We start from the raw sequence: 269,657 nt of genomic DNA, 5'->3' as shown, positions 1-269,657 counted from the left end.
ACCGATATTGTTGTGTTTTACTCCATATTTTCTTGCTGTGTTTTATTAGTAATTTGCTTGTTCGTCAGTTCATCCTCAGGAATCAATAATTTCATTCAATGACAGTAAGCAGAGGAAGATGTACAGGCTGGATCTTAATAATAATAAATAATCTTTATTTTTATATAGCGCTATCATATTCCGCAGCGCTTTACAGTTTGCACACATCATCATCACTGTCCCCGATGGGGCTCACAATCTAAATTCCCTATCAGTATGTCTTTGGAACTTATGTATAGCTAAGGCCAGACAGGAGATTGCTAAGTGTGATGGACGGATGAACTATTGTTATGAATAAGTCACTGAGGAGGAAAAAACAAAAAGCAAGCTAAGCCCAGAAAACTGGAGAGGTTGGTAACTAGCGGGTTGCAGACCCCTGATCCTATCCACAACAACTAGCAGTAGCCGTGGAGCATGCTACGGTGGTCCTAGACGCCTCGTCATGGCCGGAGAACTAAATAAGCCTAAAGAAAGAAAGGGAAAATCTAAATTACCCCAGAGAAGACCCCAAAGCAATAGACAGCCCCCAACATGTATTGTCGGTGAAACAAGATGAAAACACAGACACAGGTAGAAAGATAGGCTGAGCAAACGATGGGGCCCTTGCTAACTAGAAAGGACAGGAAAGAAAAGCTGCTGTCTGCAATCACGCAAAAAAACAAAAAGAATGTCCAACACGTCTGATAGAAAAAGGCCCTGAAGTCGCTAGACTTCAAATCACTTTATCAACACTCAGGTATATTCTGAAAACAGAGCAAAAGAGATCAACTGATCAGAGACAAAATGGGGATTCAGCCCAGTCCCAGCCAGGGCTGGCTGAACACAAAAACTAAGTAAACCAGACAAAACTTCATATGAACAATAGCACAGAAAACTTAGCTTTAGGAAGGCAGGAACCAAACTGGAAACCAGGAGCCAGAGTCAGGAAAAATCACCAGCAAGAAACTAGGGAGTCGGTTGCCTTAAATACAATCAGAAACTCCTGATGTCCAATCGCAGTCCTCTTCCTCAGGTGGCCGGTCTCTGCCATTTAGATCAGCTTCATTACCTCCCTTCACCAACAGAGGGAGTCCAGATAGAGAACTTACTACTCCTCTGTCAGCACAGCCAGCTCCATAACCCTCACCAGAAGCCAGAGCCAAACCCGAAAATGAGCTCACAACAGACTATGGAGCTTTGGATATTATTGGCAGGAGGGTTATCCATGAGCTACGGTCATGATATCCATCATCTGGAGGAACATAGGCTGTGACTGCACACTATACCGGCTGGAGATACCAAAAGCTGTGGGCCAACCAAGTTGGGAGACAGTGGGTATCGCCAGCTATGGGGCCAGTGGAACTACCAATCTCAGATTAGGCACTTGTGGACTAAGCACATTGTATTTTGGCCATCAACATGGATTTGTTGTACATCCATTGATGTATGGAATAAATATAGTGGTATTATTAACCTGCCTAGGTGATTTTCATAACCCACAACCTCAGATCTTCACAAGTGGTGGCAGCAGGTGGGATTACCTATCTCTGGACAGCATACCATGGAAAGTTCATGAGTGTTGACTTGGCAGAAGAGATGGCAGACTCCATCTACAAGAGGCTCAAAAAGAGCCCTTTGCTCTGAGGGAGAGCTAGGGTGGTTGCCGGAGGACATCCGGGCAACCCTAATTCAATGCTTGGACAACTGGGACCGTGAGCAACCACATGAGGAGGGACCACGGCCCAGGGCCGACATCCAGATGGTGGAGGATCGATCAACTGAGCTGAGGCGGATGCTGGACGTGCTAGGAGAGCGGGCCATGGAGATAGAGCGGGCGGCCGTGTTAAGCAAATATTTGGATGTGCATGTAACAGTACCCCCACCAGCCCCAGCGCAGAGGACAGTGAATTACAGGAGAGAAGGGCCCCCATTTTTAAGGTACCGGGATTTACCGCAGTTCAATGAGGACACCTCAAATATTGAGGAGCATCTCCGGTTATTTGAGACACTCTGCCTGCTACATGAGGTGTCAGTCAGTGAATGGCCCAGATTTTTGAGCATTGGCCTGACCGGAAAAGCAAGAGAAGCTTTTAATAACTTGTCTTCTGGGGATCAGAGATGTTACTCTACCATTCGCGGCGCATTACTAGAGAGGTATGCCGTCACACATGAAACCTACCAGAGGAAGTTTCGAGAGACTGCTAAACCTGGTGCACATACACATCGGGAATTTGCTAACACACTATGTACGGCATGCACTCGGTGGATAGAAGGACTCGGGGCTCAGGAAGCAGAACATGTCTTGGATATATTCATGCTGGAACAATTTATGTCCAAGCTCCCAGGTGACTTAAAAGAATGCGTGGCGGATAGAAAACCACTCAGCCTGGATGAGGCTCTAAGATTGGCGGATGATTGGTCTGCTAATCGACCTGGGTTACGTGGAAGTACAGCCCCAGCGAGTCGCGAACAGGAGCTTACATGGAGGCCAGCGAGACCCATGGACTGGCAAGAGGAGGAACTGAGGGGATTTCGGACTTCACAAAGAGAGGGAGGTTTCCCAAGCCCCCCCCCCAGTGCAGCCCATGTTGGGGCGAGGAAGGTTAAGCTGCTATAACTTTGGACGAATTAGACACTAAGGCAGGGAATGCTGGGAACATTCTAGCCCACATCATCCACGTCCCCAACCGGTGAACACTGTGCTACAATGGGGCTGGAATGCTGAAGGAGAGAGGATCCCACTACCCCGACCGGAAGAGGAAGAGGCATCTGTGGTACAAGGACAAGTGTCCCGGATTAGATGGGACACCTCAGCGACCATGAACCAGCATCTGCAGCCGGTCTGGGTAGAGAGCGTGGAGGCTGCGGGGCTCCGTAACTCCTGAGCCTCTGTTACATTGATCAAAGAACATCTAGTACCGGACCAGTGTATTGTTCCCAACAGACAGATGTTAGTCAACGTTGCCGAAGGAGAATCTCTGAACATTCAGAGGGCCCAACTACATTAAGACTGGGGTCACAGTCATGGAATGGTGGATGTTGGAGTAGTGCGGCACCTATCAGTTGATGTGCTGATGGGAAACAGTCTAGGAGCAGGGTTGGTGTGCCACTCGGCCAATGTCGTAACTCAAAGCCAAGGATCTGTTCCCACTGCATCAGCTGAGAGGGAACGGAGCAATCTCAACATGCCGACTATTCCCCTGCCAGGGGTGAGTAATGCACAAAATGTAATGACTGTTACCATGAAGGAGTATGACCTGGGGAGGTAGATGACATCAGGGAGGAGACAAACGGACTCCAGGACACAGGGTCTATCATCACCCTGGTCAGCCAAAATACTGTCCCCCCAGACCATCCCCCCCAGGTGGGGTTGGACGCAATGGATACAAGTTTGGCTCTCATTGGGTCTGTGTGGAAATTCCCAGGTCCAACCGTGGATCAGGGGGAGGATATGGAGGACCCCGCAGGAGACCTATTTCCCAGCTAACTAAATACAGCGTCCTTGTCTCAGGGCTTCCCCCATCGGGGAGTTGGCAAGATCTGAAAGATCATGAGACAAGCTGGAGATGTCTACTATGCCGATGTACACCAGAGTGGAATGGGAACTGTGGAGTTTATTCACAAGGACAACATGGAATACGCCACGAGGAAACTGGATGATACAAAGTTTCGTTCTCATGAAGGTGAAACCTCTTACATTCGTGTCCATGCTGAAAAAGTGGAGGAGGAATGCGAGGAACTGGCCGCTTACTAAAGAGTATAGGACCAATGGACGTAGAGCGGAGTCCAAGGCTCTACGAGATAGAGACTTTTTCCAGCACGGTGCACCGGCTTGGCTGTGCATTATTACATATTTTCTTGCTCGCCATTTCGTCCTCAGGAATCAATGTTTCCATTCAGTGACAGTAAGCAGAGGAGGACGAGCAGGCTTATACATTCATAAGGCCAGACTGGAGATTGCTAAAGGTAAATATAAAGCCCCCGTCACACATAGCGATCTCGCTAGCGATATCCATCGTCTGTAGGAACATAGGCTGTGACTGCAGTGCACACTATACCGGCTGGAGGTACCAAAAGCTGTGGGCCAACCAAAAGTTGGGCGACAGTGAGTATCTCCTGGGGGGCAGTGGGACTTCCGATCTCAGGTTGGGGTCTTGTGGACTGAGGACATTGTATGGTGGCCGTCTACCTGGATTTGTTGTACAACCATGGATGTATGGAATAAATATAGTTGCATTGTTAACCTGCATAGGTGATTATCACAGCCCACAACCTCAGATCTTCACAGGGCCAAAATGCACTGCACATCACCCCAAACACCATACCAGCAGTGAGGTGTGTGGTGGGAACATTATGGTGAAGGGCTGGTTTTCAGCATACGGCACTGGAAACTTCATGTCATTGAAGGAAGGATGAATGGACAAACGTACAGAGACGTTCTGGATAAAAATTTGCTGCCATCTATCACGGATGATGAAGTTGAAAATTTGGTGGATATGTCAGCAAGAAAAATATCCTAAAAGCACAGATATCTCTCAATTGGTTTCAGAGAAAAAAAAATCTGGTAGAATGGCTGAGCCGTTCACCGCACCCGAGTCGAATAGAAAATGTATGGAAGGAACTAAAGCTTAGAGATCATAGAAGAAGCCACGGGAGATTCAGGATGCGACGAGTGTTTGTGTGGAAGATAGGGACAAAATCCCACCTGAGCAGTGTCTGCGACTAGTTTCTCCATCCAGGAAGCGTCTGAAAGCTTCATCACCAACAAAGGATATTGTACCAAGTAAAGAAATTTCAGTAAGCGTTAAAGAAGTGTGTTAGTAAGAACCATTCTTACTTTATAGACACGGTAACAAAACCATTCTTACAGCAGACATGGAAATAGAACCAAGCTTACTCCATAGATATGGGAACAAAACCAACATTAGTACATCGATACAGGAACAGAACCTGATGCCAGTAATAAATGTTTGTGGCATGGAAATTACATTATCCTCATAGTTTCACATTCTTCATCATACAGCATATTGTGCAGACACAAAACTGGGACTGACCAAGGTAACAATTATTTCTCTTTATCCAGCCTTAGTGGAGAGCTGCTTCACCTGCAATCATGATATTGGTTTTCTATCAGACACTACAAGTCCCAGCTCAGGATTCGGAGGCGGTAAGTCGCTGTTTCCGTCATTACACCCTCTGGGTGGATGTCTCCTCTCACCTGAATGCTCACTTTAGCTAAACATTAAGCAGATATATCACTTAGCTCCAAACTAAAATGCATGAGCTGTAGGGTTCACAAACTTTCAGGCAGCACTGGACATTCCCCAATAGCAGTTATGGGGCTTTAGTAAATAACCCTGGGTCCTGCAGTTATCGTGTGACTCTTCTGTGTGCCAGTGGAGGGTGCTGCATTCTGATTGCTGCTCCGAAGCCTGCTCACTTTTATAGTTTCTGTTTATAACGTGCTGTTCCGTCTCTGTCCTCTTGGAGGCGCCAGTGGGTAACTCTAGAAAACTCTGCAGAAGAGGAAGTGTCCTAACAAGTCTCAACAAGTTCTCGAAGTTCATTCCTAACCTTCAAAATGCAGGAAGACCCCAATCCCAGGTCAATCTGTGGAAGACTCATCCTGCCCGGCTCCTTCCAGTGCGATTATTCAGCGTATTTTGCTTTCTGTACAGAACACAAGATTCCATCGCTTTATTCTTCTCCAGCAGCAGCTACTTGGGTTGTGTAAGTCCCCTGGGCCCGGACCACCAAGCGTCACCCAGACTGACGGAGGTGGGGACTGGCGTAACCTGGAGAGATGATGGGAAAGTGGGAGCGAGTCCCATGGGCGCCGGTGCATCCAGGATCCACCACCACGTTGGTCAGATGTAAGGGCCTCCAGAGCGTTGTAGATCCTAGAAAGTTAGAAGAAAATAAAAGGTTTTGGTTCCATGAAAAAAGATTAACTGATGTCAGTGGGAGAAACAAAATAATAATTTTGTAGTTATGAGTAGTGACGGGCAAACCCGTGGATGTTTGGGTCTGGGGGGGTTCGGTCGAACATCTAAAAAATGTTTGGGTTGGGTACCGGAACTCAGACCCCATTAAGATGAATGGGGGTCCGAACATCTGCTGTTTGCTGCACTGTCATCTGCATGACAGTACAGCAAACACAGGCTCTGATCAGCGGTCAGAGCCTCACCACCAGTTAGAGAGCTGCGGTTCCCACTCTGTCAGATGTCAGCGTGAACCGTGGCTGTGACAGGTGGTAAAAAGGTTACCACCGGTGTGATATGGTATGTGGGTGACAGGTGGTAAAAAGGTTACCACTGGTGTGATATGGTACGTGGGTGACAGGTGGTAAAAAGGTTACCACCGGTGTGGTACGGTATGTGGGTGACAGGTGGTAAAAAGGTTACCACCGGTGTGATATGGTATGTGGGTGTTAGGTGGTAAAAAGGTTACCACCGGTGTGGTATGGTATGTGGGTGACAGGTGGTAAAAAGGTTACCACCGGTGTGATATGGTACATGGGTGACAGGTAGTAAAAAGGTTACCACCGGTGTGATATGGTATGTGGGTGACAGGTGGTAAAAAGGTTATCACCGGTGTGATATGGTATGTGGGTGACAGGTGGTAAAAAGGTTACCACCGGTGTGGTATGGTATGTGGGTGACAGGTGGTAAAAAGGTTACCACCGGTGTGATATGGTATGTGGGTGACAGGTGGTAAAAAGGTTACCACTGGTGTGATATGGTACGTGGGTGACAGGTGGTAAAAAGGTTACCACCGGTGTGGTACGGTATGTGGGTGACAGGTGGTAAAAAGGTTACCACCGGTGTGATATGGTATGTGGGTGTTAGGTGGTAAAAAGGTTACCACCGGTGTGGTATGGTATGTGGGTGACAGGTGGTAAAAAGGTTACCACCGGTGTGATATGGTATGTGGGTGTTAGGTGGTAAAAAGGTTACCACCGGTGTGGTATGGTATGTGGGTGACAGGTGGTAAAAAGGTTACCACCGGTGTGATATGGTACATGGGTGACAGGTAGTAAAAAGGTTACCACCGATGTGATATGGTATGTGGGTGTCAGGTGGTAAAAAGGTTATCACCGGTGTGATATGGTATGTGGGTGACAGGTGGTAAAAAGGTTACCACCGGTGTGGTATGGTATGTGGGTGACAGGTGGTAAAAAGGTTACCACCGGTGTGATATGGTATGTGGGTGACAGGTGGTAAAAAGGTTACCACTGGTGTGATATGGTACGTGGGTGACAGGTGGTAAAAAGGTTACCACCGGTGTGGTACGGTATGTGGGTGACAGGTGGTAAAAAGGTTACCACCGGTGTGATATGGTATGTGGGTGTTAGGTGGTAAAAAGGTTACCACCGGTGTGGTATGGTATGTGGGTGACAGGTGGTAAAAAGGTTACCACCGGTGTGATATGGTACATGGGTGACAGGTAGTAAAAAGGTTACCACCGGTGTGATATGGTATGTGGGTGACAGGTGGTAAAAAGGTTACCACCGATGTGATATGGTATGTGGGTGTCAGGTGGTAAAAAGGTTATCACCGGTGTGATATGGTATGTGGGTGACAGGTGGTAAAAAGGTTACCACCGGTGTGGTATGGTATGTGGGTGACAGGTGGTAAAAAGGTTACCACCGGTGTGGTATGGTATGTGGGTGACAGGTGGTAAAAAGGTTACCACTGGTGTGGTATGGTATGTGGGTGACAGGTGGTAAAAAGGTTACCACCGATGTGATATGGTATGTGGGTGTCAGGTGGTAAAAAGACTTTTTTAAATAATTAAAAAAACAGCATGAGGACCCCTCTATTCCTGATAACCAACCTTGCTGAAGCTGACAGCTGAGAGTTGCAGCCCCCAGCCATGAGTTTTGCCTGGTTTATGAAAACAGGGGGAACCCACGTCGGGTTTTTCACTCAGTTATCGCAGGAGGCGGCTCAGGAATACCCCAATCATCCTCTCCTGATGTCACTGTTATTAGCGGCACCAGGTATCGGATGATGGGAGTAAGAGTCCCAAAAGCCCCCACCTGCTGTCATCATTGTGACTCTAATATAACTCTCATCATTCTCCTCTACTCGCACCGATCACCGGCAGAGCAGGGAAGAATGATGACAGCCGTCTTCAGCACCTGCCGCCTGGGAACAGAGCATATTGTAACGCTTCTTCCCGGCGGCCATCCGTGTTGTACTGATGCGGCACACGGTTGCCACACATGTGCCACAAATATCACATTCACGAGACACGGATATCAGGACGTGTGAAACCAGCCTTAAGCTGCCTTTCCCGTGACCCTTGCGGTCTCAAAATTTTGGGTGACACTCATTACTGGTTGGTGACACTTCTAGACCCATCCTATAAGGAGAACTTTCAATCTCTTATTCCAGAGGCAGACAGGTTTACTAAAATGGGGCAGTACCAGAGGGCCCTTGTTGTGGAATTATTAAAAAAGTTCCCATCTGAAAACGCTGGCGGCAGACGTCACAGATTGTTGGCCAACCAAGGAGTACAGGTGAGAGGGACACAACTCCAATCCAGCAGAGGCAGGGGAACACTAGCAAAGTTCTGGGATAGTTCTCAGACGCTCCCATTGCCCTGGCCCTGAGGCGCAGGGTACTCTCACAAGGAGTGCAATGTTTTGGAAGATGCTGAGGGAGTACCAATATAATCCGTGATTCCTCTGTGCCTTATAATTATTGGGTATCCTAGCTGGACACGTGGCATGAACTGGCTCTCTACGTCTTAGAGGTCCTGGCCTGCCCTGCCGCTAGCGTTTTGTCAGAGCGGGTATTTACTGCCGCTGGTGGAATTATCACTGATAAGCGCATTTGCCTGTCAACTGACAATGCTGACAGGCTGACTCTTATAAAAATGAGCAAGGGCTGGATTGGGCCAGACTTCTGTACACCACCAAATGATAGCAGAGTAACATAAAGTCTAATCCAGTGTATTTTTTGGGAGGTATATTCCCATGAACGTCTTCACACCCACACATGGGTATACGCTCCTTGATTTTGGTCATTTGCTGGTGTCCTCCTCCTCATCCTCTACCAGGGTGACCGTGGTCCATGATGCAACACCCACATAGTTTTTTTAAGGGTGTTTATGATGCCCATAACAAAAATTTTAATACAATCTGGCCACTCTACTCCCACTCCCACTCTTCATAACAAAGTCTGCAGGACACCTTTCACAAGGATCTGAATTGTTTCAGCATCATGCAACAGGAAACAGCAGGATTACCTAATGTGGTGGATGAGCCACTGACCAACCAGAGTTGATCCTCTACGTAGATGGCTCCAGATTTGCAGATGATGAAGGAAGATTCCACACGGGATGTGCAGTGACCAGCAAACAAGAAATCCTATGGTCCAGAAGTCTGTCGCCTAGCCTGTCAGCCCAGGAAGCAGAACTGATCACGATCTGGCAGGCCTTCGTCAGCGCTAAAGACAAAGCTGCAAACATCTATACCGATTCAAGGTACTTGCATGGCATAGCACACGACTTTGGACCCATATGCGCTGTGAGGGACTTCATCACAGCAAGCGGGACAACCGTGAAGCATCATGGAGCCATCACGGACCTGCTGGATGCACTCCAACTTCCAAAAGAGGTGGCAGTGTTAAAGGTCAAGGCACACAGAAAACTGAATACAGTAGAGGCACAGGCAATAACATGGCGGACATGGCAGCCAAAGGAAGACCATATGGAGAAGTGGGAGAGGTCGTAGAGCCGGACGGCTACTACGTGATGACTGAAGACAAGAAACCTGACAAGATTATGTCCTGGGATCTGTTCAAGAAGTTCCAGGACCAGGCCCCGAAGGAGGAGAAGGAAAGCTGGATGCGGAAGGGAGCAACACACGAAGAAGGAAGGGCATATGCAATGGGCTCCAAAACCTGTCTACCTCAAAGCATGTGCCCAATGGTGGTTCAAGGGGCACATGGGCCCACGCACAGATCGAAGACACAGATGAATGATCTGCTTGGTGCTTACTGGTTCGCTTCAGGGATTTCCACCCTAACAGCCAAATTTACCAGCAGCTGTTTGATCTGCGGCAAATGCAACCCTGGACGAGTGTAGAAGGTTCCCCCACATCATCTGGCCAGACCACTATACCCCTTCCAGAGGATCCAGATAGACCACATCCAGATGCCGCCAAGTGGAGGATTTGAGTATGCCCTAGTGGTCGTGGATGTGTTCTCAGGATGGCCAGAAGCTTTCCAAGTGACGAACAGTCGGCGAAGACTACTGCAAAGAAGCTACTCAGAGATAGTGTGCAGATACGGGGTTCCAGAAGTGATAGTGATCAGGGACCTGCATTCACAGCAAACTTCACACCAGAGATTTGGTCAGCAGTAGGGTCAGATTTTGGCCTACACACTCCCTACCACCCCCAAAGTAGCGGGGAAGTACAAAGACTAAACGGGACACTTAAGGACAGGATGTTGAACTGCCTAAAAGACAAACCATGGCATGAGACATTCCCATGAGACACTCCCAATCATACTGTTTAGTGTAAGGCACATTCACTCCCAGAGGCCCAGAAAAGCCGTCACCAATATGAAATTTTGTTTGGGTCTAGTCCCAGGTTAAGGGTATTCTACCCTCAGCAGTTGACTATGCAATATGATACCTTGTCCGTTTATGTAATTGAACTCACCAAGAAACTTGCTAATGTCCATTCTCAAGTTTTTTTCATCATTGCCAGATCCAGATTCGGTACCTGGTACTCACTCCCTGAAGCCAGGGGTGTTGGTGAAAAAGTTTGTAAGGAGAATGCTCGATCCCAGATTTGATGGCCCTTCTCCAAGTGCTGCTGATGACACCAACCTCTGTGAAACTGGATGGAAGACCCACTTGGAATCACGCATCTAATTGCAAGAAAGCTCTCATACCAGAAGATACACCCAAGCCAGAATGATGCTGTGGATGCCCTGCCTGACCGAATAGATGACCTACCTGATGAAGAATACACACCACTGACTACGCATACTGTTGACTAAGAGACTATGATTGCAACGAACCCCCATTAGGGACAGGTCTCCTGACCGCCCATTTGCGAAAGTCGGTATGGAGGGGGGTGTACGCACTAGGCATGCGTCAGCCCACTGGCAGCATAAAAGAGTTGCAGCGCTTTGGGACAGGAGGTTAGGATTAGGGCAAGTGATATCTAAGGGGGGATTGTGATGGAAATATATACATTTCATATAGATCTCACTTGATATACACTCCCTGACAGAAGTTCTGTCGCTTATTCATGTTATGTAAATAAAAGCTTATAACCTGACGTTAAATTCATCCATTGGTTGTCTAAATTATTCTTTTGAAAGCTGAAAACCTCCGAAATGTGGTTTAGGTTAAGAAAATAAATTGGCATCAATGCAGAAATATTGATCATTTAATGGACTCAGAATGGTCAGATTTTGGCAAGACTAAAGTTTTGTCGCCTGGTCATATAATGCGCCCAATCCTAGTTTACATCCGCACCTGTGCTCTGTAAATGATCGGTTAATTAGTGGGTGTGTATAAAAAGAAACCCGGCACCCCAGACCTTCACTTGAGCTGCAACTTGAGCTCTGACAACATGCCAAAAATCCACCCGGCGACCAAAGCATGGATTATCAAGAGGCTGAAGACCAGATCCACTGCAGAGGTGGCTGGCACCTTTAATGTGTCTCAGCGTCAAGTACAATTAAAAAAAGATTCAAAGAGACCGGAGGTGTGTTTGACAAGCCCAGGTCCGGCAGACCCCGCAAGACAACTGCTCAGTGTCAGGAACAACGCACTGCTCTTGCTCACTGAGCCAGTGCGCGTGTCCTGAGTACAAAAACTGTGCACAAAGATACCTGCGGAGCGGGACAGCAGTGGTGACGATGCGTGCTTCATAGTATCAGGACCTGAATCACGTGACTGCTGGGGGCGTGGCCTAAGCTCCACACAGCTAGGAGCTGCAGGGAAACTCCTAGAAAGGTAACTACTGGACAACGTTACCAAGGGGCATAGACAGAGACAGAAACCAGTTTACATCCGCACCTGTGCTCTGTAAATGATCGGTTAATCAGCACCACCCTACATCTCCTCCCTTGTTTCAGTATACCACCCTACCCGCGCCCTCCGTTCTGCTGATGACCTGAGGTTAGTATCCTCAATAGTCAGAACCTCCCACTCCCGTCTCCAAGACTTTACACGTGCCGCGCCAATTCTTTGGAATGCACTTCCCAGGTCAATACGATTAGTCCCCAATCCCCACAATTTTAAGCGTGTCCTGAAAACGCATTTATTCAGACTGGCCTATCGCCTCAACACATTAACCTAACCTATCCCTGTGTGGCACAGCCAAAAGTTTTACCATAACCAGGTTCCCAGCATCATGTTCCCACATGCTTTATGCATCCATTAGCCCTCTGTGTCTGTACTGTTACACACTTAACATTATGGCTGGTCCATACAATCAGGGCAACTGTTACCACCCACCTTTCGTGTCTACCTCTTTCCTCATAGACTGTAAGCTTGCGAGCAGGGCCCTCACTCCTCTTGGTATTTGTTATAATCTACTGTATGTGATTATTGTTATGCTGTAATGTCTATTGTCTGTACAAATCCCCTCTGAAATGTAAAGTGCTGCGGAATATGTCGGCGCTATAAAAATAAAATTTATTATTATTATTATTTATTATAAACCAGATCAAGCCAAGGTCAAAGCACGAGATCGCACGACAGTACCAAAGGGTTAGACAGAATGGATAGTCGGAACGTAGCAATAGATCAGAAAACCAGAACAGGCAATAGACGGTACAATAGGGACAAACTGTAACGGAGTAACGATAGCCAAGCCAGGAGGTCAGAACTGGAAAAGACAATAGTACCAAAACGAGAGACGGAGTAGAGTGAGGGACGGACCGGGTCATACATGGGAAGCAAACAAGCAATGCAAGATACACGCACACCAGGGGTCAGACACACCAGAACAACAGTATAGCTAACAGAGAACCCAGGTAAAGAGTGAGTATAAATACCCCTCCCAGATCCAGAAAGAGGCCACGTACACTTAACCCTGTGAGTGCAGGGCAAGAACCATGATCAAACCATGACAGTAGCCCACTATTAACGGGGGGCCACTGGACTGCCAGGCTTGTCTGGGTATCTGGCATGGAAATCCCGCACCAGACGGTCGGCATGCACCGAACTGGCCGGAACCCATGACCGATCCTCCAGAGAGTACCCCTTCCAGTGTATCAGATACTGGAGTCTCCGGCGCACCCACCGGGAGTCAACAATGCGCCCTACTTCATACTCCAGCTGCCTCTCTACCAGCACTGGCGGAGCATTTGATGAGGGATCCTCTCTCACCGTCCCCACAGGCTTTAACAGGGACCTGTGGAAGACATCAGAAATTTTAAAGGAGGTGGGCAGCTGCAGTCGGTAGGCTACTGGGTTAACAACCTCCACAACTTTGTATGGGCCAATAAACTTGGGGCCCAGCTTTATAGATGGTATCTTAAGCTTGATATTGCGGGTGGATAGCCACACCTTCTCCCCTACTGCAAATGCTGGACCTGGCCCCCTCCTCCTGTCAGCAAACCGCTTATAGTTTTCCTGGGCCTTGGAAATATTCCTCTGAACCTCCCTCCAAAGAATTCTAAGACGTTGTGTCGCACCCTCATCTCCAGGACAACCTGAATCCATGCGGGAAAACTCTCCAAAATGTGGGTTAAACCCATAGTTGATCTGGAATGGAGACTTCCCAGTAGATTGACTCACACGACCGTTGAATGCAATCTCTGCCATGGGCAATACCTGACACCAGTCCTCCTGCCTGGAAAAGGCCAAGCATCTCAGAATCTGCTCCGATTGGTTCATGCGCTCCGTCTGTCCATTAGAGTCTGGGTGGTAGGCAGAGGACAACGAAATCCCCAGCTCTTTGCAAAAAGCCCTCCAGAACCTGGCTACAAACTGTACCCCTCTGTCTGACACCACATTCATAGGCACTCCATGCACCCGAATCATATGCTGCATAAATAAGCGGGCCAGGGTTTCAGCAGATGGTAACGCGGGGAATCATAGAATCGTAGAGTTGGAAGGGATCTCCTGGGCCATCTGGTCCAACCCCCTGCTCAAAGCAGGATTCGCTAAATCATCCCAGTCAGATGTCTGTCCAGCCTCTGTTTGAAGACTTCCATTGAAGGAGAACTCACCACTTCTCGTGTCAGCCTGTTCCACTCATTGATCACTCTAACTGTCAAAAAGTTTTTTCTAATATCTAATCTGTGTCTCCTCCCATTCAGTTTCATCCCATTGCTTCTAGTCTTTCCTTGTGCAAATGAGAATAAAGTTGATCCTTCTACAATGTGACAGCCCTTTAGATATTTGTAGACAGCTATTAAGTCTCCTCTCAGTCTTCTCTTTTGGGGAGAGGTACAAAGTGGGCTTGTTTTGAAAACCTATCCACCACCACCCATATCACCGAGTTGCCCATGGAAGGAGGAAGATTTGTGATAAAAATCCATGGACAAATGTGTCCATGGTCTATCCGGAATTGGCAAATGCACCAACTCCCCGGCCGGACCCGAGAACTTTTAGAACGAGCGCACACCCCACATGCAGTCACAAACTTTTTAATATCTGTTACCACAGAGGGTCACCAGAAACCCCTCGCAATTGCCCTCCGGGTAGCTGCAATCCCAGGATGAGCACTCAACAAAGAATCGTGAAATTCCTGCATAAGTCCGAGACGGAAACGTCCCGGTACAAACAATTTACCCGGGGGTTTACCACCCGGAGCCCGAGCCTGGGCCTCCAAAATCCCTCTCTGTAACTCCGATGAGATTTTGGCCACCACTACTCCTGGCTGAAGAATGGAGGAGGGAGGTACCTCGCAAATCAGCTCGGGTTTGAATTTTTTGAAGCAAGCGCCAAGGAGAACATACAGGTGAAGCAGGACTTTGAGCGGCTTGTGGATATCATCTGTGGAAAGATGTCAGAGAGTCTGGACAATGAGCAATCAGCAGCCACCGATGCGAAAAACCTCCGCTTTACAGACTCTGATGTCCCCATGCAGCAAAAATGTTCATGTTAATCTGTTTCTCCTGGAGCAAGCGGTGCTGCCCGAACTGTACGCCATCTTACCGATTCCACTCACTGTTGGGTAAAACGTTACCAGTCTGTGCTGGGGATAAGATGTCATCAACAATCCATTATTGCCACCTCATGTTCCCGGATACAATGGCTGGAATCTGATTCTACAAATCTGAATATCAGCCTCGGACGTAACTGACCTATAAGTAGTAACGATGGGAGACCCTCTTAATATGTAATTGTATGGAAAAGTGACTGCAGTCCTGTGTGTGCTGTCATTTTGTGAACCAGACTTAGTTTTTTTAAACACTTGTGCTTTTATGACCGATGTGTAAAATTGAGTGCAGGGCAAGAGCCCTGATCAAACCATGACACTCAGGTGGAACGTTTGTTGGTTAGAAAATCCAAAGCAAGCCCCTCTTCCACTGCAGCAGAGCTCCAACAGGCCTGGTCACCTCAAGTCCCTGTGTCAACTAGAACAGTTTGTAGGATTCTGTCTCGAAATGGCCTCCATGGTCGAATCAGTGCCCAGAAGCCAGCACTAAACAAAAGGCAAATAAAAAACCGTGTGGCATTTGCAAAGTCCCACAGCCTGCTAATCAGATGGATGCTGGAAAAGTGACAGAAGGTGGATTTCTCTGATGAATCTTCAGTAGATTTACACCACAGCTGCCGCAAATACTGCAGGAGACCTACTGGAGCCCGTATGGATCCAAAATACACCCAGAAAACAGTTACATTTGGTGGTGGAAAGATCATGGTCTGGGGCTACATTCAGTATGGGGGTGTGCGAAACATTTGCAAGGTGGAAGGCAATATCAATAGCCTAAAATATCAAGAAGTATTAGCTACCTCTTACATTCCAAATCATAAAAGGGGTCAAATTCTGCAGCAGGATGGTGCTCCATCTCATCCATCCATCTCTACAACAATGTTCCTCCAGGTAAAAAAGATCAAGGTGCTCAAGGACTGTCCAGCCCAGTCACCAGACAGCAGCATCATTGAGCATGTTTGGGGTAGGATGAAAGAGGAAGCTTGGAAGAGAAAACCAAAGAATCTAGATGAACTCTGGGAGGCAGGTGCGACTGCATTCTCTGCTATTCCTGATGACTTCATGAATAAATTGTATGAGTCATTGTTGAACCGCATGGATGCCGTCCTTCAAGCTCATGGAAGTCACACAAAATATTAAATATGACTCTAATAGCACCACAACTTCATTCACCAATGTTATGCAACATAAATTTGTATTTTAAGTTAATTATTTGTTTGAATATCACATTACTTTCTGTGGCCGACAAAACTTTCGTCTTGCCAAAATCCGACCATTCTGTGTCTATTAAATGATGAATATTTCTCCACTGAGGACAATTTATTTCTTAACCTAAACCACATTTCGGAGGGTTTCAGCTTTCAGAAGAATAATTTATACAACCAAAGGATGAATTTAACGGCAGCTTTTATTTACAGAACACGGATAAGCGACAGAACTTCTGTCAGGGCGTGTATACTCAGATATACTCACAGCTAACATCTACCCTATAATCAGTTGCTTAGAACGACCTGAGACCTCCGCTGCAAACCAGACGGCTCCTTGTCATGTTCCAAACATCAAAACAGGAACCAACACCAGATGGCCAAACTGAGCTCTCGATTTCTGCTGAATAGCAGGAACAAGGCGACAGATCTATTGCTAAACCAGCCTTTTTGTTCTGCCTTATCTAGAATCCTCCATATACTCAAACAGCCGATAGAAGCTTGACCCTATGTTAACCCCTTCATGACCCAGCCTATTTTGACCTTAATGACCAGGCCATTTTTTGCAATTCTGACCAGTGTCCCTTTATGAGGTAATAACTCAGGAACGCTTCAACGCATCCCAGCGATTCTGAGAATGTTTTTTCGTGACCTATTAGGCTTCAGGTTAGTGGTAAATTTAGGTCAATAATTTTTGCGTTTATTTGTGAAAAAAAAACAACGAAAATTTGGCGAAGATTTTAAAAATGTCACTATTTTCAAATTTTGTATTTTTATTCTGTTAAACCAGAGAGTTATGTGACACAAAATAGTGACTAAATAACATTTACCACATGTCTACTTTACATCAGCACAATTTTGGAAACAATTTTTTTTTTGTTAGGAAGTTATAAGGATTAAAAGTTGACCAGCGATTTCTCATTTTTGCACCATTTTTTTTAGGGACCACCTCACATTTGAAGTCACTTTGAGGGGTCTATATGATAGAAAATACCCAAAAGTGACACCATTCTAAAAACTGCACCCCTCAAGCTACTCAAAACTGCATTCAAGAAGATTATTAACCCTTCAGGTGCTTCACAGGAACTAAAGCAATGTGGAAGGAGAAAATGGACATTTTAATTTTTCCAACAAAAATTTTCTTTTAGCCTCAGTTTTTTCATTTTCACATGGGCAACAGGATAAAATGGATCCTAAAATTCGTTGGGCAATTTCTCCTGAGTACACTGATACCTCATATGTGGTCATAAACCACTGTTTGGGCACACGGCATGGCTCAGAAGGGAAGGAGCACCATTTGACTTTTTGAATGGAAAATTAGCTCCAATCATTAGCGGACACCATGTCATGTTTGGAGAGCCCCTGTGTGCCTAAACAGTGAAAAAACCCCACAAGTGACCCCATTTTGGAAACTAGACCCCCCCAGGAACTTATCTAGATCTGTGGTGAGCACTTTGAACCCTCAAGTGCTTCACAGAAGTTTATAACGCAGAGCCATGAAAATAAAAAATCATTTTTTTTCCTCAAAAAATGATTTTTTTAGCCCACATTTTTTTATTTTCACAAGGGAAACAGGAGAAATTGGACCCCAAAAGTTGTTGTCCAGTGTGTCCTGAGTACGCTGGTACCCCATATGTGGGGGGGGACACCATTGTTTGGGCACACGTCAGGGCTCGAAAGGGAAGTAGTGACGTTTCGAAATGCTGGCTTGATGGGAATGGTCTGCTGGTGTCATGTTGCCTTTGGAGAGCCCCTGATGTGCCTAAACAGTGGAAACCCCCCATAAGTGACCCCATTTTGCAAACTAGACCCCCCAAGGAACTTATCTAGATGTCTGGTGAGCACTTTGAACCCCCCAAGTGCTTCACAGAAGTTTATAACGCAGAGCCGTGAAAATAAAAAATCATTTTTTTCCTCAAAAACTGATTTTTTATTTTCACAAGGGTAACAGGAGAAATTGGACCCCAAAAGTTGTTGTCCAGTTTGTTCTGAGTACGCTGGTACCCCGTATGTGGGGGGGGGACCACTGTTTGGGCACACGCCGGGGCTCGGAAGGGAGGGAGCACCGTTTGACTTTTTGAAAGCAAAATTGGCTGGAATCAATGGTGGCGCAATGTCGCGTTTGGAGACCCCCTGATGTGTCTAAATAGAGGAAACCCCTCAATTCTAACTCAACCCTATCCCGAACACACCCCTAACCCTAATTACAACCCTAATTCCAACCATAACACTAACCACAAGCCTAACCATAATCCCAACCCCAACACACCCCTAACCCTAATTTTAACCCTAATTCTAACCCTAGCCCTAATGGACAAAAAAAATCTTTATTTTATTATTTGTCCCTACCTATGGGAGTGATAAACGGGGGGTTAATTTACTTTTTTTTATTTTGATCACTATGAATGAATCTGCAGCCGGCAGATTCGACAGGCGCACTGCGCATGCGCCCATTTTGGAAGATGGCGGCGCCCATGCAGGAGGGACACCAGGAGCGACACGGGGACTCAGGAGGTACCGGGGGGAGGGACGGTGATTGGAAGGCAGGGGAGCGGAGGGCAGGGGAGCAGATGGTGACGTCAGCTACCCATCACCCCCGTCAGCCGGTGGGGGATCGAGGGGGGTCGGATCTCGGTCTCCAGCCATGCCTGATGCTATTGCATCGGCCATGGCTGGATTGTAATATTTCACCGAATTTTATTGGTGAAATATTACAATTGCTCTGATTGTCTGTTTCACTTTTAACAACCAATCAGAGTGATCGTAGCCGTGGGGGGCAAAGCCACCCTCCCTGGGGTGAATCACAAAGGGTCCTGTGCCCGCGGGTTGGGTGACCTTTCAGTGACCCCGGTCACCTGACCTGCAGGGGGGCTATCAATTCATGACACAGCATGTGGGTCAGGGGTCGGATTGGCACCGACTTTCAGGACTCATACACTGTGTCCCAGGTCGGGAAGGGGTTAATTCACTAACCCCCCCCTTTTCTATACGCAGTTATAAGACCATGTATGGGCAATAAACCATCAGTATTGATGGAATGTTATTCTGTCGCTTTGGGGTACAGTCTCGTTCTTGATTCTTTGAGTGCTCAAAAATACTCTGTCTAATTGGGAACAAAAAAAAAAGCCCCAATGGAGGAGTGCCCCGATACCACATCTACCAGAATGGCTGGTGAAGCCTGCCGACATGGTTTTGTTTTCCCCCCTTTTTCTGCCTATCCCATCATTGGTGTCTATTTGCTACCTGCAATTTCGCTGGGGATTTTTTATATGTTTGTGCCCGCACTTAAGATTTTGATATATTTTTATACCATTTTGGATTAGAATCATAGAATCGTAGAGTTGGAAGGGACCTCCTGGGCCATCTGGTCCAACCCCCTGCTCAAAGATTGGATTGCTCCTTTTTCTCCTCCTTTTCTGTTCGTGTTTATGGAGCGGAACCTGGTATTGTTATGGCGGTTTCTTTCCAGGGATTACCGCCCCTTGCTCTGTTGAAAGTATTGGGCTCTTTTGCATTTCTAACAGTATGTTCATGTATACCCCCCAGGGGGGAGTGGTTGTCAGCCCATACACTTAGTTTTTGGGCATTACAAGTATAGGAGACCCGCATCTTTATAATAAAAAACGTTCCAATGAGGCCCTCCTCCACGTCTCCTCAAAGGGGTATTGGGGTGCGTCCAATTTTTTTTCAGCCATTTTATTCACTGCATACGCAAACAGTACGGGAGACCCACTTCTAATAATGGGGAAAATTGTTTTATGAGGCCCTCCTCCATATCTTTTCCAAGGGGTATTGGGGTGCGCCAAAAATTGTGTCAGCTCTGGAATTCACTGCATAGGCGAACAGTATGGGCACCCCACCCCCTTTTGGGCCTCCGCCCCCTGTTGGGACCCCCGGTATGGAGTGGGCTGCTTTCCCACGGAACCTTCCATCCCCTGGTTTCTCTCGACCAGGCCGGCAAGTTCATCTGCATTCCGGGGATCACCCTGGGCAACCCCAGTCTGTGTGGGCCTCGGCAGGGAGTGCACAAACCGGTCCATCACCACCCGCTCTACCATCTGCGCATAGAGGACTCTGGCTGCAGCCACTTGTGGGCCGGGCGCAACAGGTTAAACATTTGGGAGCGCGGAGGTTTGTCCTGGGGATGCGCCCAATGGTGAACCCGCTGTGCTCTGAGAGTCATTGTTATCCCCAAGCGGGCAAGAATCTCCGTTTTTAGCTTGCCATACTATTCACAGTATGCTTTCTGTGGTTCCCCATCAAGTATGGTGCCAGTACCTCTGCCCACTGCTCTGGCAGGAGTGTCTCCCTCTCGACAACCCTTTCAAACACCGTCAGGAAAGCTTCAACATTGCAATTCTCCATTGTAGATTCTTAAGCCTCAAAAATGCAATTCACGGCATAGGCAAACAGCATGGGAGGACCAACTTCCTAGTAATGGGAATACTGCTTGCAGAAGGCCCTCCTGTACATCTCTTCAAAGGGGTAATGGGTGGCGTCCTTATTTTGGGCAGCCCTGCCAGTCACTGCATACACAATACCAGTATAGGAGACCCACTGTTGGGAACAACAAAGCATAGCGGGCTGATAGTTCTCTAAGAATAGTGAAGGCCGGCTGATAGTTCTCTAAGAATAGTGAAGGCCGGCTGATGGCTCTCTAAGAATAGTGAGGGCCGGCTGATGGCTCTCTAAGAATAGTGAGGGCCGGCTGATGGCTCTCTAAGAATAGTGAGGGCCGGCTGATGGCTCTCTAAGAATAGTGAGGGCCGGCTGATGGCTCTCTAAGAATAGTGAAGGCCGGCTGATGGCTCTCTAAGAATAGTGAGGGCCGGCTGATGGCTCTCTAAGAATAGTGAGGGCCGGCTGATGGCTCTCTAAGAATAGTGAGGGCCGGCTGATGGCTCTCTAAGAATAGTGAGGGCCGGCTGATGGCTCTCTAAGAATAGTGAGGGCCGGCTGATGGCTCTCTAAGAATAGTGAGGGCCGGCTGATGGCTCTCTAAGAATAGTGAGGGCCGGCTGATGGCTCTCTAAGAATAGTGAGGGCCGGCTGATGGCTCTCTAAGAATAGTGAGGGCCGGCTGATGGCTCTCTAAGAAAAGTGAGGGCCGGCTGATGGCTCTCTAAGAATAGTGAAGGCCGGCTGATGGCTCTCAAGAATAGTGAGGGCCGGCTGATGGCTCTCTAAGAATAGTGAGGGCCGGCTGATGGCTCTCTCAGAATAGTGAGGGCCGGCTGATGGCTCTCTCAGAATAGTGAGGGCCGGCTGATGGCTCTCTAAGAATAGTGAGGGCCGGCTGATGGCTCTCTCAGAATAGTCAGGGCCGGCTGATGGCTCTCTAAGAATAGTGAGGGCCGGCTGATGGCTCTCTCAGAATAGTGAGGGCCGGCTGATGGCTCTCTAAGAATAGTGAGGGCCGGCTGATGGCTCTCTAAGAATAGTGAGGGCCGGCTGATGGCTCTCTAAGAATAGTGAGGGCCGGCTGATGGCTCTCTAAGAATAGTGAGGGTCGGCTGATGGCTCTCTCAGAATAGTGAGGGTCGGCTGATGGCTCTCTCAGAATAGTGAGGGCCGGCTGATGGCTCTCTAAGAATAGTGAGGGCCGGCTGATGGCTCTCTCAGAATAGTGAGGGCCGGCTGATGGCTCTCTAAGAATAGTGAGGGTCGGCTGATGGCTCTCTAAGAATAGTGAGGGCCGGCTGATGGCTCTCTAAGAATAGTGAGGGCCGGCTGATGGCTCTCTAAGAATAGTGAGGGTCGGCTGATGGCTCTCTCAGAATAGTGAGGGCCGGCTGATGGCTCTCTAAGAATAGTGAGGGCCGGCTGATGGATCTCTCAGAATAGTGAGGGCCGGCTGATGGCTCTCTCAGAATAGTGAGGGCCGGATGATGGCTCTCTAAGAATAGTGAGGGCCGCCTTGATGACCCTAAAAAAATAGGCTTTGTGACTTTCAGAGTCGCTCCTTCATAAATGAAACAGGATGTGTCTGATGATGTGTCACACACCACATGGCCAGATACGGTTGTAAAATGTTACAATGACATTTCCCAGGGAATGCATTTGTCTTGATTGAAAGCAATGCTAAAGTTCAAAAACGCATCAAAAACGCTACGAATGAACATAGCCCAAGTGGTGGAGGAGCATGTTTATTTTGGGTTATTTATTTTGCCTTATATACAAGTCATTAATCTAGAAAGGATGTTTCTTAACATATTTCCCAGGAAAATCAATTTTGGTTTTGGTATGTTTTATTGTGAGTCTGTAAAAGTGGCGTAAGACTCTGACAACATTGTTCACAGCAGTGACTGTCACGCCGTTTCTGCATACTCACCCGGCCACCGCTCCCACGCCGCAGCCCCCCGCCGCCCGACATCCACGGAGGTCACCTCTGACAGGCTCGCGGCCGGCGGCGTCTCTGCATGCAATGCGCATGCGCCATAGGCCGCGCCTCCCTCCTGCCTCTTGTGCTCCAGCTATGCCCTGACCCGGAAGCACCCCCCGACCAATGGCAAACCAGACGGGCATATCAGGCCGCTTCCCCCTGAGGGAGGCGCCTGATCGTTGTGTTTCCTAGCACACTGGGTCTCGCTTCATCGTGTGCTCTCTGCAGTCCTGCAGTCTCGTTCTCGTCTGCTCCCTGCAGCAGCCTCTCAGTCCTGCCATCCGTGTTCACTGCTGTACTCCAGTCCTGTCTCTGGTGTTCCTGTTCCATCCTGCTCCAGTCCTACCATCCTACTCCAGTCCTGCCTCCGGTGTTCCTGTTCCATCCTGCTCCAGTTCTGCCTTCCTACTCCAGTCCTGCCTGCGGTGTTCCTGTTCCTTCCTGCTCCAGTCCTTCCGTCCTACTCCAGTCCTGCCTCCGGTGTTCCTGTTCCATCCTGCTCCAGTTCTGCCGTCCTACTCCAGTCCTGCCTGCGGTGTTCCTGTTCCTTACTGCTCCAGTCCTTCCGTCCTACTCCAGTCCTGCCTGCGGTGTTCCTGTTCCTTCCTGCTCCAGTCCTTCCGTCCTACTCCAGTCCTGTCTCCGGAGTTCCTGTTCCATCCTGCTCCAGTCCTTCTGTCCTACTCCAGTCCTGCCTCCGGTGTTCCTGTTCCATCCTGCTCCAGTTCTGCCGTCCTACTCCAGTCCTGCCTGCTCCAGTCCTTCCGTCCTACTGCAGTCCTGCCTCCGGTGTTCCTGTTCCATCCTGCTTCAGTCCTTCTGTCCTACTCCAGTCCTGCCTCCGGCGTTCCTGTTCCATCCTGCTCCAGTCCTTCCGTCCTACTCCAGTCCTGCCTCCGGTGTTCCTGTTCCATCCTGCTCCAGTCCTGCCTCCGGTGTTCCTGTTCCATCCTGCTCCAGTTCTGCCGTCCTACTCCAGTCCTGCCTGCGGTGTTCCTGTTCCTTCCTGCTCCAGTCCTTCCGTCCTACTCTAGTCCTGCCTGCGGTGTTCCTGTTCCTTCCTGCTCCAGTCCTTCCGTCCTACTCCAGTCCTGTCTCCGGTGTTCCTGTTCCAACCTGCTCCAGGCCTTCCGTCCTACTCTGTCCTGTCATCTACACTTCAGTCCTACACTCCTACTCCAGTCCATCCTGAGCCGCTCCTCTCGGTTCCGGCTACCGTGGTACTTGAACCCCTGGGCCTGCTCCTAACGGTCCCTCTATAGGGGTCGGTTCCACCTGGCAGCTCGCCCGGGGCCCCTCGGTGCCACGGCCCAGAGGGTCCACTCCTGGAGATTCCGGCTCTGACAAGCCACGCTAGCAGTGACCTGGGAGTGAGAAATGCTTCCAGGGGTCTTCCCCATGATGTTCCCATGTCATCTGAGCACTGTTCCTATCGATTTCTGCAATTTCTAGTCCCTCTGCAGACAACCGGGGGGCTGTCGGAAAAATGCTCACATTTCTCATAGACTTACATTGGGCTCGTTGCTCGGGTCGGGCACTACAATATGATCGATCTGAGCACTCTAGTGCTCGCCCGTCACTAATGTAGACGCTTCACTCTTTATACTTACGTGCTGACTTGTCTGCGGAGCCTATTCCCTTTGATGGGTGCGCACTTTACGATTGTTTTTACCTGTTTTTACTCTAGGTTGGCTTTTGGAATATATTAATAAATATTGGTAATTAATTATTACACGGTGGTCCCTGGATCGGTGCAGGTTTCTTTCCTCTGCCTTTCTCATCACTTTCTGACATGCCTCAGGTTGATCCCGTTAATAATGTACAGATTCAGTAAGGGGGTCAATAAATGGTTAATCCAGTAGACAGGGGAAGTGGTTAGGCAGCACAGAGCCGCGCTAGTGGTCAAGCAGCACTTGTCATTAAGGTGTAAGATACCTCATGTACCACAGATGGAATCTGTTTCCAGTAGTCCCCAATAAAGAGGTGTCCTCTGTATTAACCACAGTGGTGGCAGCTGGAGCAGTTGAATCTTCCGGAGCGCTGTCCCGGCCGGTGACAAAGGAATCCATGCATTCCGAAACGCACTGGAATTGGTCCATATCGCGCTCCATACATCGTCATGGGTACAGTCACGTAACTGCTGATGTCACGCAAGGTCCTGCGGGTCTACCACACACCGCAGGTCCTAATCGCGAGTACTGGTGACTCATGCCCCGCGAGGAAAATCTACTCAGGGGCGTCTGTCACCGGCCGGGACAGCGCTCAGCGCTCAGCGACAGTGGTGCGCTCTCGTCACCTCCACTCTCCGTGTGTGGATGTTGTGCTATACGGTGCATTAGAAGACTTGTACAAAAAGCGATTGACTCTGCCATAACAAAGAGCAGGGAACGGAGACGACAGAACCCGATGACTATGCCATAACAAAGAGCAGGGAACGGAGACGACAGAACCCGATGACTCTGCCATAACAAAGAGCAGGGAACGGAGACGACAGAACCCGATGACTCTGCCATAACAAAGAGCAGGGAACGGAGACGACAGAACCCGACGACTATGCCATAACAAAGAGCAGGGAACGGAGACGACAGAACCCGATGACTCTGCCATAACAAAGAGCAGGGAACCGAGACGACAGAACCCGATGACTCTGCCATAACAAAGAGCAGGGAACGGAGACGACAGAACCCGACGACTATGCCATAACAAAGAGCAGGGAACGGAGACGACAGAACCCGATGACTCTGCCATAACAAAGAGCAGGGAACCGAGACGACAGAACCCGATGACTCTGCCATAACAAAGAGCAGGGAACGGAGACGACAGAACCCGATGACTCTGCCATAACAAAGAGCAGGGAACCGAGACGACAGAACCCGATGACTCTGCCATAACAAAGAGCAGGGAACCGAGACGACAGAACCCGATGACTCTGCCATAACAAAGAGCAGGGAACCGAGACGACAGAACCCGATGACTCTGCCATAACAAAGAGCAGGGAACCGAGACGACAGAACCCGATGACTCTGCCATAACAAAGAGCAGGGAACCGAGACGACAGAACCCGATGACTCTGCCATAACAAAGAGCAAGGAACCGAGACGACAGAACCCGATGACTCTGCCATAACAAAGAGCAGGGAACCGAGACGACAGAACCTGATGACTCTGCAGATTACACCCGCCCCGGAAATAGCACAACTCAGAAGGGTGAAGGGTCCTGTGAAAACCAGGAGCGGTGAACAGAGAAACGATACTGACGTTTATAAAAGGAGGGAATACTATAAAAAGTCTGTAATAAGTGTCATCTATATTGAGACTAACACTGAAGGACCCGGTCAGGGGCGTTCTAGTCTTCCAATTAGAATGTGTCCAGACCTGAATATGGAAGATGATTTGTTCTTTATTGATCACAATATGACGGCCGCCCCAGATGTCAGCAGTCACCGTCTGACCCAATACAGATTCTTAAGAGTCTAAATAGTAAAAGGAATAAGGTGAGAACAATACAGCGTTTACAGAATGCTACACACGGTAATCGCACGATGGACCGTCACCATGTGAACGGAAAGCCAGCTAGCCCATCCACGAGATACACACAGATCGTCTTCACATCAGCCCAACGAGGTGTCTAAGTCCAGTAACAGAAATGATATCTACAGACTTGTATAAGAATCACCATCTCTCCGTGTCTGACGGCCATTCCTCCATTCCAGGGTCAGCTGAATTCCAGCCAGAGTCCACCTCATTCTACTTAATGGGCTTCTGATTAGTGATCACCTGAACCAAATCTTATCTAACGAAGGAAAGTATAAACCCTGCTGTGGTGTTCACAGTCCTCCTGCAACAGGACAAGCTGGACGGCAAAACAAGTGCTAGGAATATCCCAAATGTGATAGGAATGAAAAATAACTTAACCATGCCAAAGGAGCTGAAAAGAAAAAAGTCTTGAGTGAGGAAAAGGGCTCAATTCTGGCTCTACTAGCAGAGGGACACAGTGAGCGTCATGTTACCTCCATCCTTAAAATTTCTAAGAGGGCAGTCCTGTCATGATTCAGGTTGGATTATGACCGATAAATGCACAAGTAATCTTTTTTTTCTCCTTAAGCTGTGTGCTTAAAGATAGTTTTGCCCCCGGTGGCCATTAGGGTCATTGCACTGTGGTGGTTTCAGTTCTAGTTTTGCCCCCCGGTGGCCATTAGGGTCATTGCACTCTGGTTACGTTAATTTAGAGCACGTGATTATGAAGCAGGTGTGATTGCTGGCTCTTACCTATAAAAGAGTGTCAGGTGGTTGCAATCACTGTTGGTGATATTGCTCATTTCCAACCAAGTCTGGAGGAGGAAGGAACAACTGAGTGGAGTTCCTTGCAGCTCAGGCAGGGCTCTGGTGTAGTAGCTTCAGGTGGAAGCTGAATTCTGGTGGTGGACTCTGTTGCTTGGAGCAACAAAGCTAAGTGGTGTTATCCCTGTTTGTGACTTCCCTTATGTGTCTTTCCGTGCAGTGGTGGGATTAGTTTCTGCACTGTCCATTTCATTAGAAAGGGCTACGTGCAAGGCGAGCTAGGGTTCTTAGGTTCCAGCTCGGCGACAGGTGCGGAGCCTGTATAGGGACTGTTAAGAGTGTAGAGACTGGCTCAGGGGAGTGCAGGAGGTCTCCACGTCCCCGTTCCCTATCGCAGGGCTCTCCATTGTAATTGTTTCCCTGGTGTTTCCCTTATTATTTAACCCCTTTCTGCCATATGACGTACTATCCCGTCCATGTGCCCTGGGACTTAATTTCCAGGGACGGGATAGTACGTCTAATGCGATCAGCGGCGCCCACGTGGTGAGCGCCGCTGATCGCGGCCGGGTGTCAGCTGATTATCACAGCTGACACCCGGCACAATGTGTCAGGGGCGGTCACGGACCGCCCCGACACGTTAACCCCTTGTACACCGCGATCAAACACAATCGCGGTGTACCGGGGGTTAAAGGGAAGCATCGGCAGGGAGGGGGCTCCCTCCGTGCTTCCCTGAGCCCCCCACGGCAGCGCAATGTGCAGCGCTGCTGCGGAGGACTCCTTCCCTACAGGCCCCCGGATCCAAGATGGCGACGGGGGCCTGTAGGGAGCTGACTTCCTCACTGCCTGCAAAGTGCAGGCATGAGGAAAGCCTGTGCAGTGCCTGTGACAGATCCCTGATCTGTCACAGTGATCTGTGATGTGACAGATCAGCGATCTGTCACAGGACAGTGATGTCCCACCTGGGACTATGTAATAAAGTAAAAAAAAAAAAAAAAAGTGTAAAAATAATTTTAAAAAAATCGCTAAATAAATTAGTAAAAAAAAAAAATATTCTCCCAATAAATTCATTTTTTGAAAATAAAAAAAAAACAATAAAAGTACACATATTTGGAATCGCTGCGTCCGTAACGACCCGCCCTATAAAACTGTCCCATTAGTTAACCCCTTTAGCGAACCCCTTAAAAAATAAAAATAAAAAATGAAGCAAAAAATAATGATTTATTATCATACCGCCAAACAAAAAGTGCAATAACGCGCGATCAAAAAGACGCATATAAATATCCATGGCACCGCTGAAAACGTCATCTTGTCCCGCAAAAAAAACGAGCCGCCACACAGCGTCATCAGCGAAAAAATAAAAAAGTTATAGCTCGCAGAATAAAGCGATGCAAAAATAATTATTTTTTATATAAAATTGTTTTCATTGCATAAAACCGACAAAACATAAAAAACGACCTAAATGAGGTATCGCTGTAACCGTACTGACCCGAAGAATAAAACTGCCTTATAAATTTTACCGCAGGCGGAACGGTGTAAACCCTCCCCCCCTAAAGAAATTCATGAAACGCTGGTTTTTGTTCATTCTGCGTCCCAAAAATCGGAATAAAAAGCGATCAAAAAGTGTCACGTGCCCGAAAATGGCACCAATAAAAACGTCAACTCGTCCCGCAAAGAATAAGACCCCACATGACTCGGTGGGTCAAAATACGGAAAAATTATAGCTCTCAATATGTGGTGATGCAAAAACTATTTTTACAATAAAAAGCGTCTTTTAGCGTGTGACAGCCGCCAAACATAAAACCCGCCATAAATAGTAAATCAAACCCCCCGATATCACCCCCTTAGTTAGGGAAAAATAATAAAATAAAAAAATGTATTTATTTCCATTTTCCCATTAGGGTTAGGGCTGAGATTAGGGTTAGGGGTGTGTTGGGGTTAGGGTTGGAGTTATAATTGGGGGTTTCCACTGTTTGGGCACATCAGGTGCTCTCCAAATGCAACATGGCGTCTGATCTCAATTGCAGCCAATTCTGCGTTGAAAAAGTCAAATGCTGCTCCTTCCCTTCCAAGCTCTGCCATGCGCCCAGTGTTTTACCCCCACATGTAGGGTATCAGCCTACTCAGGACAAATTGCAAAACAATTTTTGGGGTCCAATTTCTCCTGTTACCGTTAGGAAAATAAAAAATTGGGGGCAAAAATATTTTTGTGGAAAAAAAAGATTTTTTTATTTTCACGTCCAGGCGTTATAAACTTCTGTGAAGCACTTGGGGGTTCAAAGTGCTCACCACACATATAGATAAGTTCCTTAGGGGGTCTAGTTTCCAAAATGGGGTCACTTGTGGGGAGTTTCAATAGTTTACGTACATCAGAGGCTCTGCAAACGCACACGACACCCGCAGACCATTCCATCAAAGTCTGCATTCCAAAACGTCACTACTTCCCTTCCGAGCCCCGACGTGTGTCCATACAGTAGTTTTCTCCCACATATGGGGCGTCAGCGTACTCAGGCCAAATTGGACAACAACTTTTGGGGTCCAATTTCTCCTGGTACCCTTGGGAAAATAAAAAAATTGGAGATTAATTGATCATGTTTGTGGAAAAAATACGATTTTTTTATTTTCATGCCTGGGCATTATAAACTTCTGTGAAGCCCTTGGGGGTTCAAAGTTCTCACCACACATCTAGATAAGTTCCTCAGGGGGTCTAGTTTCCAAAATGGGGTGATTTGTGGGGGTTTCCACTGTTTAGGTACATCAGAGGCTCTCCAAAAGCAACATGACACCCGCAGACCATTCTATCAAAGTCTGCATTCCAAAACGTCACTACTTCCCTTCCGAGCCCCGACGTGTGCCCATACAGTAGTTTTCTCCCACATATGGGGTGTCAGCGTACTCAGGACAAATTGGACAACAACTTTTGGGGTCCAATTTCTCCTGGTACCCTTGGGAAAATGAAAAAATTGGTGACTAAAAGATCATGTTTGTGGAAAAAATACGATTTTTTTATTTTCACGCCCGGGCGTTATAAACTTCTGTGAAGCACTGGGGGTTCAAAGTGCTCACCACACATCTAGATAAGTTCCTTGGGGGGTCTAGTTTCCAAAATGGTGTCATTTGTGGGGGGTTTCTACTGTTTTGGTACATCAGGGGCTTTCCAAACGCGACATGGTGTCCGATCTCAATTGCAGCCAAAAACTTCAAATGGCGCTGCTTCCCTTCCGAGCTCTGCCATGCGCCCAAATAGTCATTTACACCCACATATGGGGTATCAGCGTACTCAGGACAAATTGCACAATAACTTTTAGGGTCCTGTTACCCTTGGAAAAATAAAAATTGGGGGTGAAAAGATCATTTTTGTGGAAAAAATATGATTTTTTAATTGTACCGCTGTACGTTATAAACTTCTGTGAAGCCCTTGTGGGTTCAAAGTTCTCACCACATATCTAGATAAGTTCCTTGGGGGGTCTAGTTTCCAAAATGGGGTCACTTGTGGGGGGTTTCCACCGTTTAGGTACATCAGGGGCTCTCCAAACGCGACATGGCATCTGATCTGAATTCCAGCCAATTTTGCATTGAAAAAGTCAAACGGCGCTCCTTCCCTTCTGAGGTCTGCCATGCGCCGAAACAGTGGTTCCCCCCCACATATCAGGTATCAGCGTACTCAGGACAAATTGCACAATAACTTTTGCAGTCCAATTTCTCCTGTTACCCTTGGTAAAATAAAAAAAATTGAACCTGAAGTTTTTTTTTTTAGTGAAAAAAAGTTAAATGTTTATTTTTTTTAAAAAATATTCAAAAAATTCCTGTGAAGCACCTAAAGGGTTAATAAACTTCTTGAATGTGGTTTTGAGCACCTTAAGGGGTGCAGTTTTTAGAATGGTGTCACTTTTGGGTATTTTCTATCATATAGACCCCTCAAAGTGGCTTCAAATGTGATGTGGTCCGTAAAAATAAAATTGTGATGCAAAAATGAGAAATCGCTGGTCAATTTTTAACCCTTATAACTTCCTAACAAAAAAAAATTTTGGTTTCAAAATTGTGCTGATGTAAAGTAAACATGTGGGAAATGTTATTTATTAAGTTTTTTGTGTGCCATATCTCTGTGATTTAAGGGCATAAAAATTAAAAGTTGGAAAATTGCGAAATTTTCAAAATTTTCGCCAAATTTCCATTTTTTTCACAAATAAACACAAGTTATATGAATGAAATTTTACCACTAACATGAAGGACAATATGTCACGAGAAAACAATGTCAGAATCACCGGGATCCATGGAAGCTCCAGAGTTATGACCTCATAAAGGGACAGTGGTCAGAATTGTAAAAATTGTCCAGGTCATTAACGTGCAAACCACCCTTGGGGCTTAATTTCGCCCTGCTGGAGGCGGTGTATCCAGTTTCACGTGTAATTCTGAAATTTGCCTGCTGGAGGTGGTGTATCTGGCTGCACGTTTTATTATTTAAATTCGCCCTACTGGAGGCGGTGTATCCAGGGTCGCGAGTGTCATATAAATTCGCCATGCTGGAGGCAGTGTGTCCAGTCACACGTGACCATCACAAGTCCATTACAACAAGGTCAAGCAGCAGACATTAAGGACAACAAAGCTACAGACTGGCAGATGGCGAAAACGACTCTCCACTGACCGGGATGACCGTCATCTTATTCGAATGTCACTCGGCAACCACAGGATGACATCAAGTGACCTACAGAAGGAATGGCAAATGGCAGCTGGGGTGAAGTGCACGGCAAGAACAGTTCATAACAGGCTCCTAGAGGCAAAGCTCAGGTCATGTAAAGCTAGAAAAAATCCTTTCATCAATGAGAAGCAACGGAGAGCCAGGCTGAAGTTGGCCAAAGAGCCTAAGGATTTGGACCATAGAGGACTGGAGTAAGGTAATCTTCTCTGATGAGTCTAATTTTCAGCTTTGTCCAACACCTGGTCGTCTAATGGTTAGGCGGAGACCTGGAGAGGCGTACAAGCCGCAGTGTCTTGCACCCACTGTGAAATTTGCTGGAGGATCGGTGATCTGGGGATGCTTCAGCAAGGCTGGAATTGGGCAGGTTAATCTTTGTGAAGGACGTATGAATCTAGCCGCATACAAGGTTATCCTGGAAAAACAGCTGATTCCTTCTGCTCAGGCAATGTTCCCCAACTCTGAGGACAATGCGCTATGCCACACAGGTAGGTCATCAATGTGTGGATGAAGGACCACCACATCACATCCCTGCCATGGCCGCCCGATCTCCAGACCTGAACCCCACTGAGAACTTCTAGAATGTAATCAGGAGGAAGATGGAGAGTCACAAGCCATCAAAGAAGAACTGCTGACATGTGTGTACCGGGAGCGGCATAAGGTCACTGGTGGAAAGTGTCAGCGGAGTCTCAGTCTTCCAATTAGAAATCGCCCAGACCTGAATAAGATGATTTGTTCTTTATTGCTCATGTCGGCACGGAGAGAGAATGACGGCCGCACCGGGTGTGACCAGTCACCTGTCTGAAGGACGTTCACAATACAAAGTTTGCAAAATAGTACACACTAGCTGAAGAGCCCGGCTCTGCCCGGCCATAGTAACTAACTACGGCTATAGCAAATTATAATGATTATATCTATATATAGATTAGTAGCACAATAGCGCCCAATACTTTATACAACTTTAGTGGCGGTACCCTATGAAGAGTCCACGGTCTGGGGCACCGCTAGGTGCTATTTTTTTTGCCATAATGGCGTGACTCTGTTCCTTATGGGACCACTTTACTGCTGCTCCTCCTCACCATGATGAGTCAGCCCTGTGGGTTCGCTGTCGTCTTAGACCTATTATGGTTGTGATTACAGTGAGTACAGGCAGCGACGCGATCTGGGCTCTCTATAGAGCATGGTCTACCGTCTCGGTGCAGTGGGTTGTCATCCCCTTCTGCTCGCCCTCCTGGCTTTTGGTGTCAGTTATTTATGTGCAGTTTTGCTATGTATGTTTATTGTACACATTTGTTATAATAAAGTTTGATATATTTCTCTAAAATTTATTTTGGATTCAATCGCTCTGTGTTTCTCTGTCTATATATATCTATATATAGCTGTAGGTGAAACAGGAAAGCCAGGACCCCCGGAACAGCCCACCCAAACCCAACCTGACCAGACCACCAATCACAGCAACCTGACAAAAGCCAGAATCAGGAAGATGGTAGACGAAGGCCAGGAGAGGTACGTAAGTGACTGGAAGAACGACATCATCAGCTCACAGAAACTGACCATGTACCGGAGTCTACAGAGAGACTACAGACTGGCCCCATACCTGGAGAAACTCCCGGACCCCAGAGACCACAAGATCCTGAGCCGGTATAGACTCAGTGCCCACAGTCTGGCCATCGAATCCGGCCGACACAGGCAGAGCTACAAGCCCAGGGAGGAAAGACTGTGCCAACACTGTGACCAGGAGGCCCTGGAGGATGAGACCCACTTCCTGCTACACTGCTCCAAATACTCAGCAGTGAGGGACACTCACTTCAGGAGACTCTCACATCTCTTCCCGGATTTCACCACCATGAAGGAGGAAGAGAAAACATATATCCTGCTGGGGGAAGAAGAGAGAGCGGTGGAGATAGCAGCGCATTATGTGAACGAATGCCATAGACTGCGAGAAAGAGAACTATGATATGTCATGGACTTCTATGGCCCCCACCCTGGATCTGCCCCAATCCCCCATCCACCTTCCCTATGCCATCCCAGAGAGCGGAGGGCGCACTAGACTCCTCCCAGAGAGCGGAGGGCGCACTAGACTCCTCCCAGAGAGCGGAGGGCGCACTAGACTCCTCCCAGAGGGCGCACTAGACTCCCCCCAGAGAGCGGAGGGCGCACTAGACTCCTCCCAGAGAGCGGAGGGCGCAGTAGACTCCCCCCAGAGAGCGGAGGGCGCACTAGACTCCTCCCAGAGAGCGGAGGGCGCACTAGACTCCCCCCAGAGAGCGGAGGGCGCACTAGACTCCTCCCCAGAGAGCGGAGGGCGCACTAGACTCCCCCCAGAGAGCGGAGGGCGCACTAGACTCCTCCCAGAGAGCGGAGGGCGCACTAGACTCCTCCCAGAGAGCGGAGGGCGCACTAGACTCCTCCCAGAGAGCGGAGGGCGCACTAGACTCCCCCCAGAGCGGAGGGCGCACTAGACTCCTCCCCAGAGAGCGGAGGGCGCACTAGACTCCCCCCAGAGAGCGGAGGGCGCACTAGACTCCTCCCAGAGAGCGGAGGGCGCACTAGACTCCTCCCAGAGAGCGGAGGGCGCACTAGACTCCTCCCAGAGAGCGGAGGGCGCACTAGACTCCTCCCAGAGCGGAGGGCGCACTAGACTCCTCCCCAGAGAGCGGAGGGCGCACTAGACTCCTCCCAGAGAGCGGAGGGCGCACTAGACTCCTCCCAGAGAGCGGAGGGCGCACTAGACTCCTCCCAGAGAGCGGAGGGCGCACTAGACTCCTCCCAGAGAGCGGAGGGCGCACTAGACTCCTCCCAGAGGGCGCACTAGACTCCCCCCAGAGAGCGGAGGGCGCACTAGACTCCTCCCAGAGAGCGGAGGGCGCACTAGACTCCCCCCAGAGCGGAGGGCGCACTAGACTCCTCCCCAGAGAGCGGAGGGCGCACTAGACTCCCCCCAGAGAGCGGAGGGCGCACTAGACTCCTCCCAGAGAGCGGAGGGCGCACTAGACTCCTCCCAGAGAGCGGAGGGCGCACTAGACTCCTCCCAGAGAGCGGAGGGCGCACTAGACTCCCCCCAGAGAGCGGAGGGCGCACTAGACTCCTCCCAGAGAGCGGAGGGCGCACTAGACTCCTCCCAGAGAGCGGAGGGCGCACTAGACTCCTCCCAGAGAGCGGAGGGCGCACTAGACTCCTCCCAGAGCGGAGGGCGCACTAGACTCCTCCCCAGAGAGCGGAGGGCGCACTAGACTCCTCCCAGAGAGCGGAGGGCGCACTAGACTCCTCCCAGAGAGCGGAGGGCGCACTAGACTCCTCCCAGAGAGCGGAGGGCGCACTAGACTCCTCCCAGAGAGCGGAGGGCGCACTAGACTCCTCCCAGAGGGCGCACTAGACTCCCCCCAGAGAGCGGAGGGCGCACTAGACTCCTCCCAGAGAGCGGAGGGCGCACTAGACTCCCCCCAGAGCGGAGGGCGCACTAGACTCCTCCCCAGAGAGCGGAGGGCGCACTAGACTCCCCCCAGAGAGCGGAGGGCGCACTAGACTCCTCCCAGAGAGCGGAGGGCGCACTAGACTCCTCCCAGAGAGCGGAGGGCGCACTAGACTCCTCCCAGAGAGCGGAGGGCGCACTAGACTCCCCCCAGAGCGGAGGGCGCACTAGACTCCTCCCCAGAGAGCGGAGGGCGCACTAGACTCCTCCCAGAGAGCGGAGGGCGCACTAGACTCCTCCCAGAGAGCGGAGGGCGCACTAGACTCCTCAGCGTCGGTCACACGTTCAGTATTTGGTGCGTATTTTACCTCAGGAGACACGCGGACTCCTCTCCTCCCGCCCTCTCCTGTCCTGTCTTAACTTGTTTGCTAGATCATTGTTGTTTAAAAGGTATTTCTTTAATAATGATCTCCAGTGTCTTTTTCCCACAGAAGAGGAGCAGGAGGCAATAAGAACTTTGGAGACGCTAGCGGCTGAGCATGATGATGAGGGAGGTAAGGTTCCACCCTCTATCCGGTTGAGATCAGTGAAATTCCCCCCATTTACATCATGCCCGAGTATAGACCTTTTTGTACGTGTGGTGACTGAGGAATTTAAGAAGATTCCCAAGTATGGCAGAGCTGACAATTTAACCAAAGATGAAAGGGTGAGGCTCAAATACCTTCAAAATCTTTCAGATGTGCTGTTAAAACCGGCTGATAAAGGTGGCAATGTAGTGATCTGGCCTATAGCAATGTACGAGAGGGAGGCATTACGCCAATTAAACAACTCGGTATGTTATAAAAAACTCACATATAATCCCCTTTCGGCCTTTGTTGCTAAGTTGAATGTGATCATCAACAAGGCTGTGATCAATGGCACTGTCACCAAACAATTGGCCGCAGCACTCACTGTTAAAGAGCTTACCATAGCCACATTGTATCTCTTGCCTAAAATTCATAAAGACATCAAGTCACCACCGGGCAGACCTATTATATCTGGTCGAGGGAATTTCCTTGAGAACATCAATAAATGGATTGACCATCATCTTCAGCCGTTGGTATCCAGCCTTCCGTCTTTCCTCAAGGACACTGGAGATTTATTGCGGAAGGTCGATGGACTCTGTATGGAGAGTGATTCTCTTCTTGCTTCCACTGATGTTGAGTCCCTATATACCAATATCAAGCACGCCGATGGTTTACGTGCCGTTAAATTCTTTCTAACTACTTCCACACTCTCGGTGGGACTTAGGGACCTCATCTTGGAACTTTTAGAGTTCACTCTCACACACAACTTTTTTGTGTTCAAGGGGTCCTTCTACCTGCAGCTTCAGGGGACTGCAATGGGTGCGGCCTTTGCGCCATCCTATGCTAATCTCTTCCTGGGGCTGTGGGAGAGGGACCTCTTCCTGTCTGATAAACAGGGGTTGATCGAGCGTGTCCAATTATGGGCACGCTATATCGACGATATCTTCTTTATCTTTCAGGGCAGCTCCATCGACCTTCTACAATTTATATCTGATTTGAACAACAATGATCTTAACATTAGGCTTACTTTGACCTGGGATCCGTCTAGGATCAATTTTTTAGATGTTTCCATTAGAAAAGATACAGAAGGCACCATCCAGACGGACATCCACCGTAAGGAAACATCTAGTAATACCCTACTTCACGCCTCGTCTTGCCATCCGCGTCATCTTATTAAAGCTATTCCAGTGGGGCAGTTTTTACGTCTCCGTCGTATCTGTTCCACTGATATGGATTTTGAATATCGTGCTAATGAATTGAAAGCTCGTTTTCTATCTCGTGGATACAGTAGACGGAGTGTTAAGAGGGCCTATCAACGTGCCAAACATATGAGTCGTAATGATTTATTATATAGGTGGCGCAATAAGACGGAGGGGAGTGATGTTGTTCGATTCATCACTTCCTTTCACCCCCAGCATAAGATGATGCGTGACGCAATGAATAAGGCGTGGCCGATCCTTGCGGTTGATCCAATTTTGAATAAATTCCTCCCCGAATATCCATCTATTACTTTTAGAAGGGCAAGGAATTTACGTGATCAGCTGGTGTCGAGTCACTATGTTGATCGTCCATTGCGTACTTTTCTGGATGATATACCAATGAGAAATGGTTGTTTTCCCTGTGGCAGATGTATAGCTTGCCCCAATATTGAGAGGAGTACCCTTTTTACCAATCATGATGGTACCAGGACATTTTCTATCAAGCAACATATATCATGCACCAGTCGGTACGTGATTTATTACGCTACTTGCCCTTGTGGTCTAATCTATGTGGGGATGACCACACGGCAGTTAAAGGTATGCACGAGGGAACATGTCCTGGGTATAGTGGCTGCTGCCACGTGTGATGACGATCTAAGTCTAAAGACCTTACCCAGGCATTTTAAGCAATTCCATCAATGTAATGCTACACTCCTTAAAGTAAGGGGCATTGAAGCTCTTAATATTAACATAAGGGGTGGCAAATTATCTAATCGCTTGGCGAGGTCTGAAACGAGATGGATTTGGACTTTGGACACCATCCATCCACGTGGCCTTAATGAAAATATTTCTTATGCCCCATATTTGTAGTTACCTTTTGAGTTGGTATTTGTGGACACTATGGTTCTATTATTTGTTTTTAAATTCTGTTTTTATCATTATAGTATTCTGAATATGACTGGATGTTATCCGTAACGGTGGAAAGAGTTCGTAGATCGTCTGGCAACATCAAGCTGCTTAATGGATGCTATATATTTTTGTTGTCTTATTTAATTTGACACAATTCTGAGATTTTTGTATCATTTATTAGAGTATTTAAACACATAATTTTTACATGTAATATGTGTTTATGGGGCTATATATATGTTATACTGCAGTGATACTGTTTCTGTTACTGGCTATGCTATATAACAGCTCAGTGTGTTTTGTATTACTCTGTAATATTGTATATATTTTTTGTATTTTGTGGCATTCCGTGCTATGGGGTAATTTTCTATACAATTTACCTCTTGTGTGTGGGTGGCTTATTTTGATGATTTTATTACATCGTGCCATACAGTGAATTTTTGTATTCAAATCTTGCTAATTTTGATAATTACACTTTTACATGGAGACCAGGTCCTATATACTATAGCTTTAGTTTTGGATCCGGTCAATTATGAGCCAAACAATCTTTTTTCATTGAATTGGCCCATATATATGCACCTATTATGCGGCCATTTACTTGTGGCTTTGGCCATTTGCTGTTTCTATAGGTCAGTGTTATAGACTTAGTGCAAATCTTGGTTATTTGTTACTAATACTACGTGGCTACTGGTTTGTCATTTAACACTGTATTTCGCCACATTCCACAAAATATTCAGTTGTTATTATTATTTTTTGTTTGCCCCATCTTTTGCCCTGTTTAAATATGGCCGCTTTAGCCTGCTGTCATCTCTGCGCGTGCGCTTTGTCCGTCTGTTGGCCGGTGGGCGGTCTCTGCTCGGAGAGCTGGATCACGTGGGCCCGCGTGTTTCAGGCTCTGCCGTAGCACTGAACCAGCTGGCCAATGGCGGACAGCGCGCGCCTTGATGACTTCCGGCGGGCGTGCAATATAATGCCCGATGGGTATACTACTCTCCACGCCCCCTGAGGAAGGAGTTCTTTTAACTCCGAAACGCGCGTCGGGGATAGGACCGACCTTGCTGCTCTCCTCCCCGTATTTCAGGTATAGTAATGCAGTTTATTATGTTACCTCATGACGTGTACCATACATTAATTTTGCAGGTGCACATTTGCACCTTGTCAGGGTATACTCCCTATGAAGGATTGTAGCACTTGCTGTATGATTTGTTATATTACATTCTATATAACCTCCTGACTTGTATTAGCTATACCATCTAGCTCTGCATTCTATTATCCTGGCGGGGTGTTTGCAGCTTTGTTGGCCCTTCATGACCATCGTGTTCATTTATATGCTGTTCCTTTTCCCTGTCCAAACACTGTGTGTCCATATCCAATAATGTTTTAATATTATATTTAATAAATATCATAGTTTTATGGATCTTTTGACTGCTTTTTTGTTTGGTACTTCCTGTGTACAAAGTTCAAACTTTGCGCGTGTGAGGAGGAGGAGCTACGGCTGCTCTAAGCCCCGCCCCCGCCATCCTCGCGGCGTCCCAGCACGGAACAACATGTGGCGCCCAGCTCGGGTTCTTTTCAGAGGTCCCCGCCCTCTTACCGCCCATCGCGGCAGTCGCTATACTTCAGTACCTACCAAATAAACATGAGGATGTTGTGCTTGGCTTTCCCCGCCCTCTAGTTCCGCCCCTTTCCCCGTTGGCTCCGCCCTACTAGCGGCACGTGGACTTAGACTCTCCCTTATTTATCGCTGTGTGGGCGTGGTCACCAGAGACTACACCTAAATGGGCGGGTCACTGCAGTGGGCGGAAGAGCTGGGGGCGGGGCGCTGGAGATTCACCGCAATAACGGAAGTGAGAACGGACGGTGAGTGCGGAGCGTGTGCCGGGTATACCGCTCTCTGTGGGGCCTCTCGTCTGTAGCTCTGCGCTCTCCTCCTGGCTGTGGGGTCTCTCGTCTGTAGCTCTGCGCTCTCCTCCTGGCTGTGAGGCCTCTCGTCTGTAGCTCTGCGCTCTCCTCCCGGCTGTGAGGCCTCTCGTCTGTAGCTCTGCGCTCTCCTCCCGGCTGTGAGGCCTCTCGTCTGTAGCTCTGCGCTCTCCTCCTGGCTGTGGGGCCTCTCGTCTGTAGCTCTGCGCTCTCCTCCTGGCTGTGAGGTCTCTCGTCTGTAGCTCTGCGCTCTCCTCCTGGCTGTGAGGTCTCTCGTCTGTAGCTCTGCGCTCTCCTCCTGGCTGTGGGGCCTCTTGTCTGTAGCTCTGCGCTCTCCTCCCGGCTGTGAGGTCTCTCGTCTGTAGCTCTGCGCTCTCCTCCCGGCTGTGAGGCCTCTCGTCTGTAGCTCTGCGCTCTCCTCCCGGCTGTGAGGTCTCTCGTCTGTAGCTCTGCGCTCTCCTCCCGGCTGTGAGGCCTCTCGTCTGTAGCTCTGCGCTCTCCTCCTGGCTGTGGGGTCTCTCGTCTGTAGCTCTGCGCTCTCCTCCCGGCTGTGGGGCCTCTCGTCTGTAGCTCTGCGCTCTCCTCCCGGCTGTGGGGCCTCTTGTCTGTAGCTCTGCGCTCTCCTCCCGGCTGTGAGGTCTCTCGTCTGTAGCTCTGCGCTCTCCTCCCGGCTGTGGGGCCTCTTGTCTGTAGCTCTGCGCTCTCCTCCCGGCTGTGAGGTCTCTCGTCTGTAGCTCTGCGCTCTCCTCCTGGCTGTGGGGCCTCTCGTCTGTAGCTCTGCGCTCTCCTCCTGGCTGTGAGGCCTCTCGTCTGTAGCTCTGCGCTCTCCTCCCGGCTGTGAGGTCTCTCGTCTGTAGCTCTGCGCTCTCCTCCCGGCTGTGAGGTCTCTCGTCTGTAGCTCTGCGCTCTCCTCCCGGCTGTGAGGCCTCTCGTCTGTAGCTCTGCGCTCTCCTCCTGGCTGTGAGGCCTCTCGTCTGTAGCTCTGCGCTCTCCTCCCGGCTGTGGGGCCTCTCGTCTGTAGCTCTGCGCTCTCCTCCCGGCTGTGGGGCCTCTCGTCTGTAGCTCTGCGCTCTCCTCCTGGCTGTGAGGCCTCTCGTCTGTAGCTCTGCGCTCTCCTCCCGGCTGTGAGGCCTCTCGTCTGTAGCTCTGCGCTCTCCTCCTGGCTGTGAGGCCTCTCGTCTGTAGCTCTGCGCTCTCCTCCCGGCTGTGGGGCCTCTCGTCTGTAGCTCTGCGCTCTCCTCCCGGCTGTGGGGCCTCTCGTCTGTAGCTCTGCGCTCTCCTCCTGGCTGTGAGGCCTCTCGTCTGTAGCTCTGCGCTCTCCTCCTGGCTGTGGGGCCTCTCGTCTGTAGCTCTGCGCTCTCCTCCTGGCTGTGAGGCCTCTCGTCTGTAGCTCTGCGCTCTCCTCCTGGCTGTGAGGCCTCTCGTCTGTAGCTCTGCGCTCTCCTCCTGGCTGTGAGGCCTCTCGTCTGTAGCTCTGCGCTCTCCTCCCGGCTGTGGGGCCTCTCGTCTGTAGCTCTGCGCTCTCCTCCTTCTCTGCAGACCGTCTCACCTATATCTGTGTTCTGTGCTCTTCTGCAGGGTATTGCTCGGGATCTCCGGACAGGACGCAGCTGGCACTGAGGGGGTTACCTCCGCCCATCGTCTGTGACATTTGCTCCGGACATTTTTAGTTCCCTGACTGTGTGGGACGTGGAGCGCTGCACAGCATATCGCTCCTGGGACTCTCCGTAATCCTTCACTCGGGAATACCGGAGTACTGGGGCTGTCAGTGCTCCACTCCCTGCGAGAGCTGCAGGTAAGAATCATAGGTGCAGTGCATTGTGGGAGCTGGGGGGGCACAGGTGAGGGCTCTGAATATGGGGGTCCGGGAATGTTGTGTACAGAGCCCGGAATAATCCGAGAGGCGCAGACCTCCGACTGATCCCACAGCGTATCACCGTGTAATGCTCCTTATACCGGGCTCTGTGGGGGGGGGATGTACCGTGTAATGCTCCTTATACCGGGCTCTGTGGGGGGATGTACCGTGTAATGCTCCTTATACCGGGCTCTGTGGGGGGATGTACCGTGTAATGCTCCTTATACCGGGCTCTGTGGGGGGATGTACCGTGTAATGCTCCTTATACCGGGCTCTGTGGGGGGATGGACCGTGTAATGCTCCTTATACCGGGCTCTGTGGGGGGATGGACCGTGTAATGCTCCTTATACCGGGCTCTGTGGGGGGATGGACCGTGTAATGCTCCTCATACCGGGCTCTGTGGGGGGATGGACCGTGTAATGCTCCTTATACCGGGCTCTGTGGGGGGATGGACCGTGTAATGCTCCTTATACCGGGCTCTGTGGGGGGATGGACCGTGTAATGCTCCTTATACCGGGCTCTGTGGGGGGATGGACCGTGTAATGCTCCTTATACCGGGCTCTGTGGGGGGATGGACCGTGTAATGCTCCTTATACCGGGCTCTGTGGGGGGATGGACCGTGTAATGCTCCTTATACCGGGCTCTGTGGGGGGATGGACCGTGTAATGCTCCTCATACCGGGCTCTGTGGGGGGATGGACCGTGTAATGCTCCTCATACCGGGCTCTGTGGGGGGATGGACCGTGCAATGCTCCTCATACCGGGCTCTGTGGGGGGATGGACCGTGTAATGCTCCTTATACCGGGCTCTGTGGGGGGATGGACCGTGTAATGCTCCTTATACCGGGCTCTGTGGGGGGATGGACCGTGTAATGCTCCTTATACCGGGCTCTGTGGGGGGATGGACCGTGTAATGCTCCTTATACCGGGCTCTGTGGGGGGATGGACCGTGTAATGCTCCTTATACCGGGCTCTGTGGGGGGATGGACCGTGTAATGCTCCTTATACCGGGCTCTGTGGGGGGATGGACCGTGTAATGCTCCTTATACCGGGCTCTGTGGGGGGATGGACCGTGTAATGCTCCTTATACCGGGCTCTGTGGGGGGGGGATGGACCGTGTAATGCTCCTCATACCGGGCTCTGTGGGGGGGATGTACCCTGTGCTGCTGTCAGTGACTGCCCGGTCTCTTCTCTTTCAGGGTCTGGATGTCGGTGGGCAGTTATGGGGGGCTTCCGCTCGGTTCATGTCCGCCAGTTACTGCACAACAAGTTTGTCGTTGTCCTCGGAGACTCCAGTAAGTGACAAAATCCTACATGTACTGTGTGTATCTCTGTCTCCCTAATCTAAGGGCTGTCACATTGTAGAAGGATCAACTTTATTCTCATTTGCACAAGGAAAGACTAGAAGCAATGGGATGAAACTGAATGGGAGGAGACACAGATTAGATATTAGAAAAAACTTTTTGACAGAGTGATCAATGAGTGGAACAGGCTGCCACGAGAAGTGGTGAGTTCTCCTTCAATGGAAGTCTTCAGACAGAGGCTGGACAGACATCTGACTGGGATGATTTAGCGAATCCTGCTTTGAGCAGGGGGTTGGACCAGATGGCCCAGGAGGTCCCTTCCAACTCTACCATTCTGTGAATCTGCAGAGCAGTTTTCCCCAGTAGTCAGGTCATATCCGGCTGCTCGTGGTGATGATGGCTCGTGTCTGAGCAGTTCTCCCCATTAGTCAGGTCAGAGCCGGCTGCTCGTGGTGATGATGGCTCCGGGCTGTGTCTGAGCAGTTCTCCCCAGTAGTCAGGTCATAGCCAGCTGCTCGTGGTGATGATGGCTCCAGGCTCGTGTCTGAGCAGTTCTCCCCATTAGTCAGGTCACAGCCGGCTGCTCGTGGTGATGATGGCTCCAGGCTCGTGTCTGAGCAGTTCTCCCCAGTAGTCAGGTCAGAGTCGGCTGCTCGTGGTGATGATGGCTCCAGGCTCGTGTCTGAGCAGTTCTCCCCATTAGTCAGGTCATAGCCGGCTGCTCGTGGTGATGATGGCTCCAGGCTCGTGTCTGAGCAGTTCTCCCCAGTAGTCAGGTCATAGCCGGCTGCTCGTGGTGATGATGGCTCCAGGCTCGTGTCTGAGCAGTTCTCCCCAGTAGTCAGGTCATATCCAGCTGCTCGTGGTGATGATGGCTCCAGGCTCGTGTCTGAGCAGTTCTCCCCATTAGTCAGGTCATAGCCGGCTGCTCGTGGTGATGATGGCTCCAGGCTCGTGTCTGAGCAGTTCTCCCCAGTAGTCAGGTCAGAGTCGGCTGATCGTGGTGATGATGGCTCCAGGCTCGTGTCTGAGCAGTTCTCCCCAGTAGTCAGGTCAGAGTCGGCTGCTCGTGGTGATGATGGCTCCAGGCTCGTGTCTGAGCAGTTCTCCCCATTAGTCGGGTCATATCCGGCTGCTCGTGGTGATGACTGCTCCCGTTCACTGTGACTTTGTCTTTCAGTCCAGAGATCGGTGTATAAAGATCTTGTGAAGTTTCTGCAGAAAGACGAGTTTCTATCTGAAGAGCAGCTGAAAAGAAGACCGGTGAGCGTCTTACTTAATTTTGTGCTATAATCAGCAAATCGCAGGGAAGAGAAAGCAGCAAAGTTTCTGCTCATCGAATCTCTGCGGTAAAAATATCTGCACTGATATGAAAATTGGAAACAATCATGATGGATGGAGAGTCCTCAGGGGCCGAGGCCTTGTAATGGTGGAGAAGATGGCAGGTCCCAGCTCTGGAGGCTCCTCCGGCCTCGTCATCACAAAATCTGAGGAATCTTGGCAGTAATGAGACGAGCGATGGGAGGGGGAGACAGATGAGGTCTGGCGGGGGCATCGCAGCTCCTGGACCAGACCCCACGACCCCAACCTCACAGGGGCACCTCTGCCTGGACCAGTCCTCGCTTAGTGGGCAGGAGGCTTTTCACACTCTTTATCTATGAAATGCAGTGATATTTCTGGCCTCATCTGTCGCCCCCTTCCCACCTCTCCTTACATTACCGCTCTTTCCTATGAGGCTCCTCAGATTTTGTCTTGAACCTGACGCTTGATGAGGCTGCAGGATTCTCCAGAGCTGGGATCTGTTATCCTATCGGCCATTGATAAGCCCCCTGAGATCTCTACTATGTGATTACTTTTGTACTAAGATAATTAAGTGATAGATGGAGAAAGTGGGAACGGTGAGATGAGAAAAAGAAAGTGGATACGTTTTGCGCTACATTGTGAATCATTACCGGAAACACCATAAAAATAAATGCCAGATCGATACAGGAACGTCTGGAAGATGCCGATACAAAAAAAAGAGCCGACAACATGGATCCGGACCACAAATGAAGCGAACACGAAAACCAGATCAGATCTCCGTTCTCAGTGAGAACATTCAGGAAAACACAAATCAGCCCAAAGTGAAATGAAAAACTGAAATCACAGGCGGATCCGGATCACAATGATCTGTGTATGAGCTCGCGTGTCTGTATGTGTCCTGACATCCCATTATGTAGTCAGCAGTATTTCATACACTGGAGTTGAATGAATCTGTGAGGGCACAAGCTCCAGACTGACCTCCAAGTGGTCCTTAGTAAGGTGCTCCAGTGTCCTGTCTGTACCTGGTTCCTTATCTGTGATATCCTTAGTAAGATGCTCCACTGTCCTGTCTGTACCTGGTTCCTTATCTGTGATATCCTTAGTAAGGGGCTCCTGTGTCCTGTACCTGGTTCCTTATCTGTGATATCCTTAGTAAGGTGCTCCTGTGTCCTGTCTGTACCTGGTTCCTTATCTGTGATATCCTTAGTAAGGTGCTCCTGTGTCCTGTCTGTACCTGGTTCCTTATCTGTGATATCCTTAGTAAGGTGCTCCTGTGTCCTGTCTGTACCTGGTTCCTTATCTGTGATATCCTTAGTAAGGGGCTCCAGTGTCCTGTCTGTACCTGGTTCCTTATCTGTGATATCCTTAGTAAGGTGCTCCTGTGTCCTGTCTGTACCTGGTTCCTTATCTGTGATATCCTTAGTAAGGTGCTCCTGTGTCCTGTCTGTACCTGGTTCCTTATCTGTGATATCCTTAGTAAGGTGCTCCTGTGTCCTGTCTGTACCTGGTTCCTTATCTGTGATATCCTTAGTAAGGTGCTCCTGTGTCCTGTCTGTACCTGGTTCCTTATCTGTGATATCCTTAGTAAGGTGCTCCTGTGTCCTGTCTGTACCTGGTTCCTTATCTGTGATATCCTTAGTAAGGTGCTCCAGTGTCCTGTCTGTACCTGGTTCCTTATCTGTGATATCCTTAGTAAGGGGCTCCAGTGTCCTGTCTGTACCTGGTTCCTTATCTGTGATATCCTTAGTAAGGGGCTCCAGTGTCCTGTCTGTACCTGGTTCCTTATCTGTGATATCCTTAGTAAGGGGCTCCTGTGTCCTGTCTGTACCTGGTTCCTTATCTGTGATGTCCTTAGTAAGGTGCTCCTGTGTCCTGTCTGTACCTGGTTCCTTATCTGTGATGTCCTTAGTAAGATGCTCCACTGTCTTATCTGTGATGGCCTTAGTAAGGGGCTCCAATGTCCTGTCTGTGCCTGGTTCCTTATCTGTGATATCCTTAGTAAGATGCTCCACTGTCCTGTTTGTACCTGGTTCCTTATCTGTGATGTCCTTAGTAAGGTGCTCCAGTGTCCTGTCTGTACCTGGTTCCTTATCTGTGATATCCTTAGTAAGGTGCTGTCGTGTCCTGTCTGTACCTGGTGCCGTATCTGTGGTCAGCATTGTAGGTCAGCTCCACTATCACTGTGAGCCCTTTCCATCCTTCCTCCTTCTACCCCAGCAATTAACTCCTACCAGTAATACTATAAACGGGTGCTACGTTGTGACTAACCTCGGTACACCGCCATCCCTCTATATAAACCCTCCACACTCGGGCTTAACCATGAAATTACGTTCTACTCACACCTAACATGATACATCTTGTTTCTAATAGAAAACCAATTTGGTCATAACTGGGGGGCTCTCATCCCCTCTTTTTCCAAATTTAATATAATCCGGTTTCATGTGTTTGCAGCTGATACATTGTTAAAAGTCAATTGGTAACAAAGTTTAAACTGTTTCTACCGGCTGAGGAGACCCCGGTGTGACTGTAGCATTACAGACCGGACCCCCGGCCGGCATGATGCAATCACCGCAGTGTTAGGACTCTGTCTCTTTAATGTTCGCACACAAAATATTCCCTGGAGCTTCAGACAAAATCTAAAATCCCGCAGATTGCGGAGACTCGTGGGCGTTCTGTGTAATCGGACACATCGGGATCTTTCTGTTCCAATGTGTTACACAACATTCCGCCATCTGCAGCGATGTTACATAGTTCAAGGTCTTTTCTCCACTACTACAAACACAGCAGATTAGTGACATTCTCCACCGGGGGAAACGCCGACATTACAGGACGAAAGGTGGAAGAAAGCCGCCCCCCCCCCACAAAAAGATTGGCGTCCAACCCTGACCTTGTGCTCAGATTAAAGATTACAAATACATAAAATGCACAAACAAGCAAACAATACATAAATATGGAAACTGAAATCACCTTATCTGCCCATATAATAAATGATGATTATTGCTGCGCCTGTAACAGTCCGTGTGGAGCAGTCCCAGCACAGCACCCATGATGGTGCCCATTACAGCCAGGTTATAATGGCAGATGTGACTTCAGAGCATCTGGGGCCGACTACCCCACATGTGGCACGTAGGGAGATGACGGGCCATACAAGGGTCACAATCTGGCTTCATCTTCCAGGGTCGGTTACCCCACCTGTGCCAAGCGCACAGAGAGGAGGTAACGACAAGCACAGGAAAAGGACAGTCTATAGAGGTACAAGGCCAGGAGACCGGAGGATCATAACCTGGCTTATCCAGATGTATCCAGGGTTCAGTGATGGACAGGGGCCGAAAACCCCTAGGTTGTTTCCTGTAGAATGATAGATCCGTGATGGTGCCATGATGTAAAACGGTTGCTGCTTGCTCTCTCTCGCGCTCTAATAGAGATGGGATAAAGTAGCATTACGTGATTATTTACATAGGTTTTCCCTCTCTGCTTTCAAAGTCACCAAACTGGCTCCGTAGCACAATGCACATAACGAAGCACCTCCGCAAACATCACTAGTGATCTAGGATAAGCGCGCACACTGTTATATGGAATATCCGCTTACAGTCACCATTACAGGCTCTTACACAAACAGTCTGTTTTCTTGACCAACCAGAAATCAACACTTAGTTTTCGAATTTAACATGCAGAAAACCTTCTCTTCTTGGTTTGCTATAAACAGTGGTCTGGGTGATTATGACACAATGCTGCGTCTCCACAGTCCAGATGTAAAACTATATTCACCGCACATTAAACGCCAAAAAAAACAAACAATGTTAATGCCCAAGAATCGCTTTCTTCTCGGTCTCTGCTCTTTCCACAAAAAATGTTATAAAACGAGATCAAAATGTTGTATGGAGGCCAAAGGGCTATCGATAAGAACGGGAGCTCCTTGTGGGAAAAGCCCCACCGCGCACAGCCCAATGACCCAACCGAACAGAATTAGAGTAGACTTGAATGACCTGCATGATGTAAACGCATGTTCACACTGGCCATAATAGCAAAAACAATGTATGTGTGTGTGTGTATATACCCTAATGAAAATAAGTAAAAAAGCACGTGCATTAAATAACATAGGGTACTTGGTAAACACTTTTGATCAAAAAAGTATAAAGCTGCCCCACCACGGCAAGGTGTACCCATTTGAGACAGTTACTACACTAACGGTAAAACCTACCTAGTGTGAATAGTGGCAGAGTCTCTGGGTCCCAAACGGATACCCAGCTTCAGAGGGACTATAAGGCTGAGTTCACACGTGGCGTTTTTTCACGTTTCCTCAGCGGTTTTAACCGTGCGATTTTGCCGCGAAAAATAAGCATCCCATGCATGCGGTTTTTACCGTGGCGGAATTGCTTTTGCGGTAAAAAAACGCAGCATGCTCATTAATATCGCGGCAATCCCGCACCCATAGGAATGCATTGTTCTGCTTACTTTCTGCATGTGGCTGTGCACACCATACGAAAAGTAAGCAGAACATTTGCGGATGGTACCCGCGGTCCGGAGGAGAGGAGACTGTCCTCTGGGCTTTGGGTACCATATCCCTGTAAAAAAAAAAAAAAAAATAGACTTTAAAATAACAAATATTGTTGTTCTCACGTTCCGACGTCCCGCGCAGCCTTCCCGCCTCTCTCCACGCTCCCGGTCCGGCTCTAGACTGACTAGGAAGAGGGATGCCTTGAGGTCCATTCACACTGTGAGATTTCCAGTGCAGATTGGCTGCTGATCACCCACTCGTTGGGCGAAATGATCATCGTTCGCGGCAGCACATCCTGTTCAGCAATCTGCGTGGCCGAGATCAATGGCAGCCTATGTGCACTGCGTGATCTAGGACAGATGGTTCAGTGCAGGTCTGAAGCGCGATCAGGCTACGACACATGGCTTGTCTAGGCCCCCTCCTCTGCGGCCCGCACATGTTATAATGTCATGAGAGATGGAACAATAAATGGATTCAAACGCAGGACGCAAAATACAATAAGTTTACTGAACTGATAAATGCGGAAAGGTACATGATATCTAAGGGAAGTATCAACAGAGATCAGCCCCGGCCACATGCAGAGCCGATAAACGCGCGTCGCTGCCTAGGGTGGTGGGCCTTCTCTGCAGCAGAGACCCACTACTCTTTCATCTTCCCCCTGTCTGACCCTGACTATATATAATCTATCCCCCTCCTGGAGCTGCACGTGTCTGTAAGGACACACACCGCTCCTGACGAGCCTGGGGCAGGTCCTCGGTAACGTGGTCTTGTGTTCATCTGTGCCGGGTTCCTTATCTGTGTAACTGAAGAATTGAAATGGTAGATTAACCCTTCCCAATGACTTCCGCTCCTGGTTCTACCACTTCGATGAATTCTTATCTGTAGCAATATGAATGTATGCTACTGATAATCCTCAGTTCACACTGCACTATACCTTCCACATCTGGGGTTAACCAGTCGCGCACCGGTAACCCATGTTTCCCAGGACACGGTTTGCTGTTTCTGATAGGTTTGCCGCCTTGCTGTATGTAACTGGTGTCCCGTCCGTGGCCTCTTCTTCCCACGGACCACCTTCTCTTGGTGCTCCGCTCTTCCATGGGACCCCGGTGCAGAAGTTTTAGCTGCCATGTTAAGATCTAGTATCTCTGGACCATAGTGCGAGGAGACCGCATCATGGATGCATTGGTATCTGGACTTTCTCCTATCGATCTCTCCTTTATTACGATGTTTCCGGTGATGATTAACCATGTAGCGGAGGCAGTTTCTGATGGATTTTCCTTTGTCGTCCAGTTCTTCTGATTATTCTGCACTTGGGGCACTGACACGAGCTCCGATCCTCCTCTACATGGCTGAGCCATTGTTCTTCTCCGCAGGGGGAGTTCACATTTGAGAATGACTCGCTGATAGAGGGCGGCCAAATGAATGAATTGCACAATGGGATCACGTACCGAGAAGTGCGGCAGTACCGGAGCAGCCACCATCTCGTCCGCTTCTACTTCCTGACCCGTGTCTACTCTGCTTACCTGGAGAGCATACTGTCTGATTTTCTGAGCGGCCCCCAACCGGACGTGCTGATAGTAAACTCCTGCATCTGGGATGTCAATAGGTGACCGCCACCACCATGGTGTCCGCCGCTGCCGCCCCGTATTGGTGACATCCTCATTGTCCTCATCTCCTGCAGGTACAATGACAAACAGCTGGAAAGCTACAAGGCCAACCTGGACCACCTGTTCCTGCGCCTCAGGCAGGTTCTGAGACCCCAGTGCCTCATCATGTGGACCATGACCATGCCGGTCGGATACAGGGAGAACGAGATCCCGGAGGTAACTGCACCAATGTCTGACCTTGGAGACAGGGGCTACATGTCACATGAAGACCTCACCGCCGTCTCCATCGGGGATCACAATCTACATTACCTATCAGGTTTTCTTTGGACTGGGGGAACAGAGTACCCAGAGGAAGCCCATGGGTAGAACAGATGGTGGGATTTGTCCCCACCTCGACAGGGCCATAGTGCTGAGCCCCCGCGCTGCCATGTTGGCGGCAGAGCGCTGTACTTCATCCATGTTATGCAGGCTAGTGTTCACACCTGATTGACGTCGCATCACAAAAATTGCCTGTTTGCTTGAAAGTGCCCGATATATCCGGTCAGCAGAAGCCACCACCATATGGCCGTATACAGGCCTCACGGGGGGCACGTTGCCCACCAGCTCCCACTGTAGTAAAGACCTTTTTATGGTACAATTTTCTCCATGACCTTCATCTTTGTTTTGCTTTTCTGCGTCTCCAGTTCCATAAGATCCCACACAACCTGCAGACGGGCATCGTGGAGGGGAACTTCTTCAGCGCCACTGTGGCGGATTTCCACAAGCTGGACGTGCTGGATATGCACTACCACTTCCGCTTTGACCTGAACTTCCGATGGCGTGATGGCGTCCACTGGAACTATTGGGCCCATCGGAAGTACACCCAGATCCTGCTGAACAACATTGCACTGGCCTGGGGGGTGGAGGCCCCCAAGGACCAGATGCCGGAAGGTGCGTAAGACCACTTCTCTCCGCACGGTGTGTTATCTGTTCTCTGGACACGGCTCGCTGTGGTCTGAGGAGCTGACAGTCTGCGGCCCCTGCCGTATCCTTAGACTGTGTCCTGCAGTGAGTGGACCTTAGGTCTGCACATTGCTGGGTGCTGCCCCATCCTTGTTATAATCTGCTCTTTTCCCCATGTTCCAGACTCTGTTGTTCATCTCGCGGCTCCTCGGTCGTCTGCACCTTACCCCAAGTCACAGCCCCCAAGACAGGAGCAAGAGCTCTATAGCCAGGGTAAGATGTCCTCGCTGCCCCTTCTATGGGGTAATTGTAGTATGACTGTGCTCGGGAGGGAGGACAGAGGCGCAGTATTGGGCCGACACAACCACTTCTGTGTCTCTGTGCAGGTGCGGCCTACACGCCGGGCTACATATCCTTCGATGGGAGTGAAATCAGCGCCGTGTCTGGTGAGTATGGCTACCTGCTCCACTATGGCCTCACACAGGGCGCTGGGCAGGCGGAGAGCAGGGGAGCAAGGAATGTGACCGAACATGTCACCGAGGAGAAGCTCTGCAGCCCTGATGCCGAGAACCACGCACAAGTGTCACTCCTCCATCATGACATGCCAACTCTTGCGCTGCGTCGTCGGCTCCTCCTCCTCCTCCTCCCCCCCCCCGCGCTGCGTCGTCGGCTCCTCCCCCCCCCCCCCCGCGCTGCGTCGTCGGCTCCTCCCCCCCCCCCCCCCGCGCTGCGTCGTCGGCTCCTCCTCCCCCCCCCCCCCCCCCGCGCTGCGTCGTCGGCTCCTCCTTCTTCTCCCCCCCCCCCCCCCCCCCGTCGTCGGCTCCTCCTCCTCCCACCGCAGCCTGATCCCCATGTATGCTGTTCTCTGCACTGATACTTAATACTGATGACATTTTTTGTTTCAGACGTTTCGCCCTTTGTGACCGATAGCCCTCTACTGAGTGCCGACATCACCCCCGGCTACTTCATCCGACCGCCAGGTAATCACCCCACAGTCAGTGATCATGGGGGGGGGGGGGTGGATTTATAGAGGGGAGGTCGGAGCGACCAACACCAACATCTTTACTCCCACCAGCAGCACCACAGCCACCTGAAAGTCCTTTTCTCCAATCACCTCCAGAGCTGCACTCACTATTCTGCTGTTTACATCCTGTCTTATACTCCAGTCACCTCCATTGCTGCACTCATTAGTCTGTCATTACGTTGTCTTATCCTCCAGTTGACAGTTCTCTAAGTAGCCAGTAGAAGTGAACACAGCTCTGGAGGTGAGTGGAGTGATAGATGATCTGATCCTTATATGACGATGTCAGATGATGGGTGGAGTAGTCCTTGTATATCAGAGCCTTGTCATACGTCTTGTCCTTCTCTTCCAGGTCCTCCTCCGCCTCTTTCAGTTTTACCCTCGATGCTGCCGCCACAAATGAACTTCGGCTACTTTCACCCCTGGGACTTCCTCCCACCACAATCCTGGAAAATGAGACCGCCAAAGAGGCTGAAGCCGGTAGCTGGCTGGAGACCCCCATACCGCCGACCCTCAATACATTAACTGTTCAGGCCCTGTTGTCACCTGATGCTTTGGGGGCCCTGCGGGTCACCTGACGCTTTGGGGCCCCGCGCTGTGAAGGTGCGGTCCCCGTTCCTGGCATTATGCTGCTATTCTTGGATTTTGCACTGTTTTCCCTGAAGTGACGCTCTCGGGAGGATTTTCATGAGCTGCTGATAGTGTTCGTGCCTTGGAGGGAGATGGGGCGGGAGAGCCTCTGGGATCCGCCCATCATCTGTGTATTTCATGACCATGTTTTGGCAACAGTGTATTCAGTGAAGTCTCCAGAGCTATGATTGGAGCAGTGGAATCATGTGACTGCTCATAAATGACTGCAGCTCTGTGATTGGTCCAGATAAGATCAGCCCTAGACCATGTGACATAAGTATTTTTCTATATATTATAAAGAAGAGACAGAATGTATGAGGTGACAGGTCAGGATTCTGGATATTGCTCTATAGATGGAGGTGGCACCGGATCTGGGGTTGGACTTGTGCCTTATCTCCTACCGTATGTTCTCCATGTATCTTCCTGCGTCTGATCCCGTGTGCGCTGTTGTCTCTTGTCTGCTGTGATTTCTTATAGCCACTCAGTCTGATTTTACATTTTTATATACGTTCTGTTTTTATATATAATGAACATTTTTACCATGTGGTTTGGGTCCTTTTTGTTTTTACTTCACTACCACCTGCAGCTTTTGTATTGGAGGATCAGGGGGGGTCGCAGCCACCACCTGATTATTCGCGTTGCTGATGGTTGTGCCCGCGCTGATACAACTTGGTTAATATAAGTGTCGTACCTTTGGACTGTCTTCACACCGTGGTGGAACGTGTGAGTCCTCGCCATTCTTATCCAGTGCCTCCCACCTCCAGATATGGTCCTGTCTAATCATCATCAGTAACTGTGATAGCTGTTTCTGTAACCGCTGCACTACAGAACCTATAGTGGCCCCTGTGGGGAGCAGATATTGTGTAGTCCATGTAATTTCATACAGGAAGTTCTGGTGACTGACTTGGCAACCACCTGTAATTATCATGTGTGGTACAGTGCATGTGGTGACCTCATAGAGCTCTGGTGACTGAGTTGATGACCCTCTGTGAAGAGCCTGTGTAATGTGGCAATAGTGACGGATGAGGTGGCAATCATCCACACCTCACCGTGCTACAGTAAAATGGGGTCCTGGCTGGGAGTGTGTGCTGCTGTGACCTTGATGATTTGCCTCTGTAGACCGCATGCCGCCACTTCACTTGTCAGGACAAGATGGAATGGAGATGAACGAGGGAGTCCAGAGTCCAAAAATAAACATCTTCCCTTCCCCATGACAGCACCACAGACAACGATTATCAACGATTTAGATGAAGGAATTGAGGGTAAACTGATTAAATTTGCTGATGACACAAAGCTAGGAGGGATAGCTAATACTAGAGAAGAGAGAGGATTCAAATAAACTGGAGAAGTGGGCAGCAACTAACAGAATGGTTTTTAACAGGGAGAAATGCAAAGTACTACATCTGGGCAATAAAAATGAAAAAAGCATATATAGAATGGGAGGAATAGGGCTAAGCAACAGCACATGTGAAAATGACTTGGGTATACTAATAGATCACAGACTGAATATGAGTCAACAGTGTGATGCAGCAGCAAAAAAGGCAAATGCAATTCTAGGATGTATTAACAGAAGCATACAGTCTAGATCACGTGAAGTCATTATTTCCCTCTACTCCTCTTTGGTCAGACCTCATCTGGAATACTGTGTCCAGTTTTGGGAACCACATTTTAAAAAAGACATCGACAAACTGGAGCAAGTTCAGAAAAGAGCGACCAGAATGGTGACCGGTCTGCAAACCCTGTCTTATGAGGAAAGGTTGCAGGATTTGGGAATGTTTAGTTTGCAAAAGAGAAGACTGAGAGGCGACTTAATAGCTGTCTACAAATATCTAAAGGGCTGTCACATTGTAGAAGGATCAACTTTATTCTCATTTGCACAAGGAAAGACTAGAAGCAATGGGATGAAACTGAATGGGAGGAGACACAGATTAGATATTAGAAAAAACTTTTTGACAGAGTGATCAATGAGTGGAACAGGCTGCCACGAGAAGTGGTGAGTTCTCCTTCAATGGAAGTCTTCAAACAGAGGCTGGACAGACATCTGACTGGGATGATTTAGCGAATCCTGCTTTGAGCAGGGGGTTGGACCAGATGGCCCAGGAGGTCCCTTCCAACTCTACGATTCTATGAGATGGTTTCCGCCCCCGGGAAATAGGAAACCTGTAGCAGAGATATAAGAAGGGGGCGGCGCTTCCTCAGTTTTGGTTTCCTGTTTCCCGCAGGCGGATGTCTGGGGCAGAGTACATACCCAGAGGGATCCCCCTCTGATGATATCCGGCCAGGAGGCCGAGGTCCGCGGGGAGTGAGGGGCAGCGGGAACGCGATCACGCGCGCCTGTCAGCCCAGCTTGGTTGGCGCTGCAGCGAAGCTCCGCCTCGCAGGGCTCCCCGGCGTCAGCTCCTGGGGGAGGTGTGGCCACCATGGCGCTGGCGCCGACTGAGTGGGGACGACTTCCGGGGTCGCACTGGAAGTGACGTCACATGCCGGGGGAGCAGTGGACTGGGCACCTCCGGGAGGGAGCGGCCCCAGAGGCGCACACCACTCCTCCATGAAAAAAAAAGCAAGGCACAAGGTGCCACCGGTCCCTAAGAGGCTGCATAATAGGCTCCGGAGGCAACAGAGCCAGACCATCAGCCAGGCGGCAAAAGGGTTCAAATGGATCCCGAAGGTGAGATGCACGCACAGGAGGAAGAACCACATGGGCCGTCCTTGTTTTCTATCTGAGGACATTGGGAAGTTACTAAAACTTGTAAGGTCCACAATGGGGCCTGAGACACCTAAAGAGCCAAAGTCAATTCAAGATGCTATGTTTAGTAATCTTGAGGGGAAAAAAAACGAAAGGTTTTCCCCTTTCATGACAACCTGTTAAATCTAATTAAGAGGGAATGGAAAAAACCCAACAAAAAGATGTCCATACCGCAGGCGCTCAAACGTAAATACCCGTTTGATGAGGAGGTATGCGATAAGTGGGGAAAAAGCTCCCAGACTAGATGCCGCCATCGCTAGTACCTCTAGGGGGATAGCATTGCCATTTGAGGACATGGGCGCCTTAAAAGATCCCCTTGACAAGAAAGCTGATGCATTTCTAAAATCTGCTTGGGAGGCATCGGCTTGGTTGTTTAAACCGGGGGTAGCCGCCACTTGTACAGAACGTGCTATGGTCAAGTGGTTGGATGAATTAAGCGAGCAAATAAGAAATAAATGCCCAAGGGAAACACTGCTGGAAGCTATACCTTCCCTGCAGAAGGCAGCGGGATTCCTGGCTGGACGCCGCGGTAGATTCCGTCCGAGGGGCCGCCCGTGCATGCGTCCTTTCGAATTCAGGCCGCAGAGCACTTTGGCTAAAAAACTGGTCAGCAGACTTTCAGTCAAAAGTCAAACTCTGCGCCGTCCCCTGTGAGGGTCAATACCTGTTTGGTAAGGCGTTGAAAGAAATTTTAGAAAAAGCATCTGATAAGAAGAAACTGTTTCCACCTCCCTTCCCTAGGCGTCGGTGGACTGAAGCTCGCCCATCCTTTCGTGGAGCAGGGAATAGAGGGAGCCGATGGCGGCCAGACGATAGAGCCACGCGGGGCAGGCCCTGGAGGGAAAGGAAAGAGAAGGGATTCCTCTTTAGTAAAACCACCCCGAGACCCGATAATAGGCAATGACGCCAGGGCGTTTGGGGGAAGGCTTCGGTTCTTTGTCCATCAATGGGTAGCATTGCCCTCCTCAAAGTGGGTGACCGACCTATTAGCCGAGGGCCTACGACTAAGTTTTCTAAGCCTTCCACCTCAACGAGTAAAAGTGACCCGAGTAGCCAAAAAGAATCAGGCCACGCTAGAAAAGGAGATTCAACTCCTCATACAAAAAGAGGTACTAATAAAAGTACCGTGTCATCAAGTAGGGAAGGGGTTTTACAGCACCCTGTTCCTCAAGCCAAAACCAGATGGGTCACTCAGGACAATTTTCAATCTCAAAGCCCTGAACCAATACATCAGGGCAGAAAAGTTCAAAATGGAGACCTTGGGATCAGCAGTGAAGCTACTCGACCCGGGCTGCTACATGGCAGTAATAGATCTTACCGACGCCTATTACCATGTGCCAATATGGGGGGAACATCAGCAATATCTAAGATTGGTAGTGGAGATCGCTCAAGTCCACACTCACCTCCAGTATCAGTGCCTACCCTTCGGGGTATCTGGCCCCTCGTATATTTACGAAAATCATCGGGGAAGTAGCGTCCTTTTATAAGAAGGGAAAACATTCTGTTGGTGCCCTATTTAGATGATTTCCTCGTCATTGCAAACAGCAAGCAAAGTTGCGAGAGTGCAGTCACAGAGGTTCTGGAAATATTAACCAGACTAGGCTGGATGATCAATCTAAAAAAGTCCAGATTAACTCCAGTTCAGACACAAGAATTCCTGGGAAATCAGTTGGACTCATTAAAGCAACAATGCATCCTTCCAGAAAGGAAAGTTGGGGCTATCCAACAAAAAATGCAACGGATACAATCCGGTCGAGCCATATCAGTAAGAGAGGCAATGTTGCTCCTGGGCACCTTGACAGCGACAATCCCAGCGGTCTGGTGGGCACAAGCCCACACGAGAGAGCTACAGTGGCAGATCCTATCCGAGCAGGGGAAGGGTCCTTACAATTTAAATCGGGAAATCATTCTCTCACCTCAAGTCCAGGAGTCCTTAAAATGGTGGCTGAGCACCGAAAATTTAAACAGACCAGTGGCCTGGACTACTCAAGACACGGTGGTACTAACCACGGACGCAAGTCCGAGTGGCTGGGGGGCACACATAGAGAAACGAACCTTACCGGGCCAGTGGGAATCCGTAATGAGGGATGCATCCTCAAACCTAAAAGAACTGGCGGCTGTAAGGCGAGCCCTTCTCCTAGTAAAACAAGAAGTTCAAGGTAGACATGTCACCATATTATCCGACAACAACACGGTCATAGCATACATAAACCATCAAGAGGGTACAAGGTCGGTAACCCTTATGGCAGAGGCCAGGGAATTATTCGTGTGGGCAGAAAACAATCTGTCCTTATCGGGTACACATTTAAAGGGGGCAGACAATTATCTGGCCGATTATTTAAGCCGTCATGTACTACACCAAGGAGAATGGTCCCTAAATCAAAAAATATTTGGGGAAATTTGTGCTGCCTGGGGCACACCAGAGGTAGACCTGTTTGCCACAAGAGAAAATCAAAAAGTGAACAGGTTCTACTCCCTAAATCCAAGAGAACGGACAGAAGGGGTGGATTCGCTACTACACCGCTGGAAATTTCGGCTGGCCTATGCGCCCCCCGTTTCTATTGATTCCGGTAGTCTTAAAGAAGATCAGACAAGACAGAGCTCGAATAATCCTGGTAGCGCCCTTCAGGCCGAAAAGGGCATGGTTCACATGGCTCAGATGCATGTCTCTCTCGGATCCATGGATCCTCCCAGATACCCCGAGTCTGCTATACCAGGGCCCAGTAGAACATTCCTGGGTTCACAGGCTGCACCTCACTGCATGGAACTTGAGAGGGGACTCCTTCTAGCAAAGGGTTTCTCAGTTCCGTTAGTAACCACCCTGCTCGCTAGCAGGAAGGTGGTAACTTTGCGTAAATACGAAAAGATTTGGGAAAAATTCTTACAGTTCTCGGTCTGACAATGGGCTGAGACAGGCCAGAAAGTACCAATAAAAGAGATCCTAGAGTTCCTCCAGAAAGGACTAGAAAAAGGACTGTCCACAGGCAGGTATCTGCCCTGGGTGCGTTGTTTGATCAAAAATTGGCTGACCACCCATGGATCTATAGGTTCATATAGGTAGCTCCCTGGGATCTAAATTTAGTATTAAGGGCACTGACATCATCTCCATTTGAGCCTATTGCTTCCATCTCAGTAAAGGCACTAACTTTAAAAACAGTGCTCCTAGTGGCCCTGACTTCAGCTCGACGTATCTGCGAGCTGCATGCTATATCGGTAAATCCCCCATATACCACCTTTTTGGATGATAGTGATCATAAAAACTGATCCAGCCTGCCTACCAAAGGTTAGTTCCAAATTCCACAGGGAGCAGGAGATAAGTTTGCCCTCGTTTTGTGCAAACCCTAAATCCCAGGGAGAGAAAACCTTCCATTGCCTAGATGTCAGACGTTGCCTGCTTCAATATATAGAAGCCTCAAAGTCATGGCGACAGTCATCAGCCCTTTTTGTCTCCTTCCAGGGGACAAACGGGTAAAAAAAAGCTTCAAAGTCAACGATTGCACGATGGCTAAGTATGGGTATTGCACTGGCTTACTCCTCAGGTCAGACTCCCCCACTGGGTGTAACAGCTCACTCTACCAGAGCCATAGCCACGTCCTGGGCTGAAAGAGCAAATGCTTCTGTTGAACAGATTTGTAAAGCAGCAGTGTGGTCCTCACCAACCACTTTCTTCCAACACTATAGACTCGACCTAGTGCCCTCAAATCTGGCCTTTGGGAGAAAAGTGTTGTTGGCTGTTGTCCCACCCTAGGATTTTATGCTATCTTTCATGTCTGTGGTGCTGTCATGGGGAAGGGAAAAAATGATAATTACTTACCGGTAATTTGATTTTTCAGAGCCATGACAGCACCGCATCGTTCCCGCCCTATCTTGGTGATGGTTGTGTGGTGCACCAGAAAATTTGAAAGTTTTAATCTGGATATGTAAATTTATATGAAGATATATATATATATATATATATATATATATATAAGGGAAAAGAAGGTGGATATTAGTGACGTTGTTATATAACATATATGAAAACTAATAAGGCGGCTACCTTTGCATACTCTGAAACAAACTGAGGAGAGAGGAGCCGCCCCTTTCTTATATCTCTGCTACAGGTTTCCTGTTTCCCGGGGGAGGCTACCATCTCTCATGTCTGCGGTGCCGTCGTGGCTCTGGAAAATCAAATTACCAGTAAGTAATTATTATTATTATTTATTGTTATAGCGCCATTTATTCCATGGCGCTTTACATGTAGGGAGGGGTATACATAAAAACAAGTACAATAATGTTGAACAATACAAGTCATAACTGGTACAGGAGGAGAGAGGACCCTGCCCGCGAGGGCTCACAATCTACAAGGGATGGGTGAGGATACAGTAGGCGAGGGTAGAGCTGGTCGTGCAGCGGTTTGGTCGATCGGTGGTTACTGCAGGTTATAGGCTTGTCGGAAGAGGTGGGTCTTCAGACTCTTTTTGAAGGTTGCGATGGTAGGTGAGAGTCTGATATGTTGTGGTAGAGAGTTCCAGAGTAGGGGTGATGCACGAGAGAAATCTTGTATGCGATTGTGGGAAGAGGAGATAAGAGGGGAGTAGAGAAGGAGATCTTGTGAGGATCGGAGGTTGCGTGCAGGGAAGTACCGGGAGACAAGGTCACAGATGTATGGAGGAGACAGGTTGTGGATGGCTTTGTATGTCATGGTTAGGGTTTTGTACTGGAGTCTCTGGGCAATGGGGAGCCAGTGAAGGGATTGACAGAGGGGAGAAGCTGGGGAATAGCGGGGGGACAGGTGTATTAGTCGGGCAGCGGAGTTTAGAATAGATTGGAGGGGTGCGAGAGAGTTCGAGGGGAGGCCACTGAGCAGGAGGTTGCAGTAGTCAAGGCGAGAGATAATGAGGGCATGGACTAGGGTTTTTGCAGATTCTTGGTTGAGGAATGAACGGATTCGTGAAATATTTTTGAGTTGAAGTCGGCAGGAAGTGGAAAGGGCTTGGATATGTGGTTTGAAGGAGAGATTATTATCATTTTTCTCCACTCCACAAGTTGATGTCCTCATATATACATCAGATAGCAGGCACAACACTTCATGAATGTTTCTTCTGCACAATCCAGAGGCTGGAACTTCACGGTTACACGTGGCGGTACATCACATCTTGCATCAACCCATCACACCAGGATGGGAACCTCCATCTTCCCCTGTGAGGACCGCACGGGTTGAGATTTGTCACTGCAGCCCCTCAGCCGCTTTCAGCTCCCAGTTGACTCCTCACTAATGGTCACGGACCATTCGACGAGGGCCACAAGCTTCTTGCTGTGTCTACAGCTCTCCGTAGGAGAACTTGTGTCCCAGTCTGACCATCTTCTCTGACACTCTAGCTTATCTAGTATAGATAATTGCTTAAGTTCCTCTCGCCGGAGATGAGGAATAGAGATGAGTGAGGGTGCTCGTTAATCGAGTTTTCTGAGCAGTCGGGGGATATTGGTAGTGGGCTGCGGGTCCCAAGGGACGGAGGAGCTGAAACAGAAAACTGCATCAGTGTAAAGCACTAGTGCAGAGGACAAGGGCATAGAGGATATATACTATGGAGGTGCTCTCATCCACTGGCCTGAGACTGCATGGATCAGGGCTCATCCCACTGCACGCCTGCTCTCCTTTTACTGTGGGCATAATGCTACTCAGACATCACAGGGTGAGGGGTAAAACAGTGTGGCAATACATTATTGAAACCCAAAACAGACAAATGTAATGTACTGCTGCAGTGCAGTACAGCGCAACCTCCACCAGGGGGAGTTGGTGAGGGTAAAGAGGTTGCATACACATACACAGCGTAGTAACACTGAGCAGCAGCACAAGTGTCACAGGTAACGAAAGAGTGGTCAGACAAGCCGGAGTCAGCAACAAACAGGAAGACGAAGTTCCAGAAGTCACAGCAATGCAAGTAGTCAGAAGCTAGAATTCAGAGCCTACTGAGAACGAGGTATCCAAAACGTGAGAAGTCGTAGTCGGGGTACAAGCCTGAGTCAAAACCAGTCAGGGAGCGAGAACAAGAGGCAGAGTCCAGAGATCAAGCCGAGTCATACACAAGTACAGGAATTCAGAGACAGAAGGATCACTAGGGTGTACGGGTCAGCGGCTGTAGCTTGGAAGCTCGGACTATAGCTGACACTGGCCCGCAGGCTGCAGAGGACTGAAATAACCCAACCAGCTCCAAAACGAGGCAGCGGGGATTAACCCCCACATGACGAGGCCAGAGAGAAGACAGCTGAAAACAAACTCTGGACTGGATCATGACAGTACCCCCTGCCCAATGGGGGGGCCACTGGACCCCCAGGCTTCCCTGGATGACCAGGGTGAAAGGCCCGGACCAACCGCGCCGCCACCCACGACCGGTCCCCAGGACTGTAATCTTTCCAATGGACCAAGTACTGCAGTGAATGATGGAGCATACGAGAATCCACCACATGTTCCACCTCATACTCGGACTGGCCATCTATCACAACAGGTGGCGGGAGCGAGGAAGACTCACCAGAGGAAGGCGCCAACGGCTTCAGAAGCACCTTATGGCATACATTGGGGATCCGCAACGACGGAGGCAAGCGCGGCGAAAGGCCACAGGATTAACCACCTCTAAATTTTCATAAGGGCCAATAAACGGGACTCATCGTAGCAGAGGGAATCCTCAATCTAATATTCTTAGTGGATAACCACACCTTATCCCCCACCTGGTAAGCCGGACCCACAGAACGTCGTTTATCCACAAAAAATTTATACTTGTCCTGAGCCTCCACAATGTTTCTCTGAGCCTCCCTCCAGACCTCCCCCAACCGCTGAAAGTCAGAATCAGCCCCTGGACACCCCAAATCCAGCCGGGAAAACTCACCAAAGTGAGGGTGAAACCCATAGTTGCAGAAGAACTGGGAACTACCAGTGGACTGATTGACACGATTATTGAAAGCAAATTCCGCCATGGGTACCGCAGAGCACCAATCATCCTGTCTGGACGTAGCGAGACATTGCAATAGCTGCTCTAAAGATTGATTAGTCCTTTCAGTCTGACCATTGGTCTCGGGATGGTAGGCTGATGAAAAGGTCAGACTGATACCCAGCCATTTACAAAAGGCCCTCCAGAATTTTGCCACAAATTGCACCCCTCTATCAGATACCACACTGACAGGCACACCATGCAATCGCACCACATGCTCAATGAACAGTTTTGATAAAGTCTCAGCATTAGGAAGGCCCGCCAATGGTACAAAATGCGCCTGTTTACTGAACCTATCAACAATTACCCAGATCAAGGTTTTGCCATTGGGGGGGGGGGGGGAGATCGGTGATAAAATCCATGGACAGATGAGTCCACGGTCTATCTGGAATTGGCAGTGGCACCAATTCCCCGGCCGGACGGTTATGGGAGGGTTTAAGCACAAGTTTCACAGGAAGACACAAACCCAGTGATGTCAGAAGCAAAGGAAGGCCGCTAAAACAGCCTAGTGATGGCTTTACGAGTGGCCGAGATTCCTGGATGCCCACTCAAAGCCGAGTCATGGAACTCCCGAAGCACCCTTAACTGATACTGAACAAGCACAAAGAGCTTATTATCAGGTATGACCGAAGAAGAGATTGGGCCTCATGAATCTCTTGTTCCAATGCCAAGGACACCGCAGCTACCACCACTCTGCGCTGAGGAATGAAGGAAGGAGGTTCAGGAGGTGAAACTAGATCCAGACTACGAGATAAAGCATCAGCCTTCACATTCTTGGACCCCGGTCTGAAAGTAATAGAAAACTGAAAATCGGGGAAAAAAAAAGTGACCACCTTGCCTGTCTCGGAGTCAAACGTTTGGCAGACTCGATGTGAGCCAGGTTCTCGTAATGACATTGATACGATAGACAGCCCCCTCCAAAAAATGCCTCCATTCTTCAAACGCCAATTTAATGGCCAATAGCTCCCAGTTACCCACATCATAATTCCTCTCAGCAGAGGAAAATTTAATCGAAAGAAGGTACATGGTCTTAAGTTAGTCAACATGATGGGCCCCTGGGACAACACAGACCCCACTCCCACCTCCGAGGCATCCACCTCTACGGTAAATGGTTTAGACAAATCAGGTTGAACCAATACAGGGGCGGTCATGAAACAGTTATTCAAAGAAGAAAATGCCGCCAGAGCTGGAGCTGACCAGTATTTGAGATCAGCCCCCTTACGAGTTAAATCCGTGAGAGGTTTTACCACGTGAGAAAACCCCTTGATGAATGTTCTATAATAATTGGCGAAACCCAGAAATTGCTGAAGATCCTTGAGATCTCTGGGTCGCACTCAATCCAAAATAGCCTGAACCTTCCTAGGGTCCACACGAAACCCCTGAGCAGACAAAGTGACCCCTAGGAAGGACAATTGCTAAGCAAAAAAATGAACACTTCTCTGGTTTAGCAAATAGTGAGTTCTCCCTAAGCCTCAGAAGAACCGCTCGGAAGTGGCCCATGTGACTGTCAGAAGAATATATGAGAATGTCATCCAAATAAATTACCATAAAATGCCCAATAAAATCTGAAAATACATGATTCATAAAATTCTGAAAAACTGTTAGACCAAAGGGTATAACCAAATTCTCAAACAGACCCTCAGAAGTGAGAAATGAAGTTTTCCACTCATCCCCCTCCCGCATATGGATGAGATTGTATGCCCCCCTGAGGTCCAACTTAGAGAACCACCTGGCCCCTGACAACTGATTGTAAAAATTGGGTATAAGTGGAAGGGGATAAGTGTTTCGTATAGTGATTTTATTAAGTTCTCGAAAATCGAGGCATGGGTGTAAACCACCATCCTTTTTCTGCACGAAAAAGAACCCTGCCGCCACGGGAGAGACAGATGGCTGAATGTGCCCTTTACGGAGGCTATCAGAGCTATACTCCTTCATAGTGGCCCATTCAGGGGCAGAGAGATTGTATAGATGGGCTTTGGGCTATTTGGCACCGGGAACAAGATCAACAGCACAATTGAATGGACGGTGTGGTGGTAGAACCTCAGCCTCCTTTTCGGAAAACATATCCTCAAAGTCCTTCATGTACTCCGGAATACCCTCCAGACTGACGGAGGATACAGATACAGAAACAAGACATCTCTTAGAACAATTGGGACCTCATTTAACAATGTCCCGAGATTCACAGTCTATCACAGGATTATGTAATTGCAACCAGGGGAACCCCAACACCAGTCCCGCAGGCAGATTGTCCATAACAAAGCATGAAATACGTTCCAGATGCAAGGAACCCACTTTAAGGAGAAACTCCTCTGAGACAAATTTGATGACATTCTTAGCCAGTGGTGTTTTGTCAATGGCAATAACATGAATAGGAGTCTCCAGCCTGACTGTCCCTAACTTACACTTGGTGACCGAGTCAATAAAGTTCATGGATGACCCGCAGTCCACGAAAGCAGAAGTGGATGCGGAGCCACTCCCGCCACAAAGTTTCACTTCCAACCAAATATTTGAAAATGCAGAAAAAGGTACCTGAGAGTTTGGGTGACTTCCACGAAAATAACCCAGACTCTGCCGCTTGTTGGTCAGTGGACAAGAGGAGCAGTCCTTTTTCCAATGTCCGGGATCTCCGCAGTGAAAACACAACTTTCCTTCACGCCGCCATCTCCTCTCCTTTTCCTCGAGGTTGGTGGCCCCCACCCTCCATAGGTTCAGATGGAAGTAAAACAACTGGATTAGCCGGGAGTAACGGAACCTCTCGCTGTGCAACACCACTCGGCTGAGCGCTTTCCCTGGAGCAGACCCATTATAAACTGTGTTCCAAATTATTATGCAAAAAGAGTTTCGGAGTGATAAGGTTAGAATTTTTTTGTTTGTCATTTAAACTCATTGATGGTGATGTGTGTCATGGCTCTTTATATCACTGAAAGCAATTGCAGATACCTGTGCACATTAGTTTGGCAGGTGTGTCCAAATAAAGGCAAGACTACTGAAGAAGGCTGTTCCACATTATTAAGCAGCCGACATTTTTTGCCAAAATGGGAAAGAAAAAGGATGTGTCGGCTGCTGAGAAGCAACAAATTGTGGAGTATTTAGGTGAAGGCATGACTACAATCAACATTGCCAAGACACTTCATCGTGATCATCGCACAATCAAGAAGTATGTGGCTGATTCCCAGCACACATGTGTGCGCGCTGATAAGGAAAAATTGAGGACTCTTTCCAACAGGCAATTGCGTCAGGTTAAAAGAGCAGCTGCAAAAATGCCTGGTCATAGCAGCAGACAAGTTTTTGAAGATGCTGGTGCCTCCAACGTCCCCCGAACAACAAGATGCAGGGTCCTTCAGAGGTTTGCAGCTGTGCGTAAGCCGTCCTGTCGACCACCTCTATCCACTGCACACAAGCAGAAACGGCTCCAGTGGGCCAAACGAGACATGAAGACTGATGAGTGCCGTGCAACGCTCGATGGTCCAGATGGATGGAGTGGAGGATGGCTGGTTGATGGACACCCCATGAAAACACGGCTAAGGCGCCAATAAGGAGGAGGAGGAGTAATGTTTTGGGCTGGAATCATGGGGAGAGAGATTGTCGGCCCCTTTAGGATCCCTGAAGGGGTAAAGATGAACTCCATAATCTATGTGGAGTTTCTAAAACAGCACTTCCTGCCATGGTTCAAGAGGAAGAACCGTGCTTTCCGCAGCGAGATTCATGCCTGATAATGCACCGTCTCATGCTGCAAATAACACATCTGCATCTCTGGCTGCTATGGGAGGACAAACTTATGGTGTGGCCACCATCTTCCCCTGACCTCAACCCCATTGAGAACCTCTGGAGCATCATCACAAGGAACGTCTATGATGGCGGGAGGCAGCTCACATCTAAGCAACAGCTCTGGGAGGGGATTCTGTCCACATACAAAACAATTGAAGCACAAACCGTCCAAAACCTGACAAATCCAATGGACGAGAGAGTTCAGAAGCTTCTTTCAAACAAGGGTCCTATGTGCAAATGTAACATCACCCAGAAGAAAGGTTTGACTTGAAAACTGTTTGATTTCATTCTGTAACAAGCTGATAATGCTGATAACTTCACAACTCACCATTGTTTTGTTCAAAATAAAAATAAAAAGGTTGAAAACTCTGCTGTGCATAATAATTAGGAACCTGCATTGTGAGTGTTTCTTATTTTTAAAAATATCCTGTTTTCATAGGCAGATTGTTCAAAAACATTGCAATTATACTAGAATATTAGATGACTGGAAAATAACAATGACGGCAATTCATAGAGGGAATTTAGAGAAAACAGGAGGAAATAGTTGTTGCATAATAATTTGGAACACAGTGTAGTGTCCTCTGCCACCCTGACACGATCCGGATTGTCATAGATAGGTTCTTTGAGGCCCTAGGACTTATCTACCGACATCCGTTCAGGGGCAGTGGGGGGCAGCGAGAAAGCCCAAGATTGGGGACCCTCCCTGAGTAAGGAGATAATAGTCCCTACCCTCTGTGTCTCATCCCCAGATGATCGAGGTCTGAGAGCAAATAATAATTTACAACTCTCAATGAACATACAAAATTTATCTTTCTCACCAGAAAAGGTGTCAGGAAGGAAGCTTAACCGGGGGTTCGAGAGAGTGCAAAACAACATCAACTGAATCACCAGGTCGGCTAACAGCACGAGGGGTGGTTCCCTGCACGGTCTTAGCAGTCTATCAGTTTTTTCTGTAAGAGAGTATGAGACGTGGCAAGGGCCCGATGTTCCACAGAAAAAACCCACATCATCTCTGTCAACCTGGACACTTGATCCGCCAAGTTACAAAGCGGATCCATTACCAGAGAAAAAAAAAAGCAAAATCACCTTTAAATGTGTGGGTCAGATATAATGTAATGTACTGCTGCAGTGCAGTACAGCGCAACCTCCACCAGGGGGTGCTGGTGAGGGAAGAGAGGTTGCACACACAGCGTAGTAACACAGAGCAGCAGCACAGATGTCAGAGGTAATGAGTGTTCAGACAAGCTGGAGTCAGCAACAAACAGGAAGACGAAGTACCAGAGGTCACAGCAATGCACATAGTCAGAGAAGCTAGAAGTCAGCCTACCGAGAACGAGGTATCCAAAACCTGAGAAGTAAGACGTAGTCGGGGTACAAGCCAGAGTCAAAGCCAGGAGGGGAGCGTGGTATCAAGGATGGAAAATAAGAGGCGGAGTCCAGAGATCAAGCCGAGTCAAACACACATACAGGAAGTCAGAGACAGAAGTATCACTAGGGTATATCTCAGCCTTCTCTGCTCGCTTTCTCAAACTGAACATGGACAAAACAGAATTCATCATCTTTCCCCCATCTCACTCTACCCCTTCACTAGACCTATCCATCAATGTCAATGACTGCTTTCTTTCCCCAGTCCCGTATGCTCGGTGCCTTGGGGTGATCCTCGACTCTGCGCTCTTTCAAACCACATATCCAAGCCCTCGCCTCCTCCTGCCGCCTCAAACTCAAAAATATTTCCCGGATCCGCTCATTCCTCAACCACGAAACCACAAAAACACTAGTGCACGCCCTTATCATCTCCCGCCTCGACTACTGCAACCTCCTACTCTCTGGCCTCCCCTCTAGCACTCTGGCTCCGCTCCAGTCCATCCTACACTCTGCTGCCCGACTATTCAACCTGTCTCCTCGCTATTCCCCAGCCTCCCCCCTATGCCAGGCCCTTCACTGGCTTCCTATTGCCCAGAGGCTCCAATTCAAAACCCTAACCATGACATACAAAGCCATCCACAACCTGTCTCCTCCATACATCTGTGACATGGTCTCTAGGTACCTACCCGCACGCAACCTTCGATCATGTCAAGATCTCCTTCTCTACTCCCCCCTGATCTCTTCTTCCCACAACCACATACAAGACTTCTCCTGTGCTTCCCCCATACTCTGGAACTCTCTGCTGCAACACATCAGACTCTCACCATCAACGGAAACCTTCAAGAAGAACCTGAAGACCCACCTGTTGTGACAAGCCTACAGCCTGCAATGATCCTCGGTCTACTGAACCACCGCATGACCTGCTCTACCTTCTCCTAGTGTATCCTCACCCATCCCTGTAGACTGTGAGCCCTCGCGGGCAGGGTCCCCTCTCCCTATGAACTTGTGTCCCTTGTCTTACACATGTTTATTATACTTGTCTATATTTCCCCATTTCACATGTAAAGCGCCATGGAATAAATGGCGCTATATAAATGCATAATAATAATATGGGTCAGTAGCTCTAGCCTGGAAGCTTGGACTATAGCTGACGCTGGCCCGCAGGCTGCAGAGGACTGAAATAGCCCAGCCAGCTCCAAAACGAGGCAGAGGGGATTAACCCCCACTTGACCAGTCCAGAGAGTAGACAGCTGAAAACAAACTCTGGACTGGATCATGACAACACTAACACATAGAACAGTCCCAGCAAAATCCCCAAAGATGGTGCACATTACAGAGTCTCACCCTTCCACTGAGTCGCCGGGATAAGCGTAGCTGTGACTTTAAAGCTGAGGGCCGATTACCCCACCTGTGGCACACGCACAGAGAGGAGGTTACGACAAGCATAGGGAGACTACAATCCATTCAGGTACAAGGCCAGTTGACTGGAGGGTCACAACCTGGCTTCTCAGAACATCTGCATGGAGCCAGGCGACTGGTGGGTCTCAATCCTGGCTTCTCCAAACATCAGAGGGCAACACGGTGGCTCAGTGGTTAGTTAGCACTGCAGCCTTGCAGTTATGGGGTCCTGAGTTCAAATCCAGCCAAGGACAACATCTGCAAGGAGTTTGTATGATCTCCTCTTGATTATGTGGGTTTCCTCCCACACTCCAAAGACATATTGATAGGGAATTTAGATTGTGAGCCCCAATGGGGACAGCGATGATAATTGTAACATAGTTATTAAGGTTGAAGGATGACTTTAAGTCCATCCAGTTCAACCCATATCCTATCCTAACCTGTCCTAACATTTTGATCAAGAGGAAGACAAAAAAACCAGTAAGCTTCACATTGGGGAAAAAAATTCCTTCCCGATTCCACATACAGCAATCAGACTAATTCCCTGTAATATCTGTAAAGCGCTGAGTGTTGTGAGTTCATTTTCCCCTTCACCGTCGATGTCTGATGAACTCCCTCTTCTGGTGAAGGAAGGTAGTGAGGCTGATTACCAAACACCTGATCTGGTAGATGATGACTGGGTAACAGGAACTGCTGACTGGATATAAGGCAGCCGACGCCCTTCTGAGTCGCTAGTGATTTCTCTGCTGGATTCTTGGAGACCAGTCTGATTCCTGCTTCCCAAAGATAAGTTTTTGCTCTGCTATTGAACTTATTAGTTTTGTTTTGTTTACCTTGTTTTTTGGAGTTCAGACATCCCTGGTCGGGGGTGTGCCAAGTTCCATTTTTGTCTCTGATCAGTTTGTCTCTTTGCCCTGTCTTCAGAATTTACCTGAGTGCTGATAGTCATTTTGAAGTCCTAGCGACTTCAGGGCGTTTTTCCTATCAGACGGTTGGGATATTTTTTGGTAGGGTTTTTTACGGATTGCAGACAGCAGCTTTTCTATCCTGTCCTTTTTAGTTAACTTGGGCCCCATCGTTTGCTCAACCTATCTTTCTATCTGTGTTAGTGTTTTCATCTTGCTTCACCGTCATTATATGTTGGGGGCTGCCTATTGCTTTGGGGTCTGCTCTGGAGCAGTTTAGATTTCCCCTTTCTTTCTTTAGGCCTATTTAGTTCTCCGGCTGTGATCGAGGGGTCTAGGGCATCGTAGGAACCCCCCACGGCTACTGTTAGTTGTTGTGGATAAGATCAGGGGTCTGCAATCCGATAGCTACCAACCTCTCCGGTTTTCTGGACTTAGCTTGTATTTTTGTTTTTTCCTCCTTCGGTGACTCATTCATAACAGCTGAGCATTTAATAAGCGCTATGTGAGTAAAATAAAAATAAACATCTCCATGGGTTCAGTGATTGTCAATGGAAGACAGCTGTTGTTCTGTAGAGAGACTCTTTTTTATATCCACATATGTAGTTCAGGCCATAATCCACAGGTCAGGTGGAAGAAGGGATAAGATTAAACTCATTGTTTGATTAAATACTCAATCTCCATAGGTTCTCCTCTGTTTTGCAGGTCAACAAAGCTGCTTAGACTTATACAAGGGTTGTTCTGTCCTCAATAAATGAAGCAGAATTCATGTAGCTTATACGGGCAGCTAAACCGCTATACTGGGGTCCAATAAGGAGATTGTAGGTTGAATCTGTGGTTTATTGAACGTGATGGTATATTGGTGCAGTGAAACTACAATACAAACATATATGCATACAATCAATACTGGGTTCATCAGGGATTCATAGATACAGTACATAATAAAATGTAAATCAACATCTTCACTAATAGGTGACCAGGGGAGAACTAACTAAGCAAACTAGTATGAGACAAGAATTGGATGCAGGAAACATAAATACATACCAGCGATGCTGTCACAAGGGGAGAAGAGAAATGAGATGCTTCCTGAATGCAGGTAGAAGGAAAATGGTGGACTGGAGGGAAAATGGGGGCTGAACTAACCATAATCCTTTGCAAAAGCTTACCAGAATGCATCGCTACCTTACCAGAATGCATTGCAAATGGAGGGAATGGCAAAATGAAAGTCAAACACACAATAACACTGCGGTTATGACTCTGGTCACTAGATGGAGCCAGAGAACACTGTAAGCATTAACAAGCAGAATAAAGAATCAGATGTTGGAGACAGAACAAGGGTTAATCAACATATTAGCTAAAATCGATTGTTCAATGACCCCGGATACCTGTCCTCCAAAGATAGTAACATAACTGAAGGAGCTGAGTCAACTTTAAGAATCATATGACAACAGTCTACGGTTCTTGACCCACTAAAGAAAAACATAAATTCAACACTCAATATTCAGACATTAGCCTATGTCTCCTGGGCTGCTGAAAATATATGTATGGCATAATTAAGAATAAATGATGTGTCGCCACAGCCTCTCCTTCTGGGACTCAGAGATGGGCTTCTCTGTGAGGTCATTCAGCGCCTTCAAACAAGTCTGAGACTCCTGGCTGGAGATGGCCAGAATCGTCAATTAAGGCCTTAACCAGGAACACCCTGGGACCTGCTCTGGATCAATAACTGGTCCTGTTATGCTGCTGGACTATGAGGGTCCAGAAAGCTGAATGCTGGTGACAGAAGCTATGTACAGTAAGTTGTATCCCCGGGTGATGATAATGCTTTCCTCTCACCCTGACAGAATGTGGACACTACTTTCCCATCACCTTGACAGACAGGGTGGCAGAAATGTGGTATCCTCAGTCTGTCAGTGTGGTGGGAAAGTAGTATCCACAGCTTGTCCAGATGGTGGGAAAGTGTGTCTCACAGCCTGTCAGGGGAGTGGGAAAGTTGTGTCACAATCTGTCAGGGAAGTGGGCATATAGTATCCCCAGCCTGTCAGGTTGGGTCTGTCGCTGGGCAACACAGATTTTCAAACCCATTCAGAGGTTTTCTATGGGGTTGATATCTGGAGACTGGCTAGGGCACTCCAGGACCTTCATGTTTTTCACGAAGCCACTCCTTCGTTGCCCTGGCGGTGTGCTTGGGATCATTATCATGCTGAAAGACCCATCCACGTTTCATCTTCAATGCACTTGCTGACGGAAGGAGGTTTGCACTCAAAATCTCACGATACATGGCCCCATTCAATCTTTCATGTACACGGATCAGTTGTCCTGGTGCCTTTGCAGAGAAACAGCGCCAAAGCATGATGTTGCGACCCCCATGCTTCACAGTAGGTATGGTGTTCTTTCAATGCAACTCAGCACTCTGTCTCCTCCAAACACGACGAGTTTTGTTTCTACCAGTTCTACTTTGGTTTCATCAGATAATATGATTCTCCCAATACTCTTCTGGATAATTCAAATGCTCTCTAGCAAACTTCAGATGGGCCCGGACATGTACTGGCTTAAGCAGGGGGCTATGTCTGGCACTGTAGGATTTGAGTCCCTGGTGGCATGTGTTACTGATGGTAACCTTTGTTATGGTGGTCCCAGCTCTATGCAGGTCATTCACTAGGTTCCCCCATGTGGTTCTGAGATTTTTGCTCACCGTTCTTGTGATCATTTTGACCACACAGGGTGAGATCTTGCGTGGAGCCTCAGATCGAGGGAGATGATCAGTGGTCTTGTATGTCTTCCATTTTCTTATTATTGCTTCCACAGTTGATTTCATCACACCAAGCTGGTTGCCTATTGCAGATTCAGTCTTCCCAGCCTGGTGCAGGGCTGCAATTTTGTTTCTGGTGTCCTTCGACAGCTCTTTGGTCTTCACCATAGTGGAGTTTGGAGTGTGACTGTTTGAGGCTGTGGACAGGTGTCTTTTATACTGATAACAAGGTCAAACAAGTGCCATTACTACAGGTAATGAGTGGAGGAAAGAGGAGACTCTTACAGAAGAAGTTACAGGTCTGTGAGAGGCAGAAATCTTGCATGTTTTAGATAACCAAATACTTATTTTCCACCATAGTTTGCAAAATAAATCTTCCCAAATCAGACAAGTTGATTTTCTGGATGTTTTCTAATTTTGATTCTCATAGTTGTGGTCTACCTATGATGTCAATTACAGGCCTCGCTCATCTTTTTAAGCTGGAGAACTTGCACAACTGGTGGCTGACTAAATACTTTTTTCCCCACTGTATGTTGATTACACATTGTCTATGCCAGCTAGTTTGTTGACTTGCAGAACAGAGGAGGAAAAACTTTGCAAATAGATTACATAATCAAACAACACGAGTTGAGTTTGTCTCCTTTCTTCCCCTTCATATTTGAATATTAACTACCGTAGCTATAAAAAGAGGTCATATGCGTCAGTAACAGGAGACATACATACCTCGAGAGACAGCCCGGAGATCCAAAGAACCAGAGACTCTACAAGACAGCAGCCAAGAAATCATAGCTCCATCACGAGGGACACAGATTTGTTTTTATACAGGATGTCAGCTTATGGGACCACAGACCCGGCTCCATTGACCATCACTGAACCCATGGTCACGTTTGGGGTAGTTAGGATTTGGATCCACCGATGACCTGATCCCCATGTATACATTTGGAGAAAGCCAGGAATCGAACCCACCGGTCACCTGGCTTCATAGAGATGTCCAGAGAAGCCAGGTTGTGACCCTCTTGTCATCTGGCCTTGTACCTGAATGGACTGTCACCTTACTTGTCATTACCTCCTCTCTGTGTGCATGACACAGGTTGGGTAGTCGACTCTGGAAGCTCTGAAGTCACAATTGCTCTTATCCCGGTGAGTCAGCGGAAGGGAGAGACTCTGCAATTTGCACCAGCTTGGATATTGTGTGGGAACTGTTCTATGTTGTTGTGTATTTTGTGGTTCAATAAAGTATTGCCACAGTTTTAACCTCTCCGTTTTGTCTGACTAGTGCTATGTCCACATTGAAAGCAGAGCAGGCATACGGTGGGATGGGCCCTGGTCCATATGGTTTTGGCTAGCGGACTAGGGCACCCGCTGACCCCCATGTCTCCATAATCATGCATCACATTCATATTATGGAGAGTGGCATCACATAACATGTCAGATCTGCGAGGTTTGCCAGATGTATTGGGCAACCAATCGTCCCAGACCAGTTCCCAACACTATCTGCCACCACCAATCACTTTACAGGCCGATAGGACACCGGCTACAGATAGTGCATGGCTTTGGGGATGTGGTTTATAGAGTAAGAGGAACTAAGATATTACACTTTTTACATATTTAATCCAAAATTTGGCAGTGTTTATAAAAACATACAAAAGATTTTGCAAAAGTGACAAAACAATTCAACATATACAATTGCATAAAATGAATAACAAAAGTAAATTATTAAACCTGATAGAAATGGCTCAGATTTATGGAGGGAAGAACTCCAGTGAAACGTGGATCAATCCTATACAGCACGGAGTCTTCCTGGCATTGACCAAAGATCATAGTTGGTATTGACTTTTTATTGACACAAGGGACACACACACACCTCTCCTCTGCTGACTTATAACAGGGCTGGACTGCAGAGAACTATAGAATGTGTCTAAACCTTAACAAATTATGAGACTCTCAGCTTTTACGATATCTTCCCCCCTGAAGGTCCCCGGCAGGAGATATTACAGTCATCTTTCCTATCAGTTTTATCTGTTCATAGATACTAGACATGGCATAGATATTGCCATCTACAGTTGTGGCCAAAAGTATTGACACCCCTGCAATTCTGTCAGATAATACTCAGTTTCTTCCTGAAACTGATTGCAAACACAAATTCTTTGGTTTTATTATCTTCATTTAATTTGTCTTAAATGAAAAAACACAAAAGAGAATGAAGCAAAAAGCAAAACATTGATCATTTCACACAAAACTCCAAAAATGGGCCAGACAAAAGTATTGGCACCCTCAGCCTAGTACTTGGTTGCACAACCTTTAGCCAAAATAACTGCGACCAACCGCTTCCGGTAACCATCAATGAGTTTCTTACAATGCTCTGCTGGAATTTTAGACCATTCTTCTTTGGCAAACTGCTCCAGGTCCCTGATATTTGAAGGGTGCCTTCTCCAAACTGCCATTTTTAGATCTCTCCACATGTGTTCTATGGGATTCAGGTCTGGACTCATTGCTGACCACCTTAGAAGTCTCCAGTGCTTTCTCTCAAACCATTTTCTAGTGCTTTTTGAAGTGTGTTTTGGGTCATTGTCCTGCTGGAAGACCCATGACCTCTAAGGGAGACCCAGCTCTCACACTGGGCCCTACATTATGCTGCAAAATTTGTTGGTAGTCTTCAGACTTCATAATGCCATGCACACGGTCAAGCAGTCCAGTGCCAGAGGCAGCAAAGCGACCCCAAAACATCAGGGAACCTCTGCCATGTTTGACTGTAGGGACCATGTTTTTTTCTTTGAATGCCTCTTTTTTTCCCCTGTAAACTATGTTGATGCCTTTGCCCAAAAAGCTCTACTTTTGTCTCATCTGACCAGAGAACATTCTTCCAAAATGTTTTAGGCTTTTTCAGGTAAGTTTTGGCAAACTCCAGCCTGGCTTTTTTATGTCTCGGGGTAAGAAGTGGGGTCTTCCTGGGTCTCCTACCTTACAGTCCCTTTTCATTCAGACGCCGACGGATAGTACGGGTTGACACTGTTGTACCCTCGGACTGCAGGGCAGCTTGAACTTGTTTGGATGTTAGTCGAGGTTCTTTATCCAATATCTGCACAATCTTGCGTTGAAATCTCTTGTCAATTTTTCTTTTCCGTCCACATCTAGGGAGGTTAGCCACAGTGCCATGGGCTTTACACTTCTTGATGACACTGCGCACGGTAGACACAGGAACATTCAGGTCTTTGGAGATGGACTTGTAGCCCTGAGATTGCTCATGCTTCCTCACAATTTGGTTTCTCAAGTCCTCAGACAGTTCTTTGGTCTTCTTTCTTTTCTCCATGCTCAATGTGGTGCACACAAGGACACAGGACAGAGGTTGAGTCAACTTTAATCCATGTCAACTGGCTGCAAGTGTGATTTAGTTATTGCCAACACCTGTTAGGTGCCACAGGTAAGTTACAGGTGCTGTTAATTACACAAATTAGAGAAGCATCACATGATTTTTCGAACAGTGCCAATACTTTTGTCCACCCTCTTTTTTATGTTTGGTGTGGAATTATATCCAATTTGGCTTTAGGACAATTCTTTTTGTGTTTTTTCATTTAAGACAAATTAAATGAAGATAATAATACCAAAGAATTTGTGTTTGCAATCATTTTCAGGAAGAAACTGAGTATTATCTGACAGAATTGCAGGGGTGTCAATACTTTTGGCCACAACTGTATGTGGCTGATGTCCATTTGGCAGCAGGCCGGCCATCGACCAGTGACATGAAACCATGCTTTGCACTCCCCATTTCATCACGTTTCTGAAAATATGACTTTCTTATCTGTTATATCGACACAGTTCATAAAACCTCACTTCATAATTTCTTTAAGGTAGACAAAGGATTTTACGTTTTCTTTTTAGCTGGGGCTCTTACCTCTACCGGTCGTAAATCTGCCCTTCTACACATTCTTGTGCATTCAAGCAAAGCTTGGCCTCTCATCTGCTAGCTGTAAGGAGTTTCCTTAATTACCTGTTTCCAAAGGAGGCGGTCATCTGTATGGGAGTCATGTGAAGGTAACATGTTAGACTGCAAGAACTTTCTTCCTTTGAAGCAGTCTTATGGATTTTAATTTTTCTATGCCAAGATCTTCAACTGGACTGTAGGCAGCATCTTCACGCCTTTAAAGCACAGTGCCAAGTGGTCACATTATACAGAAAGTTTGTGACCGAGATGGTACCCCCCTGTAATTATCCTGTGTGGTGCAGTCCATGTAATAACATCATACAGTTCTGGTGACCGTCGTGAGAAGGGCGGTGCTGAGGAGGCATGCGAAATACCCCCTTGACAGTAGTGATGTACGGTAGAATGGGGCTGAGATGAAAAACGGGGCCAGCATACTTAAGTATGAGTGCACACTCACTAGGGATAGGGTTACGGCCAGGGTCAGGGATTAGGCTCGGTTTACGGTGAGGGATAAGGTTAGGGCTGGGGCTAGGAAAAAGGTGATGGGATAGAGATAGGGCTACAGTTACACATAGGAACAGGTTTAGTAATCAGTTAAGAATAATACAACTTTTACATTAAAAAATTTAATACAAATTAAAAAATGTTACAATTCAGCAAGAATCAGAAAAAAACTAGAGGGTAAAATGGCAGAAAGTCCTAGAAAGACATTACATTTGTGTGGGGATAATACTGGACTGGCGGCTGAGCCTCAGGGAGCACTGACCGTTGACGGGTGCAAAATACTCGCCTTACGCTGAGTGCGTGCAACCCACATGATGCCGCTGCCTCGGCATAAACCGCCAGTGCCTCGGCATAAACCGCCAGTGCCTCGGCATAAACCGCCAGTGCCTCGGCATAAACCGCCGCTGACCCCAAAGATTAATAACGGAACAAGGAGACTGAAATGTAAGAACAGAACTCTGGTAGCAGCAAGGGGGCTAATACTTTCTTCACAGTGCACATACTACGATGTCAGCAGGACACGGGTGACATCTTCCAGGGGCTTAATGCTATATTGTACCAAGGTGACCCATTACTGTAGTTTAGAAGGAGCTTAGAGGAGCTTCTGCCCCCAGCCCCCTGAATCTGAGGCGTGAAAACTCCATCAGTGGTTTCTAGACATCCTCCTCGGAGCTTCATTACAAGAAAAGAGGAAACCTTCACTTCAGGGAAAAAAAAGTGCAAAAATCCCAAAAAAGCAGCACAGCGCCAGAAACTGAGGCAGGGCTCTCACAGCGCGGGGTCAACACAGCACGGGCGGGGATCACACAGCACGGGGCGGGGATCACACAGCACAGGGTAGGGATCACACAAGCACGGGCGGAGATCAGACAGCACGGGCAGGGAACACACAGCACGGGCGGGGAACACACAGCACGGGCGGGGAACACACACCACGGGCGGGGAACACACAGCACGGGCGGGGAACACACAGCACGGGCGGGGAACACAGCACGGGCGGGGAACACACAGCACGGGCGGGGAACACACACCACGGGCGGGGAACACACAGCACGGGCGGGGAACACAGCACGGGCGGGGAACACACAGCACGGGCGGGGAACACAGCACGGGCGGGGAACACACAGCACGGGCGGGGAACACACAGCAAGGGCGGGGAACACACAGCACGGGCGGGGAACACACAGCACGGGCGGGGAACACAGCACGGGCGGGGAACACACAGCACGGGCGGGGAACACACAGCACGGGCAGGGGAACACACAGCACGGGCAGGGGAACACACAGCACGGGCAGGGGAACACACAGCACGGGCAGGGGAACACACCGTACGGGCAGGGAACACACAGCACGGGCAGGGAACACACAGCACGGGCAGGGAACACACAGCACGGGCAGGGAACACACAGCACGGGCAGGGAACACACAGCACGGGCAGGGAACACACAGCACGGGCAGGGAACACACAGCACGGGCAGGGAACACACAGCACGGGCAGGGAACACGCAGCACGGGCAGGGAACACGCAGCACGGGCGGGGAACACGCAGCACGGGCAGGGAACACGCAGCACGGGCAGGGAACACACAGCACGGGGCGGTGAAAGCACGGGGCGGGGAACACACAGCACGGGGCAGGGATCACACAGCACGGGCGAGAAATACACAGCACAGACAAGGAATACACAGCACGGGCGGGGATCACACAACACGGGCGGGGAACAATCACAGCATGGGGACGGGGGCGGGGAACACAGCACAGGGGCGGAGACAGGGAACACACAGCATGGGCAGGGGAACACACCGCACGGGCAGGGGAACACACCGCACGGGCAGGGGAACACACCGCACGGGCAGGGAACACACCGCACGGGCAGGGAACACACCGCACGGGCAGGGAACACACAGCACGGGCAGGGAACACACAGCACGGGCAGGGAACACACAGCACGGGCAGGGAACACACAGCACGGGGCGGTGAAAGCACGGGGCGGGGAACACACAGCACGGGGCAGGGATCACACAGCACGGGCGAGAAATACACAGCACAGACAAGGAACACACAGCACGGGCGGGGATCACACAACATGGGCGGGGAACAATCAGCATGGGGACGGGGGCGGGGAACACAGCACAGGGGCGGAGACAGGGAACACACAGCATGGGCAGGGGAACACACCGCACGGGCAGGGGAACACACCGCACGGGCAGGGAACACACAGCACGGGCAGGGAACACACAGCACGGGCAGGGAACACACAGCACGGGAGGGGAACACACAGCACGGGGCAGGGATCACACAGCACGGGCGAGAAATACACAGCACAGACAAGGAACACACAGCACGGGCGGGGATCACACAACACGGGCGGGGAACAATCACAGCATGGGGACGGGGCGGGGAACACAGCACAGGGGCGGAGACAGGGAACACAGCATGGGCAGGGAACACAGCACAGACGAGGATCGCACAGCACGGGCGGGGATCACACAACACGGGCGGGGAACAATCACAGCATGGGGACGGGGCGGGGAACACAGCACAGGGGCGGAGACAGGGAACACAGCATGGGCAGGGAACACAGCACAGACGAGGATCGCACAGCATGGGCGGGGAACACACAGCACGGGCAGGGAACACACAGAACGGGAAGGGATCACACAACACGGGCGGGGAACAATCACAGGCGGGGAACACATAGCACGGAACAGGGATCACACAGCACGGGTGGGGAACACACAGCACGGGCAGGGAACACACAGCACGGGCGGGGAACACACAGCACGGGCAGGGAACACACAGCACGGGCAGGGAACACACAGCACGGGCAGGGAACACACAGCACGGGCAGGGAACACACAACACGGGCGGGGAACAATCACAGGATGGGGGCGGGGAACACACAGCACAGGGGCGGGAAACAGCACGGGACAGGGATCACACAGCACAGGCGGGGAACACACAGCACGGGACAGGGATCACACAGCACAGGCGGGGAACACACAGCACGGGCGGGGAACACACAGCACGGGCAGGGAACACACAGCACGGGACAGGGATCACACAGCACGGGCGGGGAACACACAGCACGGGCAGGGAACACACAGCACGGGCGGGGATCACACAACACGGGCGGGGAACAATCACAGCATGGGGACGGGGGCGGGGAACACAGCACAGGGGCGGAGACAGGGAACACACAGCATGGGCAGGGAACACAGCACAGACGAGGATCGCACAGCACGGGCAGGGAACACACAGAACGGGAAGGGATCACACAACACGGGCGGGGAACAATCACAGGATGGGGCGGGGAACACAGCACAGGGGCGGGAAACAGCACGGAACAGGGATCACACAGCACGGGTGGGGAACACACATCACAGGCGGGGAACACATAGCACGGAACAGGGATCACACAGCACGGGCGGGGAACACACAGCACAGGCAGGGAACACAGCACGGGCAGGGAACACAGCACGGGCAGGGAACACACAGCACGGGCAGGGAACACACAGCACGGGCAGGGAACACACAGCACGGGCAGGGAACACACAGCACGGGCAGGGAACACACAGCACGGGCAGGGAACACACAGCATGGGCAGGGAACACACAGCACGGGCAGGGAACACACAACACGGGCGGGGAACAATCACAGGATGGGGGCGGGGAACACACAGCACAGGGGCGGGAAACAGCACGGGACAGGGATCACACAGCACAGGCGGGGAACACACAGCACGGGACAGGGATCACACAGCACAGGCGGGGAACACACAGCACGGGCAGGGAACACACAGCACGGGCAGGGAACACACAGCACGGGCAGGGAACACACAGCACGGGCAGGGAACACACAGCACGGGCAGGGAACACACAGCACGGGCGGGGAACACACAGCACGGGCAGGGAACACACAGCACAGGCGGGGAACACACAGCACGGGCAGGGAACACACAGCACGGGCAGGGAACACACAGCACGGGCAGGGAACACACAGCACGGGCAGGGAACACACAGCACAGGCGGGGAACACACAGCACGGGCAGGGATCACACAGCACGGGCGGGGAACACACAGCACGGGCAGGGAACACACAGCACGGGCAGGGAACACACAGCACGGGCAGGGAACACACAGCACGGGCAGGGAACACACAGCACGGGCAGGGAACACACAGCACGGGCAGGGAACACACAACACGGGCGGGGAACAATCACAGGATGGGGGCGGGGAACACACAGCACAGGGGCGGGAAACAGCACGGGACAGGGATCACACAGCACAGGCGGGGAACACACAGCACGGGCGGGGAACACACAGCACGGGACAGGGATCACACAGCACAGGCGGGGAACACACAGCACGGGCAGGGAACACACAGCACGGGACAGGGATCACACAGCACGGGCGGGGAACACACAGCACGGGCAGGGAACACAGCACGGGCAGGGAACACACAGCACGGGCGGGGAACACACAGCACGGGCAGGGAACACAGCACGGGCAGGGAACACAGCACGGACGGGCAGGGAACACACAGCACACGCGGGGATCACACAGCACACGCAAGAATCACACAACACACGCAAGAATCACAGCACACGCGGGAATCACGCTGCACAGGATCCAGATATGTGTCCTGTGCTCTCCCGGGGATTAGACACTGGTCTCCAGCACCCCCTGTAGTCAGGGAGAGCCTGGAGACTCCGGCTAGTAAAGATCATTAAATCCCAGGTGACTTGGATGGTCGGCAGGTGAGTGGTATGGGTGGCTCCTTATCCTCCTTGAATTCAGCAACTTTCTTGGCTGCATGTTCATTTCCCAGACCTCTCTTGGGTGCGGAGTACCAGCGGGAAAGTTTCTGAAATTCATGGGAGGTGGCATCATGGGGACAAACGGAGAACGAATGAAATCAGGACCTGGAAGAAAAGGACAAGACCCATTATCAAGGACAACTCCACCCATCATCTGACAGCACTTTATTCATCCCGAGTTAAATCATGTATCACTCCAGTCATCTCCAGAGCTGCACTCGCTTCCACTAGTTAGAAATAAACCGAGAAAATTATATGAAATAATCCTCCTGCCATAAGAGCTTCAGATGAGAAAGCTGAGGTCGTAGATGAAAGAGATGTCCCCAGCTCTATAGTCCCTAACTGTGGAGTCATTACCTGGAGGAAGGGGTAAGCAGTCGGGGGGTAACAGTAGTGGGCTGCGGGTCCCAAGGGACGGAGGAGCTGAAACATAGAAAACATCATCAGTGTAAAGCACTAGTGCAGAAGACAAGGGCATAGAGCATACATACAGTATATACTGTGGAGACACAGGGGGTCAGTGGGTGCTCTCATCCACTGGCCTGAGACCCCACGGATCAGGTCCCATCCCACTTAACCCAATCCAACCCATCCCAATACTTTAACCACCAAACAGGCAGCTAGCACATAGAACAGTCCCAGCTAAATTCCCCAAGATGGAGCACATTACTGGGATAATGGCAGCTGTTACTTCAGAGCTCCCAGGGCCGACTACCCCACCTGTGGCACCCACAGAGAGAAGGTAACGACAAGCGTAGGAAGATGACAGTGCATTGAGGTACAAGGGCCAGGTAACCGGATGGTCACAACCTGGCTTCTCTGAACATCTCCATGGAGCCAGGTGATCTGTGGGTCTCATTCTTGGCTTTTCCAAACGTGTCCATGGGGCTCAGGTTACCGGTGGGTCCAAATCCTGACTACCCCAAACGTATCCATGGCTCAGTGATGGTTCTCTGTGCTGACATCCTTCAAAATGTCAAATCTGCGTCCCTTCATAATGTCCTGGCTCCTGTCCTGTAGAGTGTTGCTGGCTGTGGTTTTGTAAAGAGTCTCTGGTTTTCTTTACAGAACAATAGAAATCCTTTTTTATACCAACAAATGTGGCTCAGGTCATCATCCACAAGTTAGGAGGGAGGTGGGATGAGTTTAACTTTCATTGTTTGAGTATTTAATCAATTTGCATAGCTTTTCCTCCGCTGTTTTGCAAGTCAACAAGCCAAAGGACCTTATACAATGCCCAATCAACATATTATTACACAACCATTGTTCAATTACCCTGCATCCTTGTCTTGCAAAGATGGTGGACAATAAGCTGTAGGAGCTGATATAAGGGACAAACAGCAGCCATTCAAAAATATCAAGAATCAACGTTTAAGACTCATATGACAACAGTCTATGGTTCTTATCCATAGACTGTTCTCCAGACGATAATTAAGATTAAATGCTGTGTCATTTATATTGCCCCCCTATCTTAATTAGCCAGAAAAGATAGAATTCCAGTCATCCTTCTCCTAGTGCTTGTCCTTTCCTGGGTAATTCCTCACATAATTCACGAGAACCGACTAGTATCCATTGCATCCACACATGGCGTCCTCCGCATCCCATGGTTCCTGGATTAAATCTGACCGAGTGTCGGTGGATACTTCTCAGACAACACAGTGTGAGGGTAACTCAGTGAGGCAATACTTTATTATACCACAAAACAGGCAAACATGTAGAACAGATCCAGCAAAATACCCCAAGATGGCGCATGTGAAGATCTAAGGTTGTGGGTTGTAATAATCACCTAGGCAGGTTAACAATGCAGCTCGCTTTATTTCTTCTGTCCACGGTTATACAACAAATTTAGGTAGATGACCAAAATACAATGTCCTCAGTCCACAAGTTCCCAACTTAGGATCGGTAGTTCCACTGGCCCCACAGCAGGAGATACTCACTGTCTCCCAACTTGTGGTTGGCCCACAGCTTTTGGTATCTCCAGCCGGTATAGTGTGCAGTCACAGCCTATGTTCCTCCAGACGATGGATATCATGATCGTATCTCATGGATACCCCTCCAGTCAACAACCAATCTCCGAACTCCATAGATCATCCATTCATGTCCTCCAGGACGCCAACCTCGATCCTCTCCCTTCAAAGTCACTCTCCCAACTGCATGAATAACCATGGGGCGTCTTTTCCTCCCTCCCCCTTACACATTTTCCTTAGCTCACAGAATGAAGAACATTCCATAAGCCCTCACCTGGGACTGTATGTGAGACCCCTGCGGTGATGGCTTCCCTGAGTCTACAGTCCCCATCTACATAATGGGCCTGGTTACCTGCCAGCTTTGGGGTATAAGTATTACCACACTGTGATACCTTCACCCTGTGTTGTCTGAGTAGTATCAAGTCCACGGTAGAAGAAGAGCGGTCGTTCGGTGGGATCATCCCTGGTCCATGCGGTCTCGAGTCAGTGGACTAGGGCAAGGTGGTACGATCTCTAGTCCATGCAGTCTCGAGTCAGTGGACTAGGGCACGGTGGGACGATCGCTGGTCCATGCAGTCTCGAGTCAGTGGACTAGGGCACGGTGGGACGATCGCTGGTCCATGCAGTCTCGAGTCAGTGGACTAGGGCACGGTGGGACGATCCCTGGTCCATGCAGTCTCGAGTCAGTGGACTAGGGCACGGTGGGACGATCGCTGGTCCATGCAGTCTCGAGTCAGTGGACTAGGGCACGGTGGGACGATCGCTGGTCCATGCAGTCTCGAGTCAGTGGACTAGGGCACGATGGGACGATCCCTGGTCCATGCAGTCTCGAGTCAGTGGACTAGGGCACGGTGGGACGATCGCTGGTCCATACAGTCTTGAGTCAGTGGACTAGGGCACCTGCTGACCCCCTGTGTCTCCACAAACGCCAATGGCGTATAGTGGATGTAGGGTGTGATACTAGACAGGAGACCGGCGCATCAGAATGGACGTCACTCCTGAAAATGAAATGGCGCAATGCACTGGCATCTTACCCGGGCCGCAGAACTCTCGCTCTTGGATTGGGGGGTGCAGCATGGGATGGGAGTCGTTTTCCAATGACAACCATTGAGAAGATGAGGGAAGATGAGGAGAACCTGAAACACAGGAGAGAGAGCAGGTGACACAGGATGGCAGATGTAGCAGAGCCCACCGCATCTCAGAGCTTTGTCTACACTGACACATTGTAATATGGTGTATTCACAACAGAGGACGTCACAAGATAGTCATCTTCATAATAAGTCATTTAATCCAGTGTATACAGTGTGTATATATATATATATATTTATATATATATATATATACACACACACACAAGTAACAGGGAGAACTGCGGTATATTCACCAACGTGAGCAAATCATCCAGACTGCGGTAAAGGCAGAAAAAAGCTTCCGACTGGTGTGGGTGATCCCTGTGCAGATTCCTGGTGTGGGTGATCCCTGTGCAGACAGATTCCTGGTGTGGGTGATCCCTGTGCAGACAGATCCCTGGTGCGGGTGATCCCTGTGCAGACAGATCCCTGGTGTGGGGTGATCCCTGTGCAGACAGATCCCTGGTGTGGGCGATCCTTGTGCAGACAGATCCCTGGTGTGGGTGATACCTGCACAGACAGATCCCGGGTGTGGGAGACCCCTGCGCAGACAGATCCCAGGTGTGGGTGATCCCTGTGCGCAGACAGATCCCAGGTGTGGGTGATCCCTGTGCAGACAGATTCCTGGTGTGGGTGATCCCAGTGCAGACAGATTCCTGGTGTGGATGATCCCTGTGCAGACAGATCCCTGGTGTGGGTGATCCCTGTGCAGACAGATCCCTGGTGCGGGTGATCCCTGTGCAGACAGATCCCTGGTGTGGGTGATCCCTGTGCAGACAGATCCCTGGTGTGGGCAATCCTTGTGCAGACAGATCCCTGGTGTGGGTGATACCTGCACAGACAGATCCCGGGTGTGGGAGACCCCTGCGCAGACAGATCCCAGGTGTGGGTGATCCCTGTGCAGACAGATCCCTGGTGTGGGTGATCCCTGTGCAGACAAATCCCTGGTGTGGGTGATCCCTGTGCAGACAGATCCCTCGTGTGGGTGATCCCTGTGCAGACAGATCCCAGGTGTGGGTGATTCCTGTGCAGACAGGTCCCTTGTGTGGGTGATCCCTGCATAGACAGATCCTGGGTGTGGGAGATCCTTGCGCAGACAGATCCCAGGTGTGGGTGATCCCTGTGCAGACAGATCCCAGGTGTGGATGATCCCTGTGCAGACAGATCCCTCGTGTGATCCCTGCATAGACAGATCCTGGGTGTGGGAGATCCCTGCGCAGACAGATCCCAGGTGTGGGTGATCCCTGTGCAGACAGATCCCAGGTGTGGGTGATCCCTGTGCAGACAGATCCCTGGTGTGGGCAATCCTTGTGCAGACAGATCCCTGGTGTGGGTGATACTTGCACAGACAGATCCCGGGTGTGGGAGACCCCTGTGCAGACAGATCCCAGGTGTGGGTGATCCCTGTGCAGACAGATCCCTGGTGTGGGTGATCCCTGTGCAGACAGATCCCTGGTGTGGGTGATCCCTGTGCAGACAGATCCCTCGTGTGGGTGATCCCTGTGCAGACAGATCCCTCGTGTGGGTTATCCCTGTGCAGACAGATCCCAGGTGTGGGTGATCCCTGTGCAGACAGATCCCAGGTGTGGGTGATCCCTGTGCAGACAGATCCCTCGTGTGGGTGATCCCTGCATAGACAGATCCTGGGTGTGGGAGATCCTTGCGCAGACAGATCCCAGGTGTGGGTGATCCCTGTGCAGACAGATCCCAGGTGTGGGTGATCCCTGTGCAGACAGATCCCAGGTGTGGATGATCCCTGTGCAGACAGATCCCTCGTGTGATCCCTGCATAGACAGATCCTGGGTGTGGGAGATCCCTGCACAGACAGATCCCAGGTGTGGGTGATCCCTGTGCAGACAGATCCCAGGTGTGGGTGATCCCTGTGCAGACAGATCCCTCGTGTGGGTGATCCCTGCATAGACAGATCCTGGGTGTGGGAGATCCCTGCGCAGACAGATCCCTGGTGTGGGTGATCCCTGTGCAGACAGATCCCTGGTGTGGGTGATCCCACAGCCCTGTCTGAAAGAATACAGATCTGTGCCATTCACTGAAATATGGATACATTTGGGGCAGTCAGGATTTGGACCCACCAGTAACCTGAGCCCCATGAATCCGTTTGGGGAAGCCAGGAATAGGACCCACCGGTCACATGGGTCCATGGAGATGATTGAAGATGCCAGGTTATGACCCTCTGGTCTCCTGTCTTTGACTGGACTGTCATCTTCCTACGCTTGTAGTTACCTTCTCTCTGTGGGTGCCACAGGTGGGGTAGTCGGCCCTGGAAGTTCTGATGTCACAGCTGCTCTTATCCCAGCAGGTCAGTGGAAGGATGAGGCTCTGTAATGTGCACCATCTTGGGTATTTTGCTGGGACTGTTCTATGTGTTATTATCAGCTATGTGCCGCACTGCGTTACCCTCACCCTGTGTTGACTGAGTAGTATTATGCCCATGGTAAAAGGAGAGCTGGTGTGCGGTGCGATGATCCGTGGTCCACGCGGTTTAAGTTAGCGGACTAGGGCACCTGCTCGCCCCCGTGTCTCCATGACTTCTATACTCACTATATATACTATATACACTGGATGAAATATTATTGGATAATTTATGAAGAAAAACAACTTGCGTCATTTTCTGTGTTGTACGGAGCACAGTGGGTTGGTGGAGCGTCCGCTATGTGACAAGTGCTGATATAACACAGAATCTCACAGGAACAATCACACGTCAGCGCCGCTACATCCACTAATGCCACAGAATACACCAAGCAACAGAATGGCCCACCAGAGGGCTGGGGATGCTCCGGAGGGCCCCAGATCTGGCACTGAGGCCCTAGTGCAGCTCCTCAGAGCCCATCAGTGAAGTTCTGAGCGGCTGCAGCCAATCATTGTTGGGGTTGTTTTTCCCTCCATCACTTCCTCAGCAGGGGAACAGGCTCCACGGTGTCCGGGGGGCATCAGCTCCTCTGCTGTTTCTACAGATGATTATCTGAGCTCACAGTAAGAGAGGCAGAGGAGAGATGGAGCGCAGTGCTCTGTCTGCAGTGCCGTGTCTGCAGTGCTGGGATCTAAGATGAAGAGCGTGCTGCGTCCGGTCAAGCTGTGCCTGTCCACATCGTGCCGCTCTCCTCTGTACTGTCTGATTACAGGCATTACAACCAGTGGGCGTCTGACAGCCGGAGTGCAGACACAGTGTGGGGGCCTACAGAGCAGTAAATGGCGGCCTACAGGGCAGTAGATGGCGGCCTACAGGGCAGTAGATGGCGGCCTACAAGGCAGTAGATGGCGGCCTACAGGGCAGTAGATGGCGGCCTACAGGGCAGTAGATGACGGCATACAGAGCAGTAGATGGCGGCCTACAGAGCAGTAGCTGTCGGCCTAAAGAGCAGTAAGTGGCGGCCTAAAGAGCAGTAGGTGGCGGCCTAAAGAGCAGTAGGTGGCGGCCTAAAGAGCAGTAGGTGGCGGCCTAAAGAGCAGTAGATGGTGGCAGCCTAAAGAGCAGTAGATGGTGGTGGCCTAAAGAGCAGGTGGCGGCCTAAAGATCAGTAGATGGTGGTGGTCTAAAGAGCAGTAGATGGTGGTGGCCTAAAGAGCAGGTGGCGGCCTAAAGAGCAGTAGGTGGTGGTGGCCTAAAGAACAGTAGGTGGTGGTGGCCTAAAGAGCAGTAGGTGGTGGCCTACAAAGGAGTAGATGGCAGTCTACAGAGCAGTAGGTGGCGGCCTACAGAGAAGTAGCTGGTGGTGGCCTAAAGAGCAGTAGGTAGCGGCCTAAAGAGCAGTTAGGTAGCGGCCTAAAGAGCAGTAGATGGTGGCCTACAGAGAAGTAGGTGGTGGCCTAAAGAGCAGTAGCTGGTGGCCCATAGAGTAGGTTGCGGCCCACAGAGCAGTAGGTGGTGGCCTACAAAGGAGTAGATGGCGGTCTACAGTGGGTGGCAGCCTACAGAGAAGTAGGTGGCGGCCTACAGAGGATTAGATGGAGGACTATGGAAGAGTAGAAGGCAGACTACAGAGGAGTGGATGACGGACTACAGAGGGGTAGGTGGCAGCAGACAGAGGAGTAGATGGCGGCCGACGGAGTAGACGACGGCCTACGGATTAGTAGATGGCGGTCTACAGAGCAATAGATGGCGGTTGTGGAGACAAGGGGGGCAGTGGGTCCTCTAGTCTGCTAGCCAAAACCGCAAACACCAGGGATCATCCCACCAGCTATCCTTTCGCTGTGGCAACAACATAGTTATTAAGGTTGAAGGCAGACTTTAAGTCCATCTAGTTCAACCCATATCCTATCCTAACATGTTGATCCAGAGGAAGGCAAAAAAAACCCCATGTGGCAATCAGTAAGCTTCACATTGGAGAAAAAAAATTCCTTCCTGACTCCACATACGGCAATCAGACTAGCTCCCTGGATCAACGCAATATCAAAGAAACTACCCTGTAATATTATACTTTTCAAGAAAGGCATCCAGTCCCTTCTTAAATTTTAGTAGGGAATCACTCATTACAACATCATATGGCAGAGAGTTCCATAGTCTCACTGCTCTTACAGTAAAGAATCCGCGTCTGTGAGTATGCTTAAACCTTCTTTCCTCCAGACGTAGAGGATGCCCCCTTGTCCCCGTCACAGGTCTAAGAGTAAATGATCATTAGAAAGGTCTTTGTACTGTCCCCGCATATATTTATACATTGTAATAAGATCACCCCTAACCCTTCGATTCTCCAAACTAAATAACCCCAAGTGTAAAAACCTGTCTTGGTATTGCAGACCCCCTAGTTCCCTAATAACCTTGGTCGCTCTTCCCTGCACCCGCTCCAGTTCAGCTATGTCTTTCTTATACACCGGAGACCAGAACTGTACACAGTATTCTAAGTGTGGTCGCACTAGTGACTTATATAGAGGTAAAATTATGTTCTCCTCATGAGCATCTATGCCTCTTTTAATGCATCCCATTATTTTATTGGCCTTTCCAGCAGCTGCCTGACACTGGCCACTAAATGTGAGTTTGTCGTCCACCCATACACCCAGGTCTTTTTCAGTGACAGTTTTGCCCAGTGTTTTACAATTAAGCACATAATTATACACCTTGTTCGTTCTACCCAAGTGCATGACCTTACATTTATCCCCATTAAAGCTCATTTGCCATTTATCAGCCCAAGCTTCTAGTTAACATAAATCCTCCTGTAATATAAAACTGTCCTCCTCTGTATTGATTACCCTGCAGAGTTTAGTGTCATCTGCAAATATGGAAATTCTACTCTCTATGCCCCCTACAAGATCATTAATAAATATGTTAAAAGAAGCGGGCCCAATACTGACCCCTGTGGTACCCAATACTGACCCCTGTGGTACCCAATACTGACCCCTGTGGTACCCCACTGCTAACCGTGACCCAGTCCGAGTGTGCTCCATTAATAACCACCCTTTGTTTCCTATCCCTGAGCCAGCTCTTAACCCACCTACACATATTTTCCCCTATCCCCATTGTTCTCATTTTATGTATCAACCTTTTGTGTGGCACCGTATCAAAAGCTTTTGAAAAGTCCATGTACACCACGTCCACTGCATTCCCTTGGTCCAGTCCTGAACTTACGTCTTCATAAAAGCTTATCAGATTAGTCTGACAGGAACGGTCCCTCGTAAACCCATGTTGATATTGGGTCATGAGGTTATTCTTCTCCAGATACTCCAGCATAGTATCTCTTAGAAAACTCTCCAGGATTTTACCCACAGTTGAGGTTAAACTTACTGGCCTATAATTTCCAAGTTCAGTTTTTGCCCCACATTTGCTATATGCCAGACCTGTGGTACAGACCGTTATTATGGAATCTTTAAAGAATAAAAATAATGGTCTATCTATGACTGTGCTTAATTACTGCAGTACTCGGGGGTGTATCCCATCCGGGCCCGTGGATTTGTCAATTTTAGTGATTTTTAGACGCCGCCGTACTTCCTGCTGGGTTAAGCAGGTGACATTTAATGGAGAATTTTTATCCCTGATCATGTTATCCGTCATGGGATTTTCTTGTGTAAATACTGTTGAAAAAAAATCATTTAGCATATTGGCTTTTTCCTCATCCTCATCCACCATTTCACCCAGACTATTTTTAAGGGGGCCAACACTATCATTTTTTAGTTTCTTACTATTTATGTAGTTAAAGAATATTTTGGGATTATTTTTCCTTTCTCTGGCAATGAGTCTCTCTGTCTCAATCTTTGCTGTCTTGATTTGCTTTTTACAGAATTTATTTAATCTTCTGTATTTAGTTAATGCCTCATCACTCCCTACTTGCTGTAATTCTCTAAATGCTTTATTTTTGTCCCTTATTGCGCCCCTTACAGCTCTATTTAGCCATAGTGGTTTCCTCCTATTTCTAGCATGTTTATTCCCATACGGTATATATTGTGCACAGATCCTATTCAGGAGGATAATAAACGTCTCCCATTTTCTTTGTGTATTTTTATGTCTCAGGATATCGTCCCAGTTAATTGCACCAAGATCATCTCTCATCCGTTGGAAATTTGCTTTCCTGAAGTTTAGTGTCCTTGTAACCCCTCTACTACACATCTTATTAAAGGATACATGAAAACTTATTAATTTGTGATCACTATTCCCCCAGTGACCCCCAACCCTTACATTTGATCTGCGGTCTGGCCTGTGGGGTAATATTAGGTCTAGCAGTGCCCGCCCTCTTGTTGGGTCCTGAACCAGTTGTGAAAGGTGATTGTCTCTCATAGTGGTCAGACACCTATCACCTTTGCTGAACTGCAGGTTTCGGTTCCCCAATGTATTTCGGGGTAGGTGAAGTCCCCCATAATAATGACTTCTCCTTGAGTCGCTGCTTCATCTATTTGCTTTGAGGATATTCTCTGTTGCTTCCATTATTTTTGGAGACTTATAACAAACCCCTATCAGTAATTTATTATTTTTCCCCCCTCCCCTTATCTCCCCCCACAGGGACTCTACATTCTCATTAGATTCATATATATTATCACGCAGGATGGGTTTTAAGGATGATTTTACATATAAACACACGCCTCCCCCTCGCTTATTCGTACGGTCATTTCTGAACAGACTATAGCCCTGTAAATTATCCCCCGGTCACGGCTCTCGTCCGGCCATGTCTCAGATATCCCCACCATGGCAGAATTATGCTCCAACAACATTAACTCCAATTCCTCCATGTTGTTGGTGAGGCTTCTGGCATTAGTATATATGCACTTTATGTATCTCTCTGTACCTCTATTCTTTCTTATTAACTGTTCTAACCCCACCCCCATGCCACCTCCACCCCCAGCTTCATTACTTGTGCCCAGGTCTCTATCTGCACTGTCTTCCCCTCCTATAAAAGGAATACCCTCCCCCCCCCCCCCCCATCCCTAGGATACACACTCCTCCAACCTTCTGGCCATTTTCTCCCCCAGCACAGCTGCTCCCTCCCCATTGAGGTGCAGCCCGTCCCTAGCGTAGAGCCTGTAGCCAACTGAGAAGTCGGCCCAGTTCTGCAGGAACCCAAACCCCTCCTTCCTACACCAATTCCTGAGCCACTTATTAACCTCCCTAATCTCCCGTTGCCTCTCTGGCGTGGCACGTGGTACAGGAAGTATTTCCGAAAATACCACCTAGGAGGTCCTTGCTTTAAGCTTGCAGCCTAATTCCCTGAAATCATCTTTAAGGACCTTCCACCTACCTCTAACTTTGTCATTTGTGCCAATGTGCACCATGACCGCTGGATCCTCACGAGCCCCTCCCAGTAATCTGTCAGCCCGATCAGCGATGTGTCGGACTTGAGCGCCAGGTAGGCAGCACACCGTCCGACGATCCCTGTCTTTGTGACAGATTGCCCTATCTGTTCCCCTAATAATTGAGTCTCCCACTACCAGCACCTGTCTGGCCTGCCCTGCTCTCCTATTTCCCCCCTTACTGGAGCAGACACTCCTCCGGCTTTCAGAGGACATGCCTTGCTGCAGCAGTGCTACCCCTGTACTGACACCCCCCTCATCTGACAACTTAGGAAACTTATTGGGGTGTGCCAGATCAGGACTAGCCTCCCTGGCGCTCTTCCCTCTACCCCGCCTTCTGTCACCCAGCTAGCTGCTTCATTGTCTTGCAGCTCCAACCTAGCATCCCCCCCCTCATCTATCCCATTGAGCGTCTGCTCAGTGAGCAGAAGACTCCTTTCCATATTGTCTATGGATCTCAGTGTTGACAGCTGCACATTTAGATCCAGTATCTGAGCTTCCAAATGCACAACGAGCTCACATCTCGCACAGCAGTATGCACCCTCCACCGGCTGTTCAAGGATTTCATACATGCGGCAAGACGTGCACTGGATGGCATTGGCAATAGTGGAGCACTTCCTACTGGGGATTGCACCAGACAGGAAAGATAAGCAAAAATAAATAAAAGTATTAATAAAATATAACAGCAATTCAGTAAGACCTCCCTTGGAAACTCCCTGAATCCAAAGTCACTGAATCTCAAGTCACACACCACAGTTTGCACTTACGCTCAGGTCACACTCAGCTCGTTCACACTCGCTCAGGCAGAAGATTTAAAATATTTTTTTTTTCCCCTTTTACCAGCACACCACCCTGCTGCTCAATGCACTTCCAAAAGGAGTTGAGCCCCAACCAGCTGCCCATTATAAACCATTAATTATGAACTCCCACCCTTAATTAACCCCTTGTGAATATAGTTACACCTCAAGATTTAAATGCAATATAGTTACCCCTTAAAAACACAGATAGTAAAATAAGAGATTAACCCTGTAGAAAGAAAAAATAGGTTAAACAAGCCCCCAAGCCCCCCAAAAATTGAACAGGTAGAAAGCACTCAGCAACCTACAATTCAGCAACTCACACAGGTATTTGTTATAGGTTTTCCAAATACCTCTTCACTGAATCACAAGTCACACACTTACCACAGTTCGCACTTACGCTCAGGTCACACTCAGCTCGTTCACACTCGCTCAGGCAGAAGATTTAAAAGATTCCCCCCCCCCCCTCTTACCAGTACACCACCCTGCTGCTCAATGCACTTCCAAAAGGTACTACTCAGACAACACAGAGTGAGGGTAACACAGTGTGGCAATACACAAAACAGACAAAAACACATAGAACAGTCCCAGCAAATACCCAAGATGGTGCAAAATTACAGAGCCTCACCCTTCCGCAGACTTGCTGGGATAAGAGCAGATGCGACTTCAGAGCTTCCAGGGCCAAGTACCCCACCTGTGGCATGCACAGAGAGGAGGAAACGACAAGTGTAGGAAGATGACAGTCCATTAAGGTATGAGGCCAGTTGACCAGAGTGTCACAATGTGTCTTTTCCGAACATCTCCATGAAGCCAGGTGACCGGTGGGTCACATTCCTGGCTTTCCCGAACGGACGGGGCCATGGTCCCCAGAGCTGACATCCTCTAAACTGTCAAATCTGTGTCCATCATGATGGAGCCATGATCTGGCAGCTGTCCTATAGAGTGTTCCTGGCTGTGGTTTTGTAAAGAGTCTCTGGTTCTTTGGATTTCTGGATCTTTAGATGACTTGTTACAGAGGCATATCCCCTTTATATAGTTCACAACTGTTCTTCAAACCATTATTCACAGGTCAAGGGGATGGGGTGATGAGATTAATCCGTATTGTTTGTTTATTTATAATTTATCCTTCAATGTTTTCAAGTCAACAAACTGCATGGCCTGGTATAATGTGTAATCAACATATCAGAAAACTTCATTGTTCAGTGACCCTGCATCCCTGCTTTACAAAGAAAGCAGCACAATAAACCATAGGAGCTGATATAGGAGGTAAATAACCATTCATCAATTTACAAATATCAATTCAACCTACAAGAAGAGTCAACAGAAAGATGACAGACTATGCCTCCTGCATTACTGAAAACAGACATCTGGATAATTAAGATAAAATGCTGTGTCGACAAAGCAGTATACAGAGCAGTAGATGGCGGCCTAAAGAGCAGTAGATGGCGGCCTACAGATCAGTAGATGGCGGCCTACAGAGCAGTAGATGGCGGCCTACAGAGCAGTAGATGGCGGCCTACAGATCAGTAGATGGCGGCCTACAGAGCAGTAGATGGCGGCCTACAGAGCAGTAGATGGCGGCCTACAGAGCAGTAGATGGCGGCCTACAGAGCAGTAGAAGGAGGCCTACAGATCAATAGATGGCGGCCTACAGATCAGTAGATGGCGGCCTACAGATCAGTAGATGGCGGCCTACAGATCAGTAGATGGCGGCCTACAGATCAGTAGATGGTGGCCTACAGATCAGTAGATGGTGGCCTACAGATCAGTAGATGGTGGCCTACAGAGCAGTAGATGGCCTACAGAGTAGTAGATGGCGGACTACAGAGTAGTAGACGGCAGTATACTGGGAAATTTTAACATTACATGCCTCCTTACATGCACCTTTCTCACCCCGTGGGTCAGAGAAGCGTCAATATGTGAGATCTCGTTAGGCGCCAGTCACATGTCATCAGCACCAATGATGACGTTTAATGGATGTAGAGTGATACCAGACTGGTGAGCGGCACCCCAGAATGGACGTCACTGCTGGAAGTGAAATGGCGCAATGCACTGACATCTTACCCGGGTCACAGCGCTCTCGCTCTTGGATTGGGGGGTACAGCATGGGATGGGGGTTGTTTTCAAATGAGAACCGGTGCGGAGGTGCAGAGAGAAGAGGAGAACCTGAAACACAGGAGGGAAAGCAGGTTACACAAGACGGTAGATGTAGCAGAGCCCACTGCGTCTCAGAGCACTGTCTACACTGACACATTGTAACTAGAAAACGTGTGGCCCTGGGCAATAGTAAGAATAGGGGCCCTAAATGCGGACATATTGGCCCATCACACAGGAACGTTGAGGATTTACACGAGCTGATGTCAGACCGATGTCAATGATGGACGATGTACAAGGGGGCGGTGCTCGTTTTTTTCCATGGGCTCCCCAAATTACACAAAGGGTGATTCATCTCCCCTAAGACCTATAACACCTGGCATTGGATCATTAAATGAGAACCTCAGGGAATAAGTTGACAACCACGATCAACCGCTTATTTCCAGGACCTGAGGTTATCATAAGGCGACATCCACAGTATTCAGGGGGTTGGATGAGTTTACAGTCTGACTTTCTGTTTGCCACATGTGATGCGGATAATCTGTACTCGTCGATTCCTCACTCTTTACCACAGCTGCGATTAAACATCATTCAGACAATTACAGCGGATATTCACCCGCCCCCAATTAATTTTATTATCACTCAGTTATTTGTTAAATCACAATTTTTTTATGTTTCAGTGAAACCTTTTTTCTTCTGGTCTTTGGTGCCGATGGGTTCAAAATTGTCACCATCACTCGCAAATCTTTTTGTGTCATGGTGGGAGGAGCGCTTGATTCTGTTTCTGTACATAACCCCGTTTCTTCACATCTACAGGAGCTTCTCACAAAATGAGAATATCACCAAAAAGTGAATTTATTTCAGTTCTTCAATACAAGCAGTGACTCTCCTCTATTCTATAGTCATTACACACAGAGTGATCTATGTCACGGGTTTATTTCTGGTGATGTTGACGATTATGGCTTACAGCCAATGAGAACCCAAAAGTCATTATCTCAGTGGATTAGAATACTTTATAACACCAGCCTGAAAAATGATTGTAAAATCCGGAATGTTGTCCTACTGAAATGTCTGATCAGTAACTGCTCTCAGTACTTGGTCGGGCTCCTTCTGCATCAATTCCTGCATCAATGCGGCGTGGCATGGAGGCGATCAGCCTGTGGCACTGCTGAGGGGTTATGGAAGCCCAGGTTGCTTTGATAGCAGCCTTCAGCTCGTCTGCATTGTGGGGTCTGGTGTCTCTCATCTTCCTCTTGACAATACTCCATAGATTCTCTATGGGGTTAAGGTCAGGTGAGTTTGCTGCCAATAAAGCACAGTGATACTGTTGTGTGTACACCAAGCATTGGTACTTTTGGCCGTGTGGACAGGGGCCAAGTCCTGCTGAAGAATGATATTTCCATCTCCATAAAGCTTGTCGGCAGAGGGAAGCATGAAGAGCTCTAAAATGTCCTGGTAGACGGCTGCGCTGACTTTGGTCTTGATAAACCGCAGTGGACCTACACGAGCAGATGACATGGCTACCCAAACCATCACCGATTGTGGAGACTTCACACTAGACCTCCAGCAGCTTGGATTGTGGCCTCTCCACTAGAGTTGAGCGACTTTGGTCGGATCGGGTTTCGTGAAACCCGACTGAAACAAAATTTGAGTCGGATGAAACTGGTCTGACGAGGGCAGTCGGGAGTTTCATCCGAAACCTGACCCCAATGCAAGTCAATGAGGAATAAAAGTCGGCATTGAGTGGATGAATGTCATGAAACCCGATCCGACCAAAGTCGCTCAACTCTACTCTCCACTCTTCCTCCAGACTCTGGGACCGCGATTTCCAAATAAAACGCAAAATTTACTTTCATCTGAACACAACACCTTAGACCACTGACAACAGTCCGGTTCTTCTTCTCCTTGGCCCCAGTAGGACACTTCTGGCGTTGTCTATTGGTCATGAGTGGCTGACACAAGGAATGTGACACTTGTAGCCCATGTCCTGGATACGTCTGTGTGTGGTGTGAAGCAATGACTCCAGCAGAAGTCCACTCCTTGTTTATTCATCCCCCCATTACTGAATGGCCTTTTCTTAATCCTTTCCAGGTTGCGGTTATCCCGGTTGCTTGTGCACCTTTTTCTACCACACTTTTTCCTTCCACTCCACTTTCCATTAATATTCTTGGATACAGCACTGTGTGAACAGCCGGCTTCTTTAGCAATGACCTTTTGTGGCTTCCCCTCCTTGCGGAGTGTGTCAGTGACTGCTTTCTGGACATCTATGTCAGGTCAGCAGTCTTCCCCATGATTGTGGAGCGTGCCAGTGACTGCTTTCTGGACATCTGTCAGGTCAGCAGTCTTCCCCATGATTGTGGAGCGTGCCAGTGACTGCCTTCTGGACATCTGTCAGGTCAGCAGTCTTCCCCTTGATTGTGGAGCTACTGACACAGACTAAGGGGCCTTTATAAATGCTTAGGAGACTTTACAGGAGTTTATTGTTAATTATGCTAATTTACTGAGATAATGACTTTTGGGTTCTCAATGGCTGTAAGCCATAATCCTCAACATTACCAGAAATAACCCCGTGACATAGATCACTCTGTGTGTAATGACTCTATAGAATAGAGGAGAGGCACTGTCTGTATTGAAAAACTGAAATAAATTTACTTTTTGATGATATTCTAATTTTGTGAGACGCACCTGTAGCTTGGTACGGCAGGTATGTAGACGATGTTCTGCTTGTTTGTAGGGGTGACAATATTCGGTTCACCTGCAGTCGTCTGTCTGAACAAACCTCCTTTTCCGATATATTGCTGGGTGGGAATATCACTCCCAACAAGGCTGAACCTTCTCTTTTTAGAAAGGACACTGCTGGTAATACGTTCCTATGGTCCTCCAGCTCACACAATATCACTAAAGGTGAATTTACCGGGGCCAGAAGAACTTGCTCAAGTGAAGAGGGTTTTGATACAGAGGAGCGTTAGTTAGTAGTAGATTGATGAAGGGGGGGATATAACAGATTACACGAGCCTTATCCCCCCACCAGTCTGCTGTACAATTACAATAGACAGGAGACATTCCTTTTTCTTCTCCAGACATCACCTTTTCCACTGCACACTGTGCGCAGGTCAATGCCATCAGGAATATCCTTCAGAGACACATCGCGGTGATTAACCAGGATAACCGCTCCGCACCACCATTGAAGGGGGGTGTAACTCTGTGGCCAGCAGAGGTCGGTCGCTCGGTGACGTCCTGCCCCCTAGTTTGGTCCACAGCACCAAACTATCCACCATCCACTGTAGACTTCTTCTACAATGTGCGCGGTTTCGCACTTTTCTTTCCTTATCAGTCGTCTTCTCAGTGTGAAATAAGTAAATAAACAGTTTATTGTCGGGTCGTGGAGGCGTCTTTCTGTGGTCCTGTTTGTGCCTCGCACATTAACTCTTCGCTGAGCCGCTGTCGTCCCTCTCGGACTAATTGTTCTCATTGTTACGTGAGATTTGTTATAAATCGTCTGTTTCTGTCTGCCTCATGTATCCTATGAATAAGTGTCGCTGGAGGCGCGAAGCGCGTGAGGAATCTGAGGATTCAGGTTTAATGTAATTTTAATGTTCCAGAAATAAAGCATTATGCACACCGGGCAATGTGCTGCCGAGAACAATGGCTGATAGATCACTCCATCCACATATATATCAGCAGCACGAGTCCTGTGTACACAGGGCGATGTGCTGCCGAGAACAATGGCTGATAGATCACTCTGTCCACATATATATCATCAGCAGCACGAGTCCTGTGTACACCGGGCAATGTACTGCCGAGACCAAAGGCTGATAGATCACTCCGTCCACATATATATCATCAGCACAGCAGCACGAGTCCTGTGCACACCGGGCAATGTGCTGCCGAGAACAAAGGCTGATAGATCACTCCGTCCACATATATATCATCAGCACAGCAGCACGAGTCCTGTGCACACCGGGCAATGTACTGCCGAGAACAATGGCTGATAGATCACTCCATGTACATATATATCACCAGCACGAGTCCTGTGAACACTGGGCAATATGCTGCTGAGAACAATGGCTGATAGATCACTCCATCCACATATATATCATCACCAGTAGAAGTCCTGGATACACAGGGAGATGTGCTGCCGAGAACAATGGCTGATAGATCACTCCATCCACATATATATCATCACCAGTAAAAGTCCTGGGTACACAGGGAGATGTGCTGCCGAGAACAATGGCTGATAGATCACTCCATCCACATATATATCGTCACCAGTAGAAGTCCTGGGTACACAGGGAGATAGGCTGCCGAGAACAATGGCTGATAGATCACTCCATCCACATATATATCATCACCAGTACAAGTCCTGTGAACACTGGGCAATGTGCTGCCGAGAACAAAGGCTGATAGATCACTCCGTCCACATATATATCATCAGCACAGCAGCACGAGTCCTGTGCACACCGGGCAATGTACTGCCGAGAACAATGGCTGATAGATCACTCCATGTACATATATATCACCAGCACGAGTCCTGTGAACACTGGGCAATATGCTGCTGAGAACAATGGCTGATAGATCACTCCATCCACATATATATCATCACCAGTAGAAGTCCTGGATACACAGGGAGATGTGCTGCCGAGAACAATGGCTGATAGATCACTCCATCCACATATATATCATCACCAGTAAAAGTCCTGGGTACACAGGGAGATGTGCTGCCGAGAACAATGGCTGATAGATCACTCCATCCACATATATATCGTCACCAGTAGAAGTCCTGGGTACACAGGGAGATAGGCTGCCGAGAACAATGGCTGATAGATCACTCCATCCACATATATATCATCACCAGTACAAGTCCTGTGAACACCGGGCAATGTACTGCCGAGAACAATGGCTGATAGATCACTCCATGTACATATATATCACCAGCACGAGTCCTGTGAACACTGGGCAATATGCTGCTGAGAACAATGGCTGATAGATCACTCCATCCACATATATATCATCACCAGTAGAAGTCCTGGATACACAGGGAGATGTGCTGCCGAGAACAATGGCTGATAGATCACTCCATCCACATATATATCATCACCAGTAGAAGTCCTGGGTACACAGGGAGATGTGCTGCCGAGAACAATGGCTGATAGATCACTCCATCCACATATATATCGTCACCAGTAGAAGTCCTGGGTACACAGGGAGATAGGCTGCCGAGAACAATGGCTGATAGATCACTCCATCCACACATATATCATCACCAGCACGAGTCCTGTGAACACTGGGCAATGTGCTGCCGAGAACAATGGCTGATAGCTCACTCCATCCACCTATATATCATCACCAGTACAAGTCCTGGGAACACAGGGCGATGTGCTGCCGAGAACAATGGCTGATAGATCACTCCATCCACATATATATCATCACCAGTACAAGTCCTGGGTACACAGGGAGATGTGCTGCCGAGAACAATGGCTGATAGATCACTCCATCCACATATATATCATCACCAGTACAAGTCCTGGGTACACAGGGAGATAGGCTGCCGAGAACAATGGCTGATAGATCACTCCATCCACATATATATCATCACCAGTACAAGTCCTGTGAACACTGGGCAATGTGCTGCCGAGAACAATGGCTGATAGATCACTCCATCCACATATATATCATCACCAGCACGAGTCCTGTGTACACCGGGAGATGTGCTGCCGAGAACAATGGCTGATAGATCACTCCATCCACATATATATCTGTCACGTCTCCATCAGATTTGGGGCCTGCTGTTCCGGTCGCAGCCACTAGGAGGCGCCGGACCGCCACTTCGCCGTCAGACTCGGGGACGGCTGTTCCTGCCTCGGCCACTGGGAGGCGCCGTGGTTCTATTACGTCACCGTCAGACTCGGGGCCTATGGTCCCAGCTTTAGCCACTAGGAGGCGCCGGTCTGTCATAACACCGTTGGATTCGAGGCCTGCTGTTCCGGTCACAGCCACTAGGAGGCGCCGGACCGCCACTTCACCGTCAGACTCGGGGATGGCTGTTCTTGCCTCGGCCACTGGGAGGCGCCGTGGACCACCCGTGAGTTATGGTGGTGACAGAGAAGTGGCTCCTGCTCAGGCATCTGGTGGGTGCAGGCTCCGCCCCTCTGTCAGTCATCAGGGGGTTACTGCATCACCGTCTGGCCTGGTCCTGGGGGCGGCCCTAATGACATCACTAGTCCAGGAACCTGTGAGGGATGACCTGATCCCTCAAATACCTTGGGACTGCTCTTGCAGGCCGCCGGATATATTCTTGGTTCCCCTGCTTGTTACTTAGTGATTGACTTCTGTTTGACTCTGACCTCAGCCTGGATTTCTGACCCCTCTTTTGCCTGACGATTCTGTACTTCTGCTACTCTCCTGGTTTGTGACCTTGGCCTGGATATTCTGACTCTGCTACTTCCTAACGATTCTGCACCTCTGCCGCCCTCCTGGTTTTTGACTCTGACCTTGGCCTGAATTTGACTCTGTTATTGCCTGCCGTTTTTGTACTTCACTCTGGCGACCGTCCTGCTCTGGCCGCTTCTCATATTCAGACAGCGCCTCCTGGGCTCTGTTGTAAATCCAGATCCCTGTATAGGGGTAAAGGGTATCAGTGTTTCTCGGGGTGTTGCCTGGCTGCAGCCCAGAACCGCAGACGGACGTTACAATATCATCACCAGCACGAGTCCTGTGTACACCGGGCAATGTGCTGCCGAGAACAATGGCTGATAGATCACTCCATCCACCTATATATCATCAGCAGCACGAGTCCTCTGTACACCGGGCGATGCGCTGCTAAGAACAATGGCTGATAGATCACTCCATCCACATATATATCACCAGCACGAGTCCTGGTACACCGGGCGATGTGCTGCAGAGAACAATGGCTGAGAGATCGCTCCATCCACCTATATATCATCACCAGCACGAGTCCTATGTACACCGGGCGATGTGCTGCCGAGAACAAAGGCTGATAGATCACTCCATCCACATATATATCATCACCAGCACGAGTCCTGTGTACACCGGGCGATGTGCTGCAGAGAACAATGGCTGATAGATCACTCCATCCACCTATATATCATCACCAGCACGAGTCCTGTGTACACCGGGCGATGTGCTGCCGAGAACAAAGGCTGATAGATCACTCCATCCACATATATATCATCACCAGCACGAGTCCTGTGTACACCGGGCAATGTGCTGCTGAGAACAATGGCTGAGAGATCGCTCCATCCACCTATATATCACCAGCACGAGTCCTGTGTACACCGGGCAATGTGCTGCCTAGAACAAAGGCTGATAGATCACTCCATCCACCTATATATTACCAGCACGAGTTCTGTGTACACCGGGCAATGTGCTGCTGAGAACAATGGCTGATAGATCACTCCATCCACCTATATATTACCAGCACGAGTCCTGTGTACACCGGGCAATGTGCTGCCGAGAACAATGGCTGATAGATCGCTCCATCCACCTATATATCACCAGCACGAGTCTTGTGTACACCGGGCAATGTGCTGCTGAGAACAATGGCTGATAGATCACTCCATCCACCTATATATCACCAGCACGAGTCCTGTGTACACCGGGCAATGTGCTGCCTAGAACAAAGGCTGATAGATCACTCAATCCACCTATATATCACCAGCACGAGTCCTATGTACACCGGGCAATGTGCTGCCGAGAACAATGGCTGATAGATCGCTCCATCCACCTATATATCACCAGCACGAGTCTTGTGTACACCGGGCAATGTGCTGCTGAGAACAATGGCTGATAGATCACTCCATCCACCTATATATCACCAGCACGAGTCCTGTGTACACCGGGCGATGTGCTGCCGAGAACAATGGCTGATAGATCACTCCATCCAACCATATATCAACAGTACGAGTCCTGGGTACACAGGGAGATGTGCTGCTGAGAACAAAGGCTGAAAGATCACTCCATCCACCTATATATCATCAGCAGCACGAGTCCTGTGTACACCGGGCAATATGCTGCTGAGAACAATGGCTGATAGATCACTCCATCCACATATATATCACCAGCACGAGTCCTGTATACACCGGGCGATGTGCTGCCGAGAACAATGGCTGATAGATCACTCCATCCACCTATATATCATCAGCAGCACAAGTGCTGTGTACACAGGGAGATGTGCTGCCAAGAACAATGGCTGATAGATCACTCCATCCACATTTATATCACCAGCACGAGTCCTGTATACACCGGGCGATGTTCTGCCGAGAACAATCGCTGATAGATCACTCCATCCACATATATATCACCAGCACGAGTCCTGTATACACCGGGCGATGTGCTGCCGAGAACAATGGCTGATAGATCACTCCATCCAACCATATATCACCAGTACGAGTCCTGGGTACACCGGGCAATGTGCTGCTGAGAACAAAGGCTGATAGATCACTCCATCCACCTATATATCATCAGCAGCACAAGTGCTGTGTACACAGGGAGATGTGCTGCCCAGAACAATGGCTGATAGATCACTCCATCCACATTTATATCACCAGCACGAGTCCTGTATACTCCGGGCGATGTTCTGCCGAGAACAATGGCTGATAGATCACTCCATCCACATATATATCACCAGCACGAGTCCTGTATACACCGGGCGATGTGCTGCCGAGAACAATGGCTGATAGATCACTCCATCCAACCATATATCACCAGTACGAGTCCTGGGTACAATGGGCAATGTGCTGCTGAGAACAATGGCTGATAGATCACTCCATCCACATATATATCACCAGCACGAGTCTTGTGCACACCGGGCGATGTGCTGCTGAGAACAATGGCTGATAGATCACTCCATCCACCTATATATCATCAGCAGCACAAGTGCTGTGTACACAGGGAGATGTGCTGCCGAGAACAATGGCTGATAGATCACTCCATCCACATTTATATCACCAGCACGAGTCCTGTATACACCGGGCGAAGTTCTGCCGAGAACAATGGCTGATAGATCACTCCATCCACATATATATCACCAGCACGAGTCCTGTATACACCGGGCGATGTGCTGCCGAGAACAATGGCTGATAGATCACTCCATCCAACCATATATCACCAGTACGAGTCCTGGGTACACCGGGCAATGTGCTGCTGAGAACAAAGGCTGATAGATCACTCCATCCACATATATATCACCAGCACGAGTCCTGTGTACACCGTGCGATGTGCTGCCGACAACAAAGGCTGATAGATCACTCCATCCACATATATATCACCAGCACGAGTCCTGTATACACCGTGCGATGTGCTGCCGAGAACAATGGCTGATAGATCACTCTATCCACATATATATCACCAGCACAAGTCCTTTGTACACCGGGCAATGTGCTGCTGAGAACAATGGCTGATAGATCACTCCATCCACATATATATCACCAGCACGAGTCCGGTATACAACGGGCGATGTGCTGCCGAGAACAATGGCTGATAGATCACTCCATCCACATAAATATCACCAGCACGAGTCGTGTGCACACCGGGCAATGTGCTGCTGAGAACAATGGCTAATAGATCACTCCATCCACATATATATCACCAGCACGAGTCCGGTATACAACGGGCGATGTGCTGCCGAGAACAATGGCTGATAGATCACTCCATCCACATATATATCACCAGCACGAGTCCTGTGTACACCGGGCGATGTGCTGCCAAGAACAATGGCTGATAGATCACTCTATCCACATATATATCACCAGCACGAGTCCTGTGTACACCGGGCGATGTGCTGCCAAGAACAATGGCTGATAGATCACTCCATCCACCTATATATCACCAGCACGAGTCCTGTGTACACCGGGAGATGTGCTGCTGAGAACAATGGCTGATAGATCACTCCATCCACATATACAGTATATCACCAGCACGAGTCCTGTGTACACCGGGAGATGTGCTGCTGAGAACAATGGCTGATAGATCACTCCATCCACCTATATATCACCAGCACGAGTCCTGTGTACACCGGGAGATGTGCTGCTGAGATCACCAGCATAGACAATCCAATCACCCAAGGAATCAGCGAATTGTTCACTTGTTGAGTGATTGCCAACATGTTTACACCCAGAAATGATGGTCTGTGCTGCCCGTGGTTACAGGGGTGAATGTCACACACTGTATGTTACACCCCTCATATAAACACACACTGTATGTCACACACTTTGTATGATTGTAGTTTGCCTTCTGATATTTTCAGCCCCACCACGATGTGATCTCCATGCTTTCTCTATCTAGCAGTGCACTGATGTTCACGCTGTGATCTCAGGTAGAATATTGGACTTTCCTCCGACATCTGACAGCTCCTTGGCCGGCTGCTCACTGTTTGCTCTTCTCCATGTTTGCTCGTTTTGTGCTCGGCCTTTTTATTATTCCGTTTTCTTTTTGGATATTCTTGTATCTGATAACCGTCATTCTGCTTCAGACCAAATCATTACATCAGCTTATACAGTGGACTGGGATAAATATAAACGTGATATTCTCTGTATCTGCTCCGGAGTGCCGAGTCCTTTGTTTTGACATTTGGGGTGGATTCCTAGTTGAGTGCCCGCTTACCAGGAGGCTGCATTGCCGCGCACCTTCATGCTCTGTGGAAGAGAAACGGCGCAATGCACTGGCCTCTTACCCGGGCCGCAGCGCTCTCGCTCTTGGTTTGGGGGGTACAGCATGGGATGGGGGTCGTTTTCCAGTGGGAACCGGTGAGGAGGTGTGGGCAGAAGAGGAGAACCTGAAACACAGGAGAGAGAGCAGATGACGTCAGATGTTGCAGAGCCCACCGCGTCTACACTAGTATACTGTCATCAGAACATACGTGTGGCCCTGGGTGTCATGGAGGGCTATGTATTAGGTGGATAAAACTCCCAGATCACTGGACACCTGGCAGCTTCTCCGCAGACAGACAGTCTACAGGGAGACCTAATCTCTGCTCCTCACTGGCCCAGAGGTGATAACATTTGCTGGGGGAGATTATCGCCCCAGGGGTAGACTGGACATCTCCAGGCCAAACCACGGACAGCACATGGCAATAGAACTGCAATATTTCCACGTCATACTTCTAATATCTGTATATCAATACCATCCACGGAGCTATGTAGCATGGGGGGACAGAATCTCTGCTGGGGGTTCATGCACCAGGACTGTCCACCTTGGTAAGTCACGCTTGGTGTCTGGGATGGTGATATGGCGGCATGTTATTCCACTAGGAGCAGCCTTATACCATCTCATCCAGAAGACCTCATTGTCACATTCCAAATGTACAGCGCCAATTGTAGATCCGTCCAAATGTCTGCGGTGATCCGGAAACAATCACTCCCATTCTAATGGACAGAGCCTTCTCTGCCTCTTTTTTGTGCTGTTGTCGCCTTTTTGTTATTTCATATTTTTGTGCATCTGTGATCAAAAACGGAGCCAAGAATCCCACCATCAGGCCTGTGTTACTTGTTTCCCAAAGAAAAAGGTGGCTCAGTGGGTACCACTGATATACATGTATATATACCCACACCCTATCATATATAAAGTGAGTACAGAAAGTATTCAGACCCCTTTACATTTTTCACTCTTTGTTTCGTTGCAGCCATTTGGTAAATTCAAAAAAACTCCATTTTTTCTCATTAATGTGCACTCTGCACCCCATCTAGACTGAAAAAAACAAATGTAGACATTTTTGTAAATTTATTAAAAAGGAAAAACTGAAATATCCCATGGTCATAAGTATTCAGCCCCTTTGCTCAGACACTCCTATGTAAGTCGCATGCTGTCCATTTCCTTGTGATCCTCCTTGAGATGGTTCTACTCCTTCATTGGGGTCCAGCTGTGTGTAATTACACTGATAGGACTTGATTTGTAAAGGCGCACACCTGTCTATATAAGACCTCACAGCTCACAGTGCATGTCACACCAAATGGGAATCATGAGGCCAAAGGAACTGGCTAAGGAGCTCAGAGACAGAATTGTAGCAAGGCACAGATCTGGCCAAGGTTACAGAAGAATTTCTGCAGTACTCAAGGTTCCTAAGAGCACAGTGGCCTCCATAATCCTTAAATGGAAGACGTTTGGGACAATCAGGAGTCTTCCTAGACCTGGCAGTCCAGCAACACTGAGAAATCGTGGGAGAAGAGCCTTGGTGAGAGAGGTAAAGAAGAACCCCAAGATCACTGTGGCTGAGCTCCACAGATGCAGTAGAGAGATGGGAGAAAGTTCCACAAAGTCACCTATCACTGCAGCCCTCCACCAGTCGGGCCTTTATGGCAGAGTGGCCCAACAGAAGCCTCTCCTCAGTGCCAGACATATGAAACCCGGCATAGAGTTTGCTAAAAAAAAACACATGAAGGACCCCCAGACTGTCAGAGACACCGCACTGCACTTCCTCATAGAGCCAGTGCGCGTGTCCTGAGTACAGAAGCTGTGCTAAAAGATACCTATGGAGAAGGGCAGCAGAGGTGACAATGCATGCTTCAGGCTAATGGTGTCAGGGTCCAGTCAGCGCTGGAAGGTAAAGAGGCATGGGACCTGCGGACACTGAAACTGAATAATCTGGCACGGGACCTATGGTCATGTGACTGCAAGGGGGCGGGGCTTAGCGTCCTGTTTACAGATATGACAGGACACCATACAACAACTCAGTGTCAGGCAGGGTGGATAAAAATCAATGTTTTTTTTTTAAAAAATCAAAAAAAAATCGGATTTTTTTGATTTAAATCGGATTTTTTTCAATAAACTGCTTTTTGAGGAAAATATTTTACCATCCAAAGGTTCTTCCATCATGAGATAAAGCTGAGTTGTTTAACTCAGTAGAATAAAGGCTGTATATGTGTAACATTCACAATGCCATGCTCTTCCAGAGGTTTCTGTAGGATTAGTGGGCAGTTTCTCTCCTATATTATCACAGACGCTCGCTTTACTTACGCAGTTCTCAAAACTGAATTTGACTCCGCAGAGCAGCCTCTTCTTCACGGCAAAAATGTTACAACATGAACAGAGTTGAGAAAAAGACCTTAATCCTATTGTTCTACAAACCTATGAATACAGAATCAACCCCTTCAGTGCCAAGTCCAAGAAGTTAGACAATATGTTTCTGATTGTTTGGAGTGGAATAGATCTGCACAACACAAGAAGAATGTGAATCTAAGTGTGAGGAGGAGGAAGGGCAAGCAGACAAGAAAATGAAAGTAAAACTTTGAGCACAATACTGCAGCATAGCCACAGACAGACAAGTCTGGATCTGTTTGTGTGTACGATCTGAGGTTTACTACGTTCTTTCCTTATAATGGCAGCAGGCCGTAAAAGAGACCCAGTTTGGGAATATTTTAATGAAGCTCCTTCGCCTATCGGTAAGGCAGGCATGCGTGCAAAATGCAAACGATGCAACAAAGAGATGCAAGGCCTGGTGGCGCGAATGAGGCAACATCATGAGAAATGCGGTGATGAAGATGACCAAAGAAACACTTCTGAACAGGCAGGATCTTCAGGTTGGTAAACATTTTTATTGAATCCTATTTCTAAAGACTGAACTGTCATGTGTGAGAAAAATTATATTTCTTATTATTACTGCATGTTACTGTCATTTGGTACAGTTATGAAGAAAAACAAATATTCCTTTTGGGGCAGGGGCAGTGATGTGTTGTGTACAATAAGCAGAAATTGTATAAACAATAAAATAACAGCATTGACTTTTTTTGTTTAGGGGAATTCATGGATTCTGGAAACTATCCACCTCCAAGATCACCATCATCCTGTTCTACAGTTTCAGAGTTATCCATCCAGGATAGTGCTTCATTAGCAGCAGCAGCATCATCAGACACCCACAGCCACATATCACCATCACCCAAAAGGAAGAAAAAACCTTTACCTCCTGGAACCACCATAGATAGGTTTGTGATAAGAACTAGCAGATTAGAAAAAGAGTTGATTGATGAAAAAATTGCCCAGTTTATTTATGCAACGAACTCTTCTTTCCGTCTGACTGAGAACCCACATTTCATTAATATGGTTCAGTCACTGAGACCAGGATACAGTCCACCCAGCAGAGCTGATGTTGCCGGGAAACTGCTGGATCAAGTGTATGACAGAGAAATGGAGCAATGTGCAACAGCTCTGGAGGGTAAAATTGTTAACCTAAGTATTGATGGGTGGAGTAATGTCCACAATGATCCTATTGTATGTGCTTGTATAACAACAGAAGAAGGTAAAGTCTTCCTTGCACAAACAACTGATACGTCAGGAAATGCACACACAGCAGAATACTTACAAGAAGTGGCAGTAAAAGCTATAACGACATGTGAACAAAAATTCAAATGTCTAGTACGCAGTTTGGTCACTGACAATGCTGCAAACGTATCCAAGATGAGAAAAGATTTAGAAGAGCAGGGAGGGAATACAAAGCTGCTAATAACATATGGTTGCAGTGCTCATTTGCTGCACCTCTTAGCCAAAGACTTAAGTGTTCCAGAAATAAAGGCTAATGTTGTTGAAATTGCTAAATACTTCCGTAATAATCATTTTGCTGCAGCAGCTCTGAAAAGGATGGGTGGAACCAAGCGAACGCTCCCACAAGATGTTAGATGGAACTCTGTGGTGGACTGTTTTGAGCAGTATATCAAAAACTGGCCTATTCTGATGACACTTTGTGAAGAAAATCGAGATAAAATAGATGGCACTGTCACGGCCAAAATCCTCAACATTGGGCTTAAGAGAAATGTTGAACATATGCTGAGCTTCCTGAAACCCATCTCTCAAGCTTTAAACAAAATACAGAAAAATAGCTGTTTTATTGCGGATGCTGTTGAAATTTGGAAGGAACTGAGTGAACACTTAAAAACAGAACTACACATGGACAGAATTAAATTACAAGCAGTAAACAAACGAATGGGACAAGCACTGACTCCAGCTCATTTTTTGGCAAATATTGTCAATATCCAATATCAGGGTCAAAACCTAAGTGCTGAGGAAGAGGAGTTAGCTATGACATGGGTATCCAGCAATCATCCATCTTTAATGCCAACTATAATAAACTTCAGAGCTAAGGGGGAACCATTCAAGAAATATATGTTTGCTGAAGATATTTTAAGGAAGGTCACACCAGTAAACTGAGTAAACTGGTGGAAGTCACTTAAGCGCTTGGATTTAGAGACTGTTCAAGTAATGATTTCACTTTTAACAGCAGTAGCTTCTTCTGCAGGCGTTGAAAGAATATTCTCTTCCTTTGGACTCATTCATTCTAAATTGAGAAATCGGTTGGGACCCAATAAAGCAGGAAAGCTTGTTTTTCTTTTCCAGATTATGAATAGGAACAAAGAAGATGATGATGAAGATGACGACAAGTGAGCTACAGAGGACAGCAGGGACAGTAGTATTTAAGTTTTTCATGTGTCGGCTGGGCTGACAGTCTAAGTTTCTTAAAATATATATATATTTTGTTTAGCCAAATTAGTTAACAAACATGGATGTTTGTTTAAGCAAATAACTTATGCTGTAATGTTGTTATTGTTTCAGTTGAATAAATCTATTTAAATTGTTATTAAGGTCAGGATTATTTTTCTCCTTCCTAAGTACAACAGAACAGTGGTGTCCAAATATGAATGATTAACCCATTAAACTGGGGAGAAAAAAGTAATATAAAAAGTGATTCTAAAAATCTTCATCTACTTGCATGTTAAAGTAGCAAGAACTAGTTTAGGTAGAAACTTTGATTTAAATCACTGATTTAAATCAAGCCTTACTGACTAGTGATTTAACGTGATTTAAATCGTGATTTAAATCAGTTAGATTTAAATCAAATCCACCCTGGTGTCAGGCAAAACAGAGGTCACAGCAGTACGGGCAAACGAGGCACAGGAGGGATATACAGATGGGAGGTCAGACAAAGCCAAAGGTCATACACCAGAGGGCGACGTGGTACCAAGGGGACGAGCAGAGAGAAGTCGGGTCACAAGCAGAGAGTCATACACGAGAGGTAGCGCAGTACAAGAGGGGCAGGCAGAACTCGTAACAGGAACAGAACCAGATCACAACCGAACAAGCAAGCAAGATATCAGGCACAAGGCACACGTACGCACAAGGTCAACTAACTCAGCCGAGGGCAGGAGTATAACTGACACCGGACCCAGGTCCAGTGAGCACTAAATAGCCTCCTCCTGCCAGAGAGAGGCAGCACAATTAACCCATAGTCTAACCAGGACGGGTCACAGCAAAATCCCGTCCTGGATCATGACAGTACTCTCCTCTCAATGGGGGGCCACCGGACCCCAAGGTCTCTCAGGGTACTTGGCGTGAAATGCTCGGATCAACCGATCCGCATGAACTGATCGAGCAGGAACCCACGAGCGTTCCTCAGGACCGTAGCCCTTCCAATGTATCAGATACTGAAGGGCGCGACGGACCAACCTGGAGTCGACAATTCGTTCCACCTCGTACTCAGCCTGCCCATCTACCAAAACCGGTGTCGGGGAAGATGATGATCCCTCCCCACTGGACCTCACAGGTTTCAAAAGGGCCTTATGGAAAACATTAGGGATCCTTAGAGATGGCGGAAGACTCAACCGAAAAGCCACCGGGTTAACTGCTTCGGTAATTACATAGGGACCTATAAACTTGGGTCCAAGCTTCGCAGAGGGGACCTTGAGCCTTATATTTTTGGTGGATAACCATACCTTATCTCCGACCTGAAACACTGGACCCACGGATCGTTTTTTGTCCGCAAAAAATTTAAATTTGTCCTGGGCCTTCGTAATGTTATTCTGGACCTCCCGCCATACCTCCCCCAACCGCTGGATCGTCTCATCCGCCCCAGGACACCCAGAATTCAAGCGGGAAAATTCTCCAAAATGAGGATGAAACCCATAATTGCAAAAAAATGGAGATGTACCCGTAGACTGGTTAGTGCGGTTGTTAAATGCAAACTCAGCCAATGGTAACACAGAACACCAATCATCCTGTCGGGCTGAGGTCAAACAACGCAGAATTTGCTCCAGAGACTGATTGGTCCGCTCAGTCTGCCCATTAGTCTCTGGATGGTAGGCGGATGAAAAGGACAGACCGATACCCAACCTCCTACAAAAAGCTCTCCAAAATCTGGACACAAATTGCACTCCCCTATCAGACACCACATTCAGGGGCACCCCCATGCAACCGCACCACATGCTCAACGAACAATCTGGACAATGTTTCCGCATTAGGTAGAGCTGCCAAAGGTACAAAATGTGCCTGCTTACTAAGCCTGTCCACTACGACCCAGACCACGGTATTACCCTTGGAAGGGGGAAGGTTGGTGATGAAATCCATGGACAGATGAGTCCATGGTCTCTCAGGAATTGGCAGTGGTACCAATTCCCCGGCCGGCCGGTTATGGGGAGTTTTCGCACGGGCACAAACCTCACACGCAGACACATACTCCCCAACATCAGAGGCTAAAGAAGACCACCAGAATATTCTAGCAATGGCCTTCCGGGTCGCTGAGATCCCAGGATGTCCACCCAGAACTGAGTCATGGAACTCCTGGAGGACCTTGAGACGAAACTGAGCTGGCACAAAAAGTTTATCCACCGGCTTAGCTGGAGGTGCAAGAGCCTGGGCTTCTCGAATCTCCCATTCCAACACATTAGAAACCTCTGCCACCACCACCCCAGGCTGAAGAATGGAGGATGGAGGTTCCAGGGGGAGACCGGATCTAGACTGCGTGACAACGCATCAGCTCTGATATTCTTGGATCCTGGTCGAAAAGTGATCGAGAAGTTGAATCGGGAAAAAAAAAGTGACCATCTAGCCTGTCTGGGAGTCAACCTTTAGCTGACTCAATGTAAGCTAGGTTTTTGTGGTCCGTGATTACCGTTATAGGATGAACAGCCCCCTCCAAAAAATGCCTCCATTCTTCAAAAGCCAATTTTACGGCCAGAAGTTCCCGATTCCCCACATCATAGTTTCTCTCCGCAGGGGAGAACTTCTTTGAGAAAAAGGCGTAAGGTCTTAAATTGGTCAAAGTGGCGGGTCCATGGGACAATACCGCCCCCACCCCCACCTCTGAGGCGTCTACCTCAACAATAAATGGTTCAGAGGGGTCCGGTTGAATAAGAACCGGGGCCGACATGAAACATTTTTTCAAAAACTGAAATGCCGCTACCGCTGCGGTTGACCAATTCTTGATATCGGCCCCCTTTTGAGTCATGTCTGTGAGGGGTTTGACCACCTGTGAGAACCCCCTTATAAATTTCCGATAATAATTAGCGAACCCTAGGAAACGTTGCAGACCCTTCAAATCACACGGTTGAACCCACTCGAGAATGGCCTGCACCTTATTAGGATCCATCACACACACAGGTGAATGGAAGCAGAGAAAAAAAAAATGGTATGGGTCAGTTATAATGTCAGAGACACCGCACTGCACTTGCTCATAGAGCTAGTGCGTGTGTCCTGAGTACAGAAGCAGTGCTAAAAGATACCTGTGGAGAAGGGCAGCAGAGGTGACCATGCGTGCTTCAGGCTAATAGTGTCAGGGTCCAGTCAGCACTGGAAGGTAAAGAGGCATGGGACCTGCGAACACTGAAACTGAATAATCTGGCACGGGACCTATGGTCATGTGACTGCAAGGGGGTGGGGCTTAGCGTCCTGCTTTCAGATATGACAGGACACCACACAACAACTCAGTGTCAGGCAAAACGGAGGTCACAGCAGTACGGGCAAACGAGGCACAGGAGGGACAAACAGACAGGTAGTCAGACAAAGCCAAAGGTCATACACAAGAGGGCGACGTGGTACCAAGGGGACAAGCAGAGAGAAGTCGGGTCACAAGCAGAGAGTCATACACGAGAGGTAGCGCAGTACAAGAGGGGCAGGCAGAACTCGTAACAGGGACAGAACCAGATCACAACCAAACAAGCAAGCAAGATATCAGGCACACGTATACAAGAGGTCACTTAACTCAGCCGAGGGCAGGAGTATAACTGACACCGGACCCAGGTCCAGTGAGCACTAAATAGCCGCCCTCTGCCAGAGAGAGGCAGCACAATTAACCCATAGTCTAACCAGGACTCTAACCGGGTCACAGCGAAATCCCGTCCTGGATCATGACACAGACTATGAGAAATGAGATTTTCTGGTCTGATGAGACGAAGATAGAACTTTTTGGTGATAATTCCAAGCGATTTGTGTTGAGAAAACCAGGCACTGCTCATCACCAGCCCAATACAATCCCAACAGTGAAACATGGTGGTGGCAGCATAATGCTATGGGGGTGTTTTTCAGCTGCAGGGACAGGACGACTAGTTGCCATTGAAGGAAACAGGAGTGCGGCCAAGCACAGAGATATCCTGGTGATAACCTCTTCCAGAGTGCTCTGGATCTCAGACTTGGCCAAAGGTTCACCTTCCAACAAGACAGTGACCCTAAGCACACAGCTAAAATAACAAAGGAGTGGCTGCAGAACAACTCTGTGACCATTCCTGACTGGCCCAGCCAGAGCCCTGACCTAAACCCAATGGATCATCTCCGAAGAGACCTGAAAATGACTGTCCACCAACGTTCACCATCCAACCTGACGGAACTGGAGAGGATCTCCAAGGAAGAATGGCAGAGGATCCCCAAATCCAGGGGTGAAAAACTTGTGGCATCTTTCCCAAGAAGACTCATGGCTGTACTACCTCAAAAGGTGAGTCTACTCAGTACTGAGCAAAGGGGCTGAATACTTATGACCATGGGAGATTTCCGTTTTTCTTTTTTAATAAATTTGCAAAAATTTCTACATTTCTGTTTTTTTTCAGTCAAGATGGGGTGCAGAGTGTACATTAATGAGGAAAAATGAACAACCAGGAGACCTGTCAGGATGATGGTAGAGCTGTGTGCATTCTGGGTGACTCACCCAATATAGCAAGCCGGGGTCCCCTTTACATATCAGCTCCGACAGCAGTCTGAACCCTCAGCTCCAACCCGCAGTCACACTGACCGTAACTCCGACAGCAGTCTGAACCCTCAGCTCCGACCCGCAGTCAGGCTGACCATCACTCCAACAGTAGTCTGAACCCTCAGCTCCGACCCGCAGTCAGACTGACCATCACTCCGACAGTAGTCTGAACCCTCAGCTCCAACCCGCAGTCACACTGACCGTAACGCCGACAGCAGTCTGAACCCTCAGCTCCGACCCGCAGTCACACTGACCGTAACTCCGACAGTTGTCTGAACCCTCAGCTCCAACCCGCAGTCACACTGACCGTAACGCCGACAGCAGTCTGAACCCTCAGCTCCGACCCGCAGTCACACTGACCGTAACTCCAACAGCAGTCTGAACCCTCAGCTCTGACCCGCAGTCAGACTGACCGTTACTCCAACAGCAGTCTGAACCCTCAGCTCCGACCTGCAGTCAGACTGACCATAACTCCAACAGCAGTCTGAACCCTCAGCTCCGACCCGCAGTCAGACCAACCATAACTCCAACAGCAGTCTGAACCTTCAGCTCCGATCCCTGGGGAGGGACAGGAGTCCAGTGAGACGGTCCTTCAACTTCACCCCCTGATTCATTGAAAGCCAGGAGTTCATGGCCGCTTCACTTACTGATTGTTAGCACCACACCGGATCCCTGTTCTGACAGGCAGGGCCTCCGGTGTGTCACTTCACTCACCTGCGCTGCAGTCGGTTCTCCCCTTTCTCGTGCTCTTCATGCTCCCAGCAGAGCTTCCAGCCAGGCCTCTAGCCATATCCTTAGAGCACGTGCGCGCTCCCACCCTCTTAAAGTGCCAGCGCGTGCACTTGCTATTTCCTCCCCAGCCAATGTATATATTGCTTTCTCCACACTTGGGAGGTGCCTGAGCAACCTTCCTGTTCTGCAGTCTAAGTTGTGTAAGGTTGCGTACCAGTCCTTGCTGAACTTTGGTGCAGATCCTGCCTGCTGCACTCTGATACAAACTCTGCCTGCTGCACTCTGATACAAACTCTTCCTGCCGCACCATTCAGTCTGTCCTTCAGGGTCCAGCTACCGAGTGTTCGTTGGTCTGTCCTGGAGTGGCACCTGGCGTGCATCGGGAGCCAAGCCTAACCTCACCATCAGAGGCTCTAGTGAACAGTCCGATGCACGCTTAGTCACGCCCCTCCAGGCGCTCCGTGGTCCGAGGAACAGTGGTTCCACACCACATACGTGACACTTTGCTCAGACTATGGACCCCGCATCCCATCAGATCAGACCATGTACCAAGAGCTCTGCAGACAGAAAAGCATACAGGAGAAATTATCAATGCAGCTAAAGTCCCCGACTACCAAGTGGGAGGCTTTAAACATCTCTCCAAAGTCTCTCAACTTTCATGCAGCTGTGTCTTCTCCGGAAACTTCTCAGTCAGTCTGCTTACTTAGAGCTTCAGGTCCCTGACTCGCAGCTCCACCACGCTTTGACGGCAGTTCTAAGCTCTGCCGTGGGTTCATCAATCAGTGCATTTCTTATGTCGCATCTTGGAGGTGAGGCCCTGGTGTGGTTGAATCCATTATGGGAGAGAGAGGACCCTATCATCTCCAATTTGTCTGTATTTGTGGAAGCCTTTCGCAAAGTATTTGATGAACCTGGGTGAACCACCTCGCCTGCTTCTGCCCTTCTCCACTTATGCCAGCCCAACTCATCTGTGGGACAATATGAAGTACGCTTCCGTACTCTGGCGTCTGATCTCGGTTGAAATAACGAAGCGTTGTTGGCAACATTCTGGGAGGGGCTTTCTGGAAACATTAAGCATGAGCTAGCTGGTCGTGACCTACCAACTACCTTCGACAACCTGCTCTTCCTCGTCATACGTATAGACCTTCGTTTCCAGGAGCGTGCTCGTGAGGTGGCACGTGAAAGAGGATCGCGGCGCCTGGCTCTGTCCTTTCAAAGACCACTTGTTCCTCCATCCTCCCTTGTCGAGGCCTGACCGGAACCCATGCAGTTCAACCGCTTTGCCCTTGCCAGTCAGCGAAAGAGGGATCGCCGTGCTAAAAGCAAGTACATGCATTGTGGAAACATAGGCCACTTCATTCGCGCCTGTCCGGTGAAGTCGGGAAACTCCAGCGTTTAGGGTCGGTAGGAGAGGCCTCCCTAGATAGAAAAGACACCTCTCAACCCCTGACTCTTACTGTGGCCGTGACAACCGGTGAATCCCAGTTTATCGAGACTGCGTATGTGGATTCCGGGGCAGCAGGAAATTGTATCTTCCAGGCTGTTGTGGATCGCTTCCAAATCCCAGTTCGTCCACTCCAAAACCCTCTGGCTATAACATCTATTGATGGGAGAACTCTTTGGGAGTCGGTTCGTCTGTTTACTGATCCGCTTGTGGTCCGTACCAGGATGTGTTGTGAGTTCATTTTCCCCTTCACCACTCAGGCCCGATGAACTCCCTCTGCTGGTTAAGAAAGGTAGTGAGCCTGATTATCAAACATCTGAGACTAATGATGATGACTGGCTGAGTGGAGTTACTGACTGGATATAAGGCCGGCGACGCCCTTCTGCCCTGCGGGTGATTTCTCTGTGGGATTCTTGGATACCAGTCTGAATTCCTGCTCTTCTAAAGCTAAGTTTTCTGCTCTGCTTTTTGCATTTGTGCTTTGTCTTTGTTTGCTGGATTTCTGCCATTCCCTGCTGGGGTGAGCTGAATTCCTTTAGCTTTGTCTTCAGAAAATACCTGAGTGCTGATTTAGTTTTTGAAGCCTAGCTGCTTCAGGGCCTTTTTCCATATCAGCCTGTTGGCTTGTGTCTTTCATAGGGTTTTTGCAGATTGCAGACAGCAACTGTCCTTTCCTTTCCTGTTTAGTTAGTTTGGGCCCCATTGTTTGCTCAGCCTATCTTTCTATCTGTGTGAGTGTTTTTTCATCTTTCTTCACCGTCATTATATGTTGGGGGCTGCCTTTTACTTTGGGGTCTGCTCTGGGGCAGTTTAGATTTCCTTTTCTGTCTTTAGGCTATTTAGTTCTCCGGCTGTGATCGAGGGGTCTAGGGCACCGTAGGAACCCCCCACGGCTACTGCTAGTTGTGTTGATAGGTTCAGGGGTCTGCAATCTGATAGTTGCCAACTTCTCCGGTTTTCTGGACGTAGCTTCTATTTTTGTGTCTGCCTCCTACGGTGACTCGTTCATAACAAGGATGCTTCAAACGGAGAGGATAGTCTTCTATGTTCTTCCTCACATGTCTCACGCATTTCTCTAGGGTCTACTATGATTATGACAACACGAACCTATGTTGGACTGGGCAACTGGAAAGGTGCGCCGCTGGGGACATTTCTGTCATGAGAAGTGTCTGGTTCCAGTACGTCCAGCTAAGGTCCCGTCTCCTCCAGCATTGCTGCCCGGTTTGCCATCTGCATATTGGTCCTTTACCGATGTTTTTGACGAAAAGGAAGCAGAGACTTTGCCACCCCACAGGCCGTATGACTGTCCTATTGACTTGATTCCCGGATCTACACCTGAGTGATGCCCTTCGGTCTTAGTAATGCACCAGCAGTTTTTCAAGAGTTCGTCAATTATATCTTTCGGGGGATCTGCTTTATTCCTGCATTATGGTGTATTTGGATGATATTCTGGTATTTTCCCCGGATCTGGCCTCCCACAGACGAGCAGTTTGGCAAGTTCTTCAGCACTTTAGGGAGAATCGACTCTACGCCAAGTATGAGAAATGCGTTTTCGAACAGTCCTCAATTCCCTTCTTGGGTTACATTATATCAGATATCAGATTCAGGATGGATTCTGAGAAAGTCTCTTCCCCGTTGGAGTCAAAGCAATCCAGAGGTTCCTTGGCTTTGCTAATTATTATCGGCAACTCATTTCTCACTTCTCTACTCTAACCACTCCTATTTCTGCTATGACCCGAAAAGGAGCCAACCCAAAGAACTGGTCCCCCAAGGCTGAGGAGGCCTTCCCCTCTCTTAAATGGTCCTTTTCCACCGCTTCCATTCTGCATTGTTCAGATCTGAACAGTTTTTCTTAAGGTCCCGTCTCACATAGCGAGATCGTTAGCGAGATTGCTGAAACGTCACAGATTTTGTGATGCAACAGCGACCTCGCCAGCAATCTCGCTACATGTGACACATTGCAGCGACCGGGCCCCCGCTTTGATCTCGCTGATCATGCTCGAATGTCCTGAGCCATTTTTTGATCGCTGGTGTCCCGCTGGCCTGCATGCATTTTTGTGTTTGACGCTGACGAGCGACCTCGTTGGCGACTCAGAACTCAGGGACGCAGGCGTGAGTAGTCAGAAAAGCTGCTGTGTGACAAGGTCCCAACGACCGCCGAGGTCGTTATACGGATCTCTAGATCGTTGCTGCGTCGTTGAGTAGATCTGTCTGTTTGACAGCTTACTAGCGACGTACCAGCGATCCTTGCCAGGTCGTATCGCTGGTGCGTCGCGTAAAGTAACGGTACCCTTAGAGGTGGACGCACCCTCATTAGGGGCTGGAGCTGTGCTCACTCAGAAATCTTCCTCGGGTCACTGCGTGTTTCTCTCTAAGGCCTTCTTCTCTGCTCCAGAGCGTAACTACTCCATTGGTGATCGAGAGTTACTCGCCATTAAGATGGCTTTGGAGGAGTGGCGATATCTGCTGGAGGGCGCAATCTACTCAGTGGTTATCTACACCAGGGTTCCCCAACTCCAGTCCTCAAGGCCCACCACCAGGTCGTTTTCAGGATTTCCCTTGTATTGTACAGGTGATGCAATTATCACCTGGGCAATACTAAGGAAATCCTGAAAACATGACCTGTTGGTGGGCCTTGAGGACTGGAGTTGGGGAACCCTGATCTACACGGACCATAAGAACCTGGCATACCTCCAGCCTGCCCAGAGACTTAATCCACGCCAAGCCAAGTGGTCTTTGTTTTTTGCCCGCTTTAACTTTTTGTTGCATTTCAGGTCCGATGACAAGAATGTCAGAGCTGATGCCCTCTCTAGCTCTTTTCAATCCGGGGACCAAGAGGAGGATCTCAATTTATCATCGAACCATCCAAGATGGTTACTGTTGGTATAGTCAGCCTGTCGCAAATTCCCCCAGGAAATACCCTTGTGGCTGAATCCGAGAAGGAGCGAGTTTTGTCATGGGGCCACTCGTCTAAGGTGGCTGGTCACGCGGGACAAAGGAAAACACGACAGTTGATTTCTCACCACTACTGGTGGCCATCCATGAGGAGGGAGATCTATGCTTACATGGCTGCTTGTCTGATTTGTGCCCGCAATAAGGTCCCCAGACGACTTCCTATCGGTTCTCTCCTGCCGTTACCCGTGCCATTTGGTCCATGGCAGCACATAGCCATGGATTTCATTACAGACTTGCCAGTATCCAAGGGTTGCACCATCTTCTGGGTAGTTGTGGATCGCTTCTCCAAAATGGTGCATTTTACCCCATTGTCTCCTCTTCTGTCTGCTCCTGAACTTCATCAAACATAGTTTCCACCTGCATGGATTTCCTCATCACATTGTTTCCGATCGTGGTTTGCAGTTCACTTCCAGATTCTGGTGAGCTCTCTGTAAACATCTGGATATTGTCTTGGACTTCTCCTTATCCTATCACCCCAAGTCCAATGGGCAAGTGAAGCGCGTCAACCAGATCCTGGGCAACTACCTGCGACACTCATCAATGCCTACCACAACGATTGGGTGAAATTACTTCCTTGGGCTGAGTTCTCGTACAACTATTATGCTGGTGAAGCCTAGGGGGAATCTCCAATCTACGTTGTGTTCGGTCGGCAACCCAAGGTTCCCCTTCCGGTGGTGACGGTTCCTTCTGATGTTCCTGCAGCAGATGTCCTCTCCAAGGATTTTGTAAAGTTGTGGGAGGATACCAAAGCCACTTTAGAAGCATCCTCCGCCCATATAAAGAAACATGCACACAAAAGGAGCCTGGATCCTCTGTGCTTCCACCTGACAAGGCATGGCTCTTGTCCAGGTACGTCCGACTGACGGTTCCCTTTTACAAGCTGGGTCCACCATCTTTCGAGGTGCTGAAGCAGATCAACGAGGTCTCCTATAAATTGAAGTTGCCTCCTTCATTACGGATTCTGAATTCATTTCATGTCTCTCTGCTGAAACCGGTTATCCTGAGCCCCTTCTTCAAGGATCCCAGTACCACGGCTGCGCCAACTGCCTCGGATGACGTTTTTGAGGTGGAGAACATCTTGGCTATGAAGAGCGTGAGAGGCAAGACCTTATTTCTTGTGGACAGGAAGGCATTTGGTCCCGAGGAGAGAACCTGGGAACCTAAGGAGAATATTCATGCTCCGATTCTCCTCCAGAACTTTATTGATGGCTTGAAGAGGAGGGGGTGTAAAGGGGGGGTACTGTTAGCACCACACCGGATCCCTGCTCTGACAGGCAGGGCCTCCGGCATGTCACTTCACTCACCCGCACTGCAGTCGATTCTCCTCTTTCTCGTGCTCTTCATGCTCCCAGCCGAGCCTCTAGCCATGCACTGACACAAACTCTGCTTGCTGCACTCTGATACAAACTCTACCTGCTGCACTCTAATACAAATTCTGTCTGCCGCACCATCCAGTCTGTCCTTGCGGGTCCAGCTGCCAAGCGTCTGTTAGTCTGTCCTGGAGTGGCACCTGGCGTGCATCGGGAGCCAAGCCTAACCTCACCATCAGAGGCTCTAGTGAACAGCCCGCTGCACGCTTCATCACGCCCCTCCAGGCTCTCCGCGGTCCGAGGCACAGTGGTTCCATACCATGTCCGTGACAGTGATGTCCGTTGTAGACAGTACGGTACCTTGCTAACAAGACCCCGATGACTGTCAGGGAGCGGGTATTCTGGGATCAGTGGACGCCGTACCGGCAGACATTTCTCTGTGACCCCCGACAGGTAGAATTAGAAGAACGGCAGCTTGTTGTGAACTACCAGTTACAATCACTGAGGGGCGCCCTCGAGATTCCCCTCCCTGGACATGTAGGACTGCTGAAGACTAAAGTGCTAAAATATGCAGGAGGAGATAATGATCCCTGAGGAAGATGGGACGTCTCCAGTCCACACCAGGGACAGCACACGGCAAAGGAAAGGCAACATTGCAACTATGGAGATACTGCTGACATGTTTACACCTATGTGTGCTGCACTGACGGTATTAAATGTGGATGGTATGTTACACACACACACACACACACACTGCAAGTTACACACACACTGCAAGTTACACACACACACACACACACACACACACTGCATGTCACACACACTTCATGTCACACACACACACACACACTGCATGTTACACACACTGCATGTTACACACATACACTGCATGTTACACACTGCATGTTACACACACACACTGCATGTTACACACACACTGCATGTTACACACACACACACTGCATGTTACACACACACTGCATGTTACACACACACACTGCATGTTACACACACACTGCATGTTACACACACACTGCATGTTACACACTGCATGTTACACATACACTGCATGTTACACACTGCATGTTACACACACACTGCATGTCACACACACACTGCATGTCACACACACTACATGTTACACACACACACTGCATGTTACACACACACACTGCATGTTACACACTGCATGTTACACACACACACACTGCATGTTACACACACACACTGCATGTCACACACACACTGCATGTTACACACACACTGCATGTTACACACACACACACACACACACTGCATGTCACACACACTTCATGTCACACACACACACACACACTGCATGTTACACACACTGCATGTTACACACACTGCATGTTACACACACACTGCATGTTACACACACACACTGCATGTTACACACACACTGCATGTTACACACACACACTGCATGTTACACACACACTGCATGTTACACACTGCATGTTACACACACACTGCATGTTACACACTGCATGTTACACACACACTGCATGTCACACACACACTGCATGTCACACACACTACATGTTACACACACACACTGCATGTTACACACACACACTGCATGTTACACACTGCATGTTACACACACACACACACTGCATGTTACACACACACACTGCATGTCACACACACACTGCATGTTACACACACACTGCATGTTACACACACACACACTGCATGTTACACACACTGCATGTTACACACACACACACTGCTTGTTACACACACTGCATGTTACACACTGCATGTTACACACACACACTGCATGTTACACACACACTGCATGTCACACACACTACATGTTACACACACACACTGCATGTTACACACACACACTGCATGTTACACACTGCATGTTACACACACACACTGCATGTTACACACACACTGCATGTTACACACACACACTGCATGTTACACACACACACACTGCATGTTACACACACACTGCATGTTACACACTGCATGTTACACACACGCACTGCATGTTACACACACACTGTATTTACATACACACTGTATTTACACACACACTGCATGTTACACACACTGCATGTTACACACACTGCATGTTACACACACACACTGCATGTTACACACACACACTGCATGTTACACACACACACTGCATGTTACACACACACTGCATGTCACACACACTGCATGTCACACACACACTGCATGTTACACACACTACATGTTACACACACACTGCATGTTACACACACACTGCATGTTACACACACACACTGCATGTTACACACTGCATGTTACACACACACTGCATGTCACACACACTACATGTTACACACACACTACATGTTACACACACACACTGCATGTTACACACTGCATGTTACACACACACACACTGCATGTTACACACACACTGCATGTTACACACACACTGCATGTTACACACACACACACTGCATGTTACACACACTGCATGTCACACACACACTGCATGTTACACACACTACATGTTACACACACACACTGCATGTTACACACACACACACTGCATGTTACACACACACACTGCATGTTACACACACACACTGCATGTTACACACACACTGCATGTTACACACTGCATGTTACACACACACTGCATGTTACACACTGCATGTTACACACACACACACTGCATGTCACACACACTGCATGTCACACACTACATGTTACACACACACTGCATGTTACACACACTGCATGTTACACACTGCATGTTACACACACACACTGCATGTCACACACACTGCATGTCACACACACACTGCATGTTACACACACTGCATGTTACACACACTGCATGTTACACACACACACTGCATGTTACACACACACTGCATGTTACACACTGCATGTTACACACACACACACTGCATGTTACACACACTGCATGTTACACACACACACTGCATGTTACACACACACACACTGCATGTTACACACACACACACTGCATGTTACACACACTGCATGTTACACACACTGCATGTTACACACTGCATGTTACACACACACGCACTGCATGTTACACACACACACAGTATTTACATACACACTGTATTTACACACACACTGCATGTTACACACACACTGCATGTTACACACACTGCATGTTAAACACACTGCATGTTACACACACTGCATGTTACACACACACACTGCATGTTACACACACACTGCATGTTACACACACACACACACACTACATGTTACACACACACACTGCATGTTACACACACACACTGCATGTCACACACACACACTGCATGTTACACATACTACATGTTACACACACTGCATGTTACACACACACACACACTGCTTGTTACACACACACTGCATGTTACACACTGCATGTTACACACACACACACTGCATGTTACACACACACTACATGTTACACACACACTGCATGTTACACACACACACTGCATGTTACACACACACACTGCATGTTACACACACACTGCATGTTACACACACACACTGCATGTTACACACACACACACACACACTGTATTTACATACACACTGTATTTACACACACACTGCATGTCACACACACACACTGCATGTTACACACACTGCATGTTACACACACACACACACACACTGCATGTTACACACGCACTGCATGTTACACACACACTGCATGTTACACACACTGCATGTTACACACACTGCATGTTACACACACTGCATGTCACACACACACACTGCATGTTACACACACTGCATGTTACACACACTGCATGTCACACACACACACACTGCATGTTACACACACACTGCATGTTACACACACACACACACTGTATTTACATACGCACAATCCAGGCTACACACAGTGCATGTTACACACAAACTCACTCCATGCCACACATTCATGCCATATGACAGACAATATTACACACAATAATTCTAAGCTATACACACTGTCACACTTTATACTACACACATACAATGTACGTTACACAGATACACACTGCATGTTACATTTACACAAAATGCATGCTACACAAATGCTGCAAATTACACAAACACCTCATGCTGCACATTATACACAACCATGTATGTTACATACACACCATGCTACACACACTGTACGTTACCCACAGAAACGCACACTCCATATTATACGCATTTCATACCACACAAATACTGTACACTGTGCACACACACACTCCATGTTACACTTACCAGGCTACACACACTGTATATTACACACGTTACATACACCCTCCATACTACACACACCGTATACCACACATTGTTACACACACCCTTCATACTACACATAGTGTATACCACACACCCTCCATACTACACACAGTGTATATCACACACCCTCCATACTACACACAGTGTATATCACACACCCTCCATACTACACACAGTGTATATCACACACCCTCCATACTACACACATCGTATACCACACACCCTCCATACTACACACATCGTATACCACACACCCTCCATACTACACACATCGTATACCACACACCCTCCATACTACACACATCGTATACCACACACCCTCCATACTACACACATCGTATACCACACACCCTCCATACTACACACATCGTATACCACACACCCTCCATACTACACACATCGTATACCACACACCCTCCATACTACACACATCGTATACCACACACCCTCCATACTACACACATTGTTACACACACCCTTCATACTACACACATTGTTACACACACCCTCCATACTACACATAGTGTATACCACACACCCTCCATACTACACACAGTGTATATCACACACCCTCCATACTACACACACTGTTACACACACCCTCCATACTACACACAGTGTATATCAGACACCCTCCATACTACACACACCGTATATCACACACAGTTCAGGCTACTGATATAGGAGGGTTTATAGTGGCCTTGTTGTACAGCATTAGTCTCATATTGCGGTGTAATATTTGGTGTAATATTCCCATCTGATGTTTTGTGTCATTTGTAGATAATTAGCACAGAGACATAATAATGTAGAGAAGTAACAGAGCAACAAAGCGACACGAGGACGTTATCAGCTTCCACATAACTCAGCGATGGCGCCAGCGTTTACCAGCCGAGGTCACAGAGGAACAAGCACAAACAAGGAGCAGCCCCCGACTGAAGGGGGCAGCACAGGGGCAAATACTGCCAACACGACCACGAGGACACCACCACGAGGATACTACCACAAGGACACTACCATGAGGACACCACCACAAGGACATCACCACGAAGACACCACCACAAGGACACCACCACAAAGACACCACCACAAGGACACCACCACAAGGACACCACCACAAGGACACCACCACGAAGACACCACCACAAAGACACCACCACGAAGACACCACCACAAGGACACCACCACAAGGACACCACCACAAGGACACCACCACGAGGACACCACAAGGACACTACCACGAAGACACCACCACGAAGACACCACAAGGACACCACCACAAGGACACTACCACGAAGACACCACCACGAAGACACCACCACGAGGACACCAACACGAGGACACAACCACGAGGACACCACCACTCTCAGCCTGCCAGTCCATGGAGGGGGTGATTGTCCACAGATCATGCTTACAATAGGGCGGAGGTCACACACGTGTCGTATTTAGAACGCAACTTGTTCATCAGAAGAGGCATCGAGTAGAAATCTCCAGTGGGAGCAACGTTAGTCTGTGATGGTGTAGGAAGAATGACTCACAGCAGAATGAACAGAACGGATTTGCTCACAGGTCGTGTGTGTATTGTTCTCCGCGCTTTGTAATGGTCAGAGCCTAGTCTATTAATGGGGCTTCACTGGTGATCCCGTAATCCACACTGAACGCTCGTGTTACTACACACACACACATCATACTGCACACACACTTTATGCTGCACACACACACACACCTCCAGCTACACACACACACATCATACTGCACACACACTTTATGCTGCACACACACACCTCCAGCTACACACACACACACATCATACTGCGCACAAACTTCATACTGCGCACACACAAACACCTCCTGTTACACACACACATCATACTGCGCACAAACTTCATACTGCGCACACACAAACACCTCCTGTTACACACACACATCATACTGCGCACAAACTTCATACTGCGCACACACAAACACCTCCTGTTACACACACACATCATACTGCGCACACACTTCATACTGCGCACACACAAACACCTCCTGTTACACACACATCATACTGCGCACACACTTCATACTGCGCACACACAAACACCTCCTGTTACACACACACATCATACTGCGCACACACAAACACCTCCTGTTACACACACACATCATACTGCGCACACACTTCATACTGCGCACACACAAACACCTCCTGTTACACACACACATCATACTGCGCACACACTTCATACTGCGCATACACAAACACCTCCTGTTACACACACACATCATACTGCGCACACACTTCATACTGCGCATACACACACACATCATACTGCGCACACACTTCATACTGCGCATACACACACCTCCTGCTACACACACACATCATACTGCGCACAAACTTCATACTGCGCATACACAAACACCTCCTGTTACACACACACATCATACTGCGCACACACTTCATACTGCGCATACACACACATCATACTGCGCACACACTTCATACTGCGCATACACACACCTCCTGCTACACACACACATCATACTGCGCACAAACTTCATACTGCGCACACACAAACACCTCCTGTTACACACACACATCATACTGCGCACACACTTCATACTGCGCACACACAAACACCTCCTGTTACACACACACATCATACTGCGCACACACTTCATACTGCGCACACACAAACACCTCCTGTTACACACACATCATACTGCGCACAAACTTCATACTGCGCATACACAAACACCTCCTGTTACACACATACATCATACTGCGCACACACTTCATACTGCGCATACACACACCTCCTGCTACACACACACACACATCATACTGCGCACACACTTCATACTGCGCATACACACACCTCCTGCTACACACACACATCATACTGCGCACACACTTCATACTGCGCATACACACACCTCCTGCTACACACACACACACCATACTGCGCACAAACTTCATACTGCGCACACACAAACACCTCCTGCTACACACACACATCATACTGCGCACACACTTCATACTGTGCATACACACACCTCCTGCCACACACACAAATCATACTGCGCACACACTTCATACTGCGCATACACAAACACCTCCTGCTACACACACACACAAATCATACTGCGCACAAACTTCATACTGCGCACACACAAACACCTCCTGCTACACACACCTCCTGCTACACACATCATACTGCGCACAAACTTCATACTGCACACACACAAACACCTCCTGCTACACACACCTCCTGCTACACACACACACACACACACACACATCATACTGCGCATACACACACACACACACATCATACTGCGCACAAACTTCATACTGCGCACACACAAACACCTCCTGCTACACACACATCATACTGCGCTCAAACTTCATACTGCGCACACACAAACACCTCCTGCTACACACACATCATACTGCGCACACACTTCATACTGTGCATACACACACCTCCTGCCACACACACAAATCATACTGCGCACACACTTCATACTGCGCATACACAAACACCTCCTGCTACACACACACATCATACTGCGCACAAACTTCATACTGCGCACACCTCCTGCTACACACATCATACTGCGCACAAACTTCATACTGCACACACACAAACACCTCCTGCTACACACACCTCCTGCTACACACACACACACACACATCATACTGCGCACACACTTCATGCTGTGCACACACAGACACCTCCTGCTACATACACCTCCGGCTGCACACACACACATCATACTGCACACACACACACACCTCCAGCTACACACACACACACACATCATACTGCACACAAACTTCATACTGCGCACACACAAACACCTCCTGTTACACACACACATCATACTGCGCACACACAAACACCTCCTGCTACACACACCTCCTGCTACACACACACACATCATACTGCGCACAAACTTCATACTGCGCACACACAAACACCTCCTGCTACACACACACACACATCATACTGCGCACACACAAACACCTCCTGCTACACACACACATCATACTGCGCACACACACACCTCCTGCTACACACACACACATCATACTGCGCACAAACTTCATACTGCGCACACACAAACACCTCCTGCTACACACACATCATACTGCGCACAAACTTCATACTGCGCACACACAAACACCTCCTGCTACACACACGTCCTGCTACACACACATCATACTGCGCACAAACTTCATACTGCGCACACACAAACACATCATGCTGCGCACACACTTCATGCTGTGCACACACAGACACCTCCTGCTACATACACCTCCGGCTGCACACACACACACACACACACCTTCTGAAGCACACACACCTCCTGCTGCACACACATACACTTCATGCTGCGCACACACCTCCATCAGGTTGCACACACACACCCCTCCTGCTACACACACACACACACACTTCATGCTGCACACACACACACACATCATGCTGCACACAGACACCTCCTGCTACACACACACATCATGCTGCACAGACACCTCCTGCTACACACACACACTTCATGCTGCACACACACATCATGCTGCACACACAGACACCTCCTGCTACACACACACACTTCATGCTGTGCACATACACTTCATGCTGCCCACACACACACACACACACATCATGCTGCACAGACACACATATCATGCTGCACACACACACCCCTCCTGCTACACACACACTTCATGCTGCACACACACACTTCATGCTGCGCACACATGTAACAAGGTGGCCCGGGGTGGTAGTCCCAGCCAAGTCAACGAAGCCACAGTCAGTATACACCCCGGGATCTTTTACATAAATAAGCAGGACAGACACAATCCCAGACACAACTTGCAATCCAACAGGGAGAACAAATATAATAACAGAGATGGATAAAGCACAAACACATGCAGCAGCGGTGGACAAATATGTCCTGGATTAAGGCAGCTACGGAGATGAAACAGCGGTCGGACAAAATGGACGAGCTACTCAAGCACCTGATCCTGAGCCAACAGCACCAGGTACAGCAGGAGACTAATAAGCTCCTAATGCAACAGGTACAGCAGCAGCAAAGGCAGATGGACCTCCTGATGGGAGAGGTCCGCAGCAGAGAATCCGCCCCTGCCCAACATCAAGGTTATGACTCCTGCGTCCAGAAAGCGGTAAGACGAGCCATGCAGGGGATGATATAGAGGCGTTCTTGACTGTTTTTGAACGGGTTGTAGAGCGGGAGAGGCTGCCCCCAGAGCAGTGGGCGGAGGTGCTGTCCCCCTATCTGATGGGCAAACCCCAGAAAGCCTATCTTGACTTGGCCTTGCAGGATGCCTGGGAATAAGCTAAGCTGAAAACGGAGATTTTGGTACGCTCAGGTTTCACTATGTCAGTCAGAGCACAAAGTGTTCGTCAGTGGGCGTATTGTGATGATAAACCTGCAGCCGAAATGGGTGCAGCCAGAGCACACCACTCCAGCCCAGATGGTCGAGCGGGTCGTCATGGACAGATTTATTCACTGCCTGGGCAGGCGCTGCTCGTATTATGCCTACCCAGCCAGCAGCATGGACTATCAGCCCGGAGAGGGGCCACAGTTATGTCCCATGACCGTAAACAGAGTACTGATGTCAGGACTTTAGGACTTCGGGAGCCTGGTGACCCTGAAAAGGGCCACACTTCCCCATCAGTCGATCACAGGGAAACATGTGGGCGTCCGCTGTATCCACGGGGATGCCAAAGACTACCCTGTTGCCAGAGAGATGATTAAAATGAACCGTGGTACAGAGTGAGGTCGGGGTAGTCAGAGACTTGCTGCACCCCCTGATAATCGGGCGGCACTTCAGCCTGTTCTGGGACTTGTGGGGAACAGCAGGGGTGACCAGTGTCTCCGGCAGAAGCCGGCGCAACCCTGATGAATCCCCATTGCAGTCGGAAGTGGAGGAGTTCCCCTTGTGTGTCCTAGCTGGTGATGAGGATGAATCGGTGATCAGGGAGGCCGCACTCCTGAGCTTGGGTTTTCTAGTGAAAATTTTGGGACTGCTCAAAAGCGGGATCTTACCTTAAAAGGGGCCGATGAAAATGTGACTGTGATTGATGGGGTTGCTGAAGAGCCGGGGTCTGACACCAGGTTCCCACACTTTGCAGTCAATAGCGAATTGCTGTATAGAGTGACTACACTGAGGGGAGGTGAAATAGTGGAGCAGCTGTTGGTTCCAGGTCCCTACCAGGGTTCTAGACATGGCCCATTCGCATCTACTGGCTTCTCGCCATTCTAGCCCCTGTATAGTCGACATCCGCGAGGGCTCCTGGACATCGCCAAGAAAACGTGGGAAGCTGAGGTCACGCCACACCGCAGCATAATAGAGTATATCACCCAGCTGCAGGAGAGAATGGCAAAAGTGATGCCTATCGGTGAAAGAGCATCTTCTCCAGGCACAGGAGGCACAGGCAAGAGTGTATAACCGATCAGCGAGGCTGAGGCAGTTCCAGCCAGGGGACCGTGGGCTAGTGCTTATCCCCACGGTGGAAAGCAAGTTCCTAGCCAAGTGGCAAGGCCTATGCGATGTGGTGGAAAAACTGGGCGAAATTAATTACAAGGTACACCAGCCGGGGCGAAGGAAGCCGCACCAGGTCTATCATGTGAACTTGCTAAAACCCTGGAGAGACTGAGAATCGCTGGACACTCCTCGCCTGGGAGCCAGTCCCAAAGTCACCATGGACGATGTCACCATTGCAGAGACTGACACCGGCCCAGAGGCAACAATGTCAGGAGCTGTTGCAGCGGAACCGGGATCTATTCTCAAGAGTTTCCGGGGCATACGAAGGTGCTGGAGCATGACGTGTTGACAAAACCGCACATAAGGGTGAACCTCAAGCTCTATAGAATTCTGGAAGCACAGAGAGAGGTGATAGAGGAGTCAAAAAGTGGATTGTCGAGTCTTATCATCCTCGTACCGAAGCCTGACGGTGAGTGGCAGTTTAGCAACGACGACTGCAAGCTGAATGAAGTCTCTAGTTTTGATGCTTACCCGATGCCTTGTGTGAGCGAACTCATTGAGAGACATGGACCTGCAAGGTATATTACAACCCTGGAACGGACAAAGGGCTATTGGCAGATCCCCATGTCCCAGAGTGCCAAGGAGAAGAGAGCCTTCTCAACGCCTGATGGGTGTTTTCAATACACCCGGATGCCCTTCGGTCTGCAGGGGGCCCCAGCTACCTTCCAGAGGGCGATGGATCGGCTCCTGGATCCGCATAAGAAGTATGCCGCAGTGTACCTTGATGACATAGTGGTCTTTAGTCCTGACTGGGCTACCAAAAGTACAGGTGGTTCTGGATGCTTTGAGGAACGCAGGGTTCACGATAAATCCGAAAAAATGTGCCATAGGGAAGGAAGAGGCCAAGTACCTAGGCTAAGTCATTGGAAGAGGTGAAATTAAGCTGCATATCAACAAGACCGAGGCGATCCAAGAGTGGCTGCAACCACTTTCCAAGAAGTAAGTGAGGGCGTTTCTTGGAATTGTGGAGTACTATCGCTGATTCATTCCGAATTTCGGTATGGTCGCTGTGCCATTGATGGATCTTCTTAAAGGCACCGAATCAACGATAGTTAATTGGTCTGATGACTCAGAGATAGCGTTCCAGGGAGTGAAGAGAGCTCTGTGTAAACATTCGGTTCTGGTGGCACCAGACTTCAGTAAAGAGACCGTGGTCCAGACGGATGTGTCAGAAGTTGGCTTGGGAGTCGTGCTGTCTCATGGAGTAAATGGAGAAGAACATCCAATCCTGTATTTGAACTGGAAACTCTCGTCATGCGAGAAGAACTACACCATCATCGAGAAGGAGCTTCTGGCCATAAAATGAGCCGTGGATACATTGAGGTATTATCTACTAGGCCGGAGGTTCAAACATGTGTCTGATTATGCCCCTATGAGATGGTTAAAGAAGAAAAAGGGTAAGAACGTCTGGGTGACTAGGCGATTCTTAGGCCTCCAGGATTTCAAGATCCATGTAGAACACAGGCCCGGGAAGTCACACTGGAATGCAGATGTCCTCTCCCGAATTCCCTGTTTGGTGTCTGTAGGTGCCAAAGCCCCCGGCTTTTAGCAGAGGGGGGAATATGTGACAGAGTCACTGGTGTTGTACATGAGGGGAGATATGTATCACAAAGGTTGCTGTCCTGTGTAATGTGAAAGCCATAAGTGTTTTCTCCAGCATGATATGTGACATGACATGCCTGGCGTTCATGGTGGTTGGTCAGAGATGGGCGGGACTCCTACCCACCATATCTACAGCTCCAGGGTGTGGCTGGAGGGGAAATAAATGTCCAGACAGTTTATTTTTTTCCTGTGTTGTGTAGAGGCAAGCAAGCCCTAGGCTGACGCTCCTGTGAGAGCTGCCATATGTGCTGGCATAGGAGGGCTGGGCAGGACGGTGGATGAACTTTTTGTTTCCTTTTGAGCCAGAAAGGCTGAGTTTCCTGTTACCATTGTGTGGTTTATAACACAATAAGCCACCCATAGACTTCAACCCACGTGTGCCTGTGCCTACCTGAAGGAGCAGCTAAGTGAGCCGACCTGCCACAGCGCACACACTTCATGCTGCGCACACACACACACTTCATGCTGCGCACACACTTCATGCTGCGCACACACTTCATGCTGCGCACACACACACTTCATGCTGCGCACACACACACTACATGCTGCGCACACACTTCATGCTGCGCACACACACACACTTCATGCTGCGCGCACACACACTTCATGATGCGCGCGCACACACTTCATGCTGCGCACACTCACACACATTTCATGCTGCGCGCGCACACACACACTTCATGCTGCGCACACACACACTTCATGCTGCGCACACACACACTTCATGCTGCGCACACACACACTTCATGCTGCGCACACACACACTTCATGCTGCGCACACACACACTTCATGCTGCGCACACACACTTCATGCTGCGCACACACACTTCATGCTGCGCACACACACACTTCATGCTGCGCACACACACACACTACATGCTGCACACACACTACATGCTGCGCACACACACACTTCATGCTGCGCGCACACACTTCATGCTGCGCACACACACACACTTCATGCTGCGCGCGCACACACACACTTCATGCTGCGCGCACACACTTCATGCTGCGCACACACACACACTTCATGATGCGCGCGCACACACTTCATGCTGCGCACACTCACACACATTTCATGCTGCGCGCGCACACACACACTTCATGCAGCGCACACACACTTCATGCTGCGCACACTCACACTTCATGCTGCGCACACACACTTCATGCTGCGCACGCACACACTTCATGCTGCGCACGCACACACTTCATGCTGCGCACGCACACACTTCATGCTGCGCACGCACACACTTCATGCTGCGCACGCACACTTCATGCTGCACGCACACACACACTTCATGCAGCGCACACACTTCATGCTGCGCGCACACACACACACTTCATGCAGCGCACACACACTTCATGCAGCGCACACACTTCATGCTGCGCGCGCACACACACACACTTCATGCAGCGCACACACACTTCATGCTGCGTGCGCACACACACACACACACACACTATACTACATACACGTTACACACACATGTTACACACAATCAGAGGACATACCACACTTTCTCCACCTCTTCGTGTCCTTTACACTTCCGCTGGGTGATGGTCTTTTGGTCATGGGATAATGGTGTCGCCTCCATCTACTCTCCTAACCTCGGACACTACGCTGATAATGAAGGACTGTCATTATCGGTGCAGTTTCTGTCTTGGAAAGATTGGGAGACCTTTTGGGAATTCATGGTGAGACTGTGACAAGCCCTCAGCTGTGTGAGGTCAGGAGGTCTGAGGCTGTGCAGTGACTGTGGCTCTGACCCTCTCTATACTGCTCATCTACACGGTGTCTTACTCATAGCTTTTGGATTATTCCATAAAACCATCCTCTATGTTATTTGCATGTTGGAGCTTGGCTCTGACCTCACCTCTATATATCCCACCGTAGTCGCCGACTGCGGGGTCACTCCATGGAGGAGAGGGGAAGCCGTCAGGGGTCAGGTTGGCGCACAGTATCGGGATGTCATTCCCAAAGGGAGGAGAACCTGGAAAACAGAAAGTACCATGAATGTAAAGCACCAAAGCATCAGACAGCAGTATACAGGGGTATATACTATATACACAGGTCATGTACATAATGGCGCCACTGTCTATACATGTGTAATATCAGGACAGCAGTATACAGGGGTATATACCATATATACTACATACACAGGTCTATACACAGGTCATGTACATAATGGCGCCACTGTCTATACATGTGTAATATCAGGACAGCAGTATACAGGGGTATATACCATATATACTACATACACAGGTCTATACACAGGTCATGTACATAATGGCGCCACTGTCTATACATGTGTAATATCAGGACAGCAGTATACAGGGGTATATACCATATATACTACATATACAGGTCTATACACAGGTCATGTACATAATGGCGCCACTGTCTATACATGTGTAATATCAGGACAGCAGTATACAGGGGTATATACTATATACACAGGTCATGTACGTACATTGTGAGGAGATGGCCGCTTAGTACTAAAGACTATAGGACAAATGGACGTAGAGCGGAGACTTTCTCCAGCACGGAGCACCGATATTGTTGTGTTTTATTAGTGATTTTCTTGCTCGTCAGTTCGTCCTCAGGAATCAATGTTTCCAATCAGAGACAGTAATCAGAGGAAGACGAGCAGCTGGATCTTAAGAGCACCAATTGCGTCCATATTGTTGTGTTTTATTAGACACTAGCTGAAGAACCCGGTGCTGCCCGGACATAGTAACTAACTACGGTTATAACAAACTATGATGATATATCTATATACAGTATATATAAAGCTGAGTGTAGAGCCCCGCCCACTCCGCATAGTCACATTCACTATAATATCTCACATCATCCCGTCAGCCAGAGTCACCGGACTACTACCCCTAATATCCCACATCATCCCATCAGCCAGAGCCACCGGACTACTACCACTAATATCCCACATCATCCCATCAGCCAGAGCCACCGTACTACTACCCCTAATATCCCTCATCATCCCGTCAGCCAGAGCCACCGGACTACTACCCCTAATATCCCACATCATCCCGTCAGCCAGAGCCACCGGACTACTACCCCTAATATCCCACATCATCCCATCAGCCAGAGCCACCGGACTACTACCCCTAATATCTCACATCATCCCATCAGCCAGAGCCACCGGACTACTACCACTAATATCCCACATCATCCCGTCAGCCAGAGCCACCGGACTACTACCTCTAATATCTCACATCATCCCGTCAGCCAAAGCCACCGGACTACTACCCCTAATATCCCACATCATCCCGTCAGCCAGAGCCACCGGACTACTACCCCTAATATCCCACATCATCCCGTCAGCCAGAGCTACCGGACTACTACCACTAATATCCCACATCATCCCGTCAGCCAGAGCCACCGGACTACTACCCCTAATATCCCACATCATCCCGTCAGCCAGAGCCACCGGACTACTACCCCTAATATCCCACATCATCCCGTCAGCCAGAGCTACCGGACTACTACCCCTAATATCCGACATCATCCCGTCAGCCAGAGCCACCAGACTACTACCCCTAATATCCCACATCATCCCGTCAGCCAGAGCTACCGGACTACTACCCCTAATATCCCACATCATCCCGTCAGCCAGAGCCACCGGACTACTACCCCTAATATCCCACATCATCCCGTCAGCCAGAGCTACCGGACTACTACCCCTAATATCCGACATCATCCCGTCAGCCAGAGCCACCAGACTACTACCCCTAATATCCCACATCATCCCGTAAGCCAGAGCTACCGGACTACTACCCCTAATATCCGACATCATCCCGTCAGCCAGAGCCTCCGGACTACTACCCCTAATATCCCATATCATCCCGTCAGCCAGAGCTACCGGACTACAACCCCTAATATCCGACATCATCCCGTCAGCCAGAGCCACCAGACTACTACCCCTAATATCCCACATCATCCCGTCATCCAGAACTACCGGACTACTACCCCTAATATCCGACATCATCCCGTCAGCCAGAGCCACCGGACTACTACCCCTAATATCCGACATCATCCCGTCAGCCAGAGCCACCAGACTACTACCCCTAATATCCGACATCATCCCGTCAGCCAGAGCCACCGAACTACTACCCCTAATATCCGACATCATCCCGTCAGCCAGAGCCACCAGACTACTACCCCTAATATCCCACATCATCCCGTCAGCCAGAGCCACCAGACTACTATCCCTAATATCCCACATCATCCCATCAGCCAGAGCAACGGACTACTACCCCTAATATCCCACATCATCCCATCAGCCAGAGCCACCAGACTACTACCCCTAATATCCGACATCATCCCGTCAGCCAGAGCCACCAGACTACTACCCCTAATATCCCACATCATCCCGTCGGCCAGAGCCACCAGACTACTACCCCTAATATCCAACATCATCCCGTCAGCCAGAGCCACCAGACTACTATCCCTAATATCCCACATCATCCCATCAGCCAGAGCAACGGACTACTACCCCTAATATCCCACATCATCCCATCAGCCAGAGCCACCAGACTACTACCCCTAATATCCGACATCATCCCGTCAGCCAGAGCCACCAGACTACTACCCCTAATATCCCACATCATCCCGTCGGCCAGAGCCACCAGACTACTACCCCTAATATCCAACATCATCCCGTCAGCCAGAGCCACCAGACTACTACCCCTAATATCCCACATCATCCCGTCAGCCAGAGCCACCGGACTACTACCCCTAATATCCCACATCATCCCATCAGCCAGAGCCACCGGACTACTACCCCTAATATCCCACATCATTCCGTCAGCCAGAGCCACCGGACTACTACCACTAATATCCCACATCATCCCGCCAGCCAGAACTACCGGACTACTACCCCTAATATCCCACATCATCCCTTCAGCCAGAGCCACCGGACTACTACCACTAATATCCCATATCATCCCATCAGCCAGAGCCACCGGACTACTACCCCTAATATCCCACATCATCCCATCAGCCAGAGCCACCGGACTACTACCACTAATATCCCACATCATCCCGTCAGCCAGAGCCACCGGACTACTACCACTAATATCCCACATCATCCCGTCAGCCAGAGCCACCGGACTACTACCCCTAATATCCCACATCATCCCATCAGCCAGAGCCACCGGACTACTACCACTAATATCCCGCATCATCCCGTCAGCCAGAGCTACCGGACTACTACCCCTAATATCCCACATCATCCCGTCAGCCAGAGCTACCGCACTACTACCACTAATATCCCACATCATCCCGTCAGCCAGAGCCACCGGACTACTACCCCTAATATCCCACATCATCCCGTCAGCCAGAGCCACCAGACTACTACCACTAATATCCCACATCATCCCGTCAGCCAGAGCCACCGGACTACTACCCCTAATATCCCACATCATCCCGTCAGCCAGAGCCACCGGACTACTACCTCTAATATCCCACATCATCCCGTCAGTCAGAGCCACCGGACTACTACCACTAATATCCCACATCATCCCGTCAGCCAGAGCCACCGGACTACTACCCCTAATATCCCACATCATCCCGTCAGCCAGAGCCACCGGACTACTACCTCTAATATCCCACATCATCCCGTCAGCCAGAGCCACCGGACTACTACCCCTAATATCCCACATCATCCCGTCAGCCAGAGCCACCGGACTACTACCTCTAATATCCCACATTATCACATCAGCAAGAGCCACCGGACTACTACCACTAATATCCCACATCATCCCGTCAGCCAGAGCTACCGGACTACTACCACTAATATCCCACATCATCCCGTCAGCCAGAGCCACCGGACTACTACCACTAATATCCCACATCATCCCGTCAGTCAGAGCCACCAGACTACTATCCCTAATATCCCAGATCATCCCGTCAGCCAGAGCTACCGGACTACTACCACTAATATCCCACATTATCCCGTCAGCCAGAGCCACCGGACTACTACCCCTAATATCCCACATTATCCCATCAGCCAGAGCCACCGGACTACTACCACTAATATCCCACATCATCCCGTCAGCCAGAGCTACCGGACTACTACCACTAATATCCCACATCATCCCGTCAGCCAGAGCCACCGGACTACTACCACTAATATCCCACATCATCCCGTCAGTCAGAGCCACCAGACTACTACCCCTAATATCCCACATCATCCCGTCAGCCAGAGCCACCGGACTACTACCCCTAATATCCCACATTATCCCATCAGCCAGAGCCACCGGACTACTACCACTAATATCCCACATCATCCCGTCAGCCAGAGCCACCGGACTACTACCCCTAATATCCCACATCATCCCATCAGCCAGAGCCACCGGACTACTACCACTAATATCCCACATCATCCCATCAGCCAGAGCCACCGGACTACTACCCCTAATATCCCACATTATCCCATCAGCCAGAGTCACCGGACTACTACCACTAATATCCCACATCATCCCGTCAGCCAGAGCCACCGGACTACTACCACTAATATCCCACATCATCCCGTCAGCCAGAGCCACCGGACTACTACCACTAATATCCCACATCATCCCATCAGCCAGAGCCACCGGACTACTACCCCTAATATCCAACATCATCCCGTCAGCCAGAGCCACCGGACTACTACCCCTAATATCCCACATCATCCCGTCAGCCAGAGCCACCGGACTACTACCACTAATATCCCACATCATCCCATCAGCCACAGCCACCGGACTACTACCACTAATATCCCACATCATCCCATCAGCCACAGCCACCGGACTACTACCACTAATATCCGACATCATCCCGTCAGCCAGAGCCACCAGACTACTACCCCTAATATCCCACATCATCCCGTCAGCCAGAACTACCGGACTACTACCCCTAATATCCGACATCATCCCGTCAGCCAGAGCCACCGGACTACTACCCCTAATATCCGACATCATCCCGTCAGCCAGAGCCACCGGACTACTACCCCTAATATCCCACATTATCCCATCAGCCAGAGCCACCGGACTACTACCACTAATATCCCACATCATCCCGTCAGCCAGAGCCACCGGACTACTACCACTAATATCCCACATCATCCCGTCAGCCAGAGCCACCGGACTACTACCACTAATATCCCACATCATCCCATCAGCCAGAGCCACCGGACTACTACCCCTAATATCCAACATCATCCCGTCAGCCAGAGCCACCGGACTACTACCCCTAATATCCCACATCATCCCGTCAGCCAGAGCCACCGGACTACTACCACTAATATCCCACATCATCCCATCAGCCACAGCCACCGGACTACTACCACTAATATCCCACATCATCCCATCAGCCACAGCCACCGGACTACTACCACTAATATCCGACATCATCCCGTCAGCCAGAGCCACCAGACTACTACCCCTAATATCCCACATCATCCCGTCAGCCAGAACTACCGGACTACTACCCCTAATATCCGACATCATCCCGTCAGCCAGAGCCACCGGACTACTACCACTAATATCCCACATCATCCCGTCAGCCAGAGCCACCGGACTACTACCCCTAATATCCCACATCATCCCGTCAGCCAGAACTACCGGACTACTACCCCTAATATCCGACATCATCCCGTCAGCCAGAGCCACCAGACTACTACCCCTAATATCCCACATCATCCCGTCAGCCAGAACTACCGGACTACTACCCCTAATATCCGACATCATCCCGTCAGCCAGAGCCACCAGACTACTACCCCTAATATCCGACATCATCCCGTCAGCCAGAGCCACCGAACTACTACCCCTAATATCCGACATCATCCCGTCAGCCAGAGCCACCAGACTACTACCCCTAATATCCCACATCATCCCGTCAGCCAGAGCCACCAAACTACTACCCCTAATATCCGACATCATCCCGTCAGCCAGAGCCACCAGACTACTACCCCTAATATACCACATCATCCCGTCAGCCAGAGCCACCAGACTACTACCCCTAATATCCCACATCACCCCATCAGCCAGAGCCACCAGACTACTACCCCTAATATCCCACATCATCCAGTCAGCCAGAGCCACCGAACTACTACCCCTAATATCCGACATCATCCCGTCAGCCAGAGCCACCAGACTACTACCCCTAATATCCCACATCATCCCGTCAGCCAGAGCCACCAAACTACTACCCCTAATATCCGACATCATCCCGTCAGCCAGAGCCACCAGACTACTACCCCTAATATACCACATCATCCCGTCAGCCAGAGCCACCAGACTACTACCCCTAATATCCCACATCATCCCATCAGCCAGAGCCACCGGACTACTACCCCTAATATCCCACATCATTCCGTCAGCCAGAGCCACCGGACTACTACCACTAATATCCCACATCATCCCGTCAGCCAGAACTACCGGACTACTACCCCTAATATCCCACATCATCCCATCAGCCAGAGCCACCGGACTACTACCCCTAATATCCCACATCATCCCATCAGCCAGAGCCACCGGACTACTACCACTAATATCCCACATCATCCCGTCAGCCAGAGCCACCGGACTACTACCACTAATATCCCACATCATCCCGTCAGCCAGAGCCACCGGACTACTACCACTAATATCCCACATCATCCCTTCAGCCAGAGCCACCGGACTACTACCACTAATATCCCACATCATCCCGTCAGCCAGAACTACCGGACTACTACCCCTAATATCCCACATCATCCCATCAGCCAGAGCCACCGGACTACTACCCCTAATATCCCACATCATCCCATCAGCCAGAGCCACCGGACTACTACCACTAATATCCCACATCATCCCGTCAGCCAGAGCCACCGGACTACTACCACTAATATCCCACATCATCCCGTCAGCCAGAGCCACCGGACTACTACCCCTAATATCCCACATCATCCCATCAGCCAGAGCCACCGGACTACTACCACTAATATCCCGCATCATCCCGTCAACCAGAGCTACCGGACTACTACCCCTAATATCCCACATCATCCCGTCAGCCAGAGCTACCGGACTACTACCACTAATATCCCACATCATCCCGTCAGCCAGAGCCACCGGACTACTACCCCTAATATCCCACATCATCCCGTCAGCCAGAGCCACCAGACTACTACCACTAATATCCCACATCATCCCGTCAGCCAGAGCCACCGGACTACTACTCCTAATATCCCACATCATCCCATCAGCCAGAGCCACCGGACTACTACCACTAATATCCCACATCATCCCGTCAGCCAGGGCTACCGGACTACTACCACTAATATCCCACATCATCCCGTCAGCCAGAGCCACCGGACTACTACCACTAATATCCCACATCATCCCGTCAGTCAGAGCCACCAGACTACTACCCCTAATATCCCACATCATCCCGTCAGCCAGAGCTACCGGACTACTACCACTAATATCCCACATCATCCCGTCAGCCAGAGCTACCGGACTACTACCACTAATATCCCACATCATCCCGTCAGCCAGAGCCACCGGACTACTACCCCTGATATCCCACATCATCCCGTCAGCCAGAGCCACCGGACTACTACCCCTAATATCCCACATCATCCCGTCAGCCAGAGCCACCAGACTACTACCACTAATATCCCACATCATCCCGTCAGCCAGAGCCACCAGACTACTACCCCTAATATCCCACATCATCCCGTCAGCCAGAGCCACCGGACTACTACCTCTAATATCCCACATTATCCCATCAGCCAGAGCCACCGGACTACTACCACTAATATCCCACATCATCCCGTCAGCCAGAGCTACCGGACTACTACCCCTAATATCCCACATCATCCCGTCAGCCAGAGCCACCGGACTACTACCACTAATATCCCACATCATCCCGTCAGTCAGAGCCACCAGACTACTACCCCTAATATCCCACATCATCCCGTCAGCCAGAGCCACCGGACTACTACTCCTAATATCCCACATCATCCCATCAGCCAGAGCCACCGGACTACTACCACTAATATCCCACATCATCCCGTCAGCCAGGGCTACCGGACTACTACCACTAATATCCCACATCATCCCGTCAGCCAGAGCCACCGGACTACTACCACTAATATCCCACATCATCCCGTCAGTCAGAGCCACCAGACTACGACCCCTAATATCCCACATCATCCCGTCAGCCAGAGCTACCGGACTACTACCACTAATATCCCACATCATCCCGTCAGCCAGAGCTACCGGACTACTACCCCTAATATCCCACATCATCCCGTCAGCCAGAGCTACCGGACTACTACCACTAATATCCCACATCATCCCGTCAGCCAGAGCCACCGGACTACTACCACTAATATCCCACATCATCCCGTCAGTCAGAGCCACCAGACTACGACCCCTAATATCCCACATCATCCCGTCAGCCAGAGCTACCGGACTACTACCACTAATATCCCACATCATCCCGTCAGCCAGAGCCACCGGACTACTACCACTAATATCCCACATCATCCCGTCAGTCAGAGCCACCAGACTACGACCCCTAATATCCCACATCATCCCGTCAGCCAGAGCTACCGGACTACTACCACTAATATCCCACATCATCCCGTCAGCCAGAGCCACCGGACTACTACCCCTGATATCCCACATCATCCCGTCAGCCAGAGCCACCGGACTACTACCCCTAATATCCCACATCATCCCGTCAGCCAGAGCCACCAGACTACTACCACTAATATCCCACATCATCCCGTCAGCCAGAGCCACCGGACTACTACCCCCAATATCCCACATCATCCCGTCAGCCAGAGCCACCGGACTACTACCTCTAATATCCCACATTATCCCATCAGCCAGAGCCACCGGACTACTACCCCTAATATCCCACATCATCCCGTCAGCCAGAGCCACCGGACTACTACCACTAATATCCCACATCATCCCGTCAGCCAGAGCTACCGGACTACTACCCCTAATATCCCACATCATCCCGTCAGCCAGAGCCACCGGACTACTACCACTAATATCCCACATCATCCCGTCAGTCAGAGCCACCAGACTACTACCCCTAATATCCCACATCATCCCGTCAGCCAGAGCTACCGGACTACTACCACTAATATCCCACATCATCCCGTCAGCCAGAGCTACCGGACTACTACCACTAATATCCCACATCATCCCGTCAGCCAGAGCTACCGGACTACTACCACTAATATCCCACATTATCCCGTCAGCCAGAGCCACCGGACTACTACCCCTAATATCCCACATTATCCCATCAGCCAGAGCCACCGGACTACTACCACTAATATCCCACATCATCCCGTCAGCCAGAGCCACCGGACTACTACCACTAATATCCCACATCATCCCGTCAGCCAGAGCCACCGGACTACTACCACTAATATCCCACATCATCCCATCAGCCAGAGCCACCGGACTACTACCCCTAATATCCAACATCATCCCGTCAGCCAGAGCCACCGGACTACTACCCCTAATATCCCACATCATCCCGTCAGCCAGAGCCACCGGACTACTACCACTAATATCCCACATCATCCCATCAGCCACAGCCACCGGACTACTAAAACTAATATCCCACATCATCCCATCAGCCAGAGCCACCGGACTACTACCCCTAATATCCCACATCATCCCATCAGCCAGAGCCACCGGACTACTACAACTAATATCCCACCTCATCCCATCGGACAGAGCTACCGGACTACTACCACTAATATCCCACCTCATCCCATCAGCCAGAGCCACCGGACTACTACTCCTAATATCCCACATCATCCCATCAGCCAGAGCCACCGGACTACTACCCCTAATATCCCACATCATCCCGTCAGCCAGAGCTACCGGACTACTACCACTAATATCCCACATCATCCCATCAGTCAGAGCCACCGGACTACTACCACTAATATCCCACATCATCCCGTCAGCCAGAGCCACCGGACTACTACCTCTAATATCCCACATCATCCCGTCAGCCAGAGCCACCGGACTACTACCACTAATATCCCACATCATCCCGCCAGCCAGAGCCACCGGACTACTACCTCTAATATCCCACATCATCCCGTCAGCCAGAGCCACCGGACTACTACTCCTAATATCCCACATCATCCCATCAGTCAGAGCCACCGGACTACTACCACTAATATCCCACATCATCCCATCAGTCAGAGCCACCGGACTACTACCACTAATATCCCACATCATCCCGTCAGCCAGAGCCACCGGACTACTACCACTAATATCCCACCTCATCCCATCAGCCAGAGCCACCGGACTACTACGCCTAATATCCCACATCATCCCATCAGTCAGAGCCACCGGACTACTACCACTAATATCCCACATCATCCCGTCAGTCAGAGCCACCAGACTACTACCCCTAATATCCCACATCATCCCGTCAGCCAGAGCCACCGGACTACTACTCCTAATATCCCACATCATCCCATCAGCCAGAGCCACCGGACTACTACCACTAATATCCCACATCATCCCGTCAGCCAGGGCTACCGGACTACTACCACTAATATCCCACATCATCCCGTCAGCCAGAGCCACCGGACTACTACCACTAATATCCCACATCATCCCGTCAGTCAGAGCCACCAGACTACGACCCCTAATATCCCACATCATCCCGTCAGCCAGAGCTACCGGACTACTACCACTAATATCCCACATCATCCCGTCAGCCAGAGCTACCGGAGTACTACCCCTAATATCCCACATCATCCCGTCAGCCAGAGCTACCGGACTACTACCACTAATATCCCACATCATCCCGTCAGCCAGAGCCACCGGACTACTACCACTAATATCCCACATCATCCCGTCAGTCAGAGCCACCAGACTACGACCCCTAATATCCCACATCATCCCGTCAGCCAGAGCTACCGGACTACTACCACTAATATCCCACATCATCCCGTCAGCCAGAGCCACCGGACTACTACCACTAATATCCCACATCATCCCGTCAGTCAGAGCCACCAGACTACGACCCCTAATATCCCACATCATCCCGTCAGCCAGAGCTACCGGACTACTACCACTAATATCCCACATCATCCCGTCAGCCAGAGCCACCGGACTACTACCCCTGATATCCCACATCATCCCGTCAGCCAGAGAAACCGGACTACTACCCCTAATATCCCACATCATCCCGTCAGCCAGAGCCACCAGACTACTACCACTAATATCCCACATCATCCCGTCAGCCAGAGCCACCGGACTACTACCCCTAATATCCCACATCATCCCGTCAGCCAGAGCCACCGGACTACTACCTCTAATATCCCACATTATCCCATCAGCCAGAGCCACCGGACTACTACCACTAATATCCCACATCATCCCGTCAGCCAGAGCTACCGGACTACTACCCCTAATATCCCCCATCATCCCGTCAGCCAGAGCCACCGGACTACTACCACTAATATCCCACATCATCCCGTCAGTCAGAGCCACCAGACTACTACCCCTAATATCCCACATCATCCCGTCAGCCAGAGCCACCGGACTACTACCACTAATATCCCACATCATCCCGTCAGTCAGAGCCACCAGACTACTACCCCTAATATCCCACATCATCCCGTCAGCCAGAGCTACCGGACTACTACCACTAATATCCCACATCATCCCGTCAGCCAGAGCTACCGGACTACTACCACTAATATCCCACATCATCCCGTCAGCCAGAGCTACCGGACTACTACCACTAATATCCCACATTATCCCGTCAGCCAGAGCCACCGGACTACTACCCCTAATATCCCACATTATCCCATCAGCCAGAGCCACCGGACTACTACCACTAATATCCCACATCATCCCGTCAGCCAGAGCCACCGGACTACTACCACTAATATCCCACATCATCCCGTCAGCCAGAGCCACCGGACTACTACCACTAATATCCCACATCATCCCATCAGCCAGAGCCACCGGACTACTACCCCTAATATCCAACATCATCCCGTCAGCCAGAGCCACCGGACTACTACCCCTAATATCCCACATCATCCCGTCAGCCAGAGCCACCGGACTACTACCACTAATATCCCACATCATCCCATCAGCCACAGCCACCGGACTACTACCACTAATATCCCACATCATCCCATCAGCCAGAGCCACCGGACTACTACCCCTAATATCCCACATCATCCCATCAGCCAGAGCCACCGGACTACTACAACTAATATCCCACCTCATCCCATCGGACAGAGCTACCGGACTACTACCACTAATATCCCACCTCATCCCATCAGCCAGAGCCACCGGACTACTACTCCTAATATCCCACATCATCCCATCAGCCAGAGCCACCGGACTACTACCCCTAATATCCCACATCATCCCGTCAGCCAGAGCTACCGGACTACTACCCCTAATGTCCAACATCATCCCGTCAGTCAGAGCCACCGGACTACTACCACTAATATCCCACATCATCCCGTCAGCCAGAGCCACCGGACTACTACCTCTAATATCCCACATCATCCCGTCAGCCAGAGCCACCGGACTACTACCACTAATATCCCACATCATCCCGTCAGCCAGAGCCACCGGACTACTACCTCTAATATCCCACATCATCCCGTCAGCCAGAGCCACCGGACTACTACCACTAATATCCCACATCATCCCGTCAGCCAGAGCCACCGGACTACTACCTCTAATATCCCACATCATCCCGTCAGCCAGAGCCACCGGACTACTACTCCTAATATCCCACATCATCCCATCAGTCAGAGCCACCGGACTACTACCACTAATATCCCACATCATCCCATCAGTCAGAGCCACCGGACTACTACCACTAATATCCCACATCATCCCGTCAGCCAGAGCCACCGGACTACTACCACTAATATCCCACCTCATCCCATCAGCCAGAGCCACCGGACTACTACGCCTAATATCCCACATCATCCCATCAGTCAGAGCCACCGGACTACTACCACTAATATCCCACATCATCCCGTCAGCCAGAGCCACCGGACTACTACCACTAATATCCCACCTCATCCCATCAGCCAGAGCCACCGGACTACTACGCCTAATATCCCACATCATCCCATCAGTCAGAGCCACCGGACTACTACCACTAATATCCCACATCATCCCGTCAGCCAGAGCCACCGGACTACTACCTCTAATATCCCACATCATCCCGTCAGCCAGAGCCACCGGACTACTACTCCTAATATCCCACATCATCCCATCAGTCAGAGCCACCGGACTACTACCACTAATATCCCACATCATCCCATCAGTCAGAGCCACCGGACTACTACCACTAATATCCCACATCATCCCGTCAGCCAGAGCCACCGGACTACTACCACTAATATCCCACCTCATCCCATCAGCCAGAGCCACCGGACTACTACGCCTAATATCCCACATCATCCCATCAGTCAGAGCCACCGGACTACTACCTCTAATATCCTACCTCATCCCGTCAGCTAGAGCCACCGGACTACTACCACTAATATCCCACATCATCCCGTCAGCCAGAGCCACCGGACTACTACCACTAATATCCCACATCATCCCATCAGCCAGAGCCACCGGACTACTACCCCTAATATCCAACATCATCCCGTCAGCCAGAGCCACCGGACTACTACCCCTAATATCCCACATCATCCCGTCAGCCAGAGCAACCGGACTACTACCACTAATATCCCACATCATCCCATCAGCCACAGCCACCGGACTACTACCACTAATATCCCACATCATCCCATCAGCCACAGCCACCGGACTACTACCACTAATATCCGACATCATCCCGTCAGCCAGAGCCACCAGACTACTACCCCTAATATCCCACATCATCCCGTCAGCCAGAACTACCGGACTACTACCCCTAATATCCGACATCATCCCGTCAGCCAGAGCCACCGGACTACTACCCCTAATATCCGACATCATCCCGTCAGCCAGAGCCACCGGACTACTACCCCTAATATCCCACATCATCCCGTCAGCCAGAGCCACCGGACTACTACCACTAATATCCCACATCATCCCGTCAGCCAGAGCCACCGGACTACTACCACTAATATCCCACATCATCCCGTCAGCCAGAGCCACCGGACTACTACCACTAATATCCCACATCATCCCATCAGCCAGAGCCACCGGACTACTACCCCTAATATCCAACATCATCCCGTCAGCCAGAGCTACCGGACTACTACCACTAATATCCCACATCATCCCATCAGTCAGAGCCACCGGACTACTACCACTAATATCCCACATCATCCCGTCAGCCAGAGCCACCGGACTACTACCTCTAATATCCCACATCATCCCGTCAGCCAGAGCCACCGGACTACTACCACTAATATCCCACCTCATCCCATCAGCCAGAGCCACCGGACTACTACGCCTAATATCCCACATCATCCCATCAGTCAGAGCCACCGGACTACTACCTCTAATATCCTACCTCATCCCGTCAGCCAGAGCCACCGGACTACTACCCCTAATATCCGACATCATCCCGTCAGCCAGAGCCACCGGACTACTACCCCTAATATCCCACATTATCCCATCAGCCAGAGCCACCGGACTACTACCCCTAATATCCCACATCATCCCGTCAGTCAGAGCCACCGGACTACTACCCCTAATATCCGACATCATCCCGTCAGCCAGAGCCACCGGACTACTACCCCTAATATCCCACATTATCCCATCAGCCAGAGCCACCGGACTACTACCCCTAATATCCCACATCATCCCGTCAGCCAGAGCCACCGGACTACTACCACTAATATCCCACATCATCCCGTCAGCCAGAGCCACCGGACTACTACCACTAATATCCCACATCATCCCATCAGCCAGAGCCACCGGACTACTACCCCTAATATCCAACATCATCCCGTCAGCCAGAGCCACCGGACTACTACCCCTAATATCCCACATCATCCCGTCAGCCAGAGCCACCGGACTACTACCCCTAATATCCCACATCATCCCGTCAGCCAGAGCCACCGGACTACTACCACTAATATCCCACATCATCCCATCAGCCACAGCCACCGGACTACTACCACTAATATCCCACATCATCCCATCAGCCACAGCCACCGGACTACTACCACTAATATCCCACATCATCCCGTCAGCCAGAGCCACCGGACTACTACCACTAATATCCCACATCATCCCATCAGCCACAGCCACCGGACTACTACCCCTAATATCCCACATCATCCCATCAGCCACAGCCACCGGACTACTACCACTAATATCCCACATCATCCCATCAGCCACAGCCACCGGACTACTACCACTAATATCCGACATCATCCCGTCAGCCAGAGCCACCGGACTACTACCCCTAATATCCCACATCATCCCATCAGCCAGAACTACCGGACTACTACCCCTAATATCCGACATCATCCCATCAGCCACAGCCACCGGACTACTACCACTAATATCCCACATCATCCCATCAGCCACAGCCACCGGACTACTACCACTAATATCCCACATCATCCCATCAGCCACAACCACCGGACTACTACCCCTAATATCCCACATCATCCCATCAGCCACAGCCACCGGACGACTACCACTAATATCCCACATCATCCCATCAGCCACAGCCACCGGACTACTACCACTAATATCCGACATCATCCCGTCAGCCAGAGCCACCGGACTACTACCCCTAATATCCCACATCATCCCGTCAGCCAGAACTACCGGACTACTACCCCTAATATCCGACATCATCCCGTCAGCCAGAGCCACCGGACTACTACCCCTAATATCCGACATCATCCCGTCAGCCAGAGCCACCAGACTACTACCCCTAATATCCGACATCATCCCGTCAGCCAGAGCCACCGAACTACTACCCCTAATATCCGACATCATCCCGTCAGCCAGAGCCACCAGACTACTACCCCTAATATCCCACATCATCCCGTCAGCCAGAGCCACCAAACTACTACCCCTAATATCCCACATCATCCCGTCAGCCAGAGCAACGGACTACTACCCCTAATATCCCACATCATCCCATCAGCCAGAGCCACCAGACTACTACCCCTAATATCCGACATCATCCCGTCAGCCAGAGCCACCAGACTACTACCCCTAATATCCCACATCATCCCGTCGGCCAGAGCCACCAGACTACTACCCCTAATATCCGACATCATCCCGTCAGCCAGAGCCACCAGACTACTACCCCTAATATCCCACATCATCCCGTCAGCCAGAGCCACCGGACTACTACCCCTAATATCCCACATCATCCCATCAGCCAGAGCCACCGGACTACTACCCCTAATATCCCACATCATTCCGTCAGCCAGAGCCACCGGACTACTACCACTAATATCCCACATCATCCCGTCAGCCAGAACTACCGGACTACTACCCCTAATATCCCACATCATCCCTTCAGCCAGAGCCACCGGACTACTACCACTAATATCCCATATCATCCCATCAGCCAGAGCCACCGGACTACTACCCCTAATATCCCACATCATCCCATCAGCCAGAGCCACCGGACTACTACCACTAATATCCCACATCATCCCGTCAGCCAGAGCCACCGGACTACTACCACTAATATCCCACATCATCCCGTCAGCCAGAGCCACCGGACTACTACCCCTAATATCCCACATCATCCCATCAGCCAGAGCCACCGGACTACTACCACTAATATCCCGCATCATCCCGTCAACCAGAGCTACCGGACTACTACCCCTAATATCCCACATCATCCCGTCAGCCAGAGCTACCGGACTACTACCACTAATATCCCACATCATCCCGTCAGCCAGAACTACCGGACTACTACCCCTAATATCCCACATCATCCCTTCAGCCAGAGCCACCGGACTACTACCACTAATATCCCATATCATCCCATCAGCCAGAGCCACCGGACTACTACCCCTAATATCCCACATCATCCCATCAGCCAGAGCCACCGGACTACTACCACTAATATCCCACATCATCCCGTCAGCCAGAGCCACCGGACTACTACCACTAATATCCCACATCATCCCGTCAGCCAGAGCCACCGGACTACTACCCCTAATATCCCACATCATCCCATCAGCCACAGCCACCGGACTACTACCACTAATATCCGACATCATCCCGTCAGCCAGAGCCACCAGACTACTACCCCTAATATCCGACATCATCCCGTCAGCCAGAGCCACCGGACTACTACCCCTAATATCCGACATCATCCCGTCAGCCAGAGCCACCGGACTACTACCCCTAATATCCCACATTATCCCATCAGCCAGAGCCACCGGACTACTACCACTAATATCCCACATCATCCCGTCAGCCAGAGCCACCGGACTACTACCACTAATATCCCACATCATCCCATCAGCCAGAGCCACCGGACTACTACCCCTAATATCCAACATCATCCCGTCAGCCAGAGCTACCGGACTACTACCACTAATATCCCACATCATCCCATCAGTCAGAGCCACCGGACTACTACCACTAATATCCCACATCATCCCGTCAGCCAGAGCCACCGGACTACTACCTCTAATATCCCACATCATCCCATCAGCCAGAGCCACCGGACTACTACCACTAATATCCCACCTCATCCCATCAGCCAGAGCCACCGGACTACTACGCCTAATATCCCACATCATCCCATCAGTCAGAGCCACCGGACTACTACCTCTAATATCCTACCTCATCCCGTCAGCCAGAGCCACCGGACTACTACCACTAATATCCCACATCATCCCGTCAGCCAGAGCCACCGGACTACTACCACTAATATCCCACATCATCCCATCAGCCAGAGCCACCGGACTACTACCTCTAATATCCCACATCATCCCATCAGCCAGAGCCACCGGACTACTACCACTAATATCCCACCTCATCCCATCAGCCAGAGCCACCGGACTACTACGCCTAATATCCCACATCATCCCATCAGTCAGAGCCACCGGACTACTACCTCTAATATCCTACCTCATCCCGTCAGCCAGAGCCACCGGACTACTACCACTAATATCCCACATCATCCCGTCAGCCAGAGCCACCGGACTACTACCACTAATATCCCACATCATCCCATCAGCCAGAGCCACCGGACTACTACCCCTAATATCCAACATCATCCCGTCAGCAAGAGCCACCGGACTACTACCCCTAATATCCCACATCATCCCGTCAGCCAGAGCCACCGGACTACTACCACTAATATCCCACATCATCCCATCAGCCACAGCCACCGGACTACTACCACTAATATCCCACATCATCCCATCAGCCACAGCCACCGGACTACTACCACTAATATCCGACATCATCCCGTCAGCCAGAGCCACCAGACTACTACCCCTAATATCCCACATCATCCCGTCAGCCAGAACTACCGGACTACTACCCCTAATATCCGACATCATCCCGTCAGCCAGAGCCACCGGACTACTACCCCTAATATCCGACATCATCCCGTCAGCCAGAGCCACCGGACTACTACCCCTAATATCCCACATTATCCCATCAGCCAGAGCCACCGGACTACTACCCCTAATATCCCACATCATCCCGTCAGCCAGAGCCACCGGACTACTACCACTAATATCCCACATCATCCCGTCAGCCAGAGCCACCGGACTACTACCACTAATATCCCACATCATCCCATCAGCCAGAGCCACCGGACTACTACCCCTAATATCCAACATCATCCCGTCAGCCAGAGCCACCGGACTACTACCCCTAATATCCCACATCATCCCGTCAGCCAGAGCCACCGGACTACTACCACTAATATCCCACATCATCCCGTCAGCCAGAGCCACCGGACTACTACCACTAATATCCCACATCATCCCATCAGCCACAGCCACCGGACTACTACCGCTAATATCCCACATCATTCCATCAGCCACAGCCACCGGACTACTACCACTAATATCCCACATCATCCCGTCAGCAAGAGCCACCGGACTACTACCACTAATATCCCACATCATCCCATCAGCCACAGCCACCGGACTACTACCCCTAATATCCCACATCATCCCATCAGCCACAGCCACCGGACTACTACCACTAATATCCCACATCATCCCATCAGCCACAGCCACCGGACTACTACCACTAATATCCGACATCATCCCGTCAGCCAGAACTACCGGACTACTACCCCTAATATCCGACATCATCCCGTCAGCCAGAGCCACCGGACTACTACCCCTAATATCCGACATCATCCCGTCAGCCAGAGCCACCAGACTACTACCCCTAATATCCGACATCATCCCGTCAGCCAGAGCCACCGAACTACTACCCCTAATATCCGACATCATCCCGTCAGCCAGAGCCACCAGACTACTACCCCTAATATCCCACATCATCCCGTCAGCCAGAGCCACCAAACTACTACCCCTAATATCCCACATCATCCCGTCAGCCAGAGCAACGGACTACTACCCCTAATATCCCACATCATCCCATCAGCCAGAGCCACCAGACTACTACCCCTAATATCCGACATCATCCCGTCAGCCAGAGCCACCAGACTACTACCCCTAATATCCCACATCATCCCGTCGGCCAGAGCCACCAGACTACTACCCCTAATATCCGACATCATCCCGTCAGCCAGAGCCACCAGACTACTACCCCTAATATCCCACATCATCCCGTCAGCCAGAGCCACCGGACTACTACCCCTAATATCCCACATCATCCCATCAGCCAGAGCCACCGGACTACTACCCCTAATATCCCACATCATTCCGTCAGCCAGAGCCACCGGACTATTACCACTAATATCCCACATCATCCCGTCAGCCAGAACTACCGGACTACTACCCCTAATATCCCACATCATCCCTTCAGCCAGAGCCACCGGACTACTACCACTAATATCCCATATCATCCCATCAGCCAGAGCCACCGGACTACTACCCCTAATATCCCACATCATCCCATCAGCCAGAGCCACCGGACTACTACCACTAATATCCCACATCATCCCGTCAGCCAGAGCCACCGGACTACTACCACTAATATCCCACATCATCCCGTCAGCCAGAGCCACCGGACTACTACCCCTAATATCCCACATCATCCCATCAGCCAGAGCCACCGGACTACTACCACTAATATCCCGCATCATCCCGTCAACCAGAGCTACCGGACTACTACCCCTAATATCCCACATCATCCCGTCAGCCAGAGCTACCGGACTACTACCACTAATATCCCACATCATCCCGTCAGCCAGAACTACCGGACTACTACCCCTAATATCCCACATCATCCCTTCAGCCAGAGCCACCGGACTACTACCACTAATATCCCATATCATCCCATCAGCCAGAGCCACCGGACTACTACCCCTAATATCCCACATCATCCCATCAGCCAGAGCCACCGGACTACTACCACTAATATCCCACATCATCCCGTCAGCCAGAGCCACCGGACTACTACCACTAATATCCCACATCATCCCGTCAGCCAGAGCCACCGGACTACTACCCCTAATATCCCACATCATCCCATCAGCCAGAGCCACCGGACTACTACCACTAATATCCCGCATCATCCCGTCAACCAGAGCAACCGGACTACTACCCCTAATATCCCACATCATCCCGTCAGCCAGAGCCACCGGACTACTACCCCTAATATCCCACATCATCCCGTCAGCCAGAGCCACCAGACTACTACCACTAATATCCCACATCATCCCGTCAGCCAGAGCCACCGGACTACTACCTCTAATATCCCACATTATCCCATCAGCCAGAGCCACCGGACTACTACCACTAATATCCCACATCATCCCGTCAGCCAGAGCTACCGGACTACTACCACTAATATCCCACATCATCCCGTCAGCCAGAGCCACCGGACTACTACCACTAATATCCCACATCATCCCGTCAGTCAGAGCCACCAGACTACTACCCCTAATATCCCACATCATCCCGTCAGCCAGAGCCACCAGACTACTACCACTAATATCCCACTTCATCCCGTCAGCCAGAGCCACCGGACTACCACCCCTAATATCCCACATCATCCCATCAGCCAGAGCTACCGGACTACTACCTCTAATATCCCACATTATCCCATCAGCCAGAGCCACCAGACTACTACCACTAATATCCCACATCATCCCGTCAGCCAGAGCCACCAGACTACTACCACTAATATCCCACATCATCCCATCAGCCAGAGCTACCGGACTACTACCTCTAATATCCCACATTATCCCATCAGCCAGAGCCACCAGACTACTACCACTAATATCCCACATCATCCCGTCAGCCAGAGCCACCAGACTACTACCACTAATATCCCACATCATCCCATCAGCCAGAGCTACCGGACTACTACCTCTAATATCCCACATTATCCCATCAGCCAGAGCCACCAGACTACTACCACTAATATCCCACATCATCCCGTCAGCCAGAGCCACCAGACTACTACCACTAATATCCCACATCATCCCATCAGCCAGAGCTACCGGACTACTACCTCTAATATCCCACATTATCCCATCAGCCAGAGCCACCAGACTACTACCACTAATATCCCACATCATCCCGTCAGCCAGAGCCACCAGACTACTACCACTAATATCCCACTTCATCCCGTCAGCCAGAGCCACCGGACTACCACCCCTAATATCCCACATCATCCCATCAGCCAGAGCTACCGGACTACTACCTCTAATATCCCACATTATCCCATCAGCCAGAGCCACCAGACTACTACCACTAATATCCCACATCATCCCGTCAGCCAGAGCCACCAGACTACTACCACTAATATCCCACATCATCCCATCAGCCAGAGCTACCGGACTACTACCTCTAATATCCCACATTATCCCATCAGCCAGAGCCACCAGACTACTACCACTAATATCCCACATCATCCCGTCAGCCAGAGCCACCAGACTACTACCACTAATATCTCACATCATCCCATCAGCCAGAGCCACCGGACTACTACCACTAATATCCCACATCATCCCGTCAGCCAGAGCCACCAGACTACTACCACTAATATCCCACATCATCCCGTCAGCCAGAGCCACCAGACTACTACCACTAATATCCCACATCATCCCATCAGCCAGAGCTACCGGACTACTACCTCTAATATCCCACATTATCCCATCAGCCAGAGCCACCGGACTACTACCACTAATATCCCACATCATCCCGTCAGCCAGAGCCACCGGACTACTACCCCTAATATCCCACATCATCCCGTCAGCCAGAGCCACCAGACTACTACCACTAATATCCCACTTCATCCCGTCAGCCAGAGCCACCGGACTACCACCCCTAATATCCCACATCATCCCATCAGCCAGAGCTACCGGACTACTACCTCTAATATCCCACATTATCCCATCAGCCAGAGCCACCAGACTACTACCACTAATATCCCACATCATCCCGTCAGCCAGAGCCACCAGACTACTACCACTAATATCCCACATCATCCCATCAGCCAGAGCTACCGGACTACTACCACTAATATCCCACATCATCCCGTCAGCCAGAGCCACCAGACTACTACCACTAATATCCCACATCATCCCGTCAGCCAGAGCTACCGGACTACTACCTCTAATATCCCACATTATCCCATCAGCCAGAGCCACCGGACTACTACCACTAATATCCCACATCATCCCGTCAGCCAGAGCTACCGGACTACTACCCCTAATATCCCACATCATCCCGTCAGCCAGAGCCACCGGACTACTACCACTAATATCCCACATCATCCCGTCAGTCAGAGCCACCAGACTACTACCCCTAATATCCCACATCATCCCGTCAGCCAGAGCTACCGGACTACTACCACGAATATCCCACATCATCCCGTCAGCCAGAGCTACCGGACTACTACCACTAATATCCCACATCATCCCGTCAGCCAGAGCTACCGGACTACTACCACTAATATCCCACATTATCCCGTCAGCCAGAGCCACCGGACTACTACCCCTAATATCCCACATTATCCCATCAGCCAGAGCCACCGGACTACTACCACTAATATCCCACATCATCCCGTCAGCCAGAGCCACCGGACTACTACCACTAATATCCCACATCATCCCGTCAGCCAGAGCCACCGGACTACTACCACTAATATCCCACATCATCCCATCAGCCAGAGCCACCGGACTACTACCCCTAATATCCAACATCATCCCGTCAGCCAGAGCCACCGGACTACTACCCCTAATATCCCACATCATCCCGTCAGCCAGAGCCACCGGACTACTACCACTAATATCCCACATCATCCCATCAGCCACAGCCACCGGACTACTACCACTAATATCCCACATCATCCCATCAGCCAGAGCCACCGGACTACTACCCCTAATATCCCACATCATCCCATCAGCCAGAGCCACCGGACTACTACAACTAATATCCCACCTCATCCCATCGGACAGAGCTACCGGACTACTACCACTAATATCCCACCTCATCCCATCAGCCAGAGCCACCGGACTACTACTCCTAATATCCCACATCATCCCATCAGCCAGAGCCACCGGACTACTACCCCTAATATCCCACATCATCCCGTCAGCCAGAGCTACCGGACTACTACCACTAATATCCCACATCATCCCATCAGTCAGAGCCACCGGACTACTACCACTAATATCCCACATCATCCCGTCAGCCAGAGCCACCGGACTACTACCTCTAATATCCCACATCATACCGTCAGCCAGAGCCACCGGACTACTACCACTAATATCCCACCTCATCCCATCAGCCAGAGCCACCGGACTACTACGCCTAATATCCCACATCATCCCATCAGTCAGAGCCACCGGACTACTACCTCTAATATCCTACCTCATCCCGTCAGCCAGAGCCACCGGACTACTACCCCTAATATCCCACATCATCCCGTCAGCCAGAGCCACCGGACTACTACCCCTAATATCCTACCTCATCCCGTCAGCCAGAGCCACCGGACTACTACCCCTAATATCCCACATCATCCCATCAGTCAGAGCCACCGGACTACTACCTCTAATATCCCACATCATCCCGTCAGCCAGAGCCACCGGACTACTACCTCTAATATCCCACATCATCCCATCAGCTAGAGCCACCGGACTACTACCCCTAATATCCCACATCATCCCGTCAGCCAGAGCTACCGGACTACTACCACTAATATCCCACATCATCCCATCAGTCAGAGCCACCGGACTACTACCTCTAATATCCCACATCATCCCGTCAGCCAGAGCCACCGGACTACTACCACTAATATCCCACATCATCCCGTCAGCCAGAGCCACCGGACTACTACCTCTAATATCCCACATCATCTCATCAGCCAGAGCCACCGGACTACTACCCCTAATATCCCACATCATCCCGTCAGCCAGAGCCACCGAACTACTACCCCTAATATCCCACATCATCCCGTCACCCAGAGCCACCGGACTACTACCCCTAATATACCACATCATCCCGTCACCCAGAGCCACCGGACTACTACCACTAATATCCCACATCATCCCGTCAGCCAGAGCCACCAGACTACTACCCCTAATATCCCACATCATCCCGTCAGCCAGAGCCACCGGACTACTACCCCTAATATCCCACATCGTCCCATCAGCCAGAGCCACCGGACTACTACCCCTAATATCACACATCATCCCATCAGCCAGAGCCACCGGACTACTACCCCTAATATACCACATCATCCCGTCACCCAGAGCCACCGGACTACTACCACTAATATCCCACATCATCCCGTCAGCCAGAGCCACCAGACTAATATCCCTAATATCCCACATCGTCCCATCAGCCAGAGCCACCGGACTACTACCCCTAATATCCCACATCATCCCATCAGCCAGAGCTACCGGACTACTACCCCTAATATCCCACATCATCCCATCAGCCAGAGCCACCGGACTACTACCCCTAATATCCCACATCATCCCATCAGCCAGAGCTACCGGACTGCTACCCCTAATATCCCACATTATCCCGTCAGCCAGAGCCACCGGACTACTACCCTTAATATCCCACATCATCCCGTCAGCCAGAGCCACCGGACTACTACCCCTAATATCCCACATCATCCCATCAGCCAGAGCCACCGGACTACTACCACTAATATCCCACATTATCCCGTCAGCCAGAGCCACCAGACTACTACCCCTAATATCCAACATCATCCCGTCAGCCAGAGCCACCGGACTACTATCCCTAATATCCCACATCATCCCGTCAGCCAGAGCCACCGGACTACTACCCCTAATATCCCACATCATCCCATCAGCCAGAGCCACTGGACTACTACCCCTAATATCCCACATCATCCCTTCAGCCAGAGCCACCGGACTACTACAGAGCCACCGGACTACTATCCCTAATATCCCACATCATCCCGTCAGCCAGAGCCACCGGACTACTACCCCTAATATCCCACATCATCCCGCCAGCCAGAGCCACCGGACTACTATCCCTAATATCCCACATCCCATCAGCCAGAGCCACCGGACTACTACCCCTAATATCCCACATCATCCCGTCAGCCAGAGCCACCGGACTACTACCCCTAATATTCCACATCATCCCGCCAGCCAGAGCCACCGGACTACTATCCCTAATATCCCACATCCCATCAGCCAGAGCCACCGGACTACTACCCCTAATATCCCACATCATCCCGCCAGCCAGAGCCACCGGACTACTACCCCTAATATCCCACATCATCCCATCAGCCAGAGCCACCGGACTACTACCCCTAATATCCCACATTATCCCGTCAGCCAGAGCCACCGGACTACTACCCTTAATATCCCACATCATCCCGTCAGCCAGAGCCTCCGGACTACTACCCCTAATGTTCCACATCATCCCATCAGCCAGAGCCACCGGACTACTACCACTAATATCCCACATTATCCCGTCAGCCAGAGCCACCGGACTACTACCCCTAATGTTCCACATCATCCTGTCAGCCAGAGCCACCAGACTACTACCCCTAATATCCAACATCATCCCGTCAGCCAGAGCCACCGGACTACTATCCCTAATATCCCACATCATCCCGTCAGCCAGAGCCACCGGACTACTACCCCTAATATCCCACATCATCCCATCAGCCAGAGCCACTGGACTACTACCCCTAATATCCCACATCATCCCTTCAGCCAGAGCCACCGGATTACTACAGAGCCACCGGACTACTACCCCTAATATTCCACATCATCCCGCCAGCCAGAGCCACCGGACTACTATCCCTAATATCCCACATCCCATCAGCCAGAGCCACCGGACTACTACCCCTAATATCCCACATCATCCCGTCAGCCAGAGCCACCGGACTATTACCCCTAATATCCCACATCATCCCGCCAGCCAGAGCCACCGGACTACTACCCCTAATATCCCACATCATCCCGTCAGCCAGAGCCACCGGACTACTACCCCTAATATCCCACATCATCCCATCAGCCAGAGCCACCGGACTACTACCCCTAATATCCCACATCATCCCGCCAGCCAGAGCCACCGGACTACTATCCCTAATATCCCACATCCCATCAGCCAGAGCCACCGGACTACTACACCTAATATCCCACATCATCCCGTCAGCCAGAGCCACCGGACTACTACCCCTAATATCCCACATCATCCCGCCAGCCAGAGCCACCGGACTACTACCCCTAATATCCCACATCATCCCGTCAGCCAGAGCCACCGGACTACTATCCCTAATACCCCACATCATCCCGTCAGCCAGAGCTACCGGACTACTACCCCTAATATCCCACATCTTCCCGTCAGCCAGAGCCACCGGACTACTACCCCTAATATCACACATCATCCCGTCAGCCAGAGCCACCGGACTACTACCCCTAATACCCCACATCATCCCGTCAGCCAGAGCTACCTGACTACTACCCCTAATATCACACACCATCCCGTCAGCCAGAGCCACCGGACTACTACCCCTAATATCACACATCATCCCGTCAGCCAGAGCCACCGGACTACTACCCCTAATATCACACATCATCCCGTCAGCCAGAGCCACCGGACTACTACCCCTAATATCCCATATCATCCCGTCAGCCAGAGCCACCGGACTACTACCCCTAATATCCCACATCATCCCGTCAGCCAGAGCTTCCGGACTACTACCTCTAATATCCCACATCATCCCATCAGCCAGAGCTACCGGACTACTACCCCTAATATCCCACATCATCCCGTCAGCCAGAGCCACCGGACTACTACCCCTGATATCCCACATCATCCCTTCATCCAGAGCCACCGGACTACTACCACTAATATCCCACATCATCCCGTCAGCCAGAGCCACCGAACTACTACCCCTGATATCCCACATCATCCCGTCAGCCAGAGCCACTGAACTACTACCACTAATATCCCACATCATCCCGTCAGCCAGAGCCACCGGACTACTACCACTAATATCCCACCACATCACCCCGTCAGCCAGAGCCACCGGACTACTACCCCTAATATCCCACATCATACTGTCAGCCAGAGCCACCGGACTACTACCCCTAATATCCCACATCATCCCGTCAGCCAGAGCCACCGGACTACTACCCCTAATATCCCACATCATCCCGTCAGCCAGAGCCACCGGACTACTACCCCTAATATCCCACATCATCCCGTCAGCCAGAGCCACCAGACTACTACCCCTAATATCCCACATCATCCCGTCAGCCAGAGCTTCCGGACTACTACCCCTAATATCCCACATCATCCCGTTAGCCAGAGCCACCGGACTACTACCCTAATATCCCACATCATCCCGTCAGAGCCACCGGACTACTTCCCCTAATATCCCACATCATCCCGTTAGCCAGAGCCACCGGACTACTACCACTAATATCCCACATCATCCCGTCAGCCAGAGCTACCGGACTACTACCCCTAATATCCCACATCATCCCATCAGCCAGAACTACCGGACTACTACCCCTAATATCCCACATCATCCCATCAGCCAGAACTACCGGACTACTACCCCTAATATCACACATCATCCCATCAGCCAGAGCCACCGGACTACTACCACTAATATCCCACATCATCCCATCAGCCAGAGCTACCGGACTACTACCCCTAATATCACAAATCATCCCATCAGCCAGAGCCACCGGACTACTACCACTAATATCCCACATCATCCCATCAGCCAGAGCTACCGGACTACTACCCCTAATATCACAAATCATCCCGTCAGCCAGAGCCACCGGACTACTACCCCTAATATCACAAATCATCCCGTCAGCCAGAGCCACCGGACTACTACCCCTAATATCCCACATCATCCCATCAGCCAGAGCTACCGGACTACTACCCCTAATATCCCACATCATCCCATCAGCCAGAGCTACCGGACTACTACCCCTAATATCCCACATCATCCCGTCAGAGCCACCGGACTACTTCCCCTAATATCCCACATCATCCCGTCAGCCAGAGCCACCGGACTACTACCACTAATATCCCACATCATCCCATCAGCCAGAGCCACCGGACTACTACCCCTAATATCCCACATCATCCCGTCAGCCAGAGCCACCAGACTACTACCCCTAATATCCCACATCATCCCGTCAGCCAGAGCCACCGGACTACTACCCCTAATATCCCACATCATCCCATCAGCCAGAGCCACCGGACTACTACCCCTAATATCCCACATCATCCCGTCAGTCAGAGCCACCGGACTACTACCCCTAATATCCCACATCATCCCGTCAGCCAGAGCCACCGGACTACTACCCCTAATATCCCTCATCATCCCGTCAGCCAGAGCCACCGGACTACTACCCCTAATATCCCACATCATCCCATCAGCCAGAGCCACCGGACTACTACCTCTAATATCCCACATCATCCCGTCAGCCAGAGCCACCGGACTACTACCCCTAATATCCCACATCATTCCGTCAGCCAGAGCCACCGGACTACTACCTCTAATATCCCACATCATCCCGTCAGCCAGAGCCACCGGACTACTACCCCTAATATCCCACATCATCCCGTCAGTCAGAGCCACCGGACTACTACCCCTAATATCCCACATCATCCCGTCAGCCAGAGCCACCGGACTACTACCCCTAATATCCCTCATCATCCCGTCAGCCAGAGCCACCGGACTACTACCCCTAATATCCCACATCATCCCATCAGCCAGAGCCACCGGACTACTACCACTAATATCCCACATCATCCCGTCAGCCAGAGCCACCGGACTACTACCCCTAATATCCCACATCATTCCGTCAGCCAGAGCCACCGGACTACTACCACTAATATCCCACATCATCCCGTCAGCCAGAGCCACCGGACTACTACCCCTAATATCCCACATCATCCCGTCAGCCAGAGCCACCGGACTACTACCACTAATATCCCACATCATCCCGTCAGCCAGAGCCACCAGACTACTACCCCTAATATCCCACATCATCCCGTCAGCCAGAGCCACCGGACTACTACCCCTAATATCCCACATCATCCCGTCAGCCAGAGCCACCGGACTACTACCACTAATATCCCACATCATCCCGTCAGCCAGAGCCACCGGACTACTACCACTAATATCCCACATCATCCCGTCAGCCAGAGCCACCAGACTACTACCCCTAATATCCCACATCATCCCGTCAGCCAGAGCCACCGGACTACTACCCCTAATATCCCACATCATCCCGTCAGCCAGAGCCACCAGACTACTACCCCTAATATCCCACATCATCCCGTCAGCCAGAGCCACCGGACTACTACCCCTAATATCCCACATCATTCCGTCAGCCAGAGCCACCGGACTACTACCACTAATATCCCACATCATCCCGTCAGCCAGAGCTACCGGACTACTACCCCTAATATCCCACATCATCCCGTCAGCCAGAGCCACCGGACTACTACCCCTGATATCCCACATCATCCCATCAGCCAGAGCCACCAGACTACTACCCCTAATATCCCACATCATCCCGTCAGCCAGAGCCACCGGACTACTTTCCCTAATATCCCACATCATCCCGTCAGCCAGAGCCACCAGACTACTACCCCTAATATCCCACATCATCCCGTCAGCCAGAGCCACCAGACTACTACCCCTAATATCCCACATCATCCCGTCAGCCAGAGCCACCGGACTACTACCCCTGATATCCCACATCATCCCGTCAGCCAGAGCCACCAGACTACTACCCCTAATATCCCACACCATCCCGTCAGCCAGAGCCACCGGACTACTGCCCCTAATATCCCACATCATCCCATCAGCCAGAGCCACCGGACTACTACCACTAATATCCCACATCATCCCGTCAGCCAGAGCCACCGGACTACTACCCCTAATATCCCACATCATCCCGTCAGCCAGAGCCACCAGACTACTACCACTAATATCCCACATCATCCCGTCAGCCAGAGCCACCGGACTACTACCCCTAATATCCCACATCATCCCATCAGCCAGAGCCACCGGACTACTACCCCTAATATCCCACATCATCCCGTCAGCCAGAGCCACCAGACTACTACCCCTAATATCCCACATCATCCCGTCAGCCAGAGCCACCGGACTACTACCCCTAATATCCCACATCATCCCATCAGCCAGAGCCACCGGACTACTACCCCTAATATCCCACATCATCCCGTCAGTCAGAGCCATTGGACTACTACCCCTAATATCCCACATCATCCCGTCAGCCAGAGCCACCGGACTACTACCCCTAATATCCCTCATCATCCCGTCAGCCAGAGCCACCGGACTACTACCCCTAATATCCCACATCATCCCATCAGCCAGAGCCACCGGACTACTACCTCTAATATCCCACATCATCCCGTCAGCCAGAGCCACCGGACTACTACCCCTAATATCCCACATCATCCCATCAGCCAGAGCCACCGGACTACTACCACTAATATCCCACATCATCCCGTCAGCCAGAGCCACCGGACTACTACCTCTAATATCCCACATCATCCCGTCAGCCTGGGGTCAGAACCAGAACGCTTAGTGGATTTGCCCTGACTTCCAAACCGGGGATCCCTTTAAGAGGGAAGATGTGTCTATGGGATGGTGTGTGATGGGTATATGGGCACGGGACTATGGGATGGAGGATATGTATGATGGGTATATGGGCACTGGACTATGAGATGGATGATGTGTGATGGGTATATGGGCACTGGACTATGGGATGGAGGGTGTGTGATGGGTATATGGGCACTGGACTATGGGATGGAGGGTGTGTGATGGGTATATGGGCACGGGACTATGGGATGGAGGATATGTATGATGGGTATATGGGCACGGGACTATGGGATGGAGGATGTGTGATGGGTATATGGGCACTCGACTATGGGATGGAGGATATGTATGATGGGTATATGGGCACGGGACTATGGGATGGAGAATGTGTAATGGGTATATGGGCACTGGACTATGGGATGGAGGATGTGTGATGGGTATATGGGCACGGGACTATGGGATGGATGATGTGTGATGGGTATATGGGCACGGGACTATGGGATGGAGAATGTGTCATGAGTATATGGGCACTGGACTATGGGATGGAGGATGTGTGATGGGTATATGGGCACTCGACTATGGGATGGAGGATATGTATGATGGGTATATGGGCACGGGACTATGGGATGGATGATGTGTGATGGGTCTATGGGCACTGGACTATGGGATGGAAGATGTGTGATGGGTATATGGGCACTGGACTATGGGATGGAGGGTGTGTGATGGGTATATGGACACTGGACTATGGGATGGAGGGTGTGTGATGGGTATATGGGCACGGGACTATGGGATGGAGGATATGTTTGATGGGTATATGGGCACGGGACTATGGGATGGAGGATGTGTCATGAGTATATGGGCACTGGACTATGGGATGGAGGATATGTATGATGGGTATATGGGCACGGGACTATGGGATGGAGAATGTGTCATGAGTATATGGGCACTGGACTATGGGATGGAGGATATGTATGATGGGTATATGGGCACGGGACTATGGGATGGAGAATGTGTAATGGGTATATGGGCACTGGACTATGGGATGGAGGATGTGTGAGGGGTATATGGGCACGGGACTATGGGATGGAGAATGTGTAATGGGTATATGGGCACTGGACTATGGGATGGAGGATGTGTGATGGCTATATGGGCACGTGACTATGGGATGGAGGATGTGTGATGGGTATATGGGCACGGGACTATGGGATGGAGAATGTGTAATGGGTATATGGGCACTGGACTATGGGATGGAGGATGTGTGATGGGTATATGGGCACGGGACTATGGGATGGAGGATGTGTGATGGGTATATGGGCACGGGACTATGGGATGGAGGGTGTGTGATGGGTATATGGGCACTGGACTATGGGATGGAGGGTGTGTGATGGGTATATGGGCACGGGACCCTGGGATGGAGGATATGTATGATGGGTATATGGGCACGGGACCATGGGATGGAGAATGTGTAATGGGTATATGGGCACTGGACTATGGGATGGAGGATGTGTGATGGGTATATGGGCACGGGACTATGGGATGGAGAATGTGCAATGGGTATATGGGCACTAGACTATGGGATGGAGGATGTGTGATGGGTATATGGGCACGGGACTATGGGATGGAGGGTGTGTGATGGGTATATGGGCACTGGACTATGGGATGGAGGATGTGTGATGGGTATATGGGCACGGGACTATGGGATGTATGATGTGTGATGGGTATATGGGCACGGGACTATGGGATGGAGAATGTGTAATGGGTATATGGGCACTGGAGTATGGGGTGGAGGATATGTATGATTTTGGTGATATGGATGATATGGTGAGATCTGCCTGTTTGGCAGCTCACTAGCGACCACCTAGCGATGCACCAGCGATCCTGACCGCGTCATATCACTGGTCGGGATCGCTGGTGAGTCGCTAGGTGTAACGGTACCCTAAAGGTAAATGTAAAGCAATCATCCTACCAATCCATTGTCCTACCAGCCCTGGGCCCATTGTGTGGATGGAGATAGTGGACCCAGGGGAGCCGTCACCACAGGGGGTCTCACATGGAGTCTCAGGTGACGGAATAGGCTTCATTCTGTGAACTAAAGGAACAGGTATAAGGGGTAGGGAGGAAAAGACGGGGGGTGAATCAGGCAGTTGTTGGAGGGACTTTGAAGGGAGAGGATCCAAGCTGGGATTGTTGGATGATCTATGGAGTTCTGGAGATCGGTTGCTGGCTGGAGGGGTATCCATGAGCTACGGTGGTGATATCCATCATCTGGAGGAACATAGGCTGCACACTATACCGGCAGGAGATACCAGAAGCTGTGGGTCAACCAAAAGTTGGGAGACAGTGAGTATCTCCTGGGGGGCAGTGGGACTACCGATCTCAGGTTGGGGGCTTGTGGACTGAGGACATTGTATTTTGGCCGTCTACCTGGATTTGTTGTACAACCATGGATGTATGGAATAAAAAGAGTTGCATCGTTCACCTGCCTAGGTGATTATCACAGCCCACAACCTCAGATCTTCACATACATAATGGCGTTACTCTCTATATACTGTATGTGTAATATCAGGACAGCAGTATACAGGGGTATATACTGTATATACTGTACAAAGGTGACGGACGGTAATTTGCATTATTCCCGGATTGTTATGAAGAGTGATCTGATGAATTACAGAAAACAAATTGCAGTAATTTCTTACTGTGAGGGGTTTACACACTTGGCTGCTGCCTCAGGTAGAAACAGGAACCGTCCTGGCGAAGAATCACCTGCTGGTTTATTGGGGATGATATAAACCGTGGCAAGCTTCAGCAAAATAACCAAAGCCCTGCTGGCATAATGGTAAAACCAACAAAACACCTGCAGTTCTCCCGCACAGTCCTTATGAGCCCGTTCTCTGCAGGGTTCACCTGCAGTTATCCCGCACAGTCCTTATGAGTCCTTTCTCTGCAGGGTTCACCTGCAGTTATCCCGCACAGTCCTTATGAGTCCTTTCTCTGCAGGGTTCATCTGCAGTTATCCCGCACAGTCCTTATGAGTCCTTTCTCTGCAGGGTTCACCTGCAGTTATCCAACACAGTCCTTATGAGTCCGTTCTTTGCAGGGTTCACCTGCAGTTATCCCGCACAGTCCTTGAGTCCTTTGTCTGCAGGGTTCACCTGCAGTTATCCCGCACAGTCCTTATGAGTCCGTTCTCTGCAGGGTTCACCTGCAGTTATCCCGCACAGTCCTTATGAGTCCGTTCTCTGCAGGGTTCACCTGCAGTTATCCCGCACAGTCCTTATGAGTCCGTTCTTTGCAGGGTTCACCTGCAGTTATCCAACACAGTCCTTATGAGTCCGTTCTTTGCAGGGTTCACCTGCAGTTATCCCGCACAGTCCTTATGAGTCCGTTCTCTGCAGGGTTCACCTGCCGTTATCCCAGAGTCCTTATGAGTCCATTCTCTGCAGGGTTCACCTGCAGTTATCCCGCACAGTCCTTATGAGTCTGTTCTCTGCAGGGTTCACCTGCAGTTATCTCACAGTCCTTATGAGTCCATTCTCTGCAGCGTTCACCTGCAGTTATCCCAGAGTCCTTATGAGTCCTTTCTCTGCAGGGTTCACCTGCCGTTATCCCGCACAGTCCTTATGAGTCCTTTCGCTGCAGGGTTCACCTGCAGTTATCCCGCACAGACCTTACGACGCCGTTCTCTGCAGGGTTCACCTGCCGTTATCCCGCACGTCCTTATGAGTCCTTTTTCTCCAGGGTTCACCTGCAGTTATCCCGCACGTCCTTATGAGTCCTTTCTCTGCAGGGTTCACCTGCAGTTATCCCACACAGACATTACGACTCCGATCTCTGCAGTGTTCACCTGCCGTTATCCCGCACGTCCTTACGACTCCGTTCTCTGCAGGGTTCACCTGCCGTTATCCCGCACGTCCTTATGAGTCCTTTTTCTGCCGTTATCCCGCACAGTCCTTATGAGTCCTTTCGCTGCAGGGTTCACCTGCAGTTATCCCGCACGTCCTTATGAGTCCTTGCTCTGCAGGGTTCACCTGCCGTTATCCCGCACGTCCTTATGAGTCCTTTCTCTGCAGGGTTCACCTGCAGTTATCCCGCACAGACATTACGACTCCGTTCTCTGCAGGGTTCACCTGCCGTTATCCCGCACGTCCTTACGACTCCGTTCTCTGCAGGGTTCACCTGCCGTTATCCCGCACGTCCTTATGAGTCCTTTTTCTGCAGTTATCCCGCACGTTCTTATGAGTCCATTCCCTGCAGGGTTCACCTGCAGTTATCCCGCAGTCCTTATTACTCTGTTCTCTGCAGGGTTCACCTGCAGTTATCCCACACAGTCCTTATGAGTCCTTTCTCTGCAGGGTTCACCTGCAGTTATCCCACACAGTACTTATGAGTCCTTTCTCTGCAGGGTTGACCTGCAGTTATCCCGCACAGACCTTATGAGTCCTTTCTCTGCAGGGTTCACCTGCAGTTATCCCGCACAGTCCTTATGAGTCCTTTCTCTGCAGGGTTCACCTGCAGTTATCCCGCACAGTCCTTATGAGTCCTTTCTCTGCAGGGTTCACCTGCAGTTATCCCGCACAGTCCTTATGAGTCCTTTCTCTGCAGGGTTCACCTGCAGTTATCCCGTACAGACCTTATGAGTCCTTTCTCTACAGGGTTCACCTGCAGTTATCCCGCACAGTCCTTATGAGTCCTTTCTCTGCAGGGTTGACCTGCAGTTATCCCGCACAGACCTTATGAGTCCTTTCTCTGCAGGGTTCACCTGCAGTTATCCCGCACAGTCCTTATGAGTCCTTTCTCTGCAGGGTTGACCTGCAGTTATCCCGCACAGTCCTTATGAGTCCTTTCTCTACAGGGTTCACCTGCAGTTATCCCGCACAGTCCTTATGAGTCCTTTCTCTGCAGGGTTGACCTTCAGTTATCCCGCACAGATCTTATGAGTCCTTTCTCTGCAGGGTTGACCTGCAGTTATCCCGCACAGACCTTATGAGTCCGTTCTCTGCAGGGTTGACCTGCAGTTATCCCGCACAGTCCTTATGAGTCCTTTCTCTGCAGGGTTCACCTGCAGTTATCCCGCACAGTCCTTATGAGTCCTTTCTCTGCAGGGTTGACCTGCAGTTATCCCGCACAGATCTTATGAGTCCTTTCTCTGCAGGGTTGACCTGCAGTTATCCCGCACAGACCTTATGAGTCCGTTCTCTGCAGGGTTGACCTGCAGTTATCCCGCACAGTCCTTATGAGTCCATTCTCTGCAGCGTTCACCTGCAGTTATCCCAGAGTCCTTATGAGTCCTTTCTCTGCAGGGTTCACCTGCCTTTATCCCGCACAGTCCTTATGAGTCCTTTCGCTGCAGGGTTCACCTGCAGTTATCCCGCACAGATCTTACGACTCCGTTCTCTGCAGGGTTCACCTGCCGTTATCCCGCACGTCCTTACGACTCCGTTCTCTGCAGGGTTCACCTGCCGTTATCCCGCACGTCCTTATGAGTCCTTTTTCTGCCGTTATCCCGCACAGTCCTTATGAGTCCTTTCGCTGCAGGGTTCACCTGCAGTTATCCCGCACGTCCTTATGAGTCCTTTCTCTGCAGGGTTCACCTGCCGTTATCCCGCACGTCCTTATGAGTCCTTTCTCTGCAGGGTTCACCTGCAGTTATCCCGCACAGACATTACGACTCCGTTCTCTGCAGGGTTCACCTGCCGTTATCCCGCACGTCCTTACGACTCCGTTCTCTGCAGGGTTCACCTGCCGTTATCCCGCACGTCCTTATGAGTCCTTTTTCTGCAGTTATCCCGCACGTCCTTATGAGTCCATTCCCTGCAGGGTTCACCTGCAGTTATCCCGCACGTCCTTATGAGTCCTTTCTCTGCAGGGTTCACCTGCCGTTATCCCGCACGTCCTTATGAGTCCTTTTTCTGCAGGGTTCACCTGCCGTTATCCCGCACAGTCCTTATGAGTCCATTCCCTGCAGGGTTCACCTGCAGTTATCCCGCAGTCCTTATTACTCTGTTCTCTGCAGGGTTCACCTGCAGTTATCCCACACAGTCCTTATGAGTCCTTTCTCTGCAGGGTTCACCTGCAGTTATCCCACACAGTACTTATGAGTCCTTTCTCTGCAGGGTGGACCTGCAGTTATCCTGCACAGACCTTATGAGTCCTTTCTCTGCAGGGTTCACCTGCAGTTATCCCGCACAGTCATTATGAGTCCTTTCTCTGCAGGGTTGACCTGCAGTTATCCTGCACAGACCTTATGAGTCCTTTCTCTGCAGGGTTCACCTGCAGTTATCCCGCACAGTCCTTATGAGTCCTTTCTCTGCAGGGTTCACCTGCAGTTATCCCGCACAGTCCTTATGAGTCCTTTCTCTGCAGGGTTCACCTGCAGTTATCCCGTACAGACCTTATGAGTCCTTTCTCTACAGGGTTCACCTGCAGTTATCCCGCACAGTCCTTATGAGTCCTTTCTCTGCAGGGTTGACCTGCAGTTATCCCGCACAGACCTTATGAGTCCTTTCTCTGCAGGGTTCACCTGCAGTTATCCCGCACAGTCCTTATGAGTCCTTTCTCTGCAGGGTTGACCTGCAGTTATCCCGCACAGACCTTATGAGTCCTTTCTCTGCAGGGTTGACCTGCAGTTATCCCGCACAGTCCTTATGAGTCCTTTCTCTGCAGGGTTCACCTGCAGTTATCCCACACAGTCCTTATGAGTCCTTTCTCTGCAGGGTTGACCTGCAGTTATCCTGCACAGTCCTTACGAGTCCTTTCCCTGCAGGGTTGACCTGCAGTTATCCAACACAGTCCTTACGAGTCCTTTCCCTGCAGGGTTGACCTGCAGTTATCCCGCACAGTCCTCAGCTCCTCCGGGAGCTATGTGGGAGTTCCTGCTCTCCCATGTGATGGTCACATGACCTTGACCTCACACAGGTCCTGGTAGGACTCTGCAGGTGGAGATACGTGGACCACCCCCCACCCGCTCTATGAAAGTCCACTAAAACTAGCCCAAAACATAGGTTCCTATTAACCCTCTCAGCACTTAGTGTGCTGGAGGAAAAACACTCTGGTTTTACATCACTGACCGCAGTAGGTGCAGTGACACGCATCTCCCTTCACATACCAACTTACCATGAAAGTTAACTTAGCCACAAAAACCCCTTTCCCACTGAGTTTCAGCCCTGCCATAAAGTGACCTGGTTACATTATCAGCCATCTTATTAGCTTACGAGAAAGTATTAACCAGGACAAGGAAGCTGATATCACTGTCATGCTGATTGAATTATCATAAAATACTGGTGGCTTTAAAATGGTGCTGATGCTTGAAATAATTTCCATTTTCGGATAACCTTGGTCATGTACAAGAAATCTGTGAATCATCTTTGATTTGTATCAGAAGATCTTTACAGGCAAGGACATTGCTGCTATTAAGATTATGCCTCTAAATGGTTGATTAAGGAGCAAAGAAATTCAGAGAAATGTTCAGTTGCTGTGAATAAAGTGTGTCATGGGCCCAAGAAAGTGCTAGAACCATCTCCTAAAGAGGAGTCAGTCGCTCACAATGTGCGGGGGCTTCTCATCCATGGAGGGGTCACTCACAATGTGTGGGGCTTCTCATCCATGGAGGGTATCACTCACAATGTGTGGGGGTTTCTCATCCATGGAGAGGGTCACTCACAATGTGTGGGGGTTTCTCATCCATGGAGAGGGTCACTCAAAATGTGTGGGGGCTTCTCATCCATGGAGGGGATCACTTACAATGTGTGGAGGCTTCTCATCCATAGAGGGGATCACTCACAATGTGCGGGGGCTTCTCATCCATAGAGGGGGTCTCTCACAATGTGTGGAGGCTTCTCATCCATGGAGGGGATTACTCACACTGTGTGGGGGCTTCTCATCCATGGAGGGGATCACTCACAATGTGTGGGGGCTTCTCATCCATGGAGGGGGTCACTCACAATGTACGGGGCTTCTCATCCATGGAGGGGGTCACTCAATGTGTGGAGGCTTCTCATCCATGGAGGGGATCACTCACAATGTGAGGGGGCTTCTCATCCATGGAGGGGGTCACTCACAATGTGCGGGGGCTTCTCATCCATAGAGGGGATCACTCACAATGTGTGGGGGCTTCTCATCCATGGAGGGGATCACTCACAATGTGCGGGGGCTTCTCATCCATGGAGGGGGTCACTCACAATGTGTGGGGGCTACTCATCCATGGAGGGGATCACTCACAATGTGTGGGGGCTTCTCATCCATGGAGGGGATCACTCACAATGTGTGGGGGCTTCTCATCCATGGAGGGGGTCACTCACAATGTGTGGGGGCTTCTCATCCATGGAGGGGATCACTCACAATGTGTGGGGGCTTCTCATCCATGGAGGGGATCACTCACAATGTGTGGGGGCTTCTCATCCATGGAGGGGGTCACTCACAATGTGTGGGGGCTACTCATCCATGGAGGGGATCACTCACAATGTGTGGGGGCTTCTCATCCATGAAGGGGATCACTCACAATGTGCGGGGGCTTCTCATCCATGGAGGGGATCACTTACAATGTGTGGGGGCTTCTCATCCACGGAGGGGATCACTCACAATGTGTGGGGGCTTCTTATGCATAGAGGGGATCACTCACTATGTGCGTGGGCTCCTCATCCATAGAGGGGATCACTCACAATGTGTGGGGGCTTCTCATCCATGCAGGGGATCACTCACAATGTGTGGGGGCTTCTCATCCATGGAGGGGATCAATCACAATGTGTGGGGGCTTCTCATCCATGGAGGGGATCACTCACAATGTGTCGGGGCTTCTCATCCATGGAGGGGGTCACTCACAATGTGTGGGGGCTTCTCATCCATAGAGGGGATCACTCACAATGTGCGGAGGCTTCTCATCCATGGAGGGGGGTCACTCACAATGTGCGGGGGCTTCTCATCCATGGAGGGGGGTCACTCACAATGTGCGGGGGCTTCTCATCCATGGAGGGGATCACTCACAATGTGTGGGGGCTTCTCATCCATAGAGGGGATCACTCACAATGTGTGGGGGCTTCTCATGCATGAAGGGGATCACTCACAATGTGCGGGGGCTTCTCATCCAGAGAGGGGATCACTCACAATGTGTGGGGGCTTCTCATCCATGGAGGAGGTCACTCACAATGTGCGTGGGCTTCTCATCCATGGAGGGGATCACTCACAATGTGCGGGGGCTTCTCATCCATGGAGGGGATCACACACAATGTGCGGGGGCTTCTCATCCATGGAGGGTATCACTCACAATTTGTGGGGGCTTCTCATCAATGGAGAGGGTCACTCAAAATGTGTGGGGGCTTCTCATCCATGGAGGGGGTCACTCACAATGTGCGGGGGCTTCTCATCCATGGAGGGGATCACTCACAATGTGTGGGGGCTTCTCATCCATAGAGGGGATCACTCACAATGTGTGGGGGCTTCTCATGCATGAAGGGGGTCACTCACAATGTGCGGGGGCTTCTCATCCAGAGAGGGGATCACTCACAATGTGTGGGGGCTTCTCATCCATGGAGGAGGTCATTCACAATGTGTGGGGGCTTCTCATCCATGGAGGGGATCACTCACAATGTGCGGGGGCTTCTCATCCATGGAGGGGATCACACACAATGTGCGGGGGCTTCTCATCCATGGAGGGTATCACTCACAATTTGTGGGGGCTTCTCATCAATGGAGAGGGTCACTCAAAATGTGTGGGGGCTTCTCATCCATGGAGGGGATCACTCACAATGTGCGGGGGCTTCTCATCCATAGAGGGGATCACTCACAATGTGCGGGGGCTTCTCATCCATAGAGGGGGTCTCTCTCAATGTGTGGGGGCTTCTCATCCATGGAGGGGATCACTCACTATGTGTGGGGGCTTCTCATCCATAGAGGGGATCACTCACAATGTGTGGGGGGCTTCTCATCCATGGAGGGGATTACTCACAATGTGTGGGGGCTTCTCATCCATGGAGGGGATCACTCACAATGTGTGGGGGCTTCTCATCCATGGAGGGGAACACTCACAATGTGTGGGGGCTTCTCATCCATGGAGGGGAACACTCACAATGTGTGGGGGCTTCTCATCCATGGAGGGGATCACTCACAATGTGCGGAGGCTTCTCATCCATGGAAGGGATCACTCACAATGTGTGGGGGCTTCTCTTCCATGGAGGGGATCACTCACAATGTGTGGGGGGCTTCTCATCCATGGAGGGGATCACTCACAATGTGTGGGGGCTTCTCATCCATGGAGGGGATCATTCACAATGTGTGGGGGCTTCTCATCCATGGAAGGGATCACTCACAATGTGTGGGGGCTTCTCATCCATGGAAGGGATCACTCACAATGTGTGGGGGCTTCTCTTCCATGGAGGGGATCACTCACAATGTGTGGGGGCTTCTCTTCCATGGAGGGGATCACTCACAATGTGTGGGGGGCTTCTCATCCATGGAGGGGATCACTCACAATGTGTGGGGGCTTCTCATCCATGGAGGGGATCATTCACAATGTGTGGGGGCTTCTCTTCCATGGAGGGGATCACTCACAATGTGTGGAGGCTTCTCATCCATGGAGGGGATCACTCACAATGTGCGGGGGCTTCTCTTCCATGGAGGGGATCACTCACAATGTGCGGGGCTTCTCTTCCATGGAGGGGATCACTCACAATGTGCGGGGGCTTCTCTTCCATGGAGGGGATCACTCACAATGTGTGGGGGCTTCTCATCCATGGAGGGGATCACTCACAATGTGTGGGGGCTTCTCATCCATGGAGGGGATCACTCACAATGTGTGGGGGCTTCTCTTCCATGGAGGGGATCACTCACAATGTGTGGGGGCTTCTCTTCCGTGGAGGGGATCATTCACAATGTGTGGGGGCTTCTCTTCCATGGAGGGGATCACTCACAATGTGTGGAGGCTTCTCATCCATGGAGGGGATCACTCACAATGTGCGGGGGCTTCTCTTCCATGGAGGGGATCACTCACAATGTGCGGGGCTTCTCTTCCATGGAGGGGATCACTCACAATGTGCGGGGGCTTCTCTTCCGTGGAGGGGGTCACTCACAATGTGTGGGGGCTTCTCTTCCATGGAGGGGGTCACTCACAATGTGTGGGGGCTTCTCTTCCATGGAGGGGATCACTCACAATGTGTGGGGGCTTCTCTTCCATGGAGGGGATCACTCACAATGTGTGGGGGCTTCTCATCCATGGAGGGGATCACTCACAATGTGTGGGGGCTTCTCATCCATAGAGGGGATAACTCACAATGTGTGGGGGCTTCTCTTCCATGGAGGGGATCACTCACAATGTGTGGGGGCTTCTCATCCATGGAGGGGATCACTCACAATGTGTGGGGGCTTCTCATCCATAGAGGGGATAACTCACAATGTGTGGGGGCTTCTCTTCCATGGAGGGGATCACTCACAATGTGTGGGGGCTTCTCATCCATGCAGGGGATCACTCACAATGTGTGGGGGCTTCTCTTCCATGGAGGGGATCACTCACAATGTGCGGGGGCTTCTCTTCCATGGAGGGGATCACTCACAATGTGTGGGAGCTTCTCTTCCATGGAGGGGGTCACTCACAATGTGTGGGGGCTTCTCTTCCATGGAGGGGATCACTCACAATGTGTGGGGGCTTCTCATCCATGGAGGGGATCACTCACAATGTGTGGGGGCTTCTTATGCATAGAGGGGATCACTCACAATGTGTGGGGGCTTCTCTTCCATGGAGGGGATCACTCACAATGTGTGGGGGCTTCTCATCCATGGAGGGGATCACTCACAATGTGTGGGGGCTTCTTATGCATAGAGGGGGTCACTCACAATGTGTGGGGGCTTCTCTTCCATGGAGGGGATCACTCACAATGTGCGGGGCTTCTCATCCATGGAGGGGGTCACTCACAATGTGCGGAGGCTTCTCATCCATGGAGGGGATAACTCACAATGTGTGGGGGCTTCTCTTCCATGGAGGGGATCACTCACAATGTGTGGGGGCTTCTCATCCATGGAGGGGATCACTCACAATGTGTGGGGGCTTCTCATCCATAGAGGGGATAACTCACAATGTGTGGGGGCTTCTCTTCCATGGAGGGGATCACTCACAATGTGTGGGGGCTTCTCATCCATGGAGGGGATCACTCACAATGTGCGGGGGCTTCTCATCCATGGAAGGGTTCAGTCACAATGTGTTGGGGCTTCTCATCCATGGAAGGGTTCAGTCACTGTGTGGAGGCTCTTCTTCCGTGGAGGGGATCACTGATAAAATATGGGGGGGGGTTCTGATCCATGGAGGGGGTCAATCACAATGTAAGGGGGTTCTCACAAATGGGGGGTCACTCACATGATGTGGGAGCTTTGCATTCATGGAAGGGGTCATTCTCAAATGTATGAGGGCTTCTCATCCATGGAGGGGGGCACTTATAATTATACGTCAGAACATGGCCATGAATAAAGACTGAAATCTAATGTCACTGCTGGAAATGAAATGGAGCAACATGATGGCATCTTACCTGGGCTGCAGTGCTCTCGCTCTTTGATTGGGGGGTACAGCATGGGATGGGGGTCATTTTCCAATGAGAACCGGTGAGAAGGCGCAGGGAGCAGAGGAGAACCTGAAACAGAGGAGCAAGAGCAGGTGATACAAGATGGGCAGGTGCAGCACAGCCCACTTAGCATATTTCATGGTGTCCAGGTCCAGCACCTTTTGGCTTTTTGGCCTTCGGCATTCTCACACCCCAGGCCACTGCGATGTGGGTCAGCAGGATCTGGGTGTACTTCCGATGTGCTTTCTGGTTCCAGTGGGTGGCGTCAGTGCATCGGAGATCCAGGTCATAGCGGAAATGGTAGTGCATGTCCAGGACGTCGAAATGGTGGAAATCAGCCAAAATGGCGCTGTAGAAGTTCGCTTCCACGATGTCCTTCCGAAGGTTGTGTGGGGGGTTCTGGTAACAGCCGTCATTCTCCCTGAATCCGACCGGCATGGTCATGCTCCATATGATGAGGCACTGGGGGTTCAGAACCTCCTTGAGGCGCAGGAACAGATGGTCCAGGTTGGTCTTGTAGCCATCCAGCTGTTTGTCATTGTACCTGAAGGAGATGAGGACAATGAGGATCTGTCACCAATATGGCAACAGTGGATACCATAGTGGTGGCGGTCACCTATTAAGATCCCAAACGCAGGAGTTTACTATCATCACGTCCGGTTGGGGGCCGCTCTGGAAATCTGACAGTATGCTCTCCAGGTAAGCAGAGTAGACGCGGGTCAGGAAGTAGAAGCGGACGAGATGGTGGCCGCTCCGGTACTGCCGCACTTCTCGGAACGTGGTTTCATTGGTCATTTCATTCAGTTGGCCGCCCTCTATCAGCGAGTCATTCTCAAAAGTGAACTCCCCCTGCGGAGAAGAACAAAGACTCAGCCATGGACAGGACAGAGGGACAAGCAGCACCGAGGATTTCAGGTGAATCTTGTGAGAGTTTACAGACTGAAAGCTACGTAATGGGAGGAGCAGGTGTAAAACACAGCATTAAGGCTAAGTGCACACGTTGCAGAGAATTTCTGCACAAAAACCTGAATCCCTTCCCAGAAACCGCACCTATTTTTCCGCGGCGGTTTTTGTGCGTTTTTTGCGCGGTTTTGATGCGTTTTTGATGCGTTTTTTACCGCAGCGGTTTCTAAAAGCATGGGAGAAGCCTAAACCGCGGAAAAAAACGCAAAATTAATGTGCATGCTGCGGTTTTTACCGCGATGCGGTTTTTTCGCGGTAAAAAACACATCAATGTGCACAAAAAGTGCAAAATGCATAGAAATGACTGTGCACCTTATTTTTAGCGGTTTTATAGCGGTTTTATAGTGAAAACCGCGGTAAAAACCGCTAAAAAAACGCTGTGTGTGAACACAGCCTAAAACGGGGAAAATCCGCAAAATTAATGTGCATGCTGCGTTTTTTACCGTGATGCATTTTTTTTCGCGGTAAAAAACGCATCAATATGCACAAAAAGTGCAAAATGCATAGAAATGACTGTGCAGCTTATTTTTAGCGGTGTTATAGCGGTTTTATAGCAAAAACCGCGGTAAAAACCGCTAAAAAAACGCTGTGTGTGAACACAGCCTTAATCTTAATTATGCCAGACATTTTGTTTCAGTAGGTCAAGAAACACAACCTATTATTCATGAGTCTGAATTTTGACTCTAAAATTGATGTGTTTTTCTTCGGTAGGTCAAGAATCATAGACTATTATTCATGCGAATCTGAAAATTGACTCATTTTGTAGGTTGCATTGCTGTTTGTGAATTAATGAATGGCTGCTGTTTACCTCTTATATCAGCTCCTATAATTTATTGTGCTGCTATCCTTGGAAGACAGGGAGGCAGATTCATTGAACAATCGATGTTTGCTAATATGTGGATTACCCACTGTACCAGGTCATGCAGTTTGATGAGTTGTACACTTTGAAGGAGAAACTATGAACTCTCGAACAGTGAGAGATGAGCTCCTGTCACCTTCTCCAAATCCTCTGGAATAATGCCTGAATAAGGGCTGTGAACTATGAAAGCGGGATGTACCTCTGCGTCCAGAGTGACTTGACATAACAGCCAGGACACCATGACTCTATGAAGAGAGAGTCTCTACAGCACAACACCAAGGCAACATGGCTCCATCAAGGAGAATACAGATTTGACATTCTAAAGGAAGCCAGCTAGAGGGACCTCGGCCCAACTGGAAGAATACAGATCTGCTCTATTTACTATCACTTAACCCATAGAGACGTTCTGGGAAGCCAGTTTGGGAACCACTGGTCACCTGGCTCCATGGAGACGTTCGGAGAAGTCAGACTGTGACCCTACGGTCACATGGCCACGTGTCTCAATGGACTATTAGCTTTGGGTGCCCATCAAAAGTGAGGTGCCACTGGTGGGGGTTGTTGGCCTTGGAAGCCGCTGATCTAATTCCGCCGAGTCAGCGGAAGGGTGAAAATCTGTAATTTTGCACCATCTTATGTATTTGCTGGGATTGTTCTGTGTTATTTGCCTGTTTTGTGGTTCAATAAAGTACTGCCACACTGTGTTACCTTCACCCTGTGTTGTCTGAGTAGTGTTACGCCGACAGTAAAAGGAGAGTGGGCATTTCATGGGATGAGCCCTGATCCTTGCGGTCTTGGGTCAGCAGACAAGAGCATCCACTGAACCCAGTGTACCAACACAGGGGTCCACCAGTAATTAAGGAAACTCAAACCTCAAAAATCTCAACAATCTTGGTAATTGGACCCATTTTACCACACAAACCTTGTCTCTCAGCTGCACTTCAGACAGAAACTCGTCCGCCTGCAGAAACTTCACGAGATCTTTATACACCGATCTCTGGACTGAAAGACAAAAGAGTTACACTCCTTAGACATGAGCCCAGAGCCATCATCACCACAAGGAGCCAGCTCTGACATGACTACTGGGGAGAACTGCTCAGACACAAGCCCGGAGCCATCATCACCATTTGCATCCGGCTCTGACCTGACTACTGGGGAGTACTGCTCAGACAGGAGACCGGAGCCATCATCACCACGTGCAGCTGGCTCTAACCTGACTACTGGGGAGAATTGCTCAGACACAAGCCCAGAGCTATCATCACCATGCGCATCTGGCTCTGACCTGACTACTGTGGGGGAACTGCTCAGACAGGAGCTCGGAGCCATCATAACCATGAGCAGTTGGCTCTGACCTGACTACTGGGGGAGGGCAGAACTTCTCAGACACGAGTCCGGATCCATTATCACCAAGAGTAGCCGGATCTGACCTGACTACTGGGGGGGCCAGAACAGCTCAGACACGAGCTCGATGCCAAGCCATCATAACCACAAACAGCTGGCTCTGACCTTACTACTTAAGGGGGGGAATAGAACAGCTCAGACACGAACCCGGAGCCATCATCACCACGAGCAGCTAATTCTGACCTGAGCACTGGGGTAAACTGCTCAGACACGAGTCTGGATCCATAATCACCAAGACCAGCCGGCTCTGACCTGACTACTGGGGGAGAACCGCTCAGACACGAGCCTGGATCCATCATCACCACGAGTAGCCGGCTCTTGCCTGACTACTAGGGAGAACTGCTCAGACACGAGCCCGGATCCATCATCACCAAGAGCAGCCGGCTCTCACCTGACTACTGGGGAGGAACTGCTCAGAAACGAGCCCGGATCCATCATCACCAAGAGCAGCCGGCTCTCACCTGGCTACTGGGGAAGAACTGCTCAGAAACGAGCCCGGATCCATCATCACCAAGAGCAGCCGGCTCTCACCTGACTACTGGGGAGAACTGCTCAGACACGAGCCCCGATCCATCATCACCAAGAGCAGCCGGCTCTCACCTGACTACTGGGGAGAACTGCTCAAACACGAGCCCGGATCCATCATCACCAAGAGCAGCCGGCTCTCACCTGGCTACTGGGGAAGAACTGCTCAGAAACGAGCCCAGATCCATCATCACCAAGAGCAGCCAGCTCTCACCTGACTACTGGGGAGAACTGCTCAGACACGAGCCCCGATCCATCATCACCAAGAGCAGCCGGCTCTCACCTGACTACTGGGGAGAACTGCTCAAACACGAGCCCGGATCCATCATCACCACGAGCAGCCGGCTCTCACCTGGCTACTGGGGAAGAACTGCTCAGAAACGAGCCCGGATCCATCATCACCAAGAGCAGCCGGCTCTCACCTGACTACTGGGGAGAACTGCTCAGACACGAGCCCCGATCCATCATCACCAAGAGCAGCCGGCTCTCACCTGACTACTGGGGAGAACTGCTCAAACACGAGCCCGGATCCATCATCACCAAGAGCAGCCGGCTCTGACCTGACTACTAGGGAAGAACTGCTCAGAAACGAGCCCGGATCCATCATCACCAAGAGCAGCCGGCTCTCACCTGGCTACTGGGGAGAACTGCTCAGACACGAGCCCGGATCCATCATCACCAAGAGCAGCCGGCTCTCACCTGGCTACTTGGGGAGAACTGCTCAGACACGAGCCCGGATCCATCATCACCAAGAGCAGCCGGCTCTCACCTGACTACTTGGGGAGAACTGCTCAGACACGAGCCCGGATCCATCATCACCAAGAGCAGCCGGCTCTCACCTGACTACTTGGTGAGAACTGCTCAGACACGAGCCCCGATCCATCATCACCAAGAGCAGCCGGCTCTCACCTGACTACTGGGGAAGAACTGCTCAGAAACGAGCCCGGATCCATCATCACCAAGAGCAGCCGGCTCTCACCTGACTACTGGGGAGAACTGCTCAGACACGAGCCCCGATCCATCATCACCAAGAGCAGCCGGCTCTCACCTGACTACTGGGGAGAACTGCTCAGACACGAGCCCCGATCCATCATCACCAAGAGCAGCCGGCTCTCACCTGACTACTGGGGGGAACTGCTCAGACACAAGCCCGGATCCATCATCACCAAGAGCAGCCGGCTCTCACCTGACTACTGGGGAGAACTGCTCAGAAACGAGCCCCGATCCATCATCACCAAGAGCAGCCGGCTCTCACCTGACTACTGGGGAGAACTGCTCAGAAACGAGCCTGGATCCATCATCACCAAGAGCAGCCGGCTCTCACCTGACTACTGGGGGAGAGAACAAAATCCAAACAACAAGATCGGCCTTAGATTGATGGAACTTCCCACCTAATATCCAACTCATGAAGACGTCATGGAAGCTTGTAGCCATATAAAAATATCACAGCTTTATTAAATCCAATACAAAAATACACATAGACAAATTTAAAAAAGAGAGGTATACCCAATATAACACCACAAGTAGCATATGCGATATGATGCTCAACAAAAATTAGTGTATTAGTACTTAAGAAAGTTGCTAAGAGTGTATCAAAAAATATATAAATATACACACTTGCATCATATACATGAGTCAATGCATATCATGGTCCAGGCTGGAGAGAAAAAAGAATGGTCTGCAGAACATGAACCCTGATCACAGAGGTAAGTAATGCACTAGTTTGCCAGGCCAGTCTAATGTCCAACTGGCTATTAAATTCATCAAAATTGCAGGAATAAAGTAAAGATGTTAACAGGGCTGCAGATATAATCACAATGATGATATGCAAATAAGTATAGACAGAGAGCGGACCATGCATAGGTTAACTAATTGAATGCTCAGTGATTAGAAGTAAAACCATAAAGTATTTGCATAGCGCTGCTCCCATTCCCTATACACCCAACCAGACCCATGAGAAATAGATGAAGCATATGACCTGAGTGGCGTTGTAGATCCCCGACGCGCGTTTCGCGTGAGCTTCGTCCTGGGGGGTCTATATGCTCTCTGTCTATACTTATTTGCATATCATCTTTGTGATTATATCTGCAGCCCTGTTAACATCTTTACTTTATTCCTGCAATTTTGATGAATTTAATAGCCAGTTGGACATTAGACTGGCCTGGCAAACTAGTGCATTACTTACCTCTGTGATCAGGGTTCATGTTCTGCAGACCATTCTTTTTTCTCTCCAGCCTGGACCATGATATGCATTGACTCATGTATATGATGCAAGTGTGTATATTTATATATTTTTTGATACACTCTTAGCAACTTTCTTAAGTACTAATACACTAATTTTTGTTAAGCATCATATCGCATATGCTACTTGTGGTGTTATATTGGGTATACCTCTCTTTTTTAAATTTGTCTATGTGTATTTTTGTATTGGATTTAATAAAGCTATGATATTTTTATATGGCTACAAGCTTCCATGACGTCTTCATGAGTTGGGGGAGAGAACAGCTCAAACATGAGCCAAGAGCCATCATCACCACAAGCAGCTGGTTCTGACCTGACTACTGGGGAAGGGGGGGGGGGACTGCTCAGAAACGAGCCCAGAGCGCTCATCACCACGAGCAGCCGGCTCTCACCTGACTACTGAGGGAACTGCTCAGACACGAGCCCGGAGCCATCATCACCATGAACAGCCGGCTCTCACCTGACTACTGAGGGAACTGCTCAGACACGAGCCCGGAGCCATCATCACCACGAACAGCCGGCTCTCACCTGACTACTGAGGGAACTGCTCAGACACGAGCCCGGAGCCATCATCACCACGAACAGCCGGCTCTCACCTGACTACTGAGGGAACTGCTCAGACACGAGCCCGGAGCCATCATCACCACGAGCAGCCGTCTCTCACCTGACTACTGAGGGAACTGCTCAGACACGAGCCCGGAGCCATCATCACCACGAGCAGCCAGCTCTCACCTGACTACTGAGGGAACTGCTCAGACACGAGCCCGGAGTCATCATCACCACGAGCAGCCGGCTCTCACCTGACTACTGAGGGAACTGCTCAGACACGAGCCCGGAGCCATCATCACCACGAGCAGCCGTCTCTCACCTGACTACTGAGGGAACTGCTCAGACACGAGCCCGGAGCCATCATCACCACGAGCAGCCGGCTCTCACCTGACTACTGAGGGAACTGCTCAGACACGAGCCCGGAGTCATCATCACCACGAGCAGCCGGCTCTCACCTGACTACTGAGGGAACTGCTCAGACACGAGCCCGGAGCCATCATCACCACGAGCAGCCGTCTCTCACCTGACTACTGAGGGAACTGCTCAGACACGAGCCCGGAGCCATCATCACCACGAGCAGCCGGCTCTCACCTGACTACTGAGGGAACTGCTCAGACACGAGCCCGGAGCCATCATCACCACGAGCAGCCGGCTCTCGGCTGACTACTGAGGGAATTGCTCAGACACGAACCCAGAGCCCTCATTACCATGAGCAGCCGGCTCTCGCCTGACTACTGAGGGAACTGCTCAGACACGAGCCCGGAGCCATCATCACCACGAGCAGCCGGCTCTCACCTGACTACTGAGGGAACTGCTCAAACACGAGCCCGGAGCCATCATCACCACGAGCAGCCGGCTCTCACCTGACTACTGAGGGAACTGCTCAGACACGAACCCGGAGCCATCATCACCACGAGCAGCCGGCTCTCGCCTGACTACTGTGAGGGGGAAGAACAGCTCATACACGAGCCTGGAGCCATCATCACCACGAGCAGCTGGCTCTGACCTGACTAACGGGGGAAAACTGCTCTACAGATGAGGGGGATACAGATATATACACACAATACATGAAGGATTTTGTCACTTACTGGAGTCTCCGAGGACAACGACAAACTTGTTGTGCAGTAACTGGCGGACATTAACAGAGCGGAAGCCCCCCATAACTGCCCACCGACATCCAGACCCTGCAAGACAAGAGACTGGGCAATCACTGACAGCAGCACATGGTACAAATCCCCACAGAGCCCGGTATGATGAGTGTGACGAAACAGCATTTAATCTTAATTATCCAGATGTCAATTCAGTAATCCAGAAGGTATAGAATGTTATCTATATGATGACTTTTGAATTTATGTGTTTGTTCTTCAGTTGGTCAAGAACCATAGACTGTTGTCATAGGAGTCTTAAACGTTGATATTTGATATTTTTGAATGGCAACTGTTTGCCTCTTATATCAGCTCCAACAACTTATTGTTTGTTATCTTTGCAAGACAGTGATGCAGGGTCATTGAACAATGGATGTTAGCTTAATATGTTGATTGACCATTTTGTGTTTCCTGTGGCTTGTTGACTTGCAAAACAGAGAAGGAAAAACTATGCAAACTGATTAAATAATCAAACAATGCATCACCCCTTTCTCTGGACCTCTGGATGATGCCTCGAAGGACAACAATTATGAACTAAATAATTGGGCTATGCCTCTGTAACAAGCGTAAGGTGGCAGGTGAACAGTCCTGGATGGGAGGTATGTGTCCCCGAGGTGCCAAGCCTTGGTGATGTAGGATCTGGAGAAGCAGGCTCGAGGACACTTAGTGCTGAGAGGTGTTTTAATGGGCTCGGATTATGCTATGGGGTTTGACGAGCAGCTGAAAGAGCTGGGTGGTATCGGCTGCTCACCGACCTCCAGTCCAGGTCTTGGATTCTCTGAGTTAAGGTAGCTGGCGTTGTCTCACTTGGTCTTTGTGTTTTGTATGGTGAGGACGCCCTGTATGTGCTGCTCAGACGTTGCCTGGAGTCTGAGAGGAAAAGTCTCACGATTAAATGGCTGAGTCCCTGTGGTGTATGGACAGGTTATTTTCCGCTTTATTCTGGTATACCATTTTTTTACCTGGAAGAGGCGGTCTTATTTTGTTAACCTTGATGGTTTATGATCTTTTAATAAACCGCCTGTTTTTTTTTAAAACAACAAACTAAGTCCCATGTGTGAATGAGTGTCTATCACTAAGGTGATCCCTCACAATTGGTGCTGCCAATGCGGGCAGAAGTCCCAGAGGACAGGCGGTTGCTGTTGGGAAACTGCATGTCCTGGTTCAAGGCAGCTATAGCGGTGCAAGCACAACCATGGAGGAGCTAATTAAACAGCTGGTACAGGTGAATCTACAGCAGCAGCAAGCTCAGCAGGAGACCAACAAGCTGTTGACACAACAGCTCCAGCTACAGCAGCAACTATCAGCAACAGATGTAGCTCCTGACAGAGGTCGTCCATGTCAGAGAAGTTGCCCCTCCTCCAGGCCGAAGTGACGAGACCCAGGAGAGGAAAACCGTGAGATAGGTGTTGCAAAAGATGACACCGGGGGATGACGTCAAGGCATTCCTGGCAGTGTTTGAGAGGGTGGCAAATTGTGAGAAACTACCACTGAAGCAGTGGGCGGAGGTACTAGAGCCATATCTGACGGGAGTTACAAAAGGCGTACTTTTGATATGGCTCTACCAAACGTCAAATAGTATGACAAACTTGAAGCTGAGATCTTGGCTCGGCAGGGGGTAACCCTGGCAGTCAGGGTGCAATGGGTCCACCTCTGGGACTTTCAAAGGGATAAATCTCCCAGGTCACAAATGGTTCACCTTCTGAACCTGACACAGAAGAGGCTGCAACCAGTGACTTGTTCCCCAGCCCAGATGGTCGAGAGAGTGGTCACGGATGGGTTTATCCACTCTCTGCCGAAGTCGATTCGATCCTGGATTGCCCAGGGAGATTTTCAGAATGCCAATGATCTGGTGGGCCAGGTAGAGAGGTACCGGGTGGTCGAAAGTTCCAAGGGTGGTCAAGCAGGGGTAAAGTCTATCTACCGGGGTTCCAAAAGGGGGGGGGGATGGCTCCCAAAAGAAGGGGACAAAATCAGCACTAGGGGGCGTCCAAAGTCCCAGGAGACATCTGAGTCGCAGCCTAGAAACCGTCCCATTGCGTTCTATGTTGGAGGTGTTATACCCCTGTCCAGTGTTTCACGAACTCTGAGCCAATGGACTGCAGCATAGGCCGGCATTGTTTCTATTTTGCCTACCCCTTCTGCAGCACAGTTCCTCAACCTAGCAAGGGCCCTCAGGCATGCTCAATGTCTGTAAATGGGGTGCAAGTGACTGGACTGCTGGACTGATAAGGGAGACACTTCCTCATCGGTTGGTCCCTGGGAAGGTGGTGGGCGTCTGGTGTATCCATGGGAATGCTCAGAACTATTCTCAGGCCAATGCTGGATGTAAGCACGGACTGTGGCACTCCATCTCAAGAAGTGAGGGTCATCAAGGACTTGGAAAAACAATAGAGGCAAAATAATGGGTAAAAATGTCAGCTCACCATATGTCGCAGCGCCTTCCTGTATGTAGTAACATCACCAGGAGCCGTCTCAGTCTTGGACGTCCGCAAACAAAAAATCAAAATTTTTTTTCCACCGATGAAAATCAAAAAGGAGAGTAATCGTTTTGTAAAATAATGATGTCATACTAAAGGCTCTTAGCTGAAACGCGTTGGTTGTTCATTCCAGGTTGTGGTGACCAGGATTCATGTCTTTTTTAATGTACTATTGCACCGAATAAAAGTTTTTCATTTTTTTACAAAAAGATTACTTTCCTTTTTGATTTCATCACTGGAGGTTTTCTTCCCTCATCCTTTTTGGCAAGGACTTATTGCACTCTATAATAATCGGATGGGACTTTGCGTTGTTCTGGGACATGTGGGGGAAAGCGAGGACGCCTGGTTCGGACTACAGCAAGATCACTCCTAAAGAAACCTCACTGCAGGCAGTAGAGGACGAGTTTCCTATGTGTGTGCGTATTGGTGATGAGGCAGAGGTAATAACCCCTGAGGCCAACATCCCTGAGCTGGAGGTGTCTGAGGGAAACTTTGGAACTGCCCAACTCAGGGACCTAACTTTGGAGAGTAACCAAACCAAAGGATGAGATGATAGATCAGTTACTGGTGCCAGGGCCCTACAGACGCATTGTTTTAGACATGGCTCATTCCCATGTGTTGAGTGGTCCCTTGGGGGCAGATAAGACCGCACATCCTCCAGAGGTTCTACTAGCCTGGGTATTACAGATAAATTATGAGCTATTGCTGTTCACATGCCAGCTAACCTCACCGGTGGCCAACTTCTGCAGTTCCCAGGTACCACTGCACATTGAGGCTCCATTCAAATGTATATCGATGGATTTAGTGGAGCCCCTGGTGAAGTCCGCAAGAGGACATCAATATATATTGACAATATATATTGTCTCCTCCATACATCTGTGACCTCGTCTCCCGGTACTTTCCTGCACGCAACCTCCGATCCTCACAAGATCTCCTTCTCTACTCCCCTCTTATCTCCTCTTCCCACAATCGCATACAAGATTTCTCTCGCGCATCACCCCTACTCTGGAACTCTCTACCACAACATATCAGACTCTCACCTACCATCGAAACCTTCAAAAAGAGCCTGAAGACCCACCTCTTCCGACAAGCCTATAACCTGCAGTAACCACCGATCGACCAAACCGCTGCACGACCAGCTCTACCCTCGCCTACTGTATTATCACCCATCCCTTGAAGATTGTGAGCCCTCGCGGGCAGGGTCCTCTCTCCTCCTGTACCAGTTATGACTTGTATTGTTTAAGATTATTGTACTTGTTTTTATGTATACCCCCCTCACATGTAAAGCGCCATGGAATAAATGGCGCTATAACAATAAATAATAATAATAATAATAATAATATTGGTAGCCCTGGATTATGCTACACGGTTTCCCAAAGGTGGTACCCTTAAGAAATTCCGCCGCAAAGCTGCTCCATATCTTCTCTCGAACCGGGCTGCTGAAGGCAATACTGATGGATCAAGGGACCACCTTCATGTCGAAGGTCATGAGGGAGTTGTGCAAGACACTGCAGCTATCACAACTCAGAACCTGGTGTACCATCCCCATAGACGGACGGAATGGTGGAGAGGTTTAATAAAACCTTGAAAGCTATGTTAAAGAAAGCAGTGGAAAAGGATGGTCGAGACTGGGACTGCCTGCTTCCCTACCTGTAGTTCTCCATCAGGGAAGTACCCCAAGCTTCAATAGGCTTCTCCCCATTTGATCTATGTCGGTGTCTATGGCCGACACCCTCGAGGACTTCACATGTGGTGAAAGATTCCTGGCAAACTGAGACCACCCCCTATAGAAGCATGGTGGAACATATCGATGCAAAAGACGATGGCCAACGTGATGCCCACTGTGAAGGAGCACCTTCTCCGTACACAGGAAGCAAAGTCCAGGGTGAATAATAGGTCAGCCAGGGTGAGAGTTAAACCCAGGGGATAAGAGTGCTGGTGCCCACGGTGGAGAGCAGAGTGGTAGGGTGGTAGGGCCCCTATGAGGTGGTAGAGCAAGTTGGTGAAGTCAACTATAAAATCCACCTATCGGGGAAGAGCCCTATCAGGTTTACCATGTCATCCTGATTAAACCAAGGCGGGACAGAGAACCTGTGGAAGCTCCCTGTCTGGTGTCAGCAGGATTGTGGTCAGTGACATCAGACAGTGTCAGGTCGGCGCCGTTATACTGATTACACTGATAAGGTGCAGGAGAAAGAGGTATGGGAGCTTGACAAGCGATCCAAACATACGACCAAATGAGGCTGGGTTCAATCAAGGAAACCTCAGGTGGGTGCCAGATTCCGTTGGACATCCTATGACTAAGGGCGCTGTGTACGCGCCAGAAACGCGTCAGGTGTTTATTCTGTTTTTAAACATGGCTAACATGCCTTAAATAAAGTTTTTTCTATTTTGTACCGGGTTGGAGTGCTGCTTCTTTTCCTGTTTCCTTCTGATTACACTGATACCTGGTGATGAAAATCCGACTTGTGGTTGCGGTTTAATCTGGATTTTCAGATTTGTGTTAATGATATGCATGTGCTCTGGGACGGAGCTCTGGGCGGGGCTGGTGGTCTGCTCGGGGCTTCAAGTGGGGCGGGGGCTTCAAGTGGTGCTCTGATTAGGTATTCATAATGCAGCCCACTGACCCGCCCCCTAGTTTACATAATGAATATTATATATGTCTTGGAAAAAAAACCCTTCTGCAGACAGGTGCGGATCACATATTTAATTTCTTTGCTGTTCTCCTGATATTACTAAAAAAAAAAAAAATCCATTTGAAAATGGAGCCGTCCTCGCCTGCGCAGTAGCAGCTATCGGATCACCTCTATATGCACCGATAGCTGCTACTGCACAGCCGCGGCGCCACCGAGAGGCACCTGTCTGAAGGTTTTTTTCCCCAAGACATATATAATATTCATTATGTAAACTAGAGGGCAATGACCTATCAGAAGCCATACTGGTGAATACCTAATCAGAGCACCACATGAAGCTCCGCCCATAGCCCTGCACACAGCTCCACCCCAGAGCACGAGCATATCACTAACTCAAAACTGAAAATAAAGATTCCACAACAACCACAAGACAGATTTCATCACCTGGTATCAGTGTAATCAGTATAACGGCACCAACCTGACACTGTCTGTAGGTTTCTAAGCACAATCCTGCTGACAGGTTCCCTTTAAGGTGGCGGACTCCATGTCCTGCTCACAGAAACAGCAATGTTGTAAGCTGTTGCAGCAGAATAAAGACCTGTTTTCTGAGTTGCCCGGCCTCACTCAGGTCATAGAGCATGAGGTACTCACAGAGCCTCATGTTCTCGTCAATCTGAAGCTGTGCCTGAGTCCAGAGGTCCGCAGAGAGGTGATCTCAAAAGAGGTAAAGCGGATGCTGAATCTAGGGATCACTGAAGAATCCAAGAGTGGCTTGTCCAGTCCCATAGTGTCGGTGCCAAAACCAGATGGGGAGTGAAGAATCTGTAATTACTACAGAAAGCTCAATAAGTTGTCGAAGTTTGACACCTACACAATTCCTAGGGTAGATGAGCTTATTGAGAGGCTAGGACCAGCTCGGAACATCACCACTTTGAACCTCACTAAAGGATACTAGCAAATTCCCCTGTCCAAAGAGGTCAAGGAGAAGATGGCCTTCTCCACTCCAGACGGATGTTATCAGTACGCCAGGATGCCATTTGGGTCGCAGGGAAATTCTGCCACTTTCCAGAGAGCCATGGACTGGATATCAGCACTTCACAAAAAGTATGCAGGGGCCTCCCTAGATGACATCGTCATATTCAGCCAGGACTGGGGAAGTCATCATGGCAAAGTTCTGGCCATACTGGACACCTTAAGGAAGGCAGACTTTTTCATCAACCCCAAAAATGTGCTATGGGGATGGAGGAAGTCAAGTATCTGAGCTATGTGGTAGGTAGATGTGAAATAAAACCTCAAATAAATAAGGTGAAAGCAATTCAGAGCGGACCACGGTCCCTCTCGAAGAAGCAGGTCAAGGCATTTCTAGGTATTGTGGGCTACTATCGAAGATTTGTCCCTAATTTTGCCCTGATAGCAGCCCCACTGATGGATCTTTTGAAAGGGACAAAGTCGACTATGGCTAAGTAGTCTCTGGAAGCTGAGGCGGCCTTCCAGGAACTGAAACTGGTCTTCTATAAACAGCCAGTTTTGTTGGCATCCAACTTCTCTAAATAGTTTGTGGTCCAGACGGACGCATCAGAAGTCAGGTTGGGAGCAGTTTTATCCTAGATTTACAGAGAGGCACATCCTGTAATATACCTCAGGGGGAAGCTGTCCACATGTGAGAAGAACTACTCCATAGTGGAAAAAGAATATTTGGCCATCAAGTGGGCGTTGGACAATCTGAAGTACAAACTGTTAGGTAGAAGGTTCAGGTTAGTGCCGGACCATGCCCCACTAACTAAAGTGGATACGAGAGAAGAAGGGAAAAATGCCCTAGTAACTAGGTGGTTCCTAGACCTACAAGATTTTAGTTTTCAGGTGGACCATAGGCCTAGGAAACAACATAGGAAAGCAGATGCCCTATCAAGGGTCTATAGTATGTTGGCAGAAGGTGAAAAAGCCCCCCCCGGCTTTGGAAAGAGGGGGGGTATGTAAGGTGGAGCTAGACAGGTGGTGGCTGGGAGGCATGTATCCCCGAGGTGTCAAGCCTTGGTGATTTAGGACCCGGAGAAACATTCTCCAGTACACTTAGTGCTGAAAGGTGTTTTAATGAGTCCGGATTATGTGTTCGGATTTTAGGAGTAGCTGAAAGAGTTGGATGGGTCCGTGGTGTATATGGACTGGTTAATTACCGTTTTATTCTGTTATACCTTCTGTTTACCTGGAAGAGGCCGTCTTATTTTTGTTAACCCTGACTGTTTATGAACTTTTAATATACCGCCTGTTTGTTTTGACTCAACAAATTAAGTCCCGTGTGTAAACCTGCGTCTACCGCAGAGCCGGTCCCTCACACAAGTTATCTAAGAGATCCGGAGATCCAAAGACTCAAAATCACAGCCGGGAACATTTAACAATACAGCAGCTAGGACATCATGGCTCCATCACGAGGGACCCAGACTTGACATTTTACAGGATGCCAGCTTAGGGGACTACAGCCCCTGCTGAAAGAATACAGATCTGCTCCATTGATAATCAGTGAACCCATGGATACATTTGGGGAGGTCAGGATATGGATGTGGACCCACCGGACTCCAGAGCCCCAATTTTTGTGTGTAAGTAAACGCTTTTTTATGCCCACTGTACTATAAAGGCCACCTCTGTGGAGTGTACGGCTTATTATGGTTGCATGTACAGAAACTTCAGTCTCTGCTTGAGAACTCTGCAGCTCCTTCTGGGTTAATTTTGGTCTCTGTTATGCCTCTATGATTAATGCCCTCCTTGCCCGGTCTGACAGTTTTGGTGGGCGGCCCTCTCTTGGCAGGTTTGTTGTGGCACCATGTTCTTTTCATTTGATGATGATGGATTTGATGGTGCTCCAGGGGAACATCAGAGATTGAGAGATTTTTTATAACCCAACCCTGAGTTATACTTCGCAACAACTAAGGAAAATGATTGGTACCTGGAAACAAGTGAGTGGAAGTGGGCAACAAACCAACAGTCCGGCGCCAGATGAGGTGAGCAACCAACCAACAGCCCGGCACCAGAGAAAGTGGGCAACCAACCAACAGCCCAGCCAAAGAGGAAGAAGGCAACCAACCAACCGCCCGGCCCCAGAGAAAGTGGGCAACCAACCAACAGGACGGTACCAGAGGTGGGAGACCAACAACCCGGCCCCAGAGAAAGTGAGCAAACAAAAAACCAACAGATCAACCCCAGAGAAAGTGGGCAACCAACTAACCACCCAGCCTTAGAGGAAGTGAGCAACCAACAGTCCGGCCCCAAAGAAAGTGGGCAACCAACCAACAGTCCGGCACCAGAAGAAGTGGGCAACCAACAGCCCGGCCCCAGAGGAAGTGAACAACCAACAGCACGGTACCAGAGGTGGGCAACCAAGAGCAACCAACAGCATGGCACCAGCGGTGGGCAATCAGAAGCAGGCCCAGCGGTGGTCAACCAACAGCACGGCACCAGAGGTGGTCAACCAACAGCACAGCACCAGAGGTGGGCAACCAACAGCAAGGCACCAGAGGTGGGCAACCAACAGCAAGGCACCAGAGGTGGGCAACCAACAGCAAGGCACCAGAGGTGGGCAACCAACAGCAAGGCACCAGAGGTGGGCAACCAACAGCAAGGCACCAGAGGTGGACAACCAACAGCAAGGCACCAGAGGTGGGCAACCAACAGCACAGCACCAGAGGTGGGCAACCAACACACAGAACCAGAGGTGGGCAACCAACAGCACAGAACCAGTGGGCAACCAACAGCAACTGGCTGTAAAACAACTTCTAAATCTCCATATAGTAACCGCTCACCTGTCTGGGGCTAAAAATCCCAAGAGCCCGCGCTTCCGTCAGCACCTTGCTGCTTTCCGGGCATCCAACAAAAATGTGAGAAAAACCCACGTGGTGCAGAAAGACGTCTCACACCGCAGCGCAGATGAGATCTGAGGGAACGTTAGCACAAAGCATACGTCACACACAGTGATCAATAATGGGTTAATCATTATAAATGGGGCACACGGTCATCAGAGTCGCTGCACGGTGACAGCACAACACATGTGTCGGGAATCCAGACAGCCAGATATTCAGGAGCTCGCTGCAAGGCGTCAGTAACGCTGCACACGATCACTGAAGCCTGCTGATCACACACCTCAACATGGTGGCAACCAGGAGTTATCCTCCTCACCAATCAGCAGCCTGGCACCACCAGACATTGTGCTACAGTCCAACACCACATGATGCCACGCTACAAGACGACACCGCGTCATACCAAGCGACAGTACGACACCGCGTGATACGATACAAGCCGACACCGCGTGATGCCACGTGACAGGCCGACACCGCGTGATGCCACGTGACAGGCAGACACCGCGTGATGCCACGTGACAGGCAGACACCGCGTGATGCCACGTGACAGGCAGACACCGCGTGATGCCACGTGACAGGCAGACACCGCGTGATGCCACGTGAGAGGCCGACACCGCGTGATGCCACGTGAGAGGCCGACACCGCGTGATGCCACGTGAGAGGCCGACACCGCGTGATGCCACGTGACAGGCCGACACCGCGTGACAGGCCGACACCGCGTGATACCACGTGACAGGCCGACACCGCGTGACAGGCCGACACCGCGTGATGCCACGTGACAGGTAGACACCGCGTGATGCCACGTGACAGGCAGACACCGCGTGATGCCACGTGACAGGCAGACACCGCGTGATGCCACGTGACAGGCAGACACCGCGTGATGCCACGTGAGAGGCCGACACCGCGTGATACCACGTGACAGGCCGACACCGCGTGACAGGCCGACACCGCGTGATACCACGTGACAGGCCGACACCGCGTGATACCACGTGACAGGCCGACACCGCGTGATACCACGTGACAGGCCGACACCGCGTGATACCACGTGACAGGCCGACACCGCGTGATACTGTAGGGAAGGTGACCTGACGGACGGACGGACTAGTCAGAGTGAAGAAAGATAGGTTTGCACAGTGTAGGTAGGAGACAGTGATTACAGTGGGGAAACAACTAGAAAAGTGTAGTGGACGTGCAGTACCTTGGGATGACCATTAGATGGCAGGGTGGAGTGTGAGCAAAGGACTTTACAGCAGCTTAGGGCTTTAGAAACCGTTGGTCATGGGGGGCGTGGTGACAGTTAGTGACAGTTTCAAGGAACCGGGGAAGCTATAAATTCTGAGGGAGGGTTCCAGAAGATTCCAGTCCCCAGGGGGAGCTCAAGTGACAGGAGGACTACGACAGTCTGTGCACTGTGAGGAGAATCCAGACCAGGGGGACTGAGGAGAGAGGACGTCAGGGGGGTGGTCCTGACAGGAAAGGACCGCAGTTGAGACGAGGTACTGGGTGTAAGACACCGTATGTGACACGACGACTGAGCAGTAGAAGCGCTGTTGGTTAATGGGCCTAAGGCGGCCACAGTGACGGACCTGTCAGGAGCGTCGACAGTAAAGGAGGGGACGGTGTGTGCAGACACGTCTCCAGTGTACGGTGTGAGAAGCGGCTCTGGAAACGGAGGGCCGCGAGGTGTGCCGTCAGTCGGACGGCAAGTGAAGAAATAAACTTGGACCTGTTGCACCCAGAATCTGCCTCCATCGTGTCTCTGTTGTCATCTCTGCGCGGTATAAAAGTAGGACCACCCCCCCCAGCTCGGCACCCCACCACCGACCCTACATTTGGCGTAGTCGGCAGGATCGCCGCCGCTAATACGCTATCTTCTGCGGCAGGCCTGCAACTGAAGGACTGAGGAAAACTTGGACTGCTCTATTTCGGATTATAAACACCTGTGGACTAAAAATTACTGACCTGTGGATTACAAATTGGGACGCTGTGTCGGATCTGTGTTGCTTGCAGAGGATCCAAGGCAGTAGCTGATTCTGCCCAAGATGGCGGTATTACTTCAGCGCAGAGGAGAGGTCCGGGTGTTTGCAGTTGTTCAGAATGGACTGGGACCCCCTCCAACGTACCCCAAAAGGAAGCAGTATATGCCCGGAGACCGACGTTTCCATATATTGGACCCTGGCAGATGGATGGAAAGGTCTGCCAACGCCCCACCCAGCAGGAGGAGTGGCACAGAAGAAAAACTTGGCTGCGGCTGTCTGACGCCATTCGAGTGCTGCCCAACGGACGGTATGAGATGCTGCGGGTGTCGGGGCATCGGCCGCCTAGAGTGGCAATGGCGGAGAGAGATGGAGCTGCATCAGAAGTCATCTTCAGATTTACGGGCAGGCAGCGGGATGCTGAGCCGGGGAGCGGAGCCTGAGGGGAGTCAGCGAGAACGGCTGCCACCAATACCAGCAGAGGACTTCTCAGCGGAGCCCCCGAGTCCGGAGGGAAGGCCCGCAGGACAGTGGAGCAAGGAACGGAGGCTGCGGGGGAAACTGCGTGATGATGAAACGGAGGCCGCAGCGCCGGGGAAGGCGAGAGTACCCCCGGCCCTACCAGTGCCTCCGCAAGCGGCCCCCACCATTCTGCTGCAGCACGCGGCCCCCTGCGCACCAGAAGGCCTAGTTACCACGGGCCCCGTGGTGTATGCAGAGCTGAGCGAGGTCCCCGCTCATGTCCCCAAACAACCTCGCCCGGAGTCACCAGTGCAGAGCTCACCTAAAGAAGATGCTGCTGCGCTTTCCCTGCTAATAGCAGCTGCATTGTTGAAATCGGCCGTTACTCCGACTCCGTTGGAAGTAGTGGATGCGGCCTGTCCTGAGGCCGCGGTTATGCCGCTGCTGGAGTCGGTTGCGACCGATTTAGCGGGCCCTGTGATTCCAGCCCCCGAGGACCCAGTTCTCCCCATTTGCCACCTGACCCCAGCGGCTGCTGGGCCGCAGAAATCTTCGGCCGTTTCTGTCTTGCGGTCTTTTTCAGCGGAGTCCCGCCCACCGGACTCCAGGGCCCGTGCTGTTCCCTCCGTGTGGGAAGCGGAGGTGATCAGGAAGAAAAAGGCCCGGGAGCAGGAAGTGTGGAACCTGCTCCACACTCAAGGAGAGGCCGTCATGGAAAAGAAGAGGACTTGAATGGACACCCTCAGTATCCCCGTGGAGCCCTCACCTCTGTCCATTGAGAGTGGTATAGACTGTCAGGAGTTTGATGCACCGTTGTGCAGATTAGAAGGACAGTTGCATTTAGAAAAAAGTTTTGTTGTTGTTTAACTGATGCAACTATTTTCTCTCTCTTTCTTTCTTCTTTCTATGTTCTTTATATACGAAAATATGTTTACCTGACAGAACGGGGATACGGAAAAGTGGAGGAGTGTCCAGGTCCAAGGAAGGGGGGGAGGAAGAAAGAGGAAATGCAATGTTATGTTATATTTTGGTTTTAAAAGTAAGAGAAAATGGAAAAAAAAAAAAAATTATAAAAAAATGGGTACTTGTGCTATTATAAAGTTGTATGATGTATAATATGCAAAGTAAAATGCAACAGGTCCGGGTAAGGGAAGGTCTGCGGGACCAAAGGAAAGTGTGAGATCCGGTAGGGATCTAAGAGTTGAGGTCTGGGAGACCGGGACGCCGACCATGACATGTAATTGAAAGAAGGAAAATGAATGGGAAGATGTGAGAAAGACAGCCGTCCTAGGTCAGGTCCCCGACACCACGGACACCCCTGAAGAAGGAAAGACGGGCGCCGGCAATGATCTGGTAGGTGAGTGGCCTCGATCATGGCGTACCGGATAGTGAAAGGTAACAGTAGGGGAGAGTAGGGGAAAGATACACGCCGTAGAGAGAATACGGGTGTACCTTGCCCAATTTGAAACACGTTGTCATGTGGCGTGCGCGCTGGTGAGTAGCAGTAGGCTGCTCAGAGCATAGTGCTCCCAGTATGGTTCGGCCCCCGCAGATAGTGGGTTTGGCTCAACTTCTGGTCCGACAACAGAATGTAGGTGTAGATTCAGAACGACGAAGGCAGGGATGACGATTGTCGAGGACGACAATGGACAAAGGAAGGGGGAGTGTAGGGAAGGTGACCTGACGGACGGACGGACTAGTTAGAGTGAAGAAAGATAGGTTTGCACAGTGTAGGTAGGAGACAGTGATTACAGTGGGGAAACAACTAGAAAAGTGTAGTGGACGTGCAGTACCTTGGGATGACCATTAGATGGCAGGGTGGAGTGTGAGCAAAGGACTTTACAGCAGCTTAGGGCTTTAGAAACCGTTGGTCATGGGGGGCGTGGTGACAGTTAGTGACAGTTTCAAGGAAGCGGGTGAGCTATAAATTCTGAGGGAGGGTTCCAGAAGATTCCAGTCCCCAGGGGGAGCTCAAGTGACAGGAGGACTACGACAGTCTGTGCGCTGTGAGGAGAATCCAGACCAGGGGGACTGAGGAGAGAGGACGTCAGGGGGGTGGTCCTGACAGGAAAGGACCGCAGTTGAGACGAGGTACTGGGTGTAAGACACCGTATGTGACACGACGACTGAGCAGTAGAAGCGCTGTTGGTTAATGGGCCTAAGGCGGCCACAGTGACGGACCTGTCAGGAGCGTCGACAGTAAAGGAGGGGACGGTGTGTGCAGACACGTCTCCAGTGTACGGTGTGAGAAGCGGCTCTGGAAACGGAGGGCCGCGAGGTGTGCCGTCAGTCGGACGGCAAGTGAAGAAATAAACTTGGACCTGTTGCACCCAGAATCTGCCTCCATCGTGTCTCTGTTGTCATCTCTGCGCGGTATAAAAGTAGAACCACCCCCCCCCAGCTCGGCACCCCACCACCGACACTACAATACCACGTGACAGGCCGACACCGCGTGATACCACGTGACAGGCCGACACCGCGTGATACCACGTGACAGGCCGACACCGCGTGATACCACGTGACAGGCCGACACCGCGTGATACCACGTGACAGGCCGACACCGCGCGATACCACGTGACAGGCCGACACCGCGTGATACCACGTGACAGGCCGACACCGCGTGATACCACGTGACAGGCCGACACCGCGCGATACCACGTGACAGGCCGACACCTCGTGATACCACGTGACAGGCCGACACCTCGTGATACCACCACACAAGCCGACACCGCGTGATACCACCATACAAGCCGACACCGCGTGATACCAAGTGACAGGCCGACACGGCATGATACCAAGTGACAGGCCGACACCGCGTGATACCAAATGACAGGACGACACCGCGTGATACCAAGCGACAGGCAGAGACCGCGTGATACCAAGTGAAAGTCAGACACCACGTGATACCATGTGACAGGCAGACACCACGTGATACCATGTGACAGGCCAACACCGCGTGATACCACGCCACAGGCAGACACCGCGTTGATACTAAGCGACAGGCAGACACCACGTGATACCATGTGACAAGCAGACACCGCGTGATACCAAGTGACAGGCTGACACAGTGTGATACCATGCTACAGGCAGACACTGCGTGATACCACGATACAAGCCGACAATGCGTGAAACCAAGTGACAGGCTGACACCGCGTGAAACCAAGTGACAGGCAGACAACATGTGATACCAAGTGACAGGCAGACACCGCGTGATGCCACGCTACAGGCAGACACCGCGTGATACCATGCTACAAGCCAACACCGCGTGAAACCAAGTGACAGGCTGACACCGCGTGATACCAAGTGACAGGACAATACCACGGGACATTCAGACACCGCCTGATACCAAGCGACAGGCCGACACCGTGTGATACCACGCTACAGGCAGACACCGCATGATACCACGCTACAGGGAGACACCGCGTGATACCACGCTACAAGGAGACACCGCGTGATACCACGCTACAGGGAGACACCGCGTGATACCACGATACTAGCTGACACCGCATGTGAACCAAGTGACAGGACGACACCGCATGATACCACGTTACAGGCCGACACCGCGTGATACCAAGCGACAGGCCGACACCGCTTGATACCAAGCGACAGTCCGACACTGCGCGATACAAAATGACAGGCCGACACCGCGTGAAACCAAGCGACAGGCTGACACCGCGTGATACCAAGTGACAGGTTAACACCACAGGATAGCAAACTACAGCCGTCACCGCCTGACACCAAACTACAGCCGGCGCCGCCTGATACCAAACTACAGCCGACACCACCTGACGTCGTGCTAAAGTCCAACACCACATGATGCCAAGCTACAAGACAACACCGCATGATACCAAGCGACAGTCCGACACAGCGTGATACCACGCTACAGGCAGACACTGTGTGGTACAAAGCGACAGGCTGACACTGCGTGATACCAAGCGACAGGCTGACACTGCGTGATACCACGATACAAGCCGACACCGCGTGTTGCCAAATGACAAGCCGACACCTCGTGATACCACGATACAAGCCGACACCGTGTGATACCAAGTGACAGGCAGACACCGCGTGGTACGAAGTGACAGGCAGATACCGCGTGATACCAAGTGACAGGCAGACACCGCGTGATACCAAGTGACAGGACGACACCGCGTGATACCAAGTGACAGGACGACACCGCGTGATACCAAGTGACAGGACGACACCGCATGATACCAAGTGACAGGACGACACCGCGTGATACCAAGTGACAGGACAACACCTCGTGATACCAAGTGACAGGACGACACCGCGTGATACCAAGTGACAGGACGACACCGCGTGATACCAAGTGACAGGACGACACCGCGTGATACCAAGCGACAGGCAGACACCACGTGATACCAAGTGACAGGCAGACACCACGTGATACCATGTGACAGGCCGACACCACGTAATACCAAGTGACAGGCTGACACCACGTGATACCACGCTACAGGCAGACACCGCGTGATACAAAGCGACAGGCTGACACTGCGTGATACCAAGCGACAGGCTGACACCGTGTGTTACCAAGTGACAGGCCGACACCGCGTGCTACAGTCCAACACCACATGATGCCACGCTACAAGACAACACCGCATGATACCAAGCGACAATTCGACACAGCGTGATACCACGCTACAGGCCGACACTGTGTGATACAAAGCGACAGGCTGACACTGCGTGATACCAAGCGACAGGCTGACACCGCGTGATACCACGATACAAGCCGACACCGCGTGTTACCAAGTGACAGGCTGACACCGCGTGATACCACGATACAAGCAGACACCGCGTGATGCCACGTGACAGGCCGACACCACGTGATACCACGATACAAGCCGACACCGCGTGATACCAAGTGACAGGCAGACACCGCGTGATACCACGATACAAGCTGACACAGCGTGATACCAAGTGACAGGCAGATACCGCGTGATACCAAGTGACAGGCTGACACCGCGTGATACCACCATACAAGCCGACACCGCGTGATACCAAGTGACAGGCCAACACCGCGTGATACCAAGTGACAGGCTGCCACCACGTGATACCAAGTAACAGGACGACACCGCGTGATACCAAGCGACAGGACGACAACGCGTGATACCAAGCGACAGGACGACAACGCGTGATACCAAGCGACAGGAAGACACCGCGTGATACCAAGCGACAGGCAGACACCGCGTGATACCAAGCGTCAGGCAGACACCACGTGATACCAAGTTACAGGCAGACACCACGTGATACCATGTGACAGGCAGACACCGCGTGATACCAAATGACAGGATGACACCGCGTGATACCACGCTACAGGAAGACACCGCGTGATACCAAGCGACAGGCAGACACCACGTGTTACCAAGTGACAGGCAGACACCACGTGTTACCATGTCACAGGCCGACACCACGTAATACCAAGTGACAGGCCGACACCGCGTGATACCACGCTACAGACACAGCGTAATACCAAGCGACAGGCAGACACCGCGTGATAACAAGCGACAGGCAGACACCGCGTGATAACACACTACAGGCAGACACCGCGTGATATCACGCTACAGGCAGACACCGCATGATACCACGCTACAGGCAGACACCGAGTGATACCATGCTACAGGCAGACACCGCGTGATACCACGATACAAGCCGACACAGCGTGATACCAAGTGACAGGCTGACACGGAGTAATCCCACGATACAGGCCGACACCGCGTGATACCATGATACAAGCCGACACAGCGAGATACCAAGTGACAGGACGACACGGAGTGATCCCATGATACAGGCCGACACCGCGTGATACCATGATACAACTCGACACCGCGTGATACCACGCTACAGGCCGACACCGCGTGATACCACGGGACATTCAGACACTGCGTGATACAAAGTGACAGGCCGACACCGCATGATACCACGTTACAGGCAGACACCGTGTGATACCACGCTACCGGCAGACACCGCGTGATACCACACTACAAGCAGACACCGCGTGATATCACGCTACAGGCAGACACCGCGTGATATCACGCTACAGGCAGACACCGCGTGATATCACGCTACATGCAGACACTGCGTGATACCACGATACACGCCGACACCACCTGAAACCAAACTACAGCCAGCACCTCCTGATACCAAACTACAGCCAGCACCTCCTGATACCAAACTACAGCCGGCACCCCCTGATACCAAACTACAGCCGACACTGCCTGATACCAAACTACAGCCGACACCCCCTGATACCAAACTACAGCCGGCACCCCCTGATACCAAACTACAGCCGGCACCCCCTGATACCAAACTACAGCCGGCACCCCCTGATACCAAACTACAGCCGGCACCCCCTGATACCAAACTACAGCCGGCACCCCCTGATACCAAACTACAGCCTGCACCCCCTGATACCAAACGACAGCCAGCACCGCCTGATACCAAACTACAGCCAGCACCGCCTGATACCAAACTACAGCCAGCACCCGCTGATACCAAACTACAGCCAGCACCCGCTGATACCAAACTACAGCCAGCACCCCCTGATACCAAACTACAGCCTGCACCCCCTGATATCAAACTACAGCCTGCACCCCCTGACACCAAACTACAGCCGGCACCCCCTGACACCAAACTACAGCCGGCACCTCCTGACACCAAACTACAGCCGGCACCTCCTGACACCAAACTACAGCCTGCACCTCCTGATACCAAACTACAGCCTGCACCTCCTGATACCAAACTACAGCCAGCACCGCCTGATACCAAACTACAGCCGGCACCCCCTGATACCAAACTACAGCCAGCACCCCCTGATACCAAACTACAGCCAGCACCGCCTGACACCAAACTACAGCCTGCACCCCCTGATACCAAACTACAGCCCCTGATATCAAACTACAGCCTGCACCCCCTGACACCAAACTACAGCCGGCACCCCCTGACACCAAACTACAGCCGGCAACTCCTGACACCAAACTACAGCCTGCACCGCCTGATACCAAACTACAGCCAGCACCGCCTGATACCAAACTACAGCCAGCACCGCCTGATACCAAACTACAGCCTGCACCTCCTGATACCAAACTACATCCTGCACCCCCTGATAAGAAACTACAGCCAGCACCGCCTGATACCAAACTACAGCCTGCACCCCCTGATATCAAACTACAGCCTGCACCCCCCGATACCCGGAACCCCCTGATACCAAACTACAGCCGGCACCCCCTGATACCAAACTACAGCCTGCACCCCCCGATACCCGGCACCCCCTGATACCAAACTACAGCCTGCACCCCCCGATACCCGGCACCCTCTGATACCAAACTACAGCCTGCACCCCCTGATTCCCGGCACCCCCTGATACCAAACTACAGCCTGCACCCCCCGATACCCGGCACCCCCTGATACCCGGCACCCCCTGATACCAAACTACAGCCTGCACCCCCTGATACCCGGCACCCCCTGATACCAAACTACAGCCTGCACCCCCCGATACCCGCACCCCATGATACCAAACTACAGCCTGCACCCCCTGATACCAAACTACAGCCTGCACCCCCCGATACCCGGCACCCCCTGATACCAAACTACAGCCAGCACCGCCTGATACCAAACTACAGCCAGCACCGCCTGATACCAAACTACAGCCAGCACCCTCTGATACCAAACTACAGCCAGCACCGCCTGACACCAAACTACAGCCAGCACCGCCTGACACCAAACTACAGCCTGCACCCCCTGATATCAAACTACAGCCTGCACCCCCTGACAACAAACTACAGCCGGCACCCCCTGACACCAAACTATAGCCGGCACCTCCTGACACCAAACTACAGCCTGCACCTCCTGATACCAAACTACAGCCTGCACCTCCTGATACCAAACTACAGCCAGCACCACCTGATACCAAACTACAGCCAGCACCCCCTGATACCAAACTACAGCCTGCACCCCCTGATAACAAACTACAGCCAGCACCGCCTGATACCAAACTACAGCCTGCAACCCCTGATATCAAACTACAGCCTGCACCCCCCCGATACCCGGCACCCCCTGATACCAAACTACAGCCGGCACCCCCTGATACCAAACTACAGCCTGCACCCCCCGATACCTGGCACCCCCTGATACCAAACTACAGCCTGCACCCCCCGATACCCGGCACCCCCTGATACCAAACTACAGCCTGCACCCCCTGATACCCGGCACCCCCTGATACCAAACTACAGCCTGCACACCCTGATACCCGGCACCCCCTGATACCAAACTACAGCCTGCACCGCCTGATACCAAACTACAGCCGGCACCGCCTGATACCAAACTACAGCCTGCACCCCCTGATACCAAACTACAGCCGGCACCCCCTGATACCAAACTACAGCCGGCACCCCCTGATACCAAACTACAGCCTGCACCTCCTGATACCAAACTACATCCTGCACCCTCTGATACCCGGCACCCCCTGATACCAAACTACAGCCTGCACCCCCTGATACCCGGCACCCCCTGATACCAAACTACAGCCTGCACCCCCTGATACCAAACTACAGCCTGCACCCCCTGATACCCGGCACCCCCTGATACCAAACTACAGCCTGCACCGCCCGATACCCGGCACCCCCTGATACCCGGCACCCCCTGATACCAAACTACAGCCTGCACCCCCTGATACCCGGCACCCCCTGACACCAAACTACAGCCTGCACCCCCCGATACCCGGCACCCCCTGATACCAAACTACAGCCTGCACCCCCTGATACCAAACTACAGCCTGCACCCCCTGATACCAAACTACTGCCGGCACCCCCTGATACCAAACTACTGCCGGCACCCCCTGATACCAAACTACTGCCTGCACCTCGATACCAAACTACAGGCTGCACCCCCTGATACCAAACTACAGCCTGCAACCCCTGATACCAAACTACAGCCTGCACCTCCTGATACCAAACTACAGCCTGCACCTCCTGAAACCAAACTACTGCCTGCACCTCCTGATACCAAACTACAGCCTGCACCTCCTGATACCAAACTACAGCCTGCACCTCCTGATACCAAACTACAGCCTGCACCTCCTGATACCAAACTACAGCCGGCACCCCCTGATACCAAACTACAGCCGGCACCCCCTGATACCAAACTACAGCCGGCACCCCCTGATACCAAACTACAGCCTGCACCACCTGATACCAAACTACAGCCTGCACCCCCTGATATCAAACTACAGCCTGCACCCCCTGACACCAAACTACAGCCTGCACCCCCTGATACCAAACTACAGCCTGCACCTCCTGATACCAAACTACAGCCTGCACCCCCTGATAACAAACTACAGCCTGCACCCCCTGATAACAAACTACAGCCTGCACCCCCTGATACCCGGCACCCCCTGATACCAAACTACAGCCTGCACCCCCTGATACCAAACTACAGCCTGCACCCCCTGATACCCGGCACCCCCTGATACCAAACTACAGCCTGCACCGCCCGATACCCGGCACCCCCTGATACCCGGCACCCCCTGATACCAAACTACAGCCTGCACCCCCTGATACCCGGCACCCCCTGACACCAAACTACAGCCTGCACCCCCCGATACCCGGCACCCCCTGATACCAAACTACAGCCTGCACCCCCTGATACCAAACTACAGCCTGCACCCCCTGATACCAAACTACTGCCGGCACCCCCTGATACCAAACTACTGCCGGCACCCCCTGATACCAAACTACTGCCTGCACCTCGATACCAAACTACAGGCTGCACCCCCTGATACCAAACTACAGCCTGCAACCCCTGATACCAAACTACAGCCTGCACCTCCTGATACCAAACTACAGCCTGCACCTCCTGATACCAAACTACTGCCTGCACCTCCTGATACCAAACTACAGCCTGCACCTCCTGATACCAAACTACAGCCTGCACCTCCTGATACCAAACTACAGCCGGCACCCCCTGATACCAAACTACAGCCTGCACCACCTGATACCAAACTACAGCCTGCACCCCCTGATATCAAACTACAGCCTGCACCCCCTGACACCAAACTACAGCCTGCACCCCCTGATACCAAACTACAGCCTGCACCCCCTGATACCAAACTACAGCCTGCACCCCCTGATACCAAACTACAGCCTGCACCCCCTGATAACAAACTACAGCCTGCACCCCCTGATACCAAACTACAGCCTGCACCCCCTGATACCAAACTACTGCCGGCACCCCCTGATACCAAACTACTGCCTGCACCTCGATACCAAACTACAGCCTGCAACCCCTGATACCAAACTACAGCCGGCACCGCCTGATACCAAACTACAGCCTGCACCTCCTGATACCAAACTACAGCCGGCACCGCCTGATACCAAACTACAGCCTGCACCCCCTGATACCAAACTACAGCCGGCACCCCCTGATACCAAACTACAGCATGCACCTCCTGATACCAAACTACAGCCAGCACCCTCTGATACCCGGCACCCCCTGATACCAAACTACAGCCTGCAACCCCTGATACCCGGCACCCCGATACCAAACTACAGCCTGCACCCCCCCGATACCCAGCACCCCCTGATACCAATCTACAGCCTGCACCCCCTGATACCAAACTACAGCCTGCACCCCCTGATACCAAACTACTGCCGGCACCCCATGATACCAAACTACTGCCTGCACCTCGATACCAAACTACAGCCTGCACCCCGATACCAAACTACAGCCTGCAACCCCTGATACCAAACTACAGCCTGCACCTCCTGATACCAAACTACAGCCTGCACCTCCTGATACCAAACTACTGCCTGCACCTCCTGATACCAAACTACAGCCTGCACCTCCTGATACCAAACTACAGCCTGCACCTCCTGATACCAAACTACAGCCTGCACCCCCTGATACCAAACTACAGCCTGCACCTCCTGATACCAAACTACAGCCTGCACCTCCTGATACCAAACTACAGCCTGCACCTCCTGATACCAAACTACAGCCTGCACCCCCTGATACCAAACTACAGCCTGCACCCCCTGATACCAAACTACAGCCGGCACCCCCTGATACCAAACTACAGCCTGCACCACCTGATACCAAACTACAGCCGGCACCCCCTGATACCAAACTACAGCCTGCACCTCCTGATACCAAACTACAGCCTACACCTCCAGATACCAAACTACAGCCTGCACCCCCTGATACCAAACTACAGCCGGCACCTCCTGATACCAAACTACAGCCTGCACCTCCTGATACCAAACTACAGCCTGCACCCCCTGATACCAAACTACAGCCTGCACCCCCTGATACCAAACTACAGCCGGCACCCCATGATACCAAACTACAGCCGGCACCCCATGATACCAAACTACAGCCTGCACCACCTGATACCAAACTACAGCCAGCACCTCCTGATACCAAACTACAGCCTGCACCCCCTGATACCAAACTACAGCCGGCACCCCCTGATACCAAACTACAGCCGGCACCCCCTGATACCAAACTACAGCCTGCACCCCCTGATACCAAACTACAGCCGGCACCCCCTGATACCAAACTACAGCCGGCACCCCCTGATACCAAACTACAGCCTGCACCCCCCGATACCAAACTACAGCCGGCACCCCCCGATACCAAACTACAGCCTGCACCCCCCGATACCAAACTACAGCCTGCACCCCCTGATACCAAACTACAGCCTGCACCCTCTGATACCAAACTACAGCCTGCACCCCCTGATACCCGGCATCACCTGATACCAAACTACAGCCTGCACCCCCCGATACCCGGCACCCCCTGATACCAAACTACAGCCTGCACCCCCCCGATACCCGGCACCCCCTGATACCAAACTACAGCCTGCACCCCCTGATACCCGGCACCCCCTGATACCAAACTACAGCCTGCACCCCCCGATACCCGGCACCCCCTGATACCAAACTACAGCCTGCACCCCCTGATACCAAACTACAGCATGCACCCCCCGATACCCGGCACCCCCTGATACCAAACTACAGCCTGCACCCCCTGATACCAAACTACAGCCTGCACCCCCTGATACCAAACTACAGCCTGCACCCCCTGATATCAAACTACAGCCTGCATCCCCTGACACCAAACTACAGCCTGCATCCCCTGATACCAAACTACAGCCTGCACCCCCTGATACCAAACTACAGCCTGCACCCCCTGATACCAAACTACAGCCGGCACCCCCTGATACCAAACTACTGCCGGCACCCCCTGATACCAAACTACTGCCTGCACCTCGATACCAAACTACAGCCTGCCACCCCTGATACCAAACTACAGCCGGCACCGCCTGATACCAAACTACAGCCTGCACCTCCTGATACCAAACTACAGCCTGGACCCCCTGATACCAAACTACAGCCGGCACCCCCTGATACCAAACTACAGCCTGCACCCCCTGATACCAAACTACAGCCGGCACCCCCTGATACCAAACTACAGCCGGCACCCCCTGATACCAAACTACAGCCTGTACCTCCTGATACCAAACTACAGCTTGCACCCCCTGATACCAAACTACAGCCGGCACCCCCTGATGCCAAACTACAGCCGGCACCCCCTGATGCCAAACTACAGCCTGCACCCCCTGATACCAAACTACAGCCAGCACCTCCTGATACCAAACTACAGCCTGCACCCCCTGATACCAAACTACAGCCTGCACCCCCTGATACCAAACTACAGCCGGCACCCCCTGATACCAAACTACAGCCTGCACCCCCTGATACCAAACTACAGCCTGCACCCCCTGATACCAAACTACAGCCGGCACCCCCCGATACCAAACTACAGCCTACACCCCCCGATACCAAACTACAGCCGGCACCCCCCGATACCAAACTACAGCCTGCACCCCCCGATACCAAACTACAGCCTGCACCCCCTGATACCAAACTACAGCCTGCACCCCCTGATACCCGGCACCCCCTGATACCAAACTACAGCCTGCACCCCCCGATACCCGGCACCCCCTGATACCAAACTACAGCCTGCACCCCCTGATACCAAACTACAGCCTGCACCCCCTGATACCCGGCACCCCCTGATACCAAACTACAGCCTGCACCCCCCGATACCCGGCACCCCCTGATACCAAACGACAGCCTGCACCCCCTGATACCAAACTACAGCCTGCACCCCCTGATACCCGGCACCCCCTGATACCAAACTACAGCCTGCACCCCCCGATACCCGGCACCCCCTGATACCAAACTACAGCCTGCACCCCCTGATACCAAACTACAGCATGCACCCCCCGATACCCGGCACCCCCTGATACCAAACTACAGCCTGCACCCCCTGATACCAAACTACAGCCTGCACCCCCTGATATCAAACTACAGCCTGCACCCCCTGACACCAAACTACAGCCTGCACCCCCTGATACCAAACTACAGCCGGCACCCCCTGATACCAAACTACAGCCTGCACCACCTGATACCAAACTACAGCCGGCACCCCCTGATACCAAACTACAGCCTGCACCTCCTGATACCAAACTACAGCCTACACCTCCAGATACCAAACTACAGCCTGCACCCCCTGATACCAAACTACAGCCGGCACCTCCTGATACCAAACTACAGCCTGCACCTCCTGATACCAAACTACAGCCTGCACCCCCTGATACCAAACTACAGCCTGCACCCCCTGATACCAAACTACAGCCGGCACCCCATGATACCAAACTACAGCCGGCACCCCATGATACCAAACTACAGCCTGCACCACCTGATACCAAACTACAGTCAGCACCTCCTGATACCAAACTACAGCCTGCACCCCCTGATACCAAACTACAGCCGGCACCCCCTGATACCAAACTACAGCCGGCACCCCCTGATACCAAACTACAGCCTGCACCTCCTGATACCAAACTACAGCCTGCACCCCCTGATACCAAACTACAGCCGGCACCCCCTGATACCAAACTACAGCCTGCACCCCCCGATACCAAACTACAGCCGGCACCCCCCGATACCAAACTACAGCCTGCACCCCCCGATACCAAACTACAGCCTGCACCCCCTGATACCAAACTACAGCCTGCACCCTCTGATACCAAACTACAGCCTGCACCCCCTGATACCCGGCATCACCTGATACCAAACTACAGCCTGCACCCCCCGATACCCGGCACCCCCTGATACCAAACTACAGCCTGCACCCCCCCGATACCCGGCACCCCCTGATACCAAACTACAGCCTGCACCCCCTGATACCCGGCACCCCCTGATACCAAACTACAGCCTGCACCCCCCGATACCCGGCACCCCCTGATACCAAACTACAGCCTGCACCCCCTGATACCAAACTACAGCATGCACCCCCCGATACCCGGCACCCCCTGATACCAAACTACAGCCTGCACCCCCTGATACCAAACTACAGCCTGCACCCCCTGACATCAAACTACAGCCTGCATCCCCTGACACCAAACTACAGCCTGCATCCCCTGATACCAAACTACAGCCTGCACCCCCTGATACCAAACTACAGCCTGCACCCCCTGATACCAAACTACAGCCTGCACCCCCTGATACCAAACTACTGCCGGCACCCCCTGATACCAAACTACTGCCTGCACCTCGATACCAAACTACAGCCTGCAACCCCTGATACCAAACTACAGCCGGCACCGCCTGATACCAAACTACAGCCTGCACCTCCTGATACCAAACTACAGCCTGGACCCCCTGATACCAAACTACAGCCGGCACCCCCTGATACCAAACTACAGCCTGCACCCCCTGATACCAAACTACAGCCGGCACCCCCTGATACCAAACTACAGCCGGCACCCCCTGATACCAAACTACAGCCTGCACCTCCTGATACCAAACTACAGCCTGCACCCCCTGATACCAAACTACAGCCGGCACCCCCTGATGCCAAACTACAGCCTGCACCCCCTGATACCAAACTACAGCCAGCACCTCCTGATACCAAACTACAGCCTGCACCCCCTGATACCAAACTACAGCCTGCACCCCCTGATACCAAACTACAGCCGGCACCCCCTGATACCAAACTACAGCCTGCACCCCCTGATACCAAACTACAGCCGGCACCCCCCGATACCAAACTACAGCCTACACCCCCCGATACCAAACTACAGCCGGCACCCCCCGATACCAAACTACAGCCTGCACCCCCCGATACCAAACTACAGCCTGCACCCCCTGATACCAAACTACAGCCTGCACCCCCTGATACCCGGCACCCCCTGATACCAAACTACAGCCTGCACCCCCCGATACCCGGCACCCCCTGATACCAAACTACAGCCTGCACCCCCTGATACCAAACTACAGCCTGCACCCCCTGATACCCGGCACCCCCTGATACCAAACTACAGCCTGCACCCCCCGATACCCGGCACCCCCTGATACCAAACTACAGCCTGCACCCCCTGATACCAAACTACAGCCTGCACCCCCTGATACCCGGCACCCCCTGATACCAAACTACAGCCTGCACCCCCCGATACCCGGCACCCCCTGATACCAAACTACAGCCTGCACCCCCCGATACCCGGCACCCCCTGATACCAAACTACAGCCTGCACCCCCTGATACCAAACTACAGCATGCACCCCCCGATACCCGGCACCCCCTGATACCAAACTACAGCCTGCACCCCCTGATACCAAACTACAGCCTGCACCCCCTGATACCAAACTACAGCCTGCACCCCCTGATACCAAACTACAGCCTGCACCCCCTGATAACAAACTACAGCCTGCACCCCCTGATACCAAACTACAGCCTGCACCCCCTGATACCAAACTACTGCCGGCACCCCCTGATACCAAACTACTGCCTGCACCTCGATACCAAACTACAGCCTGCAACCCCTGATACCAAACTACAGCCGGCACCGCCTGATACCAAACTACAGCCTGCACCTCCTGATACCAAACTTCAGCCGGCACCGCCTGATACCAAACTACAGCCTGCACCCCCTGATACCAAACTACAGCCGGCACCCCCTGATACCAAACTACAGCATGCACCTCCTGATACCAAACTACAGCCAGCACCCTCTGATACCCGGCACCCCCTGATACCAAACTACAGCCTGCACCCCCTGATACCCGGCACCCCGATACCAAACTACAGCCTGCACCCCCCGATACCCGGCACCCCCTGATACCAATCTACAGCCTGCACCCCCTGATACCAAACTACAGCCTGCACCCCCTGATACCAAACTACTGCCGGCACCCCATGATACCAAACTACTGCCTGCACCTCGATACCAAACTACAGCCTGCACCCCGATACCAAACTACAGCCTGCAACCCCTGATACCAAACTACAGCCTGCACCTCCTGATACCAAACTACAGCCTGCACCCCGATACCAAACTACAGCCTGCAACCCCTGATACCAAACTACAGCCTGCACCTCCTGATACCAAACTACAGCCTGCACCTCCTGATACCAAACTACAGCCTGCACCTCCTGATACCAAACGACAGCCTGCACCTCCTGATACCAAACTACAGCCTGCACCTCCTGATACCAAACTACAGCCTGCACCCCCTGATACCAAACTACTGCCTGCACCTCCTGATACCAAACTACAGCCTGCACGTCCTGATACCAAACTACAGCCTGCACCTCCTGATACCAAACTACAGCCTGCACCTCCTGATACCAAACTACAGCCTGCACCCCCTGATATCAAACTACAGCCGGCACCTCCTAATACCAAACTACAGCCTGCACCTCCTTATACCAAACTACAGCCTGCACCCCCTGATACCAAACTACAGCCTGCACCCCCTGATACAAAACTACAGCCGGCACCCCCTGATACCAAACTACAGCCTGCACCTCCTGATACCAAACTACAGCCTGCACCCCCTGATACCAAACTACAGCCTGCACCCCCTGATACCAAACTACAGCCTGCACCCCCTGATACCAAACTACAGCCTGCACCTCCTGATACCAAACTACAGCCTGCACTTCCTGATACCAAACTCCAGCCTGCACCTCCTGATACCAAACTCCAGCCTGCACCTCCTGATACCAAACTACAGCCTGCACCCCCTGATACCAAACTACAGCCTGCACCCCCTGATACCAAACTACAGCCTGCACCCCCTGATACCAAACTACAGCCTGCACCCCCTGATATCAAACTACAGCCTGCACCTCCTGATACCAAACTACAGCCTGCACCCCCTGATACCAAACTACAGCCTGCACCTCCTGATACCAAACTACAGCCGGCACCCCCTGATACCAAACTACAGCCTGCACCTCCTGATACCAAACTACAGCCTGCACCACCTGATACCAAACTACAGCCTGCACCTCCTGATACCAAACTACAGCCTGCACCCACTGATACCAAACTACAGCCAGCACCTCCTGATACCAAACTACAGCCTGCACCCCCTGATACCAAACTACAGCCGGCACCCCCTGATACCAAACTACAGCCTGCACCCCATGATACCAAACTACAGCCGGCACCCCCTGATACCAAACTACAGCCAGCACCCTCTGATACCCGGCACCCACTGATACCAAACTACAGCCTGCACCCCCTGATACCCGGCACCCCGATACCAAACTACAGCCTGCATCCCCCGATACCCGGCACCCCCTGATACCAAACTACAGTCTGCACCCCCTGATACCAAACTACAGCCTGCACCCCCTGATACCAAACTACTGCCGGCACACCATGATACCAAACTACTGCCTGCACCTCGATACCAAACTACAGCCTGCACCCCGATACCAAATTACAGCCTGCAACCCCTGATACCAAACTACAGCCTGCACCTCCTGATACCAAACTACAGCCTGCACCTCCTGATACCAAACTACTGCCTGCACCTCCTGATACCAAACTACAGCCTGCACCTCCTGATACCAAACTACAGCCTGCACCTCCTGATACCAAACTACAGCCTGCACCCCCTGATACCAAACTACAGCCTGCACCCCCTGATACCAAACTACAGCCGGCACCCCCTGATACCAAACTACAGCCTGCACCACCTGATACCAAACTACAGCCGGCACCCCCTGATACCAAACTACAGCCTGCACCTCCTGATACCAAACTACAGCCTGCACCCCCTGATACCAAACTACAGCCGGCACCCCCTGATACCAAACTACAGCCTGCACCTCCTGATACCAAACTACAGCCTGCACCCCCTGATACCAAACTACAGCCGGCACCCCCTGATACCAAACTACAGCCTGCACCCCCGATACCAAACTACAGCCGGCACCCCCCGATACCAAACTACAGCCTGCACCCCCCAATACCAAACTACAGCCTGCACCCCCTGATACCAAACTACAGCCTGCACCCCCTGATACCAAACTACAGCCGGCACCCCCTGATACCAAACTACAGCCTGCACTTCCTGATACCAAACTACAGCCGGCACCCCCTGATACCAAACTACAGCCGGCACCCCCTGATACCAAACTACAGCCGGCACCTCCTGATACCAAACTACAGCCTGCACCCCCTGATACCAAACTACAGCCGGCACCCCCTGATACCAAACTACAGCCTGCACCCCATGATACCAAACTACAGCCGGCACCCCCTGATACCAAACTACAGCCAGCACCCTCTGATACCCGGCACCCCCTGATACCAAACTACAGCCTGCACCCCCTGATACCCGGCACCCCGATACCAAACTACAGCCTGCATCCCCCGATACCCGGCACCCCCTGATACCAAACTACAGCCTGCACCCCCTGATACCAAACTACAGCCTGCACCCCCTGATACCAAACTACTGCCGGCACCCCATGATACCAAACTACTGCCTGCACCCCATGATACCAAACTACTGCCTGCACCCCGATACCAAACTACAGCCTGCAACCCCTGATACCAAACTACAGCCCGCACCTCCTGATACCAAACTACAGCCTGCACCTCCTGATACCAAACTACTGCCTGCACCTCCTGATACCAAACTACAGCCTGCACCTCCTGATACCAAACTACAGCCTGCACCTCCTGATACCAAACTACAGCCTGCACCTCCTGATACCAAACTACAGCCTGCACCCCCTGATACCAAACCACAGCCTGCACCCCCTGATACCAAACTACAGCCGGCACCCCCTGATACCAAACTACAGCCTGCACCACCTGATACCAAACTACAGCCGGCACCCCCTGATACCAAACTACAGCCTGCACCTCCTGATAGCAAACTACAGCCGGCACCCCCTGATACCAAACTACAGCCGGCACCCCCTGATACCAAACTACAGCCTGTACCCCCTGATACCAAACTACAGCCGGCACCCCCTGATACCAAACTACAGCCTGCACCCCCCGATACCAAACTACAGCCGGCACCCCCCGATACCAAACTACAGCCTGCACCCCCCGATACCAAACTACAGCCTGCACCCCCTGATACCAAACTACAGCCTGCACCCTCTGATACCAAACTACAGCCTGCACCCCCTGATACCCGGCATCACCTGATACCAAACTACAGCCTGCACCCCCCGATACCCGGCACCCCGATACCAAACTACAGCCTGCACCCCCTGATACCAAACTACAGCCTGCACCCCCCGATACCCGGCACCCCCTGATACCAAACTACAGCCTGCACCCCCTGATACCCGGCACCCCCTGATACCAAACTACAGCCTGCACCCCCCGATACCCGGCACCCCCTGATACCAAACTACAGCCTGCACCCCCTGATACCAAACTACAGCATGCACCCCCCGATACCCGGCACCCCCTGATACCAAACTACAGCCTGCACCCCCTGATACCAAACTACAGCCTGCACCCCCTGATATCAAACTACAGCCTGCATCCCCTGACACCAAACTACAGCCTGCATCCCCTGATACCAAACTACAGCCTGCACCCCCTGATACCAAACTACAGCCTGCACCCCCTGATACCAAACTACAGCCTGCACCCCCTGATACCAAACTACAGCCTGCACCCCCTGATACCAAACTACTGCCGGCACCCCCTGATACCAAACTACTGCCGGCACCCCATGATACCAAACTACTGCCTGCACCTCGATACCAAACTACAGCCTGCAACCCCTGATACCAAACTACAGCCGGCACCGCCTGATACCAAACTACAGCCTGCACCTCCTGATACCAAACTACAGCCTGGACCCCCTGATACCAAACTACAGCCGGCACCCCCTGATACCAAACTACAGCCTGCACCACCTGATACCAAACTACAGCCGGCACCCCCTGATACCAAACTACAGCCTGCACCTCCTGATAGCAAACTACAGCCTGCACCCCCTGATACCAAACTACAGCCGGCACCTCCTGATACCAAACTACAGCCTGTACCTCCTGATACCAAACTACAGCCTGCTCCGCCTGATACCAAACTACAGCCTGCACCCCCTGATACCAAACTACAGCCGGCACCTCCTGATACCAAACTACAGCCTGCACCTCCTGATACCAAACTACAGCCTGCACCCCCTGATACCAAACTACAGCCTGCACCCCCTGATACCAAACTACAGCCGGCACCCCCTGATACCAAACTACAGCCGGCACCCCATGATACCAAACTACAGCCTGCACCACCTGATACCAAACTACAGCCAGCACCTCCTGATACCAAACTACAGCCTGCACCCACTGATACCAAACTACAGCCGGCACCCCCTGATACCAAACTACAGCCGGCACCCCCTGATACCAAACTACAGCCTGCACCTCCTGATACCAAACTACAACCTGCACCCCCTGATACCAAACTACAGCCGGCACCCCCTGATACCAAACTACAGCCTGCACCCCCTGATACCAAACTACAGCCAGCACCTCCTGATACCAAACTACAGCCTGCACCCCCTGATACCAAACTACAGCCTGCACCCCCTGATACCAAACTACAGCCTGCACCCCCTGATACCAAACTACAGCCGGCACCCCCTGATACCAAACTACAGCCTGCACCCCCTGATACCAAACTACAGCCGGCACCCCCCGATACCAAACTACAGCCTACACCCCCCGATACCAAACTACAGCCGGCACCCCCCGATACCAAACTACAGCCTGCACCCCCCGATACCAAACTACAGCCTGCACCCCCTGATACCAAACTACAGCCTGCACCCCCTGATACCCGGCACCCCCTGATACCAAACTACAGCCTGCACCCCCCGATACCCGGCACCCCCTGATACCAAACTACAGCCTGCACCCCCTGATACCAAACTACAGCCTGCACCCCCTGATACCCGGCACCCCCTGATACCAAACTACAGCCTGCACCCCCCGATACCCGGCACCCCCTGATACCAAACTACAGCCTGCACCCCCTGATACCAAACTACAGCATGCACCCCCCGATACCCGGCACCCCCTGATACCAAACTACAGCCTGCACCCCCTGATACCAAACTACAGCCTGCACCCCCTGATACCAAACTACAGCCTGCACCCCCTGACACCAAACTACAGCCTGCACCCCCTGATACCAAACTACAGCCTGCACCCCCTGATACCAAACTACAGCCTGCACCCCCTGATACCAAACTACAGCCTGCACCCCCTGATAACAAACTACAGACTGCACCCCCTGATACCAAACTACAGCCTGCACCCCCTTATACCAAACTACTGCCGGCACCCCCTGATACCAAACTACTGCCTGCACCTCGATACCAAACTACAGCCTGCAACCCCTGATACCAAACTACAGCCGGCACCGCCTGATACCAAACTACAGCCTGCACCTCCTGATACCAAACTACAGCCGGCACCGCCTGATACCAAACTACAGCCTGCACCCCCTGATACCAAACTACAGCCGGCAGCCCCTGATACCAAACTACAGCATGCACCTCCTGATACCAAACTACAGCCAGCACCCTCTGATACCCGGCACCCCCTGATACCAAACTACAGCCTGCACCCCCTGATACCCGGCACCCCGATACCAAACTACAGCCTGCACCCCCCGATACCCGGCACCCCCTGATACCAATCTACAGCCTGCACCCCCTGATACCAAACTACAGCCTGCACCCCCTGATACCAAACTACTGCCGGCACCCCATGATACCAAACTACTGCCTGCACCTCGATACCAAACTACAGCCTGCACCCCGATACCAAACTACAGCCTGCAACCCCTGATACCAAACTACAGCCTGCACCTCCTGATACCAAACTACAGCCTGCACCCCGATACCAAACTACAGCCTGCAACCCCTGATACCAAACTACAGCCTGCACCTCCTGATACCAAACTACAGCCTGCACCTCCTGATACCAAACTACTGCCTGCACCTCCTGATACCAAACTACAGCCTGCACCTCCTGATACCAAACTACAGCCTGCACCTCCTGATACCAAACTACAGCCTGCACCCCCTGATACCAAACTACAGCCTGCACCCCCTGATACCAAACTACAGCCTGCACCTCCTGATACCAAACTACAGCCTGCACCTCCTGATACCAAACTACAGCCTGCACCCCCTGATACCAAACTACAGCCGGCACCCCCTGATACCAAACTACAGCCTGCACTTCCTGATACCAAACTACAGCCTGCACCTCCTGATACCAAACTACAGCTTGCACCCCCTGATACCAAACTACAGCCGGCACCCCCTGATACCAAACTACAGCCTGCACCTCCTGATACCAAACTACAGCCTGCACCGCCTGATACCAAACTACAGCCTGCACCCCCTGATACCAAACTACAGCCTGCACCCCCTGATACCAAACTACAGCCTGCACCTCCTGATACCAAACTACAGCCTGCACCCACTGATACCAAACTACAGCCGGCACCCCCTGATACCAAACTACAGCCTGCACTTCCTGATACCAAACTACAGCCGGCACCCCCTGATACCAAACTACAGCCGGCACCCCCTGATACCAAACTACAGCCGGCACCCCCTGATACCAAACTACAGCCTGCACCCCCCGATACCAAACTACAGCCTGCACCTCCTGATACCAAACTACAGCCTGCACCCCCTGATACCAAACTACAGCCTGCACCTCCTGATACCAAACTACAGCCTGCACCACCTGATACCAAACTACAGCCTGCACCTCCTGACACCAAACTACAGCCTGCACCCCCCGATACCAAACTACAGCCTGCACCTCCTGATACCAAACTACAGCCTGCACCACCTGATAACAAACTACAGCCTGCACCTCCTGATACCAAACTACAGCCGGCACCCTCTGATACCAAACTACAGCCGGCACCCCCTGATACCAAACTACAGCCTGCACCCCCTGATACCAAACTACAGCCTGCACCCCCTGATACCAAACTACAGCCTGCACCCCCTGATACCAAACTACAGCCTGCACCTCCTGACACCAAACTACAGCCTGCACCACCTGATAACAAACTACAGCCTGCACCCCCTGATACCAAACTACAGCCAGCACCTCCTGACACCAAACTACAGCCTGCACCTCCTGATACCAAACTACAGCCTGCACCACCTGATAACAAACTACAGCCTGCACCCCCTGATACCAAACTACAGCCTGCACCTCCTGATAACAAACTACAGCCTGCACCCCCTGATACCAAACTACAGCCAGCACCTCCTGACACCAAACTACAGCCTGCACCACCTGATAAACTACAGCCGGCACCCCCTGATACCAAACTACAGCCTGCACCACCTGATAACAAACTACAGCCTGCACCCCCTGATACCAAACTACAGCCAGCACCTCCTGACACCAAACTACAGCCTGCACCACCTGATAACAAACTACAGCCTGCACCCCCTGATACCAAACTACAGCCTGCACCTCCTGATACCAAACTACAGCCTGCACCCCCTGATACCAAACTACAGACTGCACCTCCTGATACCAAACTACAGCCTGCACCTCCTGACACCAAACTACAGCCTGCACCTCCTGATACCAAACTACAGCCTGCACCACCTGATAACAAACTACAGCCTGCACCTCCTGATACCAAACTACAGCCGGCACCCCGTGATACCAAACTACAGCCGGCACCCCCTGATACCAAACTACAGCCTGCACCTCCTGATACCAAACTACAGCCGGCACCCCCTGATAACAAACTACAGCCTGCACCTCCTGATACCAAACTACAGCCTGCACCTCCTGACACCAAACTACAGCCTGCACCTCCTGACACCAAACTACAGCCTGCACCCCCTGATACCAAACTACAGCCTGCACCTCCTGATACCAAACTACAGCCTGCACCCCCTGATACCAAACTACAGCCTGCACCTCCTGACACCAAACTACAGCCTGCACCTCCTGATACCAAACTACAGCCTGCACCTCCTGACACCAAACTACAGCCTGCACCTCCTGATACCAAACTACAGCCTGCACCACCTGATAACAAACTACAGCCTGCACCTCCTGATACCAAACTACAGCCGGCACCCCGTGATACCAAACTACAGCCGGCACCCCCTGATACCAAACTACAGCCTGCACCTCCTGATACCAAACTACAGCCGGCACCCCCTGATAACAAACTACAGCCTGCACCTCCTGATACCAAACTACAGCCTGCACCTCCTGATACCAAACTACAGCCTGCACCACCTGATAACAAACTACAGCCTGCACCCCCTGATACCAAACTACAGCCGGCACCCCCTGATACCAAACTACAGCCGGCACCCCCTGATACCAAACTACAGCCTGCACCTCCTGATACCAAACTACAGCCGGCACCCCCTGATACCAAACTACAGCCTGCACCACCTGATACCAAACTACAGCTGGCACCCCCTGATAACAAACTACAGCCTGCACCTCCTGATACCAAACTACAGCCTGCACCTCCTGACACCAAACTACAGCCTGCACCTCCTGATACCAAACTACAGCCTGCACCACCTGATAACAAACTACAGCCTGCACCTCCTGATACCAAACTACAGCCGGCACCCCGTGATACCAAACTACAGCCGGCACCCCCTGATACCAAACTACAGCCTGCACCTCCTGATACCAAACTACAGCCGGCACCCCCTGATAACAAACTACAGCCTGCACCTCCTGATAACAAACTACAGCCTGCACCTCCTGACACCAAACTACAGCCTGCACCTCCTGACACCAAACTACATCCTGCACCACCTGATAACAAACTACAGCCTGCACCCCCTGATACCAAACTACAGCCTGCACCCCCTGATACCAAACTACAGCCGGCACCCCCTGATACCAAACTACAGCCTGCACCTCCTGATACCAAACTACAGCCGGCACCCCCTGATACCAAACTACAGCCTGCACCACCTGATACCAAACTACAGCCGGCACCCCCTGATAAACTACAGCCGGCACCCCCTGATACCAAACTACAGCCTGCACCTCCTGATACCAAACTACAGCCTGCACCCCCTGATAACAAACTACAGCCTGCACCCCCTGATAACAAACTACAACCTGCACCTCCTGATACCAAACTACAGCCTGCACCTCCTGACACCAAACTACAGCCTGCACCTCCTGATACCAAACTACAGCCTGCACCACCTGATAACAAACTACAGCCTGCACCCCCTGATACCAAACTACAGCCGGCACCCCCTGATACCAAACTACAGCCTGCACCCCCTGATACCAAACTACAGCCTGCACCCCCTGATACCAAACTACAGCCTGCACCCCCTGATACCCGGCATCACCTGATACCAAACTACAGCCTGCACCCCCCGATACCCGGCACCCCGATACCAAACTACAGCCTGCACCCCCTGATACCAAACTACAGCCTGCACCCCCAGATACCCGGCACCCCCTGATACCAAACTACAGCCTGCCCCCCCTGATACCCGGCACCCCCTGATACCAAACTACAGCCTGCACCCCCCGATACCCGGCACCCCCTGATACCAAACTACAGCCTGCACCCCGATACCAAACTACAGCATGCACCCCCCGATACCCGGCACCCCCTGATACCAAACTACAGCCTGCACCCCCTGATACCAAACTACAGCCTGCACCCCCTGATATCAAACTACAGCCTGCATCCCCTGACACCAAACTACAGCCTGCATCCCCTGATACCAAACTACAGCCTGCACCCACTGATACCAAACTACAGCCTGCACCCCCTGATACCAAACTACAGCCTGCACCCCCTGATACCAAACTACAGCCTGCACCCCCTGATACCAAACTACTGCCGGCACCCCCTGATACCAAACTACTGCCGGCACCCCCTGATATCAAACTACTGCCTGCACCTCGATACCAAACTACAGCCTGCAACCCCTGATACCAAACTACAGCCGGCACCGCCTGATACCAAACTACAGCCTGCACCTCCTGATACCAAACTACAGCCTGCACCCCCTGATACCAAACTACAGCCGGCACCCCCTGATACCAAACTACAGCCTGCACCACCTGATAACAAACTACAGCCGGCACCCCCTGATACCAAACTACAGCCTGCACCTCCTGATAGCAAACTACAGCCTGCACCCCCTGATACCAAACTACAGCCGGCACCTCCTGATACCAAACTACAGCCTGCACCTCCTGATACCAAACTACAGCCTGCTCCGCCTGATACCAAACTACAGCCTGCACCCCCTGATACCAAACTACAGCCGGCACCTCCTGATACCAAACTACAGCCGGCACCTCCTGATACCAAACTACAGCCTGCACCCCCTGATACCAAACTACAGCCTGCACCCCCTGATACCAAACTACAGCCGGCACCCCCTGATACCAAACTACAGCCGGCACCCCCTGATACCAAACTACAGCCGGCACCCCATGATACCAAACTACAGCCGGCACCCCATGATACCAAACTACAGCCAGCACCTCCTGATACCAAACTACAGCCTGCACCCCCTGATACCAAACTACAGCCGGCACCCCCTGATACCAAACTACAGCCGGCACCCCCTGATACCAAACTACAGCCTGCACCTCCTGATACCAAACTACAGCCTGCACCCCCTGATACCAAACTACAGCCTGCACCCCCTGATAGCAAACTACAGCCAGCACCTCCTGATACCAAACTACAGCCTGCACCCCCTGATACCAAACTACAGCCTGCACCCCCTGATACCAAACTACAGCCGGCACCCCCTGATACCAAACTACAGCCGCCACCCCCTGATACCAAACTACAGCCTGCACCCCCCGATACCAAACTACAGCCGGCACCCCCCGATACCAAACTAGAGCCTACACCCCACGATACCAAACTACAGCCGGCACCCCCCGATACCAAACTACAGCCTGCACCCCCCAATACCAAACTACAGCCTGCACCCCCTGATACCAAACTACAGCCTGCACCCCCTGATACCCGGCACCCCCTGATACCAAACTACAGCCTGCACCCCCCGATACCCGGCACCCCCTGATACCAAACTACAGCCTGCACCCCCTGATACCAAACTACAGCCTGCACCCCCTGATACCAAACTACAGCCTGCACCCCCCGATACCCGGCACCCCCTGATACCAAACTACAGCCTGCACCCCCTGATACCCGGCACCCCCTGATACCAAACTACAGCCTGCACCCCCCGATACCCGGCACCCCCTGAAACCAAACTACAGCCTGCACCCCCTGATACCAAACTACAGCATGCACCCCCCGATACCCGGCACCCCCTGATACCAAACTACAGCCTGCACCCCCTGATACCAAACTACAGCCTGCACCCCCTGATATCAAACTACAGCCTGCACCCCCTGACACCAAACTACAGCCTGCACCCCCTGATACCAAACTACAGCCTGCACCCCCTGATACCAAACTACAGCCTGCACCCCCTGATACCAAACTACTGCCGGCACCCCCTGATACCAAACTACTGCCTGCACCTCGATACCAAACTACAGCCTGCAACCCCTGATACCAAACTACAGCCGGCACCGCCTGATACCAAACTACAGCCTGTACCTCCTGATACCAAACTACAGCCGGCACCGCCTGATACCAAACTACAGCCTGCACCCCCTGATACCAAACTACAGCCGGCACCCCCTGATACCAAACTACAGCCGGCACCCCCTGATACCAAACTACAGCCAGCACCCTCTGATACCCGGCACCCCCTGATACCAAACTACAGCCTGCACCCCCTGATACCCGGCACCCCGATACCAAACTACAGCCTGCACCCCCCGATACCCGGCACCCCCTGATACCAATCTACAGCCTGCACCCCCTGATACCAAACTACAGCCTGCACCCCCGATACCAAACTACTGCCGGCACCCCATGATACCAAACTACTGCCTGCACCTCGATACCAAACTACAGCCTGCACCCCGATACCAAACTACAGCCTGCAACCCCAGATACCAAACTACAGCCTGCACCTCTTGATACCAAACTACAGCCTGCACCTCCTGATACCAAACTACTGCCTGCACCTCCTGATACCAAACTACAGCCTGCACCTCCTGATACCAAACTACAGCCTGCACCTCCTGATACCAAACTACAGCCTGCACCCCCTGATACCAAACTACTGCCTGCACCTCCTGATACCAAATTACAGCCTGCACCTCCTGATACCAAACTACAGCCTGCACCTCCTGATACCAAACTACAGCCTGCACCTCCTGATACCAAACTACAGCCTGCACCCCCTGATACCAAACTACAGCCGGCACCCCCTGATACCAAACTACAGCCTGCACCACCTGATACCAAACTACAGCCGGCACCCCCTGATACCAAACTACAGCCTGCACCTCCTGATACCAAACTACAGCCTGCACCTCCTGATACCAAACTACAGCCTGCACCCCCTGATACCAAACTACAGCCGGCACCTCCTGATACCAAACTACAGCCTGTACCTCCTGATACCAAACTACAGCCTGCTCCGCCTGATACCAAACTACAGCCTGCACCCCCTGATATCAAACTACAGCCGGCACCTCCTGATACCAAACTACAGCCTGCACCTCCTGATACCAAACTACAGCCTGCACCCCCTGATACCAAACTACAGCCTGCACCCCCTGATACCAAACTACAGCCGGCACCCCCTGATACCAAACTACAGCCTGCACCTCCTGATACCTAACTACAGCCTGCACCCCCTGATACCAAACTACAGCCTGCACCCCCTGATACCAAACTACAGCCTGCACCCCCTGATACCAAACTACAGCCTGCACCTCCTGATACCAAACTACAGCAGGCACCCCCTGATACCAAACTACAGCCGGCACCTCCTGATACCAAACTACAGCCGGCAACCCCTGATACCAAACTACAGCCTGCACCTCCTGATACCAAACTACAGCCTGCACTTCCTGATACCAAACTACAGCCTGCACCTCCTGATACCAAACTACAGCCTGCACCCCCTGAAACCAAACTACAGCCTGCACCCCCTGATACCAAACTACAGCCTGCACCTCCTGATACCAAACTACAGCCTGCACCCCCTGATACCAAACTACAACCTGCACTTCCTGATACCAAACTCCAGCCTGCACCTCCTGATACCAAACTACAGCCTGCACCTCCTGATACCAAACTACAGCCTGCACCCCCTGATACCAAACTACAGCCTGCACCCCCTGATACCAAACTACAGCCTGCACCCCCTGATACCAAACTACAGCCTGCACCCCCTGATACCAAACTACAGCCTGCACCTCCTGATACCAAACTACAGCCTGCACCCCCTGATACCAAACTACAGCCTGCACCCCCTGATACCAAACTACAGCCGGCACCCCCTGATACCAAACTACAGCCTGCACCCCCTGATACCAAACTACAGCCTGCACCTCCTGATACCAAACTACAGCCTGCACCGCCTGATACCAAACTACAGCCTGCACCCCCTGATACCAAACTACAGCCGGCACCCCCTGATACCAAACTACAGCCTGCACTTCCTGATACCAAACTACAGCCTGCACCTCCTGATACCAAACTACAGCCTGCACCTCCTGATACCAAACTACAGCCGGCACCCCCTGATACCAAACTACAGCCTGCACCCCCTGATACCAAACTACAGCCGGCACCCCCTGATACCAAACTACAGCCTGCACCTCCTGATACCAAACTACAGCCTGCACCGCCTGATACCAAACTACAGCCTGCACCCCCTGATACCAAACTACAGCCTGCACCCCCTGATACCAAACTACAGCCTGCACCTCCTGATACCAAACTACAGCCTGCACCGCCTGATACCAAACTACAGCCTGCACCCACTGATACCAAACTACAGCCGGCACCCCCTGATACCAAACTACAGCCTGCACTTCCTGATACCAAACTACAGCCAGCACCCCCTGATACCAAACTACAGCCTGCACCCCCTGATACCAAACTATAGCCGGCACCTCCAGATACCAAACTACAGCCTGCACCCCCCGATACCAAACTACAGCCTGCACCTCCTGATACCAAACTACAGCCGGCACCTCCTGATACCAAACTACAGCCGGCACCCCCTGATACCAAACTACAGCCGGCACCCCCTGATACCAAACTACAGCCGGCACCCCCTGAGACCAAACTACAGCCTGCACCCCCCGATACCAAACTACAGCCTGCACCTCCTAATACCAAACTACAGCCTGCACCCCCGATACCAAACTACAGCCTGCACCCCCCGATACCAAACTACAGCCTGTACTTCCTGATACCAAACTACAGCCTGCACCCCCGATACCAAACTACAGCCTGCACCCCCTGATACCAAACTACAGCCTGCACCCCCTGATACCAAACTACAGCCTGCACCGCCTGATACCAAACTACAGCCTGCACCCCCTGATACCAAACTACAGCCTGCACCCCCTGATACCAAACTACAGCCTGCACCTCCTGATACCAAACTACAGCCTGCACCCACTGATACCAAACTACAGCCGGCACCCCCTGATACCAAACTACAGCCTGCACTTCCTGATACCAAACTACAGCCGGCACCCCCTGATACCAAACTACAGCCGGCACCCCCTGATACCAAACTACAGCCGGCACCCCCCGATACCAAACTACAGCCTGCACCCCCCGATACCAAACTACAGCCTGCACCTCCTGATACCAAACTACAGCCTGCACCCCCTGATACCAAACTACAGCCTGCACCTCCTGATACCAAACTACAGCCTGCACCACCTGATAACAAACTACAGCCTGCACCTCCTGACACCAAACTACAGCCTGCACCCCCCGATACCAAACTACAGCCTGCACCTCCTGATACCAAACTACAGCCTGCACCACCTGATAACAAACTACAGCCTGCACCCCCTGATACCAAACTACAGCCTGCACCTCCTGATAACAAACTACAGCCTGCACCCCCTGATACCAAACTACAGCCAGCACCTCCTGACACCAAACTACAGCCTGCACCACCTGATAAACTACAGCCGGCACCCCCTGATACCAAACTACAGCCTGCACCACCTGATAACAAACTACAGCCTGCACCCCCTGATACCAAACTACAGCCAGCACCTCCTGACACCAAACTACAGCCTGCACCACCTGATAACAAACTACAGCCTGCACCCCCTGATACCAAACTACAGCCTGCACCTCCTGATACCAAACTACAGCCTGCACCACCTGATAACAAACTACAGCCTGCACCCCCTGATACCAAACTACAGCCAGCACCTCCTGACACCAAACTACAGCCTGCACCTCCTGACACCAAACTACAGCCTGCACCACCTGATAACAAACTACAGCCTGCAGCCCCTGATACCAAACTACAGCCAGCACCTCCTGACACCAAACTACAGCCTGCACCTCCTGATACCAAACTACAGCCTGTACCACCTGATAACAAACTACAGCCTGCACCCCCTGATACCAAACTACAGCCTGCACCTCCTGATACCAAACTACAGCCTGCACCACCTGATAACAAACTACAGCCTGCACCCCCTGATACCAAACTACAGCCTGCACCTCCTGACACCAAACAACAGTCTGCACCTCCTGATACCAAACTACAGCCTGCACCTCCTGACACCAAACTACAGCCTGCACCTCCTGATACCAAACTACAGCCTGCACCACCTGATAACAAACTACAGCCTGCACCTCCTGATACCAAACTACAGCCGGCACCCCGTGATACCAAACTACAGCCGGCACCCCCTGATACCAAACTACAGCCTGCACCTCCTGATACCAAACTACAGCCGGCACCCCCTGATAACAAACTACAGCCTGCACCTCCTGATACCAAACTACAGCCTGCACCTCCTGACACCAAACTACAGCCTGCACCTCCTGATAACAAACTACAGCCTGCACCCCCTGATACCAAACTACAGCCTGCACCTCCTGATACCAAACTACAGCCTGCACCCCCTGATACCAAACTACAGCCTGCACCTCCTGACACCAAACTACAGCCTGCACCTCCTGACACCAAACTACAGCCTGCACCTCCTGATACCAAACTACAGCCTGCACCACCTGATAACAAACTACAGCCTGCACCTCCTGATACCAAACTACAGCCGGCACCCCGTGATACCAAACTACAGCCGGCACCCCCTGATACCAAACTACAGCCTGCACCTCCTGATACCAAACTACAGCCGGCACCCCCTGATAACAAACTACAGCCTGCACCTCCTGATACCAAACTACAGCCTGCACCTCCTGATACCAAACTACAGCCTGCACCACCTGATAACAAACTACAGCCTGCACCCCCTGATACCAAACTACAGCCTGCACCCCCTGATACCAAACTACAGCCGGCACCCCCTGATACCAAACTACAGCCTGCACCTCCTGATACCAAACTACAGCCGGCACCCCCTGATACCAAACTACAGCCTGCACCACCTGATACCAAACAACAGCTGGCACCCCCTGATAACAAACTACAGCCTGCCCCTCCTGATACCAAACTACAGCCTGCACCTCCTGACACCAAACTACAGCCTGCACCTCCTGATACCAAACTACAGCCTGCACCACCTGATAACAAACTACAGCCTGCACCTCCTGATACCAAACTACAGCCGGCACCCCGTGATAACAAACTACAGCCGGCACCCCCTGATACCAAACTACAGCCTGCACCTCCTGATACCAAACTACAGCCGGCACCCCCTGATACCAAACTACAGCCTGCACCACCTGATACCAAACTACAGCCGGCACCCCCTGATAAACTACAGCCGGCACCCCCTGATACCAAACTACAGCCTGCACCTCCTGATACCAAACTACAGCCTGCACCCCCTGATAACAAACTACAGCCTGCACCCCCTGATAACAAACTACAGCCTGCACCTCCTGATACCAAACTACAGCCTGCACCTCCTGACACCAAACTACAGCCTGCACCTCCTGATACCAAACTACAGCCTGCACCACCTGATAACAAACTACAGCCTGCACCCCCTGATACCAAACTACAGCCGGCACCCCCTGATACCAAACTACAGCCTGCACCCCCTGATACCAAACTACAGCCTGCACCCCCTGATACCAAACTACAGCCTGCACCCCCTGATACCAAACTACAGCCTGCACCCCCTGATACCCGGCATCACCTGATACCAAACTACAGCCTGCACCCCCCGATACCCGGCACCCCGATACCAAACTACAGCCTGCACCCCCTGATACCAAACTACAGCCTGCACCCCCAGATACCCGGCACCCCCTGATACCAAACTACAGCCTGCCCCCCCTGATACCCGGCACCCCCTGATACCAAACTACAGCCTGCACCCCCCGATACCCGGCACCCCCTGATACCAAACTACAGCCTGCACCCCGATACCAAACTACAGCATGCACCCCCCGATACCCGGCACCCCCTGATACCAAACTACAGCCTGCACCCCCTGATACCAAACTACAGCCTGCACCCCCTGATATCAAACTACAGCCTGCATCCCCTGACACCAAACTACAGCCTGCATCCCCTGATACCAAACTACAGCCTGCACCCACTGATACCAAATTACAGCCTGCACCCCCTGATACCAAACTACAGCCTGCACCCCCTGATACCAAACTACAGCCTGCACCCCCTGATACCAAACTACTGCCGGCACCCCCTGATACCAAACTACTGCCTGCACCTCGATACCAAACTACAGCCTGCAACCCCTGATACCAAACTACAGCCTGCAACCCCTGATACCAAACTACAGCCGGCACCGCCTGATACCAAACTACAGCCTGCACCTCCTGATACCAAACTACAGCCTGCACCCCCTGATACCAAACTACAGCCGGCACCCCCTGATACCAAACTACAGCCTGCACCACCTGATAACAAACTACAGCCGGCACCCCCTGATACCAAACTACAGCCTGCACCTCCTGATAGCAAACTACAGCCTGCACCCCCTGATACCAAACTACAGCCGGCACCTCCTGATACCAAACTACAGCCTGCACCTCCTGATACCAAATTACAGCCTGCTCCGCCTGATACCAAACTACAGCCTGCACCCCCTGATACCAAACTACAGCCGGCACCTCCTGATACCAAACTACAGCCTGCACCTCCTGATACCAAACTACAGCCTGCACCCCCTGATACCAAACTACAGCCTGCACCCCCTGATACCAAACTACAGCCGGCACCCCCTGATACCAAACTACAGCCGGCACCCCCTGATACCAAACTACAGCCGGCACCCCATGATACCAAACTACAGCCTGCACCACCTGATACCAAACTACAGCCAGCACCTCCTGATACCAAACTACAGCCTGCACCCCCTGATACCAAACTACAGCCGGCACCCCCTGATACCAAACTACAGCCGGCACCCCCTGATACCAAACTACAGCCTGCACCTCCTGATACCAAACTACAGCCTGCACCCCCTGATACCAAACTACAGCCTGCACCCCCTGATAGCAAACTACAGCCAGCACCTCCTGATACCAAACTACAGCCTGCACCCCCTGATACCAAACTACAGCCTGCACCCCCTGATACCAAACTACAGCCGGCACCCCCTGATACCAAACTACAGCCGCCACCCCCTGATACCAAACTACAGCCTGCACCCCCCGATACCAAACTACAGCCGGCACCCCCCGATACCAAACTACAGCCTACACCCCACGATACCAAACTACAGCCGGCACCCCCCGATACCAAACTACAGCCTGCACCCCCCAATACCAAACTACAGCCTGCAACCCCTGATACCAAACTACAGCCTGCACCCCCTGATACCCGGCACCCCCTGATACCAAACTACAGCCTGCACCCCCCGATACCCGGCACCCCCTGATACCAAACTACAGCCTGCACCCCCTGATACCAAACTACAGCCTGCACCCCCTGATACCAAACTACAGCCTGCACCCCCCGATACCCGGCACCCCCTGATACCAAACTACAGCCTGCACCCCCTGATACCCGGCACCCCCTGATACCAAACTACAGCCTGCACCCCCCGATACCCGGCACCCCCTGAAACCAAACTACAGCCTGCACCCCCTGATACCAAACTACAGCATGCACCCCCCGATACCCGGCACCCCCTGATACCAAACTACAGCCTGCACCCCCTGATACCAAACTACAGCCTGCACCCCCTGATATCAAACTACAGCCTGCACCCCCTGACACCAAACTACAGCCTGCACCCCCTGATACCAAACTACAGCCTGCACCCCCTGATACCAAACTACAGCCTGCACCCCCTGATACCAAACTACTGCCGGCACCCCCTGATACCAAACTACTGCCTGCACCTCGATACCAAACTACAGCCTGCAACCCCTGATACCAAACTACAGCCGGCACCGCCTGATACCAAACTATAGCCTGTACCTCCTGATACCAAACTACAGCCGGCACCGCCTGATACCAAACTACAGCCTGCACCCCCTGATACCAAACTACAGCCGGCACCCCCTGATACCAAACTACAGCCGGCACCCCCTGATACCAAACTACAGCCAGCACCCTCTGATACCCGGCACCCCCTGATACCAAACTACAGCCTGCACCCCCTGATACCCGGCACCCCGATACCAAACTACAGCCTGCACCCCCCGATACCCGGCACCCCCTGATACCAATCTACAGCCTGCACCCCCTGATACCAAACTACAGCCTGCACCCCCGATACCAAACTACTGCCGGCACCCCATGATACCAAACTACAGCCTGCACCCCGATACCAAACTACAGCCTGCAACCCCAGATACCAAACTACAGCCTGCACCTCCTGATACCAAACTACAGCCTGCACCTCCTGATACCAAACTACTGCCTGCACCTCCTGATACCAAACTACAGCCTGCACCTCCTGATACCAAACTACAGCCTGCACCTCCTGATACCAAACTACAGCCTGCACCCCCTGATACCAAACTACTGCCTGCACCTCCTGATACCAAATTACAGCCTGAACCTCCTGATACCAAACTACAGCCTGCACCTCCTGATACCAAACTACAGCCTGCACCTCCTGATACCAAACTACAGCCTGCACCCCCTGATACCAAACTACAGCCGGCACCCCCTGATACCAAACTACAGCCTGCACCACCTGATACCAAACTACAGCCGGCACCCCCTGATACCAAACTACAGCCTGCACCTCCTGATACCAAACTACAGCCTGCACCTCCTGATACCAAACTACAGCCTGCACCCCCTGATACCAAACTACAGCCGGCACCTCCTGATACCAAACTACAGCCTGTACCTCCTGATACCAAACTACAGCCTGCTCCGCCTGATACCAAACTACAGCCTGCACCCCCTGATATCAAACTACAGCCGGCACCTCCTGATACCAAACTACAGCCTGCACCTCCTGATACCAAACTACAGCCTGCACCCCCTGATACCAAACTACAGCCTGCACCCCCTGATACCAAACTACAGCCGGCACCCCCTGATACCAAACTACAGCCTGCACCTCCTGATACCTAACTACAGCCTGCACCCCCTGATACCAAACTACAGCCTGCACCCCCTGATACCAAACTACAGCCTGCACCCCCTGATACCAAACTACAGCCTGCACCTCCTGATACCAAACTACAGCAGGCACCCCCTGATACCAAACTACAGCCGGCACCTCCTGATACCAAACTACAGCCGGCAACCCCTGATACCAAACTACAGCCTGCACCTCCTGATACCAAACTACAGCCTGCACTTCCTGATACCAAACTACAGCCTGCACCTCCTGATACCAAACTACAGCCTGCACCCCCTGAAACCAAACTACAGCCTGCACCCCCTGATACCAAACTACAGCCTGCACCTCCTGATACCAAACTACAGCCTGCACCCCCTGATACCAAACTACAACCTGCACTTCCTGATACCAAACTCCAGCCTGCACCTCCTGATACCAAACTACAGCCTGCACCTCCTGATACCAAACTACAGCCTGCACCCCCTGATACCAAACTACAGCCTGCACCCCCTGATACCAAACTACAGCCTGCACCCCCTGATACCAAACTACAGCCTGCACCCCCTGATACCAAACTACAGCCTGCACCTCCTGATACCAAACTACAGCCTGCACCCCCTGATACCAAACTACAGCCTGCACCCCCTGATACCAAACTACAGCCGGCACCCCCTGATACCAAACTACAGCCTGCACCCCCTGATACCAAATTACAGCCGGCACCCCCTGATACCAAACTACAGCCTGCACCTCCTGATACCAAACTACAGCCTGCACCGCCTGATACCAAACTACAGCCTGCACCCCCTGATACCAAACTACAGCCTGCACCCCCTGATACCAAACTACAGCCTGCACCTCCTGATACCAAACTACAGCCTGCACCGCCTGATACCAAACTACAGCCTGCACCCCCTGATACCAAACTACAGCCGGCACCCCCTGATACCAAACTACAGCCTGCACCTCCTGATACCAAACTACAGCCTGCACCGCCTGATACCAAACTACAGCCTGCACCCCCTGATACCAAACTACAGCCTGCACCCCCTGATACCAAACTACAGCCTGCACCTCCTGATACCAAACTACAGCCTGCACCGCCTGATACCAAACTACAGCCTGCACCCACTGATACCAAACTACAGCCGGCACCCCCTGATACCAAACTACAGCCTGCACTTCCTGATACCAAACTACAGCCGGCACCCCCTGATACCAAACTACAGCCTGCACCCCCTGATACCAAACTATAGCCGGCACCTCCAGATACCAAACTACAGCCTGCACCCCCCGATACCAAACTACAGCCTGCACCTCCTGATACCAAACTACAGCCGGCACCTCCTGATACCAAACTACAGCCGGCACCCCCTGATACCAAACTACAGCCGGCACCCCCTGATACCAAACTACAGCCGGCACCCCCTGAGACCAAACTACAGCCTGCACCCCCCGATACCAAACTACAGCCTGCACCTCCTAATACCAAACTACAGCCTGCACCCCCGATACCAAACTACAGCCTGCACCCCCCGATACCAAACTACAGCCTGTACTTCCTGATACCAAACTACAGCCTGCACCCCCGATACCAAACTACAGCCTGCACCCCCTGATACCAAACTACAGCCTGCACCCCCTGATACCAAACTACAGCCTGCACCCCCTGATACCAAACTACAGCCTGCACCCCCTGATACCAAACTACAGCCTGCACCCCCTGATACCAAACTACAGCCGGCACCTCCTGATACCAAACTACAGCCTGCACCCCCTGATACCAAACTACAGCCGGCACCCCCTGATACCAAACTACAGCCTGCACTTCCTGATACCAAACTACAGCCGGCACCCCCTGATACCAAACTACAGCCTGCACCCCCTGATACCAAACTACAGCCGGCACCTCCTGATACCAAACTACAGCCTGCACCCCCTGATACCAAACTACAGCCGGCACCCCCTGATACCAAACTACAGCCTGCACCCCCTGATACCAAACTACAGCCGGCACCCCCTGATACCAAACTACAGCCTGCACCCCATGATACCAAACTACAGCCGGCACCCCCTGATACCAAACTACAGCCAGCACCCTCTGATACCCGGCACCCCCTCATACCAAACTACAGCCTGCACCCCCTGATACCCGGCACCCCGATACCAAACTACAGCCTGCATCCCCCGATACCCGGCACCCCCTGATACCAAACTACAGCCTGCACCCCCTGATACCAAACTACAGCCTGCACCCCCTGATACCAAACTACTGCCAGCACCCCATGATACCAAACTACTGCCTGCACCTCGATACCAAACTACAGCCTGCACCCCGATACCAAACTACAGCCTGCAACCCCTGATACCAAACTACAGCCTGCATCTCCTGATACCAAACTACAGCCTGCACCTCCTGATACCAAACTACTGCCTGCACCTCCTGATACCAAACTACAGCCTGCACCTCCTGATACCAAACTACAGCCTGCACCTCCTGATACCAAACTACAGCCTGCACCCCCTGATACCAAACCACAGCCTGCACCCCCTAATACCAAACTACAGCCGGCACCCCCTGATACCAAACTACAGCCTGCACCACCTGATACCAAACTACAGCCGGCACCCCCTGATACCAAACTACAGCCTGCACCTCCTGATAGCAAACTACAGCCTGCACCCCCTGATACCAAACTACAGCCGGCACCCCCTGATACCAAACTACAGCCTGTACCTCCTGATACCAAACTACAGCCTGCACCCCCTGATACCAAACTACAGCCGGCACCCCCCGATACCAAACTACAGCCGGCACCCCCCGATACCAAACTACAGCCTGCACCCCCCAATACCAAACTACAGCCTGCACCCCCTGATACCAAACTACAGCCTGCATCCTCTGATACCAAACTACAGCCTGCACCCCCTGATACCCGGCATCACCTGATACCAAACTACAGCCTGCACCCCCCGATACCCGGCACCCCCTGATACCAAACTACAGCCTGCACCCCCTGATACCAAACTACAGCCTGCACCCCCCGATACCCGGCACCCCCTGATACCAAACTACAGCCTGCACCCCCTGATACCCGGCACCCCCTGATACCAAACTACAGCCTGCACCCCCCGATACCCGGCACCCCCTGATACCAAACTACAGCCTGCACCCCCTGATACCAAACTACAGCATGCACCCCCCGATACCCGGCACCCCCTGATACCAAACTACAGCCTGCACCCCCTGATACCAAACTACAGCCTGCACCCCCTGATATCAAACTACAGCCTGCATCCCCTGACACCAAACTACAGCCTGCATTCCCTGATACCAAACTACAGCCTGCACCCCCTGATACCAAACTACAGCCTGCACCCCCTGATACCAAACTACTGCCGGCACACCCTGATACCAAACTACTGCCGGCACCCCCTGATACCAAACTACTGCCTGCACCTCGATACCAAACTACAGCCTGCAACCCCTGATACCAGACTACAGCCGGCACCGCCTGATACCAAACTACAGCCTGCACCTCCTGATACCAAACTACAGCCTGGACCCCCTGATACCAAACTACAGCCGGCACCCCCTGATACCAAACTACAGCCTGCACCACCTGATACCAAACTACAGCCTGCACCCCCTGATACCAAACTACAGCCGGCACCTCCTGATACCAAACTACAGCCTGTACCTCCTGATACCAAACTACAGCCTGCTCCGCCTGATACCAAACTACAGCCTGCACCCCCTGATACCAAACTACAGCCGGCACCTCCTGATACCAAACTACAGCCTGCACCTCCTGATACCAAACTACAGCCTGCACCCCCTGATACCAAACTACAGCCTGCACCCCCTGATACCAAACTACAGCCGGCACCCCCTGATACCAAACTACAGCCGGCACCCCATGATACCAAACTACAGCCTGCACCACCTGATACCAAACTACAGCCAGCACCTCCTGATACCAAACTACAGCCTGCACCCCCTGATACCAAACTACAGCCTGCACCCCCTGATACCAAACTACAGCCTGCACCCCCTGATACCAAACTACAGCCGGCACCCCCTGATACCAAACTACAGCCTGCACCTCCTGATACCAAACTACAGCCTGCACCCCCTGATACCAAACTACAGCCGGCACCCCCTGATACCAAACTACAGCCTGCACCCCCTGATACCAAACTACAGCCAGCACCTCCTGATACCAAACTACAGCCTGCACCCCCTGATACCAAACTACAGCCTGCACCCCCTGATACCAAACTACAGCCGGCACCCCCCGATACCAAACTACAGCCTGCACCCCCCGATACCAAACTACAGCCTACACCCCCCGATACCAAACTACAGCCTACACCCCCCGATACCAAACTACAGCCGGCACCCCCCGATACCAAACTACAGCCTGCACCCCCCAACACCAAACTACAGCCTGCACCCCCTGATACCAAACTACAGCCTGCACCCCCTGATACCAAACTACAGCCTGCACCCCCTGATACCCGGCACCCCCTGATACCAAACTACAGCCTGCACCCCCCGATACCCGGCACCCCCTGATACCAAACTACAGCCTGCACCCCCTGATACCAAACTACAGCCTGCACCCCCTGATACCCGGCACCCCCTGATACCAAACTACAGCCTGCACCCCCCGATACCCGGCACCCCCTGATACCAAACTACAGCCTGCACCCCCTGATACCAAACTACAGCATGCACCCCCCGATACCCGGCACCCCCTGATACCAAACTACAGCCTGCACCCCCTGATACCAAACTACAGCCTGCACCCCCTGATATCAAACTACAGCCTGCACCCCCTGACACCAAACTACAGCCTGCACCCCCTGATACCAAACTACAGCCTGCACCCCCTGATACCAAACTACAGCCTGCACCCCCTGATACCAAACTACAGCCTGCACCCCCTGATACCAAACTACAGCCTGCACCCCCTGATAACAAACTACAGCCTGCACCCCCTGATACCAAACTACAGCCTGCACCCCCTGATACCAAACTACTGCCGGCACCCCCTGATACCAAACTACTGCCTGCACCTCGATACCAAACTACAGCCTGCAACCCCTGATACCAAACTACAGCCGGCACCGCCTGATACCAAACTACAGCCTGCACCTCCTGATACCAAACTACAGCCGGCACCGCCTGATACCAAACTACAGCCTGCACCCCCTGATACCAAACTACAGCCGGCACCCCCTGATACCAAACTACAGCATGCACCCCCTGATACCAAACTACAGCCTGCACCCCCTGATACCCGGCACCCCGATACCAAACTACAGCCTGCACCCCCCATATACCCGGCACCCCCTGATACCAATCTACAGCCTGCACCCCCTGATACCAAACTACAGCCTGCACCCCCTGATACCAAACTACTGCCGGCACCCCATGATACCAAACTACTGCCTGCACCTCGATACCAAACTACAGCCTGCACCCCGATACCAAACTACAGCCTGCAACCCCTGATACCAAACTACAGCCTGCACCTCCTGATACCAAACTACAGCCTGCACCCCGATACCAAACTACAGCCTGCAACCCCTGATACCAAACTACAGCCTGCACCTCCTGATACCAAACTACAGCCTGCACCTCCTGATACCAAACTACTGCCTGCACCTCCTGATACCAAACTACAGCCTGCACCTCCTGATACCAAACTACAGCCTGCACCTCCTGATACCAAACTACAGCCTGCACCCCCTGATACCAAACTACAGCCTGCACCCCCTGATACCAAACTACAGCCTGCACCCCCTGATACAAAACTACAGCCGGCACCCCCTGATACCAAACTACAGCCTGCACCTCCTGATACCAAACTACAGCCTGCACCCCCTGATACCAAACTACAGCCTGCACCCCCTGATACCAAACTACAGCCTGCACCCCCTGATACCAAACTACAGCCTGCACCTCCTGATACCAAACTACAGCCTGCACTTCCTGATACCAAACTCCAGCCTGCACCTCCTGATACCAAACTACAGCCTGCACATCCTGATACCAAACTACAGCCTGCACCCCCTGATACCAAACTACAGCCTGCACCCCCTGATACCAAACTACAGCCTGCACCCCCTGATACCAAACTACAGCCTGCACCCCCTGATACTAAACTACAGCCTGCACCTCCTGATACCAAACTACAGCCTGCACCCCCTGATACCAAACTACAGCCTGCACCTCCTGATACCAAACTACAACCGGCACCCCCTGATACCAAACTACAGCCTGCACCTCCTGATACCAAACTACAGCCTGCACCACCTGATACCAAACTACAGCCTGCACCCCCTGATACCAAACTACAGCCTGCACCCCCTGATACCAAACTACAGCCTGCACCTCCTGATACCAAACTACAGCCTGCACCGCCTGATACCAAACTACAGCCTGCACCCCCTGATACCAAACTACAGCCGGCACCCCCTGATACCAAACTACAGCCTGCACTTCCTGATACCAAACTACAGCCTGCACCTCCTGATACCAAACTACAGCCGGCACCCCCTGATACCAAACTACAGCCGGCACCCCCTGATACCAAACTACAGCCGGCACCCCCTGATACCAAACTACAGCCTGCACCTCCTGATACCAAACTACAGCCTGCACCGCCTGATACCAAACTACAGCCTGCACCCCCTGATACCAAACTACAGCCTGCACCTCCTGATACCAAACTACAGCCTGCACCCACTGATACCAAACTACAGCCTGCACCCACTGATACCAAACTACAGCCAGCACCTCCTGATACCAAACTACAGCCTGCACCCCCTGATACCAAACTACAGCCGGCACCCCCTGATACCAAACTACAGCCTGCACCCCATGATACCAAACTACAGCCGGCACCCCCTGATACCAAACTACAGCCAGCACCCTCTGATACCCGGCACCCACTGATACCAAACTACAGCCTGCACCACCTGATACCCGGCACCCCGATACCAAACTACAGCCTGCATCCCCCGATACCCGGCACCCCCTGATACCAAACTACAGCCTGCACCCCCTGATACCAAACTACAGCCTGCACCCCCTGATACCAAACTACTGCCGGCACCCCATGATACCAAACTACTGCCTGCACCTCGATACCAAACTACAGCCTGCACCCCGATACCAAACTACAGCCTGCAACCCCTGATACCAAACTACAGCCTGCACCTCCTGATACCAAACTACAGCCTGCACCTCCTGATACCAAACTACTGCCTGCACCTCCTGATACCAAACTACAGCCTGCACCTCCTGATACCAAACTACAGCCTGCACCTCCTGATACCAAACTACAGCCTGCACCCCCTGATACCAAACTACAGCCTGCACCCCCTGATACCAAACTACAGCCGGCACCCCCTGATACCAAACTACAGCCTGCACCACCTGATACCAAACTACAGCCGGCACCCCCTGATACCAAACTACAGCCTGCACCTCCTGATAGCAAACTACAGCCTGCACCCCCTGATACCAAACTACAGCCGGCACCCCCTGATACCAAACTACAGCCTGCACCTCCTGATACCAAACTACAGCCTGCACCCCCTGATACCAAACTACAGCCGGCACCCACTGATACCAAACTACAGCCTGCACCCCCGATACCAAACTACAGCCTGCACCCCCCGATACCAAACTACAGCCTGCACCCCCCAATACCAAACTACAGCCTGCACCCCCTGATACCAAACTACAGCCTGCACCCTCTGATACCAAACTACAGCCTGCACCCCCTGATACCCGGCATCACCTGATACCAAACTACAGCCTGCACCCCCCGATACCCGGCACCCCGATACCAAACTACAGCCTGCACCCCCTGATACCAAACTACAGCCTGCACCCCCCGATACCCGGCACCCCCTGATACCAAACTACAGCCTGCCCCCCCTGATACCCGGCACCCCCTGATACCAAACTACAGCCTGCACCCCCCGATACCCGGCACCCCCTGATACCAAACTACAGCCTGCACCCCCTGATACCAAACTACAGCATGCACCCCCCGATACCCGGCACCCCCTGATACCAAACTACAGCCTGCACCCCCTGATACCAAACTACAGCCTGCACCCCCTGATATCAAACTACAGCCTGCATCCCCTGACACCAAACTACAGCCTGCATCCCCTGATACCAAACTACAGCCTGCACCCACTGATACCAAACTACAGCCTGCACCCCCTGATACCAAACTACAGCCTGCACCTCCTGACACCAAACTACAGCCTGCACCTCCTGATACCAAACTACAGCCGGCACCCCCTGATACCAAACTACAGCCTGCACCTCCTGATACCAAACTACAGCCTGCACCTCCTGATACCAAACTACAGCCGGCACCCCCTGATACCAAACTACAGCCTGCACCTCCTGATACCAAACTACAGCCTGCACCTCCTGATACCAAACTACAGCCTGCACCCCCTGATACCAAACTACAGCCTGCACCACCTGATACCAAACTACAGCCTGCACCCCCTGATACCAAACTACAGCCTGCACCTCCTGACACCAAACTACAGCCTGCACCTCCTGATACCAAACTACAGCCTGCACCACCTGATACCAAACTACAGCCTGCACCCCCTGATACCAAACTACAGCCTGCACCTCCTGATACCAAACTACAGCCTGCACCTCCTGATACCAAACTACAGCCTGCACCCCCTGATACCAAACTACAGCCTGCACCTCCTGACACCAAACTACAGCCTGCACCTCCTGATACCAAACTACAGCCGGCACCCCCTGATACCAAACTACAGCCTGCACCTCCTGATACCAAACTACAGCCTGCACCTCCTGATACCAAACTACAGCCTGCACCCCCTGATACCAAACTACAGCCTGCACCCCCTGATACCAAACTACAGCCTGCACCTCCTGATACCAAACTACAGCCTGCACCCCCTGATACCAAACTACAGCCTGCACCCCCTGATACCAAACTACAGCCTGCACCTCCTGATACCAAACTACAGCCTGCACCCCCTGATACCAAACTACAGCCGGCACCCCCTGATACCAAACTACAGCCTGCACCTCCTGATACCAAACTACAGCCTGCACCTCCTGATACCAAACTACAGCCTGCACCCCCTGATACCAAACTACAGCCTGCACCTCCTGATACCAAACTACAGCCTGCACCCCCTGATACCAAACTACAGCCTGCACCCCCTGATACCAAACTACAGCCTGCACCTCCTGATACCAAACTACAGCCTGCACCCCCTGATACCAAACTACAGCCGGCACCCCCTGATACCAAACTACAGCCTGCACCTCCTGATACCAAACTACAGCCTGCACCTCCTGATACCAAACTACAGCCTGCACCTCCTGATACCAAACTACAGCCTGCACCTCCTGATACCAAACTACAGCCTGCACCTCCTGATACCAAACTACAGCCGGCACCCCCTGATACCAAACTACAGCCTGCACCTCCTGATACCAAACTACAGCCTGCACCTCCTGATACCAAACTACAGCCTGCACCTCCTGATACCAAACTACAGCCGGCACCCCCTGATACCAAACTACAGCCTGCACCTCCTGATACCAAACTACAGCCTGCACCTCCTGATACCAAACTACAGCCTGCACCTCCTGATACCAAACTACAGCCTGCACCTCCTGATACCAAACTACAGCCGGCACCCCCTGATACCAAACTACAGCCTGCACCTCCTGATACCAAACTACAGCCTGCACCCCCTGATACCAAACTACAGCCTGCACCTCCTGATACCAAACTACAGCCTGCACCTCCTGATACCAAACTACAGCCGGCACCCCCTGATACCAAACTACAGCCTGCACCCCCTGATACCAAACTACAGCCTGCACCTCCTGATACCAAACTACAGCCTGCACCTCCTGATACCAAACTACAGCCTGCACCCCCTGATACCAAACTACAGCCTGCACCTCCTGATACCAAACTACAGCCTGCACCCCCTGATACCAAACTACAGCCTGCACCCCCTGATACCAAACTACAGCCTGCACCTCCTGATACCAAACTACAGCCTGCACCCCCTGATACCAAACTACAGCCTGCACCCCCTGATACCAAACTACAGCCTGCACCTCCTGATACCAAACTACAGCCTGCACCCCCTGATACCAAACTACAGCCGGCACCCCCTGATACCAAACTACAGCCTGCACCTCCTGATACCAAACTACAGCCTGCACCCCCTGATACCAAACTACAGCCTGCACCCCCTGATACCAAACTACAGCCTGCACCCCCTGATACCAAACTACAGCCTGCACCTCCTGATACCAAACTACAGCCTGCACTTCCTGATACCAAACTCCAGCCTGCACCTCCTGATACCAAACTACAGCCTGCACATCCTGATACCAAACTACAGCCTGCACCCCCTGATACCAAACTACAGCCTGCACCCCCTGATACCAAACTACAGCCTGCACCCCCTGATACCAAACTACAGCCTGCACCCCCTGATACTAAACTACAGCCTGCACCTCCTGATACCAAACTACAGCCTGCACCCCCTGATACCAAACTACAGCCTGCACCTCCTGATACCAAACTACAACCGGCACCCCCTGATACCAAACTACAGCCTGCACCTCCTGATACCAAACTACAGCCTGCACCACCTGATACCAAACTACAGCCTGCACCCCCTGATACCAAACTACAGCCTGCACCCCCTGATACCAAACTACAGCCTGCACCTCCTGATACCAAACTACAGCCTGCACCGCCTGATACCAAACTACAGCCTGCACCCCCTGATACCAAACTACAGCCGGCACCCCCTGATACCAAACTACAGCCTGCACTTCCTGATACCAAACTACAGCCTGCACCTCCTGATACCAAACTACAGCCGGCACCCCCTGATACCAAACTACAGCCGGCACCCCCTGATACCAAACTACAGCCGGCACCCCCTGATACCAAACTACAGCCTGCACCTCCTGATACCAAACTACAGCCTGCACCGCCTGATACCAAACTACAGCCTGCACCCCCTGATACCAAACTACAGCCTGCACCCCCTGATACCAAACTACAGCCTGCACCTCCTGATACCAAACTACAGCCTGCACCCACTGATACCAAACTACAGCCTGCACCCACTGATACCAAACTACAGCCAGCACCTCCTGATACCAAACTACAGCCTGCACCCCCTGATACCAAACTACAGCCGGCACCCCCTGATACCAAACTACAGCCTGCACCCCATGATACCAAACTACAGCCGGCACCCCCTGATACCAAACTACAGCCAGCACCCTCTGATACCCGGCACCCACTGATACCAAACTACAGCCTGCACCACCTGATACCCGGCACCCCGATACCAAACTACAGCCTGCATCCCCCGATACCCGGCACCCCCTGATACCAAACTACAGCCTGCACCCCCTGATACCAAACTACAGCCTGCACCCCCTGATACCAAACTACTGCCGGCACCCCATGATACCAAACTACTGCCTGCACCTCGATACCAAACTACAGCCTGCACCCCGATACCAAACTACAGCCTGCAACCCCTGATACCAAACTACAGCCTGCACCTCCTGATACCAAACTACAGCCTGCACCTCCTGATACCAAACTACTGCCTGCACCTCCTGATACCAAACTACAGCCTGCACCTCCTGATACCAAACTACAGCCTGCACCTCCTGATACCAAACTACAGCCTGCACCCCCTGATACCAAACTACAGCCTGCACCCCCTGATACCAAACTACAGCCGGCACCCCCTGATACCAAACTACAGCCTGCACCACCTGATACCAAACTACAGCCGGCACCCCCTGATACCAAACTACAGCCTGCACCTCCTGATAGCAAACTACAGCCTGCACCCCCTGATACCAAACTACAGCCGGCACCCCCTGATACCAAACTACAGCCTGCACCTCCTGATACCAAACTACAGCCTGCACCCCCTGATACCAAACTACAGCCGGCACCCACTGATACCAAACTACAGCCTGCACCCCCGATACCAAACTACAGCCTGCACCCCCCGATACCAAACTACAGCCTGCACCCCCCAATACCAAACTACAGCCTGCACCCCCTGATACCAAACTACAGCCTGCACCCTCTGATACCAAACTACAGCCTGCACCCCCTGATACCCGGCATCACCTGATACCAAACTACAGCCTGCACCCCCCGATACCCGGCACCCCGATACCAAACTACAGCCTGCACCCCCTGATACCAAACTACAGCCTGCACCCCCCGATACCCGGCACCCCCTGATACCAAACTACAGCCTGCCCCCCCTGATACCCGGCACCCCCTGATACCAAACTACAGCCTGCACCCCCCGATACCCGGCACCCCCTGATACCAAACTACAGCCTGCACCCCCTGATACCAAACTACAGCATGCACCCCCCGATACCCGGCACCCCCTGATACCAAACTACAGCCTGCACCCCCTGATACCAAACTACAGCCTGCACCCCCTGATATCAAACTACAGCCTGCATCCCCTGACACCAAACTACAGCCTGCATCCCCTGATACCAAACTACAGCCTGCACCCACTGATACCAAACTACAGCCTGCACCCCCTGATACCAAACTACAGCCTGCACCTCCTGACACCAAACTACAGCCTGCACCTCCTGATACCAAACTACAGCCGGCACCCCCTGATACCAAACTACAGCCTGCACCTCCTGATACCAAACTACAGCCTGCACCTCCTGATACCAAACTACAGCCTGCACCTCCTGATACCAAACTACAGCCTGCACCTCCTGATACCAAACTACAGCCTGCACCCCCTGATACCAAACTACAGCCTGCACCACCTGATACCAAACTACAGCCTGCACCCCCTGATACCAAACTACAGCCTGCACCTCCTGACACCAAACTACAGCCTGCACCTCCTGATACCAAACTACAGCCTGCACCACCTGATACCAAACTACAGCCTGCACCCCCTGATACCAAACTACAGCCTGCACCTCCTGATACCAAACTACAGCCTGCACCTCCTGATACCAAACTACAGCCTGCACCCCCTGATACCAAACTACAGCCTGCACCTCCTGACACCAAACTACAGCCTGCACCTCCTGATACCAAACTACAGCCGGCACCCCCTGATACCAAACTACAGCCTGCACCTCCTGATACCAAACTACAGCCTGCACCTCCTGATACCAAACTACAGCCTGCACCCCCTGATACCAAACTACAGCCTGCACCTCCTGATACCAAACTACAGCCTGCACCCCCTGATACCAAACTACAGCCTGCACCCCCTGATACCAAACTACAGCCTGCACCTCCTGATACCAAACTACAGCCTGCACCCCCTGATACCAAACTACAGCCGGCACCCCCTGATACCAAACTACAGCCTGCACCTCCTGATACCAAACTACAGCCTGCACCTCCTGATACCAAACTACAGCCTGCACCCCCTGATACCAAACTACAGCCTGCACCTCCTGATACCAAACTACAGCCTGCACCCCCTGATACCAAACTACAGCCTGCACCCCCTGATACCAAACTACAGCCTGCACCTCCTGATACCAAACTACAGCCTGCACCCCCTGATACCAAACTACAGCCGGCACCCCCTGATACCAAACTACAGCCTGCACCTCCTGATACCAAACTACAGCCTGCACCTCCTGATACCAAACTACAGCCTGCACCTCCTGATACCAAACTACAGCCTGCACCTCCTGATACCAAACTACAGCCGGCACCCCCTGATACCAAACTACAGCCTGCACCTCCTGATACCAAACTACAGCCTGCACCTCCTGATACCAAACTACAGCCTGCACCTCCTGATACCAAACTACAGCCGGCACCCCCTGATACCAAACTACAGCCTGCACCTCCTGATACCAAACTACAGCCTGCACCTCCTGATACCAAACTACAGCCAGCACCTCCTGATACCAAACTACAGCCGGCACCCCCTGATACCAAACTACAGCCTGCACCTCCTGATACCAAACTACAGCCTGCACCTCCTGATACCAAACTACAGCCAGCACCTCCTGATACCAAACTACAGCCGGCACCCCCTGATACCAAACTACAGCCTGCACCTCCTGATACCAAACTACAGCCTGCACCTCCTGATACCAAACTACAGCCTGCACCTCCTGATACCAAACTACAGCCTGCACCTCCTGATACCAAACTACAGCCGGCACCCCCTGATACCAAACTACAGCCTGCACCTCCTGATACCAAACTACAGCCTGCACCTCCTGACACCAAACTACAGCCTGCACCTCCTGATACCAAACTACAGCCGGCACCCCCTGATACCAAACTACAGCCTGCACCTCCTGATACCAAACTACAGCCTGCACCCCCTGATACCAAACTACAGCCGGCCCTATATAACGCTTCCCGGGGTCCGCCCTGAGGTGAGTGTAATGGCGGCAGCGTCCTGTAGCACATGGGCCCCATGACACTTACAGGGGTCTCGGGCGGAGCGAGGAGACACAAGGACTCAGCTCATCCCTGCGAGAGGAAGAAGTGAAAGTGAAACTGGCGGCGGAGGGGCAGTGACCTGTGTGCAGCAATGGCGGCGGCTCAGCCCGGGGCGCACAGGTCTCCACAGAGTCACGAAACTTCTAGAAATCACTATGGCTGTAAATAGCGTCAGAGAATGGAGGGAAAGACGAGGCCGCGACCAACACACTGTACAGAATGATCAGCAGTGAGGAGCGTGACCAATGTCCGAGCACCTTGCACTTCTGTATTTTCCTCAGTAGTGGTCGGGCTCAGCCTCCTCACCTCGGCCGTGTCTCTGAGCACCTTGCACTTCTGTATTTTCCTCAGTGGTGGTCGGGCTCAGCCTCCTCACCTCTGCCGTGTCTCTGAGCACCATGTACTTCTGTATTTTCCTCAGTGGTGGTCGGGCTCAGCCTCCTCACCTCTGCCGTGTCTCTGAGCACCTTGCACTTCTGTATTTTCCTCAGTGGTGGTCGGGCTCAGCCTCCTCACCTCTGCCGTGTCTCTGAGCACCTTGCACTTCTGTATTTTCCTCAGTGGTGGTCGGGCTCAGCCTCCTCACCTCTGCCGTGTCTCTGAGCACCTTGCACTTCTGTATTTTCCTCAGTGGTGGTCGGGCTCAGCCTCCTCACCTCTTCCGTGTCTCTGAGCACCTTGTACTTCTGTATTTTCCTCAGTGGTAGTCGGGCTCAGCCTCCTCACCTCGGCCGTGTCTCTAAGCACCTTGCACTTCTGTATTTTTCTCAGTGGTGGTCGGGCTCAGCCTCCTCACCTCGGCCGTGTCTCTGAGCACCTTGTACTTCTGTATTTTCCTCAGTGGTGGTCGGGCTCAGCCTCCTCACCTCGGCGGTGTCTCTGAGCACCTTGTACTTCTGTATTTTCCTCAGTGGTGGTCGGGCTCAGCCTCCTCACCTCTGCCGTGTCTCTGAGCACCTTGTACTTCTGTATTTTCCTCAGTAGTGGTCGGGCTCAGCCTCCTCACCTCGGCCGTGTCTCTGAGCACCTTGTACTTCTGTATTTTCCTCAGTGGTGGTCGGGCTCAGCCTCCTCACCTCGGCCGTGTCTCTGAGCACCTTGCACTTCTGTATTTTCCTCAGTAGTGGTCGGGCTCAGCCTCCTCACCTCGGCCGTGTCTCTGAGCACCTTGCACTTCTGTATTTTCCTCAGTGGTGGTCGGGCTCAGCCTCCTCACCTCGGCCGTGTCTCTGAGCACCTTGCACTTCTGTATTTTCCTCAGTAGTGGTCGGGCTCAGCCTCCTCACCTCGGCCGTGTCTCTGAGCACCTTGCACTTCTGTATTTTCCTCAGTGGTGGTCGGGCTCAGCCTCCTCACCTCTGCCGTGTCTCTGAGCACCTTGCACTTCTGTATTTTACTCAGTAGTGGTCGGGCTCAATCACCTCACCTCGGCCGTGTCTCTGAGCACCTTGCACTTCTGTGTCTTGCTCAGTGGTGGTCGGGCTCAGCCTCCTCACCTCAGCCGTGTCTCTGAGCACCTTGCACTTCTGTATTTTCCTCAGTGGTGGTCGGGCTCAGCCTCCTCACCTCGGCCGTGTCTCTGAGCACCTTGCACTTCTGTATTTTCCTCAGTGGTGGTCGGGCTGAGCCTCCTCACCTCGGCCTTGTCTCTGAGCACTTTGCACTTCTGTATTTTCCTCAGTGGTGGTCGGGCTCAGCCTCCTCACCTCAGCCATGTTTCTGAGCACCTTGCACTTCTGTATTTTCCTCAGTGGTGGTCGGGCTGAGCCTCCTCACCTCGGCCGTGTGTCTGAGCACCTTGCACTTCTGTATTTTCCTCAGTAGTGGTCGGGGTCAGCCTCCTCACCTCTGCCGTGTCTCTGAGCACCTTGCACTTCTGTATTTTCCTCAGTGGTGGTCGGGCTCAGCCTCCTCACCTCTGCCGTGTCTCTGAGCACCTTGCACTTCTGTATTTTCCTCAGTAGTGGTCGGGCTCAGCCTCCTCACCTCGGCCGTGTCTCTGAGCACCTTGCACTTCTGTATTTTCCTCAGTAGTGGTCGGGCTCAGCCTCCTCACCTCAGCCGTGTCTCTGAGCACCTTGCACTTCTGTATTTTCCTCAGTGGTGGTCGGGCTCAGCCTCCTCACCTCTGCTGTGTCTCTGAGCACCTTGCACTTCTGTATTTTCCTCAGTGGTGGTCGGGCTGAGCCTCCTCACCTCTGCCGTGTCTCTGAGCACCTTGCACTTCTGTGTCTTGCTCAGTGGTGGTCTGGCTCAGCCTCCTCACCTCGGCCGTGTCTCTGAACACCTTGCACTTCTGTATTTTCCTCAGTGGTGGTCGGGCTCAGCCTCCTCACCTCTTCCGTGTCTCTGAGCACCTTGTACTTCTGTATTTTCCTCAATGGTGGTCGGGCTCAGCCTCCTCACCTCGGCCGTGTCTGAGCACCTTGTACTTCTGTATTTTCCTCAGTGGTGGTCGGGCTCAGCCTCCTCACCTCTTCCGTGTCTCTGAGCACTTTGCACTTCTGTATTTTCCTCAGTGGTGGTCGGGCTCAGCCTCCTCACCTCGGCCGTGTCTCTGAGCACCTCGTACTTCTGTATTTTCCTCAGTAGTGGTCGGGGTCAGCCTCCTCACCTCTGCCGTGTCTCTGAGCACCTTGCACTTCTGTATTTTCCTCAGTGGTGGTCGGGCTCAGCCTCCTCACCTCTGCCGTGTCTCTGAGCACCTTGCACTTCTGTATTTTCCTCAGTGGTGGTCGGGCTCAGCCTCCTCACCTCGGCCGTGTCTCTGAGCACCTTGCACTTCTGTATTTTCCTCAGTACTGGTCGGGCTCAGCCTCCTCACCTCAGCCGTGTCTCTGAGCACCTTGCACTTCTGTATTTTCCTCAGTGGTGGTCGGGCTCAGCCTCCTCACCTCGGCCGTGTCTCTGAGCACCTTGCACTTCTGTATCTTCCTCAGTGGTGGTCGGGCTGAGCCTCCTCACCTCTGCCGTGTCTCTGAGCACCTTGCACTTCTGTATTTTCCTCAGTGGTGGTCGGGCTCAGCCTCCTCACCTCGGCCGTGTCTCTGAACAACTTGCACTTCTGTATTTTCCTCAGTGGTGGTCGGGCTCAGACTCCTCACCTCGGCCGTGTCTCTGAACAACTTGCACTTCTGTATTTTCCTCAGTGGTGGTCGGGCTTAGCCTCCTCACCTCGGCCGTGTCTCTGAGCACCTTGCACTTCTGTATTTTCCTCAGTGGTGGTCGGGCTCAGCCTCCTCACCTCGGCCGTGTCTCTGAACAACTTGCACTTCTGTATTTTCCTCAGTGGTGGTCGAGCTCAGCCTCCTCACCTCGGCCGTGTCTCAGCACCTTGCACTTCTGTATTTTCCTCAGTGGTGGTCGGGCTCAGCCTCCTCACCTCGGCCGTGTCTCTGAGCACCTTGCACTTCTGTATTTTCCTCAGTGGTGGTCGGGCTCAGCCTCCTCACCTCAGCCGTGTCTCTGAGCACCTTGCACTTCTGTATTTTCCTCAGTGGTGTTCGGGCTGAGCCTCCTCACCTCGACCGTGTCTCTGAGCACCTTGCACTTCTGTATTTTCCTCAGTAGTGGTCGGGCTCAGCCTCCTCACCTCGGCCGTGTCTCTGAGCACCTTGCACTTCTGTATTTTCCTCAGTGGTGGTCGGGCTCAGCCTCCTCACCTCGGCCGTGTCTCTGAGCACCTTGCACTTCTGTATTTTCCTCAGTAGTGGTCGGGCTCAGCCTCCTCACCTCGGCCGTGTCTCTGAGCACCTTGCACTTCTGTATTTTCCTCAGTGGTGGTCGGGCTCAGCCTCCTCACCTCGGCCGTGTCTTTGAGCACCTTGCACTTCTGTATTTTCCTCAGTGGTGGTCGGGCTCAGCCTCCTCACCTCGGCCGTGTCTCTGAGCACCTTGCACTTCTGTATTTTCCTCAGTAGTGGTCGGGCTCAGCCTCCTCACCTCTGCCGTGTCTCTGAGCACCTTGCACTTCTGTATTTTCCTCAGTGGTGGTCGGGCTCAGCCTCCTCACCTCTGCCGTGTCTCTGAGCACCTTGCACTTCTGTATTTTACTCAGTAGTGGTCGGGCTCAGCCACCTCACCTCGGCCGTGTCTCTGAGCACCTTGCACTTCTGTGTCTTGCTCAGTGGTGGTCGGGCTCAGCCTCCTCACCTCAGCCGTGTCTCTGAGCACCTTGCACTTCTGTATTTTCCTCAGTGGTGGTCGGGCTCAGCCTCCTCACCTCGGCCGTGTCTCTGAGCACCTTGCACTTCTGTATTTTCCTCAGTGGTGGTCGGGCTGAGCCTCCTCACCTCTGCCGTGTCTCTGAGCACCTTGCACTTCTGTATTTTCCTCAGTGGTTGTCGGGCTCAGCCTCCTCACCTCGGCCTTGTCTCTGAGCACTTTGCACTTCTGTATTTTCCTCAGTGGTGGTCGGGCTCAGCCTCTTCACCTCAGCCATGTTTCTGAGCACCTTGCACTTCTGTATTTTCCTCAGTGGTGGTCGGGCTCAGCCTCCTCACCTCGGCCGTGTCTCTGAGCACCTTGCACTTCTGTATTTTCCTCAGTGGTGGTCGGGCTCAGCCTCCTCACCTCTGCCATGTCTCTGAGCACCTTGCACTTCTGTGTCTTGCTCAGTGGTGGTCTGGCTCGGCCTCCTCACCTCGGCTGTGTCTCTGAGCACCTTGCACTTCTGTGTCTTGCTCAGTGGTGGTCTGGCTCAGCCTCCTCACCTCGGCCGTGTCTCTGAACACCTTGCACTTCTGTATTTTCCTCAGTGGTGGTCGGGCTCAGCCTCCTCAGCTCTTCCGTGTCTCTGAGCACCTTGTACTTCTGTATTTTTCTCATTGGTGGTCGGGCTCAGCCTCCTCACCTCGGCCGTGTCTCTGAGCTCCTTGCACTTCTGTATTTTCCTCAGTGGTGGTCGGGCTGAGCCTCCTCACCTCGGCCGTGTCTCTGAGCACCTTGCACTTCTGCATTTTCCTCAGTGGTGGTCGGGCTCAGCCTCCTCACCTCTGCCGTGTCTCTGAGCACCTTGCACTTCTGTATTTTCCTCAGTGGTGGTCGGGCTCAGCCTCCTCACCTCGGCCGTGTCTCTGAGCACCTTGCACTTCTGTATTTTCCTCAGTGGTGGTCGGGCTCAGCCTCCTCACCTCGGCCGAGTCTCTGAGCACCTTGCACTTCTGTATTTTCCTCAGTGGTGGTCGGGCTCAGCCTCCTCACCTCTGCCGTGTCTCTGAGCACCTTGCACTTCTGTATTTTCCTCAGTGGTGGTCGGGCTCAGCCTCCTCACCTCGGCCGTGTCTCTGAGCACCTTGCACTTCTGTATTTTCCTCAGTGGTGGTCGGGCTCAGCCTCCTCACCTCGGCCGAGTCTCTGAGCACCTTGCACTTCTGTATTTTCCTCAGTGGTGGTCGGGCTCAGCCTCCTCACCTCTGCCGTGTCTCTGAGCACCTTGCACTTCTGTATTTTCCTCAGTGGTGGTCGGGCTCAGCCTCCTCACCTCGGCCGTGTCTCTGAGCACCTTGCACTTCTGTATTTTCCTCAGTAGTGGTCGGGGTCAGCCTCCTCACCTCTGCCGTGTCTCTGAGCACCTTGCACTTCTGTATTTTCCTCAGTGGTGGTCGGGCTCAGCCTCCTCACCTCTGCCGTGTCTCTGAGCACCTTGCACTTCTGTATTTTCCTCAGTAGTGGTCGGGCTCAGCCTCCTCACCTCAGCCGTGTCTCTGAGCACCTTGCACTTCTGTATTTTCCTCAGTGGTGGTCGGGCTCAGCCTCCTTACCTCTGCCGTGTCTCTGAGCACCTTGCACTTCTGTATTTTCCTCAGTGGTGGTCGGGCTGAGCCTCCTCACCTCGGCCGTGTCTCTGAGCACCTTGTACTTCTGTATTTTCCTCAGTAGTGGTCGGGCTCAGCCTCCTCACCTCAGCCGTGTCTCTGAGCACCTTGCACTTCTGTATTTTCCTCAGTGGTGGTCGGGCTCAGCCTCCTCACCTCTGCCGTGTCTCTGAGCACCTTGCACTTCTGTATTTTCCTCAGTGGTGGTCGGGCTCAGCCTCCTCACCTCGGCCGTGTCTCTGAGCACCTTGCACTTCTGTATTTTCCTCAGTAGTGGTCGGGGTCAGCCTCCTCACCTCTGCCGTGTCTCTGAGCACCTTGCACTTCTGTATTTTCCTCAGTGGTGGTCGGGCTCAGCCTCCTCACCTCTGCCGTGTCTCTGAGCACCTTGCACTTCTGTATTTTCCTCAGTAGTGGTCGGGCTCAGCCTCCTCACCTCAGCCGTGTCTCTGAGCACCTTGCACTTCTGTATTTTCCTCAGTGGTGGTCGGGCTCAGCCTCCTTACCTCTGCCGTGTCTCTGAGCACCTTGCACTTCTGTATTTTCCTCAGTGGTGGTCGGGCTGAGCCTCCTCACCTCTGCCGTGTCTCTGAGCACCTTGCACTTCTGTATTTTCCTCAGTGGTGGTCGGGCTTAGCCTCCTCACCTCGGCCGTGTCTCTGAGCACCTTGCACTTCTGTATTTTCCTCAGTGGTGGTCGGGCTCAGCCTCCTCACCTCGGCCGTGTCTCTGAGCATCTTGCACTTCTGTATTTTCCTCAGTGGTGGTCGGGCTGAGCCTCCTCACCTCTGCCGTGTCTCTGAGCACCTTGCACTTCTGTATTTTCCTCAGTGGTGGTCGGGCTTAGCCTCCTCACCTCGGCCGTGTCTCTGAGCACCTTGCACTTCTGTATTTTCCTCAGTGGTGGTCGGGCTCAGCCTCCTCACCTCGGCCGTGTCTCTGAGCATCTTGCACTTCTGTATTTTCCTCAGTGGTGGTCGGGCTCAGCCTCCTCACCTCGGCCGTGTCTCTGAACACCTTGCACTTCTGTATTTTCCTCAGTGGTGGTCGGGCTCAGCCTCCTCACCTCTTCCGTGTCTCTGAGCACCTTGTACTTCTGTATTTTCCTCAGTGGTGGTCGGGCTCAGCCTCCTCACCTCGGCCGTGTCTCTGAGCACCTTGTACTTCTGTATTTTCCTCAGTGGTGGTCGGGCTCAGCCTCCTCACCTCTTCCGTGTCTCTGAGCACTTTGCACTTCTGTATTTTCCTCAGTGGTGGTCGGGCTCAGCCTCCTCACCTCGGCCGTGTCTCTGAGCACCTCGTACTTCTGTATTTTCCTCAGTAGTGGTCGGGGTCAGCCTCCTCACCTCTGCCGTGTCTCTGAGCACCTTGCACTTCTGTATTTTCCTCAGTGGTGGTCGTGCTCAGCCTCCTCACCTCTGCCGTGTCTCTGAGCACCTTGCACTTCTGTATTTTCCTCAGTAGTGGTCGGGCTCAGCCTCCTCACCTCGGCCGTGCCTCTGAGCACCTTGCACTTCTGTATTTTCCTCAGTAGTGGTCGGGCTCAGCCTCCTCACCTCAGCCGTGTCTCTGAGCACCTTGCACTTCTGTATTTTCCTCAGTGGTGGTCGGGCTCAGCCTCCTCACCTCGGCCGTGTCTCTGAGCACCTTACACTTCTGTATTTTCCTCAGTGGTGGTCGGGCTGAGCCTCCTCACCTCTGCCGTGTCTCTGAGCACCTTGCACTTTTGTATTTTCCTCAGTGGTGGTCGGGCTTAGTCTCCTCACCTCGGCCGTGTCTCTGAGCACCTTGCACTTCTGTATTTTCCTCAGTGGTGGTCGGGCTCAGCCTCCTCACCTCGGCCGTGTCTCTGAGCACCTTGCACTTCTGTATTTTCCTCAGTGGTGGTCGGGCTCAGCCTCCTCACCTCTGCCGTGTCTCTGAGCACCTTGCACTTCTGTATTTTCCTCAGTGGTGGTCGGGCTCGGCCTCCTCACCTCGGCTGTGTCTCTGAGCACCTTGCACTTCTGTGTCTTGCTCAGTGGTGGTCTGGCTCAGCCTCCTCACCTCGGCCGTGTCTCTGAACACCTTGCACTTCTGTATTTTCCTCAGTGGTGGTCGGGCTCAGCCTCCTCACCTCTTCCGTGTCTCTGAGCACCTTGTACTTCTGTATTTTCCTCAGTGGTGGTCGGGCTCAGCCTCCTCACCTCGGCTGTGTCTCTGAGCACCTTGCACTTCTGTATTTTCCTCAGTGGTGGTCGGGCTGAGCCTCCTCACCTCGGCCGTGTCTCTGAGCACCTTGCACTTCTGTATTTTCCTCAGTGGTGGTCGGGCTGAGCCTCCTCACCTCGGCCGTGTCTCTGAGCACCTTGTACTTCTGTATTTTCCTCAGTAGTGGTCGGGGTCAGCCTCCTCACCTCTGCCGTGTCTCTGAGCACCTTGCACTTCTGTATTTTCCTCAGTGGTGGTCGGGCTCAGCCTCCTCACCTCTGCCGTGTCTCTGAGCACCTTGCACTTCTGTATTTTCCTCAGTAGTGGTCGGGCTCAGCCTCCTCACCTCGGCCGTGTCTCTGAGCACCTTGCACTTCTGTATTTTCCTCAGTAGTGGTCGGGCTCAGCCTCCTCACCTCAGCCGTGTCTCTGAGCACCTTGCACTTCTGTATTTTCCTCAGTGGTGGTCGGGCTCAGCCTCCTCACCTCGGCCGTGTCTCTGAGCACCTTGCACTTCTGTATTTTCCTCAGTGGTGGTCGGGCTGAGCCTCCTCACCTCTGCTGTGTCTCTGAGCACCTTGCACTTCTGTATTTTCCTCAGTGGTGGTCGGGCTTAGCCTCCTCACCTCGGCCGTGTCTCTGAGCACCTTGCACTTCTGTATTTTCCTCAGTGGTGGTCGGGCTCAGCCTCCTCACCTCGGCCGTGTCTCTGAGCACCTTGCACTTCTGTATTTTCCTCAGTGGTGGTCGGGCTCAGCCTCCTCACCTCTGCCATGTCTCTGAGCACCTTGCACTTCTGTATTTTCCTCAGTGGTGGTCGGGCTCGGCCTCCTCACCTCGGCTGTGTCTCTGAGCACCTTGCACTTCTGTGTCTTGCTCAGTGGTGGTCTGGCTCAGCCTCCTCACCTCGGCCGTGTCTCTGAACACCTTGCACTTCTGTATTTTCCTCAGTGGTGGTCGGGCTCAGCCTCCTCAGCTCTTCCGTGTCTCTGAGCACCTTGTACTTCTGTATTTTCCTCAGTGGTGGTCGGGCTCAGCCTCCTCACCTCGACCGTGTCTCTGTCCGTTTTTCACAGCCGAGAAGCCCACAAATGTTTCATGAACAGTGATCCGTGTGCAATGCGATGATCCGATTTACTCCCCGGTGTGCAAAATGGACATATAATGGATCCCAATTACAGGTTAAAATAGAAAAGAAAGAATAGATATAGACACATAGAGAAAATATATATATACTGGGCCTTGCAAAAGTATTCAGCCCTCTGGAACTTTTCAGCCTTTTCCCACATATCACGCTTCAAACATAAAGATACCAAATGTAAATTTTTGGTGAAGAATCAACAAGTGGGACACAATTGTGAAGTTGAACGAAATTTATTGGTTATTTTAAATTTTTGTGGAAAGTCAAAAACTGAAAAGTGGGGCGTGCAATATTATTCGGCCCCTTTAATACTTTGTTGCGCCTCCTTTTGCTGCGATTACAGCTGCAGTCTCTTGGGGTATGTCTCTATCAGTTTTGTACATCGAGAGACTGAAATTCTCGCCCATTCTTCCTCGGCAAACAGCTCGAGCTCAGTGAGGTTGGATGGAGATCGTTTGTGAACAGCAGTTTTCAGCTCTTTCCACAGATTCTCGATTGCATTCAGGTCCGGACTGTGACTTGGCCATTCTAACACCTGGATACGTTTATTTGTGAACCATTGCACTGTAGATTTTGCTTTATGTTTGGGATCAATGTCTTGTTGGAAGACAAATCTCCGTCCCAGTCTCAGGTCTTTTGCAGACTCCAACAGGTTTTCTTCTAGAATGGTTCTGTATTTGGCTCCAATCATCCCATCAATTTTAACCATATTCCCTGTCCCTGCTGAAGAAAAGCAGGCCCAAACCATGATGCAGCCACCACCATGTTTGACAGAGGGGATGGTGTGTTCAGGGTGATGAACTGTGTTACTTTTACGCCAAACATATCGTTTGGCATTGTTGCTAAAAAGTTTGATTTTGGTTTCACCTGACCAGAGCACCTTCTTCCACATGTTTGGTGTCTCCCAGGTGGCTTGTTGCAAACTTTAAACAACACTTTTTATGGATATCTTTGAGAAATGGCTTTCTTCTTGCCTCTCTTCCATAAAGGCCAGATTTGTGCAGTGTACGACTGATTGTTGTCCTATGGACAGACTGTCCCACCTTAGCTGTAGATCTCTGCAGTTCATCCAGAGTGATCATGGGCCTCTTGGCTGCATCTCTGATCAGTCTTCTCCTTGTCTGAGATGAAAGTTTAGAGGGACGGCCGGGTCTTGGTAGATGTGCAGTGGTATGATACTCCTTCCATTTCAATATGATCGCTTGCACAGTGCTCCAAATATTAAAATAATAGGTGCGTTCGCAGCCCGGGGTCCACCATGCAGGGGTGGTAAACTGCTGCTTAGTAATGGCGGATGGATATAGCGGTATACAAAAGGTCACACATGGGTTACCGTCACCCGGTGTGAACAGGAGCGGACTCTGTTACCTCACAGAGCCGCACCACCGCTGAACATAAATGCCGGAGCCTGTTAAACTCACAGCACTCGGCAAGAGAGTGCTCAGTAAATGGTCACAGACCCCCAAGGACACGAGGACTGAGTCCCTCTAGATCTACTGAGCGTGCGGCGTCGCACATGCGGACGCCTCTAATGAACACTGACCACAATGGATGCAGACTATGAGCACTGTGGCGTATGGACAAAGCCAGCGGTGGATGCTGATGCCAGTCTCTACAGCAGTGCTGCTGTAAAGCAGCTCCAATGACACGCTGCAGAAGGTTATCTCCGGTCAGTGTGTCATTGGAGGCCCATAGAGCAGTCACATCTGCTGATGTGACTGCTCTATAGGGGACATCGTCGTGGGACACTCGTTATTAAAAAGGGACTGCGTCGTACAGGGAGTATAGGTTGGTTTGTTTTTTTACACTTTTTGCAGGTGATTGCTAGGATCTGGGCTTACAATAAAAATGATGAAAATCGCCGATAAATAGCCAGCTTGATTCAAGACTGAGGCTGACAAAGGTTAACCCCTACATGACCAAACCGGGGAAAAGGGAAAACACTACTCCAACCTTGGACTGATTCATAACAGTACCCTCCTCTCAAGGTGGGGCCACCGGACCACCAGGTTTCCCAGGAAAGCACGCATAAAACTCCCGAACCAATCGATCAGTGTGAACTGATCGCGCCGGGACCCAGGATCGATCCTCAGGACCGTAACCCCTCCAATGGACCAATTACTGCAGGGAATTGCGGACCATGTGCGAATTCACAATCCATTCCACCTCATACTCCATCTGCTCATCCACAGAAACCGGAGGTGGAGGGGATGGAGACCCATCAGAGGAAGCTACAAATGACTTCAGGAGAGACTTATGGAACTCATTGGGGATCCACAGCGACGGAGGTAGACGTAAGCAAAAGGCAACTGGATGGACAACCTCAATAACCTCATAAGGACCCATATACCTGGGACCTAGCTTAGCGGAAGGAACTTTCAGCCGAATGTTCTTGGTAGACAACCATATTTTATCTCCCACCAGGTAGACTGTACATCGTCGCTTATCTTCAACTGTATGTTTGCCCTGAGCTTCCCCAATGTTCCTCTGGACCTCCCTTCATACCTCCCTCAACCATAGAATGGCCGAATCAGCCCCAGGACACCTCAATTTCAACCTGAGAAAACTCGCCAAAATGGGGATGAAAGCCATAATTACAAAAGAACGGAGAAGTGCCCGTGGACTGATTACTACGATTATTAAAGGCAAACTCAGCCACAGGCAACAAAGAACACCATTCATTCTCCTGGGACGTGGCAAGACGCCGCAAAGTTTGTTCAAGAGACTGATTGGTCCTCTCCGTCTGACCATTGGTTTTGGGATGATAGGCTGAGGAGAAGGCCAAAGTAATACCTAACCTTTTAAAAAAAGCCCTCCAGAATTTGGACACAAATTGTACCCGCCTATCTGAAACCACATTCAAAGACGCACCATGCAATCTCACCAGGTGCTCAACAAACAACCTAGAAAGTGTTTCAGCTTTAGGCAGTCCCATCAAAGGTACAAAATGCGCCTGTTTACTGAATCTATCCACCACCACCCAGACCACAGTTTTGTCATTGGAAGGAGGGAGATCAGTGATAAAGTCCATGGACAAATCAGTCCAAGGTCTATCCGGAATTGGCAATGGCACCAATTCCCCGGCCGGCCGGCCAGTTATGGGAGCTCTTAGCTTGGGCACAAGTATCACAAGCAGACACAAACACAGCGACATCAGAGGCCATAGAGGACCACAAAAACAGCCTTGCAATAGCTTTTCGAGAGGCCGAGATTCCAGGATGCCCTCTAAGAGCAGAATCGTGGAACTCCTGGAGCACCCTCAACCGGTACTGACCCGGGACAAAGAGCTTGTTGTCAGGCAATGATGGAGGAGCAAGAGGCTCACGAATCTCCCGCTCCAACTCGGAAGACACCACTGCCACGTCTACCCCGTGCTGAAGAATGGAGGAAGGAGGCTCGAGAGGTGATATCGGATCCAAGCTGCGAGATAAGGCATCCACCTTGACATTCTTGGAACTAGGCCGAGGGGCTTGACCACCTGTGAAAACCCCTTAATAAATTTCCTTTATTAGTTTGCACACCCCAGAAAACATTGAAGAACCTTTAAGTCTCTGGGTTACACCCAATTCACGATGGCCCGTACCTTCCCAGGGTCCATACGAAACCCTTTGTCAGACAAAATGAACCCCAGAAAGGACAATTCTTGGACAAAAAAAGTGCACATTTCAGGTTTTGCAAAAAGCGAGTTCTCCCGTAACCTCTGGAGAACCGCACGTAGATGATCCATGTGAACCTGTTTGTTAGATGAGAACACAAGGATATCATCCAAATACACCACCATAAAGCTCCCAATAAAACCAGAAAATACATGGTTAATGAAATTCTGAAAAACAGCTGATGCATTGCTGAGAACAAAAGGCATAACCAAATTCTCAAATAAACCTTCATAAGTGAGAAATGCCGTTTTCTACTCATCCCCTTCCCAAATACGAATAAGATTATATGCCCCTGAGGTCCAATTTAGAAAACCATTTGGCCCCCGACAAATGGTTGTATAAATCAGGGATGATCAGGAGGGGGTAGGTATTTCTCACTGTGATCTTATTCTATTCTCGAAGATCGAGGCATGGGCGTAAACCACCATTTTTTTTACAAAAAGAATCCAGCACCACAGGAGAGACAGAGGGACGGATGTGGCCTTTACGTAACTTTCAGAAATATACTCTTCCATAGCGGTTCGCACCAGGCCACAGAGGTTGGGCAGACGGGCCTTGAGCAATTTAGCACCTGGAATCAGATTGATAGTACAATCAAAAGAGCGGTGTGGTGTTAAAACCTCGGCCTCTGGGAGATCAATACACTAAAGAGGAAAACTGGGTCAAAACGGGAATGGGGGAAAACAGAGACACAGGTTCAGACAGCAAGCGCAGGAGGACAAATCAGTGCAATCAGAGTCAGCTACAGCGGCCCTAGGCACAACTATAACAGACAGCCTGAAGGAAGCAGCTACGATAAATATCAAACCTGAACCCAGACTGAGGCTGAGAAAGGTTAACCCCCTTCATGACCAGACCGGGAAAAAGGGAAAACAGGACTCCAACCCCAGTCTGGAGCATGACACTCACCTTGGAGTGTCTCTGAGCACTGAACACCTTGTACACCTGTGTCTTGCTCAGTGGTGGTCAGGCTCACCCTTCTCACCTCGGCTGTGTCTCTGAGCACAGAATGCCTTCTACTTCTGTGTCCCCAAGGCATAAATTTAAGCTACATTGTACCACTGAATTCAATATATGTCATGAGCCGTCCTCTGCCTTCTACATTACTCTGTGCTCCTCCTCCTAGACCTGTCCTCTGCCTTCTACATTACGCTGTGCTCCTCCTCCTAGACCTGTCCTCTGCCTTCTACATTACTCTGTGCTCCTCCTCCTAGACCTGTCCTCTGCCTTCTACATTACTCTGTGTTCCTCTTCCTAGACCTGTCCTCTGCCTTCTACATTACTCTGTGCACCTCCCCCTAGACCTGTCCTCTGCCTTGTACATTACTCTGTGCTCCTCCCCCTAGACCTGCCCTCTGCCTTCTACATTACTCTGTGCTCCTCCCCCTAGACCTGCCCTCTGCCTTCTACATTACTGTGTGCTCCTCCTAGACCTTTCCCCTGCCTTCTACATTACTCTGTGCTCCTCCTCCTAGACCTGTCCTCTGCCTTCTACATTACTCTGTGCTCCTCCTCCTAGACCTGTCCTCTGCCTTCTACATTACTCTGTGCTCCTCCTCCTAGACCTGTCCTCTGCCTTCTACATTACTGTGCTCCTCCCCCTAGACCTGCCCTCTGCCTTCTACATTACTGTGTGCTCCTCCTCCTAGACCTTTCCCCTGCCTTCTACATTACTCTGTGCTCCTCCTCCTAGACCTGTCCTCTGCCTTCTACATTACTCTGTGCTCCTCCTCCTAGACCTGTCCTCTGCCTTCTACATTACTCTGTGCTCCTCCTCCTAGACCTGTCCTCTGCCTTGTACATTACTCTGTGCTCCTCCTCCTAGACCTGTCCTCTGCCTTCTCCATTACTCTGTGCTCCTCCTCCTAGACCTGTCCTCTGCCTTCTACATTACTCTGTGCTCCTCCTCCTAGACCTGTCCTCTGCCTTCTACATTACTCTGTGCTCCTCCTCCTAGACCTGTCCTCTGCCTTCTCCATTACTCTGTGCTCCTCCTCCTAGACCTGTCCTCTGCCTTCTCCATTACTCTGTGCTCCTCCTCCTAGACCTGTCCTCTGCCTTGTACATTACTCTGTGCTCCTCCTCCTAGACCTGTCCTCTGCCTTCTACATTACTCTGTGCTCCTCCTCCTAGACCTGTCCTCTGCCTTGTACATTACTCTGTGCTTCTCCTCCTAGACCTGTCCTCTGCCTTCTCCATTACTCTGTGCTCCACTTCGCAGACTCATGTTCTCCATTCATCTCTAACCTTGCTCCATCCTTACAGAATCTTCTCTGCCGTCTCGTCTCCTTCCTCTGTTGAGTGTCAGCTCCTGTGAACAGTGAATGATTGGAGCAGGTGTTTTGTGTCGTGTTTCCTGTTATACTGATTCCAATCTCTGAAGTATCTTTATCTTCTGGGTGTCAGAGATGCCGCTGTCAGGAGGGTCTGTTCTCACTCCCAGTAAAATATCACTTATTTCAATTACATTACTCTGTGCTCCTCCTCCTAGACCTGTCCTCTGCCTTCTACATTACTCTGTGCTCCTCATCCTAGACCTGTCCTCTACGTTCTACATTACGCTGTGCTCCTCCTCCTAGACCTGTCCTCTGCCTACTACATTACTCTGTGCTCCTCCTCCTAGACCTGTCCTCTGCCTTCTACATTACTCTGTGTTCCTCTTCCTAGACCTGTCCTCTGCCTTCTACATTACTCTGTGCTCCTCCTCCTAGACCTGTCCTCTGCCTTCTACATTACTCTGTGCTCCTCCTCCTAGACCTGTCCTCTGCCTTGTACATTACTGTGCTCCTCCTCCTAGACCTGTCCCCTGCCTTCTCCATTACTCTGTGCTTCTCCTCCTAGACCTCTCCTCTACCTTCTACATTACTCTGTGCTTCTCCTCCTAGACCTGTCCTCTGCCTTCTACATTACTCTGTGCTTCTCCTCCTAGACCTGTCCTCTGCCTTGTACATTACTCTGTGCTCCTCCTCCTAGACCTGTCCTCTGCCTTGTACATTACTCTGTGCTTCTCCTCCTAGACCTGTCCTCTGCCTTCTCCATTACTCTGTGCTCCACTTCGCAGACTCATGTTCTCCATTCATCTCTAACCTTGCTCCATCCTTACAGAATCTTCTCTACCGTCTCGTCTCCTTCCTCTGTAGAGTGTCAGCTCCTGTGAACAGTGAATGATTGGAGCAGGTGTTTTGTGTCGTGTTTCCTGTTACACTGATTCCAATCTCTGAAGTATCTTTATCTTCTGGGTGTCAGAGACGCCGCTGTCAGGAGGGTCTGTTCTCACTCCCAGTAAAATATCACTTATTTCAATTACATTACTCTGTGCTCCTCCTCCTAGACCTGTCCTCTGCCTTCTACATTACTCTGTGCTCCTCCTCCTAGACCTGTCCTCTGCCTTCTACATTACTCTGTGCTCCTCCCCCTAGACCTGTCCTCTGCCTTGTACATTACTCTGTGCTCCTCCCCCTAGACCTGCCCTCTGCCTTCTACATTACTCTGTGCTCCTCCCCCTAGACCTGCCCTCTGCCTTCTACATTACTGTGTGCTCCTCCTAGACCTTTCCCCTGCCTTCTACATTACTCTGTGCTCCTCCTCCTAGACCTGTCCTCTGCCTTCTACATTACTCTGTGCTCCTCCTCCTAGACCTGTCCTCTGCCTTCTACATTACTGTGCTCCTCCCCCTAGACCTGCCCTCTGCCTTCTACATTACTGTGTGCTCCTCCTCCTAGACCTTTCCCCTGCCTTCTACATTACTCTGTGCTCCTCCTCCTAGACCTGTCCTCTGCCTTCTACATTACTCTGTGCTCCTCCTCCTAGACCTGTCCTTTGCCTTCTACATTACTCTGTGCTCCTCCTCCTAGACCTGTCCTCTACCTTCTACATTACTCTGTGCTCCTCCTCCTAGACCTGTCCTCTGCCTTCTACATTACTCTGTGCTTCTCCTCCTAGACCTGTCCTCTGCCTTCTACATTACTCTGTGCTCCTCCTCCTAGACCTGTCCTCTGCCTTGTACATTACTGTGCTCCTCCTCCTAGACCTGTCCCCTGCCTTCTCCATTACTCTGTGCTTCTCCTCCTAGACCTGTCCTCTACCTTCTACATTACTCTGTGCTTCTCCTCCTAGACCTGTCCTCTGCCTTCTATATTACTCTGTGCTCCTCCTCCTAGACCTGTCCTCTGCCTTCTACATTACTCTGTGCTCCTCCTCCTAGACCTGTCCTCTGCCTTGTACATTACTGTGCTCCTCCTCCTAGACCTGTCCCCTGCCTTCTCCATTACTCTGTGCTTCTCCTCCTAGACCTGTCCTCTACCTTCTACATTACTCTGTGCTTCTCCTCCTAGACCTGTCCTCTGCCTTCTACATTACTCTGTGCTCCTCCTCCTAGACCTGTCCTCTGCCTTCTACATTACTCTGTGCTCCTCCTCCTAGACCTGTCCTCTGCCTTCTACATTACTCTGTGCTTCTCCTCCTAGACCTGTCCTCTGCCTTCTACATTACTCTGTGCTCCTCCTCCTAGACCTGTCCTCTGCCTTCTACATTACTCTGTGCTCCTCCTCCTAGACCTGTCCTCTACCTTCTACATTACTCTGTGCTCCTCCTCCTAGACCTGTCCCCTGCCTTCTACATTACTCTGTGCTCCTCCTCCTAGACCTGTCCTCTGCCTTCTACATTACTCTGTGCTCCTCCTCCTAGACCTGTCCTCTGCCTTGTACATTACTCTGTGCTCCTCCTCCTAGACCTGTCCTCTGCCTTCTACATTACTCTGTGCTCCTCCTCCTAGACCTGTCCTCTGCCTTCTACATTACTCTGTGCTCCTCCTCCTAGACCTGTCCTCTACCTTCTACATTACTCTGTGCTCCTCCTCCTAGACCTGTCCCCTGCCTTCTACATTACTCTGTGCTCCTCCTCCTAGACCTGTCCTCTGCCTTCTACATTACTCTGTGCTCCTCCTCCTAGACCTGTCCTCTACCTTGTACATTACTCTGTGCTCCTCCTCCTAGACCTGTCCTCTGCCTTGTACATTACTCTGTGCTCCTCCTCCTAGACCTGTCCTCTGCCTTGTACATTACTCTGTGCTCCTCCTCCTAGACCTGTCCTCTGCCTTGTACATTACTCTGTGCTTCTCCTCCTAGACCTGTCCTCTGCCTTCTCCATTACTCTGTGCTCCTCCTCCTAGACCTGTCCTCTGCCTTCTACATTACTCTGTGTTCCTCTTCCTAGACCTGTCCTCTGCCTTCTACATTACTCTGTGCTCCTCCCCTAGACCTATTCTCTGCCTTCTACATTACTCTGTGCTTCTCCTCCTAGACCTGTCCTCTACCTTCTACATTACTCTGTGCTTCTCCTCCTAGACCTGTCCTCTGCCTTCTATATTACTCTGTGCTCCTCCTCCTAGACCTGTCCTCTGCCTTCTACATTACTCTGTGCTCCTCCTCCTAGACCTGTCCTCTACCTTCTACATTACTCTGTGCTCCTCCTCCTAGACCTGTCCCCTGCCTTCTACATTACTCTGTGCTCCTCCTCCTAGACCTGTCCTCTGCCTTCTACATTACTCTGTGCTCCTCCTCCTAGACCTGTCCTCTGCCTTGTACATTACTCTGTGCTTCTCCTCCTAGACCTGTCCTCTGCCTTCTCCATTACTCTGTGCTCCTCCTCCTAGACCTGTCCTCTGCCTTCTCCATTACTCTGTGCTCCTCCTCCTAGACCTGTCCTCTGCCTTCTACATTACTCTGTGCTCCTCCTCCTAGACCTGTCCTCTGCCTTCTACATTACTCTGTGCTCCTCCTCCTAGACCTGTCCCCTGCCTTCTACATTACTCTGTGCTTCTCCTCCTAGACCTGTCCTCTGCCTTCTACATTACTCTGTGCTCCTCCTCCTAGACCTGTCCTCTGCCTTGTACATTACTCTGTGCTCCTCCTC

The 269,657-nt window shown here is 51.2% G+C and overlaps 2 protein-coding genes and 1 long non-coding RNA gene across 12 annotated transcripts; 1 reads left to right on the top strand and 2 right to left on the bottom strand.

The window, feature by feature from the left end:
* Positions 1 to 4,828: 4,828 nt before the first annotated feature.
* LOC141075715 (uncharacterized) lies at positions 4,829 to 35,547 on the bottom strand. The gene is made up of 2 exons (XR_012227327.1): positions 35,501 to 35,547; positions 4,829 to 5,918 (listed from the first exon to the last, which is right to left on the bottom strand). It is a non-coding gene; the product is annotated as an uncharacterized lncRNA (long non-coding RNA).
* A 4,006-nt stretch (positions 35,548 to 39,553) lies between these two features.
* Positions 39,554 to 53,426, top strand: LOC141075714 (PC-esterase domain-containing protein 1A-like). Of its 3 annotated transcripts, none has more exons than XM_073562863.1 (11): positions 39,554 to 39,663; positions 41,302 to 41,518; positions 42,776 to 42,871; positions 44,061 to 44,143; positions 50,054 to 50,286; positions 50,362 to 50,503; positions 50,971 to 51,217; positions 51,413 to 51,502; positions 51,616 to 51,675; positions 52,135 to 52,209; positions 52,603 to 53,426. In XM_073562863.1, the coding sequence occupies exons 3-11, from the start codon at positions 42,799 to 42,801 to the stop codon at positions 52,773 to 52,775; spliced, it is 1,176 nt and encodes a 391-aa protein (XP_073418964.1). In that variant the 5' UTR covers positions 39,554 to 39,663; positions 41,302 to 41,518; positions 42,776 to 42,798; the 3' UTR covers positions 52,776 to 53,426. The 3 variants fall into 3 exon arrangements, with proteins under 3 accessions (XP_073418964.1, XP_073418965.1, XP_073418962.1); XM_073562864.1 differs by lacking the exon at positions 39,554 to 39,663 and adding an exon at positions 39,735 to 39,786; XM_073562861.1 differs by lacking the exon at positions 39,554 to 39,663 and adding an exon at positions 41,088 to 41,180.
* A 23,885-nt stretch (positions 53,427 to 77,311) lies between these two features.
* LOC141075712 (PC-esterase domain-containing protein 1A-like) lies at positions 77,312 to 251,263 on the bottom strand. 8 transcript variants are annotated; one of them, XM_073562854.1, is made up of 13 exons: positions 250,927 to 251,262; positions 196,906 to 197,036; positions 187,942 to 188,037; positions 183,060 to 183,139; positions 180,935 to 181,167; positions 180,477 to 180,862; positions 180,286 to 180,387; positions 136,453 to 136,569; positions 106,430 to 106,531; positions 95,710 to 95,811; positions 85,025 to 85,126; positions 82,381 to 82,446; positions 77,312 to 82,128 (listed from the first exon to the last, which is right to left on the bottom strand). In XM_073562854.1, exons 3-13 carry the CDS (start codon positions 188,012 to 188,014, stop codon positions 81,920 to 81,922), a joined length of 1,572 nt encoding a protein of 523 aa, XP_073418955.1. In that variant the 5' UTR covers positions 188,015 to 188,037; positions 196,906 to 197,036; positions 250,927 to 251,262; the 3' UTR covers positions 77,312 to 81,919. The 8 variants fall into 8 exon arrangements, with proteins under 8 accessions (XP_073418955.1, XP_073418956.1, XP_073418957.1 ...); XM_073562855.1 differs by lacking the exon at positions 196,906 to 197,036 and adding an exon at positions 198,922 to 200,332 and having other exon boundaries at positions 250,927 to 251,026; XM_073562856.1 differs by lacking the exon at positions 196,906 to 197,036 and having other exon boundaries at positions 251,021 to 251,262.
* Positions 251,264 to 269,657: the final 18,394 nt, after the last annotated feature.

This window comes from Dendrobates tinctorius, unplaced genomic scaffold (genome assembly GCF_039654945.1).
Source record: "Dendrobates tinctorius isolate UK_male_01 unplaced genomic scaffold, ASM3965494v1 ptg000367l, whole genome shotgun sequence".
In the NCBI taxonomy this organism is placed as follows: Eukaryota; Metazoa; Chordata; class Amphibia; order Anura; family Dendrobatidae; genus Dendrobates; species Dendrobates tinctorius.
This window is presented reverse-complemented; position numbering and strand designations above follow the sequence as displayed.

What these genes read in the sequence shown, in the direction of transcription:
- LOC141075714 (XM_073562863.1), top strand. Translation starts at nt 42,799, where the DNA reads ATGGGGGGCTTCCGCTCGGTTCATGTCCGCCAGTTACTGCACAACAAG. An exon ending in AGCAGCTGAAAAGAAGACCG is followed by an intron (nt 44,144 to 50,053) that starts GTGAGCGTCTTA and finishes TCTTCTCCGCAG; the next exon opens with GGGGAGTTCACATTTGAGAA. An exon ending in TGAAATCAGCGCCGTGTCTG is followed by an intron (nt 51,676 to 52,134) that starts GTGAGTATGGCT and finishes TTTTTGTTTCAG; the next exon opens with ACGTTTCGCCCTTTGTGACC.
- LOC141075712 (XM_073562854.1), bottom strand. Translation starts at nt 188,014, where the DNA reads ATGGGGGGCTTCCGCTCTGTTAATGTCCGCCAGTTACTGCACAACAAG. An exon ending in TGCGTTTGGGATCTTAATAG is followed by an intron (nt 180,863 to 180,934) that starts GTGACCGCCACC and finishes CATCTCCTTCAG; the next exon opens with GTACAATGACAAACAGCTGG. An exon ending in GCGAGAGCGCTGTGACCCGG is followed by an intron (nt 85,127 to 95,709) that starts GTAAGATGTCAG and finishes CCTGTGTTTCAG; the next exon opens with GTTCTCCTCATCTTCCCTCA.